The sequence below is a fragment of the Salvelinus namaycush genome, chromosome 3, assembly GCF_016432855.1.
Source record: "Salvelinus namaycush isolate Seneca chromosome 3, SaNama_1.0, whole genome shotgun sequence".
Classification (NCBI taxonomy): Eukaryota; Metazoa; Chordata; class Actinopteri; order Salmoniformes; family Salmonidae; genus Salvelinus; species Salvelinus namaycush.
Genome location: NC_052309.1, coordinates 86,507,842 through 86,796,199, shown reverse-complemented (window position 1 = coordinate 86,796,199; position 288,358 = coordinate 86,507,842). Strand labels below are relative to the sequence as shown.

General features: G+C 43.0%; 8 protein-coding genes across 8 annotated transcripts; 1 reads left to right on the top strand and 7 right to left on the bottom strand.

Moving 5' to 3' along the window:
* Nucleotides 1-48,051: 48,051 nt before the first annotated feature.
* Nucleotides 48,052-111,983, bottom strand: rnf213a (ring finger protein 213a). Its single transcript, XM_038988686.1, has 67 exons — nucleotides 111,858-111,983; nucleotides 110,494-110,615; nucleotides 107,553-107,680; nucleotides 106,387-107,241; nucleotides 103,217-103,410; nucleotides 101,164-101,334; nucleotides 100,759-100,961; nucleotides 100,251-100,540; nucleotides 97,575-97,834; nucleotides 97,123-97,329; nucleotides 95,397-95,589; nucleotides 95,165-95,220; nucleotides 94,892-95,069; nucleotides 94,055-94,213; nucleotides 93,835-93,933; nucleotides 93,623-93,745; nucleotides 89,897-90,080; nucleotides 89,114-89,287; nucleotides 88,693-88,845; nucleotides 87,905-88,518; nucleotides 87,155-87,314; nucleotides 86,706-86,923; nucleotides 86,447-86,584; nucleotides 84,640-84,804; nucleotides 83,184-84,468; nucleotides 82,878-83,059; nucleotides 82,583-82,738; nucleotides 78,864-82,481; nucleotides 78,523-78,647; nucleotides 78,307-78,420; nucleotides 78,091-78,215; nucleotides 77,837-77,959; nucleotides 77,659-77,717; nucleotides 76,858-77,011; nucleotides 76,378-76,519; nucleotides 75,981-76,172; nucleotides 75,552-75,682; nucleotides 74,781-74,938; nucleotides 74,326-74,538; nucleotides 73,546-73,733; nucleotides 73,128-73,248; nucleotides 71,400-71,500; nucleotides 69,651-69,833; nucleotides 68,666-68,835; nucleotides 68,463-68,565; nucleotides 68,228-68,342; nucleotides 64,781-64,993; nucleotides 64,052-64,237; nucleotides 63,641-63,763; nucleotides 62,939-63,049; nucleotides 62,415-62,657; nucleotides 61,765-61,840; nucleotides 61,622-61,656; nucleotides 61,396-61,496; nucleotides 60,961-61,117; nucleotides 60,032-60,206; nucleotides 59,685-59,779; nucleotides 59,084-59,335; nucleotides 58,519-58,651; nucleotides 58,130-58,213; nucleotides 57,785-57,965; nucleotides 56,692-56,893; nucleotides 55,455-55,532; nucleotides 55,089-55,286; nucleotides 54,130-54,219; nucleotides 53,578-53,756; nucleotides 48,052-49,603 (listed from the first exon to the last, which is right to left on the bottom strand). Exons 2-67 carry the CDS (start codon nucleotides 110,594-110,596, stop codon nucleotides 49,450-49,452), a joined length of 15,849 nt encoding a protein of 5,282 aa, XP_038844614.1. The 5' UTR covers nucleotides 110,597-110,615; nucleotides 111,858-111,983; the 3' UTR covers nucleotides 48,052-49,449.
* Nucleotides 111,984-124,602: 12,619 nt separating this feature from the next.
* Nucleotides 124,603-125,646, top strand: LOC120044698 (neuropeptide B-like). Its single transcript, XM_038989376.1, has 2 exons — nucleotides 124,603-124,926; nucleotides 125,394-125,646. Exons 1-2 carry the CDS (start codon nucleotides 124,663-124,665, stop codon nucleotides 125,520-125,522), a joined length of 393 nt encoding a protein of 130 aa, XP_038845304.1. The 5' UTR covers nucleotides 124,603-124,662; the 3' UTR covers nucleotides 125,523-125,646.
* A 645-nt stretch (nucleotides 125,647-126,291) lies between these two features.
* LOC120044097 (guanine nucleotide-binding protein G(o) subunit alpha-like) lies at nucleotides 126,292-156,869 on the bottom strand. Its single transcript, XM_038988685.1, has 9 exons — nucleotides 156,725-156,869; nucleotides 153,532-153,623; nucleotides 152,630-152,722; nucleotides 149,989-150,149; nucleotides 142,216-142,344; nucleotides 137,324-137,453; nucleotides 136,904-136,975; nucleotides 133,114-133,201; nucleotides 126,292-126,482 (listed from the first exon to the last, which is right to left on the bottom strand). Exons 1-9 carry the CDS (start codon nucleotides 156,867-156,869, stop codon nucleotides 126,292-126,294), a joined length of 1,101 nt encoding a protein of 366 aa, XP_038844613.1.
* Nucleotides 156,870-160,441: 3,572 nt separating this feature from the next.
* On the bottom strand, nucleotides 160,442-204,703 carry LOC120044697 (ethanolamine-phosphate cytidylyltransferase-like). Its single transcript, XM_038989374.1, has 13 exons — nucleotides 204,582-204,703; nucleotides 184,122-184,210; nucleotides 180,649-180,810; nucleotides 178,114-178,180; nucleotides 176,707-176,791; nucleotides 175,829-175,870; nucleotides 174,700-174,838; nucleotides 173,355-173,437; nucleotides 171,522-171,599; nucleotides 171,255-171,320; nucleotides 165,432-165,497; nucleotides 164,478-164,566; nucleotides 160,442-162,600 (listed from the first exon to the last, which is right to left on the bottom strand). The coding sequence occupies exons 1-13, from the start codon at nucleotides 204,701-204,703 to the stop codon at nucleotides 162,486-162,488; spliced, it is 1,203 nt and encodes a 400-aa protein (XP_038845302.1). The 3' UTR covers nucleotides 160,442-162,485.
* A 21,468-nt stretch (nucleotides 204,704-226,171) lies between these two features.
* LOC120044696 (transcription factor MafG-like) lies at nucleotides 226,172-226,989 on the bottom strand. Its single transcript, XM_038989373.1, has 2 exons — nucleotides 226,954-226,989; nucleotides 226,172-226,627 (listed from the first exon to the last, which is right to left on the bottom strand). The coding sequence occupies exons 1-2, from the start codon at nucleotides 226,987-226,989 to the stop codon at nucleotides 226,172-226,174; spliced, it is 492 nt and encodes a 163-aa protein (XP_038845301.1).
* Nucleotides 226,990-251,836: 24,847 nt separating this feature from the next.
* On the bottom strand, nucleotides 251,837-252,904 carry LOC120044096 (keratin-associated protein 5-5-like). The gene has a single exon (XM_038988684.1). The coding sequence runs from the start codon at nucleotides 252,902-252,904 to the stop codon at nucleotides 251,837-251,839; it is 1,068 nt and encodes a 355-aa protein (XP_038844612.1).
* A 15,930-nt stretch (nucleotides 252,905-268,834) lies between these two features.
* pycr1a (pyrroline-5-carboxylate reductase 1a) lies at nucleotides 268,835-277,085 on the bottom strand. Its single transcript, XM_038986583.1, has 8 exons — nucleotides 276,979-277,085; nucleotides 276,532-276,617; nucleotides 275,585-275,655; nucleotides 275,146-275,325; nucleotides 272,416-272,637; nucleotides 271,732-271,824; nucleotides 270,923-271,086; nucleotides 268,835-270,146 (listed from the first exon to the last, which is right to left on the bottom strand). The coding sequence occupies exons 2-8, from the start codon at nucleotides 276,596-276,598 to the stop codon at nucleotides 269,981-269,983; spliced, it is 963 nt and encodes a 320-aa protein (XP_038842511.1). The 5' UTR covers nucleotides 276,599-276,617; nucleotides 276,979-277,085; the 3' UTR covers nucleotides 268,835-269,980.
* Nucleotides 277,086-282,094: 5,009 nt separating this feature from the next.
* Nucleotides 282,095-283,018, bottom strand: LOC120044094 (myeloid-associated differentiation marker-like protein 2). The gene has a single exon (XM_038988683.1). It carries the CDS (start codon nucleotides 283,016-283,018, stop codon nucleotides 282,095-282,097), a length of 924 nt encoding a protein of 307 aa, XP_038844611.1.
* Nucleotides 283,019-288,358: the final 5,340 nt, after the last annotated feature.

Below are 288,358 nucleotides of genomic sequence, written 5' to 3'. Positions count from 1 at the left end.
TCCCCCTCCTCTTTACCTATCCTCCTCTCCCTGTCAGATTTATGGGTGTTATTTTTAACATCATCTTTCTAATACATGTATGAGATTTACATGGTCGACGGCTTCCCCGTTTTGGACTGGTGTCACGGTTTGACATAGTGAGAGAGATAAAGGGGGGGGGGGTGTAGAGAGAGAGGGGGGTGAGAGAGGGGAGGGAGAGAGAGGGTAGAGAGAGAGGGTAGAGAGAGAGGGTAGAGAGATAGGGTAGAGAGAGAGAGGCTAGAGAGAGAGAGGGTAGAGAGAGAGAGGGTAGAGAGAGAGAGGGGAGAGAGAGAGAGGGGAGAGAGAGAGGGGGGAGAGAGAGAGAGAGGGGAGAGAGAGAGGGGAGAGAGAGAGGGTAGAGAGAGAGGGTAGAGCGAGAGGGTAGAGAGAGAGGGTAGAGAGAGAGGGTAGAGAGAGAGGGGAGAGAGAGAGGGGAGAGAGAGGGGAGAGAGAGGGGAGAGAGAGAGGGTAGAGAGAGAGGGTAGAGAGAGAGGGTAGAGAGAGAGGGTAGAGAGAGAGGGTAGTGAGAGAGGGTAGTGAGAGAGGGTAGTGAGAGAGGGTAGAGAGAGAGGGTAGAGAGAGAGAGGGGGTAGAGAGGGGGTAGAGAGAGAGGGGAGAGAGAGAGGGGAGAGAGAGAGGAGAGAGAGAGGAGAGAGAGAGAGGGGAGAGAGAGAGAGGGGAGAGAGAGAGAGGGGAGAGAGAGAGGGAAGAGAGAGAGAGGGTAGAGAGAGAGAGGGTAGAGAGAGAGAGGGGAGGGAGAGATAGGGGAGGGAGAGAGAGGGTAGAGAGAGAGAGAGGGTAGAGAGAGAGAGAGGGGAGAGAGAGAGGGGAGAGAGAGAGGGGAGAGAGAGAGGGTAGAGAAAGACCCTGAGGAATAAAGGAGGATCTGCAGAAGTGTCCGAGTGTCCCCCTTTAGTGATCTACTGCCACAGCACCTGTGGAATCTCAAACTTGTTTTCATTCGCTTGTGAAGAAAGTGTGTGTGTGTGTTTGTCTTCCTGAGTTGCTTATATGTGGGCCTCGTGGGTCCGCTCTGTGTTCATTTTACCCACATTGGAATATAGATCAACACATAACTCTTGTTTCTTGCTCTATACTGCATAGCACTTCAACAATCAGATGTGTTATTCTGGGCATAACAAGGATTGTCCTTGGGTCAGATCACAAACAGCTGGTTGACGGTCCAAGTCCAACATCACTACATCTCTACATCAAGGCTGGGTTAATCACCACACGCAAAAAAAAACATCTTCAAATGTTTTACAATTGAAAATGAAAATGAACATTTCTTATTGTCCAGCTAGTCCTTCCCTGTTTCAGTCTGTTTCCTTCTGTTTGGTGCCTAATGAACAGTGAACCCAGCAGTCTGTTTTCTTCTGTTTGGTGCCTAATGAACAGTGAACCCAGCAGTCTGTTTTCTTCTGTTTGGTGCCTAATGAACAGTGAACCCAGCAGTCTGTTTTCTTCTGTTTGGTGCCTAATGAACAGTGAACCCAGCAGTCTGTTTTCTTCTGTTTGGTGCCTAATGAACAGTGAACCCAGCAGTCTGTTTTCTTCTGTTTGGTGCCTAATGAACAGTGAACCCAGCAGTCTGTTTTCTTCTGTTTGGTGCCTAATGAACAGTGAACCCAGCAGTCTGTTTTCTTCTGTTTGGTGCCTAATGAACAGTGAACCCAGCAGTCTGTTTTCTTCTGTTTGGTGCCTAATGAACAGTGAACCCAGCAGTCTGTTTTCTTCTGTTTGGTGCCTAATGAACAGGAAACCCAGCAGTACTATCAGTCAGGACTGGAAGCCATCCCAGGTTCTTATCGTCAGACCGGATTGTTTCAGGGCCGCAGCTTCTCGGACGGAGTAGAGCTCTGGGGCTGCAGCTTGGGGAGGAGGGAGGAGAGCCCTGAGGGTGCAGACTGCAGCCGGGAGCCTCACCGCTGCTGACAAAGGGAGGTCAATTAGTTAGGGTGTGAGGGAACAAACTACTGCGTTATCACTGTCTGTCCTTCTGGGAGCTTGCAGATAATACACAACTCTGATAACGTCTTGTACGTCTGTTCAGGTTCGTAGACAGGCAACCAAAACTGTGGTTTCACATCTGTCAGTGTTGTTCACAGTGTTTTATTCAGGCCTTTGGTATGATAGTTATACTCCAATGTGGGGAATTATACTTTAATGTGGGGAATTATACTCCAATGTGCCGAATTATACTCCAATGTGGGGAATTATACTCCAATGTGCCGAATTATACTCCAATGTGCTAAATTATACTCCAATGTGGGGAATTATACTCCAATATGGGGAATTATACTCCAATGTGGGGAATTATACTCCAATGTGGGGAATTATACTCCAATGTGGGGAATTATACTCCAATGTGCGGAATTATACTCCAATGTGGGGAATTATACTCCAATGTGGAGAATTATACTCCAATGTGCGGAATTATACTCCAATGTGGGGAATTATACTCCAATGTGGGGAATTTTACTCCAATGTGCGGAATTATACTCCAATGTGCGGAATTATACTCCAATGTGGGGAATTATACTCCAATGTGGAGAATTATACTCCAATGTGCGGAATTATACTCCAATGTGGGGAATTATACTCCAATGTGGGGAATTTTACTCCAATGTGCGGAATTATACTCCAATGTACGGAATTATACTACAATGTGCGGAATTATACTCCAATGTGGGGAATTATACTCCAAAGTGGGGAATTATACTCCAATGTGGGGAATTATACTCCAATGTGGGGAATTTTACTCCAATGTGGGGAATTATACTACAATGTGGGGAATTTTACTCCAATGTGGGGAATTATAAACTGGGTGGTTCAAACCCGGAATGCTGATTAGCTGATTGCAGTGGTATATTAGACCGTAAACCACGATTATGACAAAACATTTATTTTTACTATTCTAATTACTTTTGTAACCAGTTTATAATAGCAATAACCTAACTCTGGGATTTGTGGTATATGGCCAATATTCCATGGATAAGGGCTGTATCCAGGCACTCCGTGTTGCGTCATTCGTAAGAACAACCCTTTACCATGGTGTAATGGCCATACACCACACCCCCGTTAATTATACTCTAATGTGGGGACAATGGGCACAGAGAGGAGAGGACCCACGAGGCTCAACTTTAAACAGAAAGACAAAAATAATAGCTGTTTATAGATGATCAAACCCTCTCACCCTAAACATCCTATTAGTAGTGTTGTTGAGTCCAACGCCCCTAAAAACCATCAGAACATGTGCTGCACAGTAATATCTCAATCTGCTCTGTCTGTCTCATTTTATGACATCAGCTGTTGTGTCGTTATCTCAGCCTCATTATCCTTGACAGACTGAGCCTCTCCAAGTGCCTGCTGGGAAGGAGGGAGCCTTGGGATAGAGACCCGGAGGTCAGCTAGTACAGGGTTTTGCACAGCTGATTCAAATAATAAAAGCTTGATGATCAGTTGGTTATTTGAATCAGCTGTGTAGTACTGGGGCAAAAACCAGAAAGTGCACAGAGGGAGGCCCCAGGACTGTGTTTGGGAAACTCTGAGGTCACCCGGCCTCTTAGAGAAAGTCAATAGAGAGATCTGGCTTCTAGAGGTGCATGCTACAACACAGGCCTGTCCGTCATGACAACATTTTTTACATTTACATTTTAGTCATTTAGCAGACGCTCTTATCCAGAGCGACTTACAGTAGAGTGCATACATTTTATTACATTTACATACATTACATACAGAAAACGGAGCTTACGGTTCACTCTGGAGCTGCTGCTGGAGGCGGAGGAAGTCCACGTCGAACTTCTGTCGCCGCCGCCACTCCCTCTGCTACCGTCTGCTGGACCAAGTCACACCCTGCCGCCACTGCCTCTGCTACCGTCTGCTGGACCACATCACACCCTGCCGTCACTGCCTCTGCTACCGTCTACTGGACCACGTCACACCCTGCCGTCACTCCCTCTGCTACCGTCTGCTGGACCAAGTCACACCCTGCCGCCACTGCCTCTGCTACCGTCTGCTGGACCACATCACACCCTGCCGTCACTGCCTCTGCTACCGTCTACTGGACCACGTCACACCCTGCCGTCACTCCCTCTGCTACCGTCTGCTGGACCAAGTCACACCCTGCCGCCACTGCCTCTGCTACCGTCTACTGGACCACGTCACACCCTGCCGTCACTCCCTCTGCTACCGTCTGCTGGACCACGTCACACCCTGCCGCCACTGCCTCTGCTACCGTCTGCTGGACCAAGTCACACCCTGCCGTCACTCCCTCTGCTACCGTCTGCTGGACCACGTCACACCCTGCCGCCACTGCCTCTGCTACCGTCTGCTGGACCACATCACACTCTGCCGTCACTGCCTCTGCTACCGTCTGCTGGACCACGTCACACCCTGCCGTCACTGCCTCTGCTACCGTCTGCTGGACCACGTCACACCCTGCCACCACTGCCTCTGCTACCGTCTGCTGGACCACATTACACCCTGCCGTCACTGCCTCTGCTACCGTCTGCTGGACCACGTCACACCCTGCCGTCACTGCCTCTGCTACCGTCTGCTGGACCACGTCACACCCTGCCGTCACTGCCTCTGCTACCGTCTGCTGGACCACGTCACACCCTGCCGTCACTCCCTCTGCTACCGTCTGCTGGACCACATCACACCCTGCCGTCACTGCCTCTGCTACCGTCTGCTGGACCACGTCACACCCTGCCGTCACTGCCTCTGCTACCGTCTGCTGGACCACATCACACCCTGCCGTCACTGCCTCTGCTACCGTCTGCTGGACCACATCACACCCTGCCGTCACTGCCTCTGCTACCGTCTGCTGGACCACATCACACCCTGCCGTCACTGCCTCTGCTACCGTCTGCTGGACCACATCACACCCTGCTGTCACTGCCTCTGCTACCGTCTGCTGGACCACATCACACCCTGCCGTCACTGCCTCTGCTACCGTCTGCTGGACCACGTCACACCCTGCCGTCACTGCCTCTGCTACCGTCTGCTGGACCACATCACACCCTGCCGTCACTGCCTCTGCTACCGTCTGCTGGACCACGTCACACCCTGCCGTCACTCCCTCTGCTACCGTCTGCTGGACCACATCACACCCTGCCGTCACTGCCTCTGCTACCGTCTGCTGGACCACATCACACCCTGCCGTCACTGCCTCTGCTACCGTCTGCTGGACCACGTCACACCCTGCCGTCACTCCCTCTGCTACCGTCTCCTGGACCACGTCACACCCCGCCACCGTGACCTTGTAACCAGAGGGGGACCATACATGTGTGAGTGTGGTGGAATATGTCTGTTCACAATGGCTCCCTGCTCATGCATGTTTTCCTGTCGCCTGCACTGGACCGGATCATGGGCTGAGTGCTACAGACGCTTGATGGCAACAGACAATGAGGAACGACTGCCAAACCACTACCAACGAACGAACTAATGAACAAATGAACAAACGAATTAGCAAACGTACCAACGGAAGATAAGAAACTGACGGGTGGTGGTCGCTCATCTTAACTACCTTGAACTACCCAGCAGCATGGACTATCTCTGGGACTGAACGTATGTTTGGTATGAATGTGTGTGTGACTGGTGTGAACCCGAGATACATTTTTTATTAAAAACCCTTGAAACCTTCATAACCTTGCCTGTGTGGTGGCCTGGGATCTTAGAACCTGTTTTCGACACACACACACACAAACTCTGTGCACATGTATGCATATATAGACACACACACACACACACACACACACACACACACACACACACACACACACACACACACACACACACACACACACACACACACACACACAAATACACCCCCCCTCCCTCCGCCCCTCACACACATACACACATTCACACACCTCCATATTAACATTCACCAACTTCCTCCAAACCCCCAACCATCACATGGAGAGTGAAAAAGATGGATCCCCCGTCAACGATCTGCCCCCATTGGCTGATAGGCCCAGCTGATTGCAGGCCATAATTCAGTCATTAGCTGGTCTCTTGGCAAGTGTCACCCGCCACTGGCTTTGATGACAGCCCAGCCAACTATGTGATGGCTCCAGAATGCTGATGCTCAGCTGTGGAGGTCCTATTGTCTCCAGAATGCTGATGCTCAGCTGTGGAGGTCCTATTGTCTCCAGAATGCTGATGCTCAGCTGTGGAGGTCCTATTGTCTCCAGAATGCTGATGCTCAGCTGTGGAGGTCCTATTGTCTCCAGAATGCTGATGCTCAGCTGTGGAGTTCCTATTGTCTCCAGAATGCTGATGCTCAGCTGTGGAGTTCCTATTGTCTCCAGAATGCTGATGCTCAGCTGTGGAGTTCCTATTGTCTCCAGAATGCTGATGCTCAGCTGTGGAGGTCCTATTGTCTCCAGAATGCTGATGCTCAGCTGTGGAGTTCCTATTGTCTCCAGAATGCTGATGCTCAGCTGTGGAGGTCCTATTGTCTCCAGAATGCTGATGCTCAGCTGTGGAGGTCCTATTGTCTCCAGAATGCTGATGCTCAGCTGTGGAGGTCCTATTGTCTCCAGAATGCTGATGCTCAGCTGTGGACGTCCTATTGTCTCCAGAATGCTGATGCTCAGCTGTGGAGTTCCTATTGTCTCCAGAATGCTGATGCTCAGCTGTGGAGGTCCTATTGTCTCCAGAATGCTGATGCGCAGCTGTGGAGGTCCTATTGTCTCCAGAATGCTGATGCGCAGCTGTGGAGGTCCTATTGTCTCCAGAATGCTGATGCGCAGCTGTGGAGGTCCTATTGTCTCCAGAATGCTGATGCTCAGCTGTGGAGGTCCTATGTTATATAGACGCTCTTCCTTTCCAACAAACTTCACGGTCTTTACATCATCTCTCTTTGTTGTTGTGTTTTGTTTGTTGCTTTTGTTGTTCTGTGGGAAAGGAGGGATACAGATGGGGGTTTAGTGTAATAAAACTAGTTGCCAATAAATGAGAGTGGAATGAGTGTGCAGTGTGAAATTTGTCTTTAGAGGGGGTCTGTTCCAACTTAATATTTGACATTGTTTTGCAGTGGCATGATGCTAAGACCAGTGAGAATTTGCTGTGGAATTCGATCTCCATTCGTCCCTATATGTATTTCAGTTGTGTAGTGTATATGCTACATGGGTTTTGTTATAGATGTAATCATCAATTTCTCCATGTTATCGAGGCTCTTTTTGGAACTCAAACAAAACATTCTTCCATCATCTACTGTTGTGATAGTGGGTTGATGAGAGCCAAAGGCTACAGGACATCTAAGCAGCAGTACCATTTTATCTGAGCGGACAGTGGCCCATCTGGTGAAAGACCACCATTGAGGTGTCATATCTTAAATGTCATTTGCTGCCTTCATATTTTACAACATACCAAAATCTCCTATTGATACGAATGCTAAACTTTGACAAGAGATCCAGTAATCTTGGACAGAGAACCATAACATTCACAGTATAAGGTAATCAACAGGGAAGGAGAGAGAGAGAGACCGAGGGACATAGAGAAATGGAGAGAGGGGGTTGGGGTGGGGAGAGGAAGAGAGATACGAAGACAGAGAGAGGGAGAGAGGGGGTTGGGGTTGGGGTGGGGAGAGGAAGAGAGATACGAAGACAGAGAGAGGGAGAGAGGGGGTTGGGGTTGGGGTGGGGAGAGGAAGAGAGATACGAAGACAGAGAGAGGGAGAGAGGGGGTTGGGGTTGGGGTGGGGAGAGGAAGAGAGGAAGAGAGATACGAAGACAGAGAGAGGGAGAGAGGGATGGAGAGAGGGATGGAGAGAGGGGGTTGGGGTTGGGGTTGGGGTGGGGAGAGGAAGAGAGATACGAAGACAGAGAGAGGGAGAGAGGGATGGAGAGAGGGATGGAGAGAGGGGGTTGGGGTTGGGGTGGGGAGAGGAAGAGAGATACGAAGACAGAGAGAGGGAGAGAGGGGGTTGGGGTTGGGGTGGGGAGAGGAAGAGAGATACGAAGACAGAGAGAGGGAGAGAGGGGGTTGGGGTTGGGGTGGGGAGAGGAAGAGAGATACGAAGACAGAGAGAGGGAGAGAGGGGGTTGGGGTTGGGGTGGGGAGAGGAAGAGAGATACGAAGACAGAGAGAGGGAGAGAGGGATGGAGAGAGGGATGGAGAGAGGGGGTTGGGGTTGGGGTGGGGAGAGGAAGAGAGATACGAAGACAGAGAGAGGGAGAGAGGGGGTTGGGGTTGGGGTGGGGAGAGGAAGAGAGATACGAAGACAGAGAGAGGGAGAGAGGGATGGAGAGAGGGATGGAGAGAGGGGGTTGGGGTTGGGGTGGGGAGAGGAAGAGAGATACGAAGACAGAGAGAGGGAGAGAGAGGGTTGGGGTTGGGGTGGGGAGAGGAAGAGAGATACGAAGACAGAGAGAGGGAGAGAGGGATGGAGAGAGGGATGGAGAGAGGGGGTTGGGGTTGGGGTGGGGAGAGGAAGAGAGATACGAAGACAGAGAGAGGGAGAGAGGGGGTTGGGGTTGGGGTGGGGAGAGGAAGAGAGATACGAAGACAGAGAGAGGGAGAGAGGGATGGAGAGAGGGATGGAGAGAGGGGGTTGGGGTTGGGGTGGGGAGAGGAAGAGAGATACGAAGACAGAGAGAGGGAGAGAGGGATGGAGAGAGGGATGGAGAGAGGGAGAGAGAGAGAGAGACAGAGACAGATAGTGAACAGAGAGAGAGAGAGACAGATAGTGAACAGTCAAACAGAATCCATGACATGTTGTCATTCAGGTAATTAATAACATTTAATTGCATGTGACCTTCCTGTTATCGCCCACCCTAAAACAAGCTAAACAACATGACATTTAAGATACCTTGCAATCAACCAGTATTGTTTGTGTAACGTTTCTATATACAGTTTATAAATCCATCATAAGGGGCACATTAAGAGCTTAGAATATATAAATAGGCTATTTCTCAAACTCAGGCGGTACTTTCGGAGCGTATTCATAAATGGATTGATTCAGAGTCAGAGACATTTCATTATAAAGAGAGATTATTTTTTTTACAGAGAGACTTGGAAGGGGATCGTGATTTGCCATGGAAATATTGCCTCTGTCGACAAAAGAAAAATATACATGTTTCATTTTGGGAAATCAGAGTACAGAACACGAGTGGCCTGCCAGTGCAGCGGCAGTAATAACCAAATGATTGGCCCTGGCAGGAAATGACACGTGTGTCGTTCCTGGACATCACAGGGTGGCGATGACTTGCCCAAAACGTGCCCTGCCAGGATCAACAAAGGCGCACGAATCTTCTTATGGGTGTCACAGGTTAAAGAGCAGGAGGTTGGCAGAAGTTTCTTTCCCTCATTATTTCCATCTATTCCCCCCTGGCTTAAAAAATCCTCAGCCCATCGCTAATAGCCAAGACATCCAACAAATCACTGTTCTATGGTCCAACCTGGACAGCCTGGATCTCCATGATTATGTGTTCCAGACTGTGGTTGGTTGTCCAGGTCAAATGCGATGGATTAGGACTATTATGGGGTGCTTTGAAAGTAGGCACGTACCGGGGCACTCTGAAATATACGGTAAGGGGGCACCAAGTTGATTAAATGTGGGTCTGTGTGTGGAGTGAATAGGGGACTTCCCCCAATAGGCCAGCATCGCTTGAGGATGGCAGCAGCCGACATGTTGTGGCTGGCTTAAATATTGAATTCAATACATATAAAATACTAAAGCTAGAAAAAAAATGTTTTATTAACCCCAATAGGCTACATGCAGTACAGTCCAATATGTATCATAAACACTTCATGCAGTAGAAGACAACGCGATGTCCCAATACATTATGATTCAGACAAACTTTATGTTTCACTTCAGTTCAATCTGTCAGGCAAACCAACACAGATACATTGATCACACACATCCCTCAGCCACAGGAAAGAGACGTTCATCTTCTTTAAAAGTGCTCTTTAATCCTATGAGCCAGACTCTTCTGTTAGGGAGGACTATTTGGAGATGGAGGTTCTGAGGGCCAAGCCCTACAGGTATATGATCTAAATTTGACCAGTTTCTCACAGCAGGAAAACAATCCTGCAGCAACAGGAAATGTGAATAATTATTGAATTATAAAGATGTATGGACATTTTGTAGGGGTTGATTACATTTTATTTAGGACAAATTAAACACACTTTAGAAGTCTTTTTAAACCTCAAATACACTGCAAGTTTGGATTTCATTCACACACACACACACACACACAGACCCCAACAGAGACACACACACACCCTCCTTACCCGGCTCACAACAGCACAGCTTTTCACCGCAGACTGAAATGAAAAGTGCTGAAAGCTTGTTTTCCAAGCAAGCGGAACTCCAATTGAGATTCCTATCCAGCCCTTGCACCCCTAGACTACTCAGCTCCACACAAAACCGACAATCTGACAGCGTTATTTCCTCGCAGGCCATTATTCACTGTGATTATGGTTGAGAACGAGGTGAGCCGCTCTCCATTCAACTAGTGTTTAGCCAAGGGAGTCTTTTAAGCAAGGTCTCAGTCTGCAGGAACTGCAGGAACAGCATACATTTCTCATATACCTTGGGACACGTGTTTGAGCGATTTACAGCGTCACGGTTTATGATTTTGTATTCAACTGAAGTCATTAATACACTTATCTCTGACACCTCACTGTTATTGGGTTAACAGAAACGTGAGGCTCTTATACAGAGACTTGCTCTGAAGGAGCATTCACCTTTTATTTGAAGGGATAGTGAAGTTTTTCGACAAAACGCTAGGTAAAGTCAGATATTTCTTTTTTACTTTAACAGCAAAAAACGGAACCCTCTTTAAACTGTGGCTACCATACATGTGGCCACATACTATAGCTATGGCTGGTGGTTTTCATGTCATACTTTCCAACACAGCCACTCATGGCTAAAGGATAAATCTACAGCAAAGAGCTTCTTACATGGCTTAATGGCTCCTTTGCTTATTTTCCTCCCAGTGAGTCCTAGTGCAGATTCAGTAGCCGAGCCCAGCAAGGCCTCAACCAACGCCTCAAGGTCACACTCCTACTCCCAACTACTCCCACCTCTGTCACTGTACTACTAGTCAAGAATCCAGATCAGCAGAATTATAATTGAGTACAAATATTATTCTGTGCAATGGGAGAGGGCTTTGCGTATTTACTCTGGGGCTGAGACGGGAGGGTTGGGGAACCGGACCCTCGACAACAGAGGGAGAAGAGGCGGCTAAAGTAAGAACCATCTACCTCAGGTGTCTCCCTGTAGTATCCATAGAATACAGAGGGTGAAGGGGTCAAGGCCAATGCCGCCTGCTGCCGACACCTCCTCCACATCTCAAGCTGGGAATGAAAGCTGCAAATAAACCACTTGAACAAGGAACAGACCATATAGAATTTACTATATTAACAACATTATGTTTTTGTCATAAACATCCAAATTATCCAAACCACAAGCTAGAATGAGTGCATTTTCATTTCACTAGTAGAATCGGGAAGTTTCAACTTCCTGTGTATTCGGCTGCTCATAGTGAACCACAACGTTTTCCTGCATTAAAGTCCCCGGCCACTAGGAGCGCCGCTTCTGGATGAGCATTTTCTTGTTTGCTTATGGCCTTATACAGCTTGTTGAGTGAGATCTTAGTGCCAGCATCTCAGAACTTCGTGGGGGTAAATAGACGGCTACAAAAAATATAGATGAAAACTCTCTTGGTAGATAGTGTGGTCTACAGCTAATCATTTTTTATTTATTTAACTAGGCAAGTCAGTTAAGAACAAATTCCTATTTACAATAATGGCCTACCGGGTTGAAATGCGTATATGGTCATAATCATAACCAATGTCAATCCTCATCAATTATGTTACATGGTTAGCTAGTCAAATTATTTACAGTTGCTGATGTTACACATGTTTGCTAACGATTTAAAAACGCAAGGCACGGCACATAACAAGTTAGCAGGTGCCAGGTTAACTACCTAGCCATCTCCAGTCATGTGCTAACGTCTTCTGGTAAACCTAGCTTTAGGTGGGTGGTTGTAACGTTGTAGCTTGCTGTTTAGTAGCCATATCTACGACTAAAAAGAGAATACATTTTACAATTGAGATACAATTTATCTATTTTTAGTCATAGATATGGCTACCTGTAATTGATTAGCTAGACTAGCTAGATAGCTACCTAGCTACGTAAGAAACAGAAAAAAATATTTGATTGCCCCCCACTGTAACACAGTAGTATGTTAGCCAGCAATACAAAATATGGGCTTCAATAGATAAACAAACGTTATCTACCTAGCCAGCTAGCTAACTTAATGTTGATGAGAGGAAGTCATTGCAGTCTGGTCAGTTCTTTCAGTTTTGCCCAACAGATTGTGTTGTTAGTGTCCACCTCCCTTTCATAAAAGCCTGCCTTGCTGGAGGGTCGGGGCCAGAGCACAAATCACCACCACACACGAGTTGTAGTTTTTGGAAAAAATGTGTCAGCTGGTAAATTTAGTAATGAATCCGCCGATAGGAACATAGCTGAAAGATGTCCAATGGCTCTATCGAACAAGGACAACCATATCTACCCGCACAAAGACATAAAGTGTGATCAGTATCACATAGAGCCTTTGTGAAAAGCCACAAAGCAGGACTACATTTATTTTCAGATGTCGCCACCCCCCATCAATACACCGGAAGCTGTCATAGGGTATATCATTCAGTGCACGAATCCCAGACCTGCCTTCCTCCAGGGCTATTCTGTGTGAAACACATGTCACTGACCTAAAAATGCCTCGTACATGAAGAAAAAAAGCCCAGATTCCACCAGGTTGAAATTCCCCTGTAGCGCCTGCAGGTAAAATGTAAATGCATGTTATATGTCTTATAATAAGGCTTATATTGCATTATGTTTCTCAGGTATCACTGTTTCAACTGATTCCAAAAGGCTTGTATTTAGTCAGGGTCATTATTAGATGATTATAAGACAGTGTAAGGGTTTGTAGTTCATACATGCTCATGGCAAGTTTTACAGCGCATTATAACTGCAGTTAGGTAAAGTGTTACCAAATAGACCAGCCAATGTCTCTGTGGATAATGAGGTAATCTCTCTCTCTCCCTCTCCCTCTCTCTCTCTCTCTCTCCCTCTCCCTCTCTCTCTCTCTCTCCCTCTCTCTCTCTCTCTCTCTCTCTCTCTCCCTCTCTCTCTCATCTCTTTTATCCCCTTCTAATTAGCCTTTCATCGGAGGGGTAGGGAAAACATATCCCCATAATCTACACTCTCTAATCTGGTACAGGATGTCTTTCACCACCTCTATTGACTGTGTGACAGGCTCTCCAGGCTTATTATGACACTGGCACCAAGGTAATCATTCTAATCCTCTGGTACCGGCCATGTAAACAGAATCTGTCTCACATCCGTAGCCATTATCTAGTCACTGCTACAAGGCTGTCAGGTAACAACGCATCTCAGGAAGAATAGAATGAATTGTGAGAAAAAGAAAGAGGAAAGAAAAACATGAGGGAGGAAGAGAGGGAGAGGAGAGAAAGAGAGCGAGAGATCAGCAGGACCTTTTTCAAGACTTGAATTGCATTATATTAAAAAAATATATATTTGCCAGGCTAGCATCAGTGTTTCTCTTCAGGCAGCAAGATCTTTCTCTTGTGAAAGTAAAGTCTCATTTCGCCTCTGACATTTTTCATACCTATAAAAATGGATACTCATATTATTCTCTTATTTTATTTATTTTTCAAGATATTCATAGAACCCCAAAATGAAAACTCTATAGCCTGTTGTCTGCGTTGTGTAAAATCCCACACAACTAAGAGATCGTTGGCCACTGTTTATGACTACCTGTAAGCATTTCACAGATGATTACCATTTCAGTGACTCTGATCTGATCCTTTTAAATAAAGTGACCCTTAAAATATTATTTAAGGATGATATTACCCTTAAAGGTTACCCTTAGTCCCTATCCAAAGGGAACCGCCTAAGTCCCCACAGTCACAATCACAGAAAGGGGGAGCCAAAGACGATTATGAGATGTCTTTTTGCTCCTCTTCAGTCAACTTTCTCATGTTAGAGAGGTTGTTAGGAGGTAGATGTGGCTGCTGTATGTTGTCAGTATTATGACAGTCAAACTAACATGGAAGTATGGACACCAGACAGGTGTGACTTTCTGCAGCTCTTTAAAGGCCGTTGTCCCTCTTCCCGGTGCTCTGTGTGGCCTGAGCTGCTAGGACCCATTAAAGGGGCAATCTGCCATTGATACATCCATTTTTGGACTTATAAATGAATGATATGTACAAATTGATTCTTGAAGAATATAATGTATAAATAACCGCATCAGAACCCAAAATATAAGCTTGTTTTACTCTGTTTTTAAACAAAGTAAATGTAAACAAACACTATACATCCTCAAAACATGGTTAAAACTAGAATGCTGATATCATGGATGGCCAGTCCTTGCATCCATAGCTCTGTGTAAGAATTTGAGAGTGGTTACATTTCTTCAGCCCCATCCCTCAGCTTTTTATCGCAACAAGGGCAGGGAGTCCATTTTAATATCGTTTCAACTGCTGATTGCCGTTTATAAGAGCCCAGATCCAGCAGAACCAAAGTGCTAATCCCTCACACAGGAATTCAAGGGAAAGTGGGAACAGCTGAGGATCTACTGGAGGGCTGGAGAATGAGGAGCAGCTGCTGTGCCTCACTACCTCAGTGCCTCACAGCATCACCGCTTCTATGCTTACCTCAACGACTGCATCGCTGCGTCTCTGCCTGCCTCCTTCCGTGTCTCTCTCTCTCTCTCTACAGTACCTCCCTGCCTCCTTCCGTGTCTCTCTCTCTCTCTACAGTACCTCCCTGCCTCCTTCCGTGTCTCTCTCTCTCTCTACAGTACCTCCCTGCCTCCTTCCGTGTCTCTCTCTCTCTCTACAGTACCTCCCTGCCTCCTTCCGTGTCTCTCTCTCTCTCTACAGTACCTCCCTGCCTCCTTCCGTGTCTCTCTCTCTCTCTACAGTACCTCCCTGCCTCCTTCCGTGTCTCTCTCTCTCTCTACAGTACCTCCCTGCCTCCTTCCGTGTCTCTCTCTCTCTCTACAGTACCTCCCTGTCTCCTTCCGTGTCTCTCTCTCTCTCTACAGTACCTCCTTGTCTCCTTCCGTGTCTCTCTCTCTCTCTACAGTACCTCCCTGTCTCCTTCCGTGTCTCTCTCTCTCTCTCTACAGTACCTCCCTGTCTCCTTCCGTGTCTCTCTCTCTCTCTACAGTACCTCCCTGTCTCCTTCCGTGTCTCTCTCTCTCTCTACAGTACCTCCATGCCTCCTTCCGTGTCTCTCTCTCTCTCTACAGTACCTCCCTGCCTCCTTCCGTGTCTCTCTCTCTCTCTCTACAGTACCTCCCTGCCTCCTTCCGTGTCTCTCTCTCTCTCTACAGTACCTCCCTGTCTCCTTCCGTGTCTCTCTCTCTCTCTACAGTACCTCCCTGCCTCCTTCCGTGTCTCTCTCTCTCTCTACAGTACCTCCCTGCCTCCTTCCGTGTCTCTCTCTCTCTCTACAGTACCTCCCTGCCTCCTTCCGTGTCTCTCTCTCTCTCTACAGTACCTCCCTGCGTCCTTCCGTGTCTCTCTCTCTCTCTACAGTACCTCCCTGTCTCCTTCCGTGTCTCTCTCTCTCTCTACAGTACCTCCCTGCGTCCTTCCGTGTCTCTCTCTCTCTCTACAGTACTTCCCTGCCTCCTTCCGTGTCTCTCTCTCTCTCTACAGTACCTCCCTGTCTCCTTCCGTGTCTCTCTCTCTCTCTCTACAGTACCTCCCTGTCTCCTTCCGTGTCTCTCTCTCTCTCTACAGTACCTCCCTGTCTCCTTACTGTCATGGAGGAGGGAGTGTTGAGTTAGAGCAGACAGAGGACTGGATCTAGATGTAATAACACGATACAGGGTCAGGGGATCAGGATGGACTCAGGAGGGGAACATATTGTAATGACCTGACTAGATCATAAAGGAACAATTGTCCAGACAGAGGGTTGAGTTTACGAATTGACAGTTTATTAACCCAACTTCATACAGGCTACTGTTTGGCCCTAGCCCACGCCAAATAAACGAAAGATACCCCACAAGCCAACCGTGACCTTCTCTTGTGAAGCCCAGACGTAAGAGAGAGAACAATGGCTAAACCTGGTCTTAACTTCCAATGCTCCATCCCCCTGCCCAACCCCCCTCCACGCCACTCCGCCAAACACCAGGATGCCCGGCATCAGAACAATCCCTGTGATTGGCAGATAGCAGGTTGATTGGCATGTCGGACCCCGCGAACACTGGTAAGTACAACACAACCCACTAATAGCCTACCACATAACACACCGCTGTCTGTGCAGGTCGCTACAATATAATTTTTTTGTGATAGCAGATAAGAGAATTTCTGTGCAGTGAGAATATAATGCTAATTATAGAATGTAATAGAATATAACAGAAAAGTGATGTATGCTGGACAAAGATATTTTGTTTCTGAAACCCATTAAAACCTCACAGGGTGAATTGGGTTGTAGAGAGCAGATTCGTAATATTTCCTGGTTATATTCTGTGGCTTGGGAGACCAGCAGAAAGCACTTCTGTTTCAGCACCTTATAAAAATATTACTCTTTGAGTCGTCGGCCTTGAAACAGAGTGTTCCAAACTTTTCCCCTTCGCAAACAAAATACAATCCTAATGAATGTGCAATGGGGGGAGAATAAGAGGAAGAATTTTGGCCCCAATAATTATATCCAGTGACTGTGGGGTTCTTTCACAAAACAAGACAGAGCGAGAGAGGCTTCTCAAACATTGTAAAATGTAACACCACCTGACACAGCAACCCTGCGCTGCTCGGATTCTTCTTATTGTTATTTGGGAAATGCTAGACATATTTCTGCAGCTTCTCCTCTTACCATATGAAGGCCAATTCAATATGGTGTTATTATTGCTGTGTGGAGTGCAGGGCGGCAAGGGCCAGAGCTGTCTGCTGGTTGCAGACGGTTTGGTATTGAAATTCAAGTGTTCATAATGAAACTGGTGTGAAGTGGGGGTTAAGGTTTCATAGCCAGGGCTGGCCAGGGTTTAGGCAGCAAGCCCCTCCACCTGGCCTGTTTTGTAATTACGCAACCACCGTAGACAGCAGCGAGCAGAGTGCTAAATGGGAGAAAGTCCTTGATCTGAAGGATATCATTTGTTTTTGATATACTGTTTATAGTTGTGTTACACTCCTCAGTCTGATCAGTGTTCTACCGTGCGCAGGCCAGGCCAGGGCAGCATTGTGTGTTGACAACTGGCTATGGAGTAAGAAATAATTAAACAATATGTAAAATGTAATATTTTAACATTCATTTTGATACCTTCATGGCCTAGGAGCTAGTTCAGAGTTGCATATATTCTTATGGCTGCAGGGGCAGTATTGAGTAGCCTGGATAAAAGGTGCCCATTTCAAACGGCCTCGTACTCAATTCTTGCTCGTACAATATGCATATTATTATTACTATTGGATAGAAAACACTCTCTAGTTTCTAAAACCGTTTGAATTATATCTGTGAGTAAAACAGAACTCATTTTGCAGCAAACTTCCTGACAGGAAGTGGAAAATCTGAAATCGATGCTCTGTTCTAGGGCCTGCCTATAAATGGGCTTGATATGTATTAGTATACATCCACGTCATACACCTTCCACTAGATGTCAATAGGGAGTGAGAGAAGAAATGGAGTGTTTATCTTGATCTGAGGTGGAATAAAAGCTCTTGGCATGACGTGTCACCCATTTCCTGTTTCCTGGAACGCGCGAGAAGGGACCTGGTATTGCCTTCTGTAAAGCTGTCGTTATAGACGACTAATATCTCCGGCTTTGATTTTATTTGATAAATGTGACAATATCATCGTAAAGTATGTTTTTTCAATATAGTTTTATTAGATTATTGAAATTTTTTCGGGACGTTAGGCGTGTTGCGTTGTGTGCCTTTGTTCAGGAAGGAGAGCTTCGCGCTACTTTGCTAGCTTTCCGTGCTAATTGACTGGAGAAGAGGACGTTCTAAAACCAAACAACGATTGTTCACGACAAAGGACCCCTTGTACAACATTCTGATGGAAGATCATCAAAAGTAGGACCCATTTTATGATGCTATTTCATATATCTGTCGAACATGTGAACTAGTAGTTTGCGCCCAGATTTTGGGCACGCTCTCGCCATAACGTAAACTGCATGTCGTAATGAAGTTATTTTTAGAATTCTAACACGGCGATTGCATTAAGAACTAGTGTATCTATCATTTCCTATACAACATGTATTTTTTTGTATTGTTTATGAATAGTTATTTGGTCAGAATATGTGAGTGTCAGAAAAATATCCGGACGTTGTGGGAAAAAGATGCTACGTTAGCACAATGTATAACCACTGATTTCAGCTCTAAATATGCACATTTTCGAACAAAACATAAGTGTATGTATAACCTGATGTTATAGGACTGTCATCTGATGAAGCTTATCAAGGTTAGTCAAAAATTATATATCTTTTGCTGGTTTGTTACAATCGCTAACTTTTGCTGCTGGTAAATGGCTTGTGTTTCTGGCTATTGTGGTACGCTAATATAATGCTATATTGTGTTTTCGCTGTAAAACACTTAAGAAATCAGAAATATTGGCTGGAATCACAAGATGCCTGTGTTTCATTTGCTGTACACCATGTATTTTTCAGAAATGTTTTATGATGAGTATTTAGGTATTTGACGTTGGTGTCTGTAATTACTCTGGCTGCTTCGGTGCTATTTCTGACGGTAACTGTGATGGTAGCTGCAATGTAAAACTGATTTATAGCTCAAATATGCACATTTTTCGAACAAAACATAGATTTATTGAATAACATGTTATAAGACTGTCATCTGATGAAGTTGTTTCTTGGTTAGTTTGGTTGGTTCTTGGTTAGTTAGGTTGGTTTTGTGCATGCTACCTGTGCTGTGAAAAATGTCTGTCCTTTTTTGTATTTGGTGGTGAGTTAACATAAATATACGTGGTGTTTTCGCTGTAAAACATTTTAAAAATCGGACGTGTTGGCTGGATTCACAAGATGTTTATCTTTCATATGCTGTATTGGACTTGTTAATGTGTGAAAGTTAAATATTTCAAAAAAATATATTTTGAATTTCGCGCCCTGCACTTGAAGTGGCTGTTGTCATATTGTGCCCGGCTTCGGGCTTGCAGCCCAAAGAAGATATCCTGTGGGCAATAACTTGATGAGACAACAGCACAATGCATCAGAGCATATTTGTAATACAGGCCTTTGTGACAACAATCAGGACTTCCCAATAATTTCGACTTTTCGAGAGAACAATGGCAAAGAAAAGACAATCTACAAAGCAATATTAATTAAAGCAATCGATGCAAGGCTGGAATTTTGTCATGTTTTTTACTTTTTCCATGAAAAATGAACTCACTCTGAAACGCTGTGCCTCCCATAATCCATTGTGGTATGTTCCCACTTAACTAGTAAATGTATTTTCTCATCCTATATCTAATAGAACAACATGGCATCGCGGCTCTTAATTTCTTCATTGTGCTTAGAGGGCAACACAAGTGTTGAGCGCTAAGGAGAAGTGCATACAATTAAGCTAATATAACTCACAGATGTGGTGTATTGGCTTTCTGTGTGGTTTTAGTGCTCAGAGGCTAGAACATAATGCATGCTGGGAGACCTGAGTATCTTGACAACGCAACTAAAAGCAACCTCTCCACACACCCTCTCCTTACCTCACCCCACCCTGACCTAGATACATTTCTGATGATGTCGTAATTAAAATACTCATTTGATAATAATGCAATAACAGAAGCACCCTGGAGGGCTTTTTCAAAGCAAACATTTATCCGGACCGCCAGTAAAGCCTGTGTAATTCCCCAAAGAGAATACAGTAGCTTATGTCGGTGTGTTTTTGGGGGGCTCCGGACCTTTTCACACGGTAATCATTGACATTTTCACTCCCTATTGGCAGGGCTGGTGTCAACCACCCAGTGGATGATATTGGATCCCTAAGGACATTGGTATTCGAAGGGTTAAGTTGGAAGCACTTCCCAGATCACTGAACTCAGGCCTGAAGTAGGCTACGGGTTGGTGTTTGTAAGGTTGAATTATATATTTTTTTTTACAGGCCGTTGTTTAGAAGATTTAGAAGTGGTCTTTAGTTTTCATTGTCGAGGGGTGAGCTAACGGCAGCTCCACTAGCTTCAGGTAGGAGATGGCTCTGGTTAATGGGCATATAACCCTCTAACAGATATGAAAGTGGAGCAATGTCAGAGGCAGGCTGATGACCTAGATTGTAACCAACTTCAGTCATTTCTTATTTGCCCTGGAACACAAAAAGCAGCAGATAGAACTACATGACACTACTTAAAGGGATAGTTAACCCAAATTACAAAATGACACATTGGTTTCCTTACCGTGTAAGCAGTATATGGACGAGATATTGCAGCAATCCGTGCTCTGGTTTAGTTTCCCTGGAACTGTTTCCACACGCTAACGTTTTAGCATTTGTAGCACAAATCCCATTCAAGCCATGGGACCGATAATAGCTTTTTCACACATGTTCAAATCATCTACAGTATAAGATACATTGTTGAGCTTCACGATCAATTTCAGATACTTTTGGATGATTTGGACATGATGCGCGAAAATGTAATGCCAATATCGGTCCCATGACTTGAATGGGATTTGTGCCACTAATGCTAAAATGTTAGCATGTGGAAAAAGTAGTAGGGAAACTAAACCAAAGCATGAATTATTGTAATATCTTGTCAAAAGACTGCTTACAGGGTAAGGACATTTGGGTTCACTATCACTTTAATGTCTATATGTTGGCCAATCCTTATTGTTGGGTTGGGGTACTGTCAGCTGAGTGAGCTTTGTTGTTACAACCGGTTGTTATAGCTGTTTTTGGAACTGTTAAATCTCTATTCACAAACAATGTAAATGGGATGGGTTGTCATTGTCCTTGGCTTCTGTCTGTTTTCTCTGAGCGTGTGATGCTTGTTATGATCAGCTGATGTGACCCCAATAAACCAAGCCAAACCCATCTCATCAGACAAAGCTGAAGGACACTACTCTGATTGTACAGAGAAGGCTAATAGTGCCATCTAGTGGTCCCAACTGACCCTGCAGTTAGTTCACAGGGACAACACTCCTTTTGATATAGAAAAAATGATGTCATCATGGGAGGTTTGTGAGTATCGTGATTTCATGACATTTACAAAGTATCTATGAATGGATGTAAAAATGACTGCCACACACTCATTGAGGGTCGTTCTTTTTCCATGAAAGGAGAGCTGGTGATGGTGGGCAGCTCAATGTTCTGTCCTGGCTATTGGCAAGATAGAGACAGAGTCCCTTCACCACGCCAGCTGTATCTCAATGATGCCAGTCCATTTTTTACCAAAGCATCAATCTTTACCCACCGGTCACACACAACCGCTCCATGAATATCATTAGCTGTCCCCGATTCCGTGTTGCATTTTCAGCCCTCATTTATTCTCATCAAGGGGACAAAGACAATGAGGTGCAGGGCTTCCATTTGGCTCCTTTGTTTGCAAATTGTTTCAGGCCTTTTGTGAGGATCCGTGCGGCCGCTCTGCTCTAAAGACCACAGAAGTGGAAGGGAGAGGGATTGAGCTTGTTCACTGAGCCTTGGTCATCCAGGCCTGAGCGCTGTAGATCACGCCTCACACCCCATTGCGGGGGTGTTTGTTCCATGTGCTCCCTCAGCGGGGCTCGCTAATGAACACGGTGGCAGCGGGGCGGTGGCGAGGGTGGCGGGGAAAAGATGTCGACCGAACTCACTGACAGGTTTGACACACTGACAAGAACTGAACGGGCCAATGCTGCATCATGGACATCCTGCACTGTCTCTCTGTCATTCCACAGGTCATAATAGAAAACCTTAAAGCTGAATATTCATAAAGGCTACTTTATGAATAGTAGGCAGACTATAGACCGCCTGGCATGGACTATAAGACTATAGACCGCCTGGCATGAACTATAAGACTATAGACCGCCTGGCATGGAAAGTCAAACCCTATTTTTTTTGCTTGTTAACATCACTATAAAGGTTTGTCTATATCATGGTAACAGTGGGAGTTAACATCACTATAGAGTTTTGTCTATATCATGGTAACAGTGGGAGTTAACATCACTATAGAGGTTTGTCTATATCATGGTAACAGTGGGAGTTAACATCACTATAGAGGTTTGTCTATATCATGGTAACAGTGGGAGTTAACATCACTATAGAGTTTTGTCTATATCATGGTAACAGTGGGAGTTAACATCACTATAGAGGTTTGTCTATATCATGGTAACAGTGGGAGTTAACATCACTATAGAGGTTTGTCTATATCATGGTAACAGTGGGAGTTAACATCACTATAGAGGTTTGTCTATATCATGGTAACAGTGGGAGTTAACATCACTATAGAGGTTTGTCTATATCATGGTAACAGTGGGAGTTAACATCACTATAGAGGTTTGTCTATATCATGGTAACAGTGGGAGTTAACATCACTATAGAGGTTTGTCTATATCATGGTAACAGTGGGAGTTAACATCACTATATAGTTTGTCTATATCATGGTAACAGTGGGAGTTAACATCACTATATAGGTTTGTCTATATCATGGTAACAGTGGGAGTTAACATCACTATAGAGGTTTGTCTATATCATGGTAACAGTGGGAGTTAACTTCTACTTGCACACAATCCCGGATCCGGGAGCACCCTCATCAGTAAAAAAGCTGACTAGCATAGCCTAGCATAGCGCCACAAGTAAATACTAGCATCTAAATATCATTAAATCACAAGTCCAAGACACCAGATGAAAGATACACATCTTGTGAATCCAGCCATCATTTCTGATTTTTAAAATGACACAATATGTATTTCTATTAGCTAACCACGATAGCAAAAGACACAACTTTTTTTTCCACCATTTTTTTCCTGCATAGGTAGCTATCACAAATTCGACCAAATAAAGATATAAATAGTCACTAACCAAGAAACAACTTCATCAGATGACAGTCTGATAACATATTTATTGTATAGCATATGTTTTGTTGGAAAATGTGCATATTTCAGGTATAAATCATAGTTTTACATTGCAGCCACCATCACAACTCTCACCAAAGCAACTAGAATAACTACAGAGACCAACGTGAATTACCTAAATACTCATCATAAAACATTTATGAAAAATACACAGCGTACAGCAAATAAAAGACAAAGATCTTGTGAATCCAGCCAATATTTCAGATTTTTTAAGTGTTTTACAGCGAAAACACAATATAGCATTATATTAGCTTACTACAATAGCCAACCACACAACAGCATTGATTCAAGCCAACAATAGTGATAACGAATAAACCAGCAAAAGATATTAATTTTTTCACTAACCTTCTCAAACTTCTTCAGATGACAGTCCTATAACATCATATTACACAATACATATAGAGTTTGTTCGAAAATGTGCATATTTAGCGGCACAAATCGTGGTTATACAATATGAATAGTAGCCAAAATGCAGACAAAATGTCGGGAGAAATCTTGGGAGAGGCACCTAATCTAATCAGTAACTAATCATAAACTTGACTAAAAAATACAGGTTGGACAGCAAATGAAAGATACATTAGTTCTTAATGCAACCGCTGTGTTAGATTTTTAAAATTAACGTTACTACGACATACAGCGTGCGTTAAAGCGAGACCGCACCGAAATTAATGGCGGAATAGTAGTTTCACATTTTTCAACAGAACAACGAATTAACATCATAAATAGTTCTTACTTTTTGATGAGCTTCCATCAGAATCTTGGGCAAGTTGTCCTTTGTCCAGAAGAATCGTTGCTCGGTTGTAGATTGTCGCCTTCAACTTTGGAATTAGCAGTAAACATTAGCCATGTGGCGAAGATGTGCCCAACTCACTATAACGCAGCACAAAGAAATATCCGAAAATCGCAATATACTGATATAAACTGATATAACTCGGTTTAAAATAACTACACTATGATGTCTTTAACACCTATATCGAATAAAATCAGAGCCGGATATATCTAAGGTCTATAACGAGAGCTTTCCAGAACGCCATCCTGAGGTCTGTCTTGCGTCATGGCGAATGTTGAAAAGAGTGTACCCCACGTTCCAAAACCCTTTATATGGCCTCAGATCTGCCTAGCAACACCATTCCAATTCTCACCGCTTGCTGACATCTAGGGGAAGGCGTATGCAGTGCATGTCAACCAATAGAAGACATGCAAATTAATAAACTGACCCTAGAACAGACTGCCTGATTTCAGATTTCTCACTTCCCGACAGGAAGTTTGCTCCAACTTGAGTTCTATTTTACTCACAGATATAATTCAAACGGTTTTAGAAACTAGAGAGTGTTTTCTACCCAATAGTAATAATAATATGCATATTGTACGAGCAAGAATTGAGTACGAGGCAGTTTAATTTGGGAACAAAATTTTTACAAAGTGAAAACAGCACCCCCTATTGAGAAACATATCTATATCATGGTAACAGAGTTTGTCTACATCATGGTAACAGTGGGAGTTAACATCACTATAGAGGTTTGTCTATATCATGGTAACAGTGGGAGTTAACATCACTATAGAGTTTGTCTATATCATGGTAACAGTGGGAGTTAACATCAACAACAAACCTCTATAGTGATGTTAACTCCCACTGTTACCATGATATAGACAAACTCTAAAGTGATGTTAACTCCCACTGTTACCATGATATAGACAAACCTCTACAGTGATGTTAACTCCCACTGTTACCATGATATAGACAAACTCTAAAGTGATGTTAACTCCCACTGTTACCATGATATAGACAAACCTCTACAGTGATGTTAACTCCCACTGTTACCATGATATAGACAAACCTCTATAGTGATGTTAACTCCCACTGTTACCATGATATAGACAAACCTCTATAGTGATGTTAACTCCCACTGTTACCATGATATAGACAAACCTCTATAGTGATGTTAACTCCCACTGTTACCATGATATAGACAAACTTCTATAGTGATGTTTATTCCCACTGTTACAATGATATAGACAAACCTCTATAGTGATGTTTATTCCCACTGTTACAATGATTTACACAGCAAAACCTCTTTAGTGACGTTTATCTCCCACTGTGTTAAATGCAACACATTAAAGTGAAACCATCTGAAAAAGTAAAAAATGTACACTTTACCCAACCAAGACTGTGGGTGTTGAAAATGTAACACTTTAGAAGTGTCAGTCATTTAATCAAGAACACCGTAACTTATGTTTAAAGTGTACGGCTCCCAAGGGATGTTGTGGGGTACAAATTATGTTTGAGTATCATTATCCAATTGATTTATGCTTGATACACACAGGAAACTGTTGAAAGTGAAAAACCCAGCAGTGTTGCAGTTCTTGACACACTCCAACCCGTGCGCCTGGCACCTACTACCCTACCCGGTTCTGAATGGCACACATACTGTACACAATCCATGTCTTAATTGTCTCAAGACTTAAAAATCCTTCTTTAACCTATCTAATACCCTTCATTGACACTGATTGAAGTGGATTTAACAAGTGACAATAAGAGATCATAGCTTTCACCTGGATTCACCTGATCAGTCTGTGCCATGGAAAGATGTTTTGTACGATCTCATATTGATGTCACTTGTTTCAAATTGCTCCTCTTAAGCATACATTTTCCATCTGCCCAAAGTCAAAACACAGGCAACATACTCTCTATTTATTTATTTTGAACACTGTCACACATTTTCACAAGTAAATACATGATATCTAGTCATGTATAATTTACATCATATTTGTTGAAGTAAAATACCTCTGCTCATTGGTCTAACTGAAGAACTTTAAATATGGAAAACAGAAATAGGCATGTAGACATGGTCAAATGTACCACAACCTATTTGCATCTTAGACAGATGGCAAACAAAGGGAACAAACAGAAACCACAAAATAGAAGAAAGAAACTCATACCCTATGACTCATCTTGAGTGCAAGAGAAGGCAGTTTATCTAAGAGTATGAGTTTTGTATTTTTCATTGGTGTTTCCTATGGTCCTGCTTTCACTGTGTAATTACATGTTCTTGCATTTTAGGGGGCTCCCTTGAAAAATATACCTTCTTCTCAATGGGACTCCCCGCCTAAATAAAAGGTTAAAAATATATATATATTATTCATTAATGGTCCAATGCAGCCATTTTTAAATCTCAATATCAAATCATTTCTGGCTAATAATGAAGTACCTTACCGTGATTGTTTCAAATTAAAATGGTCAAAAAGAAACAACTTCTCAATCAAGAATTTGGCGAGGAATGTCTGGTGTTTTAGGATGTTAAATTAACCTGTAATAGTGGAACTGGCCCCTTCCCTCAAAATTCAGTTTAGCATGACATGCCCTATGTTACAAAAATATAAACGCTAAAGGGATAGTTCACTCATATAAAAAAAAGTTGGTTTCCTTCGCTTGTATTAATGTACAAGATAAGACGGCAATCCATGCTTTGCTTACCTGGCAACTGTCTGTAAATGCTAACTGTTCAGCATTTTAGTCGAAAAACCAATGCCAGTCCATAGCAGAGATAGTTACGCGTTTTGAGTCCAAATCTTCCCAAGAGTCTAAAATGTATTGTGTGTAGTTGAATAAAGTTACTATAAGATGATTTGGACATAAACTGTGAAATATGCTAATATCCAGGATATTAACTTGCATTGGTTTTTGGACTGATGGCCAGGTAAAAAACAAACAAATGGCAAGGTAAATAAGCTAGGGCATGGCCTACTGTCTTACCTGAACCATAGACTGCTTACAGGGTAGAGAAACCATTATGCAATTTTGTAATTTGGGTGATCTATCCCTTTAATGTATCTTAATGACTCATATTTTGTTAACTTAGTATCATCCTCATGGCTTCAATGATTTTACAGCCTGTTGGGCTTTGAGCCAAATATCAGCTGCCCTCTGTCGGAAAACAACCTGACCAATGCCCAGGTTTAAAGTGGTGCTGAACATGTAGAGAGAGATTACTGTGTACAAGGTTTTATCGTCAAAGTATGTTGAGGAAAGAGCATTGCTTAAGTAATGAATTAAAATCCACACTGCTGTAAAGAAGAAGATAATTCCCTGCAGGATACCAGCGATGGTGACCCTCATCTGACTGTGCAGTCGGGGAGAGGAGAAGGGGCTGCCGCTCTCTTTCATGCTCTTCATGTGTCTGTGCAGGTAGCACACCGTGGCACAGCTTGACCCCACCATCACACAGAGGCAAAAAAAGACGTAGATCATTTCCAAAAACAGACTTGCTGTCGATGCGTCAAGATGGACATCTTTTAGAGAGGCAGCATCATCTTTTGGAGTGGCATAAGTTGATGTGGTTGTGTTATTAAGCAGCACCTTTTTGGGACAGACATTAGCAGTGCCATTCGTTGATGTGAAACCTGTGCTATTAGTAGGCCCCTCTCTTGAGGAATAAAATTCTCCTGTAGCCCTAACAGCAAATTGAAAGATAAAGAACATCCTGTCTCCAAATAGACCCCAGTAGATGATGCTTTTGATGTTCCTCTTCACCCAGGTGAAGAGAGCTCGCTGGGCAGGGACGATCTGGGTGTAGTAGAAGAAATTCAGCCATACAGATGTTGACATGCTGGTTGATGCCATGTACACCATTATTAGATAAGCAGCATAGAAACACTCAGAACTGGCAGAGACCATCCACAAGCATTGTGCTGCAATGAGAGAGAATAGGTAAACAGTGGTACAGAATACCATAGATCCCAGCAGTAACTTCACAGGCTGTTTGAGTCCCTCTCTGCCGTGCGGTGGACAGAGCATGCAGAAAGCAAAAAATATGTTTGCAAAGATGTTTAGTATGGTGAGTGGTCCATTGACAATTTTCACAGACAAGTCGTCCATCGTTATACGTGACATTTTTGAAGAGGTTTAAGTGTGCAGGGAATGCTAATCTTCTCTCGGCGTCTGGTGTTCAAATGCTGTACACCCCATCCCAGCCAGTTGTCTGACACACCAGGAAAACAGTCTCAAACATAGCACAAACTATTTACATTGCACATACCCATATGTAAATGATTAAGGTGTACATCAACCCAATAGGAAAACAATGGGTGATACTTTCAAATACGCAATAAATGCAATAAATGCCTTATAAGTGCATTTATAATGCCTTATAATACACATTCTGTATAGTGCCTTATAATACTATGTATTATAACAATAAAAATATTTGCGTACTCAAATGTCATCCCCCAAAAATCTCAAAGTAACAAAGTTATCACATTTTGAGTGTTAATTTTACATTCAAAGCATCCTGAATATGCTTGACGTGGTTCATGTCAAAATACATAGAATTGCAGGAAATTAGCTTTAAAACAGTAAAAGATTCATGGGGGAGGACACCCAGACCCCCTGTCTAGGGGTTGTGCCAGGTGGCGATGAAATTCACATAGCAAATCTCACTCCAAGCTTTCTTCAAAAGTTGGCTGCACTGTAGTAAAATGCGATAATAAATACAATGGATATAACAATGCACAACAACACACACTTAGCTACCCTGGTAAAATTTTATTTCACAGTGTCATGTATATGGAAAGTGCCTGTTTAGCAAGCTAGGTGGTCACATGCATCCATAACATTCCCTTCCACAAGTCTGTAGCCGGTCTGCTAGCTAGCTCTGAGCTCTATCAAGTCTACAGCTGGTCTGCTAGCTAGCTCTGAGCTCTATCAAGTCTACAGCTGGTCTGCTAGCTACTGTAGCTCCCAACTCTATCACGTCTACAGCTGGTCTGCTAGCTACTGTAGCTCCCAACTCTATCACGTCTACAGCTGGTCTGCTAGCTACTGTAGCTCCCAACTATATCAAGTCTGTAGCCAGTCTGCTAGCTACTGTAGCTCCCAACTCTATCACGTCTACAGCTGGTCTGCTAGCTACTGTAGCTCCCAACTCTATCACGTCTACAGCTGGTCTGCTAGCTACTGTAGCTCCCAACTCTATCAAGTCTACAGCTGGTCTGCTAGCTACTGTAGCTCCCAACTCTATCAAGTCTACAGCTGGTCTGCTAGCTACTGTAGCTCCCAACTCTATCAAGTCTACAGCTGGTCTGCTAGCTACTGTAGCTCCCAACTCTATCAAGTCTACAGCTGGTCTGCTAGCTACTGTAGCTCCCAACTCTACCACGTCTACAGCTGGTCTGCTAGCTACTGTAGCTCCCAACTCTATCACGTCTACAGCTGGTCTGCTAGCTACTGTAGCTCCCAACTCTATCAAGTATACAGCTGGTCTGCTAGCTACTGTAGCTCCCAACTCTATCACGTCTACAGCTGGTCTACTAGCTACTGTAGCTCCCAACTCTATCACGTCTACAGCTGGTCTGCTAGCTACTGTAGCTCCCAACTATATCAAGTCTGTAGCCAGTCTGCTAGCTAGCTTCCAGCTCTTTCAAGTCTGTAGCCGGTCTGCTAGCTAGCATCCAGCTCTGCTGAGACAGCAGTTCAAACTGTAGAACCCAGTTGCTACATTGGAATATAAAAATGGATTTGATCAAACAAAACTATTCTACCTTTTATCTCTGGCACCCTCATGATGACTGAATGTAAGTACATTATTTACCTTCAGAGGTGAATGTATCAAACCAGTTACCGTGATAAAAGCGTTTTGTTGTTGTGCACTCTCCTCAAACAATAGCATGGTGTTTTACACTGTAATAGCGACTAAATTGGACAGTGCAGTTAGATTACCAAGAATTTAAGCTTTCAGCCCATATAAGACATGTCTATGTCCTAGAAAGTTAGCTGTTACTTACAACGTCATTCTAGTCACATTAGCGCAAGTTAGCAACAACCGTCCTGGTTTAGGGACACCGATCCCGCAGAGGCTAGCATCCAGCTCTATCAAGTCTGTAGCTGGTCTGCTAGCTAACTCTGTCAAATATACAGTATTCCTGTAGAGAGGCAGTTTACCAGAGGCAGAACAAGGAGCCAGATCTCTCACAGGGTGTACAGTGCATTTGGAAATTATTCAGACCCCTTGACTTACTCCTATTTTGTTAATTAAGTTACAGCCTTATTCTAAAATTGATTAAATGTTTGTTTTTTCCCTCATCAGTCTACACAAAATAACCCATAATGGCAAAGCAAAAACCGTTTTTTAGATTTTTAAATGAAGGTTAAATAAATAAAATAAAAGCTTTGCACACCTATATTTGGGGAGTTTCTCCCATTCTTCTCTGCAGATCCTCTCAGGCTCTGTCAGGTTGGATGGGGAGCGTCGCTGCACAGCTATGTTCAGGTTTCTACAGAGATGTTCGATCGGGTTCAAGTCCGGGCTCTTGCTGAGTCACTCAAGGACATTAATCTTGGCAATAGGGGGGCGCCATTTCGACTTTGTAAAAATTCGTTCCCAAATTAAACTGCCTCGTACTCAATTCTTGCTCGTACAATATGCATATTATTATTACTATTGGATAGAAAACACTCTCTAGTTTCTAAAACCGTTTGAATTATTTCTCTGAGTGAAACAGAACTCATTCTGCAGCACACTTCCTGTCAAGGAGTGAGATTTCTGAAATCGAGGTCTCTGTTCTGGGGTCAGTTTATAAATTCCCATGTAAGCTATGGGGCTACATGCACTGCATACGCATTCCTCTAGATGTCAGTAAGCGGTGAGAAATTGAATGGAGTGGATTGCACCATCTGGGGCCCTATATAAGCCCGTGGAACGGAAGGTCCCACCTTTTCAACGGGGCGCCTGGCGCAGGAGGGACATCACAATGGCGTCCTGAAAAGCTTTCGTTTTAGCAGTTCTATATCTCCGGCTCTGATTTAATTAGATTTTTGTCTTAAAAACTTCATAAGGTAGTTAATTTAAACCGACTTATAGCAGTTTATATCAGTTTATTGCGATTTTCTGGAATTTCTTTGTGTCGCGCTATCACCAGTTGGACACCTCTCCTGCACATAGCTAGCGTTAGCTGCTATTTCTACAGGAGAAGAGGACATCTTTCAACCAAAAGACGATTGTTCTGGAGAAAGGACACCTTGCCCAAGATTCTGATGGAAGCTCGTCAAATAGTAAAAAGTCTTTATGCTGTTAATTCGTATTTATGTTGAGAAACGTTAAACAATAATTCCGCCATGAATTTCGGTGCGGTCTCGCTTTAGCGCACGCTGTATGTAGCAGTAACGTTAATTTAAAAAATCTAACACAGCGATTGCATTAAGAACTAATTTATCTTTCATTTGCTGTCCAATCTGTATTTTTTAGTCAAGTTTATGATTACTTATCGATTAGAATAGGTGCCTTTCCCAAGATTTCTCCTGACATTTTCTTTGCAGCTTGGCTACTTTTCTCATTGTATAACCACGATTTGTGCCGCTAAATATGCACATTTTCGAACAAACTCTATATGCATTGTGTAATATGATGTTATAGGACTGTCATCTGAAGAATTCTGAGCAGGTCAGTGAAAAAATTAATATCTTTTGCTGGGTTATACGTTATCGCTATTTTTGGCTTGAATCAATGCTGTTGTGTGGTTTGCTATTGTGGTAAGCTAATATAATGCTATATTGTGTTTTCGCTGTAAAACACTTAAAAAATCTGAACTATTGGCTGGATTCACAAGATCTGTGTCTTTCATTTTCTGTACGCTGTGTATTTTTCAGAAATGTTTTATGATGAGTATTTAGGTAATTCACGTTGCTCTTTGTAGTTATTTTAGTCGCTTTGGTGAGAGTTGTGATGGTGGCTGCAATGGTAAACTATGATTTATACCTGAAATATGCACATTTTTCTAAAAAAAAATATGCTATACAATAAATATGTTATCAGACTGTCATCTGATGAAGTTGCTTCTTGGTTAGTGGCTATTTATATCTTTATTTGGTCGAATTTGTGATAGCTACTGATGGAGTAAAAAAATGGTGGAGTAAAAAAAGTGGTGTCTTTTGCTAACGTGGTTAACTAATAGATTTATATATTATGTCTTCCCTGTAAAACATTTTAAAAATCAGAAATGATGGCTGGATTCACAAGATGTGTATCTTTCATCTGGTGTCTTGGACTTGTGATTTAATGATATTTAGATGCTAGTATTTACTTGTGACGCTATGCTAGGCTATGCTAGTCAGCTTTTTTACTGATGGGGGTGCTCCCGGATCCGGGTTTGGGAGGAATTAGAGGTTAAGAGACTTGTCCTGAAGCCACTCCTGCATTGTCTTGGCTGTGTGCTTCGGGTCATTGTCCTGTTGGAAGGTGAACCCTCGCCCCAGTCTGAGGTCTTGATCGGGACCTTCTCATCAAGGAAACATTAGATGTTAATACAGTTTTCTTTTCCCAAAACTAGAATTTGTTACAAACAGTGCATTAAGTTTTGTAGACCTGACCCTTTCTAAAAGTTTCCAAAAAATTGCATTGTTTAGAAGGATTGCAAGGGCGAATTCAGTTGTTGCACTTGCGCACTTCACAGACAGGTGTTCCCTAACGGAAATATGCAAATACCTGCTAGACCGAGCCAATAGTTTCGGATCTCGCTTGTTCTGCCCACTATGCATAATTTGTTCTCATTGGAAACAACACCCTGTTGCCTATCTTGGGTTAGTTATAAAAATCTTTGATTTAACTGTTTAGAGAGGCTAGGTCTGAGCCCGAGTAGCCCCACCGATGACTAGCTTGTGATTTATCTAGCTCTGTATCTAGACTTGAGCCTCAAGATATAGTTAAATATATACAGTATATAGACATTTTTAGAAAGAGTATCACATATTAACTCAAAGTCTAAGTTGTGTGTGTGTTTTTCTGTCTATTGTGGAAATGACCACAATTTACTTACATTTTAAAGCCTACAAAATCATGGGTTGCATATTTCATCACAATATTGTTTGGAACGTTCTACTGAGGACTGATGCCCGAATGAACGTTATACTCAAAGCATTGTTGTCACGCCCTGACCATAGAGAGCTTTTATTTTCTATGTTGGTTAGGTCGGGGTGTGATTAAGGGTGGGTTATCTATGTGAATTATATTTCTATGTTGGCCTAGTATGGTTCCCAATCAGAGGCAGCTGTTTATCATTGTCTCTGATTGGGGATCATATTTAGGTAGCCATTTCCCATCGTGCTTTGTGGGATCTTGTCTAGGTATAGTTGCCTGTTAGCACTACTCTGAGCGTCACGTTTCGTTTGTTCGCTTTATTGTTTTTGTTCTTTTAGTTTCTCTTCCAAATAAAGGATGGAAACATACCACACTGCATCTTGGTCCACTCCTTATAACGATCGTGACAATTGTCAATGGGCGCTGATGAAGATTTCACCGAAAGTACATCTGCTAACTAGCTTCCAGCTCTATAACGTCTGCAGCCTGTCTGCTAGCAACATGTAGCCTCATAAGGATCGTACCATGTTTTGGGGCCTAAAATGACATACCCAAATCTAACTGCCTGTAGCACAGGACCTGAAGCAAGGATATGCATATACTTGATACCATTTGAAAGGAAACACTTTGACGTTTGTGGAAATATGAAATTAATGTAGGAGAATATAACACATTAGATCTGGTAAAACATAATACAAACATTTTTCATCATTATTCAAATACAAGAGAAAGGCCATATAATCAGATAGGAGTTTAGATGCAATTTTGATTTTGGCAACCAGATGGCAGCAGTGTGTGTGCAAAGTTTCAGACTGATTCAGTGAAGCATTACTTTACTACACTATAGTCTGCCAGGAGTTTTTCCAAATGAACTTTTGATTTCACCAAAAGTGCATTACAGTGGCTAATGATGGCAAAGTTGTTTTCTAAAAATAATTTGCCTACTTTAGGACTGTGTAATTTAGATGATACAGTCATTAGCAACCGTTCAGAATGACTGGGCATCAGTCATCAGTTGGACACAAATATGGCTGCAGCCTCTGTAGAAAGTTCATAACAATGTCAACGATGTAACCAAGCAACCCATGAATACCTATTATAGTGTTTTATAATTAACTGAATCCCTTTATTTAAAGTAACAAAAACACATTAAGTGTTTCATAGAGATTCATAATTCATTTTGAAATTAAGACGCTGTATAATGCCCTTGTGGTATAGTGCCTTTTAAGCATTATGGCAGTAAGACGCTGTATAATGCCCTTGTGGCATAGTGCCTTTTAAGCATTATGCCAGTAAGACGCTGTATAATGCCCTTGTGGCATAGTGCCTTTTAAGCATTATGCCAGTAAGACGCTGTATAATGCCCTTGTGGTATAGTGCCTTTTAAGCATTATGCCAGTAAGACGCTGTATAATGCCCTTGTGGCATAGTGCCTTTTAAGCATTATGCCAGTAAGACGCTGTATAATGCCCTTGTGGCATAGTGCCTTTTAAGCATTATGCCAGTAAGACGCTGTATAATGCCCTTGTGGCATAGTGCCTTTTAAGCATTATGCCAGTAAGACGCTGTATAATGCCCTTGTGGCATAGTGCCTTTTAAGCATTATGCCAGTAAGACGCTGTATAATGCCCTTGTGGTATAGTGCCTTTTAAGCATTATGCCAGTAAGACGCTTTATAATGCCCTTGTGGTATAGTGCCTTTTAAGCATTATGCCAGTAAGACGCTGTATAATGCCCTTGTGGTATAGTGCCTTTTAAGCATTATGCCAGTAAGACGCTGTATAATGCCCTTGTGGTATAGTGCCTTTTAAGCATTATGCCACCTGTGACAGGCCATTTTCTGATTAGTAGGGCTGTAATGCATTATATGTTATACAATGTCTCAAGGATGCTATACAAGCAATTATATCGTATAGTGAGTATTTTAAGGCACTATAGCTGTATACACTTATAAGGCATTATATGTGTACGCATCAAAGTGTTACCGAACATTGCATAACATTCCTGCATGTGTAAAATTAGCTAATATGCTATGATTGGTGGCAGAGGGACTGCAACAACATTTCTGAAAGGCTCTTGAAATCTCAAGTTGATTGCTTTTACGGAGGCATCTCTCTTCTAAAATGGAAATAGTCTGTATGCTAGTATGAAAATGGGTTCAAATGTTCCATAACCTGTTTGCATATCAAAAACAGATGGAAATACCAACCAGCTTCCAATTGCTGGCGTGCCTCTGAAGCTAAGCAGGGTTGGGCCAGGTCAATCCAGGGGTGTATGCATTCTGTAGTAAAAAGGTTTCCTAAACAGATGCAAACGTAATGAAACAGAGCGGGACCTACCAGAATTTGTCCAATAGAAACTTTTGTTTTGCTCGGTTTGCTTCCATTTGGATCTTAAGCGATAAACTGTTTCCGTAATGAATATACCCCAGGTAAAATGCTTCTGAAAGTGGTGTTGGAGGGCCAGTAGGGGGTATTATTCGAAAATCCCACTGCCCTGGGCTCGGTTTCCCAAAAGCATCTTAAGGCTAAGTTCATCTTAGAACCATAGGATCCTATGGTTCTAACGATGAACTTAGCCTTGTGGGAACAACATCCCATTCATAGAAGATGTTGTTCCCACTGTGACGATTAGAATTTATCCAAACAAAAAACTTTGGGTAGAGCGCAGCATTCACGTAAAACTGAAAGACATTTAACCATGGCAAGGTGACTGGGAACATGGACGTGTACAAACAGACCAACTATGCCCTCCGTAAGGCAATCAAACAAGCAAAACGACAGAACAGGGACAAAGTGGAGTTGCAATTCAACAGCTCAGACACGAGGCATATGTGGCAGCGACAATCATGAATTATAAAGGGAAAGCTGGTCATGTCGCCGACGCCTTGCTCCCGGACAAGCTAAACACCTTCTTCGCCCGCTTCAAGGAAACCACAATGCCGCCAGTGCAGGCCACCGCCACTCACGGTGACTGTGAGCTCTCGTTCTCCGTGGCCGACGTGAGTAAGACATTCAAGCGTGTTAGCCCTCGCAAGACTGACAGCTCAAAGCATGTGCAGACCAGCTGGCTAGAGTGTTTAATGACATATTCAATCTCTCCCTATCCCAATTATAGTACCCAAGAGGGCAAAGGTAACATAACTAAATTACTTCTGTCATCATGAAGTGCTTTGAGAGGCTAGTTAAGGATCATATCAGCTCCACCTTACCCGACACCCTAGACCCACTACAATTTGCATACCGCCCGAACAGATCCACAGATGACCCAATCGCCATCGCACTGTCCTATCCCATCTGGAATAGAGGAATACCTATGTAAGAATGCTGTTCATCGACTACAGCTCAGCCTTCAACCCCATAGCGCCCTCCAAGCTCATCACTAAGCTCGGGGCCCTGGGTCTGAGCCCTGCCCTGTGTAACACGATCCTCCTTCCGGGCTGACCCCAAGTGGTGAAGGTAGGCAACAGCACCTACGCTACACTGATCCTCAACACGGGGGCCCCACAAGGGTGTGTGGTCAGCCCCCTCCTATACTCTCTGTTCACCGATGACTTCGTGGCCATGCACATCTCCAACTCAATCATGAAGTTTGCAGACAACACATTAGTGGTAGACCTGATTACCAAGAACAACGAGAGCCCACATGGAGGAGGTGAGGGCCCTAGTGGAGTGGTGCCAGGAAAATAACCTCTCCCTCAACGTCAACAAAAAAGCAGAGACAGCAGAGAGAGCACGCCCCCATCCACATCGATGGGAGCGCAGTGGAGAGGGTGAAAAGCTACAAGTTCCTTGGCATGTATATCACTGACAACCTGAAATGATCCATCCACACAGACAGTGTGGTGCCCCCTCAACCTCATGAAGTTGAATAAATTTGGCTTGGCCCCTAAGACCGTCACAAACCTCTACAAATGCACCATACAAACGTCTTCAAATGCACCATTGAGAGGATCCTGTCGGGCTGTATCACCGCCTGGTATGGCAATTGCACCATCTGCAACCGCAGGGCTCTCCAGAGGGTTGTGCGATCAGCCCAAAGCATCACCAGGGGCACACTGCCTGCCCTCCAGGACATCTACAGCACCCAGTGTCAAGGACCTCATCCACCCGAGCCATGGCCTGTTCACCCCACTACCATGTAGAAGGCGGAAACAGTACAGGTGCATCAAAGTTGGGACCGAGAGACTGAAAAACATCTTCTATCTCCAGGCCATCAGACTGTTAAATAGTCAACACTAGCCAGCCTTCGCGCAGTACCCTGCCCTGAACTTACTTACTGTTACTAGCCGGCTACCACTCGGTACTCTACCTTGCACCTTAAAGACTGCTTCCCTATGTAGATAGTCATTGAACACTGGCACTTTAATAATGTTTACATACAGTTTTACCCACTTCATATGTATACACTGTATTCTAATCAAGGCTCATCCTACGTAATTACTGCTGTACACACCTTTTCTGTTCATATACTGTCCATACTGTCTATACACACCATCATATACATATAATGTATGTATAACAAATTAAGTACACCTGTTGAGTTGAAATACCGTTCCTCAGTACAGCCTAAATTCGTCAGAACACCTCTACAAGGTGTCGAAAGCGTTCCACAGGGATGCTGGCCCATGTTGACTCCAAGGCTTCCCACAGCTGCATTGTTAGGTGTTGTTAGGCCCAAGACGAAGTCTATGTGACAACTGGAGATCAACTTTTAAAAATGTTGGAGACAGACAGCAAGGTTTATACAAATCTCCACTGTTTAAACCTAAATGTTAGTCTAAAAGAAATGTGAGATAACGTCAAGATGCTTTTTATAGTGGAGATCAAGTTGATAAATTGCCTGGCTGATGAGACAGTGGATTGCGCAGTCAGATGGAACAGAGTAAATAGGCGTCATAGATTTAGCCGGTGGTAACTTGTGGAATAGACAATAATTCTTGATACACACTGGAAACGAGTGAAAAACCCACCAGCGTTGCAGTTCTTGACAAAAAACGGTGTGCCTGGCACCTACTACCATATCCTGTTCAAAGGCACTTAAATATTTTGTTTTGCCATTCACCATCTGAATGGAACACATAGACAATCTATGTCTCAATTGTCTCAAGACTTAAAAATCCTTCTTTAATCTGTCTTCTCCCCTTCATCTACACTGATTGAAGTGGATTTAACAAGTAACATCAATTAGGGATCATAGCTTTCACCTGGATTCACCTGGTAGGCAGGTGTTCTTAATGTTTTGTCCACTCTGTATATATTTATATTCCCGACTGACTCGTTCTGATATTTCTTAATTTCATTCTTTACATGTTTGGGGAATTTGAGTGTATTGTTAGGTATTACTGCACTGTTGGAGCTACAAACATCATATTTTTGCTGCGCTTCCAATAACATCTACAAAATACGTGTACGTGACAAAGCATTTACGAATTGCTTTTACAGTCCGGGTTAAGTTGAATCCTTCTCTACCACTAATGGTAGCATACATTATGCTAATGATGCAGGTGACTTATGCAATAGTTACTTTTTGTGTTGGCGTTACACCTCAATCATTTGCATGTATCTGCAATGTAAATAGGTTACACTACATTTGAGTTTGTTTTCCCGGTGTCTCAGACACCAGGCTGGGATTGGGTGTCCAGTATTTGAACCCCAGACACTGACAGAGAAGATAGGATATCCCTGCAAACAAAACGCTCTTCAAAAATGACACGTATCGTGATGGACAACTTGTCATTCACAATAGTTAATGGACCTCTCACCTTTCTCAACATCTTTGCAAACATATTTTTCATCTTCTGCATGCTCTGTCCACCATGTGGCAGTCAGGGACTCAAACAGCCCATGAAGTTACTGCTGGGATCTATGGTATTCTGTACCACTTTCTACCTGGTCTCTCTCATTGCAGCACAATGCTTGTGGATGGTCTCTGCCAGTTCTGAGATTTACTCTGCTTCTTACCTAATAATGGTGTACATGGCAGCAACCAGCATGTCAACATCTGTATGGCTGAATTTCTTCTACTACACCCAGATCGTCCCTGCCCAGCGAGCTCTCTTCACCTGGGTGAAGAGGAACATCAAAAGCATCATCTACTGGGGCCTATTTGGCGACAGGGTGTTTGTTATTTTTCAATTTGCTGTTAGGGCTACAGGAGAATTTTATTCTTCAGGAAAAGGACCTACCAATACCACAGGTTTCACATCAACGAATGGCACTGCTAATGTCTCTCCCAGAAAGGTGCCGATTAATAACACAACCACATTAGCCAACGCCACTGATGCTGCCTCTCTAACAGTCCTGCTTCACACACTGATAGCAAGTGAGTCTTTGAAAAGTATCTATGTGCTTTTTGGCCTCTGTGTGATGGTGGGGTCAAGCTGTGCCACGGTGTGCTACCTGCACAGACACATGAAGAGCATGAAAGAGAGCGGCAGCCCCTTCTCCTCTCCCCGACTGCACAGTCAGATGAGGGTCACCATCGCTGGTATCCTGCAGGGAATTCTCTTCCTCTTTACCGCACTGTGGATTTTCATTCATTACTCAAGCAAGGTTCTTTCCTCTACATCCTTTGACGATAATATCTTGTACACAGTAATCTCTCTCTACAAGTTCGGCACCACTTTAAACCTGGGCATCGGTCAGGCTGTTTTCAGACAGAGGGCAGCTGATATTTGGCTCAAAGCCCAACAGGCACTGAAGCTGTGACCTGAGATGATGCTACAATAAGTAAATATAAGAGCTTTAGTAATATGAAAATAATGTTTGTCATTTTATTAACATTTGACATGTCATGCTAAACTCAATTGTGAGATAAAGGAGCAGTTTAACCATCTCAGGTTCTCTGGCAGGAATGTGCATTTTTGTTATGCCATTTTAGAACTGGATATTGATTTAATGTGGACTTGTGAAACCAGCCCATAATGTTTCATCTAATTTGGTGGTATTCAAAGTAAAGGTCGTAACGCCTAGTGGAGTCAAGGTTGCGGGGGAAATGCAGTGGGGTCCCCACCTACAAATAAAATAAAAAACAAGAATATAGATTATTGTATGGGACAATATGAATATCATTTTAAAAATAACATCTTGCATAACCAATCTCAAAATAGCCTACTCACAGTACTGCAAGATGTTTTAGTTACAGTTAACTTTTGAAATCAGTAGCTAGCCAAATGAGAATGTTTAGTTAGCATGCCATAGCTGAATGCAGAGTTCCAACACCTTAATTTCCCACAATGACTTTAATCGGAAAATGACTTCCATTCCGTTTACTCTTTTTGTTGTAGTTCTCAGGACAAAACATTTAAGCAAACAATCCCAATTCTAGTACAGTAGCAGCACAGTTTCTAAACCAGAGGCCCAACATTGCCAGACCTGACAGGAATGTTTGTCAGTTTATTTAGTTGATTAAATAGACAGATTATTTTGTGTTATTTACATTTTTTGGGGGGGGGGGGGGGGGATTAATCGTAACAGTTCTAATATTTATTGGTTCTCTTAATTTTTATAAGAAATTAAATGGAATGAATGTAATATTGGTTGATGTAAAATTGAACGTTTACAGATTTTTTTAAGTGGGGTCCCTACTAAACAAGTTTGAATAATACTGATCTAATGTACGTATATTCAGAGGTAAACTGCCTTCTCCTGTTCATAATGAGGCTTATGGATTTAGTACTTTTTTCCTTTTTGTGTTTGTCGTTTCTTCCTTTTCCATTATATTCTACTTATTTTACTTCTGTTGCAACGTTGAGGTAAACCTGCAAGCATTTCATTGTACTGTGTACACATGTATCCTGTGCATATAACAAATAAACTTTGATTTCAGATTTTACTTCAACTATTATAATCTAATAAATATCATTTATATTTGTCCAAATGTGTGACTGCTTTGTGTGCTAAATATAGAAATAGAACAGAGTTTTTTTTTTTTTTTTTTTTTTTTTTTTTTTTTTTTTTTGGGGTGGATCAGCTTAATATTGCGGAAAGAATGTTGCTTCCAATGTAATTGTCTGCATCATTTCCAATCCCCCATATTTTTTTGGGTAAATATATATATCCATACACGCATGCATACATATATACATATATACATACACATACCTATATAGACATACATACTTTTTTAAAGAATATACCTTTATTATTATTCCCCGCAACCCTACCACCGCTCCCCCAATTGGAGTAAACTAATAAACACTTCTGCTTTTACCTTCAATTTATACATCTTATACCTATTTTACAGACACAGACTACTTTATAATAGTTCTCTCTTGTTTGTTCTTAGTCCTTCCTCTATTTCTGTTGTCCATCCAATTTTATTTCCACTTGTAACTGTGCTATTTCACAAAAGCTCCGCACCTATACACATTTCACAGATCCCGTATGCCCTACATTGTTTATCTTGTTATTAGTCCCACCCTTCAGTTCTACTCAACCCTTCCCATCTATCTTCCAACATCATCCATTTCGGATTTTTATTTGCCATATATTTTTCAACTGTGCTGTGATGCTTCACAAAAGATTTGAACCTTCCTATTCTCATAGCTTCTACAGATTGTAAATTAAAAATAAACATTTTTGCTAAAATAATTATTATATTATTGATTGATTGACTATGGCTTTTCAAATCCCCCAGTATTGCTATCTGTAGCGTTAGTTCTAGGCAAATGTTGCAATTCTTCAGCCATTCCTGGACCTGTGACCAAAAACGAGCTACATATGGACAATACCAAAATAAATGGTCTAATGACTCTGCCTCCTCACAGCAGAATCTACAGAGCTGGGAAGATTGTATACCCCATATATATAACATTCTATTAGTTGCAAGAATTTTGTACAATAATTTAAATTGAAAAATTCGAAGTTTTGAATCCGGCGTTGTTTTGCGTATCAATTCATAAACCATGTGCCATGGAATGGGTACATCGAACATCTCTTCCCAACTATTTTGCAATTTATATGGCACAGCTGTCAGTTTTTTGGTCCTTAAATGAAATTGGTATATGTTTTTATTTATCACACTTTTCTTTAACCATTTATGTTCTTTAATACAGGGCCGACATACAAGTTCCTTACTTTTTTCCCCTTCTACTTGCCTCTTCCATTTTTGTGGTAATGCTGCAATTAATTGGTTGTAATTTTGGGTAGAGCAGACATTTCCATATGTCTGTGTGAGCTGCATGTGTGACATAACTCCACCAGTCCTATTTATGATATCATTCACAAAAATTATACCTTTTTTAAACATTTCTTCGATAAATACAGTTTTTTTATCAATTACTATATTTGAATTTAACCACAATATTTGTTGTACTATTTGTTCCGTCCTTTCAGGTGGATTAAACTGAAATTGCAACCAACTTTCTAAGGCTTGTTTAAAAAATAAGGATATTTTGGAGATTATTTCCTTTTCAAACAACCGAAAGTGAGCAGGTGTAATCTGAATAAAGGGAAAAAGGCCCTTCTTGAACATAGGATGAGACATTCGTACCAATTTACTAGAGAACCAGTTTGGATTTAAGTATAACTTTTGTATGACTGATGCCTTTAGTGAGAGGTCTAATGCTTTAATATTTAATAATTTCTGCCCTCCGAATTCATATTCGTTATATAAATAGGCCCTTTTAATTTTATCTGGCTTGCCGTTCCAAATAAAATGGAATATTTTTTGTTCATATAATTTAAAAAGCAGGTCACTAGGTGTAGGCAAAACCATAAGCAAATAGGTAAACTGTGATATGACTAAAGAGTTAATCAGGGTGATTTTTCCACAAATAGACAAGTATTTTCCTTTCCATGGTAGCAAGATCTTATCTATTTTTGCTAACTTTCTATAAAAATTTATTGGAGTGAGATCATTTCTTTCTTTTGGGATTTTTATACCGAGTATATCCACATCTCCGTCAGACCATTTAATTGGTAAACTACATGGCAATATAAAATGTGTATTTTTTAGTGATCCAATACGTAATATGGTACATTTATCATAATTTGGTTTTAATCCAGAGAGGATAGCAAAGGTATCTAGATCCTCTATGAGGCCGTGGAGAGACTCTAGTTGTGGTTTTAAAAGAAAACATGAATCATCAGCGTACAATGACACCTTAGTTTTTAAGCCACGGATTTCTAATCCATTAATATTAATGTTTGATCTAATTTTAACAGCTAACATTTCGATGGCAATAATAAATAGATATGCCGATAGTGGACAACCTTGTTTTACTCCTCTAGATAGTTTAAAACTTTCTGAGATGTAGCCATTATTTACTATTTTACACCTAGGGTTACTATACATAATTTTAACCCATTTTATAAGAGATTCCCCAAAATTGAAATATTCTAGGCATTTATATATAAACTCCAGTCGTACTTTATCAAAAGCCTTTTCAAAATCAGCTATGAAAACCAGACCTGGTGTCCCCGATATTTCATAGTGTTCTATTGTTTCCAGTACTTGCCTTATATTATCTCCAATGTATCGTCCATGTAAAAAACCTGTCTGATTAGGATGAATAATATCTGACAAAACTTTTTTTATTCTATGCGCCAAGCATTTTGCTAGGATTTTTGCATCACAACACTGAAGTGTAAGAGGTCTCCAATTTTTTAATTGGACTGGATCTTTATATATACCACTTGGGTCCTGTTTCAGTAATAACGATATCAGACCTTCTTGTTGCGTGTCTGATAATCTACCATTTATATAGGAGTGGTTAAAACAAGCTAATAATGGTCCTTTGAGTATATCAAAAAAAGTTTTGTATACTTCCACTGGTATGCCATCCAGCCCTGGAGTTTTCCCATCCTTAAAGGCCCCAATTGCATCAAGCAGTTCCTCCTCTGTAATTTGGCCTTCACATGAGTCTTTCTGTACAGATGTTAATTTTACATTATTAATAGGAAAAAAATCCATACAATTAGTTTCAGTTAGTGGAGATGGAGGAGCCTGAAACGAAAACATATTCTTAAAGTACTTTACTTCCTCTTTCAAAATATCATTTGGTGAATCATGCGTGACTCCATCATTTGTAACAAGTTTTAATACATTTTTTTTGGTAGCATTTCTATATTGAAGATTGAAAAAGAATTTGGTGCATTTTTCCCCATATTCCATCCAGTTCGCTTTATTTTTATAATGTATTACACTGGATCTTTCTTGAATAAGTTCCTCCATTTCTTTTTGTTTTTCCTCTAACTTATTCTGTGCCTCTATGGTACTGTTTTTATTGCTATCTAACTGTACTGTTAGTCCTTCAATTTCCTTTGTTAATATGGACTCTTTTGATCTAAATTGCTTTTGTTTTATAGATGAGTACTGAATTGCATGGCCTCTAAAGGCACACTTAAAAGTGTCCCATACAATAAGGGGATCTGCTGTACCTATGTTATGTCTGAAAAAGTCAGTTATAAAATCTTCTGTCCTAGTTCTAAACAATTTATCATCTAGTAGACTTTGATTAAATTTCCAATATCCTCGCCCACGTGGAAATTCTGTAAGAGAAATATATATGCCAATTATGTGATGATCCGACCGCATTCTGTCCCCTATCAACACTTTTTTAACTTTTGGTGCCAGAGAGAATGGTATAAGAAAGTAGTCAAGACGACTAGCTTGATTCAGCCTCCGCCATGTATATCTCACTAAATCAGGGTATTTAAGTCTCCATATATCCACTAATTCCAATATATCCATGACATTCATGATTTCCTTAAGTGCCTGAGGGTGATAGTTTGTAGTGTGATTTCCTTTCCGGTCTATAGAGGTATTTAAGACCGTATTAAAATCTCCCACTATAATAATAGAGTCTAGTGTTGCTTGTAGAGTTGATAAATTCTTATATATATTTTCAAAGAAGCTTGGATCATCATTATTCGGACCGTATAGGTTAACAAGCCATATTTGTTTATTGTCCAATAACATATTTAAAATAATCCATCTACCTTGAGGATCTGTTTGGACAATTTGCACATTTGGATCAAAATTATTGTTAATTAAAACCATCACCCCTTTTGAATTTCTTTGCCCATGGGAGAAATATATTTTGCCCCCCCAGTTCTTTTTCCACAAAACTTCATCTAAAACTGTTGAATGGGTTTCCTGTAAACAATAGATATTATAATCCTTCTCTTTTAGCCAGGTAAATACTGATCGTCTTTTCTTATTATCTGCTAAGCCATTACAATTGTAACTGGCTATACTTATTTCACCACTTACCATAATGAGACACACCTTTCATTCTTTTAATCAGAATATATTTTTGTAAACGTACTATTAAAAAGTAACATAATGATTGAGTGTCTATATAGTTGTACCATGATATTTGCATTTCTACTAAGTAAACCTCCAATTGGTCCCTACTATTCCACCCGCTAAAAGGCCTCATCTCGAGATGGCTTGTCATCCCAATGCCCGGTAGACCACCCTCGACCCCCTGTATCCCATAGCCCTGAACCGACTGGGATCCATTCTTTGAAAAGAGCATACAGTGCCATTTACCGAATTGAAGAAGATCAATTACCATATGCATTTCCATTGCCCTCACCTCGATTTGTATTATATATATCTGTGGATCATCCTCTATTGTCCCTAACATCTTTTACTTCTTCCTTCGCAACAGTTGTGGGATACACACATACACCCACACACACTCAGCCCTTACCCCCACACAACCATAAGCTCACTTTCTCAACAATTGCACCATCCCAGAGCCCAACTCAAGATGGGTCATGATTTACAAATGCACTTGCAGTTGCAGCTGCATGAGAAGGCCTGCAAGACCGCACAAAAAATTAGCAAAAATTGAGAGATTTATTTACCATTGTCATATCCTAGATAATGGAGGTCAAATGTACACCTTATTCCTGAAACACCCACAATACGGCCACCCGTCATGACCATGTCCCCACGCATCTCCATGCAGTCCGACTTTGATTTTGTGCCGCCAGGGCCACAATAATATACCCCCTCTCTGAATGTCCGAGTGTGACCCCCTCCCCATGGGTTACTGCAGCTAGTGTTGCCAGCACTGCCACTGCCTGGGTGGGGGCACCCCACCGGAATCCCCACCGGCTAGGTACAAGGTCGTCAAGGTTCTCATTAGCAGCTTTGAGAATTTCCTTGTATATTATGCTCTCCCTTATTGGGGCTTTGGCTTTGCAGGACCAACCCTGCCAAGCAGGCTCAGAATCTTGAGGGGGCAGTGCTGCTCTTGGTCTCTGACCTCATTTTAGCTGCATACAGACCGCTTACAGCGGGCACATAAAACAGTTAGGGACTTCTCCTTAGTATCTGGGTCATTCAGGTGGGTGTCTAGGGTATAGTGCCATGGACCGTACCATTAAAATAGGATAATAAATAATTAGATATAATTTATAAAAAAATAAATAAAAAATGTAGTTCTCCATGATAGGACAATAAATAAATAAGACGTATAATTCATTATAAAAGTATATCCATCATCTGAACAACATTGAAAGCCCTCTCATACCCGGCTCACAGCAATACATTGGCTCTGGGATATGCAACCATTTCATTACTCACTCACTCAACTTTCCAAACATAACAAATAAAATAAAAAATAAACACAAACCATACCATCCACACATACTGTGCCTTCTGTTTACTTAGTTTTTATCTTCACTATGTTGAATTAGTGCTTGTGTGTTCAATTAGTTATATGTGAAGATTTATAGAAAAGCTATATTTTTTATTGTATTGTTACAATCAGTAACCGGGCTTGAATTGTGTTTATTTCCCTCGTCTATGAGAACTTTGTAATTTTTAAAATAACCATGGAGTAGTCTTTGTGTCTCTGAACAACTGGTTATCAATATATAGTTTATCAACGACGAGAGCTACTCGTTTCGCTTTTAATCTATTTTCTTTGAAAATTGGATACAGAACTTTGCGCCGTTCTGCAATTTCCTTCGGAAACTGATCATTCATGCCAATTTTGGTCCCAGCAAGTCTTTTACCCAGGCTTTTAACCATTATTTTATCTTTAAATGAAGCAAATTTGGCAACGATTGGGCGTTCGTACCTCTGCCCTCTCTGTCCGAAGCGGTGAACGCGTTCAAGTTGGATTTTGTCGATAACTTCGCGTGGAATCTGAAGCGCTGTAAGGAGGAACTCTCTAACTATAGATTCAGGAACTTCTCCTTCTTTTTCTTGGATACCTGTAAGTACCAAATTCTCTCTCATGGATCTAGTTTGTATGTCTAGTAAGGTTTCCTTCAGAACGGTGTTCTCCTTTTTAATTCCATTCATTTCGGTTTCAATCTTATTGACTGTCCCTTTTAGCGCGTGTGTTTGCTTCTCCAATGTCGCAGCTTTTTCATCACTCATCTCTAGGCTTGCCTTCAACTCTTTTATATCCTTACTAACTAATTCAAGTATACCCAGTTTGTCATTTATTGATTTTAACAGATCGGTTTCGACCTTTACCATTCCGGGTGGTGAGAATATTAAATCATCAGTGTCTGTAGAAGAGTCACGTTTTCGTTTTGTAATCGGTTCCCCTGTCTTACTCTCCGTCATGTTTGGTTGTTGCCTGTTTTCGTAATATTTGTCGATAAATGTCTCTAGTTTTAGGATTTGTTGTGTTATTGTCCAGATTGAAGGTTATCACTCACCAGATTAAGTAGTGCTAATATTTTAGTCTAATTTAGCAGATATTTCGAATATTATGTTTTATCTTGAGGTGCTCTACATAAATCCCTTCAGTCCGCCATTACCCTTACGTTACCTTTACGTCATACGTCACTCTCTCTCGTCCTCTCCTGTCTGAGGACCTGGGACTGGGTTGTTACTAAACTAACAGTCTGAGGGCCTGGGACTGAGTGCGCTAAAGCCATTCAGCAGAGTTTGTTGCCTGCATTTTGACTTTGGGCTGATGGAGACCACCTGGTCAGTAAAAAAATGATGCTTGTATATTCTTCTTTTCACGTATGTGTTACACATCACAAACAGATACATTTGATTATGACTCTCAAAAATGGGACAGTCACTTTAAATGTAATTTGCTACACCCAGTCCTGAACCTAACGCTGTTCTTTGATCGAATGACTGTCATTTTTAACAGTCTTTAGTGGCGGCAAGAAAGATCAGGAAATTGCCAACAAAGAAAAATTTGCTGAGAGGCAAACAATTTATTTTGTTTTCACATAATAATCACTGCATGTCACGCTCTTCAGCAATAAAATGGAACACAGAAACAACATTTGGTCCAACTTTAAGTTCAACAAGAGGAACTTAAACAAACTGCAAAATACAATGAGCATGGTTTATTCTGTAAGGCAGTGATTCTGAAAGTGGAAACTGTCATCCCATTTTTGAGTAGATGATTGAAGATGAGTCCGTTATGAAAGAACAAAACATACCACTTGAAGCAAAGCCATGTAAATAGATATCTACAGTGGCCCTAACGGACAAAGTGAATTTTAAAAACTACTTTTCCATTGGGGACACCGTAGATATTAATAACAAGGTAGCTTCAGAAATGTGCCAACTCATTTCCCCCATTAGATAACATCACCTATGATAAATCTTGATTATTTTCTTGATTGCTGTTTGGTTGAGATAAAAATGTCAGACCCCAGAGTTATAGCCCAACATCTCACCTGGTTGCGTCCCTGAGTCTAAGACCAAAAGTCTAGCGATATAGAATTCAGTCTTTCCCTCCACTACGTGACAGAGAAATTCACATTGGAAAAGTGCACACAAGACCATCAGTAATCAAACATTTTATGCATTACAGGAGGTTGGTGGCACCTGAATTGGGGAGGACAGGCTCGTGGTAATGGCTGGAGAGGAATAGGTGGAATGATATCAAATACATCAAACACATGTTTCCATGTGTTTGATGCCATTCCATTCGCTCCGTTCCAGACATTATGAGCCGTCCTCCTCTCAGCAGCCTCCACTGGATTTGCATATTTATCAACTAATAAAACAAATGAACAAATATTTGCTAACTACACCTTTTGTAATTTCCTCCCCTTCATTCATTGTACAAATCACATTTTACCTTTTAGATACCAGAATTATACAGTTTATAGGTATTGTACATGAGTAGAACCTGCCTGCTGGCACTTTGAAACTTAATTTACAAGTGCATTTCCAAAAAGGCACTCATTGCATGTTCCACTGTGTAAAACAAATGCATCTATATATATAAGTCTATTCTTAAACATGATTGTAAACATATCTGTGGCCCTTACATACAGTATACTGGTACTATAAAGTCTGTACAAAGTCTGCATCTGAAATGGCACCCCAACCTGGTCGGTCAAAAGTAGTGCACTACATTGGCGGAGTCTGGGGGTTGGAGGTTTGGCTATGCTCCCTTCCGACTTGTCATTCCTCCAACATAGTCTGTCCCCGACTTCATACTGTCCTGTCTAAAAACCAATAAAAGTATGAAAATGATGTTCGACTCTTCAGGAAGAAAAAAGCAGTGCACTATGTAGGGAATAGGGAGCCATGTGGGATGCAGCCAAAGGCAGAGTAAAATCAGTGAGGAGGTGGTTGAGCTATCTCTGGCTGCGCTCCTGTTTGAAGGCCACGGTGAACTTCCAGGCTTCTATGTACTGAGCCAGGTTGATCTCTCCGGGGAACAACTCGTCCACGTCGTGGGGAACGTCAAGGTCTTTCCGCTCCATGTAGGACACCAGGGTGTCTTTCAGGCTGCAGGACAATGGAGGACAGGATAATTGACATCTGTTCAACTTTCTTGTGTGTGTAAGTTTTTGTGATTTTTTACTTTCATCAAACATGCCTCACACGGAGATGTTTGTGGCCCTTATGAAACATATACAGTACCAGTCAAACGTGTTAGCACACCTACTCATTTCAAGGGTTTTTCTTTATTTTTTACTATTTTCTACATTGTATAATAATAGTGAAGACATCAAAACCATGAACACATATGGAATCATATAGTAACCCAAAAAAAAGTGTTAAAGTAATGAAAATATATTTTCTAGCAGCCACCCTTTGCCTTGATGACAGCTTTGCACACTCTTGGCATTCTCTCAACCAGCCTCATGAGGTAGTCACCTGTAATTCATTTCAAATAACAGGTGTGCCTTGTTAAAAGATCATTTGTGTAATTTCTTTCCTTCTTAATGCGTTTGAGCCAATCAGTTGTGATAAGGTAGGGGTGGTATACAGTAGATAGCCTTATTTGGTAAAAGAAGAACAGTTCAAATAAGCAACAAGAAACATCATTCAAATCACATGTTTATTAGTCACATGCGCCGAATACAACAGGTGTGGACCTTACAGTGGAATGCTTACTTACGAGTCCCTAACCAACAACGCAGTAAAAAAAAAATGGATAAGAATAAGAAATAGAAGTAATTAAAAAGCAGCAGTAAAATAACAATTGCGAGATATATATATATATATATATATATATTACACACAAGGGGGTACCGGTACAGAGTCAATGTGCGGGGGCACCGGTTAGTTGAGGTAATATGTACATGTAGGTAGAGTTATTAAAGTGACTACGCATAGATGATAACAACAGAGAGCGGTGTAAAAGAGGGGGCGGGGGGCAATGCAGATAGTCTGGGTAGCCATTTCATTAGATGTTCAGGAGTCTCTTGGCTTGGGGGTAGAAGCTGTTTAGAAGCCTCTTGGACCTAGACTTGGTGCTCTGGTACCGCTTGCTGTGCGGTAGCAGAGAGAACAGTCTATGACTAGGTTGGCTGGCGTCTTTGACAATTTTTAGGGCCTTCCTCTGACACCGCCTGGTATAGAGGTCCTAGATGGCAGGAAGCTTGGCCCCAGTGATGTACGGGGCCGTTCGCACTACCCTCTGTAGTGCCTTGCGGTCGGAGGCAGAGCAGTTGCCATACCAGGCAGTGATGCAACCAGTCAGGATGCTCTCAATGGTGCAGCTGTAGAACCTTTTGAGGATTTGAGCACCCATGCCAAATCTTTTCTGTCTCCTGAGGGGGAATAGGTTTTGTCATGCACCTCTTCACAACTGTCTTGGTGTGCTTGGACCATGTTAGTTTGCTGGTGATGTGGACACCAAGGAACTTGAAGCTCTCAACCTGCTCCACAACAGCCCCGTCGGTGAGAATGGGGGTGTGCTCAGTCCTCTTTTTCCTGTAGTCCACAATCAACTTGATCACGTTGAGGGAGAGGTTGTTGTCCTGGCACCACACGGCCAGGTCTCTGACCTCCTCCCTATAGGCTGTCTCGTCGTTGATCAGGCCTACCACTGTTGTGTCACCGGCAAACTTAATGATGGTGTTGGAGTCGTGCAGTCATGAGTGAACAGGGAGCACGCACCCCTGAGGGGCCCGTGTTGAGGATCAGCACGGCGGATGTGTTGTTACCTACCCTTACCACCTGGGGGCGGCCCGTCAGGAAGTCCAGGATCCAGTTGCAGAGGGAGGTGTTTAGTCCCAGGGTCCTTAGCTTATTGATGAGCTTTGAGGGCACTATGGTGTTGAACGCTGAGCTATAGTCAATGAATAGCATTCTCACATAGGTGTTCCTTTTGTCCAGGTGGGAAAGGGCAGTGTGGAGTGCAAAAGAGATTGTGTCATCTGTGGATCTGTTGGAGCGGTATGCGAATTATAGCGGGTCCAGGGTTTCTGGGGTAATGGTGTTGATGTGAGCCATGACCAACATTTCAAAGCACTTCATGGCTACAGACGTGAGTGCTACGGGTCGGTAGTCATTTAGGCATGTTACCTTAGTGTTCTTGGGCACATGCACTATGGTGGTCTTCTTAAAACATGTTGGTATTACAGAATCAGATAGCGAGAGGTTGAACATGTCAGTGAAGACACTTGCCAGTTGGTCAGCGCATGCTCACAGTACACGTCCTGGTAATCCGTCTGGCCCTGCGGCCTTGTGAATGTTGACCTGTTTAAAAGGTCTTACTCACATCGGCTGCGGAGTTCGTAATCACACAGTCTTCTGGAACAGCTGGTGCTCTCATGCATGTTTCAGTGTTATTTGCCTCGAAGCGAGGATAGAAGAAGTTTAGCTCGTCTGGTAGGCTCATGTCACTGGGCAGCTCTCGGCTGTGCTTCCCTTTGTAGTCTGTAATGGTTTGCAAGCCCTGACGAGCATCATAACTAGTGTAGTACGATTCGATCTTAGTCCTGTATTGACGTTTTGCCGGTTTGATGGTTTGTCGGAGGGCATAGCGGGATTTCTTATAAGCTTCCGGGTTAGAGTCCCGCTCCTTGAAAGCGGCAGCTCTAGCCTTTAGCTCAGTGCGGATGTTGCCTGTAATCCATGGCTTCTGGTTGGGGTATGTACGTACGAACGGTCACTGTGGGGACGATGTCATCGATGCACTATTGATGAAGCCAATGACTAATGTGGTGTACTCATCAATGCCATTGGAGGAATCCTGGATCATATTCCAGTCTGTGCTAGCAAAACAGTCCTGTAGCTTAGCATCTGCTTCATCTGACCACTTTTTTATTGATCTAGTCACTGGTGTTATTACTGGTGTTATTATAACACTGCTTGTTATTACTAAGACATCAATCTGGAAAATTTATTCAAGAGGAGTCGCAAAAAACCATCAAGCGCTATGATGAAACCGTCTCTCAAGGAAGACCCAGAGTTACTTCTGCTGCAGAGGAAAAGTTCATTACAGTTAACTGCACCTCAGAATGCAGCCCAAATAAATGCTTCAGAGTTCAAGTAACAGACAGCTCAAAATCAACTGTTCAGATGAGACTGCATGAATCAGGCCTTCATGGTCAAATTGCTGCAAAGAAACCACTACTAAAGGATACCAATAAGAAGAAGATACTTGCTTGGGCCAAGAAACACAAGCAATGGACATTAGACCAGTGGAAATCTGTCCTTTGGTCTGATGAGTCCAAATTTGAGATTTTCTGGTTCCAACCGCCGTGTCTTTGTGAGACGCAGAGTAGGTGAAAGGATGATCGCTGCATGTGTGGTTCCCACCGGGAAGCATGGAGGAGGAGATGTGATGGTGCTTTGCTGGTGACACGGTCTGTGATTTACACAGTCAAGGCACATTTAACCAGCATGGCTACCGCAGCATTCTGCAGCGATAGGCCATCCCATCTGGTTTGCGCTTAGTGGGACTATCATTTGTTTTTCAACAGAACAATGACCAGACACACCTCCAGGCTGTGTAAGGGCTGTTTGACCAAGAAGGAGAGTGATGGAGTGCTGCATCAGATGACCTGGTCTCAACAATCACCTAACCTCAACCCAATTGAGATGGTTTGGGATGAGTAGGACAGCAGACTGAAGGAAAAGCAGCCAACAAGTGCTCACCATATGTGGGAACTCCTTTAAGACTGTTGGAAAAGCATTCCAGGTGAAGCTGGTTGAGAGAACGCCAAGAGTGTGCAAACCGGTCATCAAGGCAAAGGGTGACTACTTTTATGAATCAAAAAAATATTTTCATATTCACACATTGTTGGTTGCTGCATGATTCCATATGTGTTATTTCATAGTTGTGATGTACATGTAGGAAAAAATAAATAAAAAAACCTTGAATGAGTAGGTGTGTCCAAACCTTTGACTGGTACTGTACATGATGTTCATGTGATGTAAACAATACTACAATATCAAAAATGTAACCGCTAAGAGTGTCAAGAGAGACTACACCAGGCCAGCTAGCTGTTATCCCCTTGGCTTACCCCCAGTCAGGCCTGTATGTGTCGGGGGCACGGGGGCTCTTCAGGACCAGCAGCAGAAACTCGTGCATCTCCAGCAGGAACGAGTCAGCGCTGCTCTTGGTGAAGAACGTAGTGAGTAGCCTCCGCTCTTCATCTCCCAGGGGATTCCTGTATTCCTCTGACACCCCCACAAACGGGTCCTGAGGATGGGGAGGGAAGGAGGAATGGAGAGGGGGGATTTAGTGAAACTTCTAATAGATATACACTAGTGTGTAACATGACATTATGATCATTTGCTATTTATCAGATTAGGTTAGTTTTATTGAATTTTGTAAGGTTAGTGTAACTGAATTTTATGAGTTAGTGTAACTAAGGTTAGTGTAACTGAATTTTGTAAGTTAGTGTAACTTACGTCACAATGTTACAACTTATGTTGTAAGTAATACAAGCACATCTCACCCACACAAACAGCAATCCAGACAAACAACTTCATAACCAGTGTAAAAAAACATGACCCTAACAAAATCATGTGAAGACTTGTCTGGGTGAATGTGTGTTGTCTCGTCGTCTTACCCTCTTGAGGCGCAGCATGTTCTCAGACTTGAGGGAGGTGAGGAGCTGCCACAGGGCCACACAGTGTTTCAGACTACACCTGCTCAGGGCCTGCATGAGGACAACAGGACAACACAGTGACTCAGACTACACCTGCTCAGGGCCTGCATGAGGACAACACAGTGACTCAGACTACACCTGCTCAGGGCCTGCATGAGGACAACACAGTGACTCAGACTACACCTGCTCAGGGCCTGCATGAGGACAACACAGTGACTCAGACTACACCTGCTCAGGGCCTGCATGAGGACAACACAGTGACTCAGACTACACCTGCTCAGGGCCTGCATGAGGACAACACAGTGACTCAGACTACACCTGCTCAGGGCCTGCATGAGGACAACACAGTGACTCAGACTACACCTGCTCAGGGCAACATTGCACTGGATTTGTGCTAAAAAGGTTAGCATTTGAAACAGTGGCCAGGTAAACAAAACCAAATAATGCAATGCTGTCTTACCTTGTCAATAGACTGCTTACAGGGTCAGGAAACCAACATGTACTTTTGTCATTTGGATGAACTATCCCTTAGTTTAATATAACCTCTAATCACATGGTCAGAAAACATGAAATCACTGCTAATGGGTTCTTTCTTGAAAGAGCTCACCTTACCGAGGGACGTGTTGTATTAACTTTCGGCTACAATTAATACCAAATTAGAGTAGATACTAATTGATAATATGCTAGCTATATACCCCAAAAAGCTGACGACAACAAGACAGAAAATTAAGTCACTACGTTTCTAAGGGTATCCATCTGCTTACTGGTTCCTGTAAGGAAGCCAATGAGGAGCCAGCTAGATGGAGAGAGCAGTGAAACAATCAGGCTTTAGGCTCTCAGCTAGCTGCTAAACCAGAGGAAGAAACAGAGTGTAGGACACCGAGGTATGTCACTGCTCCAGACGGAGGAAGGGGGCTGACCTTGAGGATGTGTGGGCCAGTCTGGTCTCCCATCTGCAGAACCTCCTCCAGGTAGCGCTGCAGCTGCAGCTGGGGCTCGCCTCCCGTCATGGCCAGGAAGCCCAGAGCCACCTCCACGGTGGAGAGCGCCTCACACACCTCGCTGTATGACTGCAGCTCCCCGGCCAGCGCCGACAGGGTCAGGATGGGCAGGGGCTCCTAGGGACACAAAGGGAAATGACAGAGACGTGGACCAGGCGTAGAACAGGATAAACTCAACCTCATGCCAGGGTTGTGTTCCAAAATTGGATGTAGTGAACCAATACCAGATTTCCCCGTTCATATCATACCATGTGACAACATGTCACCAGAGTTATTGTGACTTACCTGTTGAACCTTTCCTTTCACGTCCTTGAGGATATTTTCATAATTGCGGTCATGTCTGTTCACCAGGGTTGGGATTCCCTGTATGAGGCGGTAAGCAACACATCAAAACCTGTGTAATACACGGTCATATAGTAACTCTTGTCTTTACCTCACTTTGGCTGCGTTTACACAGGCAGACACATTCTGATCTTTTTTACTCTAATTGGTCTGTTGACCAATCACATCAGATCTTTTTCAGAGCTGATATGACTGGTCAAAAAAACAATTAGTGAAAAAAAGATCAGGATGTGAAAACGCAGCTTGTGACAGCTGAGTGTTTCTGTAAAAAGAGAAATCTATACAGTTCTGGTCGAACCTCTACCGCACACTAACTTCAGTAAAATATATGTTTATACGTGGATGTAGTTGCACCATTTAAGAGCATATTTCAAAAATGTATTTCATTACATTTGTTATTGTTAGACGATTGCTAATGAATTTGGCGTTACCCTACGAGAGAGTTTGTCACATTAACAATGTACCTTGTGTGAATTTAAGTCCCTCTAATTCTCTCTCTCTCGGAGGAGGAGGACCTGAGCCCTGGGACCATGCCTCAGGACTACCTGGCCTGATGACTCCTTGCTGTCCCCAGTCCACCTGGTCATGCTGCTGCTCCAGTTTCAACTGTTCTGCCTGCGGTTATGGAACCCTGACATGTTCACTGGACGTGCTACCTTATCCCGGACCTGCTGTTTTGGACTCTCTCTCTCTCTACTGCACCTGTTGTCTCTAACTCTGAATGATCGGCTATGAAAAGCCAACTGACATTTACTCCGGAGGTGCTGTCCTGTTGCACTCTCTACAACCACTGTGATTATTATTATCTGACCCTGCTGGTCATCTATTAACATTTGAACATCTTGGCCATGTTCTGTTATAATCTCCACCCGGCACAGCCAGAAGAGGACTGGTCACCCCTCATAGCCTGGTTCCTCTCTAGGTTTCTTCCTAGGTTCTGGCCTTTCTATGGAGTTTTTCCTAGCCACTGTGCTTCTACACCTGCATTGCTTGCTGTTTGGGGTTTTAGGCTGCGTTTCTGTACAGCACTTTGTGACATCGGCTGATGTAAAAAGGGCTTTATAAATACATTTGATTGATTGACCTTGCTGCAGCACAGGCATTTAGTAACTTTGTCGAAGCCGAGAACTGTACATTTGAGTTACCGACTGCTGACAGACAGACAGACATACAGACTCACGTTGAGGGTGATGAGTGGCTTTCCCTGCAGGAAGCGGGCCAGGATCTGCTGCTGGATCTTGGGCAGGTCGTACTCGTGCAGGGCCTCCTGGCCACGCTCCACACTGTACTGGCAGTTGGACAGAACCAAGGGCAGCAGATCCCTCTCCGGCTCGTAGCGGATCACGTGCAGGTCGCTCAGGTCCGCCGGACTCACCGTGTAGCTGGGGGAGAGAAAGGGGAAGAGTGAACTAATGTGGTTCCAACGGCTCGGTGGGGTAGACATCATGGTGCTGACATTACACCAGGGTTGTGGGTTTGAGACCTGCATGGTCACATATACTGATATACTGTATGTGTCAATGTTGACAGTTCTGGAAGTTCCTTTGGATAACAGGGTCTCCTAAATGACCATATTGTGTGTGTAAGAATGTGTGTAAGCAGGTGAGATCAACCATGTCTGCTTCTGCTTTCTATCAGTTCAGCAGGGGTTCAAGGGTTCCCAACAAGGGGTACTGGGACCATCAGAGGGGGGACTAAAGAAGACTCATGAGACCATAGTCCTACATTGTAAAATGCACAAGTGGGTACTTCAGGAGTACTCTGGGCAGAGTAAAATTACATTTGCTGGTATAGTAACCGAAAAAGGTTGGGAACCACTGGCCTAGCGGTTAAGAATGTTGGACCAATAACCAAAATGTCGCTGGTTTGAATCCCCGAGCCGGCAAGGTGGAAAAATCTGCCGTTCTGCCCTTGAGCAAGGCAGTTAACCCCCAACAACAACTGCTCCCTGGGCGCCGATGACGTGGACCACCTCTGGGTTAAATGCGGAAGACACGTTTCAGTTGTACAACTGACTAGGTATCCCCTTTCCCTTCCCTTTCTGTCTGTACATCTCAGACCAACCATGCAAACAGCATTTTTTCAATCAAGCCTAATGAGACCAGGGTCCATATGTATCAGAGTAGGAGCGCTGGTCCCGGATCAGGTCCCCCCCATCCACGGGATCTTATTGTGATCCAAAAGGAAAAATGATCCTGAATCAGCACTCTGAGATGCTGGGTTACATACGGCCCCAGATGAGTGTAAAGTAAATAGGACAACAGCACCCTCACCTGGTCTCCTCTCCAGTGTGCTTGTCCACGCAGTAGACCAGTTCGTTGTGCAGGGCGATGAGGTAGCTGACCAGTGCCGTGGAACACAGGCCGGAACCCTGTCGCCGTGGCAACAGAACCAGGAAGTCACTGGTCAGGTCCAGGTCCTTCCGGCAGAACTCGCCAGGGATTTTAATCTCACCTGGAGCAGAGCCAAAACACACAGATTATAATCACAAAATAGCAGATTAAGAAATCATGCATGAATGCCCCTCCAAAGAGCATATTTTAAAATATTGTATATATTTATATTATTCCTTTATTAATAGAGACCTAGAGTTGTGCTACGATTATCTGTGCTCATACCGTTGGTTGCCAGGGAGACCCGGAGCTGATTCCATGTTGTCAGGAAGATTTTGACCCGTTTCTCGTACCAGGCTGTGAGGGAGGCTGTGACAACAAACATAATAATCCACATGGAAGCCTATATTGTAAACCAACTGGAATACCCTTTTGACACTAGTGTTCTGGCCTGAACTGTACTGAGCCGACTCTTCTGTTTGACTTTCCAGCCTGTATGGTGGAGGCATAACCAGGCCACTACACTACAGCTTAGCTCGGCTGGCCTCAGTAGAGTGAAACTAATGATATATCTGCTCGCTGTACCATGCCAATAACACTAACAATACCACTGATTGTTTTCAGTTGGACGTACAGTACTGTGACTAACCCAGAAGTATAGTTTAAACTAGTACCTGCTTTCTGGCTGTGAAGGAAGTCAGCGATGGTACGGCAGGTGAGGTCAGTCACGTTCTGGAACCTCTTCACCAGATCTCTCTGCAGTGCCAGGATGTCAGGAAGGAACTTCACCAACCGCAGCTCTGCCTCCTGTCACCAGACCAATCACGGGGGGGGTGATGTTACGGCAACCAATCACAGGGTACGGTAAAACAAACAAACTGCTAATCACACTGCACAGAACGAAGGTCTGACCAACATTGTGACTGTCAATGAGACTGTAAACATGTTTATTATTAACATAATGAATGTTTTGGTTGTGTTTCAGATTATTCTGTGCCCAATAGAAACTAATGGTAAATAATGTAGTGTGTCATTTTGGAGTCACTTTTATTGTAAATAAGAATAAAATATGTTTCTAAACACTTCTACATTAATGTGGATGTGACCATGATTACCGGAACAAGGAGACTACAAGAACCTGTCCAATAAGAAACGCTCGCTTCCATTGCAAAACATTTTGCTACGCTGTGCACTAATGAATAAGACCAAGGTTTCGTTCAGCGGTGCCTCAGCTCTTACCCTCTGCAGGAACCGCCAGAGCATGGGCAGAGTGTCCCTGCCGTTGTGCTGCTCCACGATGTGGGTGAGGCTGAGTAGAGACACCCGCTCCCTGCAGCTCCACACAGCCGAACTGTGGATCAGAGACTCCCGGGGCAGAGAGGCCAGGAAGAGGCGCGGGTCCCCGAACACCAGCCTCATCACAGGGTTGGAGGAGACCCGCAAGTCGGCCCGGACGAAGGCGTTCACTTCCTTCAGCCGCCTGTCCAGGTGCTGGAGACGAGATGGGAGGAGGGGAGAGAGAGACAGAGGGGGAAGAAAGGGTCTCATTTAGATAATGATTCTGTTATTCAGGGCGGTGTTCATTAAACACTAAACAGAAGAAAACACATTAAATAAGAGAGAGGGACTACCTAGACTTGTCCAATAAGAAAATGCACAAAAAAAAAAAATCCCATTGCAAACATTTTAAAACGTTTTCCGTTGCATGCTCTAATAAACACGACAGTTACCACCGAAATAAAACAAATATTGTTGACTGTATTAAAAAGGTACTAAAGTCATTTATTCATCTAGAGATGATGAACTGAATCATATGGTGACTGATGTAATTAGTTGGTACCTTCAGCTGAGGTGTGATGATGTCATTGCTGACGGTGGTCTCCCAGCCGTTTCGGGCCTCCTTGGTGGAGAGCAGGTTGTCATAGGGAACAGGCCCTGGAGAGAGAAGCAGAGTAAAGTGAAGGAAACTTTCAGCGTCTGATATCAATCACAGACAATGATTCAATAACAATAATGGTAAAGAATGTACATATGATTCTAAAACTTTAATAAGGGATGGCTAATTTAATAGCACCGTTAGCATGCTTAGTTGGCTTATAAATCAGACAGTATTAGCGGCCTAAGGCGATGCTTGTTTTTAGTGATTGTAAACCTATTGAGGACATGGAGGTGTTTCTGGTCTCTTACACTGGCCAGGCTGGTGGGGCTCCAGAAGGCTGCTGATGACCAGGTGGACGGTGTTGACCGTGTCGTCAGACCCCTTCCCCAGCGACCTGGTCACCTGCTCCATGTCCTTCAACAGGTGGGCCCACAGGAACGCACCGGGGTCGGACACTGGGGGCTTGATGATGGCACCGATGACCTACCGAGAGAGAAAGAGGGTAGAGGGAGTGAGAAATGGAGGGAGTGGAGATGAAAGAGAGCGAGAGTGAGCAGAGAGAGAGAGAGAGCAGAGAGCGAGAGTGAGCCGAGGGAGAAAGAGGGGGAGGGTAGAGGGAGTGAGAAATGGAGGGAGTGGAGATGAAAGAGAGCGAGAGTGAGCAGAGAGAGCCGGAGACAGAGAGAGAAAAAGAGGGAGATCAAGAGACTCCGTTGAGGCAAGTGTCCTTCAAGAGATGTAACGGTCACCACTGGACAACAGTCAAACCAATAACCCCATCCATCCATGTACAGCAGGTACCTCTAGTGCAGTGGTTTTCAACCTCCTCAGACATTTCACACTTTAGTTGTTGTGGCCCTGAACAAACTCTAATTCACCTTATCAACAAAAATAAAAGAAGTAAAAAAACAATTTTTAACCTTTATTTAACTAGGCAAGTCAGTTAAGAACAAATTCATATTTACAAGGACGGCCTACCCCGGCCAAACCCACAACGCTGGGCCAATTGTGTGTACGGCCAGATGTGATACAGCCTGGATTCGAACCAGGGACTGTACTGACGCCTGTTGCACTGAGATGCTGTGCCTTAGACCGCTGCGCCACTCAAGAGCCCTAAATGCTTGATGATTCGTTGATCAGTTGAATCAGGTGTGTTAACGCTGGAATAGTTCCAACACATGGAAGAGCTGTGTGTTCACGAGGAGACGTTTGAAAACCCCTGCTCTAGTGTACTTACCTGGGGGTGACTGCTGGCCCCTAGCAGCATGGCCATGTGTGTGATCAGGCGCAGCAGGTTAAAGGGCACTGGGGACATGTTCTTGGTGTCCTGCATGTCCAGGTTGTCTCTCCGTCTGGGCTCTCCCAGGATGTGGCCGGTCTGGGTGCGGTCACCCCTGTGAAGAAAACAACATTTGTTTTTCTCCATTCTCCAGTGCTGTCATGATACCAGACCTGGGTTCAAATAGTATGAGCCTGCTTAGATGGCCAGATGGGCGGGGTTTGTACTTTCGGGGCGATTCCATTGGTTCCATTGTGCCAGGTCAGCTCAATCAAGCACAGCTAAACAATTTTTATAAAATAAAATACTGTTTGAACCGAAGTCTGCACAGTGCAGCACCTGCTCAAGCCATTATCAACTGTCTTTTAGAAATTCCATAAAAATCCCACTCACTGAATCTGAACGGCTTGGAAGCCAGGGACAGCTATGTGGTTGTCCCCTCCAATCTCAAGGCCACAGTCCAGGCAGCGACTCCTCTCCATGGGCTGGCCACACTGTGGTTAGAGGGGTCAGACAGATTGGTAGGAGAGAGAGAGAGAGAGATTCTGAGAAACAGTACTTAAACTGAAAGTTAGGGCCAACGATAAGATTATTCAGAATAAACTCAAAAGTTACGTACCTCACCGATGGTGCACGGGTGTTTGTTGGGACAAACTGTGGAAGAGCAGAAGAAAAGCTTGACGACTTCACATGTTAGACAGTTAAATCTGATAAATCTTTCAAAATGCACACATCCTTTGTTGTGGCCGTTACTATACTTACAGTACCACTGCAGCTGCCCCATAGCTTTGTGAGCCACTGCTAGCATGTCCTCTGGCATGGTGGGGAGGAAGGCTCTCTATAGACACACAGGAACAAACATCAACGTTAGCCGGACTATACATGAACAGAACGGGATACTAGGACCACCCTGGAGATAAGTCACTGGCGTTAATGTGTTGAACACTGTTGCTTTCTACGGACTGTATTGACTGATACTTCACTGATGTGGTGGATAGGCCTTTTTAAGTATTTCAATAATTAATCAACCAACCATTTTCAGACTACAGGGCAAAGTCAAACCATACTGCGCTGGCATTGATATTTATTTTCACAGGTTACCTTTTCAGCACCATTCTATTAAGTGTTGAATGCATACCAGGCCAGCCCAGTACAGCTTGGCTCAGCTCAGTAGTGTGAAAAGGGTTTAGCCTGGATTCCTTCCAGACCAGGGTTGTCAAACTAAATTCCTGTAGGACCGTGTGTAAGCTGTTTTTTGTTATTTCCTTTCTATTCATGTCAAATGAAGACCTTGGCAACCAGGTGAGGGGAGTTCTTAACTAGTCCTTACCCTATGGACTATAATCAAAACTAAAGTAGTGCACTACATAGGAAACAGTGTGCCATTGGGCACGCAGCTACAGTGTTCCCACCTGCATGTTGGCAGGCAGTAGTGCCAGCTGCTGGAGGGGCGTCAGTAGACCCTGGTTCCCACAGAGCAGCACTGCAGCCAGGTGGACGCTCAGCTCCACCACCACACACTGGGCCCCAGAGGCCCCGGGACGGACCTCCAGGGGCCCCAGCCGGTTGGCCACCAGGGCCTGGGCGAAGGCCCTCACCTCTGGGCTGACCAACACCTTGGAGGCCTGGATGAATGCCAACAGGGCCTGGCATTGCTGGGGGGATACAATGTTAGCTCTAGGTGTAAAGACACTGTTAAAAAGACAGGTGAAGTATGGAAGCTGAGGAGACTGACAATAATATTCCTTTCTCTTGACATGTGCACTCATTCACTACTTCCCGCAAATCTAAAAGCATTTGATTGGTGGTGACATGGGCTAGTAGGAGTTTCCACCATATGTCTTATATCAGTCATTATCCTTCAAATCAGTGAAGGGTAGGAAGGAGAGAATTGGGACTACGTCACAGTATTTTGTCTTTGTATAAGGACTCTTACCACAGGTTTAGGATGGAAGCTGTCATTGGCTGATCTGTAGAGAGAGGTGACTTCTCTGAACAAGGCCAGGAGCAGGTAGACTGCCTTCTTCTGTGGAGGACATTTACAGCCCTGCACACACACACACACACACACACACACACACACACACACACACACGTCCAATGCAGTGTTTATCCCCCAATATCAAAATAATTTATTGGTAACAATTAAGTACCTTACTATGATTGTTTTTAATTAAAATTGTCAAAAAGAAACAATAGCTTCTTAACACAGAGCAATTTCTCAAGCAAGAATTTTGCTCGGACTGTTTGAGGGGAGTGGTCTGAGTGGGGATGGAAAAACTGAAAACTTGCTGTTATTGGCAGAGATTTGGAACTCTTTCTTATTGGTCTATTAACTAATTTACTGGATGGTGATGTCACCATGGAAGGCCAAAACTCCATCCCACCAAAACAGGCTGAAAAACAGCTCTCACACTAATAGGGCCTTATCATCACTTTCACAGTATTATTCCAACCTCAGTGTGGAAATATACACACAGGAAAATCATGTTTTGACTGCACTGGGCCTTTAACACTTTAAAAACAGAATATCTGATAGAAAGAACATACAAATGAACAAGCAAAATCAAATCACAAGCTTATGCAAAATGTTCTGCAGGTGTTTCAGTTATGAAGTAAAGTAGAACTACAACAATACCTCACAAGCGTTGTCCAATCCCTCGAGTTTGCCTTCCATCATTGCCTTGGCAACAGCATCTCGGATCGTCTTGTAATCCTCTCCACACACAAGATATTGGTCTATCTGGCTGCCATCTTCATTCTGAAGGACAACAGAAGATAGCAAGAGTGGTTAAAATGGTATGAAAGACGTTTTATATCATCACATCAATACAGGAATACTTTGTAAAATACTCCAAAAATGCTAGCCATAAGGTTCTAGATATTAAATACCCATTTAACAAATTCAAACTTAAAAACATTATGGATGAAATAAGAACACCCTAAGCTAAAAGGTTGACTATCCCTGTACCACTTCCAGCTTGGTACTGACATCTTATTGCTCCCTACATTACTCTCCTATAAAGAAAGACAAAATGGCCACCATTACCTGCTGCAGAACTTCAGCAGGGAACAACCACCGGATGTCAGCCACCTTCAGGAGTGTCTGAACAAACTCCACGCCGCGCTGGCTGCAGATCTTACGGATGAGGTAGACCCGGTACCAGTCATTCCCGCTGCGTCTACACAGTTCTACCACACTGGTCAGGAAGGCCGCAACGCCGTTAGGAGACTCCTCCTGCGATCCTATTGGACCATAATGGGAGAGGGAAGCGTCACATGAACACATACGTTTGATTGAGAGGAGGACTAGGATAATTAGGCAAACATATACTCATTTTTTAAATAGATAGGTTTAATAGTCACATACACCGGGTAGATGAAGTTAGATATGTTGTTTTACAGAGTCAGCCATAGTAGTATGGCGCCCCTTGAGCAAATTAAGGTTAAATGCCTTGCTTAAGAGCACATCGACAGATTTTCCACCTTGTCGGCTCAGGTATTCAAACCAGCAACCTTTCAGTTACTGACCCAACAATCTAACCGCTAGGCTACCTGCCGTCCTACTGTATTAATTAAATCATTGAATAGTCTATCAAATCAATGATATATATTGTACGACAGTTGACCTACACCAGCAAGTATCATTTTGAAACAAGGGTAGTGTTCAATAGGAACAAAATGGAAGAAAAAAACTTTATTAAATGGAGTGATACTGGCAGACTACTTGAAATGACCCAATACTAGTTGTACCCTACTGAACAGGATCCAGGATGACGTACGTACCTGTGGCAGCAGACAGCATGTGGACCAGCAGGTCTGCAGCCCTGTCCAGCCCCATGCGCACCCTGGCCACCTGCTGCAGGTACTCTACGGTGGCTGCGTGGCCGGCATCCAACTGCAGGAAGTCCCCCAGGAAGACCCTCTCATCCTGCATGCAGGCCTGCTGCTCCGCCGCCGTGTGGCACTGCATCCGCTCAAACATGGAATCCTGGGATGGAGAGGAGGGTGTGACAATGATATCACTGAAAAAGCATTTCACTGAAAGATGCTACATGTAGAATGTGTCACCCATGTAGAAGCTTGGTGAACTGCAACTACACTTAGGCTCAATATAAACAATTCCCTCCCCTGCCCCGCAACACGGTGGAGAGGTTAGTGCCATCTGACTTCCCAAGGATCCTTGATAGCAAGACTATTTTACTTTCAGTTACGTCCATCAACTTCAAAACAGCCGTAAAAATAATATTTTTGGTAATTGAAAAGATATTTCACAGTGATTTAGATGGTACAATGATTCCCTACACTATTCAGTGCTTGTTTTCTCACATATACTGAAATTGAGCATGGAATTTCAGTAACCAGACAATGACAAAGCGATTTCTACATTGGCCGCTTGCCCCAGTCTGCCATTGTTCGTTGTGCTCGATGAGGAGATGACCACGCCTTTTAGTGACGTCGATGTAAGAGGGAGAGTGCAGTTTTCCCATCTGGCTTTTGTTGTCAAATAGCAAGTCTGCATTTTAGAATGCTATTTTGTGTGTGAAACACTATCATTCCACTATTACTGCAGATAGAATATTATGGACATTTTCTGAAATTACAATGCAAAAACTCTACATGTAGCTGTTTGAAATAGCATTATTCACTGAAATAGCACACGTCACTGAAATAGCACACGTCACTGAAATAGCACACGTCACTGAAATAGCACGCGTCACTGAAATAGCACGCGTCACTGAAATAGCACGCGTCACTGAAATAGCACGCGTCACTGAAATAGCACGCGTCACTGAAATAGCACGCGTCACTGAAATAGCACGCGTCACTGAAATAGCACTGAAATAGCACGCGTCACTGAAATAGCATTATTCACTGAAATAGCATTATTCACTGAAATAGCATTATTCACTGAAATAGCACGCGTCACTGAAATAGCATTATTCACTGAAATAGCACTGAAATAGCACGCGTCACTGAAATAGCATTATTCACTGAAATAGCACATGTAGCCATTGACATAACTAAATCCACAGCAGTAAAGACTGAGTTTCAAGCATGACACTATGTATTACTTTTAAGGCTAGGATTTTGTATCAACTCCAAACAGTCAAGTCAATGTACTTAGCCGATATCTCTTCACACCAACAATTACTGACGCATAACTCTTTACATACACCAACCACATAAATGCTACTGTAGATTCAAATGGGCCATATGTACACCTACCTCCAGACATATGAGTCAATGGGCCATATATACACCTACCTCCAGACATATGAGTCAAAGGGCCATATATACACCTACCTCCATTCAATGGGCCATATGTACACCTACCTCCAGACATATGAGTCAAAGGGCCATATATACACCTACCTCCAGACATATGAGTCAAAGGGCCATATATACACCTACCTCCAGACATATGAGTCAAAGGGCCATATATACGCCTACCTCCAGACATATGAGTCAAAGGGCCATATATACACCTACCTCCAGACATATGAGTCAATGGGCCATATGTACACCTACCTCCAGACATATGAGTCAAAGGGCCATATATACACCTACCTCCAGACATATGAGTCAAAGGGCCATATATACACCTACCTCCATTCAATGGGCCATATATACACCTACCTCCAGACATATGAGTCAAAGGGCCATATATACACCTACCTCCAGACATATGAGTCAAAGGGCCATATATACACCTACCTCCATTCAATGGGCCATATATACACCTACCTACATTCAATGGGCCATATGTACACCTACCTCCAGACATATGAGTCAAATGGGCCATATATATACCTACCTCCAGACATATGAGTCAATGGGCCATATATACACCTACCTCCATTCAATGGGCCATATATACACCTACCTCCATTCAATGGGCCATATGTACACCTACCTCCATTCAAATGGGCCATATAAACACCTACCTCCAGACATATGAGTCAAAGGGCCATATATACACCTACCTCCATTCAATGGGCCATATATACACCTACCTCCATTCAATGGGCCATATGTACACCTACCTCCAGACATATGAGTCAATGGGCCATATATACACCTACCTCCAGACATATGAGTCAAAGGGCCATATATACACCTACCTCCATTCAATGGGCCATATATACACCTACCTCCAGACATATGAGTCAAAGGGCCATATATACACCTACCTCCATTCAAATGGGCCATATATACACCTACCTCCAGACATATGAGTCAAAGGGCCATATATACACCTACCTCCAGACATATGAGTCAATGGGCCATATATACACCTACCTCCAGACATATGAGTCAAAGGGCCATATATACACCTACCTCCATTCAAATGGGCCATATGTACACCTACCTCCAGACATATGAGTCAACGGGCCATATATACACCTACCTCCATTCAATGGGCCATATGTACACCTACCTCCAGACATATGAGTCAATGGGCCATATATACACCTACCTCCAGACATATGAGTCAAAGGGCCATATATACACCTACCTCCATTCAATGGGCCATATATACACCTACCTCCATTCAATGGGCCATATGTACACCTACCTCCATTCAAATGGGCCATATAAACACCTACCTCCAGACATATGAGTCAATGGGCCATATATACACCTACCTCCAGACATATGAGTCAAAGGGCCATATATACACCTACCTCCATTCAATGGGCCATATATACACCTACCTCCATTCAATGGGCCATATGTACACCTACCTCCATTCAAATGGGCCATATAAACACCTACCTCCAGACATATGAGTCAATGGGCCATATATACACCTACCTCCAGACATATGAGTCAAAGGGCCATATATACACCTACCTCCATTCAATGGGCCATATATACACCTACCTCCATTCAATGGGCCATATGTACACCTACCTCCAGACATATGAGTCAATGGGCCATATATACACCTACCTCCAGACATATGAGTCAAAGGGCCATATATACACCTACCTCCATTCAATGGGCCATATATACACCTACCTCCATTCAATGGGCCATATGTACACCTACCTCCATTCAAATGGGCCATATAAACACCTACCTCCAGACATATGAGTCAATGGGCCATATATACACCTACCTCCAGACATATGAGTCAAAGGGCCATATATACACCTACCTCCATTCAATGGGCCATATATACACCTACCTCCATTCAATGGGCCATATGTACACCTACCTCCAGACAGTTGATATACAGACAATACAGTTCCTTCTTGTCTGATTCCTCCAAGATGTTGCTCTGTTCAACTGCTGTCAGGTGCTGCTGCAGGTAGTCTTTCACGTCATCAAAGCTTCAAAAACAAACATGAATTTAATCAAACAGTGAGGGGCATTTGAAAAATGTTGATATACATGATTACAAGATAATCATGAATGAAAGAGTAGTCTAGCAGTACTAGTCACGTAATCACCTGTATTTGAGCAGGAGTTTGAGAACAACCGACCGAACTACTGGGTTTTTGTCAACAGAGTCGTCAAAGGGAGAGAGGGCCTTGGTCAGAATCTGACGATGAGCTGGCAAAGAGGAAGAGGATTGTGAGGACAACCACACACACAACAAGACAAACACACAGTGGCCCACACACCGCCCACACCCCCATCTCCACCCACTCACCACCTCTGATGATGGGCACAGAGTGGACCTCCACCATGAGGAAGGAGAGCAGGTGGAGGATGATGGCACTGCAGGGGGGAGAGTTGTCCTTGAAGCACACTGTTGAGACCAGGTCTATGAAGAAGGCGTTGCACTGCTTCCTGAAGCGGGCTGTCTGGTTGATCAGAACTCTGTGTAATAACATGATTGACACAACAGTGACCAACAAACAATGCAATGAACCCACACATACTGTATGTTAATAATTAAATTCCGTTACAGTATTGATGGGTTCTGACTCTAAACTTGAAATAGTGTTAATTATCAGGTATCCTATTGAAATATTGAGCGCCATAGTCTGGTTTCTACACCAGAAGTTAATGGGTATCTGTAGGAGGAATGCATATGGTGGAGGCAATTCAGTTTGGAATATATTGAGTAAATGGAAGGCAATCACATGTTTGCAGGAGGGTGGAGAGATGAGGTTTAGTGAGGAAGGGGGTCAGGTCACATTAAGGGAGAAGGAACAGTTTATGGCCCGCATCACTTAACTTCCTGCCTAGCAATAAAGAGAAGGAGGAGACTCCACCCAAACTGGGGTATATATACTACCACTGGTGGAAATATGTCTTTGTCTTATGCAGCTGTAAACTTGGTTTGAGCTTTACTAATCGTCCATGAGTTTTTACAAGGTTAATTTAGAACCTAACAGTATGAAAGCATTTAAAACTGGTGAGCCTAAAATGCATACACAAGAACGGTATTGCGTAATTAATGAATTGCAGTGAAATTAATTAATGAATAAGTGAATGGCAGTGAAACTAATGAATGGCAGGGAAATGAATGAATGAATTGAAGCTTAATCAACAATAGAACATTAAAATAGGATTAAATCACAAAGTCAGAGTTATTTCCATGAGGTTATCTTCTTCAGATAACAAACAGACCCATCAGTATGTCTAATAACCTTAGTCATGTACTAATCAACATGAGGGTCCGCCCTCACCTTATGTCTTCAGAGGGCCTGAGAGCGAAGTCGTCTGGCACAGCCTGCATGCAGAGAGGACAGAACATCTGACCTGGGACCAGCCACTGTCTGATGCAGACCAGGCAGTAGATGTGGTCACACGGCAGGCTCAGGGGGTCATGGGGGTCGCTCATACACACAGGGCACGGCTGGAGGCCAAACCTGGACACGGACAAGATATCGGTATGCAAGTTAAGCATACAGCATGCAGGACGCTAAGTTTGTTAAAATTATAGAGCTAGACACTAGTTATACAGTCGTGGCCAAAAGTTTTGAGAATGACACAAATATTAATTTCCACAAAGTTTGCTGCTTCAGTGTCTTTAGATTTTTTTGTCAGATGTTACTATGGAATACTGAAGTATAATTACAAGCATTTCATAAGTGTCAAAGGCTTTTATTGACAATTACATGAAGTTGATGCAAAGAGTCAATATTTGCAGTGTTGACCCTTCTTTTTCAAGACCTCTGCAATCCGCCCTGGCATGCTGTCAATTAACTTCTGGGCCACATCCTGACTGATGGCAGCCCATTCTTGCATAATCAATGCTTGGATGCTTGGAATTTGTGGGTTTTTGTTTGTCCACCCGCCTCTTGAGGATTGACCACAAGTTCTCAATGGGATTAAGGTCTGGGGAGTTTCCTGGCCATGGACCCAAAATATAGATGTTTTGTTCCCCGAGCCACTTAGTTATCACTTGTGCCTTATGGCAAGGTGCTCCATCATGCTGAAAATGGCATTGTTCGTCACCAAACTGTTCCTGGATGGTTGGGAGAAGTTGCTCTCGGAGGATGTGTTGGTACCATTCTTTATTCATGGCTGTGTTCTCTGGCAAAATTGTGAGTGAGCCCACTCCCTTGGCTGAGAAGCAACCCCACACATGAATGGTCTCAGGATGCTTTACTGTTGGCATGACACAGGACTGATGGTAGCGCTCACCTTGTCTTCTCCGGACAAGCTTTTTTTGCGGATGCCCCAAACAATCGGAAAGGGGATTCCTCAGAGAAAATGACTTTACCCCAGTCCTCAGCAGTCCAATACCTATACCTTTTGCAGAATATCAGTCTGTCCCTGATGTTTTTCCTGGAGAGAAGTGGCTTCTTTGCTGCCCTTTTTGACACCAGGCCATCCTCCAAAAGGCTTCGCTTCACTGTGCGTGCAGATGCACTCACACCTGCCTGCTGCCATTCCTGAGCTCTGTACTGGTGGTGCGCCGATCCCGCAGCTCAATAAGCTTAAGGAGACGGTCCTGGCGCTTGCTGGACTTTCTTGAGCACCCTGAAGCCTTCTTCACAACAATTGAACCGCTCTCCTCTATCTCTTCAGTTCATTTGCATGGTAAAGAGGGACTTTGAAATTAATTGCAATTCATCTGATCACTCTTCATAACATTCTGGAGTATATGCAAATTGCCATCATACAAACTGCGGCAGCAGACTTCGTGAAAATTTATATTTGTGTCATTCTCAAAACTTTTGGCCACGACTGTACACTATAATGAAGGCCCTGAGTTTTTCTTTGTTATGTGAATGTGACCAGGAAAAAGTCCAGGTCCTTGTTTCTACCCACTATAAGTAAGGCCCTGAGGTTTTAGTGGTCATAGTCCAATCATGATCCAGCCATATGCTTCCTTTGTGGTATAATACCAGCCAATCTCTGCTTTGCTGGATCAGGATTCCAATAGAAATACACTTCCAGAAAGATGAGAAAGGAAAGGGAATCCGTACCTGAAAATGCACTCCATTGCTCCGTCTTTGCAGGCTTTCAGTATACCGATCACTGCCTCAAACGGCTTCTTCATTTTCAGGTCAGAGTCCTTCTCCAGGATCTTGATAGAAAGGAAAGGAAAATGGACACTGAACAAAAAGATAAACTCAACATGTAAAGTGTTGGTCCTATGTTTCATGAGCTGAAATAAAAGATTGCAGACATTTCCCATATGCACAAAAAGCGTATTTCTCTCAAATTTTGGCCACAAATTTGTTTGCATCCCTGTTAGTGAGCATTTATCCTTTACCAAGATAATTCATCCACCTGTCAGGTGTGGCATATCAAGAAGCTGATTAAACAACATGATCATTACACAGGTACACCTTGTGCTGGGGACAATAAACCTGCACATTTTAGAGTGGCCTTTTGTCAAACAACACAATGGCACATATGTCTAAAGTTTTGGGGAGCGTGCAATTGGCATCCTGATTGCAGGAATGTTCACCAGAGCTGTTGCCAGAAAATGTAATGTTCATTTCTCTACCATAAGCCTCCTCCAACGGTGTTTTAGAGAATTTGGCAGTACATTCAAAATCGGCCTCACAACTGCAGACCACGTGTATGGCATCGTGTGGGTGAGCGGTTTACTGATGTCAACGTTGTGAACAGAGTGCCCATGGTGGCCGTGGGGTTCTGGTATGGGCAGACATAAGCTACGGACAATGTACACAATTGCATTTTATCAATGTCAATTTGAATGAACAGAGATAACGTGACGAGGTCCTGAGGCCCATTGTCGTGCCATTCATCCGCCGCCATCCCCTCCTGTTTCAGCATGATAATGCACGGCCCCATGTCACAAGGATCTGCACACAATTCCTGGAAGCTGAAAATGTCCCAGTTCTTCCATGGCCTGCATACTCACCAGACATGTCACCCATTGAGCAGGTTTGGGATGCTCTGGATCAACGTGTACGACAGCGTGTTCACGTTCCCACCAATATTCAGCAACTTCGCACAGTCATTGAAGAGGAGTGGGACAACATTCCACAGGCCACAATCAACAGCCTGATCAACTCTATGCAAAGAAGATGTCTCGCTGCATGAGGCAAATGGTGGTCACACCAGATACTGACTGGTTTTCTGATGCCCACATTGTTTTTAAGGTGTCTGTGATCAAGAGATTCATATCTGTATTCCCAGTCATGTGAAATCCATAGATTAAATTAATTTATTTCAATAGACAGATTTCCTTATGTGAACTGTAACTCAGTAAAACCTTTGAAATTGTTGCATATTGTATTTATATTTTTGTTCAGTATATTATTCTGATATTAGCCCAGGCAAATCAGAGGAGTGGTGTGGTTACCTCCGCATACAGTGACTAAAATAGATCACTGAAGGGCACCATTTTATTTAACTAGGCAAGTCAGTTAAGAACAAATTCTTATTTACAATGACGGCCTACACTCGCCAAACCTGGGCCAATTGTGCGCAGCCCTATGGGACTCCCAATCACGTCCGGTTGTGATACAGCCTGGATTCGAACCAGGGTGTCTGTAGTGAAGCCTCTAGCACTGAGATGCAGTGCCTTAGACCGCTGCGCCACTATACAGTACTATGCATACACTAAAAGGCGGTTTCCCAGACACAGAATAAGCCCAATCCTGGATTTAAATCATTTTTGATAGAGATTCTCAATTGACATCAGCATTCCTTTAGATATGACCCCAAACCACACTGACCTGGCACAACCCTCTGGTGTGCTCCAAGACCAGAGGCTTCAGCTTCTTCTCCACCGCCTCGATGCCCAGTAACATGTGCTCCACAAACAGAGACAAGGTGACGATGCGGTTCCACCCGGTCCTACAGGAACAACAGAACAAACAAGTCACACAAAAATAATACAACTGGCATTCTGTTGTTCTAAAGTTTTAGCAGCTACCAAATAATACAAAACTGCCCTTCAGATGACTGGACAGCTTTACACTTATTTTAAATCTAATTTAAATAAAAGGGACTTTTGAAGGGACAATGCGACAAACAAAAAACAACAGTTGATAAATAGAGTCAGTTTATATACCGGCCATGTCAATGTCACTGTGTCAACCTCGCCATTCATGTTCCTGTCATTGAGATTGAATAGAATCCCTGTTAACTCACTGAACTCTGTGGACCATGGCCATGCTCCTGTCCTTATAGTGTCTCAGATTCTCCTCGGAGCAGACCAACTCGATGGGAACCTGGAGCCTCTTGACCTGTCTGAGCCAGACCAGCCGCTGGCCGTCCGTGTCCAGAGCCTGGGGCTCCAGGTACTCTACACAGGCCACGGCCGCATACACGTCCAGCACCTGGGGAGTTAACGCATGCTTTGAGGGGTAACGCAGTCTCATGTAGCTAGACATGGCGTTATCACATTTGCTCCGCATCCTGGCAGAGGAGAACATAGATGCCAGGCACACAAGGCTGTGGTCAATGCAAAATGACACAATGCAGAGGAATATACTGAACATATCCTTGTTCCTGAAAATGGTTTATATTAACACAAGTATGTGTCCCAATACAACACAAGCCACACAGCATAAAGGAGTGATATTCCAGCAAGCATCTCCCCTATGCTTGAGCTAAAACGCAAATATTTACCTTACATTTCATCTCTACCAGCATTCAAAGACTGGAAGAAAACAAAAGTATCATTGCTTGAAATAAAATGAAGAATCCCTTTAACACAGAACTGGCCTGCTATACTAGACTTCAGTGGAGGCTGCTGAGGGGAGGACGGCTCATAATAATGTGTCCTGCTCCTGGTTTTAATTTCAACATTTCCACACCTAGAACCATAGCGGCTCTGCTTGCGCTGGCCAACAGTTAGGACTCCAGTGCAGCTGGTATAAAACATAGTGTTTTCCCAACGCCCCAGTGTAGCTTCCCAGTAATACTGACCAGCTCATCCCCCTCTCTGGCATGTGTGTTCCCCCGGAGGACCTGGGCCAACTGGGGCTCCATGCTGATCATCCTGGACAGGTTCTGCAGGCGGTTCTTAAACTCATGGTAGGCAGCGTGGACCCAGGGCAGCGATGTCACTTCCTTCCCCATGACGTCATCGTGACGCAGCCGCAGCTCGTTCACACAACAGGTCAAGGCACCGCAAAGGAGCTGGATGGTTGGTTAGGATGTATGGATGCATACACACACACACACACACCACACACACACACACACACACACACACACACACACACACACACAAACTAATAATTAACACCTTGAAATAACAATTCAATTCATATTTATCTAGCCAGGACTGTCCAGTCAGGATGATGATTGCTGGGATCCATAAAAACAGACTAATGACATCATTATATAAATGTTGAAAGTAAAAGAAGGAAACTCATTACCTGCAGATCCTCCTGACAGGTCACACTCATGGTCATGGAGATGAAATCCTGCAGGTACCTGTGGAAGAACTCAGCCTGCATCTCCGGGTCTGCCTCTGAGATGTAGCGGCCCAGTGGGGTCTTCCTAAAGAACTCCTCAAACTGGCCCTGAGTGTGACCTGAACATCCCAGAGGGAAACACCATAACTAGGTTAAATGAAGAGAAAATAACATCCTTCCTAGATAGAGACCTAGTACTGAAGAATTATGGAACACAACACAGACTACAACCAGGGATGTAGCAGTAAAACAATGCTGAACGTTGGTCAAAACGTAATGCCCTATTCACTAAATAAATGAATGATCCTCCAATACAACCCCTGGTTACAACATATAACAGGGTTCCCCAACTGGAGGCCCGAAAGTTTTCAGATAAAACAAATACATTTTTAAAAAATCGAATACTTTTTTCTTTTCATTGTTGGACTTAAGACTGTAAAAACACCAGGAAATCAGCACCAAGTGATTTTAATTTAAGAAATTTGTTCCAAAGTATTCTCACGCAACACAGAGAGACATATGATTGTATACAAATGTAAGCAAGGTTTGAAATGATTATGTTTTAGTCAAACATATCTGTTTGGGCTTCTTGCAGTCTACAAATTATTTGTAATTATGATCCGGCCCTCCAACATCCACTCAAAAAGAAAAGAAAAAGGGCCCTCGGCTGAATCTAGTTGATGATCCCTGACATATAAGTTAGATGTATGAGGTATTGTCATAACCCACTACCTTCATGCTGGAGGGCATGGACCCAGAGTTCATCCAGGTAGTCCCTGATCCTCCAGCTGAAGGGCATGATGCAGCCGATGTTCTTGTCCAGCCCAATGTAGTTCTGGACCAGGATGGTCTTTGACTCTGAACTGGGACAGGGAGGGAGGGGTTAATATAGAGTGGAAAGAGAGAGGAAGTTGTTGATTCACTGACATTCTAGAATCAGAGCTGACAGAAGAAAGCATCTCTAGTCTTGAACACAGAAATATAATTACTAGAAGGGACAAAGCCCCTCAGACCATGGTAATTTGACTGGAATACTCAATATGGCCGCCGGTCCACCCATTGCAGAACAACAACTTGATTAAAAATGTCTGTTCTTGTCATTCTATTTCTATGCTCTCAAGTCCAACAACATAACCATTGCTGTGACAGTACAGTACTTACTTGAGGTCCAGTCTTGTGTAGGGAACCTCGAGTAGTTTGTCGTTCCCAAAGATGTCCAACCAGAGTTTCTTAACCGCCTCTCCAGAGTTGGAGTCCAGCAGAATGTCCAGGTTACGGTCACGGTCGATGACAGAGACCAGCTGGGCCAAGAAGGGAATAACCACAGCCTGCACCCTTTTCCATAGGGTGTGTCTGGTTCAAAAAAGTAGAAAACCAGTTTAGTAGAGCCGTTTATGGGCAATATGGTGCAAGTCAAAATGTATGGTTATTTGGCCAATCAAAAATATCTTATGTCCCTTAAAGAGTTAGTTAAAAATCTTTAAAGTCCCTTTGAATTTAGCAAACAATGAGGATTTGTACTGGTATAAGAGGTTTTGAAATCATAGTGGTCACTCACCTGAATGTCCCTCCTTCCTGCAGTGCGTCAATGTTGGACGCCTCCTTGATGACCCAGTTATTTGAGCACAGTTTGAGCGTGTTGTCATCATGGGTCGACAGCAACGAGTGAAGACGTCTCTTCACGGTCCTCAGAAATTCAGCTGTTCATAAAAATTCATAGTCTGAGTAGTATCATTGTGAATGGAGTGCATGTCAATGATGACCCATTGTAGTGCTGTATCCATGCAAGCTTGGATATGGTAATGCCAGAGAAGTATGGAGATCCTTATTGAGTCTCTCAATTTTCAAACTTCTCCGGCGCTAGCACGCACTACAGCTTAGATATAGCACGCCAATGGGTAAACAGTTATTAAGAATTGGCCTAAACAGCAATAATAATAGATTCATTTTATATAGCGCTTATTACTACAAGAAGAATCTCCAAGTCGCTTTAAAAATCCCCAAAAATAAACAATTAGTACTATAGTAGTTATCCTACCTCTTATTTGTTGGTTGTCAGTCAGGAGTGTGAGCAGGATCTCCACTCTCCTGGTGCTACGGACTCCGCCCTCCAGCTGGTCTCTGAGCATGCCCACTGCACTCTGCACACAGCTACGTACCAGCGCCGTGGTGTCCACAACACTCCCCCAGCTCTGCAGTAGGAACATGGTCAAGACACATGAAACATGAGGAAGGTGTTCCAAAACAACATGGTTTATGTACAGTAAAACCACATGGGTTATGTACAGTAAAACCACATGGGTTATGTACAGTAAAACCACATGGGTTATGTACACATGATATTTACATGGTGCTACAAACAGGATTTATTTGAATTTTTGCAGTATTACTGTAAAACACTGCAAGAGGAAAAGGCTTTTACAAGAGGAAGTCCATCATACAGAATGCCAAAACAATATTGTAGCAAATAATAACACCTAAATATTAAAATGTTAAAGTCTAACATCAAAAACTGCATCCTCTTTTAAAGCATTAGATTGTATCTCAGTTTATAATGCTAAATAGTGTAGACCTGTCGTATAGGATCTTTCAACCAAAAATATGATGATTTCTACGCTGTTTGTGCAATTTCAGTGCTTGTTTTCTCACAAACTGAAATTGAGTGTGAAATTTTAGAAAACAGGAAATTGCATTTGCGATTTGCACTAAATAACACGGCCACGAAGTCAGAAAAGGCAATCCCATTTTGACAACGGATGCCCCTCTGGCGAGAGAAATCAATAGGCAAATATCACAGCCAATCACAACACTGACGGGTAAGTAATAGTGTAAAACTCACTGTTTGGTCTTCATGTTCCTGTTGCTCTGTCTCAGTGTACATGTCATCTACCTCCATAGCTGTGCATAAACATAGAAGGCTCTTTTAACTATGTCAACAGGTCATTTTTTATGAAGAAGTGTATCAGTACGAAGACATTTTGCCATTATCATCAATACGAGTGTAAAAGGTCATTCACCTTCAGGCTCATCCTTTTTCTCCTCAAACAGTTGACTGATGGTAAGGTTTCTCAAGGCTTTGATATCTGACACAATATCTTTCGATCTTCTGAGGTCATCAATATGAACCGACCTCCAGGGGTCTATATTGGATTTCAAAAAAAGAAAACGTTTTTTTTTACAAAAGTTTTCAATCTCAGATGATCTTTTGTGTACGTATCCCATTTCAACATGTTCTAAAGTTGTAAAATGTTTGAACCAACGATAAGCTCACCTCCATGAAATCCGACATAGGATGTCCCTCCTTCCATTCTCGGCAATTTAGTAATGAAGTAGACGAAGACCTTGCCTCCCATCTCCTCTTGCCTTGATTTGTTGATTTCATTGATGGCAGAATATCTGAAATTAATTAGATAAATTATTAGATATAATCCGATTTAGTTTTTTAAAATGTATTTATCAAATTACATGTATTCCGGACTTCACTTACTTGGCGGAGGCAATGAGATTTGCACTGTGCGACGCTTCATCAAAATCTGACTGAATGATCAGTATTTTGTTGCCAGATGTATTCTCTCTCCCATTTCCAGATGTGAGGAAATGACTAAGAAGAGAGCAATGTTTTTAACCTGACCAAAAGGTTTCAACTCAACGGCTAATGGACAATCAATAAAGCATGATGAGGATGAACTAAAAGGTGTCAAACCTGATCTTCTTGAGGAAGGAGTGCTCCGTGTCAAACTGCTGAAGAGAGAGAAGCTCGACATTGGTCACAACCTCTTCCAGTGGTCCAACATCTGATGCTGTTAAAAGTCTGGAAAAGGTAGTCACCTTGGAAAGTAAAAAAAAAAAAAATAGGACTATATAAACAAACGTTTAATAAGAGTTATATCCCAAAGTTGCCAGGGTTTTCAGAAATCCTGGTTGGAGAATTCCCTCCTGATTACGGGAATCCCCCAATCAAGATTTCTGAAAAAAATAAGAATTTTTGGAATATTGAAAGCCTACATTTGATTGTGGTAAAACAATTATATAACAAATTGTTACCTCTGTGAAGGAGGAATGGCACTGCTCGTCCTGTTGAGTGTGAGAGAAGATGAAGTCGGCCAAAGAGCTGTGCTTCTGGTCCTCAAAGTAGATCCTGGCCAGATGTTCACTCTCCACCCTGGGGAGACCAGTGCAGTCCAGCCGAACCACCGAGTCCGGAGTGGCACAGTTCAGAAGGATCAGTTTGGCCTCGTCCAGGACTCTTCTTTGGGGGTCGGAAATGTCTGTCTCTCCCCTTTGTTTCTCTGTCATTTGGAGGACCACCGAAGCACACGTGTCGGAATGGTAGCCAATGAAAACGTCAGGAGGTAGGTACTTGTATGTCTGGGGGGCCATGGAGTGTTGGTTATTGAGGGCCACAAACTGCCCAACCCATTTCTCCAACTCCACAACAACTGCTCTTTGTTCCTCCTTGAGAACTGTATGGATGTCCAGATAGTGCTTCTCAAGCCTGTTGATGAGAGGGATTGGAAACTGTTTGTAGACCACCTCTTTCTCCTCAATGACAATGAGCCTGAAGTCTTTGTGTACTCTGCATTTGACACGATGTGTCCCCAGTCCCAGGTCAACGTACTTCTGTCCTCCCAAGCAGACGTAGTACTGGTTCAGAGCATCGTAGAGACTTTCGTAGAGGTTCTGCAAGTTCAGGAGCACGACGGTTCGACCGGTTTCCATGCAGATCTTGACTCTGTTGATGTTGCGGCAGATCTGGGTGTACTCTTGGTCCTTGGGGAAGCTAGACCCGAAGACAATCTCTGGCTGGCAGCTCTCGGAGAAAAAAGTCTGTTGCAGGATCTGTAGTGCTGCATAGTTCTTGGTCAGAACAAGCAAGTAGCGGCACTCGTCCTCCTGGCCAATCGCAGAAATGTTTTGTCTGACAAGATCTATGGTGCTGATGCTCTCCAGATTCAGGTTGATCTGTATCTTCTGGAGCCTTTGGGTGAAGACTGTGACTGCATCCACGTCGTCCCTGCCACTGAAGTTCCTGAGGACCGCCTCCACAATCTTCTCTGCACTAGGCCTCTGTTCGGAAGCCTTGGTCACTGCGAAAACCATCTTTATCAAGCTGTAGTAGTCACGCAAACCAAAGAAACCTTTCCCCTGTTTACGGCAGATGTTTAGGTAGGCCCTGGCAAAGGGTTGGAAGAAATCCCTGACCTTCTCCAAAATCATTGTGTCAGACGAGCATATGCCTTTAGCGCTCTCAATCAGCTCTTTCTCGTCGGGGTCGCCACGTGAGACAAAAATGCCTCTATTCATCTTCGCAGGATCTAAAGCCCAGTTGGAGATGCCGATGAATCCAACCTTTTTGTGAGGTAGTGGCTCATCATCGATGCATCCCTCTTCTAGCAGAGGATGGAGAGTTTTCAGGGGCATTTTGGGAGAATCCTCAGCCAAGCCAATCTCATCCAGCACCACCACAGATATATACTCCTTCAGGTTCTTCCCCTCCTGGAAGCGACCACATTGCTTGAATGTGTTGATGATGCCCTCCGGTGTGGAGTGAGGGCTGCACTGGAAGGACACCAGGTGAATCTGCTTAAGCCTTTTGTAGAGGTCAGAGTGTGCGGCTTGGCCCTGCATGGCGTCTGCCACCAAGGTTTTAGACAGAGATTTTGAACTCCCAGGTTTCCCCACCAAGAAGAGGGGGATTCTAAGCTCTATACAGACAACCATCATGAAGACATTCTCTTTCAGAGCGTTGTTTCGTGCAATAGTTTCCCCCAAGGGCACTCCGCTCAGAAGGAGATCCTGCATGAGGGAGATCTCCTGCATCACTTTGAATGGGGTGTAGGTTTCAGTGAGGTATTTGCAGATTCTCTGTCGGTACTTGTCCTTGTTTTCCAAGCAGGCGTGGTAGCATACTCCCAGAGCCATCACTACAGACCACAAGACTGGGTCTCTTGCTTCTGGCTCCCTCTGGTTCCTCTCACTCCTCTCTGCGTTTTGATTTCTCTGATACTGATTTAGCTCAGCAAGCAGCATCGCATGGTTTTTGTAGAACCACACAAAGGCTTGCATGCAACGTTCTACATCCCTCAGACTTACGAAGCTACATTCGTCTTTCCTTGTCCGCATGTACCTCTGCGAAGCAGACAGGACTTCCGCGATCAACCTGGTGTATAGTATATCGATCGTGTTGGTCTCAACCACCCTCTGGACAATCTGCTGGATGTACATTTTTTCAGTGTGATCATTGAGCTGGCCAAAGTCCCACACCAGAGGTATCATGCTGGGGGGCAAGGCCTGGACTCTGTATACCAACTGGCGGAGAGGGATGGAGCCCAGCTTCTCATCAGTCTCTTCAGCTCGGACTCGATATCCCAGTCCAGCAGACTCCAACCTCTGAATCATCTCGTCAGTGTGTTTTCTGTAAGGGTTGCATGCGGCGATGATCTGCAAGCCGCAATGGGGCACCAAACACTCTCCCTCCACTGTATTATCACAGAGGACTTCCTTGATACTGCTGATGGCTTCCGTGGTGTTGGCTTCGTCAAAGAAGAGGACAGAGTCAAAGCCGTATTCTTGTTTGTTGGTGACCGCAATGGCTTCTGCTTCCCGGATTTTGGTGTAGATCATGTCTGAGCTGGTTCCACCATGAACTTTGACTAGCTTCATGTTCTCCGTGGCCACTCCGCTCCTCCTAAGCTCACATAGGAATTTAATGAGCCTTGTCTTCCCACAGCCTGTCTCCCCCATGATGATGACTGGGATGCCACACCTGAACCGCATGTGGATGGCCAGCATCTTCAGTATATTGTCAGTGGTGAGCTCATACGTTTCGTCAGGATCAAGAGGCCACTGGATTCCCAAGACGTTGCAAAGGCGTTCAATCTTCTCCCCTCTGGGCAGTTGGTCAAAGTCGATATTGAAAGGGACTCTCTGTAGCTTTAGACCCTCATACAGCTCTCTGGACATGATGTCTCTTTTGATCACCCTTCTTGTGGATGGATCGATGGCGTCAACAGAGTTCTGTTCGTTGGGCTGAAGATGGAAGCCAATGAAGGTCATGGACACATGGTCATCGTTGAAGAAGATGTACGGATGTGGTTCTGACTCCCATCGCTTTCTGATCCGGAAGGGTGCCAAGTCTTCGTCGCTGACCCCAGTCAGGTCCATTTGCTGCCTCCCGGGGCTCTGGTCAGAGATGCTGAGGGACGGTGTGGCAAAGTCCTTGGCCATCAGAATCATGAAGTCCACCACAAAGTTCTTGAATCCCTGGAGGGTGTCCCCGGTGAAAGAGGCATCACAAAAGACTGACGTCTCACAGTCTCGTAGTTGAAGGTTTAGGAACCATGCGAAATTCCTTAACTCGGCCCACGATGGGTCCATTATGCCACAGAACATAAAGAGCATCTGTAGACATTCTACATAGGTGCCTTCCACCCCATTGTACATGAAGGTGTCCAGGTCGATTTGATTATGGAAACGCGTCAGATACTGGTAGGGTCGTTGGTATGCTTCACTCCTGAACTCTTTGTCATCCATGAATGGGTCTTCAAGCTTTACAACGGAGGGGTCCTCCAGCATCCTCATTTCCAGATCTAGAACCTCTTTTGGTGGGCGGCAGAAGACATTTGGGAACACATCCAGGAATGTGGAGTTGGCACTTGCATTCTGTAAAGAAATAAAGTGTGAGGAACAAAAGTGCGAGTGTGCTTTTTCTCTTATCACAATCAAAATGTATGGGATTTAACACCAAGAGACTAAATATTTACCGCTCTTGGGCCATTTCTGGGCAAGTTTACTGTTGACTGTAGGATCTCAATGACATAAAGCTGCTTGTTGCTGCATTTCCACATCCTTCCCTCAGAATCCATCAAATATCCCAAGACCAACAGTTTAAAGAGAAACTCATAGAGGCCTTTCCGCACCTGTTGATAAAACATTTTTTTAATTTGAATTTCATCAAAATATCACAAAACGAATCTACATGGATAAATATTCTATCAAAAAATAGTTTAAACTATCACTAAACAAATAATAATGACCAATAGGCTACAGTATATTTACCGAAGATGTGACATCGAAGTGGAAGATGATGAGCTCTTTCGACTTGGGGGTATTCAGCAGGGACTGAACAATAACGTTCTCATCAACCCTTGGCTCGATCAAGCGGATGCATTTCAGCAGTGACGGCTTCTTGGTGGAGTGTTTCAGTTTTTCATACAGCCTCTTGATGTAAAGGGACTTACCTGAAAGTGTGAAGAACATGTCAGTATTTTAAGAATAAATCCAGCGGATAAGTAGGATATATCAAACCACCAATTCAATGATCAACACAGGAGTATACATAAACTGAAGGCCAAACATACTCACCAACTCCAGCTCTACTGGACGACACAACTCCAACAAACATTCTGTCCTTGAACACAGCAGCAGCACTGCTCTGATCTGACGGGACCGTGTAGTGTTTGTTGAGGTATCTCTGGATGCTGCTCAGGGGTTCCTGGGGCACCATGTGTAACCTGTACTGGCTGAAGGCCGAGGGAAGGTAGGCATGCTCTCTGTCCGAGCTGCAGATGATCACGAGCCTGTAGTCCTTCCTGCTCTGCATTTTAATTCGCTGGAAAAAGCTCTCCACCTTGGAGCTGACTTCATAGCTCAGCTGATCGCCGTAGAGCATGGTGTAAATCTTCTCTCCTCTGTAGCCGGCAGTGAGGCAGCGTCTGAGGAACAGCTCCACCTGCTCGTAAGGTGTGGAGGAGTTGCACAATAGGACCTCGTCGTATGTGGGCAGCGGCTCGTGTTTGCTGCTCATGTAAATGGAGATGCAAGACGTCAGGATCTCGTCGTGTGGGGAAACTATGAGGTTTGGACTTCCGATAGCCAGGCCCTTGGGCATCAATCTTTCAATGCTTTTGTATTTCTTCTCATCAGTCATGTCTCCTTCATTCTCATCACTTATGTTGGCCAGAATTTCTAGCAGTCTTCCGAAGCTTCGGACGTCGAGAGTGTCTGGGAGGAAACACTTCATGTCTCTCATGTAGGCGTTCCACATCAAGTCCAACTTTCCTGAGCCGCTAATGTGCTCCACAAGACTTGGAAGATTGTCTGAAGAGAGATTCAACTCTCCAATGAAATCCAGACCTCCCTGTACACCGCTCGGCACCTCAACAAAAGTCTGGAAGTCAACGTCCTCATTTTGCACAGGTGGGTTAGTGAGGATCTCGTATTGCAGTGTGTGCCAGGTTTGCCTAAGATCGGAAGCTGTGCAGTTGGGTTTGACAAAGGAGAGCATCATGAGAACTTGTTCCTCCAAATTCGACACATTCTGCTGAGTCAGCTTACTGCACAGGTATACGATCTGCTCGGCAGTGTAGTAGTTCAGGTAGTAATTGTGGGATCTCTGTTTGTCCATGAAGTCGTTCCAGTACTTCAGACACTTCTCCATCTTCCTGCACAGCTCAGGAAGCTGCTCCACGATGCTGCCATCCACCATAATCACACTGACAATGCTGCCAAGGTTGAAGTCCATGATGATGCCGGCGTCTTGGCTGAGGGAACTACAGTTGATGTTGGCCTCCCAGTGTCTGAACAGGGGGTTCCCTGCCGTGAACAGGGCAATGAATGCCACAGCTAGCCTCTGGACACTGGCGAAAACCTGAGGAAAAGAACACAAAGTGAATCCTTGTTTATAACGGCCCATACCAAATGCTCCTCTCTTCTATAACTATATGACTACCAAGCTCACCTTGAAGAAGAGGCTTCAACCTTAACTGACATGCATGTTTAAAGAAAAGGTTCAATTAAAGAAAGAAAAACACTACAGTACCTCTGCAAACTGGTCCACCTCACACTGGCCCTGGTCGCCTTTCCCAGACATGAGCATGAGTTTGTTCTGCAGTTCCCTCAGGTCCTCCAGGGAGTAACGGCGCATCTCATGGCCCTCGTCGTGCTCCTCTGGGATCTGCAGTTTCAGGGCCGTGTCCAGGCTCAACTGGAAGGACAAAAAGACAAAAATTATGTTGAAGCATGGCACTGTAGAACTATGATATAATTATTCTAATCCACTGAAGAATCATTCTACACACTTGTCATGACGTTGGGTTGGGGGTAGGTTTATGACAGTCATAAATACCTCTTTCCCCCTTTTTCTCTCTCCCTACTATAACTGATGTGACATAAGGAAACCCATGGGTTAACATAGAGGTTCTGGTAACATCAGAAGTTGGGGGAAATGAACTATATTCTGGTGATCCGACCAACTAAACATATGCGGTGGTACTTAAGGTATATTATGTCAGTTCGGTTGCCCTCTGACACATTCTCATCAATGATAGAATGACATAAACTCTACTGTGGAAAGTCTAAATGTCAGAGATATCGGATTCACATGGAATTGTTGTTTAATTCAAATGTTTGAATATGACATTATTTGTGAAGAGATGAAATGTAATTTTAGCTTCCAAATGAGAGATCTGTGCTTTCATAAGTTTTCCTCTGCTCACAGTGGTCCGCCCCTGTGAAGAGGCATGGGTTAATAGACTTTTCAGACACACCCCTCTCCCTCCACTATATAAAGCCACGAACCAGAATATAACTTTCTGTTCCGGGTATGCTAGGATGACGATCCAGTGTCAGAATGGTTCAGATAATCACTATAGATGAAGCCAACATCAGCATGGACTTTGATTGTGAATGGTATGAACTTTGAACTCGTATTCACTACAGAAGTGATATCTCCTAGCCTTTGAGTTAGCAACAGCTAAACGCAGGTTCGGAAGGACAGTCCAAGTATCCCGTCTAATACACACAACGTTCCCGTGACTACCAGAGACATTCTTCAAAGGACAGAGGACTCGGGTTGGCGACACGGGCCATCTACCACCAACCTACTGAAGCGCAGCTCAGAGTAAATATTGATTGCATTTTCCTCTTCAAATGGGCGGTAATTTAGAATGCATAAGATACTGTATTTACGATAGTACAGCCCGCCTATGTTCAAGTCTCCCGCTCTTTCACTAGGACTCAACCCCCTTTCCTTTGTGTAACAAGCTGTCATATCTATTCCGCCCGCTAGGGACGTTTTTCTGTATGACGTAATTTGTGATCAAGTTATGATTTAATTGTGTATGTGTGTTTCTGTGTGATTAGTTAGGTATTTAGTAAATAAATAATTAAACCCAATTTTGTATTGCTGATTCAACTTGTTAGCCAGGATTCTTGCAGATAATCAAGGACTTACAACTTTCAGATGAGACTGAATAAAATGACGATTAATGTGACTGCTATTTAGTAAAATATAACTAAATCTTTAAGAGTTTATTCGAAAGATAACAGCTCTATAAATATTCTTTCGTGGTGTCCCTCTCTAGTTAATTCATATTTACATGATTAGTTCAATCAGGTAATATTAATTACGGAGAAATTATTTTATAGAATAGCATGTCATAGCAATTAATCTGGCATAGTCAAAGACACGACACACTGGATTGGTAAACGTTTTAACCGAACTTCAAAGCTTCGGTAAATCAGTTGGAACAAAGTCCTGGCTAAAATGAACATGAGTAACAGCTGATACTTTTAAAGATGGTTGAAACTAACAACTGTATATTCTATGGATTGTTTTTCAGGCCTACCTTCTTTTGGTTCTGGGCACTGATGATGTAGATTCCTTTACTGTTGATGGCTGATGCTAAGGAGAGAGAGGATAGTTCCACAGATCCATGGCTGTCCTTCACAGTCTTCAACCACTCCAGGTGGCGCGCTGTGTCACGCTGCAATAAGGACATTCACAGTCAGGTAGTTTTCCGCTTTTAAAGGGATAGGTAACTTTTTGAAGTTTTGGCATATTTAAGGTAGGTTGAAAGTAAGTTAAATATCATAAAACTTCCTCACTAGCTTCTTTGGGAGGTTGTTGTCATTATCCAATGCCCTCCACAGCTTCTTCAGCACCTCCTTGAAGGCCTGGAAACCGGAGTCTGGCTTCAGTTCGTACAGCATCGGAGAGTAACCCAGGACAGCATCATGGAAACAGGCCACACGGTCCACGTCGAGGTCATTCTCCCCAGCAGAGATGGAAGCCAGGTCAACAAACACTTTAAGCTCGTTGATATCTGGAATAGAGCACAACAGACTGATTAATCCAATAGCACTACATTTATCCCACAATGGGTAATTGTGCAGACAAGCAGTTCAGATACAGTATAACAAATAACATGAGACCTCATGATAATCACATTAAATATAATTACACGAAACATGACTGTCTATTTTCAATAGATACAGTTAGTGACTGATTACTGACAGGTTAGTCTCCTGAAGGTAAAGATGATCACCCCATTTACCTTCAAGAGCCTCTTTAACCCAGATAACAAAGTTTTTCCTGAGGCCGAGCTCCTGGAGACACAGTCTGCGGGGCTCTGTGATGTCCACCAGAACCAGCTTTGTCTGCATCAGGTCATTGTCAATACGATCCAGGTGCTCCCTCTTAAAGTCCTCATGCGTCTGACAACAGAGAAATACAGAATTTGTTTGAGTATTGTTTGTTCTACCAGTACTTGGCTGAATACTTGGTTCTGATTGGTTTAGTTCCATACAGAAAACCAAACACACATCCTGGCAATGTTAGCTTCAGATAACTTTGGCCGGGATTCAAACAAATCACACTGCGCCGACAGCGCACCTGACAATGTCCTTGACATTCTACGAGATAATATTTATGGTAAACGCCATGGGTGTCAGCTCAAACGTAAATTACCTTTTTAAATTCAAGTGTAGCGAGACATCGGCGCGATGCAGTTTGTTAGCTAGCTAGCATTAATTTGTAAAACCAACTTTTGACGAGCACTGTCATTTTCAGCAGTGGTGGCCAGGACAGTGGTGGCTAGAAAGCTGATACAATGTTGCCTAGTGGCAAAAGCAAACTTGCTAACATTTTCTGTTTGAGCGGTAGTTTAGGACAGTTGGCTGGCTAGAATAAGTTTATTACCAAGGTAACAAGCTAGCTAGCTACGTCAGTGAAGGTGCACAAAACAAGATGACATTTGTTTTAAACCCGTGATAAATAAACGAAACGGAAATTCACACCAACTCACAACTTCTAGCAGTGTCTGCAGGACTTGGAAGTTGCCTTGAAGGTTGAGCGTCTGCTTGACCAACATGATGACCTGGGCAGACTCCACAGCCAGGTGAAGCTCGTGGTACTGCTCAATCTGCTGCACCCTTGTCTGGATCCACTGTTTGTTATCCGACTTGTCGTTTCTGCACATGATATCAAAGTCCTGCGCCAGCTCTTCGTACTTGCCCCTGTAGGCCTTGAAGAGAGTATCGACCTCTTCGAGCCGAAGGCTGCCGTTCTTCAGGCATTTGTAGATCTTATCGTACTTCGCGTAGCAAGGAAGAAAAATATCGCTGTGTATCTCGACTGGTCCTACAAAGTAGTCAACCGATTCCTCAGGTTCTTCATCATATGTATCTCCTCTGGCAAGGTCTTGGGCCTGTTTCTCCCAGCACAACTTGAAGATGTAGCTGTCTTTAAATCTGTGCAGAACCTCTGCCATCTCTCTCACGTCGTCCTCAAGTTCGAAGAAGGTGACTACACCGGCCGTTGGAGAAGACAGTTGATCGAATGGATGGACCCCCATGAATTGGTCAAGGGTCATTGCTTCAATGTTGGTCTGAAGTCTTGCTTCCAAGCCTTCAAATTGAACTGCAACAGAGGGATACAGCATGAAAACGATTAGGACCACTGATCAGACTGGCCAAACGCAACCTTCCCTCGAAAGATTTTACTTTCATTCACCCATTTGACTTCTCACAAACACAGACCTCCGTAGCAGCTTTGTGTGGACCTTTGACCGAATACACACACAAACACACCTACCTACGACATGTTCCTGTAGTTTGCGGCTCATAGTAAGCAGGACTTCCACCAGCTCCTTCTCATGGTAGACAGCTTTCACCTCCTCCTGCCTACACATTAGCAGCCTTTTCATGGGGGCGCTGTCCTTGTAGCGCTCATTCTCCGAAAGACAGTCTGCATTTAGATCAAAACACACATTTCATAAGCAAACAGAACTAAGACTAATAAAAAAAGACAGCCTTTATCAATATTATGAAATCCTTTCATATCAACAAAGAACTTGGGTTGCAAAATTATGGAAATGTTCCAAAAGTTTAAATATAATTTTTTTTAAATCCCGGTTGAGGATTTCCCAAAGGAAAGAATCTTCCAACCAGGATTTCTGAAAACGATGGAAACGTAATGGACGTTCTCAACCCTAAAAAACACAACCTTTCATTACCTATTTTCAGCAGCTCTGTGAAGGTATAACTCTTCTCCAAGACGGAGTTGAGCAGTTTGATCCGGATGTTTCCGTGGACCAGCTGGTTGGAGATGGCAGTGAAGGACGAGATAGCTACGGCCATCCTGTCCCTGGCTTCTTCAGAGAGCTGCTCAATCAGCTTTTCATCTGCACCTAAAACCACATAGGATTTATATTACAATATGGGGTAAAAGCAGCTGGATACTGAAACAAGATGGGTTAAATGCTTGAGGCAGTTACAGGACTCTCAATTTGAAACCAGAAAAGTCTCATTGAGATCACAAAAACTATTAAACACCACATACAATTGAACTCCAAAAACATCACCAGGGCTGGGACACAGTGATGGCCAAAGACGGCCAGAAGAGGAGAGTCTTTCGGGACCATACGGCAGCTTAAACTGACTGATGGAAGTACAACAAATAGACTGACGGAAGTACAGCAAATAGACTGACGGAAGTACAGCAAATAGACTGACGGAAGAACAGCAAATAGACTGACGGAAGTACAGCAAATAGACTGACGGAAGTACAGCAAATAGACTGACGGAAGTACAGCAAATAGACTGACGGAAGTACAGCAAATAGACTGACGGAAGTACAGCAAATAGACTGACGGAAGTACAGTAAATAGACTGACGGAAGTACAGCAAATAGACTGACGGAAGTACAGTAAATAGACTGACGGAAGTACAGCAAATAGACTGACGGAAGTACAGCAAATAGACTGATGGAAGTACAGTAAATAGACTGATGGAAGTACCGTGTAGCTGGAAGATGTTCTTGGCGGCTGTCCAGGAGAGCAGGTGTTGAAAGACCACGTCTTCGTCTTCGTGGTAATCACCACGCTCGTTTCTCGGCCAGGACTTCTGGATGATGGCTGAGATGAGTTTGCCAAACTTCCAGTTTATCTTCAACCGGTCAAAGAGTTTACCCTCAGACTTGCTCTGTGTGAGAAGAAAAAACATTGAAGAGATTGAGATTTGTACAGGATATGAATTCCTAAAATAAGAGATTAGGTTTGTGTATTAGCCAACTTCTTCATCAAGGTTTATATTCCATTTCATTCAGAAGCGGTTGAGTTTAATATGGGCTCATACCTGCTTATAAACGGTTCCTAAAATATAACTATATGGTGGAAAGACTACTGTATTTATTTCATTTTTACTTTTGCGTTTTACTAAGAAAAGGCTATGTTTTTATTTAAGTAGCATGTGTTCAGGATGTGGAAATGAGTCTAAGCTACAGTGGGGCAAAAAAGTATTTAGTCAGCCACCAATTGTGCAAGTTCTCCCACTTAAAAAGATGAGAGAGGCCTTTAATTTTCATCATAGGTACACTTCAACTATGACAGACAAAATGAGAAAAAAAAATCCAGAAAATCACATTGTAGGATTTTTAATGAATTTATTTGCAAATTATGGTGGAAAATAAGTATTTGGTCAATAACAAAAGTTTATCTCAATACTTTGTTATATACCCTTTGTTGGCAATGACAGAGGTCAAATGTTTTCTGTAAGTCTTCACAAGGTTTTCACACACCGTTGCTGGTATTTTGGCCCATTCCTCCATGCAGATCTCCTCTAGAGCAGTGATGTTTTGGGACTGTTGCTGGTCAACACAGACTTTCAACTCCCTCCAAAGATTTTCTATGGGGTTGAGATCTGGAGACTGGCTAGGCCACTCCAGGACCTTGAAATGCTTCTTACGAAGCCACTCCTTCGTTGCCCGGGCGGTGTGTTTGGGATCATTGTCATGCTGAAAGACCCAGCCACGTTTCATCTTCAATGCTCTTGCTGATGGAAGGAGATTTTCACTCAAAATCTCACGATACATGGCCCCATTCATTCTTTCCTTTACACAGATCAGTCGTCCTGGTCCCTTTGCAGAAAAACAGCCCCAAAGCATGATGTTTCCACCCCCATGCTTCACAGTAGGTATGGTGTTCTTTGGATGCAACTCAGCATTCTTTGTCCTCCAAACACGACGAGTTGAGTTTTTACCAAAAAGTTCTATTTTAGTTTCATCTGACCATATGACATTCTCCCAATCTTCTTCTGGATCATCCAAATGCTCTCTAGCAAACTTCAGACGGGCCTGGACATGTACTGGCTTAAGCAGGGGGGCACGTCTGGCACTGCGGGATTTGAGTCCCCGGCGGCGTAGTGTGTTACTGATGGTAGGCTTTGTTACTTTGGTCCCAGATCTCTGCAGGTCATTCACTAGGTCCCCCCATGTGGTTCTGGGATTTTTGCTCACCGTTCTTGTGATCATTTTGACCCCACGGGGTGAGATCTTGCGTGGAGCCCCAGATCGAGGGAGATTATCAGTGGTCTTGTATGTCTTCCATTTCCTAATAATTGCTCCCACAGTTGATTTCTTCAAACCAAGCTGCTTACCTATTGTAGATTCAGTCTTCCCAGCCTGGTGCAGGTCTACAATTTTGTTTCTGGTGTCCTTTGACAGCTCTTTGGTCTTGGCCATAGTGGAGTTTGGAGTGTGACTGTTTGAGGTTGTGGACAGGTGTCTTTTATACTGATAACAAGTTCAAACAGGTGCCATTAATACAGGTAACGAGTGGAGGACAGAGGAGCCTCTTAAAGAAGAAGTTACAGGTCTGTGAGAGCCAGAAATCTTGCTTGTTTGTAGGTGACCAAATACTTATTTTCCACCATAATTTGCAAATAAATTCATTAAAAATCCTACAATGTGATTTTCTGGATTTTCTTTTCTCATTTTGTCTGTCATAGTTGAAGTGTACCTATGATGAAAATTACAGGCCTCTCTCATCTTTTAAAGTGGGAGAATTTGCACAATTGGTGGCTGACTAAATACTTTTTTGCCCCACTGTATAAGAAGTTTGTTAATGGATATTTATATTTTGTGTTTTAAGTTATAATTTCAGTTTTACTTGGTGTTATCACTGTTACACACAATACAGTACAAGTCAAAAGTTTGGACACACCTACTCATTCATTTTTCTTACATTGTAAAATAATAGTGAAGACATCAAAACTATGAAATAACATATGGAATCATGTAGTAACCAAAAAAGTGTTAAACAAAACAAAATATATTTTAAATTAGAGATTCTTCAATGTAGCCACCCTTTGCCTTGATGACAACTTTGCACACTATTGACATTCTCTCAACCAGCTTCTCCTGGAATGCTTTTCCAACAGTCTTGAAGGAGTTCCCACATATGCTGAGCACTTGTTGGCTTCTTTTCCTTCACTCTGCGGTCCAACTCATCCTAAACCATTTCAATAGGGTTGAGGTCGGGTGATTGTGGAGGCCAGGTCATCTGATGCAGCACTCCATCACTCTTGTTGGTCAAATAGCCCTTACACAACCTGGGGGTGTGTTTTGGGTCATTGTCCTGTTAAAAACAAATGATAGTCCCACTAAGCGCAAACCAGATGGGATGGCGTATCGCCGCAGAATGCTGTAGTAGCCATGCTGGTTAAGTGTGCCTATAATTCTGAATAAATCACAGACAGTGTCACCAGCAAAGCACCCCCACACCTCCTCCTCCATGCTCACGGTGCTAAACACACATGCGGAGATCATCCATTCACCTACTCCGCGTCTCAAAAAGACACGCGGTTGGAACCAAAAATCTCACATTTGGACTCATTAGACGAAAGGACAGAATTCCACTGGTCTAATGTCCATTGCTCATGTTTCTTGGCCCAAGCAAGTCTCTTCTTCTTACTGGTGTCCTTTAGTAGTGGTTTCTTTGCAGCAGTTTGACCACGAAGGCCTGATTCACGCAGTCTCCTCTGAACAGTTGATGTTGACATGTGTCTATTACTTGAACTCTGTGAAGCATTTATTTGAGCTGCAATCTGAGGTGCAGTTAACTGTAATGAACGTATCCTCTGCAGCAGATGTAACACTGGGTCTTCCTCTCCTGTGGCGGTCCTCATGAGAGCAAGTTTCATCATAGCGCTTGATGGTTTTCCGGATTGACTGACTTTCGTATCTTAAAGTAATGACGGACTGTCATTTCTCTTTGCTTATTTGAGCAGTTCTTGTCAAATACGGACCTGGTATTTGACCAAATAGGGCTATCTTCTATATACCACCCCTACCTTGTCACAACACAACTGTTTGGCTCAAACGCATAAAGGAAAGAAATTCCCCAAATTAACTTTTATCAAGGCACACCTTTTAATTGAAATGCATTCCAGGTGACTACCTCATGAGGCTGGTTGAGAGAATGCCAAGAGTGTGCAAAACTGTCATCAAGGCAAAGGGTGGCTACTTTGAAGAATCTCAAATATATTTTGAATTGTTTAACACTTTTTTGGTTACTACATGATTCCATGTGTTATTTCATAGTTTTGATGTCTTCACTATTATTCTACAATGTAGAAAATAGTAAAAATAAAGAAAAACCCTGGAATGAGTAGGTGTGTCCAAACTTTTGACTGGTACAGTATTTTGAATCTGTATTTACTTGAAGTGTTACCATGAGTCTACTTACCTGGCACAGTGAGGTGACAGCTTCCAGGGCACATTTCTCGATACTCTTGGCTACGTGAGGGTGAGATTCATTCAGGACCTCAATCTTGGAACAGTAGATCTCTATCTGATCCAGAGGAGACTCCTAGAAATGCAGAAAAGGTATTTCCGTCATTTCACCAATGGCTATTTCAGTCAGGTCTCAATTATACTGTATGTGTGGCAGTTTCATACCTGTTTCAGTTTGCCCTCCAAGTCCCTAGTGAACGTTTGTCTCCATTCTTTTGTGAAATCGTCATTGGCGAACTTGAGAGAGATTATGTTGTTCCACATCTGGCAAATAAAAAAGAGCATCGCCATAAAAAATGTGTTTTTTAAACGATATAGAACTACACATAAAAAAAAAAATCATGGTCATGATATGCACAACAAAAATGTATCATTTTCTCCTCACCTCTATCTCTGTGGTGACATTGACACTGAGGTACAAGGTGGTCATACACCTGGCCAGCAACCGGTCTCTGAAGGTTTTGCCGATCCAGGATCTGACGATCACCATCGCCTCGGATAGCAGCTCCAGCTCCTTGGCATGCATATGCTCTCTTTCCACGTCCTTAGTTGCCTTGAAAGGAATGATAAGTTATCTCCATCCTTTTTCGGAAATGTCTTAACCATAGAAATAGAACTACTAGAAGGGACAAAGGCCATCAAACCACAGCAATTTGACTGGAACACTCATGGGTACACTCAATATGGCCACCGGTCCACCCATCACAGAAAATTGACTTAAATGGGAATGTCCTTTCTAGTAAATATTTTTCTATAGTCTGAACTAGTCAGCTGTACCTGCCCCAAAACTCTGGTATTTCTCCATTTAGAGCTTGTTCTCCATCTTCTTTTTAAATAGTGAACCAACATGTTTTTAGCACTTTTATTTCCCCGACTTGATCAAAACTCGTTTTCTCATGCTCTCTCTTATCGCTCTGCAGCAGACATATAGTGAGCAATATGTTTGGAACATCGAATCGCAATAAAGAATCATGATACATATAGAATCCAAATACATATCGTATCGGCACCTATGTATTATGATAATATAGTATTGTGAAGTCCCTGAAAATTCCCAGAAATACAAGATAGTGGTCAGAATCAGACGTCTTCTTCATGATTTTCTGTTTAAAACATAACCTTGTTATCTAGAGAGTCAGTCCATACATACTGTTGGCCAACCGCTTATCTTGGGCAAAGTCTAAATTAGTCATCAGACATTTTCTACTTGAACTCCACATACCTGTGACTCAAAGGCCCGGGCAAACTCAGATACAGAGACAACCATGTTCATGCATGCCACAGGGATGTCTGTGAAGTTCTGAGTGTAGGTTGAAGTGGACCGGACTCCTTTGCAGATCTTCTCAAAAAGTTTCACTGCTGTTGCCAAGCATTCTCTGCCATACGCCTCACTAAAACAACTGCAACCACAAAAAAACGCGGATGTTTTACAACAACTATCATCAAAGATCAAAAGGAAACAAGTGAACCAAATGAGTTACAGTAAGTCAATCACCTGTATTTCTCCTCGATGAGATTGCTTTGAATATGTGAGAGAGTGTCTGACACATACTGCAGGGCAGAAAAAAACACATTGTTAAAAAACAAGTAGATTTGAAACCTTCAATGCTCTATAATACTTTTAAAAACATTCTGGGTTTATTGGCTAGGATAGAGATAAGAAAGACAGAGGCGAGCGTATGCTGAAAAAGCCCTGTAGTCAGGTGGGAAACTATGGTCCAGCTCACCTGCTTGTTGCTATAGGTGACATCTTGAGGGGCCCTCAGAGTGAAGACATGGAGCAGGTCCAGCAGTTCCACGTTGATGAGGACGCTGCATTCCATCAGGTCCTCTATGGGCAGCAGACACATCCAGGACCGAGACACTAGTCTGTCCATCTCAACCAGATGGCCATTGTTTTTCATGAGATTCAACATCGCTCTAAAACAAAGGAGGGAAAAAAGAAGGGATATCACCAATTAATATCAATCAAAAATATAAATGATATTCAGAAAGTATTCAGACCACTTCACTTTTTCTACATTTTGTTACGTTACATCTTTATTCAAAAATGTATTAAATTAAAAAAACTACTCACCAATCAACACACAATAACCCATAATGACAAAGCGAAAACAGGTTTTTATAATTTTTTTTACAAGTGTATTCAAAATAAAAAACAGAAATACCTTAATTACATAAGTATCCAGACCCTTTGCTATGAGACTTGAAAATTGAGCTCATGTGCACCTTGTTTCCATTAATCATCCTTGAGATGTTTCTACAACTTAATTGGAGTCCACCTGTGGTAAATTCAATTGATTGGACATGATTTGGAAAGGCACACACATGTCTATATAAGGTCCCACAGTTGACAGTGCATGTCAGAGAAAAACCAAGCCATGAGGTTGAAGGAATTGTCCGTAGAGCTCCAAGACAGGATTGTCTCAGAGGAAGGGTATCAAAACATTTCTGCAGCATTGAAAGTCCCCAAGAACACAGTGGCCTCCATCATTCTTAAATGGAAGAAGTTTGGAACCAGTGCTCTGACATGCACTGTCAACTGTGGGACCTTGTATAGACAGGTGTGTGCTTTTCCAAATCATGTCAAATCAATTGAATTTACCACAGGTGGACTCCAATTAAGTTGTAGAAACATCTCAAGGATGATTAATGGAAACTAGGTGCACCTGAGCTCAATTTTCTAGTCTCATAGCAAAGGGTCTGAATACTTATGTAAATAAGGTACACTACTGTTCAAAAGTTTGGGGTCACTTAAATGTCCTTGTTTTTGAAAGAAAAGTAATTTTTTTTGTCCATTAAAATAACATCAAATTGATCAGAAATACAGTGTAGACATTGTTAATGTTGTGAATGACTATTGTAGCTGGAAACCACTGATTTATTGTGGAATATCTACATAGGCGTACAGAGGCCCATTATCAGCAACCATCACTCCTATGTTCTAATCCAAGTTTATCATTTTAAAAGGATCATCATTTAAAAGGATCATTAGAAAACCTTTTTGCAATTATGTTACCAAAAAGAAAATTAAATAGTATCTGACAAAAAAGTGCTTTTCTTTCAAAAACAAGGAAATGTCTAAGTGACTCAACTTTTGAACAGTAGTGTGTTTTGTTTTTTATTTGTACATTTGCAAAAATTCTAAACCTGTTTTTTCGCGTTGTCATCATGGGATAGTGTGTAGATTGCTGAGGATTTAAAAAAACATTTTATCAATTTTAGTAAGGCTGTAACGTAACAAAATGTGCAAAAAGTGAAGGGGTCTGAATACTTTCCCGACGGCAATTTGTATAATATATATCATTTTTAGGAATTTCTAGAGGGAATTTAATTTGTTTGTTTACCAAAAAAGGGACAGGACATAATTACGAAAGGCCAAACCTTTAGCGTAATCTAGTGAGACAATAGGAATGATTTTCTAATACCACGGGGAGAATAGAAGTACTGTACCTCCTGTCCTGGCTGTTGAGTGTCATGTCTGCTTTGAGGCCTTGGAGGCCCGCCCAGGACTGCTCGTACTTGGTGGTGACAGTGGTAGATATGGGTGTGAACGGTTTGGAGGATCCCTTGAGGAGGTGGAGCAGGGGGAGCACCAAAATCCACCGGGGCCCTTCAGTCTTCACACTGTTGATCAGAGCCACCAACATGTCTGGCAAGCTAGTGCAGAGAAAAATAGGTTGATTTTCACACAAAAATAAATACATCAGCATTTTTTTGTACCAAAAAATGTAATGAGAACTCATCCACTAACAAGCACTTTGTTAGAAACTGTTATGAGAAAATGTGTATAAAATATTACTCAGTTTGAATAATACAAATGATTACATCCTGTATAAAAATAAACAAATCATAATGTCTGTAATAGGCAAAAAATAAGCAGAAATCCTGACGCCAAAACCCACTTTTTGAGACCGGAGACGGCTTGGGCGAAGTCGGTCCAGTACTGCAGGAAGGAGTCTTTGGGCAGCTTGGGCAAGCACAGGGCGGTGCAGAGCCGGGTGGACTCTCCGTGGTCCAGCCTGAGGCCGAACTGCTTCCACACGTACAGCATGATCACGGCTGCCCTCATGGGGTCCTGGATGAAGCAGCTTTTCCCCTCACCCTCCTTCTGCAGCTGAGGAACAACGTTATCCAGCATGAACTGCTTCAGCAGCTTCCTGACCTTTGGGAGGAAGAACAAACAGTGAATGTTAACAGATTTGTTTTGGGGACGGTTGCACACTGCAACTCAATACTCATCCATTTGCTTTTCCCTTCCATATACAAAAGAAACATACAATAAGACAACCAAATGAAAAATACATGTGAAAAAACAACAGCAATCATTCCAGAAATGATAACTCCCACACACAATATTACCTCTACACATTTACAGCATTGTACAGCATCCGCACGTTTATTGGGCAGAGTTAAAATCATATTAGCGGCTGTCATCTTTTCTACAAGTCAAGCAAATAGACAGAGTGAAATGCTTGCTCTCATTTCACTTCTAACAGCAACACAATAACTGGGATAAATTAGAAGAGGAGGCAGGGCAGGAGACCGCAAAACAAGCAAAAGCCTAACAGCTAGGGGGCGGGGGGTAACATCCGTGCATGCATTTAGCATTCAGGTAGGTGGGGGGTACGTCTAGGCCAGGGTGAATCAGTGGGTCTTTAGGCAGGACTGGAAGATGGAGAAGGATTCTGAGTTTCAGAGAGGTGGAAAGAGAGAGTTCCAGAGCCGGTGTGACATTAAACCTCTTGACACTAGGGGGGCGCCATTTCGACTTTGTAAAAATTCGTTCCCAAATTAAACTGCCTCGTACTCAATTCTTGCTCGTACAATATGCATATTATTATTACTATTGGATAGAAAACACTCTAGTTTCTAAAACCGTTTGAATTATTTCTCTGAGTGAAACAGAACTCATTCTGCAGCACATTTCCTGTCAGGGAGTGAGATTTCAGAAATCGAGGTCTCTGTTCTGAGGTCAGTTTATAAGTCCCCATGTAAGCCATCGGGCTACATGCACTGCATACGCCTTCCTCTAGATGTCAGTAAGCGGGGAGAATTTGAATGGAGTGGATTGCGCAATCTGGGGCCCTATATAAGACCGTGGAACGGAAGTACCGTTCTTTTCAACGGGGCGCCTGGCGCAGCAGGGACATCACAATGGCCTCCTGCAAAGCTTTCGTTTTAGCAGTTCTATATCTCCGGTCATGTTTTTATTCGTTATAGTTGTTAGACATCATAAGGTAGTTAATTTAAACCGACTTATAGCAGTTTATATCAGTTTATTGCGATTTTCCTGGATTTCTTTGTGATGCGCTTTCACGAGTTGGACACCTCTCCAGTGGGTGGCTATCGTTAGCTGCTATTTCCACATGAGAAGAGGACATCTTTCAACCAAAAGACGATTGTTCTGGAGAAAGGACACCTTGCCCAAGATTCTGATGGAAGCTCGTCAAATAGTAAGCAATCTTTATGTTGTTAATTCGTATTTATGTTGACAAATGTCAAATAATAATTCCGCCATGAATTTCGGTGCGGTCTCGCTTTAGCGCACGCTGTATGCTGAAGTAACGTTAATTTTTAAAATGTAACACAGCGATTGCATTAAGAACTAATTTGTCTTTCATTTGCTGTCCAACTTGTATTTTTTAGTCAAGTTTATGAATAGTTTTCAATTAGAATAGGTGCCTCTCCAAGATGGCGCCGGACAGATTGCTTGAAGTTTTGGCCACTAATCACATTGTATAACCACGATTTGTGCCGCTAAATATGCACATTTTCGAACAAACTCTATATGCATTGTGTAATATGATGTTATAGGACTGTCATCTGAAGAATTCTGAGAAGGTTAGTGAAAAAATGTATATATTTTGGTGGTTTATACGTTATCGCTATTTTTGGCTTGAATCAATGCTGTTGTGATGTTTGCTATTGTGGTAAGCTAATATAACGCTATATTGTGTTTCGCTGTAAAACACTTAGAAAATCTGAAATATTGGCTGGATTCACAAGATCTGTGTCTTTCATTTGCTGTACGCTGTGTATTTTTAAGAAATGTTTTATGATGAGTAATTAGGTAATACACGATGGTCTCTGTAGTTATTCTAGTCGCTTTGGTGAGAGTTGTGATGGTGGCTGCAATGGTAAACTATGATTTATACCTGAAATATGCAAATTTTTCTAACAAAACATATGCTATACAATAAATATGTTATCAGACTGTCATCTGATGAAGTTGTTTCTTGGTTAGTGGCTATTTATATCTTTATTTGGTCGAATTTGTGATAGCTACTGATGCAGTAAAAAAATGGTGGAGTAAGAAAAGTAGTGTCTTTTGCTAACGCTATTAGCTAATAGATTTACATAGTGTCTTACCTGTAAAACATTTTAAAAATCAGAAATGATGGCTGGATTCACATGATGTGTATCTTTCATCTGGTGTCTTGGACTTGTGATTTAATGATATTTAGATGCTAGTATTTACTTGTGACGCTATGCTAGGCTATGCTAGTCAGCTTTTTTACTGATGGGGGTGCTCCCGGATCCGGGTTTGGGAGGAATTAGAGGTTAAGAACTGTACTTACATCTTTTTCGTCGTAGTCTAAGGAGTACCATTTCTTGTGTGTCTCCTCATAGACAAATGGGTTCCCATAGATCTGGTAAAACTGATTCAGCTGATTGAGGAAACTCTTGAAGTTAATGTCAGTCCAGCTCCTGAGGAGGTCAAATATACTCTCCAGCATAACTTTCCCTGCGATTTCTCGGCCTTCGATGACACTTTTCCTTTGATCCGGCCAAAAAGCGTCTTTTAGCCGCTTGAGCACGTTCTTGGATGGCTCCACACAGATGATGTCATCATACTGATGCCAGTCCCCTGAAACCAACCAAAATCATTGCTTAATATATTTGCATAGATTTTAGACAATTTCCTCACATGTAAGACAGTGTGAACAAAATAGACGAGCAGCACCAAATAGATGTATGATAAAAATCAACAAGGTTTTGAACTTACATGAAGTAAATGGAATATTTTAAAATCAGTGACTTACAATAAAGAACTACTATAGAAATTGTTATAGCAACTGCACCCACCTTCTTCATTAAGCAGATGGGATTTGACAAAAAGACATCTGTTGGTGGTGGGGTAGTTAGAATCCAGTTTGTATATGTACTCATACTCGTACTTTAGCTTTTTAAGCTTGTAGACGAGGTACTTGTATGGTATGGACACGGTTGCATTAGATTTGCTTGTGATCAAGCTCCCTTCGACTAGGAACCCATGCTCTCCAAGATTCCTGTAGAGGTAATGCATTGGTTTATCCTCTGTTACATATCATACACATTTAACCCCCACCACCAGTCTGTTGTTTACTATGTGAGATAGATGGGAACATTGTTGAACATTATAAAGCAGGTTTCTATTGAATACATATTCAACATATTTGGCTAAACTGTCTTGACGGCTGATACATTCGATACATGTATATAAAAACCTACTTAGACACAGTGAGCTCAACGGTATCGGTATCCCAGTTCCCAATGTTCCCCCCAGCCCTGATGAAGATGCGGTCCTCGTCCGGGTTCAGCTTGAAATCCTTTGAGAGGACAGCGTGGAAATAGATTGTGAGTCTCTCACTTGCAGAGACCTGTTTTTTCCCTGGAGGGATCCTGAAATTGGACCAAACAAAATTAATCAGATGAGTATTGTATAAGCTAAGTGGCGGTGTGCGTGATCGGTACTGATAAAAGTGATTTGAAATGTGCAGATCCATGGTCGAATATGTAATATTCCCGGGCACAAGCACCTCCCCCACCGGAGACTGGGGTTCAATCCCCCTCTCCACCCTTCCTCATACAGGGCCTTCAGAAAGTATTCACACCCCTTTACCTTTTCCACATTCGGTTGTGTTACAGCCCAAATTTAAAATGGATTCAATTGAGATTGTGTCACTGATCTACACACACACAAATACCCCAGAATGTCAAAGTGGAATTTTGTTGGTAGAAAATTGTAGAAATGAATAATAAATTTAAAAACGCTGAAATGTCTTGAGTCAGTAAGTATTCAGCCCTTTTGTTATGGCAAGCCTAAATAAGTTCAGGAGTAAAAAAATGTGCTTAACAAATCACATAAGTTGCATGGACTCATGTGTTCAATAATAGTGGTGAACACGATTTTTGTAAGAATTATAAGGTCCCTCAATCGAGTAGTGAATTTCAAACACAGACTCAACCACAAAGACTAGGGAGGTTTTTCAATGCCTTGCAAAAAAGGGCACCACTTGGTTAAAAATAAGCAGACGCTAAATATCTCTGAGCTTGGTGAAGTTATTAATTAGACTTTGGATGGTGTATCAATACACCCAGTCACTACAAAGATACAGGCGTCCTTCCTAACTCAGTTGACGGAGATGAAAGAAACTGCTCAGGGATTCAACCATAAGCCAAGGGTGATTTTAAAACATTTAGAGGTTGTTTAATGCTTGTGATATGAGATCTGATGATGGATCAATAACATTATAGTTACTCCACAATACTAACCTAAATGACAGAGTGAAAAGAAGGAAGTCTGTACGGAATACAAATATTCCAAAACATGCATCCTGTTTGCAACGAGGCACTTAAGTAATACTGCAAAGAAATGTGTTAAAGAATTGAACTTTATACAAAGTGTTATGAATACAAAGTGTTATGTTGCTGGCAAATCCAACACATCACTGAGTACCACTTCATAATTTCAAGCACAGTGGTGGAAGCATCATGTTATGGGTATGCTTGTCATCGGCAAGTTCTAGAGTTTTTTGGGATAAAAAGAAACAGAATACAGCTGTAAGTGCAGGCAAAATCCTAGAGGAAAATCTTTCAGAGACAAATTCACCTTTCAGCAAGACAATAACCTAAAACACAAGGCCAAATATACACTTGGAGTTGCTTTCCAAGACGCCATTGAATGTTCCTGAGTGGCCTTGTTACAGTTCACTTAAATCATCTTTAAAATCTATGGCTGTCTAGCAAGTAACGATCAACTTGACAAAGCTTGATTAGTGAAATGCTCTTAGACTTACCCAAAAAGAATCACAGCTGAAATCACCACCAACGGTGCTTCTACAAAGTATTAACTTAGGGATGTGAATAATTATGTAAATTAATATTTCTGTATTTACCTTTCAATAAATGTGTAAAAACATGTTTTTAATGTCATTATGGGGTACTGTGTGTAGATGGGTGAGAAAATACATATGTTGAATCAATTTTGAATTCAGGCTGTAAGACAACAAAATATAGAATAAGTCAAGGAGTATGAATACTTTCTTTGCTTCTGTACCTGTAGTGAGAGTGGATTTCCACTCTCAAAAACGTGTTTGGAAATAAGCACAACATTGTGTACACAGACAACAATGGATAGTAGCGCTGTGCGGGTTGTGGGTGTCTTCGAAAGTGCTTTTGTGCACCTATAGATGTTTATCAATGCAAGAAAAGTGTGCCTTTTAGGTTCTTCATGTTAAAATTGTGTGACTTCTGTTATGAACAACACACGATTTGTAAATACCTTTTTGGTGGTGGAACATCCTGACCCTTGGTTTCAGAGTCGTCGCTTTTGTTGTCTTTCTGTTTCTCTTTCTTGGCGCCTGGGCTCTGTGGTGTAGGTGAGGAGGCGTCTCCTCCCCCACGGGAAGGCTGCTGCTGGACCTCCATGTTCTCCACCTTCACCTGTGGGTCCACACTGGAGCCTTTGCTCTCCACCTGGCATGAGGAGAAACAGACAGTTTGAGGATCAGTCTGCTCTCCACCTGGCATGAGGAAAAACAGACAGTTTGAGGATCAGTCTGCTCTCCACCTGGCATGAGGAGAAACAGACAGTTTGAAGATCAGTCTGCTCTCCACCTGGCATGAGGAGAAACAGTTTGAGGATCAGTCTGCTCTCCACCTGGCATGAGGAGGAACAGTTTGAGGATCAGTCTGCTCACCACCTGGCATGAGGAAAAACAGTTTGAGGATCAGTCTGCTCACCACCTGGCATGAGGAGAAACAGTTTGAGGATCAGTCTGCTCTCCACCTGGCATGAAGAGAAACAGTTTGAGGATCAGCCTGCTCTCCACCTGGCATGAGGAGAAACAGTTTGAGGATCAGTCTGCTCTCCACCTGGCATGAGGAGAAACAGTTTGAGGATCAGTCTGCTCTCCACCTGGCATGAGGAGGAACAGTTTGAGGATCAGTCTGCTCTCCACCTGGCATGAGGAGAAACAGTTTGAGGATCAGTCTGCTCTCCACCTGGCATGAGGAGAAACAGTTTGAGGATCAGTCTGCTCTCCACCTGGCATGAAGAGAAACAGTTTGAGGATCAGCCTGCTCTCCACCTGGCATGAGGAGAAACAGTTTGAGGATCAGTCTGCTCTCCACCTGGCATGAGGGGAAACAGTTTGAGGATCAGTCTGCTCTCCACCTGGCATGAGGGGAAACAGTTTGAGGATCAGTCTGCTCACCACCTGGCATGAGGAGAAACAGTTTGAGGATCAGTCTGCTCACCACCTGGCATGAGGAGAAACAGTTTGAGGATCAGTCTGCTCTCCACCTGGCATGAGGAGAAACAGTTTGAGGATCAGTCTGCTCTCCACCTGGCATGAGGGGAAACAGTTTGAGGATCAGTCTGCTCACCACCTGGCATGAGGAGAAACAGTTTGAGGATCAGTCTGCTCTCCACCTGGCATGAGGAGAAACAGTTTGAGGATCAGTCTGCTCACCACCTGGCATGAGGAGAAACAGTTTGAGGATCAGTCTGCTCTCCACCTGGCATGAGGAGAAACAGTTTGAGGATCAGTCTGCTCACCACCTGGCATGAGGAGAAACAGTTTGAGGATCAGTCTGCTCTCCACCTGGCATGAGGAGAAACAGTTTGAGGATCAGTCTGCTCTCCACCTGGCATGAGGATAAACAGTTTGAGGATCAGTCTGCTCACCACCTGGCATGAGGAGAAACAGTTTGAGGATCAGTCTGCTCACCACCTGGCATGAGGAGAAACAGTTTGAGGATCAGTCTGCTCTCCACCTGGCATGAGGAGAAACAGTTTGAGGATCAGTCTGCTCTCCACCTGGCATGAGGAGAAACAGTTTGAGGATCAGTCTGCTCACCACCTGGCATGAGGAGAAACAGTTTGAGGATCAGTCTGCTCTCCACCTGGCATGAGGAGAAACAGTTTGAGGATCAGTCTGCTCTCCACCTGGCATGAGGAGAAACAGTTTGAGGATCAGTCTGCTCTCCACCTGGCATGAAGAGAAACAGTTTGAGGATCAGTCTGCTCACCACCTGGCATGAGGAGGAACAGTTTGAGGATCAGTCTGCTCACCACCTGGCATGAGGAGAAACAGTTTGAGGATCAGTCTGCTCTCCACCTGGCATGAGGAGGAACAGTTTGAGGATCAGTCTGCTCACCACCTGGCATGAGGAGAAACAGTTTGAGGATCAGTCTGCTCTCCACCTGGCATGAGGAGAAACAGACAGTTTGAGGATCAGTCTGCTCTCCACCTGGCATGACGAGAAACAGAGTTTGAGGATCAGTCTGCTCTCCACCCGGCCAGAGGTCAACCAAGGTGCTCTTTGAAGAGATGGTCTCTCAGTAACTTGGTTGACCTCCCTAGCGCCCTACACCGAGAAAGAAAAAACAGAACACCTTACTACTCTACTCATCTTGCTCGTGTGAAAACTGGAACTTATATTTTCTTACTAGCACGGATTTTGCTGATAGCTGCTTTTATGAGGAAGGTTTCACTTGAAATGACTCTGATATGTGCTTGTTATACCAATCTTAACTGAATGTGCTGATTGTAAGTCAAATGTTAAAATGTAAATAGTGTGTTTGAGGGGATGAGTTTCAGCAGGGTGAAGCACAGAATATAATTACTCAAGACTAAAATTAAAGGTGATTTGTAGATCAGTGGTTCTGCGCAGTCTGACTACAATGTAGTTGATCTCAAACACACAGCAAGTCAGGGAAGGTAACAAGCTCCCCCCACACCCTTAGACAAAACAAACTACATCAGCCATAATAACCTAGTCTAAGCAGTATTTTTGACAAATATAGTTCATTAGCACACATGATGGAAAATGTTGCCATAATACAGGTTTATAATACGGCTATATTAAGTTAGGGTTACCTTATGGAAATAAATACTAGCCCGTATCATAGCAACACAAATATATTTGATTGATAAAGAAAAACCGCTGCACCACTCAGGAGAACCAGGTTAAGGCACTGCATCGCAGACCTGGGTTCATATTCCGGGCTGTGCCACAACCAGCCATGGCCTGGAGTCCCATAGGACGGCGCACAATTGGCCCAGTGTACAAAACATTAGGAATGCCTTATATTGTGCACCCCCTTTTGCCCAAAGAACAGCCTCAACTTGTGAGGGCATGGACTCTACAAAGTGTTAAAATGTCCAGCTGCGTTGCAGTTCTTGACACAGTCAAAACCGATGCGCCTGGCACCTACTACTATACCCCGTTCAAAGGCACTTCAATATTTTGTCTTGCCCATTCACCCTCTGAACGGCACACATACACACTCCATGTCTCAATTGTCTCAAGGCTTGAAGTGGATTTAACAAGTGAAGTCAACAAGGGAGCATAGCTTTCACATGGATTCACCTGGTCAGTCTATGTCATGGAAAGAGCATGTTTTGTACCCTCAGTGTATTTTGTAATGTCAAGCAGCTACATTACCTCTGATTTCTTCTGAGAGCCTAACACCATCTTATTTCCAGCGGTGGTTTGCTTCGAGTCCTGGTTCTGCTGATCATCTGTCCCTTTCTGTTTGTCCTGTCTGGTCTGGTTCTGCTTAGCATTCTGGTTCACGTTCGCATTCTGGTCCAGGTTCGTCTGCTTTGAGTTGGCCACGTCTTTCTTGTTCTTAGTGCTCTTTGCGTCAGCAGCCTTTGGAGCTTTCTGGTCAGCGGTCTTTGCGTCAGCAGTCTTTGGAGCTTTCTGGTCAGCGGTCTTTGCGTCAGCAGTCTTTGGAGCTTTCTGGTCAGCGGTCTTTGCGTCAGCAGTCTTTGGAGCTTTCTGGTCAGTGGTCTTCGCCGATACTACTGAGGCTGACTGAAGAGGAGGGATGGTGGTGGTGGATTTGCCAGCCGAGTCGGTGAGATAGGCAGGAGTGTCATTCGGAGCCGACTTGGAGGTCTGTTTTGTAGGTGACTGAGATAGGTCTTTCTCTTCACTGCTCTGTTGATATTTCCCTGCGGCAGGCTGGCTCTCTGCGCTGGCCTCAGGCTGTGATGAGGCAGTGCTTGGAGGATCTTGATTGTCAGACGTGTTCCCAGATGGACTGACTGTACTGGGTGCTGCTGATGATGCTGATGCACTGGCTGGTTTCTCCACTAAGGCAGACGTGTCATGAAGTGAGTTGGGTGTCTCGTCCATGGCGCTGGCATCGCTGTCGGAGGACTCCGCAACTTCCTGTTTCCTGTTATTCACATGGCTGCCCACAAGGGAGATGTCAGACAGGTCAGAGGTCAGCTGGTCAGAGTCCAATGACGCAGGGCTGCCGTCCTTCTTCTTCCTCTTCCTCTTTTTTCTCTGATTGAGCCAAAGGTTGAAAAAAGAGAACAAATCTTAGTATATCCACTCTTCCCTCAAACAACATGACTTACATTTAGTGTTTTATTAGGATGCCTATTAGCTGTTGCAGGAGCAGCAGCTACTCTTCCTGGGGGCCTACAAGCTAGGTGATCGGTTTCTATACCTGGACAGTATTATTGACACAGTTTAGTGACTGATAAAACAACATCTTCAGATAAAAATATATTTTCAAACACAGTATAATACATTTTAAAAATCTGAAATTAGAACGAGGAAGTTCTCAAAAACATGTTGGTTTTAATACCCACCTTTTTCTTAGGGTTGCTGTTGGGCTCTTCATTGGGCCGCTTCGGAGAAGTGTTAGTTTCCCGGTTATTCAGGGTTGACACATCACTCTCCATTTCTGTCTTCTCATTCACACTCTCCAGTGTGTTGTCTGCATTTGAAAAACAACAAAAAATCATCAGTTGCATTAGCGCTTGTGAATTACATTGTCAACTTGATCAGAATTCCCTCAGTTGTCTGGTGTAGGCCAATGTTCACTCAAAACATGTTCTGCACTAAGCAAATTTCAGGTCTAGTGAGCACAAACTTGAACATTGTGAAAATTCTGTGCAACTTCTGGTGCGCGTTTACTGTGAACACTGAGGCTTTACTGCTTTAAGTTAGTTAACAATTGAGAAAAATGCATCCCATAACATTTTAACATGGAAATAGCTGTTCTATCATTCAGACTACAAAAGCAGCAAATGTGTGTTGTTCAATGTAGGCCTACATTCCATGAGACTGAAAAAAACATGCAGGGCTTGACATTAACCTGTTTATCCACTTGTCCTTCAGACAAGGAGGTGCCTGAAAATGTTGTGGTGTTTGATGCAAGAAACCACTTTACAAAATAAAACTCATTATTATTCCCATACCATTTATTACAGAGAATCAGACAAAATAAGCTACGCTCTGCCTACTTAGCTGATTCAAGACCATTTCAAAATACAACACTGCCCCTTTAAGACATTAACAAAATGATCTTTACCTGACTTGATTTTCAAAGATGGCTAGAAATGCACACATTTTGTGCTCTTGTAGGAAGCAACCACTCCCCATTGTTGACTAGAAATTAGCTATAACTGGGCTAATAACTTACTAACTAGCAAAGAATATGAACAAATGTGTACAGGTGGCTACATGCAGCTCTCGCTTTCATTTCAAAACAAGCATATCTAATCAAGATAGCTCATGTTGTCCAGTTCTAGGTGAATTGCACAGATCCATAGATGTCATGGCTATTTGCATTTAGGCCTACTACAGCGCTGATTGGTTATGACGCACTGGTCTGTGTAGAGTAAGGGCCTGAGTTCTGCATGTCAATGCAATCGAATCCTTCTCCAATGTGCACTGCCTAAATCTCTCGCACTAACTCTTGCATAGTTCATTTTGTTTCGGTATGTTACATTGAAAGTGTCTAATATAGTGTTGATTTGAGCACAAGTCCCACAGCAGAGTGAAACGTTGATAGTGTTAACTAAAGAGGAAAACTCTAGAAAGTTGAGTGAAGTTCAATCTCGTGCTTCTCTGTGCGCACTGGTATTTCATCTGCATGGCAGTAAGAAGGGAGCTGCGCACAGCTTAGAAGGAACATTGGTGTAGGCTATTGGGGCTCCCGAGTGGCGCAGCGGTCTAAGGCACTGCATCTCATTGATAGAGGCGTCACTACATACAGCCTGGTTCGAATGCAGGCTGTATCACATCCGGCCGTGATTGGGAGTCCCATAGGGCGGCGCACAATTGGCCAAGCTTCGTCCGGGTTTGGCCAGTGTAGGCCGTCATTGTAAATAACAATGTGTAATTTGATTTATTTAACTAAGCAAGTCAGTTAATAACAGGCTGACTACACCGCTTGTTGCAAAATAAATTTAGAAATCTATATTCTTAAATTATTGTACCCACACTTCTCGCGCACGCCAACGAGCGTCTGCATTGCCAAGGGCTAAAATAGAAGTAATCCCTATTTCTGACGCAGATCGCGCTGCAAGTCCTGCCTCTCCCATCTCCTCATTGGTTTATAGAAGCAGGTACCCATGTGCCATCTCCTCATTGGAGGACGAACGAGGTCAGTAGCGGTAATGCACCTAATTTATGAAAGTTACCAATCGCAATATAAAGTCAAGTGAAGAAAAAGCCTGGAAGGAGGAGGGATGACTAGAAACGATTCGGTTGACCGTTTTATGTGTGGATTAATTGGCGGAGTAGAGGACCTTGTGCATTTCAGGTAAAATAACAACCCAATGTTTATATCCCAGGACAAATTAGCTAGCAAGTGCAAGCTAGCTAGCTAAATTGCCATACATGTTTAATGCTTTTCAACCTGTCCCCAAATTAATATAATTGGTTCAGAGTTTGTTTTGATATTTTAACCTGCGTGTCGTGATCGTGTTTGGTGTGGGGGGACAAAATCAATTTATGCACGATGGCAGCCAGTTTGGGTTCCGTGTTAAGAACAAATTCTTATTTACAATGACGGCCTACCCCGGCCAAACCCAAATGATGCTGGGTCAATTGTGCGACGCCCTATGGGACTCCCAATCACGGCCGGATGTGATACAGCCTGGAGTCGAACCAGGGACTGTAGTGACACCTCTTGCACTGAGATGCAGTGCCTTAGACCACTGCGCCACTTGGGAGACCTTAACTGACTTCCCTAGTTAAATAAAAGTTTAAATGTAAAATATATATCACCCTCTTTCTTCATTCACCATTAGTTGTAAAATAACTCATAATTTGATGGAGGTGTCGTATTATTTGCATACTGCATCCTGATTGGGCATATGTTTAATGAGGGCCTGTGGGAATGTAGGGGTTCATGAGGAAGGCATCTCTCTCTCATGTGGCTTGCAATGTGAAGTTAGCAATAAATGTGCCTTCATAAAGATACACAGTTAGTAGTTATTTTACTCACATACAGACAAGTTTGATTACATGACAGGAGGGTCAGAGTCAGAATTTGTTTTTTTAATGATGACTGTATACAGGCAATTCCACGATAATTGAGTGACAATGAGACAGATTTTTCAGTTTAAAATGTCAAACAAAAACCAATGATTGCAAAGTAAAACAACCCATACAACTCTAGGCACAATGACTACTTTTAACAATTTCCACAGACATTTTTACAAAAACCCATTTACTTTCTTCAAGTAAAACAGTAAGAACATTTATTTATATAACATAACATTACAGGGCAGTACTGACCTGGCTCCTTGGTGACTGGTTGTGCAGATAGCTGATGGCCACACTGGCTGCAGAATCTAGCCGTTTTCTCAAACGCAACATGGCCACAACCTGTGCACTTCATCTTGAAGTTTCAATGGCGTCTGTATTTCAGAGGGAACACTGTTTGTATCTGTATGACACAGAGCTCGGGACCAAATATCTCACTTTCACTTAAACGTTCTTGAATTTCAATGAAATGTGATAAACAACTAGCCAGCTAAAGTATAGCCACGTCCCTAAACTAAAGCCAGTCAAATATTCTAGGATTCGTTTTGTGGCAGACAATAATAACTGCCCCAAACCAAATCCATACATACATACAGTAAGTTATCTTCAGTCCAAGCTATAGCTACTGTTAACGTTATGGCTCTAGTCCCAAACATATTTTTTTCATGTAGCTAAATTAGTTAGCTAGCTAATGCAAGCTGCATGATTGAACTAGAAATTGCTTTTCCTTCATTAATATTTGTATCAAAGTAATTATAATATATAACATTACAACCGAGCTAGCTCCTGTTTACCTTGGGAAAAGCCGAAAGTTGTCAGTACAGTAAGTACAGTGTTGGTGTTCCTGAACGCTCAAACGCTGCCCACGCCCACCCTGCGATTGATACATTATCCAATCCCAAACGAATCCTCTGCTACACTCGCGATAGCCACTTCCTCTTTCGTTTCTAGAGAACTACACAACAGCCTAGTGCCTGGATAATTAACTAGCCAACTTTATTACAATTGACGAATGCAAAAGCTCCTCGGAAATGACGATGAAATGCACTGACATTATCAATAGCAAGCTTTCTAGCTAGCCTGGCGCGGCTCTGTTCAGCTATTGCTGAACATGCATACTGACAAAGAGTAGAATGTTACCTGAAACGACTGGTACCCAGATAGCGCCTAACTAGCTAAAAAAAAGCCCGGCCACAGATTAATATTAACATATAGCTAGCTATCTCCCATATAACGTTAAACGATTGCAAATTAATGTCAAACCCCCGTCACCGATATGACAATTTACAGCAGTTTGTTCTGTATTGCTATCTGACATGTAGATAATTATGCCATGACACCAACCCTGCACTGCCTCGATTCAAGCAGTTGCCATTTAACTAGTTTGGTAAATAGCCTACACAGTTGTTAGCTACTACTAGCTACGTAGTACACCGTGACCTAGCTAGCTAGCCATATTGAGTTGCCCGGCATAGCCGTCCACGCCATCTGACCTAAATGCTAGTCTCTTCGCTCCGGGAATGTGGACAGGTCTCCCGGAGCGAAAAGCCTACCTCAGTGCTAAAGTTAGCTAACGGTAGGTAATTGAAAATAGCTTTGCTACTGTATACATTTACCTGTGTTTATCACACGAGAGTCTGTTGTTTTACCATTCCACGAAATGGGTGAAGTAGAATTACACTTTCGTTTTGTGAGAAATGGGCGTCAACAAGCTAATCCGTGTACACTGTCCAACTATTATATTCAGTGAGTTCCCATTTTATCACATGCATTGCAAGCGAGGGCAGCTACATGGTGGGGGTTTTCCGAATGACATGGCATGTTCTTGCCCTTAAACTGTTCAACTGTAAAGGTCATATAATACTTTGCCATTGTTCTTTCCCTAAGTGAATTAATAAAGGTTCATAATCAAGAACTGTTAGCAGCTGCTGTATGTTTGGGCCCCCATGCCCATTAAAGCAAACTTTTCTGGTTATGTGGCATCAACTTGCATGCCAAGTTAAATGTGCAATGCTTTAACCACCTTTAAAAATTAGCTTTTTTTGTGCCATTATTGAATCAGAATTTGGCAGGGTTAATTCAACCATTGCAACTGTTTTGACTGAAGCAACACAATTTCCAACTAATGTTCAATGGAGTCAACATGAATGAGATGCAAGGTAATAAGATATCTGACTTCATTGCATCAACATTATAATAACAATGCATTTTTGAGGCACAAGTCCTCGTTTGTAATGGTGAGGGTGAACACTGTGCAGCATCCACTTATGACAGCTGATCTCACAGATCAGGCTTCTAGCCCAGGGATTTCCCCATACACCCAGAGTGGATGGGGGGTACTATGTGTACAGCTACCCCAGACGTTTTCTCTACAATCACTGTGACTCAGCTGTCTCTACACCACCCTAGTAGGCTACTACTACTGCTGTACCTCCAGCCAAGTGGCCAGAGCAGGCTCTAAAGTGAGAACGTTGCACAATGCTGGCATCATATTACAGTAAATCTAGAATACAGCTTGGCTGCTCGTCGACTGAGGGTTGGCAATGATGGGATGGGACGTGAAGGGGAGTTTTTGCAACGAATAGACATTGATTTATTAATACACCTATTACTAGTATGGAAATCTGAAGGGTGACTGAACATTGCATCTTAATTGTGGGCAATTCCATGATAACAGAGTGATGCTGAGACTCAGATTTTTCACTTTAAAATGTTTGTCAAACAGAAACCAATGATTGAAAGGTTAAACAAACCGTACAACTGTATGCACAAGGACTACTTTTAACAATTTCCACTGAATATTTTACAAAAACACATTTACTTTAAGAACAGTGGCGATGCAAAGTTTGGTAACATAATTGCTGTTTGTGCTGGCATTCTTTTAGTGTCATTCGAGTACCAGAATGGTGGGGGGATGAGGGTGGGGAACAAGGGAGAACTAATCTAGCTTTGTGTTCCCCTCATAACCACATGATGAGTTATCGAAAGAAGAGGTTGACCAGGTTCTTTGCCCTGACATTCAGCTGGACAGCCGGGCCGTGGAGAAGATGGCGTCCAATCTGCTCAACTTGAATGGAGGCTTGGTGGTCCAGCTAGACGCCATCCTGCAGTGTCACGAGGACACAGGTAAGCAGGGCCAGTATTTATAAAGCATGTCAGAGTGTTAATGCTGGTCTAGGATCAGTTTTATCTTGGATCATAATGAGTAAGATTATTTCCATTACTCATGTATGCAAGGGAAAACAGGCACAATCAACAGGGCACAACATTCAGAACGTGACAGACGGTAGTGTCTTGTACCCAATCGAAAATATCCTCTGTCCTTGCTTCAGCATGATGTCATGAGTCATAATGTTGAGTCAAGTCCATTCCAAACATTTGTATTTTATATATTTTTTCAGAATGTGAGACTGGCAACTTTATGTGAGTTGGAATAGTAGACTACACAAGGCTCAATTAAATAATGTGTTTGTGCATCAGCAGTACTACTCTTATGTCAGTCACAGATAGTCGATTGGCCCATGTCAGCTAACATTCTTTACATTGCTAAGTTTGTTTAGCGGCCAGCTATGTTTGTTATCATGGTTGAATTATCTACTAGGGGGCCCCCATTGATTTGTTAGTCTCACTCTAAAAAAACTGCTAACATTTCTCTACACCTGTGTAGAATTGGTGGAATTGCAGGAAATTAGCTGTAAAACAGGCGTGCCGGCCTGGAAGGACTACCAGCTCAACACTCAGATGGGCTTCAGGGTGAAAATCTCTGTCTCACCAGAGGACAGCACTACTGGGATATCAGCCCTCCAGAGGACAACAATAGCCACTGGGCTGTAGGCATCGTCACTTGTACCAGCTCTAAGGACCGTTACAGGATCCTGGGCAGGGGACCGGTGGGGGAAGAAGAAGAGGAGGAGGATGAGGGACAGGTGAAAGATGGGGCAGGAGAAGCGATTGGAAAGGCTTTTGCAGCAGTGTTAGCCAAGAGGACGTAGGTGGACTGTAAGAGGCAGGAGGTAAATTCGAGGCCCTCAGAAGGAAGAGATGGAACAGCAGGAAGTGGGGAATGGTCTCTATGGACGCAAGAAGGAAGAGAGCAAGGTGGTTCAAGAAAAGAGAGAGTTGAAAAAGATAAGAGTAGGTCCAGAAAAGAGAGACAGAGAAAGAAAAGAGGTATCAAAAAGTAGAGGGAGGTAGAACAAGAAAAATGGGACGAGCCAGACATCAGGAGAACACTACTGCAAGGCTGAAGAAAGGGAACTCAGGACACGATGGGAAGATGCAGCCCTACCTCTCTCAGAAGCACCCTGGTAAGATTGGGCTGTACGTGGACTGTGACCAGGGTCGCCTCTCCTTCTTCTCTGTGTCCAGAGCCAGGGTCAAGCTCTTCCGCAGGTTCGAGAAGGTGCCGTCCTATCCCCTGCACCCAGCCGTCTCGCTCAGGGAGCCCGGAGAGCAGACTGACCTTCAGATGATGAGGTCATGGGTCAAGGGGCAATGCCATGGTGATGCTTCAGCTCAGAAAATGGAGAGTAGTCCTAGAAGTGGAATTATTAGAACGAACATTCCCATTCAAGTCTATGTTCTGTGATGGATCTAGATCTATTTCTATGAGGAAATCTGTCATTTAAGAGGGTTTCAGAGGAGAGTTTCTATGTCATCCCCTGTAGGTCACAGAAGGAGTGCACATGGAAAGGTGGTGGATTAGTTTGAATTTGCATAACCAAATACAACCTAAATAAATTTGATTGATACGCTTCATGTTTTTATACACATTTTTACTTAAGACTGTAAAGTATAATGGTTAAGGATGGCTATAAAGTACATACAATGAAGTTGAAGTACTTTTTTCTGCAGTGGGCTAAATCAGGGTCACAGTGTTTCTTGGTAGTCTTAAACAAATCTACTTTGAAACAGAAGTATATACGTCACACACATGGTTATGGGCTTAAAAAAAGAAGACACCTGTACCATGTCAGATATGGAGTTGAAATGTATTCCATTTTGCATCCCAATATTACACTTTATACACATCACAGAAGACTGAAATATAACCAAACCATCTTTAAATAGAACACCAGATATGTTTATTAATTATGAAATTATTACAAATATTAACATTCTACCAATCAGAGTGCTTTTGGTCGTTTGACTGCAGGAACGGGTTTTTAAATGAAGTAAAATGCATTGCCAGATGCATATGACTGGGTGAAATACATTGAAAAAGTAAAACAAAAAGAAACAATGTCTCAATATATTGGAGTCTTTATTCTTATGGAATATTTAAATGAGTGGACTGCAGATATCCAAGGTGGCCATCTGCATTGTCTCAGGTGTACTGCAGATATCATAATATCTTCCTCTGTTCACAGCTGTGAGTTCATTCATCATGCAGAGGCTCTGTTCTGACCTCTAGTGGAGTCTAATAGATCCTCAGGGTCCATTGTGTGAGGTTCACCATCTCAACTTGCATGACGACTCAAAGTAACTGAAATCTTCAGCCGTTCTGTTTGCTACGTACTTCAGTCAGACTGACAGCGTTGAAGTTGTTTGTAGTGACGTCAAAATGAGGTCATCAGCAATTGGATCATCTCTAATCAATCAGAGTATCAAAGCCAATGAAGAATTTTCAAAGCGCCATTGAAGGCTTCCACCATTTTAATGTAATCAACTGGGTGGGACTTCCAACATTTATCGGCTGATCCCTCCTGGTGGCCATGTTGGAGTCATGTCCAACCGGGTCATCAGGAGGGATCAGCCAACCTGAAGAAGAAAATTGACTACTTCAAAATGAAGATAGCCTCAATGGTGCTGCACATGCTGTCACAGACGCTATAATGTAACAGATAAAAAGTCCTCTATCTATGCGCTTTACCCACGTGTGATCTGGCTCTGGCCCAAACCATCGGTTTCTGGGACCAATCAGAGAGGTTAGAATGTGTTTGCATTCTAGAAATTGTCAGGAAGGTACTCAGATCCAGACTCAGAAGACACTAACATCCATAGGTGTGGCATAGCATTTGGTCAGAGCAAGGAGTTTGGTTAGCCAGGCAACATCTCAACTACTGCCTGAAACCAAAATAAAGTCTTAAGAAAGCTCAAAGAAAGTATGAATGGGTCAATGTACACTGTAAAACATAATTTCAGAAGTAAAAACGAATCTATCTGCCTTATGTTTACGGTAATAATGATCATAATGTTTGTTGTATTTTAAAACATCAAGGCAATAAAGGCTACGCTTAGACAGGCAGCCCAATTCTGATATTTTAACAGCAGATCTTTTTCAGAGCTGATCTGATTGGTAAAAAGACCAATTCGTGAGGGGAAAAAAACAGAATTTGGGCTGCTTGTCTAAACGCAGACAAAGTGACAAAGTCTTAGTTGAGATGTGTTACCTGAACGCAGCGCTGTAGATGACAGGGTCATCCTGGGCCTGTTTCCCCCTAGGAGTGGGCCTACAAACAAGAACACAGTCATTATCATGGTTGTGGAATTCTATTGTTATCATTATAATTGCTATTATACAAATCATTGTTGCTAAAGACTGGTTTATACTAGGTCTAAAAACATGGCTGTAGACCATTAGAATATGAAGAAGTGTTGTTGGCAAAAACAACATTATATTTATACGCAGGACTGTCATTGCGACGCTCATTGTCCTTGTTGCAGAGAGGATATAACAGGTTGGTACCTGGATACTACACTGTAGAGGTCCTCCTTGGCTTGTTGCTCCCTGAACATGTGGAAACAGAAACACATGTATTGTTATTGGTTATCACAAGAAAATCTAAAGAAAATTGTCATATTAAGTGTATTTTTTTAAAGTAGCTTTCTTACCTTATACAGCTGTAGATGGCCGTAGCTTCCTCGTTCTGCTGTTGTCTTACACGAGGACGTGAACACAAACACAGTGCAGTTGGTTAAGGTAACATCACCTATTGATTTGTGTATTGTTTAATCAATTATCACTTTACTTACATGTTTGCCCTTTGCTTGGTGTTGGTGTGCACTGTTGTATAGGTGACTTCATCCTGTTGAGATGGTTCCTCTCTCCGCTCTTCTGTCAGGCTACAGTCTGACGTGGGGCTGGTTACATGCACTTCTGTGGTCTAGACACAGTGAGATAGAGACAGAGAAAATACTGCCAATGCATTTGTGAACAGCAGAACTTTCTGCACAATAGTTTTTTTAAACTCTGGGCAAAACAAAGTTAAGCTACAATATTTCCACTTCCTTATGTAAATGATCACACTTTCACATCAATTTCCTCTGTGAATCAGCCAGTACACTTGCTCCAACCCACACACAGACATATACAACTACGATCAATGCTGGTTGCAGGATTTTCTGCTTGCATCTCTCTCACCACGGACGTTGTGGGTGTTTTTGTGGTGAAGACTCTAGGCATGCTGATGACTGTAGCATAAATAGTGACTGCTTGCATGTTCTGTACATGTGATAGCTGTGCCACACTGTGCTGCAAATGCATTGAGTTCATACATTGACCCTGCATGACTATCATCATCACAATTAGTTTGAGGATAAGAATGTAAGAATTATTGTGTGGTTGCAACACAAAAGCACAAATATGACATAAGTGTATAGCTGAAACAAATAGCTGAAACAAATAGCTGAAACAAATAGCTGAAACAAATAGATGGTGACAAATAGATGGTAACAAATAGCTGGTAACAAATAGCTGGTAACAAATAGCTGGTAACAAATAGTTTAAAACATATTGTCACCCGTGTGTTCTCTTCTGTATCTGATTTTGGTGCTGTAGTCTTTTTCCTGAGGACAGAAATAGGCAGCATGATTATGACTAATTTAGAATGCAAAGTAAATCAGCTAAAAATATTTGTTTGAGGAAATAGTGGTTAAAACCTACCTGTGAGCAACAAGATGCCAAGCGACCATAGGCACAATGACAATCATTGGCACTACAGCAAGAACTGCAATAAGTATTGTGAGTGTGACAACTTTCATCCCCTTTGCATGCTCTGCATATGAACACAAAAGCGTTATCATTTAAATTACATTTAAATCACTTAGCAGACGCTCTTATCCAAAGTGACTTACAATCAGTGCATTCATCTTAAGATATCTAGGTGAGACAACCACACATCACAGTCATAGTAAATACATTTTTCTTCAATAAAGATGTTATAAGCAAAGTCAGTGCTATTAGGAAAAGACAAGTGCATTTGTTTTTGCATTTAAGTTGTTCAGATTTCTGATTGCTAGAATTGTTACTCTTTATAACTTATGTTGTGGTTACAAAATGTTATTGTACTTACCTTTGACTTTCAGAGATAGAATTCCACTATTCTGTCTTCCATGCTTATTGCTGACGACACAGAAGTATTTCCCACTATTACCAGTGTGAGTAACATTAAACTGTAGCTCAGCCTGAGATACCATTTCCAGACAACTGTCTCCATCTATTTTAAACCAAGTGTAGTTCAATGTTGGGTTAGCATTGCTGCTGCAGGTCAAAGTAACATCACTACCCTCCAATACTTCAGACGACGGCCAAACTGAGACTGAGGTATTCCTAGGGCCATCTGAAAGAGATCAGACCACATCATCTAGTTGTTATCTTACGTCAGTGGCTTTTTAGAAAACAGTGTTACTTGTTGATAAACCTTCCTTTACTCACATTCAACATTGACCCTGATAACCTCAGAAAGTGGGCTATTGTGATGCTTTGGAGAACATGAGTAGTTTCCAGAGTCTTGAAAGGATATGTCACAGAGGTAAAGAGTTGAGGACTCCTCTTGCAGGGGTTTTCCATTCCTGAACCACATAACTGCAGATGAACAGTTGTTCATACAGGTCAGATTCACACAATCCCCTTCTTTTATTGGTTCGTGTTCTTTGGGTGTTGCTATCGAAATGATCAACTCTAAAAGTGAAGGGGAATAAACGGTAAATGTCCTAGTCTATAGACAACGCAATAGTGAGCTAAGCCCATTTCACGCTTGAAGCAAATTAAGGAAAACAGACTTACCAGAAATATTCACTTTTGCACCATTACTTCCCGTCCACTTGCCGCCGTTATTAGTTTCAAATCTGAATGCATATTCTCCACTGTCTCTCTGCTCTACTTGGTGGATTTGCAAAGAACAATTATGAACTTTGTTACCAACATACTCAAATTTGGTGGCGGTATGAGTTCTATTATTACTCTCAGTGATGAAAGGGCCATCAAAAAACTGTTTCCTCCCTTGACTCCACATAACTTTTTCCACTGTAAGGTTCTTGTTAACAAGCATCTCAGGATAGTGAAATGTGCAGAGAATGACAGCAGAAGAGCCTCTTACTGCACAGACATCTTGATATACCACAAGCCAGTTGGTGCACAAAACCCCTAAAACAAAAATAAATGTTTTATTGATTTACACTCACCTACCCTATGTATTTACAGTGCCTTGCTAAATTATTCAAACCCCTTGAATTGCTTAACATATTATTTTGTTACAAAGTGGGATAAAATGTATTTGTCATTTTTTCTTTGTCAACAATCTACTCAAAATGCTCTGATGTCAAAGTGGAAGAAAAATTATATATATTTTTTAAGATTAATAAAAATGTCACAACTAAAATATAGTCGTTGCAAAAGTATTCAGACCCTTTGTTTAGGCAAGCCTACATGAGTTCAGGAGTAAGATTTGGCTTAACAAATCACATAAGTTACATGCAGTGGTGGAAAAAGTACTCAATTGTCATACTTGAGGAAAAGTAAAGATGCCTTAAAAGAAAATTACTCAAGTTAAAGTAAAAGTCACCCAGTAAATTACTACTTGAGTAAAAGTATTTGGTTTTAAATATACTTAAGTATCAAAAGTAAATGGAATTGTTAAAATGTATCAAAAGTAAAAGTATAAATCATTTAAAATTCCTTATATTAAGCGAACCAGACGGCACCATTTTCTTGTTGTTTTATTTATTGCTGGATAGCCAGGTGAACACTCCAACACTCAGACATAACTTACAAACAAAGCATTTGTGTTTAGTGAGTCCGCCAGATCAGATGCAGTATGGATGACCAGGGATGTTCTCTCTATAAGTGTGTGAATTGGACCATTTTCCTGTCAAAATGTAACGAGTGCTTTTGGGTATCAGGGACAATATATGGAGTAAAAAGTACATTATTTTCTGTAGGAATGTAGTGAAGTAAAATTTAAAAGTTGGCAAAAATATAAATAGTAAAGTACAGATACCCCAAAATCAACTTAAGTAGTACTTTAAAGTATTTTTACTTAAGTGCTTTACACCACTGGTTACATGGACTCACTCTATGTGAAATAATAGAGATTGACATGATTGAATTACTAACCTTTCCTCTGTACCCCATACGTACAACATCTGTAAGATCCCTCAGTCAAGTATTGAATTTCAAGCGCAGATTCAACTACAAAGACCAGGGAGCTTTTGGAAAGCCTCATAAAGAAGGACAGTGATTGGTAGATGGGTTACAATAAATCAGATATTGAAAATATCTTTAAGCATGGTCAAGTTAATCATTATGCTGTGGATGATGTAATAAACCACCCAGACACAACAAAGATAGAGTCGTCCTTCTGAACTGAGCTGCAGGACAGGAAACTTTTCCATGAGGCCATTGGTGACAGTTACTGAACTTGAAGAATTTGGAAAATAAGAATGGGCTAATATTTCACAATCCAGGTGACTAAAGCTCTGAGAGACTTACCCAAGAAGACACATAGTTGTAATTGCTGTCAAACGTGTTCATAACACGTTTTGACTCATGGAGACTAACACTTATGCAACAACTATATTTTAGTTATTTAATTTCTATGAAAAAATGTAATTAAAAACATTCCACTTTGACATTACATGTTATTTTGTTTAGATTGTTGACAAAAAAGTAAATAAAATAAATGTTAATCCCGCTTTGTAATACAAATCCAAGGGGTATGAATACTTTTTCAAGGCACTGTATTTAGACAGTGAAGCTCTATACTCCAGCATTTGGGTTTGAGATCAAATGTTTTATGTGAGGTGACAGTACAGAATGTCGCCTTTTATTTTAAGCTATTTTCATATATGTTTTTTACAATTTAGAAATGAATGCACTTCATGTATCTAGTCCCCCCATTTTAAGGTGTCAAGTATTTGGACAAATTAATTTACAGTGCAGTATTGTGTCATTTTGGAGTGACTTTTTCTTATTTACACTTTTATTGTAAATAAGAATAGAATATGTTTCTGAACACTTCTACATAAATGTGGAAGCTACCATGATTATGGATAGTCCTGAATGAATTGTGAATAATGATGAGTGAGAGAGTTACAAGTGCACAAATATCATACCCCCAAGACATGCTAACTCTTACAATAACTGGGAAGGTTAGCATTTTTGGGGGGGTATGATATTTATGCGTCTGTAACGGTCTCACTCATCATTATTCACGATTCTTTCAGGACTATCCGTAATCCTGGTAGGATCCACATTCATGTAGACGTGTTTAGAAACATATTCTATTCTTATTTACAATAAAAGTGACTCCAAAATGACACAATACATTGTATACCACTAATTATACATGATACATATAATAAATGACTTCCTAGTGTTATATTTTTTATTTCCTTCGTTGTTCTTACCAGGCAAAATGAGTAGAGACAGAGCCATTTCCATACAGATGGGTTGTGTCAGCCCAACACTCATATCTGTAGCCAAACAGCAATCTCTCTAAGGTCCTTCACTTGAGTCACAGTTCTTAATACAGCAGTCAAAAATGCAGAGTGAACCTCAGTCCTCTAGTTTAAAACACAGACGTTTTGTGTCAATTCATTTAGGGGCTTGGAGTTACTCATCAGGAGCTGCGCCTCAAAAAGGCAAACTGTCTTTGCAAGTGTCATCAAAAGACAAAAAGTCTGGGTGTATCAGCTAGCTAATGAGCTGAGTGAGAGTCACCCGTTGACAGCAGACAGTCGCCGCAACCAAATCAGGTCATTTTACCACAGGCACGACGTGCCACCTACAGTGCCTTCAGGAAGTATTCATACCCCTTGACTTATTCCACATTTTGTTTTGTTACAGCTTGAATTCAAAATCGATTAAATCAACAACAAAAAATGTCACCCTACACACAATACCCTATAATGACAAAGTTAAAACATTTATTTAGAAATTGTTGCTAATTCATTGTAAATCAAATACAGAAATATCTCATTTACATTAGTATTCACACCCCTGAGTCAATACATGTTAGAATCACCTACAGCTGTAAGTCTTTCTGGGTAAGTCTCTAGGAGTTTTGCACACCTGTATTGCACAATATTTGCACATTATTCTTTTTAAAGTTATTCAAGCTCTGTCAAGTTGGTTGTTGATCATTGCTAGACAGCAGTTTTCAAGTCTTGTCATAGATTTTCAAGTCGATTTAAGTCTAAACTGTAACTAGGCCACAGGAACATTTCAATGTTGTCTTGGTAAGCAATAACAGTATATCTTTGGCCTTGTGTTTTAGGTTGTTGTCCTGCTGAAAGGTGAATTTGTCTCCCAGTGTCTGTTGGAAAGCAGACTGAACCAGGTTTTCCTCTAGGATTTTGCCTGTGCTTAGCTCTATTCTGGTTCTTTCTATCCTAAAAAATCCATAGTCCTTGCCGATGACCAACATATCCATAACATGATGCAGCCACCACCATGCGTGAATATGAAGAGTGGTACTCAGTGATGTGTTGTATTGGATTTGTCCCAAACATAACATTTTGTATGCAGGACATAAAGTTAATTTCTTTGTCACATTTGTTGCAGTTTTACTTTAGTGCCTTATTGCAAACAGGATGCATGATTTGGAATATTTGTGTTATGTACAGACTTCCTTCTTTTCACTGTGTCATTTAGGTTAGTATTGTGGAGTAAGTACATTGTTGTTGATCCATCCTCAGTTTTCTCCTATCACAGCCATTGAACTCTGTAACTTTTTTAAAGTCACCATTGGCCTCATAGTGAAATCCCTGAACGGTTTCCTTCCTCTCCGGCAACTTAGTTAATTAAGAAGGACACCTGTATATTTGTAGTGACTGGATTTATTGATACACCATCCAAAGTGTAATTAATAACTTCACCATGCTCAAAGGGATATTCAATGTCTGCTTCTTTTTTGTGCCCTTCTCTGGGAGGCATTGGAAAACCTTGCTAGTCTTTGTGGTTGAATCTGTTTGAAATTCGCTGCTCAACTAAGGGACCTTACAGATTGGCCTCTGTGGGGTACAGTCATTAAAAAATCTTTTTAAACATTATTACTGCAGAGTGAGTCCATGCAACTTTTTTACTCCTGAATTTATTTAGGCTTGCCATAACAAAGGGGTTGAATACTTATTGAAACAAGACATTTGAGCTTTTCATTTGTAATTCATTTGTAATTAACTTTGATATGATGGGGTAGTGTGTGTAGGCTAGTGACACAAAATCTCAGTCAATTTAACACAACAACATGTGGAAAAAGTCAAGGGGTGTGAATACTTTCTGAAGGCCCTGTAAGTCATTTCCACTTATACTGTATGTTAGCCACGAACAGAGACCTGTGGAGGTTGAGGGCGTGACCCAGTTGTACCCTCTGCTCAGGGCCAAAACAGTAGGCTGCCAATAACAACCTCTGCTGGGGTCCAGACCAAATAAGGAGAATATTGTTACACTGAAGCGATTGTGTGTGATGTTGTACATTGTCCACAAGGTGGCAAACTATTGTGTATGACTCACATTTCCTGAAGTAAATTATTCCCAAATCTATGCGTTATTCCACACAGAAGATTTATAGAATAAACCAACTATATGAACATGCGCCGTACATTTGTGAAACCAAAAATGAATATTAGCAAAACAGAGAATAGTTTATACTATAATTGAAAAAACTCAAACTGAGAAATCTATATATATCTAAAAAAAGGTTTACCGTAGGCTATATGCTAAACTTCACAATGGGTTTCCAATAAAATAAAAACATAACATATTAATAAATATATAGGAAACCTGAGCAACATTGTGAATTGTAAACCTTGTAAATCATCAGAACATTAAAGTGGTTAATGTGCTGTGTGCAGAACCTGACGTTACTACTCTTCAGCAGTTGTATGAACTGATACATTCGCTTAATCTAAATGAAACGTCAGATCATGTCTGACACCATACCCCCCGTCAGACTCCACAAGCCTACGTCCCTGGCTCTCCAACGCGTAAAACGGATCAATCCACACAAGATTCTATCAAGCGGAATATGAATCACCCACTCTATCGTAGCCTAGTTGACGAAATTTAAATACGATCACGAGGTCACTATATAAGAGAGGACAGTAAGAAAAAAACATATACCAAGTTCTCATTGAGGTGAAGTAAGTTATAGGGAGAAAGTTAAAGGCGCGCAAGAACGAGAACTTCACACAGTGTTCGACATGGAGAGGTCCGTTAAACTTGCTTTAGTAATTGTAGCTATTTCCATGCTGGTTTCTTGCAACCCAACCGAAGCGTGGTACAAGCAAGTTTCCGGCCCAAGCTACTACTCGGTGGGCAGAGCTTCGGGTTTGCTGTCCGGGATCCGGAGATCACCATATGTTAGGAGGTCCGAGACCGATTCGGTGGCGGACAGCGGAGAGTCTACGGTGAACAGCATCATCTCGGAACCGAGCAGTCGACTGAATTCGGTCCTTAAATCTATGGTAAGAGGTTATATTTTATGTTCAATTGAACAATGTGCATTGGAAACAGGCACTTCCTGTGGTGCGTAAAAGTGCGTAAAGGTGCGTAAACATTGCACAGGGCACAGAACACAAGAATATTCAAAAGTAGTCCAATTATGTATTTTTTTTTTTGGTAGACTATTATATTTCAAACAGTTTTGATACCCTTAAACTGGATCATCATGGAGCTGTCCATTCAGCACCAGCGCACCACCAAGTAGCCTACAGCCTCATTATACAGTCAAGTTTGGACTAGATTAGAAGAAAACTACAATAAATCAAAAGGATTTATTAGAATATCAGTTTATAGTCATAAATTGTTATTTTCAAAATCCACATTTTGGGGAAATGAATCTCAAACAGCCACAAGTCTTGAACATCAACTAACTTTCTCATAATTCGCTTAATGTTGCATTATGTTGATTAAAATGTCTTGTTTTTTTCAGCCTATTTGTATCAAAGATATCACACCGAATCTGCAGAGCTGCGAACTTGTTCAGGATGGTTCAAGGTTATTTCAATGTAAAGCAGACGTGTTCGTATCGCTTGACTCATTGGACTGTGTGGAAGCATGATCAGCACCGCGAACGTGGATGGACTGATTATGTTCGATGGAACCGAATGTTTCTTATTTTCACAAATATGGTACAAATGTTTTGTGTGAAAGTCTGTTTTAGCATACTGTCATGCGCAGTCTGACTACCCCTTCCCCTAACGGGTAATAATCAATTTGTCTGTTAAATTATATTATGTAATGCATAGCAATGTACATATGTATTAATTTCTTTGTTTAATGAATAAATACATCTTATATTGCACTCAAATTATTTTGCCCTATAGGTCAAAATAAATCCTGCTTCACACATTTGTACAATTCTCACCCAGACACCTATTTGTATGTAAATGTTAAGACACATTTTAGTTAACACAAATAGGCCATAATGCAAACCACTCAAGCTTGGCATACATCTGCCGCTATCTTAAAATAATTACCAAAGTAGGACGGTACATTATTTTATTGAATTAAAACACTTAAATGTCAACACCAACATGATTATTGAAATAGTCAAAATGAGGAATGTCCATCCATATTAACTTAGCTCAGTCCTTTAAATCCATGATGACAATAAAAATTAAGGATTATAGCTTTGAAAGTCCTGAGCAACTAAATTAAGTTGGTTTTACAGCTCATAACAGTAAAAATAAATGCACAAAACACAATGACAGTTGTCTGTAGTTATGTAATATTTACTATGTTAAATTATATAAAAACAAATATCCATCAATAAAATCTAGAAAGTGTCTTTAAGGCACTGATGCAGTCAAATGCACCCAGGTCAGGTCTTATAGCAACGAGACCGCCTCCAAGTTCTCCTTGACGATGGTGTCCATGACGACGTGGAAGACCACCCGTACGTTGTGGGTGTCCGTGGCGGTGGTGTAGTGGTGGAAGACAAGCTTGTTGGGGGTCTTGTTGCAGGCCACAAACATGGCAGTGATGTGACGCGAGGCAGCATCCACGTCCCAGTCGGCTCCTGTATAAGGGGATGTAGCAGAGAAGTCACGTCAGTTGAGTGACATATACCCAATTGAGTGAAGTATACAAGTTGAATTTCAAGTTCAATCTCCCACAACTTACTAGCCATAGGGCAGTTTGGGCAACTGCCTGATGGACTGGTCAATCTTCAGCCCATGTTTTAGTACATTTAGTTTTTTGTGCTGTGATCATTTGGCTAATGAAGGGGGCCTCAAAAAAAAAAAAGCCGGTGTTACAAATTCTATAGTTACTCTATAGGCCTGTAGCTTATTCCATATCATCATCAACTCCATCACACAGTTACAAAGACTGACTCTGGTACAAGAGCGCTGTAAGGAAACATGTTAAGTAGCAATCATGCGTCAATGGGGTTTGCTGTCCTAAACATGAAAAACGGTGAGTGTCTGCTGAGCCTTGCTCCTAGATAGTCCCTTAAATTAAAATCACAGTATTAGCTAGATGTGTGCATGTTTCAAAATCATGGACACGTGAAAGGTTTGAAAAAAATCCAGTGTCTGGAGATAAATGTCTCATTTAGGCATGACCATGACCTGAAACTCAGTGAACAAGTGAAATGATATTCCGTGACAAGTTCACGCAAAACAACTTGGTTCTTATAGAGTGGAAAAACAGAGAGAGAACAACCCCTGCAGCTCCACTGAAGACTGAATCACCTCCATTTTAATTACCACACCTCCAGTTCTGAGGGATGAGAGTGAAATATGTAAGACTGTTACTGAGCCCTGAGGACCAGAGAGGCTGGGTATAAGTGAGCTGTTATCGGTCTGCCATGATAACCCCCTGGCAAGACATTCTGGCTTCTGAGTGGCTGCGTCTGAAATGGTACCGTATAGACCTCTGGTCAGAAGTAGTGCACCATGTAGAGAATGCACTTTGAGACGCAGCCATTGTCTTGTATCTTGATACTCCCATTGGGAATGCTATGAGTAGGTTTCCCCTCATGCTGCAGGGGAAACTGCAGTAGTTCCAGTCTAAAGAATGTGGCAGCGTAAAGCGGAATGTGTGTACTGGATGTATGTTCGAGGGGGATTCCCATAGAAAACACAGTTACACAAGAATGCCTGCAAAGAAGGGATTCTCCATATGAAGAAACCAGTCCCAGCTTTAAAATGGCATGCAGCTTGTAAAGCCTTTCTAAGCACTACATAAATGTCTAACGTATGTCATGCTCTATAAAGGGTTCATAAATGTATAATGTATGTCATGCTCTATAAAGGGTTCATAAATGTGGCATAACTGTGTGACACCCACCAATGTCAAATATGCCATAACCCACTGTTAATTACAAACCTGTGCTTTATAAAAAGGGTGGCATAAGCACAGCTTAATAAATAATTCTTCACAAAGCATTTGTAACCTTGTCATGCATTGCAATGTCAGGATAGTGGGTTTGATTCCCGGGACCAGCCATATGTAAAAATGTACACATGCATGACTAAGTCGCTTTGGATAAAAACCTCTCCTAAATGGCAAAATTATTATATTTCACTAAAACACTTCTAGGATGGCCCAACCATTTTCCCTCTTGGGTGCATAGCCAATATTGTCCTCAACATTCCACAAAATGCTGTGCTGCAGGATGACAGGCTCTAAAGTGCTGTCATGCACAGAAAATGTTAGTAAAGCCTTTTGAAACTATTTCAAATTTGCCTAATAATGATTTTTTTGTCTTTCCAAATTCCGCAACTTTTCCTGGTTTCCCATTTTTTTTCACACTTTAATACAAAAAACTGAACTGCTTAAAACAATGCTTAAACCGTATCAGGGGGCAACTTTCGAGCTCTAAAATATATATCATAAAACCAGACATAACCAGTGCCTTCAGAAAGTATTCAGACCCCTTGACTTTCCAAATTTGGTAGGTTACAGCTTTATTCAAAAATGTATTTAAGTGTTTTTTCCCCCTGATTAATACACACAGACAAACCAAAAACAGGATTTTAGAAATGTTTGCTAACCCTGCCACTGTCTGCCGACTTCTCTTTTCTCGTTTTATTTAATAGGATGTTGGTGGGCAGAGTCGGGGGGGGGGGGTCGTCAGTGAAATGGGACACACTTGTGCTCGTATTTATCCCTGGGACACACCCACCTTTCCCCCATACATCAAGGACACTCCACGCAGACACACTTGTTTTTGGTTGTGGCATTGGGGCTTCTGTGTTCATTTGTTTTGGCACCTCTCAACACCCCTCATTATCACCATCTCTGCACGCATCCACACACACACACACACACACACACACACACACACACACACACACACAGTTACTTGGATATAGTTTACTTTATTTAATAAATATATGTTGGTTATTTCTGTCATGACGTTGGCCTGTTGGGGGAGGTTTATGACCCCCATCAATACCTTTCCCCTTTTTCCCCTCTCTACCGATGTGACTATTGAAAATCCCTTTAACAGAGTCTGGGAACATCAAAAGGTGGGAAACGGAACCCTATTTCGGTAATCTAAGCAGTTGAAAATATGCATTGGTACTTAATGAATCAGATCAGCTGGCGTCTGAGACATTACTGATAGGACGACAAACTGTAACTTGGAAAGTCTACACATTCTAGTTATCAGATTCACATGGAATTGTGCAATTTAAATGTTTAAATATGAAATGTAATTTTAGCTTCTAAATGAGAGAACTATGCGCAACTCAGTGGCCCCGCCCATGTGAACAGACATCGGTTGTAAACTATGAAACACGGCCCTCTCCCAAACCTATATAAGCCACTCTACGAAAATATAACTTTCTGTTCCAAGGACGTGAGGACTTGCGGTCCCCGCGTTAAAAAGGACACCTACAGAACTAAGCCAAGCTCAGCGTGAGCTCTGGTTGAACGACAAGAACCTAACGAAATTAGCATTTAAGATGACGGTCAACATGCCGAAAGAATGAATTGACTATACCAGCCAGAATATAGCATGAGCATATAGCATGGCAACGTGGTATGAACTTTTAACTCTTATTCACTAAAGTAGCGATACCCTCTCCACCAGCTAAACGTGGGCTAGGAGAGGACGGACAGACTATCCATTCTCCCACGCTCCAGTTCACCACTAGACATTCTTCAGAGGATCAGAGATCCATGCTGGACTACCCCACCTATCTACGACCAATCTACCGAAGCGCAGCTCAGAGTAAATATTTATTGCATTTAACTTTTTCAAATGGGCGGTTATTTAGAATGCACAAGATACTGTATTTACGATAGCATAGCTGCCGACGGCGCGTAAGAGACAACACCTTTTTTGCTCCTCAGTCTTCCCGCTCTTTCACTCAAACCCAACCCCCTTTCTTTGTGTAACCAGCCGTCGTATCCGTTCCATCCGCTAGGGACGTTTTCCTTTATGACATAATTTGCAATCAATGTATGATCCATTCTGTGTAGATGTAATTCTGTGTGATTATTTAGGTATTTAGTAAATAAATAAACCACATTTTGTATTGCTGATTCAACTTGTTAGCCAGGGTTCGTGAAGATAACCAATAATTTACAACTTTCAGATGAGACTAAATAAAGTGACGATTAAATATTGACTGCTATTGAGGTAAAAGATTACCAGGTTTTTAAGAGTTTATCCGAAAGATAACACCTCTATAAACATTATTTCGTGGTGCCCTGACTTTAGTTAATTACATTTACCCGATTAGCTTAATCAGGTAATATTAGTTAGAGTAATTATTTCATAGAATAGCATGTCATATCACTTAATCCGGCATAGCCAAAGACACAACATTTCTTTATCTCCCCATCGTCTCCCTCTGTTACAGGCTAAGAGCCAGTTCGTAACAGGTTTGACGCTACACGCTTGGCACACCTGTATTTGGGAAGTTTCTCCCATTCTTCTCTGCAGATCCTCTGAAGTTCTGTCAGGTTGGATGGGGAGCTTTGCTACACAGCTATTTTCAGATCTCTCCAGAAATGTTCGATGGGGTTCAAGTCTGGGCTCTGGCTGGGCCACTCAAGGACATTGAGACTTGTCCCGAAGCCAGTACTGCGTTGTCTTGGCTGTGTGCTTAGGGTTGTCGTCCTGTTGGAAGGTGAACCTTGGCCCCAGTCTGAGGTCCTAAGCGCTCTGGAGCAGGATTTCATTAAGGATCTCTTTGTACTTTGCTCCGTTCATCGATGCCTCAATCCTGACTAGTTTCCCAGTCCCTGCCGCTGATAAACAATCCCACAGTATCACGCTGCCACCACCATGCTTCACCGTAGGGATAGTGCCAGGTTTTCTCCAGACGTGACGCTTGGCATTCAGGCCAAAGAGTTCAATATTTGTTTCATCAGACCAGAGAATCTTGTTTCTCATGCCCTTTGGCTAACTCCAAGTGGGCTGTAATGTGCATTTTACTGAGGAGTGGCTGCCGTCTGGCCACTACCATAAAGGCCTGATTGGTGGAGTTCTGCAGATGTGATTGTCCTTCTGGAAGGTCTCCACAGAGTAACTCTGGAGCTCTGTCAGTGTGACCATCGGGTTCTTAGCCAGGGAGGTGACCAAGGCCCTTCTCCCCGATTGCTCAGTTTGGCCAGGCGGTCTATTCTAGGAAGAGTCTTGGTGGGTCAACATTTCTTCCATTTAAAAAATGTAGACCACTGTGCTCTTGGGGACCTTTAAAATGGTGCAGAAATGCTTTGGTTCCCTTCCCCAGATCTGTGCCTCGACACAATCCTGTCTCAGAGCTCTACGGACAAGTCCTTCAACCTCATGGCTTGGATTTTGCTCTGACATTAACTGTCAACTGTGGGACCTTATATAGACAGGTGTGTGCCTTTCCAACTCATGTCCAATGAATTGAATTTACCACAGGTGGACTACAATCAAGTTGTAGAAACATCCATTGATCACATCATGATCAAAGGAAACAGGATGCACCTGAGCTCAACTTCAAGTCTCATAGTTAAGGATCTGAACATTTGTGTAAATAGGTATATTTATTTTTAATAGAATGTGCAAACATTTCTAAAAACCTGTTTTCGCTTTGTCATTATGGGGTATTTTGTGTGGATTGATGAGGAATATATTCATTTTAATCCAGTTTAGAATAAGGCTGTAACATAAAAAGTGGAAAAAGTCAAGGGGTCTGAATACTTTCAAATGCACTGTATAGCCACCAGGATCCATATTGACCATACAGTTAAAGTCGGAAGTTTACATACACTTAGGTTGGAGTCATTAAAACTCATTTTTCCACTACTCCACAAATTTCTTGTTAATATAGTGTTGGCAAGTCGGTTAGGACATCTACTTTGTGCATGACAAGTAATTTTTCCAACAATTATATACAGACAGATTATTTTGCTGTGTCACAATTAAAGTGGGTCAAAAGTTTACATACACCAAGTTGAGTGTGCCTTTAAACAGCTTGGAAAATTCCAGAAAATTATGTCATGGCTTTAGAAGCTTCTGACAGGCGAATTGATTTCAGTTGAGTCAATTGGAGGTGTACCTGTGGATGTATTTCAAGGCCTACCTTCACACTCAGTGCCTCTTTGCTTGACATCATAGGAAAATCAAAAGATATCAGCCAAGACCTCAAAGAAATTGTAGACCTCACAAGTCTGGTTCATCCTTGAGAGCAATTTCCAAACGCCTGAAGGTACCATGTTCATCTGTACAAACAATAGTACGCAAGTATAAACATACCTTCATACCGCTCAGGAAGAAGACGTGTTCTGTCTCCTAGAGATGAACGTACTTTGGTGCGAAAAGTGCAAATCAATCCCAGAACAGCAAAGGACCTTGTGAAGATGCTGGAGGAAACAGGTACAAAAGTATCTATATCCACAGTAAAACAAATCCTATAAATCGACATAACCTGGAAGGCCACTCAGCAAGGAAGAAACCACTGCTCCAAAACCGCCATAAAAAAAGCCAGACTACGGTTTGCAACTGCACATGACAGAGATCGTACTTTTTGGAGAAATGACCTCTGGTCTGATGAAACAAAAATAGAACTGTTTGGCCATAATGACCATTGTTATGTTTGGAGGAGCGAGCAATGAGGCCTACAAACCTGACTCAGTTATACCAGCTCTGTCGGGAGGAATGGGCCAAAATTCACCCACCTTATTGTGGGAAGCTTGTGGAAGGCTACCTGAACCATTTGACCCAAGTTAAACAATTTAAAGGGAATGCTACCAAATACTAATTGAGTGTATGTAAACTTCTGACCCACTGGGAATGTGATGAAATAAATTAAAGCTGAAATAAATCATTCTCTATTGTTATTCTGACATTTCACGTTCTTAAAATAAAGTGGTGATCCTAACTGACCTAAGACAGGAAATTTTTACCAGGATTAAATGTCAGGAATTGTGAAAAACTGAGTTTAAAATGAATTTCGCTAAGGTGTATGCAAACTTCGACTTCAACTGTACCTGAAGAATACACACGTGGAGAGGTCATTTTATTCTCTTCACAGCTTTATCTAAAAGCAATGGCTTTTGCTAAATCATCAGCAAAGGAATAAAACAGACTGATTTTAGGAATAATGCAAAATGCATAATTTCTTTGACAAGTACAATTCCACATTTTTGGATTGACTGACTTGACTAACAGCGAAAACTAACCAGAATTGATACCAATATTATTTTTTTTACTTTACCTTTGTAACTAGGGAAGTAGAGTCGCAAGTGCCTTCCTGAGTTTAAGATCTTCTCCTGGAAGAGGTCACTTTTGTTCATTAACAGAATCTGAAAAAGATTTGATGACAATACAAAAATATAAAATTCTGATAAGACTAGCGCTTCATTACACAAGCATAAATAGCTAAAACAATGTCAACATTTGAACAATTTCTGAGGACAAAGATCATAAAATCAATAAAGATGCATGTCAAAAAGTTCTGAAAGTAAACCTTTAATCACTCTCCCATACATTCCTTCTAAAGTGTCACTCCTGACCTATACCAAGTCACATGACACACAATATCTTCCTAGAAGAGAACCAAAAAGACTGACAGTTTTTCAATTCAGGGTCCACAGCTGGTGTCAACCCTGTGAAAAGCACAGTAACAAATAAACAGTGCATTCAGATCTTTCCTTCCCACTGTTACGTTACAGCCTTATTCTAAAATGATTTTAAAAAAGGTTTTATCCTCCATCTACACACTACCCCATAATCACAAAGCGAACAGGTTTAGAAATGTTTACATATTTATAAAAAGAAAACCAAAATATATTAAAGTATTCAGAGCCTTTGCTATGAGACTCGAAATTGAGCTCAGGTGCATCCTGTTTCCATTGATCATCCTTGAAATGTTTATACAACTTGATTGGAGTCCACATGTGGTAAATTCCATTGATTGGACATGATTTGGAAAGGCACACATCTGTCTTTATAAAAAGGTCACACAGTTGACAGTTCAAGTCAGAGCAAAAGCCAAGCCATGAGGTCGAAGACAGAATTGTGTTGAGGTACAGATCTGGGGAAGGGTACCAAAACATTTCTGCAGCATTGAAGGTTCAAGAACAGTGGCCTCCATCATTCTTAAATGGAAGAAGTTAGGAACCACCAGGACTGTTCCTAGAGCTGGCCGCACGGCCAAACTGAGCAATCAGGCGAGAAGGGCCTTGATCGGGGAGGTGACCGAGAACCCGATGGTCATTCTGACAGAGCTCCAGAGTTCCTTTGTGGAGATGGGAGAACCTTCCAGAAGAACAACCATCTCTGTACCACTCCGCAATCAGGCCTTTATGGTAGAGTGGCCAGACGGAAGCCACTCCTCAGTGAAAGGCACATGACAGCCCGCTAGAAGTTTCCCAAAAGGCACCTAAAGGACTATCAGACCAAGATCCTCTGGTCTGATGAAACCAAGATTGAACTCTTTGGCCTGAATGCCAAGCATCATGTCTGGAGGAAACCTAGCACCATCCCTACGGTGAAGCATGGTTGTGGCAGAATCATGCTGTGAGGATGTTTTTCAGTGGCAGGGACTGGGAGACTAGTCAGGATCGAGGGAAAGATGAACAGAGCAAAGTACAGAGATCCTTGATGAAATCCTGAGCGCTCTGGAGCAGGTTCTCAGACTGGTGCCAAGGTTCACCTTTCAACAGGACAACAAGCCTAAGCACACAGCCAAGACAACGCAGGGGTGGCTTCAGGACAAGTCTCTGAATGTTCTTGAGTAGCCCAACCAGAGCCTGGACTTGAACCCGATCGAACATCACTGGAGAGACCTGAAAATAGCTGTGCAGCGACGCTCCCCATCCAACCTGACAGAGCTTGAGAGGATCTGCAGAGAATAAAATGGGAGAAACTCCCCAAATACAGGTGTGCAAAGCTTGTAGTCATACACAAGAAGATTGGAGGCTGGGATCACTGCCAAAGGTACTTAAAGTCCCGAGTAAAGGGTCTGAATACTTATGTGATTTCAGTTTATTTTTTATAAATTTGCAAAAATTTATAAAAACAGTTTTTGCTTTCTCATTATGGGGTAGTGTGTTGATTGATGTGGGGGGGGGAAACTATTTAATCAATTTTAGAATAAGGCTGTAACGTAACAAAATGTGGAAAAAGTCAAGGGGTCTGAATACTTTCCAAATGCACTGTACATCATTATAGCTTGTAAGAGAGAAAGAGATACCAGTAGCAACCTGAATATGTGGAAGACAAGAGAAATGAGCTTGGAGGTTGGCCCTACCACTGTGATATATACACATTCACCAAAAATAAGACTTTACTGAGTTACAGTTCATAAGGAAAATCAGTCAATTGAAATGCATTCATTAGGCCCTAATCTATGGATTTCACATGTGCATCTGTTGGTCACAGATATCATTAAAAAAAATGTGGGCGTGGATCAGAAAACTAGTCAGTATCTGGTGTGAGCACCATTTGCCTCATGCAGCGTGACTAATCTCCTTTACATAGAGTGGATCAGGCTGTTGACTGCAGCTTGTGGAATGTTGTCCCACTCCTCTTCAATGGCTGTGTAAAGCTTGTTGTCTATAGCTTATGTCTGCTCATACCATAACCCCATCGCCACCATAGGGCACTGTTCACAACATTGACATCAGCAAAACGCTCGCCCACACAATGCAATACACGTGGTCTGCGGTTGTGAGGCTGGTTGCACGCACTGCCAAATTCTCTATAACGTTGGAGTCGGCTTATGGTAGAAAAATGAACATTCAATTCTCTGGCAACAGCTCTGGTGGACATTCCTGGAGTCAGCATGCCAATTGCACACTCGATCAAAACTTGTGACATCTGTGGCATTGCGTTGTGTGACAAAACTGCACATTTTAGAGTGGCCTTTTATTGTCCACAGCACAAGATGCACCTGTATAATGATCATGCTGTTTAATCAGCTTCTTGGATATGCCACACCTGTGGATGGATTATCTTGGCAAAGGAGAAATACTCACTGTAAACAAATTTGTACACAACATTTGAGAGAAAAGGTTTTTGTGCACATGGAACATTTCTGGGACTTTTTATTTCAGTTCATGAAACTTGGGACCAACACTTTACATGTTGCGTTTATATTTTTGTTGAGTGTAATTAACGACAGAAAACACTCGCGACTGAAAACTGATTATGACTCACACATCCACAGTTCAAACGTCTTTTACAACCTTTTACAGTCTAAACGAGACAAATTAAAACAAGCTCGTTACACGCTTTTTATAAACAGTCCTCCCGGCCTCAGCGCTGATCTGAGAACACCTCAATTATGCCCCTTGTGTGGTAATTGCCTGTATGAGGCAATTAGAGGCAGTTGTGTCGCCTGCGGCTGGCTGGGCAGAGGTGGTTAGCAGGAGGCACTCTGGGGACTCCATGGGCTTTAATTACATCCACCGGGCTGTCCTCAGCAGGTCACAGCGTTGTGCTTTTATTTAACCTTTATTTATACAGCTCAGTCAATTAAACACCATGATGCGATGGCGACATGTTTGAACGTTGTGGAAAGTTCAGAAGGAGCTGTGTCATGTGGAACAGAAAGGCCTCTCGGACATGTAGAATAAGGAATCATGTCAGCTCCATATGTGATATGCCTGAAAGTGGCCCTGGGCTCTGCCACACCACATAGACAGCCCCAACATCAAGCACGTGACACTGGGAGTACAGGAAGATGTGTCCTCTAAAACCACTGATCCAGGGACATATGTTCTCCCCATAATTGAAATAAGGTAAGAATTGGGTGGTAGGCTAATCTGATGCTAGATCTGTCATTAAGGGCAACTTTTACCTGCAGCTGAATGTGGGTAACTGGAAGTGGCCAGAGGAGAAACCATCACTAAGGTGGACAAAGTCATTTGTAAACTTGATTGAGTGTGTAATGGTTTTACTTAAAAGTGACAATGTTTGGGAAAGGCAATCAGTTCGGAGGACTGTTATGGCAGAAATGTGTTAAGTAGGTGTTGTCAGACAATCTCCATGAGAAAACTTACCAATGAGGTACTTCTGAAAACTATGTTGGTGCAGATGGAGGTAAAGAGTTCAAGGCTCTCTTGTAGCCGGTTCTAAGAGGGAGAAAGAGAGAACAGAGAGAGAGCAGGGAGAGAGGGATATGAACAGAGCGAGCAAGCACGAGCGAGACAGAGATAAAAGGGGTGGGGGGGAGATTAAGAAAATCAATGATACTGGACATAAAAGATCTAAACAAAGTTTCACTCAATCTGTCAGATACTACTTCAAATATAGATGGTACCATACACAGCTTTAGGCCTTTCTACTGGTTTGTTACATTGTTCTGACGTAGAGAAGGTACTGTAGTGTACACAACATCCCCCTCTACTTTTTAATCAAAGCTGAGACTGAACAGCTCTAACTCCCTTACCTTCTGCTAAATGGTATATACTATCTATTACCATAGAGCGGTCCTCCATCAGGGTCATGTCGTAGTCACTGAGCGCCACAACAAACAGCACGGCCCGGACACAGTCAAAGTAGCTCAGCCACTTCCTCCTCTTGGTCCGCTGGCCGCCCACATCATACATCCTGGAGGTCGGCAGACAGACAACTTCATTCACAACTTAGAGACGAAGTGACAGAACTAATTATCAGGCTACAGCTTCTGGTGTCAATCATTTAATTTCCAAAGACTAGTAAAATATGTACATCACCCTCCACGGGGGATATTGTAAGGTTGAAAGCACTGAAGCAAAACACCATAAATAGTGTATGAACGATGGACAGACTTCATATAACTGATGTAAAGCTGAAGAAAGATTTGACAGATTGGTACAGTCACTTGGGGAGAGAGTTATTGGCAGCAGTGTCCAGATGCAACATGTGGTAAGAAAAACAATATTTATTTAATGTTGTTAACAGAACTTTCACTAATTATATCCTGTGTCATCTTGAAATGTGATTAACATCAATGAAGCAAAATAATTTACAGATCCATTCAAATTAATGAAAATAGTCCAGAATGTTGAACATAATTGACTGGGAAAATAAACGTAATAACTTCACACCCGCCCATCACAAATGTTTCCAACTTCCACATTTCATTGATTTGTCATTCTGTCCACACAAGGTGTCAGGCACAAGGGAAATGAGAGTTCCAAAATCAATGTGATTCTCCAGTTCCGCCTTCAAACATGTCATATCTCCACATCAGCTCACACTTCCCATCTATACTGAACAAAAATATAAAAATGCAACAAAGACAACTGAGTTACAGTTAAGGAAGTCAGTCAAATCTAAATAAATGCATTAGGCCCTAAATCGATGGATTTCACATGACTGGGAATTAAGATATGAATCTGTTGGTCACAGATATCTTCTTTTTTAAAGGTAGGGGCGTGGATCAGAAAACCAGTCAGTATCTGGTGTGAGCACCATTTGCCTCATGCAGGCGACACATCTCCTTTGCATAGAGTGGATCAGGCTGTTGATTGTGGCCTGTGGAATGTTGTCCCATGGATATTGGCGGGAACTGGAAGACGCTGTCGTACACGTCAATCCAAAGCATCCCAAACATGCTCAATGGATGACATGTCTGGTGTGTATGCATGCCATGGAAGAGCTGGGACATTTCTCATCTTCCAGGAATTGTGTACAGATGCTTGTGACATGGGCCCGTGCATTATCATGCTGAAACATGAGGTGGAGTTATGGCAAGACAATGGTCCTCAGGATCTCGTCACAGTATCTCTGTACATTCAAATTGCCATCGATAAAATGCAATTGTGTTCGTTATCCGTAGCTTATGTCTGCCCATACCATAAACCCACCACCACCATAGGGCACTATTCACAACGATGACATCAGCAAACCGCTCGCCCACATGACACCATACATTTGGTCTGCGGTTGTGAGGCTGGTTGGATGTACTGCCAAATTCTCTAAAATTATGTTGGAGGCAGCTTATGGTAGAGAAATGAACATTGAATTCTGGCAACAGCTCTGGGTGGACATTCCTGCAGTGAGCATGCCAATTGTACCCTTCCTCAAAAGTTGAGACATCTGTGGCATTGAGTTGACACAAAACTGTACATTTTAAAGTGGCATTTTATTGTCCACAGCACAAGGTGGACCTGTGTAATGATCATGCTGTTTAATCAGCTTCTTGATATGCCACACCTGTCATGTGGATGGATTATCTTGGCAAAGGAGAAACGCTCACTAACAGGATGTAAACAAATATGTACACAATGAGAAATAAGCTTTTTGTGCGTATGGAACATTTCTGTGATCTATTTTTGTTCAGAGTATATTACACCCAGCACCACCAGCAAACACTGGAGCACAGGCATAGGCCTACTGTACTCCAGTCTCTAGGGATTAACAACAAGATAGTAGCAGTCTGGTCACTTATTGTATGTGCTGTAACCAACAACTGAGGATTGTCTAAAGCACATACAGTAGGAGTAGAGCATTCTGGGTAAAACATTTAAACTCTCGAACTGGAAAAGTAGTAATCCATGTTGAATCCCTGTGAAGCTCAGGGTCTTGGTGACGGTGACCAATCTGCATCTGACGGTCACCAGGAGTGTGATTACACTACCCTTGTCAGAGACACTTAAGCCGGGTCTTTGGGGTCACATTTTGTTTTAGAACCGGGCAGAGCAAGGATAGCCTGGTCCCACACGGCATACAACTCTTCCATAGGTGTCATGTCATACAATGAACGAACACACAACACAGAGAGGAGTTAGCTAATTACTGGACTACCAGGCTACAGCAGCAATCCCTGAGATAACGGTCATTGAGGTAGAGTATTTTTGGAACCATTACAAGACTGCTACATGACTGGGTCTCTGATACACATTCATAAACGTTCTGCTTGTCGTGATGAGAAAATAAAGTTGACATTTAATGTTTCTGAAGTTCTGTTTCACAACCAACTGTATCCACGTCTAATACCTGGTCGTGTCATTGATCACGGTTCTACGTTGAAAGCACAAGAGTGGAGCAGAAGCATGATGACGTGACATGTTCAGAAGGCTGGAGCATGATGACGTGACATGTTCAGAAGGCTGGAGCAGAAGCATGATGACGTGACATGTTCAGAAGGCTGGAGCATGATGACGTGACATGTTCAGAAGGCTGGAGCAGAAGCATGATGACGTGACATGTTCAGAAGGCTGGAGCAGAAGCATGATGACGTGACATGTTCAGAAGGCTGGAGCAGATTACAAGGAGAATCAGCAAGGAGAGAAGGGGGTGTAGAGGGGATTTAAAGTGGTCATTAGGAGGAAACCTCTTGCTATTCCTTCTCTCTCTCTCTCAGAAGCACAGAGAGAGCGAGCGCATGAGCGAGCGCATGAGCGAGAGACATCAATATCTCATAGGTCTGATTCATTCCTCAGTATGCCGCCTCCCTTGCAGCTGTGAGGGGGTGTCTGCTAGCACTCCTCAGGCACCCCTCGCTAAGTCGTGAGAAGGACCAGACGGGGCCACCATGGGACATTAGAGCCCAGAGTAGGGCAATCAGCAGGGCCGGTTTATAACCCAACCCCTTCCCACCCTGGAGATCAGCATGCTCCTTTTGTGTACCAAGACACTTCGGGAAAAGTGCAGTCCAACAAATGATTGTGATCATCAGAAGGCAGTAAACAACTGTTTACTACACTGAAACACTACATTTCAGTTAGAAGCCCTGGCTCTTGGTTCGCTATAAAGCTGAAGGATAGAGCTGGTGAAATGGAACCACTCAAGTTCATAGATGGAACTTCAGCTGCACAAATCAATCCCCACATTTTTTTGAAATTGTTTTTCAAATGGGCACACATTTTGCAAGTGGAGAATAATATTTCACCCCCGGCTCTACAGTACTCATTACAATGGCAAACTCCATCTTCATTGCCCACGTAGTTTGGCATCCCCTGGCTATTATTCCTATGTGAAACATTTGCCCACATTTATTATTCAATAAGACCAATTGAATAAGACAGCAAAACATTTGACTGTGAAGTTAGAGGCATTGATATTGCATGGAGATCAAGAAGTCATGCAGATGTAAGGGGATTTGATTTAAACGCATATTTCAAGTGTCCTACGAACTTTGCTCAATATTTCATGATTCCATAGAAACAAAAAACTAAAACTCTATTAGCATCATATAAACTAGAATATTACCAATTGAGTACAAAAAAGCCTTAATCATTTTCTTAGCTGCCTTTATCCATTTATGCAATTTTGTGCCCTTTGTCCATGGCATCACATTGTGGGAACAAAGTTATATGGCTGCGGTATGATTCACTAAGTTTCACCCACCCCTCCATGTCACAGCAAGGCAAGGCAAGCCAAAATAGAACAAAGATTAATTCATGGCTCTGAGGAAGGTGTCTGACAAGCCAAATGTCTTAATTTCTGTTTGCCCCTGTAGTACATATTAAAATCATGGTAGACATCTGAGTGATCCTTTTATTTTTCTAGGAATAGTCACAATGTCGTGCCCAACGGTCATTTTTGTAGTCACGCTGGGCTGGAGCACGTCTGGGTACGCTTGCAGTTATGAATTCAAGCCTCTGGAAAACAGTACTGCATGTTGGGAAAGTGGTTGCCATCGGTTAGAACTAGAATACATGACGTGATAGTGATTCACCGACAATCTTCCTGCACAGTTCTCCTCTGCTCACTAGGAGACCAAGAAGCCAGAGACACTGACAACTTGTCTGAAGCCATTTTCACAATCCCACAGCTGAAACACCAGACTTACACAGAGGCTTCTTATACACACGTGAGGCGAAGAGGGGACATCGTCTTGATACTACAACAGTTTACTAGAATGAGTCAATACAGAATGTTGTACTGGTTTGAGATGAAGCACTATGGACATTCATAATAATGCTCATTTGAATATGGTCATACTCAAGGAACCATAAGATGACAGAGGAAGTCGGCAAGCAGAATTAGTTTTGAAATATCACCCCGTCGCCTGTAATCATGTAGTGTTGTCAGTATGACACCGACCCGCTCTAAACAGCCATATCACAAACCCATTCACAACACCACCCACCTGCCTACAGAAATCACACTATGACACTGAACTGAGAATGTATGATCACACAGAATATTTTCTCAAGGTATCAATGGGTGTCAATGTCTTATGACATATGACGTCATTCTAACAGAGTCGTTAGTTACACTCTGAAGTAAGACAATGGAGGTGTACATTTTTTATAAAGAACATGTGTAAAATAACATTTAGAAAGCAAGATGAATGTATTGGACAAGATTCATGGGTAGATGAATGGTTTAAACAAGACAATTCTCACACGAAATAGAGCCAGTGAAAACCATTACTTACCTGAAAACCATGTGATTGACTGGAAACCGAGTCTCGATGATTCCGGATGTTCGCACTCTCACCCGCAGTACGTCCGCCTCAGTGGGAATGTATCTGGGAGAGATGATCCGACTTATGTTCTCAAAGAAACTGGGAAAGGCAGATGGAGGAAACGACAGTCAAAAGAAACAAAAACCGCTTTAAGACTGTAAAAGGTTTAACTGAAGAACATGAATCAGGCAATGTTGATTTTTTTTTAAATACCAACATGGTGAATTACGTTCAAAATGTATTTAAATATTCATACATATTTTATTGATGCATTAATCAGTGCACAACGGAATAAAATCACACACGTTCCAAATGTTTAGTCACTTAAAAATGTCCTTGTTTTTTAAAATAAAAGCACATTTGTCCATTAAAATATCAAATTGATCAGAAATACAGTGTAGACATTGTTAATGTTGTAAATGACTATTGTAGCTGGAAACAGCAGATTTTTTATGGAATATCTACATAGGCCCATTATCAGCAACCATCACTCCTGTGTTCCAATGGCACGTTGTGTTAGCTAATCCAAGTTAATCATTTTAAAAAGGCAAATTGATCATTAGAAAACCCTTTTGCAATTATGTTAGCACAGCTGAAAACTGTTGTTTTGATTAAAGAAGCAATAAAACAGGCCTTTAGACTAGTTGAGTATCTGGAGCGTCAGCATTTGTGGGTTCGATTACAGGCTCAAAATGGCCAGAAACAAAGGACTTTCTTCTGAAACTTAAGCAGTGTTTGGGAGTGTGTGAGATCAGAGGACAGTCCACCAAGTGGCTAGCTAGGTGGGTTCCACCACCAGAGGACCAGCTGTGATCTGACAAACGTCCACACAAAAAGTATTCCGTGAGAGATGCTTTGTGTTGAACGTGTTCATAGAAACCTCTTCATCCGTAGGATCCACGGGGACCTGAGTCAGAAGATGTCCATAGTGATGCTAAAGGGATCGTCAGAAACATCCAAAACTGTGGATGGTGTTAAAACACACCAAGCCTTAGGGAAATGGCCAGTCTCTAGAATTTGCAATTATAAAGCATGTTCCGTGTCAACACACCTCCAAGGCTTTTCTTACTCCGTGTATGCAAATCAGGTTCATGAGCCATCATATCAACGCAAGCTTTTACTGGAATACTTTGAAGGTATAACGGCATAGCTGTGTTACCATAGCCTGACTGTTTCAGCAGAGCTCTAAAAGCAAAGTCCTTTCCATAAGAGAGAAAACTCATTAGAACACGTCAAAACAACAAGTCACTTCTCATGCCACAATAAAAGGTACAGACAACCATTAGAACGGAGGCCAAATGAGCAGTGTTGATCTAAGGGGGAGGAATAACATGACATATTGGAGCTGACCTTTTGATCACACAGCAATTAGCACTTTTCACAAAGCAACACACAAGCTGGCGCAGTAGAGAACGTCACGAAGCTCTGTAAACTGATACCTCCAGGGTGAGACTGAGAGGTTCCCGCCAACCACCTTCCTACCCACGCTGCACTACACCGCCATGAGCCAGGCATTCGTGACATTCCGGTCCAGTCTCATTGTGTCATCCACCAAGGATGCACAGCCATGCAGCACTCCCTACATGGCACTGGTGATGTTGAGTTGTGGCCAACAGGCCCTGGGTTCAAGTAGTATTCGTTTCCATTCAAATACATGGAGCGTTTGATTGAACCTGGCCTGGAGTGTGCCGGAATGTGCAGTGGCTATTCCATTGGTTCTATTTCCCAAAACAAGTTAAATTGAGCGCAGCTAAAGTATTCAAAAGAAAATAAATACCATTTCAACCCAGGTCTGGCGGCCATGAAGCCCACGTCAAACTGTCCACTGTCCGGCAGGCCATAGTGGCATGTCAGTGGGCCACGGAGGCCCAGACTACAGGGGCGGAAGCTCCAGGCAGGCTCAGCTGCAGTGGGGGGTTGATCCAACCTGGCACCCTCAAACAGGACACCAAGCCTGGGTACAGTCATGACACCCACACCCCTTGCTATCCTCTGCTGGGCTGCTGTCTTGAAGGATCGAGAGTTTGGAAGCAGAGCTTCAAAGTGATGGGGATGGACGGTACAAGCAGAGTTCTTTTCAGCTTGGATTAGCAGTGTTACCAGAAGCCAACAGTTCCAGTTCCTCAGCCTCCTCTAAAACCCAGTGGAACAGTAAAGAACGACAGGTCAGGAGCAGGTCTGAATCAACTGTCATTTCTGTAACAAAAGAAACAGGTCTGTATGAAAAAAAACAGTTGTCTCTTCTACATGTAAGCTGTCAGTTTACTGTATAGCCTCTTGGATAGTCTCAATACTTTTCCTCTTCTCACTACCTTTCCGGTCACAATAGTCTAGAATGGCTTCCTCTCATCACCTTCCCTTCATGACTACCGATGAGTGAAAGGTTTCCATTATATTGCTTTCACCTGAAATGACCTGCGAGATCAGTGACCGGCAGAGGAGAGAAGACCAGGAAAAAACATTGAGCCTTTGAGTCAATGTAAAAAGGGGTTCAGTCAATCATCATTTCCTCCCTTCACAATCCAGAGGAAGTCAACGTGTGTAAAGGGTTCTGATCTAAAGTGGTGCACTATAAAGGGAATAGGGTACCATTTCAGATGCAGACAGACTTTGACGTGTGGTCTAAGGACAGTGGGAGAGAATGGGAGGAGAGAGGTAGGGAGCTGGGAAGAATGAGGCAATCCTTAATGTCACATCACAACTCCCGCTCCCAGCCAGAGGAGGAGACACGAGGAGTCCTGATAATGAAGCTGTCATGGTGGACTGGTCTTTCCTCAGTCTGGGAAGATACTTGGACCCTCACGACAGAACCCGGCACCTGTTGTTTCACTGGTAAGAGCATTCGCTCTTTCGCTTTCACATATACACTGAGTACAAAACATTAGAAACACCAGCTCTTTCCATGGCATACTGACCAGGTGAATCCAGCTGAAAGCTATGATCCCTTACTGATGTCAATTGTTAAATCAGGTTAAAGAAGGATTTTTAAGCCTGGAGACAATTGTGAAATGGATTGTGCATGTGTGCCATTCAGAGGGTGAATGGGCAAGACAAAAGATTAAGGTGCCTTTGAACGGGGTATGTTAGTAGGTGCCATGCGCACCGGTTTGAGTGCATCAAGAACTACAACACTACTGGGTTTTTCACGCACAACAGTTCCCTGTGTTTATCAAGAATAGTCCACCACAGATGGACATCCAGCCAACTTGACAACTGAGGGAAGTATTAAGAACGCTTTGGATACCTTGTAGAGTCCATGCCCCGACAAATTGAGGCTGTGCAAAAGGGGGTGCAACTCGTGTGTGTGTGTGTGTGTGTGTGTGTCCCTGCTGGCTTGCCTCTGAAGCTAAGCAGGGTTGGTCCCTGGATGGGAGACCATTAGCCTTTTATCATGACTCAGTTATTACATTACACATAAGAGTCATTAGCTGAAGGCATCTTCTGTAGGGGGGCGTTCTGTTAAGATCTGTGACACTCGGTCTGGACATTAACACGTCGCTTGCAGTAAGGCTTGGGAAGCAAGAGGAACTTCTCTGATTAAAGCAATAAATCCTTCTCCAAACTCAAAAGGTTCAATTGATACACACCTTTATATGGTTAGGGTTCCCACACGGCCATATTTTCATGTTACAGCGCTTGTTTACAGAAAAAGACAGAGTGGACTACCTGTGCTATTTAGCTATCTGCATCTCCGAACACCTGTTTGTAAAACAGAAGACAGACACCACAAAAATGTTGTCACTAAAAAAAATTTTTTAAACGGTCTGCTGCAACTAAGTGTTATTATTTATATAACACTACAGTAAGTGTTATTATTTTGATGTAAAAGTATAGGCATTTATGTTTCTAGAACTGTGCCGGAATTGAGAATCAATTCACGTTTACATGGAATATTTGGCTGTTTTGGCTTCCAGAGCCAATTCACCCTTTAAACAGAACATGTAAGGTCCTTGGACTAAGGAGTAATGTTAGGCTCCTTTAATCCATTATTGGGCTAGGAGAACAGATGGAGGGCCAGTAGGAGGCGCTCTTACCTCTGGTCTAAATAAGATCAATGCCCCAGGGCAGTGATCGAGACATTGCACTGAGTAGGGTTCCGTCTTTTGAATGGGATATTAAATGGGTGTCCTGACTGTCTTCACTAAATATTCCCATGGCACTTATTGTTAAGCGTAGGGGGGTTAACCCCGGTGTCCTGGCTAAATTCACAATCTGGCCTTCATTCTATCGTGGCCAACTAATCATCCCGAGCTTCCAATTGGCTCATTCATTCCCTCCCCTGTAACTATTCCCCAGATCATTGCTTTAAATGAGAATGTTCAGTCAACTTACCTGGTAAAATAAGGGAACATTTAAAAAAACACTATCAAATAAAACTCACGACATCAGTGTGAAACATAACTAAAGAGAGCAGAATGCTACCGCCGTTAACTCAAACCCACATCATCATAATCCACACTTCACTTGAACAACACCCCATTCAGCAGAGGTAATGTCCCTGAAAACAAGGCCTAAAGAGGCACTCAATTGGGATTTGATGACACTTGAAACAAAATGTCGTAAAAACCCGCCACGCTTCACAAGAAGCGCCTAATTGTGTCGCTCACCAAGGACGTGGTGCTATGTCCCATCATATCACATGCTTAGAAACACAGCTGATCAACCCCCACAAGAGAGGACATGAGTCTATGACACCAGAACAAAAAAATAATAACTATTCTGAGCATGACCTCAGTTCAGGGCAGGGGCCTGTTTTAGGAACATGTAAAACGCACACATACCTCCAACTACAGAGAATGACGCCATGGTGTTTAAGTAGCCATCTACATAAGCAGTCTAATATACAGGAGTATATTCAAAAAGAGGACAAATCGAGAATAAACCGGTGCAGATTAAATTGGAGCTGGGTAACGTCGCAATACATGTGGATCCACCGCCAACCCCTCTGGCTGGCAAACCCATTCATAGCCCTCTGATGCCACCTTACCAACAAACCCATACATAGCCCTCTGATGCCACCTTACCAACAAACCCATACATAGCCCTCTGATGCCACCTTACCAACAACTGCCCCCCAGGTGGTGGGTGAAGTAAAGCAGAACACATAGAGCCGCTGCTTAGTTCATAACGCAGACAGTCAGGAGTCTTTTAACCAATTATCCCAATCACAACACACCTCTGTAAATAGTAGTATGTACACAATCCCCGGTTATCGTCCACTCACTTGCTCACTAGACACACAAGCATTTCAAACTTAATTCTCATGTCTTTTTTTCCCATGTCCTTTTTGAACCAACCACCACGTTTAAAGATTTTCCGCAGGCATTACATTATAATGAAGGACCAATTAAAAATGTCAATTCAGCAAAATGTCAGGAGAATAATTTCCTGTGACGGATGTATTTTTTGCTACAATCCCATTATGTGTATATCGACGAGGAAGTAAGCAAAGACTTCCCTAGTACAACCTGGGAGGATCCACACGGTCTAGTCAGTCTGAATGAGGTGGGACAGCGCTGATAGAACATGCGTCACGACACCAGTAGCACGAGTCTTGATTTTCCATGGCGAAGAAGAAAAGCAGCCACGAGACAGACTATTAAAAACTCTATGGGCCTTTAACTTTTACTGCCTCAGAAACCCGGATCCGGGATCACCCCCCACACTGATTAGCATCACTAGCATAGCGTCACATTTAAATAGTAGCATCTAAATATCATTAAATCACAAGTCCAAGACACCAAATGAAAGATACAGATCTTGTGAATAAAGTCACCATTTCAGATTTTTTTAAATGTTTTACAGGAAAGACAAAATATGTAAATCTATTAGCTAACCATGTTAGCAAAAGACACCCTTTTTCTTTGTCCACCATTTTTTCTCAACACCAGTAGCTATCACCAATTCGGCTAAACTAAGATATTGATAGCCACTAACCAAGAAAAAACCTCATCAGATGACAGTCTGATAACATATTTATGGTATAGGATAGGTTTTGTTAGAAAAATGTGCATATTTCAGGTATAAATCATAGTTTGCCATTGCAGCCACCATCACAAATCTCACCAAAGCGACTAGAATTACTACAGAGAGCAACTTGTATTACCAATTTACTCATCATAAAACATTTCTTAAAAATACACAGCACATAGCAATGGAAAGACACAGATCTTGTGAATTCAGACAACATTTCAGATTTTCTAAGTGTTTTACGGCGAAAACACAATAAATCGTTATATCAGCATACCACATATGCAAACGTTACCAGAGCATTGATTCTAGCCAAAGAGAGCGATAACGTAATCATCGCCAAAATATATTAATTTTTTCACTAACCTTCTCAGAATTCTTCAGATGACACTCCTGTAACATCATATTACAACATACATATAGAGTTTGTTCGAAAATGTGCATATTTAGCCATAAAAAACCGTGGTTATACAATGAAAATAGTAGCAAAACATGCCTGAAAATGTCGGTCGCCATCTTTCAGAGTGATCTAGTTTAATCAATAGCTAATCATATACTTGACTAAAAAAATACAGGGTTGACAGGAATCGAAAGACAAATTAGTTCTTTATGCAATCGCTGATTTACATTTCTAAAATTATCCTTACTGTGCAATACAGGGTTCGCCAAGCGAAGCTATAGCAAACAAGATGGCGGAACGTGCGTTTAACATTTTTCTACAGAACAACGATTTATCATCTTAAATATTTCTTACTTTTCGACGAGCTTCCATCAGAATCTTGGCATGGTGGTTCTTTGTCCAAAAGAATCGTTGCTTGGTTGTAAAACGTTGCATTCAACTTCTGATATAGCAGCTAACAGTAGCTAACAATAGCTATTTTGCCCCAACGTGTCCAAATCCTCAAGGCGCAATACTGAGGAAATTCCGAAAAATAGCAATATACTCGCATAATCTGATATAACTCGGTTTAAAATAGCTTCGTTATGATGCTTCTAACACCTATGTCTAATTAAATTACAGACGGATACATCTAACGTTGATAATTGAGCGTTTGAAAATGGCATCCTGAGGTCCCTCTCTGCGCAATGTTCAGCGTCGAAAGGAAGGCTACTCTCACTCCTTGGCCTTTTATAACCTCTGAGAGCTACGCAGCAAGCCCATTCCACTTCTCATTGGTTACTGACATCCAGGGGAAGGCGGGTGCAGTTCATGTCGTTCCATAGGATACACACAGACTTTTAAAACTGATCTGAAACCAGAGCTTCGCTCTCAGACCATCGCAGTACCTGTCATGGATTTCGCTGTAGAAAGAGTTCTGGGTCACCCACAGACATAATTCCAACGGTTTATGAAACTAGAGAGTGTTTTCTATCCAATAGAATTAATAATATGCATATTGTACGAGCAAGAATTGAGCACGAGGCAGTTTAATTTGGCGACACCCAGAAATAAAAAATGCTAACTGCTCCCCCTATTGACAAAAGGTTAAGAACCTGCTTTATGTCATATGCTTTCTGCTATACCTTCAATTATAGGATGCGAGTGACGATAGTGAAAAAGACAAGAAACACTGGCGCTACCTCGCTCTCCAATAGAGGTTGATTAAAAATATATATTGATACAGTGTTAAAACCAAAACGCAGCATTTCTATCAACTTCCACTGTTTCATCATGACATTCAATGAGCTCCATATGTTGTTTCCTCGCCATGATAATACTTCAGAGAACTGTGATACTGAGTACAGTGACAACACTACATGTAAGGTACTCACTAGAGCGCGGAGTCATTGAGTTGGAACTCGTAGCCCCTGGCAGCTGCAGCTCTCACACCCTGGTCGGCCCAGAGAGCGCAGAAAGACAGGGCCACAAACGGCAGCAGCTCCCCGTCCTCCCCGAAACACTGGCCACAGGACAGCACAGCGCGGGCATGGGCCTGCATGGGGACAACAGGCAGAGGGCTTCATGATCACCGATACTCCAGGGCAGTGGTTCCCAAACTTTTTATAGTCCCGTACCCCTTCAAACATTCAACCTCCAGCTGCGTACACCCTCTAGCACCAGGGACAGCGCACTCAAATGTTTTTTTGCCATCATTGTAAGCCTGCCCCACACACACACACAAAATGATACATTAAAACATAAGAATGAGTGGGAGTTGTCACAACCCGGCTCGTGACAAACAGCTCTTATAGGACCAAGGCACAAATAATAATCAATAGTTTTGCTCTTTATTTAACCATCTTACATATAAAACCTTATTTGTTCATCAAAAATTGTGAATAACCCACCACAGGTTAATGAGAGAGGGTGTGCTTGAAAGGATGCACATAACTCATAAGCAATGTTGGGTTGTATTGGAGAGAGTCTGTCATAAATAATTTCCCACACACAGTCTGTGCCTGTATTTAGTTCTCATGCTAGTGAGGGCCGAGAATCCACTCTCACATAGGTACATGATTGCAAAGGGCATCAGTGACTTATCACGATTTTCCAAGGCAGGATACTCTGAGCGCAGCCCAATCCAAAAATCTGGCAGTGGCGTGTGATTAAAATCAATTTTCACAGAACTGCTTGTTGTAATTTCGATGAGGCTCTTGTTCAGTTTATCGATAAGTGGACTGGAGGAAGGGCATGAAAGGGATAACGAATCCAGTTGTTTGTATCATCTGTATCGTGAAAGTATCTGCGTAATTATTCACCCAACTCACTCAGGTGCTTCGCTATATCACATTTGACATTGTCCGTAAGCTTGAGTTCATTTGCACACACAAAAAAAAATCATAAAATAATGGAAAGACCTGTGTGTTGTCCTTGTTAATGCATTCAGAGAAGAGCTCCAACTTCTTAATCATAGCCTCAATTTTGTCCCACACATTGGAATATAGTTGCGGAGAGTCCCTTTAATCCTAGATTCAGATCATTCAGGCAAGAAAAAACATCACCCAGATAGTCGTGTGAGAAACTCGTCATCATGCAAGTGGTTAGACAAGTGAACATTATGGTCAGTAAAGAAAACTTTAAGCTCGTCTCTCAATTTAAAAAACAAGCGTGTCAATACTTTGCCCCTTGATAACCAGCACACTTCTGTATGTTGTAAAAGCGTTACATGGTCGCTGCCCATATCTTTGCATAGTGCAGAAAATACACGAGAGTTCAGGGGCCTTGCTTTAACAAAATTAACAATTTTCACTGTAGTGTCCAAAACATCTTTCAAGCTGTCAGGCATTCCCTTGGCAGCAAGAGCCTCTCGGTGAATGCTGCAGTGTACCCAAGTGGCTTCGGGAGCAACTGCTTGCACGAGCGTTACCACTCCACTATGTCTCCCTGTCATGGCTTTTGCGCCATCAGTACAGATGCCAACATGAGCAGCAGCTACATTTAGCTACATACGGACCGTTAGTGGAATTCCTGCGAGAGAGTAACGGTTAATGTGATTGGATGTTAATTATTTGACTAGGCTACCTGTATTTGACATTGTGTTGTTATTTCGCTGAACACTAGATGGTTTAATTTTATTTTTGGCAGTGAAACGAGACTAATCTGGCGAGAGAAAAAACTCACCCAAATGTATAGACCGTTGGAAAATATAAATGGACTGTTTGAAAATGTGAAGTCTTTTATTAAAAAAATATATTTAAATGTGAATCACATTTTTATTTGGCGTACCCCCGACGGCATTGCCCCAGTTTGGGAATATGATGAAAAATTGCTGTCTCGGGTCTTGTTCATTAGGGAATGAAAGACAATTATGCTTTTTTTAATTTGAGTTTTGCTATGTAAAATGAGTGTTTCTTATTGGACTAGTCCAGATAGTCCCTCTCGGTTTCAGTCTTTTCTTCCATTTGGTCCTAATGAACAACCCAACTAAATCATAATGACAGATGTAGAAGAAAAATTCCAGTCCCCGTGTCCACTTGTCGTTATTAATGAGGTCAAGAAAGATGTGTGATGCAAAGAGGCCTATAAACTTTGAGATATGGCTTGTGATCGTGTCAGGGACGTAGCTAGTAGAATACCAGAGCAAGGCTGACATCTAACGTGACAGCTGAGCGCTAGTTTCAAAAAAGGAAACTATGACCATGGTCAGAGATGTAAGTCTAAAACTGAGCTGACTAGTTACACTGTAGGATCCTGTTAGGTCAACATGTGTTAAATGGGGGTACAGAATGTGTTGCATCATTACTAGAGGGTGTGAATAGAGACCATATTTCAATAATGTGTGCTGTATCTGTATGATAGAAGACCACAAATGGTCTTCTGGCTAGTACCCTCTGCTAGTTGTGGTTTATGTATCTGTTGCCTGGAGTAACTACGTATTTTAAATTGTCAAATCAAAAGGCCCTAACAAGGTGGTCAGTAAGTAGCTCACATGAGATGATGCTCCAAGACAAGCTACTAGCTCTTCTCCCTCACCTTGTTCTTCTTGTTGGCCAGATTAATCCTCAGCAGCCCCATGCCGCGCAGCACAAACTTCAAGGAGGTCAGGAGGTTATCCAGCACTGCAGCCTATGAAGGGAGGGAGTTGAGTTTTATTTCAGTATACATGGCAGCTAAAATCTGAAGTGTGAATACATCAAGAAAGACAAATCAATAAATATGTTCGCTAATCGAGAAAGTTCAGTAGTCTGATGGAATCACTCATGGAGGGCTCAGTTTAAATACTTTGGATGGTGAGCAAGAGGGAGGGAGAGAGGGGTGACTATTGAGCACTGGGATTGGGCTATTCTTCACAACACTGCAGGTAGAACAAAAATTAGAATGATTCCCTATTCTGCCAGACAGATATTCATGCCTGTTCTATGTGAATGTAAAACGTTCAATAATGTAACACCCACCTTTACAGACCCCTAGCCAAGGACTATACACAGTAAAAAAAATGGTTTGAACAGTATACAGCTACCATTAACCGCACCAAAGCTCTGATACCTCCATGGTCTGATTGGGAGGAGGTAGAATCACCTTTCCCAAACCCCAGCCCCAATACCATACATCCAGACAACATCTCCCTCCCTAATCTCCCAAGTGGAGTCACTATCAGCTACATCAGTGCCCTGTCCAGCCCAAACACTATTTGATTAAGCATCAGTAAGAGCATTTTCTAACAGCATGGAAGCATACAGTATTAATCGAGGGCAGTATGCATTGATCATGGTTTCGTGACTTGAATACAGCTTTTTTAAGCCAACAACATAACAGGCTATGGACCTGTCTGGGTTCTTTAGAATAGTGAGAATGTAGTGTAACAAAGCCAAGAATCCCCTTTAAAGAAAAAAACATCACAACACATTCGAGAAGGAGGGTAAAGTGTACAGCACCTTGAAGCTAATAAGCTCTGGCTTGGAGAAGCCATGACTGTGGATGATCTTCATCTGCTTGACCATGGTACTCTTACCACTCTCTGTAGCACCTGGAACAAAGTCATCATCACATCTGTGCAATCTAATGGTAACTTAAATCAAACACATTAAATATATTCTGCAGTGACATGGTTGGCCATATTTGTGATTTGCAACCAACCTGGTCTCAGAGCATTTCGTATTTTTCTATACATAAATCCGCATTTAGTATGATATGTTAAGAATTACAATTTCTATTACATGTTATGGATTCATAAAACGCATGCAATATGTTACAAATCTGCAAAACATTTGATATGTTACGAATTCCAGGTAGGTGGCTAAGGTTAGCTAGCTCGCTAACGTTAGAGTTAAGTTTAGGAGTTAGGTTAAAGGGTTAAGGTTAGGCAAAGGGGTAGCTAAAATGGTTAAGGTCAGGGTCAGTGGTGGAAAAATACCCAAGTTTCATGCTTGAGTAAAAGTAAAGATACCTTAATAGAAAATGACTCAAGTAAAAGTGAGTCACCCAGTAAAATAGTACTGAGTAAAAAAGTCAGAGTATTTGGTTTTAAATAGGCTTATTTATCAAAAGTAAATGTAATTACTGTAACTTTTTGGGTGACCTGGCCAAATTTACACTAGAAATATGAGTTATAGATCTATTACTCTACTTGAACGCAAGTCTAAGATCTGTTCTATGTGCGCAATTTCTTTTGTGTCTTCAAACGGCTAAAATAACTTTTTGATTATGGAAAATATATTTCACAAATGTTTAGATGGTTGAATGATTCTCTACACTAGAGCAGCTTATTTTGTTACAAACTGAAATTAGGCAAACTACAAAAATAACAAAAACGCAACACGTAAAGTGTTGGTGCCATGTTTCATGAGCTGAAGTAAAAGATCCCAGAAATGTCACACACACAAAAAGCTTATTTCTATAGAATTTAGTATATCCCTGTTCATGAGCATGTCTCCTTTGCCAAGATAATCCATCCACCTGATAGGTGTGGCATATCAAGAAGCTGATTAAACAGCACCATTACACAGGTGCCCCTTGTGATGGGAGTACAATGCCCCCCTAAAAAATGTGCAGTTTTGACACACAACAATGCCACAGATGTTGCAAGTTGAGGGGAAAGGGGGGATATTTAGTCAGTTATCCAACAATGTATTCAACTGAAATGTGTCTTCCTCCTTTAACCCAACCACTCTTAATCAGAGAGGTGTGGGGGGCTGCCATAATCGACAACGTCGTCGGCACCCAGGGAACAGTGGGTTTACTGTCTTGCTCAGGGGCAGAACGACAGATTTTTACCTTGTCAGCTCGTGGATTCGATCCAGCAACCTTCCGGTCTAACCACAAGCCATGCAATTGGGAGGAAGCGTGCAATTGGCATGCAGACTGCAGGAATGTCCACCAGAGCTGTTGCCAGAGAATTTAATGGTCATTTTTCTACCATAAGCCACCGCCTACATTGTTTTAGAGAATTTGGCAGTATGTCCACCTGGCCTCACAACTGCAGACCACGTGTAACCACGCCAGGCCAGGACTTCCACATCCAGCTTCTTCACCTGCGGGATCGTCTGAGACCAGCCACCCGGACAACTGATTAAATTGTAGGTTTGCACAATCTATGAATTTCTGCACAAACGGCCAGAAACTGTCTCAGGGAAGCTCATCAGCATGCTCATCGTCCTCACCGGGATCTTGACCTGAGTGCAGTTCAGCACCCTAACCTACTTCAGTAGGCAAATGCTCACCTTCGATGGCCACTGGCACGATGGAATTGTGTGCTCTTCACGGATGAATCCCAGTTAACTGTACCGGGCAGATGGCAGACGTTGTGTGAGTGAGCGGTTGTCAACGTTGGGAACAGAGTGCCCCGGTGGTGGGGTTATGGTATGGGCAGTCATAGCTATGGACAACGAACACGATCGCAATTTATCGATGGCAATTTGAATATGAAGAGATTCCAAGGCCCATTGTCATACCATTCATCCACCGCCATCACCTCATGTTTCAACATGATACTACACGGCCCCATGTAGCAAGGATCTTTACACCATTTCTGGAAGCTGAAAATGCCCCAGTTCTTCCATGGCCTGCATACTCACCAGACTTTACTCACCAGAAATGTCACCCATTGAGCATGTTTGTGATGCTCTGGATCAACAGCATGTTCCCACCAATATTCAGCAACTTCGCACAGCCATTGAAGAGGAGTGGGACAACATTCCACAATCAACAGCCTGATCAACTCTAAGTGAAGATGTGTCGCACTGCATGAGGCAAATGATGATGACACCAGATACTGACTGGTTCTGATCCACACCCCTACCTTTTGTTAAGGCATCTGTGAACAACCGATGCATATCTGTATTCCCAGTCATGTGAAATCCATAGATTAGGGCCTAATGAATTTATTTAAATTGACTGATTTCCTCATATGAACAGTAACTCAGTAAAATCTTTGAAATGGTTGCATATCGCATTCATATTTTTGTTCAGTGTATTAGAGTTTTAGCAACCAATGGCAGGTTGATTTCTGCAGTGTAACTAAGTATAAATCATTTTTAATTCCTCATTGAGAAAACACAGCACCAACACTCATACATTTACAAACAAAACACAAATGTGTTTAGTGAGTCCACCAGATCAGAGGCAGGAGATGACCAGGGATGTTCTCTTGATAAGTGTGAATTGGACACTTTTCTTGTCCTGCTAAACATTCGAAACGTAACGAGTACTTTTGGGTGTCAGGGAACATTTACGGAGTAAAAAGTACATGATTTCCTTTAGGAATGTAGTGGAGTAAAAGTAGTCAAAAATATAAATAGTAAAGTACAGATACCACAACCTACAGCAGTAGGGGCTACTTTAAAGTATATTTTCTTAAGTACTTTACATCCTTGGGAAGGGTTAGCTAACATGCTAAGTAGTTACAAAGTAGCCTAAATTATAATTATCAATTTGTGTTTCTAGAAATGTGTGTTATACCCACCCAGCCAAACTCCTTTCAATTTTACATTAAGTAACCATCTGTCAAGTAACCATACCAAAGATAACTCATCATACTTAAGTGTCTCGGATTTCCATACATAATAACACGAAATGATGTGAGACCAGGTTGTTGCAACACATACACACACCGCACGCACACAAACTTACCAAGTAGCAATATTTTGATCACGTTCACCTCAAGTTTGGCTTGTTCAAACAAATCTCGTTCTATATTAGAGCTTTGAACTTTCGCCCTTTTCTCATCCTCAGTAACGTCGGGTACGGGGTGAATGCAAATTGATCTCACGCACATCTAGGTTTGAAAAGTAAACTTTAGTCGAAGATACAGTATGTTCTATTGGAATGTCGCATAACGACTGTCCGGCGATTTTTGCTTGATTTAAAATGTTTTGAAAAACAAATGAGGTGTACACGTTAACAGAAACAACATTTCGATATACCTGCAGAGGGGCTGGCAGAATATTGAAAAAGCGGAACATCTTCGCGGTAACGTTTGCTACAAACTGGGGCTGCAAATTCAACACGCGATAAAGATAAATTAGGTCAATCTAAAGAACAGGGAATATGTCCAATTAATTTCTATAGGCTTTACTACTCACTGGTCAAATCTTGCAGCTAAACTTGCAGTTTAGCGTCACACATGGGAGGTGACCTAACAGATAACACCTGTGCATCATTAGTGGAGACCCGTGCTCATTTCATGAAGATACCAATCACGGGCGCGAGACTGAAGCGAAACTTAATTAAAGCCTACACATACCTATTACAGTGTCCTATAACTAAGTTGATCGCTTTATTTAAACAAACACATGCATAGTGCTTTATAATACATTACGTGCTCTTGTAAACAAACACTATATAGCCTCAACATGGTTCAAACTAGAATGTTTACATCATGGATGGTCAGTCCTTGCATCCATAGGTGTCTATGAATTTGAGTGGTAACATTCTCCAGCCCCATTCCTCAGCTTTTTACGAAAACAGGGGCGGGGAGAGGGTTTTGTTATTGTTTTAACGGCTGTTTGCCACTGTAACGCCTCGATCACACGGATATAATTTTTGCGTTTTGGGACACCATAAGTACATTCATTTACAATGGAAGTCTGTGTTTACCTTGCAGCATTGCGTTGCAGTGTGTTTTGCGTGGTGCATACATTGGATTTGTCGAACATATGCATCAAATTGTATGCGTAGACGGTTTGAAATGGTAGCAGGTGAATATTGAACTTTTGTTGCACACATCCAGATGATGCTGCATACCATTATGCGCCAATACGATGTAGGTGTGATCGAGGCGTAAAGGCAAACACTCTACGCATTGTGCCAATAGAAACGGTGTAAATTGTAACCTGACTCAAATAGCGAGGATCGCTACTCCAACCCCTCACATGTCCAGGCCCGTGAGCTCCGATGACCTCACAGCCGCCATCCCACTTCTGACACCAGTGTAGCAAACATTGGTGTCAGACTGGCGTGAAACCCTATGCATTGCGTCAATAGGGTTAACTGAATTGGTGGGAATTGTAAAGTGGCTCATATAGCAGGATCGCTACAGTATAACAAGGCCTAATGTGTCTAAAAACTCTATTGTCTCTGTTTCCAAACAAGTATGGCTATAATAATACATTATGCATTATATTCTTATAACTCATTATAGTTCATTATCAATAAAACATCATACAGAGTTTTATCACCACTTATGAGTTATTCCCTTTCCCTTCCCTATTATAGACGCTTACACTGAGTGTACAGAACATTAGGAACACCTGCTCTTTCCATGACACACACTAACCAGGTGAATCCAGGTGAAAGCTATAATCCCTTATTGATGACACTTGTTAAATCCACTTCAGTCAGTGTAGATGAAGGTGAGGAGACGGGTTAAAGAAGGATTTGTACGCCTTTGACAATGGAGACATGGATAGTGTGTATGTGCCATTCAGAGGGTGAATGGGCAAGACAACATATGTAAGTGACTTGGAACGGGGTATGGTAGTAGGTGCCAGGCACACCGGTTTGAGTGTGTCAAGAACTGTAATGCTGCAGGGTTTTTCACGCTCAAGTTTTCCGTGTGTATCAAGACTGGTCCACCACCCAAAGGACATCCAGCCAACTTGACACAACTGTGGGAAGCATTGGAGTCAACATGGGCCAGTATCCCTGTGGAATGCTTTCAACACCTTCTAGAGTCCATGCCCCAACGAATTGAGGCTGTTCTGAGGGCAAAAAGGGTTGCAACAAGATATATGGAACGTAATATTTTGTACACTCAGTGTATAGTCAGTGTCATAACACATTATAAAGGATATTATAATATAAAGCATTGTACAAATGTTGACCTACTTCATAGAAAGTGTTAATTCTCCACTGTATATTCAATATATCACTTTTCTGTATGAGGAATGAGGATACACTGCACACTAATTAGGCTCGGGCTAATTAAAAATGGTCAGAGTAATGAACTGACATTTCCCGACTTTGTAGTGTGAAGTGATTGATAGATGCAATTTGACCCTAATTTAGGCTGATCAAACGTTCACTTATCTGTCCAACACATGACCTCATACTCTTTAATGAATGATGATGATTACCTTTATAATGCCTTTGCCTATAAAGATCGCTTTACTCAAATTATCTTCAAGTATTTTGCTCATTAGTCCACTGTAGATATGGTGCAAGACCCTAAGTTGTCAAGATAGAGCACTTTTAGTAAAAAGCTAAAAGTGTGATGATGCAAATCGCACCATCATCACACTTTTATTTTTATCTAAAGTTCCCTATCTTGAAAACGTATTGCTCTATTCAATCTGTATTGCAGAAGCGTTACAGATTTCTTGATCGAAATTCGCAGGTAATTACCGATTGAGCCGACATATGCAGCTTTTACCGTGAATGCAGTCTCTGCTAACGCGTGAACATTGCCTTTAAATTTCAACCACGCTGTAACACTGATTTCCGCGATACTGATTGAATAGAGACCTTAACTGCTGACATGCATGGTCTAATTAACAAAATACAAAAAATATATATTTTTTTGTGGTAAATTGATCCTTTAAGAACAACTAGGCAGCGAAAATGATCGCCCTAACACACCTTCTATTAGTAAAATCGTTTTTAAAATAAGGAGACAAGGTCAAGATGACCAACACAGTTTTTCAGATGGAGTTGTTATTATTGGCAATGATAATATACTGTACCAAATTCCACAGCGTTTGTCATTTAGGAGATCAGAGTTGTCAATAACATACATAGGAGATCACTGTAGCCTATACAGTACATTGAATACATTCCAACTTTATAGACAGACAACATTTTATATGCTTTTGAAACATATGAAACCAACCAGAGTTCATGTCGAGGTGGTCTGACTGAAAAATATACATTTATGAAAAATATAGTATTTAATCCGATTAACGTTTTGAAATGGTGATTTCTTCTCCAGAGGTTTGATTAAGACTGTTGATCGTATGACAGTAAAAGGTCATTAGTTTATCTAAGTTAACAGCACCGTACATATTTCATAATCTCCTATCGTTTAAAATAATTTGCCATTAAAAGCGTCTGGTTAAAAGTCAGTTCAGTGCTCTACCAGAATGTGCAAGGATAAGTAGAGTCTTTTACAGAGGAAGAGTGACCTGCTGTGGTTAAAACAAGAACTGCGCTCAAAGGTTGGGCAATGGGTCCTGGAATAATAGTTTGCATTTGTTGTAGTGGAGAACCGTTCTATCTATATTATAGATTCATTCTATAACATAGAACAGTTCCAAGGCTTTCCAGTCAGTACGTTCTGGTAGTATTATCTACATGAGGTCCCATAGATTGGCCCATCTACACAAAAGGTGCTATATAGAACCCAAAAGGGTTCTTCAGCTGTCCCCATAGGATAACCCTTTGAAGTACCCTTTTTGGTTCCAGGTAGAAACTTTTGGGGTTGCCAAAGGGTTCTACCTCGATTCAAAATGGAACCAAAAAGGGTTCTACTTGGAACCCAAAAGGGTTCTCCTATAGGCACAGCCGAATAAGCCTTTCGGAACCCTTTTTTCTAAGAGTGTAATATTCAATTCCGTTTCTCTTCTAGAAACTGATTAAAACTGTCCGAAAGCTGAGGGTAGTCTCTGATAGAAAGCTTGAATCATTAATGACCTCAGCTTTTCCCAAGGTAAAATCGACTCTCACAGAGATGGTACATTTTCAAACCCATCCCTGAACACCTCTAGTGGTTTCAACATTTTCCAGAGAGTTCTCCTGGTTAATATTAATTTATAATACATACATACAGTACATATATACAGAGATAGATAAGATAGGACTGTAAGTTGTGAGGGGATCAGCCCATTGCCACGACGACAGCAGCAACAGTCCTTTGGAGAATGACAACGGCTGCATCTGAAATGACACCCTATTCCCTATTTATTGCATTACTGTTGACCATCAGGTCCATGTTAAAAATAGTGCACTATATAGGAAACAGGGTGCCATTTTGGATGCATCCAATGTGTTGGTTGTTCAATAATCGCTGTGCGAGGAGCAGCAGAGGTGGTTTGATGGGTCTCCAAAGCAACAAGCCCAAGCCTCGGCCGACAGACTTCAACCTAACCACACTATTTCTCCCAGAAATGAATCATTCATAATTCTCCTATTTAATAAAGCTCAATCAACCCCATGAAAAAGAACTTGCATTATGATAATTATTTAGAAAACAAATATTAGTCTGGCGTTAACTCGCACAGCCAGATTTATTTAGAGACACACCTGTCTGGTTCCACAAGACTAGGCTGGGACTTCTGGTTCCCTGTCTGGCTGGTTCTAACTCAGTGACTATGTTGGGCCTTCCTTTTCCTTGTCTGATTATAACCCAGTAACTTTGTTGGGCCTTCTGGTTCCCTGTCTGGTTATAACTCAATGACTATGTTGGGCCTTCTGGTTCCTTGTCTGATTATAACTCAGTGACTATGTTGGGCCTTCTGGTTCCCTGACTGGTTCTAACTCAGTGACTATGTTGGGCCTTCTGGTTCCCTGTCTGGTTCTAACTCAGTGACTATGTTGGGCCTTCTGGTTCCTTGTCTGATTATAACTCAGTGACTATGTTGGGCCTTCTGGTTCCCTGTCTGGTTATAACTCAATGACTATGTTGGGCCTTCTGGTTCCTTGTCTGATTATAACTCAGTGACTATGTTGGGCCTTCTGGTTCCCTGACTGGTTCTAACTCAGTGACTATGTTGGGCCTTCTGGTTCCCTGTCTGGTTCTAACTCAGTGACTATGTTGGGCCTTCTGGTTCCTTGTCTGATTATAACTCAGTGACTATGTTGGGCCTTCTGGTTCCTTGTCTGGTTATAACTCAGTAACTATGTTGGGTCTTCTGGTTCCCTGTCTGGTTATAACTCAGTGACTATGTTGGGCCTTCTGGTTCCTTGTCTGATTATAACTCAGTGACTATGTTGGGCCTTATGGTTCCCTGACTGGTTATAACTCAGTGACTATTTTGGGCCTTCTGGTTCCTTGTATGGTTCTAACTCAGTGAGGGAAGGGGAGACAGTGAGATGTCTATACTGTTAAGGTGGTTTGTCAAACCATAAGAAATAAAGGACATGTAAATGCATACAGCCTGTATTAAGATATGAAGACAAAGAAAACAGCCTCACCTAACATGTTATCATGTCGAACCTACAACAGAACTCCCATTGTAAGAATACTGCATGTTGGAAACAAAGGCTCGCTGTCTGGCTGTTGGTAAGGGGAGTGTGTGACCTGGAGGGTGTTGGTTGGGAGTTGGAACACATGTGAGGTGGATTGACTGCGCTGCATTGGTGGTGGGGGTTAGATGTATTGGGTTTAGACAGTCTCAGATTGACCCTGAGGGTGGTCAATGGTTCCTCGTGGTGGGAGTGCTCCTTCAGGCCTGTCGTCCTAGAGCACAGCCTGGGCTCTCTCCTTGCCCTTCTCCTCCTCTCGTCTCTTCATGGCCTGGATCACAGCCATCTCTTTGGCCTCTTTCTTCTGGTTCCTGGCCTCGAACAGCAGCCTACATCGCAGGGGACACAGAGGGGAGTTTTCAATAGTATGCAGAGGGCTATTGGTTAAAACCATCATGGTAACGCATGGAATATTTACCCTTCTGTGATTTAGAGTATAGTATAATTGGAATGTCTTGGTAGCGCATGATGCTTGCAACGCCAGGATAGTGGGTTCGATTCCCGGGACTACCTGTACATAAAATGTATGCGTGCATGACTGTAAGTCGCTTTGGATAAAACAATCTGCTAAATGGTAGATAGTGTTATTATATCATTTTATAGTGGGAGCTGAAAACACATACCCAAAATGCTGTGCAGGTTCAGACAAACGGTTCATACACTTACAAAGTAGAGAAAGGTTACTGGGAGTAATATAGGGTGTGACTTTCTTTACTTATCCCCAATATTATCATGACGAGCATCATTAAAACTACGGAGATATTATCATGATGACGTGACCTTAGCATCATTTAAACTACAGAGATATTATCATGATGACGTGACCTTAGCATCATTTAAACTACAGAGATATTATCATGATGACGTGACCTTAGCATCATTAAAACTACAGAGATATTATCATGATGACGTGACCTTAGCATCATTGAAACTGCAGAGATATTATCATGATGACGTGACCTTAGCATCATTAAAACTAAAGAGATATTATCATGATGACGTGACCGTAGCATCATTAAAACTACAGAGATATTATCATGATGACGTGACCTTAGCATCATTAAAACTACAGAGATATTATCATGATGACGTGACCTTAGCATCATTAAAACTGCAGAGATATTATCATGATGACGTGACCTTAGCATCATTAAAACTACAGAGATATTATCATGATGACGTGACCTTAGCATCATTAAAACTACAGAGATATTATCATGATGACGTGACCTTAGCATCATTAAACTACAGAGATATTATCATGATGACGTGACCTTAGCATCATTAAAACTACAGAGATATTATCATGACGACGTGACCTTAGCATCATTGAAACTGCAGAGATATTATCATGATGACGTGACCTTAGCATCATTTAAACTACAGAGATATTATCATGATGACGTGACCTTAGCATCATTTAAACTACAGAGATATTATCATGATGACGTGACCTTAGCATCATTAAAACTACAGAGATATTATCATGATGACGTGACCGTAGCATCATTTAAACTACAGAGATATTATCATGACGACGTGACCGTAGCATCATTAAAACTACAGAGATATTATCATGATGACGTGACCTTAGCATCATTAAAACTACAGAGATATTATCATGATGACGTGACCTTAGCATCATTAAAACTACAGAGATATTGTCATGATGATGTGACCTTAGCATCATTAAAACTACAGAGATATTATCATGATGACGTGACCTTAGCATCATTAAAACTACAGAGATATTATCATGATGACGTGACCTTAGAATCATTAAAACTACAGAGATATTATCATGATGACGTGACCTTAGCATCATTAAACTACAGAGATATTATCATGATGACGTGACCTTAGCATCATTAAAACTACAGAGATATTATCATGATGACGTGACCTTAGCATCATTTAAACTACAGAGATATCATCATGATGACGTGACCTTAGCATCATTTAAACTACAGAGATATTATCATGATGACGTGACCTTAGCATCATTAAAACTACAGAGATATTATCATGATGACGTGACCGTAGCATCATTAAAACTACAAAGATATTATCATGATGACGTGACCTTAGCATCATTAAAACTGCAGAGATATTATCATGATGACGTGACCTTAGCATCATTAAAACCACAGAGATATTATCATGATGATGTGACATACCAGGTTATCTCACTTCTTCCTGCCCTCACCTGTTTTTGATGATCCTCTGAACAATACTATCAGTGGTGAGGCTGTTCATACTGTCCACAGTGTGCAGTATTCCTTTCTTCCTGGGCTCCTGCATTTAGAGAAACACAGTCCACACTTAAACATTCACTTAGACATTGCACGCTTTGGATAAAAGTTAGCAAAAAATGCCATATGTTATAATATACTATACAGTATATTATATCAGTCTTCCAAATACATTATAACCACTTAGTAACCAAGTAACAAAGGCTTTTTAAATGAAGAAGTTCATCCCTACATTGTTCTGTGAGAATGCCTTGATGGGAAAAGTACTGTAAGCCCCATGATAAATTGTTCAACATTTTTCGTTTTCTAAAGTGGTGGCCATTATCCCCTTTGGTTTTCTGCTAGTCATACACAACCCTTTCAAAGAGAATCTTATACGGCGGCAGGTAGTCTAGCGGTTAAGTGCATTGGGCCAGTAACCGAAAGGTTGCAGGTTCGAATCTCCGAGCTGACTAGGTGAAAAATCTGTTGATGTGCCTTTGAGCAAGTCACTTTACCCTAATTGCTCTGGATAAGAGAGTCTGCTAAATTAAGTAAATGTAAAATATACCAAGTCCCCGTGGCCTTGTAGTTTTCTACCAGTCATAGTCTACCCTTTCAAAGAGCACCTTATACCAAGTCCACATGGCCTTATAGTTTTCTACCAGTCATAGTCTACCCTTTCAAAGAGCACCTTATACCAAGTCCACATGGCCTTATAGTTTTCTACCAGTCATAGTCTACCCTTTCAAAGAGCACCTTATACCAAGTCCACATGGCCTTATAGTTTTCTACCAGTCATAGTCTACCCTTTCAAAGAGCACCTTATACCAAGTCCACATGGCCTTATAGTTTGTATCAATTGGAGTGCACAAGCACATTGTTTTTTAGTAACAGAGTTGTGTCAGATAAAGGCGCAGGGTACTCACGGCATAGGGGTCAGACCCGTCTTTGTCAGGATGCACCTCTGTCTTCCCATGACACACAAGGTCCACCTGCAGAAGTAGACCATGCATGATGAGACCCAACAATAACACACTGTAGATACCATGCAGGGTGAGACCCAACACTAACCCACTGTAGATACCATGCAGGGTGAGACCCAACACTAACCCACTGTAGATACCATGCAGGGTGAGACCCAACACTAACCCACTGTAGATACCATGCAGGGTGAGACCCAACGCTAACCCACTGTAGATACCATGCAGGGTGAGACCCAACACTAACCCACTGTAGATACCATGTAGGGTGAGACCCAACACTAACCCACTGTAGATACCATGCAGGGTGAGACCCAACAATAACACACTGTAGATACCATGCAGGGTGAGACCCAACACTAACCCACTGTAGATACCATGCAGGGTGAGACCCAACACTAACCCACTGTAGATACCATGCAGGGTGAGACCCAACACTAACCCACTGTAGATACCATGCTGGGTGAGACCCAACACTAACCCACTGTAGATACCATGCAGGGTGAGACCCAATACTAACACACTGTAGATACCATGCAGGGTGAGACCCAACACTAACCCACTGTAGATACCATGCAGGGTGAGACCCAACACTAACCCACTGTAGATACCATGCAGGGTGAGACCCAACACTAACCCACTGTAGATACCATGCAGGGTGAGACCCAACACTAACCCACTGTAGATACCATGCAGAGTGAGACCCAACACTAACCCACTGTAGATACCATGCAGGGTGAGACCCAACACTAACCCACTGTAGATACCATGCAGGGTAAGACCCACCGCTAACCCACTGTAGATACCATGCAGGGTAAGACCCACCGCTAACCCACTGTAGATACCATGCAGGGTAAGACCCAACGCTAACCCACTGTAGATACCATGCAGGGTAAGACCCAACGCTAACCCACTGTAGATACCATGCAGGGTGAGACCCAACACTAACCCACTGTAGATACCATGCAGGGTGAGACCCAACGCTAACCCACTGTTGATACCATGCAGGGTGAGACCCAACGCTAACCCACTGTAGATACCATGCAGGGTGAGACCCAGCACTAACCCACTGTAGATACCATGCAGGGTGAGACCCAACACTAACCCACTGTAGATACCATGCAGGGTGAGACCCAACAATAACCCACTGTAGATACCATGCAGGGTGAGACCCAACACTAACACACTGTAGATACCATGCAGGGTGAGACCCAACACTAACCCACTGTAGATACCATGCAGGGTGAGACCCAACACTAACCCACTGTAGATACCATGCAGGGTGAGACCCAACACTAACCCACTGTAGATACCATGCAGGGTGAGACCCAACACTAACACACTGTAGATACCATGCAGGGTGAGACCCAACACTAACCCACTGTAGATACCATGCAGGGTGAGACCCAACACTAACCCACTGTAGATACCATGCAGGGTGAGACCCAACACTAACCCAGTGTAGATACCATGCAGGGTGAGACCCAACACTAACCCAGTGTAGATACCATGCAGGGTGAGACCCAACACTAACCCACTGTAGATACCATGCAGGGTGAGACCCAACACTAACCCACTGTAGATACCATGCAGAGTGAGACCCAACACTAACCCACTGTAGATACCATGCAGGGTGAGACCCAACACTAACCCACTGTAGATACCATGCAGGGTAAGACCCACCGCTAACCCACTGTAGATACCATGCAGGGTAAGACCCACCGCTAACCCACTGTAGATACCATGCAGGGTAAGACCCAACGCTAACCCACTGTAGATACCATGCAGGGTAAGACCCAACGCTAACCCACTGTAGATACCATGCAGGGTGAGACCCAACACTAACCCACTGTAGATACCATGCAGGGTGAGACCCAACGCTAACCCACTGTTGATACCATGCAGGGTGAGACCCAACGCTAACCCACTGTAGATACCATGCAGGGTGAGACCCAACACTAACCCACTGTAGATACCATGCAGGGTGAGACCCAACACTAACCCACTGTAGATACCATGCAGGGTGAGACCCAACACTAACCCACTGTAGATACCATGCAGGGTGAGACCCAACACTAACCCACTGTAGATACCATGCAGGGTGAGACCCAACACTAACCCACTGTAGATACCATGCAGGGTGAGACCCAACACTAACCCACTGTAGATACCATGCAGGGTGAGACCCAACACTAACCCACTGTAGATACCATGCAGGGTGAGACCCAACACTAACCCACTGTAGATACCATGCAGGGTGAGACCCAACACTAACCCACTGTAGATACCATGCAGGGTGAGACCCAACACTAACCCACTGTAGATACCATGCAGGGTGAGACCCAACACTAACCCACTGTAGATACCATGCAGGGTGAAGACCCACCGCTAACCCACTGTAGATACCATGCAGGGTAAGACCCACCGCTAACCCACTGTAGATACCATGCAGGGTAAGACCCAACGCTAACCCACTGTAGATACCATGCAGGGTAAGACCCAACGCTAACCCACTGTAGATACCATGCAGGGTGAGACCCAACACTAACCCACTGTAGATACCATGCAGGGTGAGACCCAACGCTAACCCACTGTTGATACCATGCAGGGTGAGACCCAACGCTAACCCACTGTAGATACCATGCAGGGTGAGACCCAACACTAACCCACTGTAGATACCATGCAGGGTGAGACCCAACACTAACCCACTGTAGATACCATGCAGGGTGAGACCCAACACTAACCCACTGTAGATACCATGCAGGGTAAGACCCAACGCTAACCCACTGTAGATACCATGCAGGGTAAGACCCAACGCTAACCCACTGTAGATACCATGCAGGGTGAGACCCAACACTAACCCACTGTAGATACCATGCAGGGTGAGACCCAACGCTAACCCACTGTTGATACCATGCAGGGTGAGACCCAACGCTAACCCACTGTAGATACCATGCAGGGTGAGACCCAACACTAACCCACTGTAGATACCATGCAGGGTGAGACCCAACACTAACCCACTGTAGATACCATGCAGGGTGAGACCCAACACTAACCCACTGTAGATACCATGCAGGGTGAGACCCAACACTAACCCAGTGTAGATACCATGCAGGGTGAGACCCAACACTAACACACTGTAGATACCATGCAGGGTGAGACCCAACAATAACACACTGTAGATACCATGCAGGGTGAGACCCAACACTAACACACTGTAGATACCATGCAGGGTGAGACCCAACACTAACCCACTGTAGATACCATGCAGGGTGAGACCCAACACTAACCCACTGTAGATACCATGCAGGGTGAGACCCAACACTAACCCACTGTAGATACCATGCAGGGTGAGACCCAACACTAACACACTGTAGATACCATGCAGGGTGAGACCCAACACTAACCCACTGTAGATACCATGCAGGGTGAGACCCAACACTAACCCACTGTAGATACCATGCAGGGTGAGACCCAACACTAACCCAGTGTAGATACCATGCAGGGTGAGACCCAACACTAACCCAGTGTAGATACCATGCAGGGTGAGACCCAACACTAACCCACTGTAGATACCATGCAGGATGAGACCCAACACTAACCCACTGTAGATACCATGCAGGGTGAGACCCAACACTAACCCACTGTAGATACCATGCAGGGTGAGACCCAACACTAACCCACTGTAGATACCATGCAGGGTGAGACCCAACACTAACCCAGTGTAGATACCATGCAGGGTGAGACCCAACACTAATCCACTGTAGATACCATGCAGGGTGAGACCCAACACTAACCCACTGTAGATACCATGCATGATGAGACCCAACACTAACCCACTGTAGATACCATGCAGGGTGAGACCCAACACTAACCCAGTGTAGATACCATGTAGGGTGAGACCCAACACTAACCCACTGTAGATACCATGCAGGGTGAGACCCAACGCTAACCCACTGTAGATACCATGCAGGGTGAGACCCAACACTAACCCACTGTAGATACCATGTAGGGTGAGACCCAACACTAACCCACTGTAGATACCATGCAGGGTGAGACCCAACACTAACCCACTGTAGATACCATGCAGGGTGAGACCCAACACTAACCCACTGTAGATACCATGCAGGGTGAGACCCAACACTAACCCACTGTAGATACCATGCAGGGTGAGACCCAACACTAACCCACTGTAGATACCATGCAGAGTGAGACCCAACACTAACCCACTGTAGATACCATGCAGGGTGAGACCCACCGCTAACCCACTGTAGATACCATGCAGGGTGAGACCCAACACTAACCCACTGTAGATACCATGCAGGGTGAGACCCAACACTAACCCACTGTAGATACCATGCAGGGTGAGACCCAACACTAACCCACTGTAGATACCATGCAGGGTGAGACCCAACACTAACCCACTGTAGATACCATGCAGGGTGAGACCCAACACTAACCCAGTGTAGATACCATGCAGGGTGAGACCCAACACTAACCCACTGTAGATACCATGCAGGGTGAGACCCAACACTAACCCACTGTAGATACCATGCAGGGTGAGACCCAACACTAACCCACTGTAGATACCATGCAGGGTGAGACCCAACACTAACCCACTGTAGATACCATGCAGGGTGAGACCCAACACTAACCCACTGTAGATACCATGCAGGGTGAGACCCAACACTAACCCACTGTAGATACCATGCAGGGTGAGACCCAACACTAACCCACTGTAGATACCATGCAGGGTGAGACCCAACACTAACCCACTGTAGATACCATGCAGGGTGAGACCCAACACTAACCCACTGTAGATACCATGCAGGGTGAGACCCAACACTAACCCACTGTAGATACCATGCAGGGTGAGACCCAACACTAACCCACTGTAGATACCATGCAGGGTGAGACCCAACACTAACCCAGTGTAGATACCATGCAGGGTGAGACCCAACACTAACCCACTGTAGATACCATGCAGGGTGAGACCCAACACTAACACACTGTAGATACCATGCAGGGTGAGACCCAACACTAACCCACTGTAGATACCATGCAGGGTGAGACCCAACACTAACCCACTGTAGATACCATGCAGGGTGAGACCCAACACTAACCCACTGTAGATACCATGCAGGGTGAGACCCAACACTAACACACTGTAGATACCATGCAGGGTGAGACCCAACACTAACCCACTGTAGATACCATGCAGGGTGAGACCCAACACTAACCCACTGTAGATACCATGCAGGGTGAGACCCAACACTAACCCAGTGTAGATACCATGCAGGGTGAGACCCAACACTAACCCAGTGTAGATACCATGCAGGGTGAGACCCAACACTAACCCACTGTAGATACCATGCAGGATGAGACCCAACACTAACCCACTGTAGATACCATGCAGGGTGAGACCCAACACTAACCCACTGTAGATACCATGCAGGGTGAGACCCAACACTAACCCACTGTAGATACCATGCAGGGTGAGACCCAACACTAACCCAGTGTAGATACCATGCAGGGTGAGACCCAACACTAATCCACTGTAGATACCATGCAGGGTGAGACCCAACACTAACCCACTGTAGATACCATGCATGATGAGACCCAACACTAACCCACTGTAGATACCATGCATGATGAGACCCAACAATAACACACTGTACCTTTGGAGTTTCCAAAGGTAACTCCAAAGTTACCATGCTCAGCCTGGTTCAAATGGCTCTGCAGAACAAGTATAGTGTCTTGAGCCCTTACCTTGAAGTGGTCTAGTAACTCTCTCGTGACTGCATAAGGCGCACCAATCACCACCTCAGAGACATACTGCAGACAGAAACAGAACAGAAGCACATTAGATTAATATACTCATCACTTCTCAGCATTTTATTTTACCTTTATTTTAACAGTCCCATTGAGACCAAGGTCTCTTTCACAAGGGAGCCCAGCATACACACAATTTACAAAATGACTCTTATAAAAGAGATGTACAGTATCTCTTATGAAAGAGAAGGAGAGAGAACTTACTCGACAGGCCAGCACACTGAGTGTTCTCTCATGAACGTTCATAATGGGGTAATTCTTCCCTTTGTAGCGATTCACCTCCTGAAAAATTCACACAAAACCCAAAAGTAAGAATAAGATGACGCAAATTTCCACTATCAGTGCCAGGATTTAATTTGACACTGGGTTGGTTATAGGCATTGTGGTTTTTAAAGGCAATTTCTGACTGAGCCGAAATATGCAGCGTTTACCGTGAACGGGATCGCCGAGAACATTGTGGGAACATTGCCCTTGAAAGCCATCACCAGGCGGTAAATTGGTTAACAGACCAATAACAAAGAGTTCCAAACCTCTCTGTCAATAACAGCTAGTTTTACATTTTCCTCTCCCCACTGAGACCACTCCTAGACAGTCCTTGCAAAATTCTTGCTTGAGAAATCGTTTTTTGCTAAAAAGCAATTTTTTGTCCATTTTAATGCACAATTATTACAGTAATTGTTACCCAGAATGTATACTTATTGATATATAAATGGCTGTATTAGACCTATAAATCCCAGCCTAAATGATCTATTTTACAGCTGAACTGAGGAGACAATAGACCAGATTGTGTCAAAGTGTAAACCCACTATAACATATGGCTTGTCAGACTCACCTGGTCAAAGTGTAACCCCACTATAACATATGGCTTGTCAGACTCACCTGGTTGAAGTGTAACTCCACTATAACATATGGCTTGTCAGACTCACCTGGTCAAAGTGTAACCCCACTATAACATATGGCTTGTCAGACTCACCTGGTCAAAGTGTAACCCCACTATAACATATGGCTTGTCAGACTCACCTGGTCAAAGTGTAACCCCACTATAACATATTGCTTGTCAGACTCAGCTGGCCAAAGTGTAACCCCACTATAACATATGGCTTGTCTGAAAGCCTGGCCAAAGTGTAACCCCACTATAACATATGGCTTGTCTGAAAGCCTGGCCAAAGTGTAACCCCACTATAACATATGGCTTGTCTGAAAGCCTGGCCAAAGTGTAACCCCACTATAACATATGGCTTGTCTGAAAGCCTGGCCAAAGTGTAACCTCACTATAACATATGGCTTGTCTGAAAGCCTGGCCAAAGTGTAACCCCACTATAACATATGGCTTGTCTGAAAGCCTGGCCAAAGTGTAACCCCACTATAACATATGGCTTGTCTGAAAGCCTGGCCAAAGTGTAACCCCACTATAACATATGGCTTGTCAGACTCACCTGGCCAAAGTGTAACCCCACTATAACATATGGCTTGTCTGAAAGCCTGGCCAAAGTGTAACCCCACTATAACATATGGCTTGTCTGAAAGCCTGGCCAAAGTGTAACCCCACTATAACATATGGCTTGTCTGAAAGCCTGGCCAAAGTGTAACCCCACTATAACATATGGCTTGTCTGAAAGCCTGGCCAAAGTGTAACCCCACTATAACATATGGCTTGTCTGAAAGCCTGGCCAAAGTGTAACCCCACTATAACATATGGCTTGTCAGACTCACCTGGCCAAAGTGTAACCCCACTATAACATATGGCTTGTCTGAAAGCCTGGCCAAAGTGTAACCCCACTATAACATATGGCTTGTCTGAAAGCCTGGCCAAAGTGTAACCCCACTATAACATATGGCTTGTCTGAAAGCCTGGCCAAAGTGTAACCCCACTATAACATATGGCTTGTCTGAAAGCCTGGCCAAAGTGTAACCCCACTATAACATATGGCTTGTCTGAAAGCCTGGCCAAAGTGTAACCCCACTATAACATATGGCTTGTCAGACTCACCTGGTCAAAGTGTAACCCCACTATAACATATGGCTTGTCAGACTCACCTGGTCAAAGTGTAACCCCACTATAACATATGGCTTGTCTGAAAGCCTGGAAACCGCCTCCAGGAAGTCCACATGGCCGATATCTGAGAAGACATTGGTCAAGGCCGACAACAACAACAACTATAGTAAACTAGGCCTCTGAGTCCAGTCTATAATCTCAAACCTCTCCATACACTGTAGATGACTGGGGGTGTTTTGGCTGACCACAGGACCAGCCAGTTATAGAAATATACAACATCTACGTCACATAAGTGTAGTGCAGCTAGGTAGTGTAACAGTATAGCTGTTACCCATCGCTCCACAAAAGCCGCGGCCCTTGCAAGGGGAACAACTACTTCAAGGTCTCAGAGCGAGTGACGTCACCGATTGAAACGCTATTAGCGCGCACCCCGCTAACTAGCTAGCCATTTCACATCGGTTACACTAGCATGAGGGGTGTTTGTCTTTCTATGGCCCACTTTTTCTTGGTCAGGTCACATGGTCAGAAAATAACAACTCTTTGCTCTAACATGGTAGATATGAGTGTATAGAGTCACCTGACATTGATGTATCCTACCATCAGGGCCTTCAAAGCTGTCAGAGAAGGCCTTAGTAACAAGTCAAACCATTCTTATGTGCATGTAACTGACAAAATAAAGGAAACACTTAAGTAAATGAGGGATACAAAAGTATATTGAAAGCAGGTGCTTCCACAAAGGTGTGGTTCCTGAGTTCATTCAGCAATTAACATCCCATCATGCCTAGGGTGATGAAAAAAATGCTGGGTAAGCCATTATTTTTGGCTACCATGGCAATGCCACCATAGGTTGACAATGTCCCCATCTACAGGGCACGAGTGGTCGCTGAATGAGCAGGAAAACGATGTAAACCATATGCCATGGCCGTCTCAGTCACCAGATCTCAACCCAATTGAACACTTATGGGACATTCTGGAGCGACGTCTGAGACAGCGTTTTCCACCACTATCAACAAAACACCAAATTATGGATTTGTTTGTGGAATAATGGTGTCTCATCCCTCAAATAGAGTTCCAGACACTTGTAGAATGTATGCCAAGGTGGAATGAAGCTGTTCTGGCTCGTGGAGGCCCAACACCCTATTAAGACACTTCATGTTGTTCACTTCCTTTATTTAGGCAATTACCTGTATCAACACACTTCATATTATCGACATGGTCAGGAAAAGCTCCTGGCACCAGACATGGTAAATATGAGGAGGCTGGTGGAGGGAGACATCACCATGCGGGATTCCAGCCATTGTATTGGCTGGAATGCAACGAATGGAATGGTATCAAACACATGCAATTGAAAGTAGTGCGTTCATGGAGCCACCAGACAGAGGATACGGAAGAGGTCGAAGGCTCCAGCCACATAGATGATGGTGTCCCCAGGCTGAGGCTCCTGTCCTGAGGCAAACTGGATAATCTTCTGGGACGTCTGGAGGAACTGGGACACCCCCGTCCACGGACTGTGGCCCTTCGGACCCTGCAACATCCATAATGCACAAAGTATAAATACAGTGTAGCACTTGACAAACCACGACTAAATGTTCATTCCAAGCCAGCAAAGGAATGATATCATTACGCTGAGTAATAGATGATGCTGTATGATATTCCTTACAGAGGCTATACAGGTGGAACCTCTGAGGGAGTTATTGTGCCAAAAGATTTAGAGTCCCCTAAATGGAATGAAGTATTGTCCATAAATGTGTTCATTGGGCAGAAAGGGGAACAACACACCATGCCAGTATGTGGCAGCTTGACTTATTAAAATCCTATAGCATTTGGTATTCAAAGTTGGTATTCAATATTCACTATGGTCTTTTCTCATAGGAGAAAATGATCACACTGCGCCACCCAGTGGCTAAATGAGTAAAACACCATCTGAGATCCCTCTTCTTGAACATCCAGTAGCCAGTCAGTCAGCACTGTGAGGTATATCTCAATGTCCGTCAGAGCCCCCAACACATTTATTCAACACTGGCCAAATATATTTTTCTCTCTCTTTCAACGTTTGAAAATGAGAACATTTGTTACGTAACGGTGATCATTCTAAAGTACCGTTCTCTTTCCCACCCCCATTTGGAATCCAAACGTCGTTCAAATGTAGATCCTCTGGTCAGTTTCTGCATTCAGAGGGAACAGAGGTGGTATTCATTACCACCTGGCCAGGCCCACCGTTTTGATTATCAACTGGGCACCACAATAACGCCCTTTGTTTCAGAGAGAGAGTTGGCGAGAGTTGGGGGGGTACTAAAGCTGTAGCAGAGAAAGTCTACCCAGGATTTGGACACAAATAGTAGACCATGACAAAGCAGTTGCTATGGTCAAGTGCACTCTGATTTTTAAAGGGCTCTTCTTTATTTAAATGATCAAAAACAGACAGCTGTGCATTTCACAGAGTGAGCCTTTGTGGGATTTAAAAAAATAACTTTTATTAAAGTTGTACTTGTATGAGAGTAGACATGGGACCTACCTTGCCAAAGTTGTCTGTGTGCTGCTGATAGTCTGAATGGCCCTGAGGGACACAGGAGAGGAAACAGGCTTCACTTCATCTATTATTCACTTGTAACAACAGGAGCTCGGAGACATGACAGATAGGAGCAAATCATGACTTCTACATTTTTGATGTCAACAGGAGAGTAAGTGGAATTTCAACTGAAGTGGAAGAACTCCTGGTCCTATTGTAGCCTATGAGGGGTTGCTATACTCACTATGATAACATATGAGGGGTTGCTATACTCACTATGGTAACCTATGAGGGGTTGCTATACTCACTATGATAACATATGAGGGGTTGCTATACTCACTATGGTAACCTATGAGGGGTTGCTATACTCACTATGGTAACATATGAGGGGTTTCTATACTCACCATGGTAACCTATGAGGGGTTTCTATACTCACCATGGTAACCTATGAGGGGTTTCTATACTTACCATGGTAACCTATGAGGGGTTTCTATACTCACCATGGTAAACTATGAGGGGTTGATATACTCACCATGGTAACCTATGAGGGGTTGCTATACTCACCATGGTAACCTATGAGGGGTTGCTATACTCACCATGGTAACCTATGAGGGGTTGCTATACTCACCATGGTAACCTATGAGGGGTTGCTATACTCACCATGGTAACCTATGAGGGGTTTCTATACTCACCATGGTAACCTATGAGGGGTTGCTATACTCACCATGGTAACCTATGAGGGGTTGCTATACTCACCATGGTAACCTATGAGGGGTTGCTATACTCACCATGGTAACCTATGAGGGGTTGCTATACTCACCATGGTAACCTATGAGGGGTTGCTATACTCACCATGGTAACCTATGAGGGGTTGCTATACTCACTATGTTGCTGTGGTGGGCTTTGGTCATCAGTAGCATGCGACCGACCAGGTCTGTGGTAGAAACTCCTTGGGTTCGCTTGCACTCCCTGGAACAACACCAGGCCACGAGACAAAATTGTACAATTGTAGACAGAGCATAACAACAGCAATAATAATATGATAATATATTAAATAATATCATATACTAAACAAAATATAAACGCAAAATGCAACAATTTCTAAGATTTTGCAGTTACAGTTCATATAAGGAAATCAGTCAATTGAAATACATTCATTAGGCCCTAATCTATGGATTTCACATGACTGGGAATACAGATATGCATCTGTTGGTCACAGATACCTTAAAAAAAAAAAGTAGGGTAGTGAATCAGAAAACCAGTCAGTATCTGGTGTGACCACCATTTGCCTCATGCAGCACGACACATCTCCTTCACATAGAGTTGATCAGGCTGTTGATTGTGGCCTGTGGAATGTTGTCCCACTCCTCTTCAATGGCTGTGTGAAGTTGCTGGATATTGTCGGGAACAAGAACACGTCATATACGTCGATCCAGAGCATCCCAAACATGCTCAATGGGTGACATGTCTGGTGAGTATGCAGGCCATGGAAGAACTGGGACATTTTCAGCTTCCGGGAATTGTGTACAGATCCTTGTGACATGAGGCCGTGCATTATCATGCTGACACATGAGGTGATGGCGTCGGATGAATGGCACGACAATGGGCCTCAGGATCTCGTCACGGTATCTCTGTTCATTCAAATTGCCATCGATAAAATGCAATTGTGTTCATTTTCTGCAGCTTATGCCTGCCCATACCATAACCCCACCATGGGGCACTCCGTTCACAACGTTGACATCAGCAAACCGCTCGCCCACAAGATGCCATACACGTGGTCTGCGGTTGCGAGACGCACTGCCAAATTCTCTAAAACGACGTTGGAGGAGGCTTGTGGTATAGAAATGAACATTAAATTATCTGGCAATAGCTCTGGTGGACATTCCTGCAGTCACCATGCCAATTCCTCACTCCCTCAAAACTTGAGGCATCTGTGGCATTGTGTTGTGTGACAAAACTGCACATTTTAGAGTGGCCTTTTATTGTCTCTAGCACAAGGTGCACCTGTGTAATGATCATGCTGTGTAATCAGCTTCTTCATATGCCATACCTGTCAGGTGGGTGGATTATCTTGGCAAAGGAGAAATGCTCACTAACAGGATATAAACAAATTAGAGCTCAAGATTTGAGAGAAAAAAGCTTTTGTGCGTATGGAACATTTCTGGGATCTTTTATTTCAGCTCATGAAACATGGGACCAACACTTTACATGTTGCCTTTATATTTTTGTTCAGTGTATATTATTAACGACAGCTTTAGTTCAAGGTTCCTTCCAGCTTGAGTAACTCTCACCTGTACCTCCCTGACCTCTTCACCTCTTCGTATGTGTCCTTCCCATCCACTGTTAGTGTGATGTCATCTGAAATGACACATTCAACATGTCTGCTATATTCTGATCAAGGTGACAGACATGAGATACTTTACAGGAGGTCAAGGGGCAAGATAGAACCATTAGATACTGGGAAAACACGAAACAGGATATTAAGCCCCAAAATATGAAAACTAAATAAAATAAAAGTGTATTGGTCGCGTACACAGTTTAGCAAATGTTATAGCGGATGCAGCAAAATGCTTGTGTTACTAGTTCCTCACAGTGGTACTATGTTAATATAATATATCAATGGGTTAATAAGTTACTATGTTACTATGTCACTGAGCTTATATGTTACTGTGTTACTGTGTTACTATGTTACTGTATTACTATGTCACTATGTTACTGTGTTAATAAGTTACTGTGTTACTACTGTTACTGTGTTACAATGTTACTGTGTTAACACGTTACTATGTTACTGTGTTAATAAGTTACTGGGTTACTACTATTACTGTGTTACTATGTTAATAAGTGACTGTGTTACTACTGTTACTGTGTTACAATGGTACTGTGTTACTATGTTACTGTGTTAATAAGTTACTATGTTACTGTGTTAATAAGTTACTGTGTTACTACTGTTACTGTGTTACTATGTTACTGTGTTAATAAGTTACTATGTTACTGTGTTAATAAGTTACTGTGTTAATAAGTTACTATGTTACTGTGTTAATAAGTTACTGTGTTAATAAGTTACTATGTTACTGTGTTAATACGTTACTGTGTTACTACTGTTACTGTGTTACTATGTTAATAAGTTACTGTGTTAATAAGTTACTGTGTTAATAAGTTACTATGTCACTGTGTCACTGTGTTAATAAGTTACTGTGTTACTATGTTACTGTGTTAATAAGTTACTATATTACTGTTACTACTGTTACTGTGGTACTACTGTTACTGTGTTACTATGTTACTGTGTTAATAAGTTACTATGTTACTGTGTTAATATGTTACTATGTTACTATGTCACTGTGTCACTGTTACTTTTCTACTGTGTTACTGTGTTACTGTGCTACTATGTTACTACTGTTACTGTGTTACTGTGTTAATGTGTTACTGTGTTACTATGTTACTTTGCTACTATGTTACTGTGTTAATAAGTTACTATGTTACTACTGTTACTGTGTTACCATGTCACTGTGTTACTATGTTACTGTGTTACTGTTTTACTATGTTACTACTGTTAATATGTTACTGTGTTACTGTGTTACTATGTTACTATGTCACTGTGTTACTACTGTTACTGTGTTACTGTGTTACTACTGTTACTGTGTTACTGTGTTACTACTGATACTGTGTTACTATGTTACTACTGTTACTGTGTTACTACTGTTACTATGTTACCAATTTGCTGTGTTACTATGTTACTGTGTTACTATGTTACTGTGTTAATACGCTACTATGTTACTGTGTTACCATGGTGCTGTGTTACTGTGTTACTATGTTACTGTGTTACTACTGTTACTATGTTACTACTGTTACTATGTTACTGTGATACTGTGTTACTATATTACTATGTTACTGTGTTACTACTGTTACTGTGTTACTGTGTTACTACTGATACTGTGTTACTATGTTACTACTGTTACTGTGTTACTATGTTACTACTGTTACTATGTTACCAATTTGCTGTGTTACTATGTTACTGTGTTACTATGTTACTGTGTTAATACGCTACTATGTTACTGTGTTACCATGGTGCTGTGTTACTATGTTACTGTGTTATTGTGTTAATACGCTACTATGTTACTGTGTTACTATGTTACCACTGTTACTGTGTTACTGTGTCACTATGCCACTATGTTACTACTGTTATTTTGTTACTGTGTTACCATGGTGCTGTGTTACTATGTTACTGTGTTACTATGTTACTGTGTTATTGTGTTAATACGCTACTATGTTACTGTGTTACTATGTTACCACTGTTACTGTGTTACTGTGTCACTATGCCACTATGTTACTACTGTTATTTTGTTACTGTGTTACTATGTTACTGTGTTACCATGGTGCTGTGTTACTATGTTACTGTGTTACTATGTTACTGTGTTATTGTGTTAATACGCTACTATGTTACTGTGTTACTATGTTACCACTGTTACTGTGTCACTATGCCACTATGTTACTACTGTTATTTTGTTACTGTGTTACTATGTTACTATGTTACACTTCACATTAAAACAATACAATGAAAATAATAAGTTCTACTCTACTATTTCTGAGTCCTCTCTCTCTCTCTCTCTCTCTCTCTCTCTCTCTCTCTCTCTCTCTCTCTCTCTCTCTCTCTCTCTCTCTCTCTCTCTCTCTCTCTCTCTCTCTCTCTCTCTCTCTCTCTCTCTCTCTCTCTCTCTCTCTCTCTCTCTCTCTCTACAAACAGTTGCTGAGTGGACTATCCTGGTTAAATAAAGATGAACTGAATATTCAGAACCGGCCCACCCATTCAAGTATCTCAGCAAACTCACCTCCGTGCACACAGAAGTCACTGGTGTACTTGTCCAGGGTCTCCAGTGTGGTGACGTATGGCGCTCCCTCCACTATCTCATCCACCCACTTGATGGCTCTCACCATCTTGTATCGTTCAGCCTGGGTGAAGACCGGGGGACCCTTGTGCTGTGAGATCTCACCTACAGGGTGAGGAGGTATTATTACTAATGGTCACTGATATTCATCAAAACACACCGACCACCAGAAGCTAATAGCTGTAGAGAGTGTTTTCACCTGGCATTAAAGGGAGACTTCATCTTTTAGTATTTTGTTCATTAGAACACTGTTAACATGATCCCCCAAAAAGTGTCCATATCAGCAGTTAAGTTTTCAAGATAGAGCACTTTCAGTACAGAGAAAAAGCTGTGATGATGATGAAATGAGTTGAGTGAACTATCCCTTTAACAAGTGTCCTGTGATCAGTTCCGGTCCACATTTAGATCCATGTCTGCACATTCACAGCTGATGGTAAGACACACATTTTATGGCCATGTTTACTATAGACGAGTCATGATGACCATGTTTACTATAGACGAGTCATGATGACCATGTTTACTATAGACGAGTCATGATGACCATGTTTACTATAGACGAGTCATGATGACCATGTTTACTATAGACGAGTCATGATGACCATGTTTACTATAGACGAGTCATGATGACCATGTTTACTACAGACGAGTCATGATGACCATGTTTACTATAGACGAGTCATGATGACCATGTTTACTATAGACGAGTCATGGTGACCATGTTTACTATAGACGAGTCATGGTGACCATGTTTACTATAGACGAGTCATGATGACCATGTTTACTACAGACGAGTCATGATGACCATGTTTAATACAGACGAGTCATGATGACCATGTTTACTACAGACGAGTCATGATGACCATGTTTACTATAGACGTGTCATGATGACCATGTTTACTATAGATGAGTCATTGTGACCATGTTTACTATAGACGAGTCATGATGACCATGTTTACTATAGACGAGTCATGATGACCATGTTTAATACAGACGAGTCATGATGACCATGTTTACTACAGACGAGTCATGATGACCATGTTTACTATAGACGTGTCATGATGACCATGTTTACTATAGACGAGTCATGATGACCATGTTTACTATAGATGAGTCATTGTGACCATGTTTACTATAGACGAGTCATGATGACCATGTTTACTATAGACGAGTCATGATGACCATGTTTACTATAGATGAGTCATTGTGACCATGTTTACTATAGACGAGTCATGATGACCATGTTTACTATAGACGAGTCATGGTGACCATGTTTATTATAGACGAGTCATGATGACCATGTTTACTATAGACGAGTCATGATGACCATGTTTACTATAGACGAGTCATGATGACCATGTTTACTACAGACGAGTCATGGTGACCATGTTTACTACAGACGAGTCATGGTGACCATGTTTACTATAGACGAGTCATGAACAGATAGTGTTCTGAAGGTCTTGAGGTATACTCAGCAAGACTTTGCTCTCACAGTCTCTGTGTGCTTCACAAGTGCACTTTCCTGCCCCCCCCCCCACACACACACAGCTGATTCAAATAATCAAAGCTTGATGATGAGTTGATTATCTGAATCAGCTGTGTAGTGCTGGGACAAAAACGTGCACCCAGGGGGGACCCAGGACCGAGTTTGGGAAACCCTGCTATACTGCATGCGCTGTAGCCAACTGTCATGTTGTTGTCAACCATTGGCATGACAACGAAGAAAGAAAATAGTAGGCTAGAGCATCAAAAGACTGGACCACCAGGCTACTACAGTAGATAGTGTGATGGACTCAAACAATAACAAAGTGTGTACAACACAGGGATATACTGTATGACCGCCAACACTTGGTTGACTGTGAATTTATTTCAATAAAGTGAAATAATCCAGCCTGGTCCCAGAACTGTTTGTGTTGTCTGCCAAATTAACCCCTGTGCTCACCGGCATGCCTTGCCATAGAAGTTGGCTTGCAGCACAAACAGATCTGGGTCCAGGCTAGAAATGATCAATGTGTGTATGACAAGGGCTTTACAGTCTGTGTATATCTGTTTGCAAAGTCATCAAAACTGGATGTGACAATGACCTTGTCTGTTATAAACCTAAGGGGGGGTATAGGGGGATGGAGAGAAAAACATGACCAGCTGTATAATAGTTTTACACTGACTGTACAGTACATTATCCACACTGTAGCAAAGATAATCCATTATCACGCCTCTCACCTCTCTCTCTCTCACACCTCTCCCCCCCCCCCCCCCCCCCTCTCTCTCTCTCTCTCTCTGTGATAGAGAGGTTATAGCCTACTATCTATGTGCTCCTTTGTCCCTGACAGACCACAGTGTGTGAGGCTCTATTGTTTGAGTTAAGCCATGTAGTTCTGGGTTATGGTAAACACTGACATGGCGCCCGTCGCACAGTGTGTCTGTCGGTCCCAGTGTCAGAGTGCCCTAGTGTGCCATGGGAGGCTGTGATGTGTTGTTGTGTCCCAGCCACTGTTTGGGCCCCTGTGTTACTACTGTCACATCAGTTGCAAGATCTTACAGCACACAAGTGGCTCGTGTACATTAGGAAACGCAATGAAAAACAGGTAGTCCATCCAGGTAGTCCATCCTTGTTTCAGTCTGTTTTTATTTAATTTGGTGCCTAATGAACACAACCCTGGTGTCTGATGGTGATGAGTTATTAAAGCAGTGGGAGGCTGGCCGCCCGACACCTCCCCATGTCAGGCTGAAGGGTTTGGGAGAGAAGGAGGAGGGAGATAGGGTCTGGTGGGAGATGCTTTGGTGTGTGTGTGTGTTTGGGGGGTGTTGGCTCTGCGTTGAGGTGATGCAGGTCAGGTCTGGTTGGGGTCTTGGTTGGGGTAGGAGATGTAATGGGGGACTGGTAGTGGCAGTTGAGGGCTGAAAGGATGAGGTCACTATGCTGGGTCTGGGCGTCTGAGGGGATTGGGAGGTGGTGGTTATTCCATGGAGGTCAGGGCCACATTCATTAGGGCCCACAACGGATATTAACCATTTTTATTGGACAAGGTAACGCCTGGTATTGGTCCAGGTAACTCCTCCCTGTTTCCATCCATTTTCTTACGTTCAGTGCTTAATGAATACAACCCCTGGTATGATGGAGACTCCCCTGTTGCATCCTGGGACTGGAACCCAACCCTGGTGTGATGGAGGCTCTCCTGTTGCATGCTGGGACTGGAACCCCAACCCTGGTATGATGGAGGCTCTCCTGTTGCATGCTGGGACTGGAACCCCAACCCTGGTGTGATGGAGGCTCTCCTGTTGCATGCTGGGACTTGAACCCCAGCCCTGGTGTGATGGAGGCTCCTCTGTTGCATGCTGGGACTTGAACCCCAGCCCTGGTGTGATGGAGGCTCCCCTGTTGCATGCTGGGACTGGAACCCCAACCCTGAAGCTCTTACCGTCTGTGTGTACTCCAACGATGAGGTAATCTCCCATGGCCTTGGCCTGCCGCAGCTGGTTGGAGTGACCATAATGGACCATGTCATAGCTAGAGGAAGGATAACAAAGCCACAGTTAATACTAGGGAGCAATCATAGGGTCAGTTTCCAAGACGCAGATTAAGCCTATTCCTGGACTGAGAATGTTTTGTAAAATAGGAGTAAACTTAATCTGGTTCTGGGAAACCTGTCCATAATGTACATCTAGTACCACCAAACTAAGTCAGAGAAACAGAGTCACTACATCCACAGTAGCCATGGAGACGAGCACTGAGCACTCCATCTGTAGCTGATTAGATTATAGCCCAGATTATAGCCCAGATTGGTACAGAGTAATCTAGCACAGTGATGACTAACAGGTGGACATTAGCATTAGCCTGCTATCAGTCAAACTGCTGACATGACAGGCCCTGCAGTGGTTTGGTGTCTGTTCCGGCTCCTCACTCAGTGGTGGTTGAGGTACAGGTACAGTGAGAATTAGCACAGCAAGTGGTATACTGTCGGCCCCCTGATGTATGGATTCATAAAGCCTTTATAACAGCTACATAAGACATTATACCATCTGTCATAGTCAGTCATAAACATTATGAACCATGGTATTAGATACAATGAAGCTTGTCATAATGGGTACTATAGATGACAGGACGTTGTTGTCCTGTGTAGAGGTCGACCAATTATGATTTTTCAGCGCTGATACAGATACCGATTATTGGAGGACCAAAAAAAGCCGATACCAATTAATCGTCCAATTTTTTATATTTATATATTTGTAATAATGACAATTAACAATGAACACTTTCATTTTAACTTAATATAATACATAAATAAAATCTATTTAGTCTCAAATAAATAATGACACATGTTCAATTTGGTTTAAATAATGCAAAAACACAGTGTTGGAGAAGAAAGTAAAAGTGCAATATGTGCCATGTAAAAAAGCTAACGTGTAAGTTCCTTGCTCAGAACATATGAAAGCTGGTGGTTCAATATTTCCAGTTCTTTAATATTCCCAGTTAAGAAGTTTTAGGTTGTAGTTATTATAGGAATTATGATACGTCAACTATTTTTCTCTATACCATTTGTATTTCATATACCTTTGACTATTGGATGTTCTTATAGGTACTTTAGTACTGCCAACCTAATCTCGGGAGTTGATAGGCTTGAAGTCATAAACAGCGCTGTGCTTCAAGCATTACTAAGAGCTGCTGGCAAACTCAGTAAAGTGCTGTTTGAATGAATGCTTGTGAACCTGCTGCTGCCTACCACCGCTCAGTCAGACTGCTCTATCAAATATCAAATCATAGACTTAATTATAATATAATAACACACAGAAATACGAACCCTTGTTCATTAATATGGTCAAATCTGGAAACTATAATTTCAAAAACAAAACGTTTATTCTTTCAGTGAAATACAGAACCGTTCCGTATTTTATCGAACAGGTTGCAACCCTAAGTCTAAATATTGCTTTTACATTGCACAACCTTGAATGTTATATCATAATTATGTACAATTCTGGCAAATTAGTTCAAAGTTCTCAACGAGCCAGGCGGCTCAAACTGTTGCAAAGACTCTGCTTGCACTGAACGCAAGAGAAGTGACACAATATCCCTAGTTAATATTGCCTGCTAACATGAATTTATTTTAACTAAATATGCAGGTTTAAAAAAATATACGTCTGTGTATTGATTTTAAGAAAGGCATGATGTTCATGGTTAGGTACATTTGTGCAAAGATTTTGCTTTTTCGGCAATGCGCTTTGTTAAATCATCACCCGTTTGGCGAAGTTGAAGTAGGCCGTGATTCGATGATAAATTAACAGGCACCGCATTGATTATATGCAACGCAGGACAAGTTAGTTAACCTAGTAATATCATCAACCATGTGTAGTTAACTAGTGATTATGTTAAGATTGATTGTTTTTAATAAGATAAGTTTAATGCTAGATAGCAACTTACCTTGGTTCCTTGCAGCCACAAGGTCCTTTTGACGCTGCACTCGCGTAACAGGTGGTCAGCCTGCCACGCTGTTTCCTCGTGGATTGCAATGTAATCGGCCATAATCGGTGTCCAAAAATGCTGATTACCGATTGTTATGAAAACTTGAAATCGGCCCTAATTAATCGGTCGACCTCGGTCGACCTCTAGTCCTGTGACCTCTTTTGGATTTATTCCTTTCCCCATTCCATTCCCTACCCCCGCTAGGGGTATTCAAATCTTACCCTACGAGGTCTGGAGCCTGCTGGTTCTGTTCTACCTGATCATTATTCCACCCACCTGGTGTCCCAGGTCTAAATCAGTCTCTGGTTAGAGGGGGGAAATGGGAAAAAGCAGTGGAACTGGCATCCGAGTTGAATTTGAGGGCTATAACTTCCATTATGTGGCAAATGACATCATAGTCACCTCAGTAGCAGGTTATAGCGGAACTGCAATGGCACATTTGTAGTCATGTAACCTGTGTTATAGAGGCACTTGACATGAAGGCACATTGCCTACAGTAAAGTATTAGAGAGAAAGTTGAAACCTGGAGAATTCTTTTCACCAGTGTATTGTGTCAATAAAATGTGTGTTAATGTTACATCAACTGTAGTAATTTGACTGGTCATAAAAGTGGATCAAATCAGTCATAAACCATTTACAACTACTGTACATGACCTGATTGCTATCGCTGCTATAAAACGTCATCAAAATAGAGCTGTCACGCGTTAGAGATGTCCAGCCCAGAGCAGTAAGAGAATCTCATGTTGCTAAGTAGCCTGCCTGTCTAAGGGGCAGTGATGACACAGTGAACCCCTGAACCATGGTGTGACGTGGTCGTATCACTATACACTGCAGACTGCTCGTGTTCCTACTTCCTAGTGCCCTTAAGTGAACTTTCAAGATGGACCACTTCATGTTATCACTTTGTTATCAGCTTTCTTTCCACGTGGATGTTCTAAAAAGCATTTTTTATTGTCTATTTAACCTTTATTTAACTAGGCAAGTCAGTTATCAACGGTATTGAATGTTAAATGAACACGTTGTATGGCGCGACCAAAAGGACATTGTTTTGTGTGTGATGACTGAACAGCATAAGCCGTCCCTGACCGTTTCAGACGTTTTGTTCACACTGTCTGTTAGAGCTGTGGAATGGAATCCACATGTTTATTCTAAATAGGGGCTTAATGTGACTACTGAGTGTGGCTGGTCGGGCCAGAAGTGAAGTGAAGTGTAGTGTAGTGTAGTGTAGTGTGTGTGTGTAAGGAGACTGAGACAAAGGACTAAGGGTTACATAAGAGACTATGCTTGTGAGAGAGGCCCTGCAGTCCTAGGCTTGATGTCCATGTCTCTCTGCCAGCCTGCCTGCCTGCCTGTCTATCTGCCTGTCTGCTTGCCTGCCCTTGGACAGTGTAACCCAGGAACGCTAGGTGGCTTGAAAGGTGGCCTGGCCTGGGGTGATGCTGTTCCTGTTGTTTTCTTTAGCAGGGTAGGAATCACCAGAGGATCACAGGCCGTGATGAAATATTAAGTAGTGTGGCAAGGTCAGCTAGCAGACAGACACCCACATAGCACAAGAGCTGTTTGACAATAACACCAGCTAGGTCCTAGTAGGGAATGGTAGAGTGGTACAATAACACCAGCTAGGTCCTAGTAGAGAATGTAGAGTGGTACAATAACACCAGCTAGGTCCTAGTAGAGAATGGTAGAGTGGTACAATAACACCAACTAGGTCCTAGTAGAGAATGGTAGAGTGGTACAATAACACCAGCTAGGTCCCAGTAGAGAATGGTAGAGTGGTACAATAACACCAGCTAGGTCCTAGTAGAGAATGGTAGAGTGGTACAATAACACCAGCTAGGTCCTAGTAGAGAATGGTAGAGTGGTACAATAACACCAGCTAGGTCCTAGTAGAGAATGGTAGAGTGGTACAATAACACCAGCTAGGTCCTAGTAGAGAATGGTAGAGTGGTACAATAACACCAGCTAGGTCCTAGTAGAGAATGTAGAGTGGTACAATAACACCAGCTAGGTCCTAGTAGAGAATGGTAGAGTGGTACAATAACACCAGCTAGGTCCCAGTAGAGAATGGTAGAGTGGTACAATAACACCAGCTAGGTCCCAGTAGAGAATGGTAGAGTGGTACAATAACACCAGCTAGGTCCCAGTAGAGAATGGTAGAGTGGTACAATAACACCAGCTAGGTCCTAGTAGAGAATGGTAGAGTGGTACAATAACACCAGCTAGGTCCCAGTAGAGAATGGTAGAGTGGTACAATAACACCAGCTAGGTCCTAGTAGAGAATGGTAGAGTGGTACAATAACACCAGCTAGGTCCCAGTAGAGAATGGTAGAGTGGTACAATAACACCAGCTAGGTCCCAGTAGAGAATGGTAGAGTGGTACAATAACACCAGCTAGGTCCTAGTAGAGAATGGTAGAGTGGTACAATAACACCAGCTAGGTCCTAGTAGAGAATGGTAGAGTGGTACAATAACACCAGCTAGGTCCTAGTAGAGAATGGTAGAGTGGTACAATAACACCAGCTAGGTCCTAGTAGAGAATGGTAGAGTGGTACAATAACACCAGCTAGGTCCCTAGTAGAGAATGGTAGAGTGGTACAATAACACCAGCTAGGTCCTAGTAGAGAATGGTAGAGTGGTACAATAACACCAGCTAGGTCCTAGTAGAGAATGGTAGAGTGGTACAATAACACCAGCTAGGTCCTAGTAGAGAATGGTAGAGTGGTACAATAACACCAGCTAGGTCCTAGTAGAGAATGGTAGAGTGGTACAATAACACCAGCTAGGTCCTAGTAGAGAATGGTAGAGTGGTACAATAACACCAGCTAGGTCCTAGTAGAGAATGGTAGAGTGGTACAATAACACCAGCTAGGTCCTAGTAGAGAATGGTAGAGTGGTACAATAACACCAGCTAGGTCCTAGTAGAGAATGGTAGAGTGGTACAATAACACCAGCTAGGTCCTAGTAGAGAATGGTAGAGTGGTACAATAACACCAGCTAGGTCCTAGTAGAGAATGGTAGAGTGGTACAATAACACCAGCTAGGTCCTAGTAGAGAATGGTAGAGTGGTACAATAACACCAGCTAGGTCCTAGTAGAGAATGGTAGAGTGGTACAATAACACCAGCTAGGTCCTAGTAGAGAATGGTAGAGTGGTACAATAACACCAGCTAGGTCCTAGTAGAGAATGGTAGAGTGGTACAATAACACCAGCTAGGTCCTAGTAGAGAATGGTAGAGTGGTACAATAACACCAGCTAGGTCCTAGTAGAGAATGGTAGAGTGGTACAATAACACCAGCTAGGTCCTAGTAGAGAATGGTAGAGTGGTACAATAACACCAGCTAGGTCCCAGTAGAGAATGGTAGAGTGGTACAATAACACCAGCTAGGTCCTAGTAGAGAATGGTAGAGTGGTACAATAACACCAGCTAGGTCCTAGTAGAGAATGGTAGAGTGGTACAATAACACCAGCTAGGTCCTAGTAGAGAATGGTAGAGTGGTACAATAACACCAGCTAGGTCCTAGTAGAGAATGGTAGAGTGGTACAATAACACCAGCTAGGTCCTAGTAGAGAATGGTAGAGTGGTACAATAACACCAGCTAGGTCCTAGTAGAGAATGGTAGAGTGGTACAATAACACCAGCTAGGTCCTAGTAGAGAATGGTAGAGTGGTACAATAACACCAGCTAGGTCCTAGTAGAGAATGGTAGAGTGGTACAATAACACCAGCTAGGTCCTAGTAGAGAATGGTAGAGTGGTACAATAACACCAGCTAGGTCCTAGTAGAGAATGGTAGAGTGGTACAATAACACCAGCTAGGTCCTAGTAGAGAATGGTAGAGTGGTACAATAACACCAGCTAGGTCCTAGTAGAGAATGGTAGAGTGGTACAATAACACCAGCTAGGTCCTAGTAGAGAATGGTAGAGTGGTACAATAACACCAGCTAGGTCCTAGTAGAGAATGGTAGAGTGGTACAATAACACCAGCTAGGTCCTAGTAGAGAATGGTAGAGTGGTACAATAACACCAGCTAGGTCCTAGTAGAGAATGGTAGAGTGGTACAATAACACCAGCTAGGTCCTAGTAGAGAATGGTAGAGTGGTACAATAACACCAGCTAGGTCCTAGTAGAGAATGGTAGAGTGGTACAATAACACCAGCTAGGTCCTAGTAGAGAATGGTAGAGTGGTACAATAACACCAGCTAGGTCCTAGTAGAGAATGGTAGAGTGGTACAATAACACCAGCTAGGTCCTAGTAGAGAATGGTAGAGTGGTACAATAACACCAGCTAGGTCCTAGTAGAGAATGGTAGAGTGGTACAATAACACCAGCTAGGTCCTAGTAGAGAATGGTAGAGTGGTACAATAACACCAGCTAGGTCCCTAGTAGAGAATGGTAGAGTGGTACAATAACACCAGCTAGGTCCTAGTAGAGAATGGTAGAGTGGTACAATAACACCAGCTAGGTCCTAGTAGAGAATGGTAGAGTGGTACAATAACACCAGCTAGGTCCTAGTAGAGAATGGTAGAGTGGTACAATAACACCAGCTAGGTCCTAGTAGAGAATGGTAGAGTGGTACAATAACACCAGCTAGGTCCTAGTAGAGAATGGTAGAGTGGTACAATAACACCAGCTAGGTCCTAGTAGAGAATGGTAGAGTGGTACAATAACACCAGCTAGGTCCTAGTAGAGAATGGTAGAGTGGTACAATAACACCAGCTAGGTCCTAGTAGAGAATGGTAGAGTGGTACAATAACACCAGCTAGGTCCCAGTAGAGAATGGTAGAGTGGTACAATAACACCAGCTAGGTCCTAGTAGAGAATGGTAGAGTGGTACAATAACACCAGCTAGGTCCTAGTAGAGAATGGTAGAGTGGTACAATAACACCAGCTAGGTCCCAGTAGAGAATGGTAGAGTGGTACAATAACACCAGCTAGGTCCTAGTAGAGAATGGTAGAGTGGTACAATAACACCAGCTAGGTCCTAGTAGAGAATGGTAGAGTGGTACAATAACACCAGCTAGGTCCTAGTAGAGAATGGTAGAGTGGTACAATAACACCAGCTAGGTCCCAGTAGAGAATGGTAGAGTGGTACAATAACACCAGCTAGGTCCTAGTAGAGAATGGTAGAGTGGTACAATAACACCAGCTAGGTCCTAGTAGAGAATGGTAGAGTGGTACAATAACACCAGCTAGGTCCTAGTAGAGAATGGTAGAGTGGTACAATAACACCAGCTAGGTCCTAGTAGAGAATGGTAGAGTGGTACAATAACACCAGCTAGGTCCTAGTAGAGAATGGTAGAGTGGTACCATAACACCAGCTAGGTCCTAGTAGAGAATGGTAGAGTGGTACAATAACACCAGCTAGGTCCCAGTAGAGAATAGTAGAGTGGTACAATAACACCAGCTAGGTCCTAGTAGAGAATGGTAGAGTGGTACAATAACACCAGCTAGGTCCTAGTAGAGAATGGTAGAGTGGTACAATAACACCAGCTAGGTCCTAGTAGAGAATGGTAGAGTGGTACAATAACACCAGCTAGGTCCTAGTAGAGAATGGTAGAGTGGTACAATAACACCAGCTAGGTCCTAGTAGAGAATGGTAGAGTGGTACAATAACACCAGCTAGGTCCTAGTAGAGAATGGTAGAGTGGTACAATAACACCAGCTAGGTCCTAGTAGAGAATGGTAGAGTGGTACAATAACACCAGCTAGGTCCTAGTAGAGAATGGTAGAGTGGTACAATAACACCAGCTAGGTCCTAGTAGAGAATGGTAGAGTGGTACAATAACACCAGCTAGGTCCTAGTAGAGAATGGTAGAGTGGTACAATAACACCAGCTAGGTCCTAGTAGAGAATGGTAGAGTGGTACAATAACACCAGCTAGGTCCTAGTAGAGAATGGTAGAGTGGTACAATAACACCAGCTAGGTCCTAGTAGAGAATGGTAGAGTGGTACAATAACACCAGCTAGGTCCTAGTAGAGAATGGTAGAGTGGTACAATAACACCAGCTAGGTCCTAGTAGAGAATGGTAGAGTGGTACAATAACACCAGCTAGGTCCTAGTAGAGAATGGTAGAGTGGTACAATAACACCAGCTAGGTCCTAGTAGAGAATGGTAGAGTGGTACAATAACACCAGCTAGGTCCTAGTAGAGAATGGTAGAGTGGTACAATAACACCAGCTAGGTCCTAGTAGAGAATGGTAGAGTGGTACAATAACACCAGCTAGGTCCTAGTAGAGAATGGTAGAGTGGTACAATAACACCAGCTAGGTCCTAGTAGAGAATGGTAGAGTGGTACAATAACACCAGCTAGGTCCTAGTAGAGAATGGTAGAGTGGTACAATAACACCAGCTAGGTCCTAGTAGAGAATGGTAGAGTGGTACAATAACACCAGCTAGGTCCTAGTAGAGAATGGTAGAGTGGTACAATAACACCAGCTAGGTCCTAGTAGAGAATGGTAGAGTGGTACAATAACACCAGCTAGGTCCTAGTAGAGAATGGTAGAGTGGTACAATAACACCAGCTAGGTCCCAGTAGAGAATGGTAGAGTGGTACAATAACACCAGCTAGGTCCCAGTAGAGAATGGTAGAGTGGTACAATAACACCAGCTAGGTCCCTAGTAGAGAATGGTAGAGTGGTACAATAACACCAGCTAGGTCCTAGTAGAGAATGGTAGAGTGGTACAATAACACCAGCTAGGTCCTAGTAGAGAATGGTAGAGTGGTACAATAACACCAGCTAGGTCCTAGTAGAGAATGGTAGAGTGGTACAATAACACCAGCTAGGTCCTAGTAGAGAATGGTAGAGTGGTACAATAACACCAGCTAGGTCCTAGTAGAGAATGGTAGAGTGGTACAATAACACCAGCTAGGTCCTAGTAGAGAATGGTAGAGTGGTACAATAACACCAGCTAGGTCCTAGTAGAGAATGGTAGAGTGGTACAATAACACCAGCTAGGTCCTAGTAGAGAATGGTAGAGTGGTACAATAACACCAGCTAGGTCCTAGTAGAGAATGGTAGAGTGGTACAATAACACCAGCTAGGTCCTAGTAGAGAATGGTAGAGTGGTACAATAACACCAGCTAGGTCCTAGTAGAGAATGGTAGAGTGGTACAATAACACCAGCTAGGTCCTAGTAGAGAATGGTAGAGTGGTACAATAACACCAGCTAGGTCCTAGTAGAGAATGGTAGAGTGGTACAATAACACCAGCTAGGTCCTAGTAGAGAATGGTAGAGTGGTACAATAACACCAGCTAGGTCCTAGTAGAGAATGGTAGAGTGGTACAATAACACCAGCTAGGTCCTAGTAGAGAATGGTAGAGTGGTACAATAACACCAGCTAGGTCCTAGTAGAGAATGGTAGAGTGGTACAATAACACCAGCTAGGTCCTAGTAGAGAATGGTAGAGTGGTACAATAACACCAGCTAGGTCCCTAGTAGAGAATGGTAGAGTGGTACAATAACACCAGCTAGGTCCCTAGTAGAGAATGGTAGAGTGGTACAATAACACCAGCTAGGTCCCAGTAGAGAATGGTAGAGTGGTACAATAACACCAGCTAGGTCCTAGTAGAGAATGGTAAAGTGGTACAATAACACCAGCTAGGTCCTAGTAGAGAATGGTAGAGTGGTACAATAACACCAGCTAGGTCCTAGTAGAGAATGGTAGAGTGGTACAATAACACCAGCTAGGTCCCAGTAGAGAATGGTAGAGTGGTACAATAACACCAGCTAGGTCCCAGTAGAGAATGGTAGAGTGGTACAATAACACCAGCTAGGTCCCAGTAGAGAATGGTAGAGTGGTACAATAACACCAGCTAGGTCCCAGTAGAGAATGGTAGAGTGGTACAATAACACCAGCTAGGTCCTAGTAGAGAATGGTAAAGTGGTACAATAACACCAGCTAGGTCCTAGTAGAGAATGGTAGAGTGGTACAATAACACCAGCTAGGTCCTAGTAGAGAATGGTATAGTGGTACAATAACACCAGCTAGGTCCTAGTAGAGAGGTACAATAACACCAGCTAGATCCTCGTAGAGTACAATAACACCAGCTAGGTCCTAATAGAGAATGGTAGAGTGGTACAATAACACCAGCTAGGTCCTAGTAGAGAATGGTAGAGTGGTACAATAACACCAGCTAGGTCCTAGTAGAGAATGGTAGAGTGGTACAATAACACCAGCTAGGTCCTAGTAGAGAATGGTAGAGTGGTACAATAACACCAGCTAGGTCCTAGTAGAGAATGGTAGAGTGGTACAATAACACCAGCTAGGTCCCAGTAGAGAATGGTAGAGTGGTACAATAACACCAGCTAGGTCCCAGTAGAGAATGGTAGAGTGGTACAATAACACCAGCTAGGTCCCAGTAGAGAATGGTAGAGTGGTACAATAACACCAGCTAGGTCCTAGTAGAGAATGGTAGAGTGGTACAATAACACCAGCTAGGTCCCAGTAGAGAATGGTAGAGTGGTACAATAACACCAGCTAGGTCCTAGTAGAGAATGGTAGAGTGGTACAATAACACCAGCTAGGTCCCAGTAGAGAATGGTAGAGTGGTACAATAACACCAGCTAGGTCCCAGTAGAGAATGGTAGAGTGGTACAATAACACCAGCTAGGTCCCAGTAGAGAATGGTAGAGTGGTACAATAACACCAGCTAGGTCCCAGTAGAGAATGGTAGAGTGGTACAATAACACCAGCTAGGTCCCAGTAGAGAATGGTAGAGTGGTACAATAACACCAGCTAGGTCCCTAGTAGAGAATGGTAGAGTGGTACAATAACACCAGCTAGGTCCTAGTAGAGAATGGTAGAGTGGTACAATAATACCAGCTAGGTCCCAGTAGAGAATGGTAGAGTGGTACAATAACACCAGCTGGGTCCTAGTAGAGAATGGTAGAGTGGTACAATAACACCAGCTAGGTCCTAGTAGAGAATGGTAGAGTGGTACAATAACACCAGCTAGGTCCTAGTAGAGAATGGTAGAGTGGTACAATAACACCAGCTATGTCCAAGAAGAGAATGGTAGAGTGGTACAATAACACCAGCTAGGTCCTAGTAGAGAATGGTAGAGTGGTACAATAACACCAGCTAGGTCCTAGTAGAGAATGGTAGAGTGGTACAATAACACCAGCTATGTCCAAGAAGAGAATGGTAGAGTGGTACAATAACACCAGCTAGGTCCCAGTAGAGAATGGTAGAGTGGTACAATAACACCAGCTAGGTCCCAGTAGAGAATGGTATAGTGGTACAATAACACCAGCTAGGTCCTAGTAGAGAATGGTAGAGTGGTACAATAACACCAGCTAGGTCCTAGTAGAGAATGGTAGAGTGGTACAATAACACCAGCTATGTCCAAGAAGAGAATGGTAGAGTGGTACAATAACACCAGCTAGGTCCCAGTAGAGAATGGTAGAGTGGTACAATAACACCAGCTAGGTCCCAGTAGAGAATGGTATAGTGGTACAATAACACCAGCTAGGTCCTAGTAGAGAACGGTAGAGTGGTACAATAACACCAGCTAGGTCCCAGTAGAGAATGGTAGAGTGGTACAATAACACCAGCTAGGTCCTAGTAGAGAATGGTAGAGTGGTACAATAACACCAGCTAGGTCCTAGTAGAGAATGGTAGAGTGGTACAATAACACCAGCTAGGTCCTAGTAGAGAATGGTAGAGTGGTACAATAACACCAGCTAGGTCCTAGTAGAGAATGGTAGAGTGGTACAATAACACCAGCTAGGTCCTAGTAGAGAATGGTAGAGTGGTACCATACCACCAGCTAGGTCCTAGTAGAGAATGGTAGAGTGGTACCATACCACCAGCTAGGTCCTAGTAGAGAATGGTAGAGTGGTACCATACCACCAGCTAGGTCCCAGTAGAGAATGGTAGAGTGGTACAATAACACCAGCTAGGTCCTAGTAGAGAATGGTAGAGTGGTACCATACCACCAGCTAGGTCCTAGTAGAGAATGGTAGAGTGGTACAATAACACCAGCTAGGTCCCAGTAGAGAATGGTAGAGTGGTACAATAACACCAGCTAGGTCCTAGTAGAGAATGGTATAGTGGTACAATAACACCAGCTAGGTCCTAGTAGAGAATAGTAGAGTGGTACAATAACACCAGGTAGATCCTCGTAGAGAATGGTATAGTGGTACAATAACACCAGCTAGGTCCTAATAGAGAATGGTAGAGTTGTACAATAACACCAGCTAGGTCCTAGTAGAGAATGGTAGAGTGGTACAATAACACCAGCTAGGTCCTAGTAGAGAATGGTAGAGTGGTACAATAACACCAGCTAGATCCTCGTAGAGAACGGTATAGTGGTACAATAACACCAGCTAGATCCTCGTAGAGAATGGTAGAGTGGTACAATAACACCAGCTAGGTCCCAGTAGAGAATGGTAGAGTGGTACAATAACACCAGCTAGGTCCTAGTAGAGAATGGTAGAGTGGTACAATAACACCAGCTAGGTCCCAGTAGAGAATGGTAGAGTGGTACAATAACACCAGCTAGGTCCTAGTAGAGAATGGTAGAGTGGTACAATAATACCAGCTAGGTCCCAGTAGAGAATGGTAGAGTGGTACAATAACACCAGCTAGGTCCTAGTAGAGAATGGTAGAGTGGTACAATAATACCAGCTAGGTCCCAGTAGAGAATGGTAGAGTGGTACAATAACACCAGCTAGATCCTCGTAGAGAATGGTATAGTGGTACAATAACACCAGCTAGATCCTCGTAGAGAATGGTAGAGTGGTACAATAACACCAGCTAGGTCCCAGTAGAGAATGGTAGAGTGGTACAATAACACCAGCTAGGTCCTAGTAGAGAATGGTAGAGTGGTACAATAACACCAGCTAGGTCCCAGTAGAGAATGGTAGAGTGGTACAATAACACCAGCTAGGTCCTAGTAGAGAATGGTAGAGTGGTACAATAACACCAGCTAGGTCCCAGTAGAGAATGGTAGAGTGGTACAATAACACCAGCTAGGTCCCAGTAGAGAATGGTAGAGTGGTACAATAACACCAGCTAGGTCCCAGTAGAGAATGGTAGAGTGGTACAATAACACCAGCTAGGTCCCAGTAGAGAATGGTAGAGTGGTACAATAACACCAGCTAGGTCCTAGTAGAGAATGGTAGAGTGGTACAATAATACCAGCTAGGTCCCAGTAGAGAATGGTAGAGTGGTACAATAATACCAGCTAGGTCCCAGTAGAGAATGGTAGAGTGGTACAATAACACCAGCTAGGTCCTAGTAGAGAATGGTAGAGTGGTACAATAATACCAGCTAGGTCCCAGTAGAGAATGGTAGAGTGGTACAATAACACCAGCTAGATCCTCGTAGAGAATGGTATAGTGGTACAATAACACCAGCTAGATCCTCGTAGAGAATGGTAGAGTGGTACAATAACACCAGCTAGGTCCCAGTAGAGAATGGTAGAGTGGTACAATAACACCAGCTAGGTCCTAGTAGAGAATGGTAGAGTGGTACAATAACACCAGCTAGGTCCCTAGTAGAGAATGGTAGAGTGGTACAATAACACCAGCTAGGTCCTAGTAGAGAATGGTAGAGTGGTACAATAACACCAGCTAGGTCCTAGTAGAGAATGGTAGAGTGGTACAATAACACCAGCTAGGTCCCAGTAGAGAATGGTAGAGTGGTACAATAACACCAGCTAGGTCCCAGTAGAGAATGGTAGAGTGGTACAATAACACCAGCTAGGTCCCAGTAGAGAATGGTAGAGTGGTACAATAACACCAGCTAGGTCCCAGTAGAGAATGGTAGAGTGGTACAATAACACCAGCTAGGTCCTAGTAGAGAATGGTAGAGTGGTACAATAATACCAGCTAGGTCCCAGTAGAGAATGGTAGAGTGGTACAATAACACCAGCTAGGTCCTAGTAGAGAATGGTAGAGTGGTACAATAATACCAGCTAGGTCCCAGTAGAGAATGGTAGAGTGGTACAATAACACCAGCTAGGTCCTAGTAGAGAATGGTAGAGTGGTACAATAATACCAGCTAGGTCCCAGTAGAGAATGGTAGAGTGGTACAATAACACCAGCTAGGTCCCAGTAGAGAATGGTAGAGTGGTACAATAACACCAGCTAGGGCCTAGTAGAGAATGGTAGAGTGGTACAATAACACCAGCTAGGTCCCAGTAGAGAATGGTAGAGTGGTACAATAACACCAGCTAGGTCCTAGTAGAGAATGGTAGAGTGGTACAATAACACCAGCTAGGTCATAGTAGAGAATGGTAGAGTGGTACAATAATACCAGCTAGGTCCCAGTAGAGAATGGTAGAGTGGTACAATAATACCAGCTAGGTCCCAGTAGAGAATGGTAGAGTGGTACAATAACACCAGCACATGTCACATGTCACATGTGATGACAAAGTACACTTACTGTATGTTTTTTTAACTGACATATTTTCAAATATACAATCTCTAAGTGTTCGTGCACTTACTGTACATTTAAATTGGTAGATTGAGCATCAATGTCTAAAATCAATCATGTACCCCATTTTGGAGCAATCGTGTGGTTAAGGGGATCATTTAACTGTTTTGTGACAGAGAGCACCCTCAGAGGAAGTAGACAGACAACAGAAGAGCACAAGCCAACAAAAAATAAATCCCAAAACCATCTAATTTCCATAACTGGCTGAGACCCCTAGTCTGGCTGATACCAGTCATCCTGACTTCAGAGTCTGGCTGATACCAGTCCTCCTGACTTCAGAGTCTGGCTGATACCAGTCCTCCTGACTTCAGAGTCTGGCTGATACCAGTCCTCCTGACTTCAGAGTCTGGCTGATACCAGTCCTCCTGACTTCAGAGTCTGGGAAGCTGTTTGATGTTGTCAGCACCAAACGTCGATAATGAACGGAACTGTGCCTTTACTGGTTGGTTGTCCTCTGTGTATCTCTCACTCAAACACACACAGCCACTCAGAGCCTCCAAGTGTCTTCCCCTTGTTTAACAACTGTTGGGATTTCAAATCCAAACAACCAGAGCTCTCAACCCCCAATATTTATATTTTTTGAAAGAACCAATCAATATGCCTACTCTGAGACGGATCAAATATAAAATTATAACGACTGGCTCTCCAAACCATTGGGGCACAGCGCGCTGTGTACAACGTTGGTCTGTACAACGTTGGTCTGTACAACGTTGGTCTGTACAACATTGGTCTGTACAACGTGGGTCTGTACAACGTTGGTCTGTACAACGTTGGTCTGTACAACGTTGGTCTGTACAACGTTGGTCTGTACAACGTTGGTCTGTACAACGTTGGTCTGTACAACGTGGGTCTGTACAACGTTGGTCTGTACAACGTTGGTCTGCACGTCAGCCAGGCTAGCAACCCTCCAGCAAGACAGCACAAACATTTGTTCTCATTTTTCTTGTTGGTCAAATCTTTGTTTGATGCCTGCGTCTAATGGTCTCTTGTATTTACCACAAAAACTTCATATGATATCACTCTCATAAAGATCATCTATGCTGTTATTAAAATGTGCTTGTATATACTATCTATACATGATATACCATGTACCATAGATACATGACACAGGCCTATAAAGGCTTCTTGTGCTATCTCTCTCATAAAGATAATCCATGGTGTCATTACATCTGTTAGGATTATTACTACTGGGGATTTACTGACAGACATCACCTCAGAATGACTCTTCCTCTGACTGAGATTATTACTACTGGGGATTTACTGACAGACATCACCTCAGAATGACTCTTCCTCTGACTGAGATTATTACTACTGGGGATTTACTGACAGACATCACCTAAGAATGACTCTTCCCCTGACTGAGATTATTACTACTGGGGATTTACTGACAGACATCACCTCAGAATGACTCTTCACCTGACTGAGATTATTACTACTGGGGATTTACTGACAGACATCACCTCAGAATGACTCTTCACCTGACTGAGATTATTACTACTGGGGATTTACTGACAGACATCACCTCAGAATGACTCTTCCCCTGACTGAGATTATTACTACTGGGGATTTACTGACAGACATCACCTCAGAATGACTCTTCCCCTGACTGAGATTATTACTACTGGGGATTTACTGACAGACATCACCTCAGAATGACTCTTCACCTGACTGAGATTATTACTACTGGGGATTTACTGACAGACATCACCTCAGAATGACTCTTCCTCTGACTGAGATTATTACTACTGGGGATTTACTGACAGACATCACCTCAGAATGACTCTTCCTCTGACTGAGATTATTACTACTGGGGATTTACTGACAGACATCACCTCAGAATGACTCTTCCCCTGACTGAGATTATTACTACTGGGGATTTACTGACAGACATCACCTCAGAATGACTCCTCACCTGACTGAGATTATTACTACTGTGGATTTACTGACAGACATCACCTCAGAATGACTCTTCCCCTGACTGAGATTGTAAACTGAATGTTTATAGGCTGTGTTCTGGGTCGTCTTCATTAGGGCACACACGTTTTCAAACATTTTGCAACGGTAAATGAAAATGAGCATCCAGGTAGTCCCTTCCTGTTTCAGTATGTTTTTTTCCTTCTGATTGTTGCCTAATGAACACAACACAGCCTGGCAGCAGTTATGTGAAAGCCTGAGTGAGGAGTGTCAGTGGACTTTAGAGCTCAGTTGACGATGTTGCTAACTTGGACCCTGGCTACCTTCTGTCACTGGAAACCAATTAAGAACAGACTGTCTCAAACTTCAACCCTAAAGGCAGGACAGTGTCTAGATTAGGGTTGCAAAATAAATTCCCTGGTTTTCCAGAAATCGTGTTTGAATTCCGGATTTCCTGCTTATTCCCTCCTGATTCCGTGAATCCTCCAACAGGGATTTCCTGCTTATTCCCTCCTGATTCCGTGAATCCTCCAACAGAGATTTCGGGAAAACCAGAGAATTTATTGAAAGTTCACTGAATTTTGCAAACCTACAATAGCTAGTCCGGATAGATAGTCAAACAGATAAGGTCTCACTGACACTAACAAGTGACACTCCAACAATTTATAGTTTAGCAAATTTAAGGCTAGATTCAATCAGATCAAGCGTTAATTAGTTAACCGCATAGCTGATGTTTTGGCGGTGTCGGAGGTGTAACTGCATTAGAGCCGTCAAAGCAGAGTGTCTGCTAGCGTGGTCATTGTCACAAAGCCACACCCCTCCCACTCGCGTTAGAAGTTCAGAATGAGTAAGTGTAGGCTATTTCGGAAAAATTACACTCAAATTGAAAATCACAAAACAAAATGATGAGGATTTCTATCAGCCTAATAGAGGGGCAGATTACAGCTCACATTCTAGTGCTCAAACTTCTAAACAAGTTGGGATTTCTCTTAATGCGACTCCATGCAGCCAATGGCAATGTCCGCTTTAGGTATAATGCCACTTGTGGATTTGACAGCTCTCACTTCCAACACTGCCAAAACAAGCGCCATGTGGGTCTTGGCTAGCGCAGATCTGACAGAATCTAGCCTAAAGTCTCACTGACAGACAAAAAAAATATATTTCCTTTCCTGAGTCAATCGGCCCAGTGCCGCTCCTAGGGCCTGCTACAGCTGATGCTGATGGTGCTAGATGTCAACAAGAATATGGTGATGCTGCTGCAATGTATGGCCAAACAATGTACTGTATTTAGTGAGGACAGACGAGTGAGTCCGCAGGGCATGAACTTTCATGGACATGGCAGGTGTGGGCCGAAGGGGTTAGAAGGGTTAGTGAAATGAGCTCTGTTGACACAGGCTCGCTTTGGGAACTCACCCCACCGATTAATATTCTGGCATCCGAAACATTCTGCAACATTCCATCTAACCACGGCTAGGTGGCTGCACCAAAATGACTGGAATTCTCCCAGAGAAAGCCGCCGTAATGCAGATCTTCACGCGCATCAATTCAAAGCGTGTTTGTTTCCTACGTTCGCGACGTGGGTCAGGTGCATGTCCTATAGCTGCTGACTCTGCCCCAGGGGGAGGTTGTGTGTGACGGTGTTTCTCATGGCAGAAACACTCGACAATGTCACTGTTTAGTTTCCACACACTACCACTCCGTTTTGAAACAAACTCTGACCACGGAACAATGGCAGGCTTGTTAGTGTTTCCGCTGCCCGTACGCTCGGCTGCTTCATAAGCAGGTTACAACACTGAGGAAGAGGGTACTGTGGTCTATACGCCTACAGCACAACACAGTGGGTGTCAGGGAGGTGGAGCGAGTTATAGTGCAGGCCTATGGGGTGCTGTTTGTAACATGCTGTATTTTGTGAAAACTATGAATTCCGTGCAACAAAATACAAACATGCAAAGAAATATAGCATGCAACAAACGCCCTTGTTCCTGGAGAGAGGGACAGATGTTGAAGACTTGAGTGCTGACACTGTACTCTGAAGTGTGTTGGAAGGAATGTGGACTGTTGACACTGGGTATTATCTCAGAGGTCCCTCTTCCTGTCTTGAATTACCGGACTTTTGGTGGTATTTAGGTGGTATTCCGTGCACTGTGTACAGGAATCTACAGGTAATTCTAGATCAAATATCTGAAATCCACAGCAAAACAAGTAGAGTCAAGTTGTACACTTGTACAATAGTGTTCAACTGCAACCTGCAATTCGGGGCGTTCCTGCATGTGTGTGTTCCCCCTCAAGCATCCCACTGGTTCCTTCATGAACATCCCCCCATCGAGCATCCCATTCATTCCTGCATGAACGCCCCTTTTCGAGCACCCTATTGGTTCCTGCATGAACGCCGGGAGGCTAGGGCAACACTGTGTGCTAGTTAAATAACTAGTTAGCAACACCGTGTGCTAGCTTGCTAGTTAGCTAGCACATGGTGTCGACCCCGCCTGCTGTGTACCGGAGAAAAAAACGTGCTCGGCAGGCGGGGGCGAAGGACACTATCTACCGGTCGCCCAAGCCTCCCCACTAGCACAGCAGATTGGAAACTAGGGCAACACCATGTACTAGCTAGCTTGATATTCTGAACAAAAATATAAACGCAACATGTAGTGTTGGTCCCATGTTTCATGAGCTAAAATAAAAGATCCCAGATTTTTTGTGCACAAATTTGTTTACATCCCTGTTAGTGAACATTTCTCCTTTACCAAGATAATCTACCCACCTGACAGGTGTGGCATATCAAGAAGCTTATCAAACAGCATGATCATTACACAGGTGCACCTTATGCTGGGGACAATAAAAGGCCACTCTAAAATGCGCAGCTTTGTCACATAACACAATGCCACAGATGTCTCAAGTTTGAGGGAGCGTGCAATTGGCATGCTGACTGCAGGAATGTCCACCAGAGTTGTTGCCAGAGAAATGTATGTTAATTTCTCTACCATAAGCCGCCTCCAATGAGGTTTTAGAGAATTTGGAAGTATGTCCAAACGGCCTCACCACCACAGACCACGTGTAACCACGCCAACCCAAGAACTCCACATCCGGCTTCTTCACCTGCGGGATCATCTGAGAGCAGCCACCCAGACAGCTGATGAAACTGAGGAGTATTTATGTCTGTAATAAAGCCCTTTTCTGGTGAAAAACTCATTCTGATTGTGTAACAGAGTCCTCCTGCTGTGTAAGGGAGTCCTCCTTAGGACTAGCTGGCTAAGCTAGCACACGGTGTACTTCTCTCCCACCTGCTGAACACCTGCCCTCGCCGTCGTTACCTGAACTGCGGGAAAACAGTGCCTGTCAGGCAAGCGGTGAAGGACACTGTCTACCGGTGTAGCTACCGTTGTCACCCCACCCCTTCTTCTGTGGCGTTTATCAGTTGCTGGCATCCAAAGTTATTGTGCATTAACGCCACCAACTGTACTGGAGCACCCCTACCTCCTGCCTCTCCCTAACTTAAACATTTACCTATATAAGTATATAGAGGGGTTCCTGCCGATGCAGGAATGTCCATATGCAGGAACACCCCGAATTGCCGGGCACAATTGCACCCTTCTCCACTTGTATGCACACTATGCGTGAATGCAGTTTGCCTAGGCTACGGTCGCCGTGCATAGCCTACCCTATCGCTCGAATAACATGCAAAGTGAATACCCTGGTGGCATGTTGCCATTACCGAGAGTAAGACTGGAAGGTAAACATACCTGGCATGTGATGCGGCAGCCTATTGAAACACCTTTCTGTTTTGACAGGCGGGATACCGACGGAATGGAACAAGCATGCGCTGCTGTTTATGGCAGTATTTCTAAGTGCATTGGCTATGGACAGTTCACTGGACATCAGATACATGGTGAAATGATGCTACGTTTTCCCCACATTCAAATATACCATCTTTGAAATATACTATATTTGTGTAAGTATCATAGAGGTGGGCATGCCTCATTTAATTGTATGCATGCTCAGGGCAACAATGTAGCAACACAGGCCTTATATCTAGCTGTCACTGTAATGTTATTCTGTATCACTCACCACCCGTCACACCACACCCGGATGGTTCGTCTTCTCTTCTCCGGACTGCAAGCTGTAGCGCCAAGGTTCGTCCCTGCATCTTTCCCTGTTGTGTTCATTGGGTGATGTCCGTTCTTGATCATTTTGTGCACGAAAAGACTACGATGATATTATATATGATATTTCAACGTAGCCTATATCCTGGACAAGCAACCCCTAGTAATAGCACGAACGAAGACACAAATATACCTGCACCGTTCGATTTTATGTATAGGCTTTATCTAGTGTATGTCCCTTTGTATGATAGCCGGTTTCTGCATAGAAGTGACGCCTGAGCAGCAGAACCGTGGGACAACGCCTCCTATCCCGGGGAAGTGGCGTCACATGGCATTGGATCGTACGATGACTGCTAGAGGATAGCCGACATATTGTTACATAATAGAGGCATGCTCCACTGTCATGTGATTAGATCTGGATTCACACGTAAGGCTAACCATGTGTATACACATTAAGAATATAGTTACAGTGTGAAACTAAAATGAAATAGAAGAGGACATCTGGTCCCTGTTCTTCACATTCATTCTTTAACATATAGGCTACAATAGGCTACATCCATAATCCATCAAATAGCAGGTCCCAGAGCCTGCAAGTCACTTAGAATAGAATATAACCTACATATATACAATATAATAGACAGATGTAGAATAGAAAAGTCACGTATAGAATATAATATACACGTATAGAATATAATAAACACTTATAAAATAGAACAGAATATACATGAATAGAATAGAATATACACCTATAGAATAGAATATACACATATTCCTGTAGAATAGAATATAATATACACATATAGAATAGAAAATACACATATACCCGTAGAATATAGTATAGAATATAAACATATATAATAGAATATAAACATATGGAATAAAAAAGAATATACACATATAGAATAGAATGTACACATACAGAATAAAATTGAATATACATGTATAGAGTAGAAAATACACACATAGAATAGAATATATACATATAGAATAGAATAGAATATACACTTATAGAATAAAATATAATATACACATATAGAATAGAATATACAAGTACAGAATAGAACATACACATATACCTGTAGAATATAATATAATATACACCTATAGAATATACATATATAGAATAGAATATACACATATAGAATAGACTAGAATCTACACATATACCTGTAGAATATAATAAAATATATAAGTAAATAATAAAATAGAATATACACGTATAGAATAGAATATACATGTATAGAATAGAATATACACGTATAGAATAGATAGAATATACACATATAGAATAGAATATACACATACAGAATAGAATATATACGTATAGAATAGAATATACACATATAGAATAGAATATATACGTATAGAATAGAATATGTACATCTAGAATAAAATAGAATATACATATATAGCTGTAAAATAGAATATACACATATAGAATAGATTAAACATATAGAATAGAATATACATATGTAGATATGACTAGAATCTACACATATACCTGTAGAATAGAAGAAAATATATAAGTAAATAATAAAAAGAATATACACGTATAGAATAGAATATACACATATAGCATATACACGTATAGAATAGAATATACACATGTAGAATAGTATATACACATATAGAATCAAATAGAATATACACATATAGAGTAAAATAGAATATACACATATATCTGTAAAATAGAATATACACATATAGAATAGAATATACATATATAGAATAAAATAGAATATACACATGTAGAGTGAAATAGAATATACACATATAGAATAGAATATACAAGTATAGAATAGAATATACACATATAGAATAGAATATACAACTATAGAATAGAATATACACACACAGAATAGAATATACACGTATAGAATGGAATATACACATATAGAATATACAGTTGAAGTCGGAAGTTTACATACACTTAGGTTGGAGTCATTAAAACTCGTTTTTCAACCACTCCACAAATTTCTTGTTGACAAACTATAGTTTTGGCAAGTCGGTTAGGACATCGACTTTGTGCATGACACAAGTCATTTTTTACAGACAGATTATTTCACTTATAATTCACTGTGTCACAATTCCAGTGGGTCAGAAGTTTACATTGACTAAGTTGACTGTGCCTTTAAACAGCTTGGAAAATTTCAGAAAATGATGTCATGGCTTTAGAAGCTTCTGATAGGCTAATTGACATAATTTGAGTCAATTGGTGGTGTACCTGTGGATGGATTTCAAGGCCAACCTTCAAACTCAGTGCCTCTTTGCTTGACATCATGGGAAAATCAAAAGAAAACAGCCAAGACCTCAGAAAAAAATTGTGGACCTCCACAAGTCAAACGCCTGAAGGTACCACGTTCATCTGTACAAACAATAGTACGCAAGTATAAACACCATGGGACCACGCAGCCATCATACCGCTCAGGAAGAAGACGTGTTCTGTCTCCTAGAGATGAACGTACTTGGTGCGAAAAGTGCAAATCAATCCCAGAACAACAGCAAAGGACCTTGTGAAGATGCTGGAGGAAACAGGTGAAAAAGTATCTATGTCCACAGTAAAACGAGTTCTATATCGACATAACCTGAAAGGCCGCTCAGCAAGGAAGAAGCCACTGCTCCAAAACCGCCATAAAAAAGCAAGACTACGGTTTGCAACTGCACATGGGGACAAAGATCGTACTTTTTGGAGAAATGTCCTCTGGTCTGATGAAACAAAAATAGAACTGTTTGGCCATAATGACCATCGTTATGTTGGAGGAAAAAGGGGGATGCTTGCAAGCCAAAGAACACCATCCCAACCGTGAAGCACAGGGGTGGCAGCATCATGTTGTGGGGTTGATTTGCTGCAGGAGGGACTGGTGCACTTCACAAAATAGATGGCATCATGAGGTAGGAAAATTATGTGGATATATTAAAGGAACATCTCAAGACATCAGTCAGGAAGTTAAAGCTAGGTCGCAAATGGGTCTTCCAAAATGGACAATGACCCCAAGCATACTTCCAAAGTTGTGGCAAAATGGCTTAAGGACAACAAAGTCAAGGTATTGGAGTGGCCATCACAAAGCCCTGAACTCAATCCTATAGAAAATTTGTGGGCAGAACTGAAAAAGCGTGTGCGAGCAAGGAGGCCTACAAACCTGACTCAGTTACACCAGCTCTGTCAGGAGGAATGGGCCAAAATTCACCCAACCTATTGTGGGAAGCTTGTGGAAGGCTACCTGAAACGTTTGACCCAAGTTAAACAATTTAAAGGCAATGCTACCAAATACTAATTGAGTGTATGTAAACTTCTGACCCACTGGGAATGTGATGAAAGAAATAAAGCTGAAATAAATCACTCTCTACTACTTTTCTGACATTTCACATTCTTAAAATAAAGTGGTGATCCTAACTGACCTAAGACAGGGAATTTTTACTAGGTTTAAATGTCAGGAATTGTGAAAAACTGAGTTTAAATGTATTTGGCAAAGGTGTATGTAAACTTCCAACTTCAACTGTACACGTATAGAATAGAATATACACATATAGAATAAAATAGAATATGCACATATAGAATAGAATATACACGTTTAGAATAAAATGTACACATATAGAATAAAATAGAATATACACCTATACCTGTAGAATAGAATAAAATCTACACGTATATAATGAAATAGAATATACACGTACAGAATAGAATATACACGTATAGAATAGAATATACACATATAGAATAGTATATACACATATAGAATATACACATATAGGGTAAAATAGAGTATACACATATAGAATAGAATATACACGTGTAGAATAAAACATAGTATACACGTATAGAATAGAATATACACGTATAGAATATACAAATATAGAATAGAATATACACATATACCTGTAGAATAGAATAGAATATACACCTATAGAATATACATATATAGAATAGAATATACACATATACAATAGAATATACACATATACCTGTAGAATAGAATAGACACAGAATAGAATACAATATACACATATAGAATGGATACTTAAATGTCCCCTGCCCAACCTGGAAATACACACACGTTGAGAGGCACAGGGTCAGCCAAGGAGCAGCGCCCCTGGCTGGAGAGCAGTTTAGGGGTGAGTGCCTTGCTCAAGGGCATAACGACAGATCAATAGACGATTCAATAGCCTGTTTCTCTCTTAGTTTCTAAGCCCGGATGGGGATGCTTTTCATTTTCTAATGCATGGTGTATTCACAACTAAACGAGTGAGGATTTGCAACAAAACAAGTGATAATTTTGCTACAGTGTGTAGCAAAACGTTTTTGCAAAGTAAAAACGTGTCTTATTGGACAAAGTAAAGATAGTCCCTCCCTGTTCCGCAAAAAAATAAATAATTTGGTACCTAGTGAATACACCCCAGGGCCCAGCCCACCATGTTTCTAGTTAATACACCACAGTCCATTCTGGGTGATGTGGACACAAGCAGGGGATTCCTCTACCGTACCTCCTGCTGGGTCATGTGGTGCCGCCACCTTGGGTAAAAACCTGTTAAATCAAATCAAAGTTTATTTGCCTATTTGTGCGCCAAATACAATCTTACAGTGAAATGATTACTTACAGGCTCTAACCAATAGTGCAAAAAAAGGTATTAGGTGACCAATAGGTAAGTAAAGAAATAAAACAACAGTAAAAAGACAGGCTATATACAGTAGCGAGGCTATAAAAGTAGCGAGGCTACATACAGACACCGGTTAATCAGGCTGTGTACATGTAGATATGGTTAAAGTGACAATGCGTATATGATAAACAGAGAGTAGCAGTAGCGTAAAAGAGGGGTTGGCAGGTGGTGGGTGGCGGGTGGCGGGACACAATGCAGACAGCCCGGTTAGCCAATGTGCGGGTGCACTGGTTGGTCGGCCCAATTGAGGTAGTATGTACATGAATGTATAGTTAAAGTGACTATGCATATATTATAAACAGAGTAGCAGCAGTGTGGGGGGGGGGGGGGGGGGGCACACAATGCAGATAGTCCGGGTAGCCATTTCATTACCTGTTCAGGAGTCTTATGGCTTGGGGGTAAAAACTGTTGAGAAGCCTTTTTGTCCTAGACTTGGCACTCCGGTACCGCTTGCCATGCGGTAGTAGAGAGAACAGTCTATGACTGGGGTGGCTGGGGTCTTTGACAATTTTTAGGGCCTTCCTCTGACACCGCCTGGTGTAGAGGTCCTGGATGGCAGGCAGCTTAGCCCCAGTGATGTACTGGGCCGTTCACACTACCCTCTGTAGTGCCTTGCGGTCGGAGGCCTAGCAATTGTCGTACCAGGCAGTGATGCAACCAGTCAGGATGCTCTCGATGTTGCAGCTGTAGAACCTTTTGAGGATCTCAGGACCCATGCCAAATCTTTTTAGTTTCCTGAGGGGGAATAGGCTTTGTCGTGCCCTCTTCACGACTGTCTTGGTGTGTTTGGACCATTCTAGTTTATTGTTGATGTGGACACCAAGGAACTTGAAGTTCTCAACCTGCTCTACTACAGCCCCGTCGATGAGAATGGGGGCGTGCTCGGTCCTCCTTTTCCTGTAGTCCACAATCATCTCCTTAGTCTTGGTTATGTTGAGGGATAGGTTGTTATTCTGGCACCACCCAGCCAGGTCTCTGACCTCCTCCCTATAGGCTGTCTCGTCGTTGTCGGTGATCAGGCCTACCACTGTTGTGTAGTCTGCAAACTTAATGACAGTGTTGGGAGTCATGCCTGGCCATGCAGTCGTGGGTGAATAGGGAGTACAGGAGGGGACTGAGCACGCACCCCTGTGGGGCTCCAGTGTTGAGGATCAGCGTGACAGATGTGTTGCTACCTACCCTCACCACCTGGGGGCGGCCCGTCAGGAAGTCCAGGATCCAGTTGCAGAGGGAGGTGTTTAGTCCCAGGATCCTTAGTTTAGTGATGAGCTTTGAGGGTACTATGGTGTTGAACGCTGAGCTGTAGTCAATGAATCGCATTCTCACATAAGGGTTCCTTTTGTCCAGGTGGGAAAGGGCAGTGTGGAGTGCAATAGAGATTGCATCATCTGTGGATCTGTTTGGGCGGTATGCAAATTGGAGTGGGTCTAGGGTTTCTGGGATAATGGTGATGATGTGAGCCATTACCAACCTTTCAAAGCACTTCATGGCTACGGACCTGAGTGCTATGGGTCTGTAGTCATTTAGGCAGGTTGCCTTTGTGTTCTTGGGCACAGGGACTATGGTAGTCTGCTTGAAACATGTTGGTATTACAGACTCAATCAAGGACATGTTGAAAATGTCAGTGAAGACACCTGCCAGTTGGTCAGCACATGCCCGGAGCACACGTCCTGGTAATCCGTCTGGCCCCGCAGCCTTGCGTATGTTGACCTGTTTAAAGGTCTTACTCACGTCGGCTACGGAGATCGTGATCACACAGTTGTTCGGAACAGCTGATGCTCTCATGCATGCCTCAGTGTTGCTTGACTCGAAGCGAGCATAGAAGTGATTTAGCTCATCTGGTAGGCTTGTGTCACTGGGCAGCTCGCGGCTGTGCTTCCCTTTGTAGTCTGTAATAGTTTGCAAGCCCAGCCACATAAGACGAGTGTCGGAGCCGGTGTAGTATGATTCAATCTTAGCCCTGTATTGACGCTTTGCCTGTTTGATGGTTCGTCGCAGGGCATAGCAGGATTTCTTTTAAGTTTCCGGGTTAGAGTCCCGCACCTTGAAAGCGGCCAGTCTACCCTTTAGCTCAGTTGCGAATGTTGCCTGTAATCCATGGCTTCTGGTTGGGGTATGTACGTACAGTCACTGTGGGGACGACGTCCTCGATGCACTTATTGATAAAGCCAGTGACTGATGTGGTGTACTCCTCAATGCCATCGGAAGAATCCCGGAACATGTTCCAGTCTGTGATAGCAAAACAGTCCTGTAGTTTAGCATTGCTTCATCTGACCACTTTTTTATAGACCGAGTCACTGGTGCTTCCTGCTTTAATTTTTGCTTGTAAGCAGGAATCAGGAGGATAGAGTTGTAGTCGGATTTACCAAGTGGAGGGCGAGGGAGAGCTTTGTACGTGTCTCTGTGTGTGGAGTACAGGTGATCTAGAATTCTTTTCCCTCTGGTTGCACATTTAACATGTTGATAGAACTGATTTAAGTTTCCCTGCAGTATACTCAATGTTATACAGTTATACAGTGTTATACACTGAGTATAATAAACATTAGGAACACCTTCCTAATATTGAGTTGCAACCCCCTCCTTTTGCCCTCAGAACAGCCTCAATTCATCAGAGCATAGACTCTACAAGGTGTTAAACGCGTTCCACAGGGCCCATGTTGACTCCAATGCCTCCCACAGTTGTGTCAAGTTGGCTGGATGTCCTTTGGGTGGTTAACAATTCTTGGTACGCATGGGAAACTGTTGAGCGTGAAAAACAGCAGCAGCATGGCAGTTCTTGACACAAACTGGTGTGCCTGGCACCTACTACCATAGCCAGTTCAAAGGCACTTAAATATTTTGTCTTGCTCATTCACCCTCTAAACAGCACACATACACAATCCATGTCTCAATTGTCTCAAGGCTTAAAAATACTCCTTTAACCTGTCTCATCCCCTTCATCTACACTGATTGTAGTGGATTTAACAAGTGACATCAATAAGGGATCATAGCTTTCACCTGGTCAGTCTATGTCATGGAAAGAGTGCCTAATATGTTGTACACTCAGTGGGTACTGCTACAACATGCAGTAATTCCCATCTCCCTCTCTGCACTACCTATCCCTGTCCAACAGAGGGAGCAAAGCTCCACCATATATTGTACACATGCTATCACTCAGTAGAATGATGATTACTTGAACATATTGTGTTTAGTAAGCACATAGAATAATACATAGCTTTGTCCTTGCCTTTATTAACACAACACATTATGAAAACCTAAATGGCCCATAGTTTTTAACTGCTGCATTAGAATAGAATAATATATATTTTCCATGATATCCATTTGCAATGATATAGGTATTGCTGACACAGTACCCAACACATTACACACCGAACACGACAAGCTAGGGAGTAGCACAGCTTCAGCCACAGTCCTCCCTAAAAAATGTTTCCGGTTTGCACTGGCATTCGAACCGGCAACCCACTCTAACCTCAAGGCTACCACCACCCCCAAGAGCAGAACCAGACACCATGGGGCTTGAAGTACTGCTCTGAGGTCTACTGCCTGGACTGATGATGTTTTGTGCCGCTATCCGTCATGCAGCACATTACCAAAATAAGTGAGTGGATACCAATGAGAGAACATTAAGAGCTTGTATTATTCAATGTATACTGAACAAAAATATAAACGCAACATGCAACAATTTCAAACATTTTACTGAGTAACAGTTCACATAAGGAAATCAGTCAATTTAAATAAATTCATTAGGCCCTAATCTATGGATTTCATATGACTGGGCAGTGGTGCAGCCATGGGTGGGCCTGGCAGGGCATAGGCTCACCCACTGGGGAGCCAGGCCCAGCCAATCCGAATGAATTTTTCCCCAGAAAATGGCTTTATTTCCCCCCACCCCCCTCGGACGATGCCACAGGTGAAGCAGCCGGATGTGGAGGTCGTGGGATAGCGTGGTTACACGTGCTCTGCGGTTGTGAGGCCGGTTGGACATACTGCCAAATTCTCTGAAATGACGTTGTAGGCAGCTTATGGTAGAGAATAAACTTTAAATTCTCTCACAAAAGCTCTGGTGGACCTTCCTGCAGTCAGCGTGCCAATTGCACGCACCCTCAAGACTGGAGACATCTGTGGCTTTTTATTGTCCCCAGCACAAGGTGCACCTGTGTAATGATCATGCTGTTTAATCAGCTTCCTGATATGCCACACCTATCAAGTGGATGGATTATCTTGGCAAAGGAGAAATGCTCACTAACAGGGATATAAACAAATGTGTGCACAACTTGTCAGAGAAATAAGCTTTTTGTGTGCATGGAACATTTCTGGGATCTTTTATTTCAGCTCATGAAACATGGGACCAACACGTTACATGTTACGTTTATATTTTTGTTCAGTGTAGTTTGCCGTTTATGGACAACCCTAATAATAACTATTTTTAATAGATTTGTCCTCTAAAACAATGACATTTGGAGGAAGCGGCATCATGCTAAGCTGTCGCAGAGTCGGGCATGGTGGTAAATTAACACCACGGCTGATGGGGATGGTGGTAAATTAACACCACGGCTGATGGGAATGGTGGTAAATTAACACCACGGCTGATGGGCATGGTGGTAAATTAACACCACGGCTGATGGGAATGGTGGTAAATTAACACCACGGCTGATGGGCATGGTGGTAAATTAACACCACGGCTGATTGGGATGGTGGTAAATTAACACCACGGCTGATGGGGTAGGTGGTACATTAACACCACGGCTGATGGGAATGGTGGTAAATTAACACCACGGCCGATGGGCATGGTGGTAAATTAACACCACGGCCGATGGGGATGATGGTAAATCAACACCACGGCTGATGGAAATGGTGGTAAATTAACACCACGGCTGATGGGGATGATGGTAAATTAACAACACGGCTGATGGGGGTGGTGGTAAGTTAACACCACGGCTGATGGGGGTGGTGGTAAGTTAACACCACGGCTGATGGGGTGGTGGTAAATCAACACCACGGCTGATGGGGTGGTGGTAAATTAACACCACGGCTGATGGGGGTGGTGGTAAATTAACACCACGGCTGATGGGCATGGTGGTAAATTAACACCACGGCGGATGGGCATGGTGGTAAATTAACACCACGGCTGATGGGCATGGTGGTAAATTAACACCACGGCTGATGGGCATGGTGGTAAATTAACACCACGGCTGATGGGCATGGTGGTAAATTAACACCGCGGATGATGGGCATGGTGGTAAATTAACACCACGGCTGATGGGAATGGTGGTAAATTAACACCACGGCTGATGGGAATGGTGGTAAATTAACACCACGGCTGATGGGCATGGTGGTAAATTAACACCACGGCTGATGGGCATGGTGGTAAATTAACACCGCGGATGATGGGCATGGTGGTAAATTAACACCACGGCTGATGGGCATGGTGGTAAATTAACACCACGGCTGATGGGAATGGTGGTAAATTAACACCACGGCTGATGGGCATGGTGGTAAATTAACACCGCGGATGATGGGCATGGTGGTAAATTAACACCGCGGCTGATGGGCATGGTGGTAAATTAACACCACGGCTGATGGGAATGGTGGTAAATTAACACCACAGCTGATGGGAATGTTGGTGTTATGGTGGTGCAAGCTTCCAGAAAATTGGAACGGAAATGGCGCCACACCAAACTGGAAGTCTTCCGACTAGCTTGGAAAGACAGTACAGTGCAGTATCGAAGAGCCCTCACTGCTGCTCGATCATCCTACTTTTCCAACTTAATTGAGGAAAATAAGAACAATCCAAAATGTATTTTTGATACTGTTGCAAAGCTAACTAAAAAGCAGCATTCCCCAAGAGAGGATGGCTTTCACTTCAGCAGTAATAAATTCATGAACTTCTTTGAGGAAAAGATCATGATCATTAGAAAGCAAATTACGGACTCCTCTTTAAATCTGCGTATTCCTCCAGAGTTTAGCTGTCCTGGATCTGCACAGCTCTGCCAGGGCCTGGGATCGGGAGAGACACTTAAGTGTTTTAGTACTATATCTCTTGACACAATGATGAAAATAATCATGGCCTCTAAACCTTCAAGCTGCATACTGGATCCTATTCCAACTAAACTACTGAAAGAGCTGCTTCATGTGCTTGGCCGTCCTATGTTGAACATAATAAACGGCTCTCTATCCACCGGATGTGTACCAAACTCACTAAAAGTGGCAGTAATAAAGCCTCTCTTGAAAAAGCCAAACCTTGACCCGGAAAATATAAAAACTATCGGCCTATATCGAATCTTCCATTCCTCTCAAAAATTTTAGAAAAAGCTGTTGCGCAGCAACTCACTGCCTTCCTGAAGACAAACAATGTATACGAAATGCTTCAGTCTGGTTTTAGACCCCATCATAGCACTGAGACTGCACTTGTGAAGGTGGTAAATGACCTTTTAATGGCGTCAGACCGAGGCTCTGCATCTGTCCTCGTGCTACTAGACCTTAGTGCTGCCTTTGACACCATCGATCACCACATTCTTTTGGAGAGACTGGAAACCCAAATTGGTCTACACGGACAAGTTCTGGCCTGGTTTAGATCTTATCTGTCGGAAAGATATCAGTTTGTCTCTGTGAATGGTTTGCCTCTGACAAATCAACTGTACATTTCAGTGTTCCTCAAGGTTGCGTTTTAGGACCACTATTGTTTTCTCTATATATTTTACCTCTTGGGGATGTTATTCGAAAACATAATGTTAACTTTCACTGCTATGCGGATGACACACAGCTGTACATTTCAATGAAACATGGTGAAGCCCCAAAATTGCCCTCGCTAGAAGCCTGTGTTTCAGACATAAGGAAGTGGATGGCTGAAAACTTTCTACTTTTAAACTCGGACAAAACAGAGATGCTTGTTCTAGGTCCCAAGAAACAAAGAGATCTTCTGTTAAATCTGACAATTAATCTTGATGGTTGTAAAGTCGTCTCAAATAAAACTGTGAAGGACCTCGGCGTTACTCTTGACCCTGATCACTCTTTTGACGAACATATCAAGACTGTTTCAAGGACAGCTTTTTTCCATCTACGTAACATTGCAAAAATCAGACATTTTCTGTCCAAAAATGATGCAGAAAAATTAATCCATGCATTTGTTACTTCTAGGTTAGACTACTGCAATGCTCTACTTTCCGGCTACCCGGATAAAGCACTAAATAAACTTCAGTTAGTGCTAAATACGGCTGCTAGAATCCTGACTAGAACCAAGAAATTTGATCATATTACTCCAGTGCTAGCTTCCCTACACTGGCTTCCTGTTAAGGCAAGGGCTGATTTCAAGGTTTTACTGTTAACCTATAAAGCGTTACATGGGCTTGCTCCTACCTATCTTTCCGAGTTGGTCCTGCCGTACATACCTATACGTACGCTACGGTCACAAGACGCAGGCCTCCTAATTGTCCCTAGAATTTCTAAGCAAACAGCGGGAGGCAGGGCTTTCTCCTATAGACCTCCATTTTTATGGAACGGTCTGCCTACCCATGTGAGAGACGCAGACTCGGTCTCAACCTTTAAGTCTTTACTGAAGACTTATCTCTTCAGTAGGTCATATGATTGAGTGTAGTCTGGCCCAGGAGTGTGAAGGTGAACGGAAAGGCTCTGGAGCAACGAACCGCCCTTGCTGTCTCTGCCTGGCCGGTTCCCCTCTCTCCACTGGGATTCTCTGCCTCTAACCCTATTACAGGGGCTGAGTCACTGGCTTACTGGTGCTCTTTCATGCCGTCCCTAGGAGGGGTGCGTCACTTGAGTGGGTTGAGTTACTGACGTGATCTTCCTGTCTGGGTTGGCGCCCCCCCTTGGTTTGTGCTGTGGTGGAGATCTTTGTGGGCTATACTCGGCCTTGTCTCAGGATTGTAAGTTGGTGGTTGAAGATATCCCTCTAGTGGTGCGAGGGCTGTGCTTTGGCAAAGTGGGTGGGGTTATATCCTTCCTGTTTGGCCCTGTCCGGGGGTATCATCGGATGGGGCCACAGTGTCTCCTGACCCCTCCTGTCTCAGCCTCCAGTATTTATGCTGCAGTAGTTTATGTGTCGGGGGGCTAGGGTCAGTTGGTTATATCTGGAGTACTTCTCCTGTCTTATCCAGTGTCCTGTGTGAATTTAAGTATGCTCTCTCTAATTCTCTCCTTCTCTCTTTCTTTCTCTCTCTCGGAGAACCTGAGCCCTAGGACCATACGTCAGGACTACCGGGCATGATGACTCCTTGCTGTCCCCAGTCCACCTGGCCTTGCTGCTGTTCCAGTTTCAACTGTTCTGCCTGCGGTTATGGAACCCCTACCTGTCCCAGACCTGCTGCTTTCAACTCTTAATGATCGGCTATGAAAAGCCAACTGACATTTATTCCTGATTATTATTTGACCATGCTTGTCATTTATGAACATTTTGAAAATCTTGTCTCTCTCTAATTCTCTCCTTCTCTCTTTCTTTCTCTCTCTCGGAGGACCTGAGCCCTAGGACCATACGTCAGGACTGCCGGGCATGATGACTCCTTGCTGTCCCCAGTCCACCTGGCCTTGCTGCTATTCCAGTTTCAACTGTTCTGCCTGCGGTTATGGAACCCCTACCTGTCCCAGACCTGCTGTTTTCAACTCTTAATGATCGGCTATGAAAAGCCAACTGACATTTATTCCTGATTATTATTTGACCATGCTTGTCACTTATGAACATTTTGAACATCTTGGCCATGTTCTGTTATAATCTCCACCCGGCACAGCCAGAAGAGGACTGGCCACCCCTCATAGCCTGGTTCCTCTCTAGGTTTCTTCCTAGGTTTTGGCCTTTCTAGGGAGTTTTTCCTAGCCACCGTGCTTCTACACCTGCATTGCTTGCTGTTTGGGGTTTTAGGCTGGGTTTCTGTACAGCACTTCGAGATATTAGCTGATGTACGAAGGGCTATATAAAATAAACTTGATTTGATTTGATTTGGTAAACTAACACCACGGCTGATGGGGATGGTGGTAAATTAACACCATGGCTGATGGGAATGGTGGTAACATTAATTGTGCGGTCGGTGGCAGCGGGCATCAGGCGGGTTTAGGATCTAGGACAGTGCACCTGCTACACAAGTGTCCTAGATTGCCCACCAGAACACTTTAACCCAACCCGTCAAATTAATCAAGTCTTCAGAGGCCATAGAGCCCGTTTGGGGCAGCCATCAGGGGAGGGGGTGAAGCAACTGATGAGGACAGAGAGACCGTCTCGGGCAGCCATCAGGGGAGTGGGGAAGGGTGGGGGAGTGAAGCATCTGATGAAGACAGAGAGACCGTCTGGGGCAGCAATCCGGGGAGGGGACGGGGGAGTGAAGCATCTGATGAGGACAGAGAGACCTGTTTGAGCTGATAGGAGGGAATGGTTGTACAAAGAAGCAATGCTGGGGGGGATACACATGACAGTTACATCCTGTTGGCACCATCTTCCTGACCCCAACCACACTGTGCTGGTGTGGATATGTACCTTTCACTGTGCTTTACATCACAGTTCCCGCAACTACAGTGGATGGATGTGTAACCAGGCCAGCGCAGTACCAACAGCTCTGCTCGGTTTGGTTCAGCTCAGTAGCCTAGTGGGATAAAGGTATTAGTCTAGACAGAACCATTAGTTCTTTGCTAACCAGGTTCCCCACATAAAATATGTTCTGAATGTGAGTCAAGGTATAGGCATTCATGTGATGGGTGATGTCTGATGTGATGAACCATGTGTTAATACACTGAGGGGCCCAGGAGGCCCCCGAGGGACAGGGGATGACTAACTCCCTACTCTTCCTAATCTAGGACAGCTAGGCACACCACACATCCTTCATGACTCTCATGTTTTAGTCGTGTTGGGCCAAAAATATGTCCGCCGAGGTTAGTCAAACTGGGTCGCCCGCCCGACGGCTTTTTTTGGATCACAAAAAAAGAAGGAAATTGTGCCATCTAAATGATCGCCGCCTCCTGAAAACCCACCCTGGACAGCAAAAAGCCTTCCCCGTCAGTTTATTTTTACTAGCATCAAAGTGGGTCAATGACGCCACAGAATAATATGACGAAACCCCATTTAAACATTTCAACAGTGTCTGAATGGGCCACCACAGGAAGAGAGGGTCACGTCTAATAGTCCTTTTCAAAACCTTTTTATTGGTCATATAGAAAATAAAGTAAGCTGTATCAACAAACATACTATATATACACACACACATCAATAAGTTAGACATTTCAGAGGACCACGGTTAAAACCACAGTCATTATATATGAATACATCATATTACTTATCTACAGATTGCAAAAAAGTACAATCATTTACAAATAGTTACAATGAACTATTCTCTGTTTTCCATACAAAGTACTGCAATATCTTATTACAACCCATACAGAAAAATAACAAAAACAGATTAATAATAACTTTATATACCATTCAGACACTTCCAACAGCTTTATTTTCAGACTTAATACCTTTGAAACATAGACCTAAACTCGAGTGAGAAATACCTGCACAGTCAAATGTTCACCAAGCATAATTTGATTCAAAAAAGCCTACATATCTCTACTAGAGCTAGCAAACCGTCACACAAGTGCTGATAAGTTATTCATCCTCTCTAATACAACTGGCTTTTAAACAAAAAGACATAACCAGATCCGCTGCAGAACAAATGAATTCCAGTGTTTTTAAGATCAATATCAAATACACATTCAACAAACAAAGACAAAACAATGGAGTTTCAGGAGACAATGAGCAGTAATGATTGAATTAGCAGCATGGTAGGAACCAAACTAATCAAACCACAAACGACAACAGAAATTGCAAGTGGCCCTTATGTTACTCAGGATTGTGTTCCTGGTCACTTCTTCTACTTCAGGACATAACTTCAGCCCTGTTTTACAGATTGTATAACCACACATCTATAGACTGTATAATGTAGAATATCTGAAGGTTTAGTCTTTAGGACAGGTAATACCAGTCTTCTAATCTATGGAGTGATATTTGTGACAACAGAAATTCAATTTGTGAATACATATTCAGTTTCTGCTGGTTCTGATATCACTCCATAGTCTTTGGGTTTAGGGGTTTGGGTCAGGGGAAGTCTACTGTTAGAGAAGGTTTAGTCAGGCAGTGGGCTACTAGAATCCCTTTAGACAGGCATCACAGTGAGTGAACATCTGGGGTGTGTCCAGTGAGGGGGGAACGCTCAACAACGTTGCAGATAGAAATATATATGAACGGATCTGACACAATTCCCAATTCTATCATGACAGGTAATCATATCTGTTCTACACAATATATTTATATCTGAACAGTTGTACCCTCTAGCAGTTCCCATGGTTTTCAATCTCCTTAACCAACATAAACTAAGGGCCAACTGCAGTTTGGTGTGTGTGTGGGGTGAAAGAACAACGCCACAAAAACCTTCAAAGAATTCCAATCCAAAACACAGGAGCTGTTGGTATAAAAATCATTAGACCACAGTCACTTGTCACTATTACAACGATATAGACTACTCTTCTAGCTTTACTCACGCCTGTCCACTGAGTTTGCATATGTATAAGGGTCACTTTTTCACGACGGTCAACACTACCTACAGTAGCTACCTACTATACACCTTAGTGTGTGTGTGTGTGTGTGTGTGTGTGTGTGTGTAATAGAGAGAGAGACTCCCTCTCCAGAAGAGATACATGTACAGTGAGCACCATAATTCATTGGATAGTGACAATTTTTTTGTTATTTTGGTTCTTGAGTTTGAAAGGATACAATGAGGGTGAAGTGCAGACTGTCAGCTTTAATTTGAGGGTATTTTCATACATATCGGATGAACCGTTTAGAAATGACAGCACCTTTTGTACATGGTCCCTCCATTTTAAGGTACTACAAGTGTTTGTTGAATTGGCTTCACAGATGTGTGTCGTTAGGCAGGTGTATTAATTTGTGTCGTTAGTGAATGCAGGAGAGCTGTTGATGAATAGTATTGATTCTAGACTTTGCTATTGCCTTTGGAGGTTATTGTTGGGGTGTGACAACATGAGGAAGATGGCGGTGTCGATGCAAATGAAGCTGGCCGTCATAAGGCTCAGAAATGAAAATCAATCAATCAGGAACATTGCAAAAACCCTGGGCATGCCCAAGTCAACAGTTTGGTTCATCATTAACAAGAAAAAAACAACCGGTGAACTCAATTATGTCAAAAGACCTGGTAGACTGAGGAAGACCACTGTAGTGGATGACAGATGAATACTCTCTATTTTGAAGAAACCCCCCTGACAACAGCCCAACAGATCAAACACACTCCTGGATGCAGGTGTAGATCTGTCAGTCTACCATACGTAGAAGACTACACCAGCAGGATTACAGAGTGTACACTACAAGATGCAAACCACTGATAAGCCTGAAGAACAGAAAGGCGAGATTACAGTTTGCTAAAAAGCACCTAAAAGAGCCTCAAGAGTTCTGGAAAAAAGTATTATGGACAGATGAGACAAAGATTAACATGTACCAGAGTGATGGAAAGAGGAAAGTGTGGAGGGAAAAAAAGACATGCCCATGATCCAAAGCATACCACCTCATCCGTGAAACATGGTGGAGGGGGTGTTATGGCTTGGGCCTGTATGGCTGCCAGTGGAACATGGTGGAGGGGGTGTTATGGCTTGGGCCTGTATGGCTGCCAGTGGAACAGGCTCACTTGTCTTCATTGATGATGTGACTGCAGACAGATGTAGAACAATGAATTCTGAAGCCAACAGAAATATTTTATCTGCTCAGATAAAACCAAATGCCTCCAAACTCATTGGACGGCACTTCATCATGCAACAAGACAATGACCCTAAACATACTGCTAGAGCAACTATGGGGTTTTGGATGGCCAAAATGTGGAAAATCCTTGACTGGCCGAGTCAATCACCGGATCTGAATCCAATTGAACATGCATTTTACATGCTAAAGAGGAGACTGAAGACAATAAGTCCCCGAAACAAGCAGGAACTGAAGATGGCTGCAGTCAAGCAGTCATTGCATGCAAAGGATATGCGACCAAATATTAACAATGAATACTTTATTCTACATTATGTTAAACTGTCCAATGTTTTTTGATGCCCGAAAATGGGGGGGACCATGTACAAAAGCTTCTATAATTTCTAAACGGTTCATCCGATATGTATGAAAATACCCTCAAATTAAAGCTGACAGTCTGCACTTCACCCTCATTGTATCCTTTCAAACTCAAAGTGCTAGAGTACAGAACCAAAATAACAAAAAAATGGTCACTGTCCAATGAATTATGGTGCTCACTGTACGTATGCGAGACAGGTCATAGGTCGGGGGTGCCTTTTTAACATTGTAAAGACACATTAAGTTTCACTCCACAAGACTGCCACAGCAACACAAACCACAACACCCATACTGGGAAATGTCAACAGTCATATATATCCATGGATTATCTTCTAGTCAATGGAAATATCTAAGTGTGTTTAGTAGACATAGCGAGGATGTTTTAGCGTACGTACACTATATACTAGGGCTGTGTCTGATGGCACCCTATTCCATATATAGTGCACTGCTTTTGACAATGCAGGGAAGTGTCCATTTCAGATGCCCCATTATCTGAGCTCAGAGGTGTGGGGAATAGCATATTAGACACTGGAGTGCAGACCTATTCTCTCCTGTTCAGGTCTACCTACCATACAACTTCAAATGCTCTGGGTTCCTCCTGTTCAGGTCTACCTACCATACAACTTCAAGTGCTCTGGGTTACTTCTGCCTTCCTTGACTATTCTAGCTATAGGCTAACAGTCTGGATCCTGGATAATTTGGACATATCCAGCTCTCTGCTTCCTAACCTTTTCCTCTCAGCTGCTCTGTTTTAAAAGGACACGTTCAGTAATTCACAACTTAATGCTAGATGGTATCCTTACCCTGATAGAAGTCTACGAGCCAGGAGAAACTGTAATGATTGGGTTTTACATTACTTAAAGATGATTTGGCATCACTTTTTGAACATTTGCCCCCATCACTCCCATTGATTTTTAGCTGTCAGAGGATGAAGTTAGCTGAAGTTTATATTGGCTGATTAAAGAAATTCGAACCATGGAGTACAGTTTCTTCAGGCTCATATAGACTATATTCAGGGCAAGGAACCATCTGACATGAAGTTGTAAAATAATCAACATATCCCTTAATGTCATTACAAAGATACTGTCACTTTTTAAGGTAAAACTGCTTCCTGATAAATCCCTCGTACAGGGTCAGAGGACAGGGGTGACACTTGGCACATAAGCAGAATTACTGCCAGCAGGTTGATCTTCCCACATCTTCATTTGGTGTCTGAACAAAAAGCCCTTTTAGAAAAATTGTAAATGAGCGACTATCAACATAAGTGCCATCCCCAACAGCTTCTTCTCAGAGCTGTAATGGTTTATTTTTAGGGCAACCTTGATTTCTCCTGAGCAGAACAAGCTGGAGATTAGTGCATGTTTACCCTCACACAAACCATGAACACAACCTGACAGTCAGGACCTGTTGTTAGTCACCTGTATAAAGCTGAATGCTGAGCCTCCCTTCTCATAGTTATAATGAGAAGCAGTTATTTATTCAAGGAGAACTTTTACAATGCTTGGCTATACAGTAAGAGAGTCAAATATTTTGATTTTGCTTAGTCTTTGAAAAAGTTAATTGTGAAGCTATTATCCCTTGGCAAATTGCAAGAAGTCCCCTTTGGTAAATGGATAAGACAATAACAGTTTAATCTAAATCAGAGGTGATGTCCCCCTGGAATTGAAACCAAAGAGGTTAAGAGGGTCACTTAACTGGGATTCAAAATGAACCAAGGGCATTATCATACCCCATACAAATTAACCAAGGGCATTACCTTAGCATTATCTTACCCTACCTATGCCTGCTCGGTCGACAGTAATGACGTCGACAGTATTAACGTCGCAATGACAAAAACATTTGTGAATCACAGCTAGTGGAAGATATTACAGATGCCAATATGGATGAAGACAATAGATGATGTTTACATCAGCTATATTATCTCTATTACAGATTCCTATAGAAAATACCACAGCATGACATCTATACAGTGAACAACACTGCCAACTGTCACTTATACACGTCACGTCACGCGCTACCCCACACAGTACGCGCCTAGTCACTAGAAAAAGCTACCAGCCTTCAATAGTAAGCCACTTTTGGTACAATTGCAAAAAGGATATCACAGGTTTTTTTGTTTGAAGTTTTCTTTTCCAGTGTTTCTATAAACAACGCCAGATGCTCGTCTATGGATCAATACACATCAAGAACTCCAAGTCAACGACTTCTAGAATACACACACGTTGACCATTAAACAGTAAAGCTTGTTGTGTGAATATGATTTTGGAATATGTGACCAGCCAGTTCACATGTTATTACATACGTCCAAAAAAAACGATTTATTTACAAAACAGTTTCAACGTATTTACTCGATGGAGCACAAATTGAGTTTTAAATGTTTTGAGGATAAAAATATTGTCCCCCGAAAGCATAATCATCACAAGATCTTATAAAAACATTGTGGTTCTCAGATACTGGAGAAAGAAACAATCTTGTAATCCTGGAATGGCAACTCCAACATCCCACCTATTATTATAATAATATGGCATGGTCAACTCCAACATCCCACCTATTATTATAATAATATGGCATGGTCAACTCCAACATCCCACCTATTATTATAATAATATGGCATGGGCAACTCCAACATCCCACCTATTATTATAATAATATGGCATGGACAACTCCAACATCCCACCTATTATTATAATCATCATCATCATCATCATCCCATACCAAGTAGGCTATCGTATTATTTTGCCGATCAGATTGACTCATTCCACTTACATTAAACTATGTAAGAGACATCTCCTATGTCTCTGTGCATGTGTGTGTTATTGCATCTCCTGTTGGTAAAATTCAGTGACAGGCTGAACTGAACCTAAATAAATGCTCAACTTAACAGAATTTCCTGTTTAGTTTGTTTTACCAACTAAAATCACATGAACTGGTCTGATGGGTGAGTTACTAGTCCTTACTGAAGGCTGCTCACAAGACATCAATAACATACAGTGCATTTCCCTCTTCTCATAGTAGTCAGTGCATTCTAACAGGCCCAGGCTTGTTGCTAAGTGCAATCACTCTTTCTCCACTTGTGATACGGAGAGAGGGCTAAGAAGTTGAAGCATAATGACAACCGGGTGTGGCTAGACTGTTGGTGGCTAGTAGTTATGAAAGAGTGCATTTCCACATCAAAATCCTGTGTCGGGACGGAAAAGACTCAAAGAGGGGCCATCTGGAGGAAACAAACAAACACTCAAACACTTAGTACCATGTACAAAAACACACAAATCAATCGAGAGCTCCACTTCCAACACCAGATGGAGTGACATCAATTATGGATTGGGCTGCGTCGTACGACCTTCCTGGACTCACGTGACGTTTAACCTTTTGGAATCCAGTATGTGAAAATACACTATAGAGGACGGATGTGTATATTCCAGCGGAGGCTCGTTGTAATGGCTGGAATGGAATTCATGGAACAGAGTCAAACATGTGGTTTCCATTTGTTTGATGTGTTTGATCCCGTTTCATTTATTCCATTCCAGCCATTACAATGAGCCCGTCCTCCTATAGCTCCTCCGACAAGCCTCCTCTGTGCCAAGGCAGTTTATCCTGTCTGATAAGGGTTGGTGGCCTCTGCTGCTGGCCAATTGAAAGAGTGTTACTAGCTGGTACAAACGTCTGGGGGGTTGTGTTGTGTGTTCTGGCCCAAAAGACAGACAAGGGAACTAATCCTGTGCTCCATGATGATACACTGACTATAGTACACGTTGTTTCATTAGTCTGATAACTCTCCACGCCACCCAGCCCCGATACTACGACTTGGCTCCCGTCTTGGACTTGATGATGGTGATGACGCTGGTGGCCGTGGCCACCTTCCCAGGGACCAGGGGCCCCATGACCCCCCGACCCCCTGGGGTTAAGGCTACGGCCGGGCTGCGCGCCACAGTCCTGGCGAAGCTCTGCAGGGCCTCGTACTTGGAGCGCAGCGAGTCCAGCTCCACCTTCATGGTGGCGTTCTCTGTGGCCAGCTTGTCCACCTCCAGCTGCAGCGCCGTCTTCTGCTTCTCTAGCTCCTCCTTCTGGGTGACCCGCTTGACGCGGCAGCTGGCGGCGTAGCCACGGTTCTTCAGGGTGCGCCGCCGCTGCTTGAGCTGCAGGATTTCGTCCTTGGTGAGGCCGCGGAGGTGAGCGTTGAGCTCCCGGACAGACATGGTCACCAGTTCGTCGTCCGTGAGGCTGGTCCCATTCTCCCCTGGCTCCTTCTTCACCTGAGAGGGAAGTGAAGGGGGGGATGATTTATTTTGGAGGTAAAACATTTTTCAGTAAAAAGTTCAAAGCCCAGAGGATAACTCATGAAAGCATTATACAGCAGTTATTTTCAATGTGGTCCAAAGAGCAGGGGAAAGGGGGGGGGGGGGGGGGGGGGGGGTGGTCAGGAGGAGGAGGAGGAAGGGGGGACAAAGAGGGAGAAGGAGGAAGTGGGGTGATGACAAACAAACAAGTATGACTAGAGTACAGATGGTAAGAAGACACTGACAGTGTGAGAGAGACAAAGGTTAAGGTAGGGGTCAATGTACTTCTTTGGTTAGTTTACCTTCAAGGCTTTGTTTCCCTTGTTTGTAGTAGTCATGCCACGAGAGCCGCTTCCAACTACACCACTTGTTGGTCTGTGGAAGAGAACAACTTCAATAAGAATCCATATAGCCAGAGGAGAAGAACAGTGAGGTTTCACTGAGAGTTCACTTCAAATATAGAAGAACATGAGAAGAACAGGAAAGGTGCTCAAAAAGATCTGTTCCTCAAACTCAAAATCCATTGGAGGAAAAGGTCAGAGAGGAGGGACCTTGGAAATTCTCTAATACGGATGAGAAGGAAACGAGGAGATAGATTGTGCAGAATAGAGGAAAGGCAAATTGTGACGGAGGCATTAGTTTTCAGAGATGGAGCAGACTTCAGCTCTTCCTCTAAAAGTAACAGGCAGGCCAATCAGTAACAGGCAGGCCAATCATTTGTGCAACTGTGAACTAAAGGACAGTTGGCATTTGACGGTTTGGCACAACTACAGCAGTAGCGACTGTCACTTTGATTTATTAGAAAAGAAAACCATCAGCGGGGAACTTCCTCAACGAGCAGCCACCAGACAGGAAACACCTCAACTGAAAAAGTCCCCATCCTACTGTATGTACCTCAGACTAACATCTCAGACAAACAGCTCTAACAAACACACACACCACACACCTCAGAAAGAACCGACTGTATGTACCAGTCCTGACACCTCAGACTAACAGCTCTAACACACACACTTTAGAAAGAACTCAGTCTGGGGAATATGTCCATTGTCCACGGAAAATGTTTAAAACACATTTAAAAGACAAGCGTTTATTATTCGACAAGTTCAGGTAGTTCATCCCCGTTTGGTGACTAATGAATAAAAGATGACAGGGGAGGGAAACTGTATTCCAGTCAAGTCCATCCTATTCAACTATTACTGTACATATTAGAGGTCGACCGATTAATCGGAATGGCCGATTAATTAGGGATTTGTTTTCATAACAATCGGAAATCGGTATTTTGGGCGCTGATTTGCCGATTTTTTAAAATATATATATATTTTTTATACCTTTTTTCAACTAGGCAGGTCAGTTAAGAACACATTCTTATTTTCAATGACGGCCTAGGAACGGTGGGTTAACTGCCTTGTTCAGGGGCAGAACGACAGATTTTCACCTTGTCAGCTTGGGGGATCCAATATAGCAATATTACAGTTAACTAGTCTAACGCAATAACGACCTGCCTCTCTCGTTGCACTCAACAAGGAGACTGCCTGTTACGCGAATGCAGTAAGCCAAGGTAAGTTGCTAGCTAGCATTAAACTTATCTTATAAAAAACAATCAATCATAACCACTAGTTAACAACACATGGTTGATGATATTACTAGATATTATCTAGCGTGTCCTGCGTTGCATATAATCTGACTGAGCATACAAGCATACAAGTATCTAAGTATCTGACTGAGCGGTGGTAGGCGGTGGTAAACATTCATTCAAACAGCACTTTCGTGCGTTTTGCCAGCAGCTCTTCGTTGTGCGTCAAGCATTGCGCTGTTTATGACTTCAAGCCTATCAACTCCCGAGATGAGGCTGGTGTAACCGAAGTGAAATGGCTAGCTAGTTAGCGTGCGCTAATAGCGTTTCAAACGTCACTCGCTCTGAGCCTTCGAGTAGTTGTTCCCCTTGCCCTGCATGGGTAACGCTGCTTCGATGGTGGCTGTTGTCGTTGTGTTGCTGGTTCGAGCCCAGGGAGGAGCGAGGAGAGGGACGGAAGCTATACTGTTACACTTGCAATACTAAAGTGCCTATAAGAACATCCAATAGTCAAAGGTTAATGAAATACAAATGGTATACATATTGCACTTTTACTTTCTTCTCCAAAACTTTGTTTTTGTATTATTTAAACCAAATTGAACATGTTTCATTATTTAGGTGCATCCTGTTTCCATTGATCATCATTGATGTTTCTATAACTTGATTGGAGTCCATCTGTGGTCAATTTAAATTATTAAATGATCGGACAGGATTTGGAAAGGCACACACCTGTCTATATAAGGTCCCATGTTAACAGTGCATGTCAGATCCAAAACCAAGCAATGACGTCGAAGAAATTGTCCGTAGACCTCCTAGACAGGATTGTGTCGAGGCACAGATCTGGGGAAGGGTACCAAAACATTTCTGCAGCATTGAAGGTCCCTAAGAACACAGTGGCCTCCATTCTTAAATGGAAGAAGTTTGGAACCACCAGACTCTTCATAGAGCTGGCCACCCGGCCTACTGAGCAACGGGGGAGAAGGGCCTTTGTCAGGGAGATGACCAAAAACCCAATGGTCACTGACAGAGCTCCAGAGTTCTGTGGAGATGGGAGAGCCTTCCAAAAGGACAACGATCTCTGCAGCACTCCACCAAATCAGGCCTTTATGGTAGAGTGGCCAGACGGAAGCCACCACTCAGTAAAAGGCACATGACATCCTGCTTGGTGTTTGCCAAAAGGCACCTAAAGGACTCTCAGACCATGAGAAACAAGATTCTCTGGTCTGATGAAACTAAGATTACACTCTTTGGCCTGAATGCCAAGCGTCACGTCTGGAAGAAACCTGGCACAATCCCTACGTTGAAGCATGGAGGTGGTAGCATCATGCCGTGCGGATGTTTTTCAGCGGCAGGGACTGGGAGACTAGTCAGGATCGAGGGAAAGAGAAGAAATGGGAGAAACTCTCCAAATACAAGTGTGCCAAGCTTGTAGTGTCATATCCAAGAAGACTCAAGGAAGTAATCACTGCCAAAGGTGAGAGTGCTAGCCTACTGGTGGTGAAGAGATAGAAGACAAAGAGGAAAAGCAGGAATCCATAGGAACAGAATATTATCTGTAGTAGGGTTGCAAAGGGTCGGAAACTTTCCGGGAAATTTTCCATGGGAAGTTAAGCCCTGGAATTTTGGGAATTTTGCTTAAATTCATTATTTTTTAAAGTCAGCTTATAACAGTGAACCTTTTTGTGGGATACACATAAGGCAATTCCAGATCTTGTGGCCTATTTTGGTTAAACTATCCCCAATTCAATGGAATTGCAACCCTCTGCATACACAGTGCATTCTTCCATCACATGTGCAGTAGAGGTCGACCGATTATGATTTTTCAACGCCGATACCGATTATTGGAGGACCAAAAAAGCCGATACCGATTAATCGGACAATTTTTTTTTTGTTGTTGTAATAATGACAATTACAACAATACTGAATGAACACTTATTTTAACTTAATATAATACATCAATAAAATCAATTTAGCCTCAAGTAAATAATATGTGCTATGTAAGAAAGCTAACGTTTCAGTTCCTTGCTCAGAAAATGAGAACATATGAAAGCTGGTGGTTCCTTTTAACATGAGTCTTCAATATTCCCAGGTAAAAAGTTTTAGGTTGTAGTTATTATAGGAATTATAGGACTATTTCTCTCTATACCATTTGTATTTCATTAACCTTTGACTATTGGATGTTCTTATAGTGTAACGTAATTCCTCCTCCTCTTCATCCGAAAAGGAGGAGTAGGGATTCGACCAAAATGCAGCGTGGTTATATGACATAATGATTTATTAGACAAGACGAAAACGAACTATACTTGAATAACTAACAAAATAACAAACGACGTAGACAGACCTGGACATGCGAACTTACATACAACGAAGAACTCACGAACAGGAAAATGACTACACAAAAGAACGAACGTACAAACAAACCGAGACAGTCCCGTGTGGCGCGACAAACACAGACACAGGAAACAACCACCCACAACAAACAATGTGAAACAACCTACCTTAATATGGCTCTCAATCAGAGGAAATGAAAACCACCTGCCTCTAATTGAGAACCATATCAGGTCACCCTTTAACAAACATTGAAACACATAACATAGACTACCCACCCAAACTCACGCCCTGACCGTCAAACACATACAAAATAACAGAAAACCGGTCAGGAACGTGACATATAGGCACTTTAGTATTGCCAGTGTAACAGTATAGCTTCCATCCCTCTCCTCGCTCCTACCTGGGCTCGAACCAGGAACACAACGACAACAGCCACCCTCGAAGCAGCATTACCCATGCAGAGCAAGGGGAATAACTACTCCAAGTCTCAGAGCGAGTGACGTTTGAAACGCTATTAGCGCGCACCCCGCTAACTAGCTAACCATTTCACATCGGTTACACCAGCCTCATCTCGGGAGTTGATATGCTTGAAGCACAGTGAAGAGCTTCTGGCAAAACGCAGGAAAGTGCCGTTTGAATGAATGCTTACGAGCCTGCTGCTGCCTACCACCGCTCAGTCAGACTGCTCTATCAAATCATAGACTTAGTTATAACATAATAACACACAGAAATACAAGCCTTAGGTCATTAATATGGTCGAATCCGGAAACTATCATCTCGAAAACAAGACGTTTATTCTTTCAGTGAAATACGGAACCGTTCCGTATTTTATCTAACGGGTGGCATCCATAAGTCTAAATATTCCTGTTACATTGCACAACCTTCAATGTTATATCATAATTACGTAAAATTCAGGCAAATTAGGCGGCCCAAACTGTTGCATATACACTGCAATGAACGCAAGAGAAGTGACACAATTTTACCTGGTTAATATTGCCTGCTAACCTGGATTTCTTTTAGCTAAATATGCAGGTTTAAAAATATATACTTCTGTGTATTGATTTTAAGAAAGGCATTGATGTTTATGGTTAGGTACACATTGGAGCAACAATACGCATCGCATCGATTATATGCAACGCAGGACATGCAAGATAAACTAGTAATATCATCAACCATGTGTAGTTAACTAGTGATTATGATTGATTGATTGTTTTTTATAAGATAAGTTTAATGCTAGCTAGCAACTTACCTTGGCCTCTACTGCATTCGCGTAACAGGCAGGCTCCTCGTGGAGTGCAATGTAATCAGGTGGTTAGAGCGTTGGACTAGTTAACTGTAAGGTTGCAAGATTGAATCCCCCGAGCTGACAAGGTAAAAATCTGTTGTTCTGCCCCTGAACGAGGCAGTTAACCCACCGTTCCTAGGCCGTCATTGAAAATAAGAATGTGTTCTTAACTGACTTGCCTAGTTAAATAATGATTCAATAAAGTTGTAAAAAAAAAAAAATCAGTGTCCAAAAATACCGATTTCCAATTGTTATGAAAACCTGAAATCGGCCCTAATTAATCGGCCATTCCGATTAATCGGTCGACCTCTAATGTGCAGCGCACTCTTCCATCACATGTACAGCTGATTCTCAATATCTTGCACACAAATAAGATGCTATTGAGTCCACACTAATACACTGTCTGAGCCAAGGACTACATGCTTTCTGGTAAGTTTTGATTACAACACTGTATGGGGTGAATATATTTTATGACATATATTATTTTTGTTAACTAGTAAATAGTAGCCTACAGCAAAGTGTGTTCAAATAATTTCTAACTTGTAAACAATTTCTGCTAGCTAGTTTTTGCTACCATGTGGGTTTTAGCTTGCTTGAGCCTGCTGAGGAGTGTTAATTCACCTGTTTCCATACACGTTTTATTTTTAAACAACTTCTTTTGTAAGATAAATATTTAAGCAATTAGATAAATGTTTTATCTATATGGAATTTTATTTTTATTTTTTTTACTCATTTATTTCTTATCTTTACAGGAAAATGCCACAGGCACTATCTGATGTGTGGAGACATTTCACTGCAGCTAATGTAGAAGGAAAAGCTGAGTACATTTGCAAATACTGTGCCAAATCATATGTGAAGAATGCAACATAGATGCAGAATCATCTGGCCAAGTTCATTAAGTTCCCTCAGCAATCACAACAAGCAACCTCTGACAAAAGTCTCTCTACTTCTATTTGAGGTGAAAATTATGAGACACCTTATCGATAGCAACAGCTTATGGTCCTCCTGGAAACAGAAGTTTTTTTGACTCAATGGACGAATGTAGTCAGAGAAATGCTGATTAATGTCTTGCTCGAGCTGTGTATGCAACTGGTTCACCTCTGATGCTCACAGGCAATGTTCGCTGCATTGTCTAAAGTGGAGGAGTCCTACCCTCACAGCACACCCATTGGCTGTGCTGCTCATGCATTGAATCTGCTCCTCAAGGACATCATGGCACTGAAAACAATGGATACACTCTACAAGAGAGCCAAGGAAGTGGTTAGGTATGTAAAGGGTCATCAAGTTATATCAGCAATCTACCTCACCAAGCAAAGTGAGAAGAATAAGAGCACCACATTGAAGCTGCCCAGCAACACCTGTTGGGGTGGTGTTGTCATCATGTTTTACAGTCTCCTGGAGGGAAAGGAGTCTCTCCAACAAATGGCCATATCAGTCTGCCGATATGGACAGCCCCATCAAGAGGAACCTCCTGGATGATGCATTTTGGGAGAGAGCGGTAAGCAGCCTGAAACCTATAGCAGTTGCCATTGCATGGATTGAGGGAGACAATGCCATCCTGTCTGATGTTCAGACTCTGCTTGCAGATGTAAGAGAATAAACCCGTACTGCCCTGCCTACTTCACTGTCGCTCCAAGCAGAGGAAACTGCAGTTCTGAAATACATCAAAAAGCGTGAAGACTTCTGCCTGAAGCCCATACATGCTGCAGCGTACATGTTGGACCCCAAGTATGCTGGCAAGAGCATCCTGTCTGGTGCAGAGATCAACAAGGCCTATGGTGTCATCACTACACTGTCTCGCCACCTTGGCCTGGATGAGGGCAAGGTTCTTGGCAGTCTGGCGAAGTACACTTCCAAGAAAGGGCTTTGGGATGGAGATGCAATATGGCAGTCGTGCCAGCATATATCATCAGCCACCAGGTGGAAGGGACTTTGTGGATCTGAGGCTCTTTCCCCTCTTGCCTCCACCATCCTCCAAATCCCACCAACATCATCCGCCTCAGAGCGCAACTGGTCCTTGGTTGGGAACACACGCACACACCAGAGCACACAACAGGCTGACCAATACAAGGGTTGAGAAATTGGTGGCCATCTGGGAAAATCTTAGGCTTTTTGAGCATGACAATGAGCCATCCTCAACAAAGTTGGAAAGTGACAGTGAAGATGAGGCCTCAGAGTCAGATTCAGAGGTGGACATTGAGGAGGTCCAAGGAGAAGACATGGAAGCCTGAGAAGAAGACAACCAAAGCTTTAGTCTATAAACTATAATTTTATATAGTTTATATAATTCCCAATATTCCCTTTCTTTTGTTGTTCAGTGAAATCATCCCATGTGAAGAGTCAACTCATTTAATTAAAGTTCAATTCGTAACTAAATATTTTTTTATTTTATTTCTATTGAAAGGATTTAATAATTTGCAATTATGTCTAATTATGATAAGGTAAAGGGTTTCTGTTTCCATATGATATGGTAAATATATCCAATGCAAAAAACATCTTAATTTAAATGGTATTAATATTAATTTGCATATATTTCTGTTAATTCCCATTTATTCCCGATAATTCCCATGGAAAGTTTCCACCTATGAATATTCCCCAAAATGTGCAACCCTAATCTGTAGTATTCCGGAACCCTTCCAGCTGAGCTGGTCCACAGTGAGTGTGAGCCTTGTCACAGTGTCAGAGGGTAGCGGAACACATGCTTGTGACTGAGTAGAGCAGTGGCCCTTGACGAACTGCTTTACTCAACACAGAGAAAAAGCTGTGTCAGCGCCACGGCATGACACACACACACACACACACACACACACACACACACACACACACACACACACACACACACACACACACACACACACACACACACACACACACACACAAAGCTCATTTACACAGGGTGTGTGAGAGTAGCGCTTGGCTGTGTGTGTGTACGTGTAATCGTGATGGCTAACACCTCAGTTTTGCAAATAGCTGTAAATATGTGAGACGAAGCGTGAGAGGATGTGTAGACTACACACAGCAGAGACGATGGAGAAACAGAAAAAGACAGAAACAGAGAGATGAGTAGTCGTTCTGAAGTGCGGCCAAGACGTTGCCATGGCAACAACGGGGTGGGGGGCTACAGGTGGAAACGACAGCTCACCTGAGCCAAACGGGATGAGACGGGCCACTTGTTAAAAATGACCTGGATACGACACCATCACACAGGCAGTGGAGGAATGGAACACAGGGTCACATTGTGGCTCGCATTCTTGATGCTTCTCTTTCAAACACCCGCATGGAATAGCCTAACAGTGTTCTCTCTGCTAGCTAGTAGGCTAACCCCTAACATTCCATTCTACAGTCAGTGGAAATAGATACGGCGTATTTCCATCTAGTTGAGGCTATAAATAATAGACAGTAACAAAGACACACACCAGTAGTTCCTCTACTGAGTCCCCACCAGGAAGCCTTTCAAAATACTACAGAGATAATGGGATATAGAAATATGATTAGGGTTGCAAAGGGTTGGAAACTTTCCCGGAAATTTTCCATAGGAAGTTAAGCCCTGGAATTTTGCTTAAATTCATCAACAACAAAAAAAGTTAGCTTATAACAGTGAACCTTTTTTGTGGGATACACATAAGGCAATTCTACAGAAAGTTTCCACCTCTGAATATTCCCCAAAATGCGGAACCCTAAATATGATGCACAGATAGACTAATGGATGATGAGAGACAGTCAAGTAGCCTATAGTCCTAATCTTACTGGCCCAGGCTACCTTCTCTTTACAGCTGGTGTAGCTTGGCTATACTAGTAGGGTTAGTGATGAGACTTAAAGTGATAGGCTGCCACATCTACAATCTGTGTCCTTTTGCACAGGTAACATTGTTCAAACGCAGAGAACAGAGCAGAATTGTCTTGAAGGCAACACAAGTGGACAACTCTGTCGGCCTGGTTTCCAAGTTGAGGAGTATTTCGTGACACAGCTGTGCAGGGTGACAGGCCAGCACCTCATTCAGCCACACAGCTGCAGGGTGACAGGCCAGCACATCGTTCAGTCACACAGATGCAGGGTGACAGGCCAGCACCTCGTTCAGCCACACAGCTGCAGGGTGACAGGCCAGCACATCGTTCAGCCACACAGCTGCAGGGTGACAGGCCAGCACCTCGTTCAGCCACACAGCTGCAGGGTGACAGGCCAGCACCTCGTTCAGCCACACAGCTGCAGGGTGACAGGCCAGCACCTCGTTCAGCCACACAGATGCAGGGTGACAGGCCAGCACATCGTTCAGCCACACAGCTGCAGGGTGACAGGCCAGCACATCGTTCAGTCACACAGCTGCAGGGTGACAGGCCAGCACATCGTTCAGTCACACAGCTGCAGGGTGACAGGCCAGCACCTCGTTCAGCCACACAGCTGCAGAGTGACAGGCCAGCACCTCGTTCAGCCACACAGCTGCAGGGTGACAGGCCAGCACATCGTTCAGTCACACAGATGCAGGGTGACAGGCCAGCACCTCGTTCAGCCACACAGCTGCAGGGTGACAGGCCAGCACCTCGTTCAGCCACACAGCTGCAGGGTGACAGGCCAGCACATCGTTCAGTCACACAGATGCAGGGTGACAGGCCAGCACCTCGTTCAGCCACACAGCTGCAGGGTGACAGGCCAGCACATCGTTCAGCCACACAACTGCAAGTTGGCAGTGAATTTGAAAAATGTATGGAATCATTCCACTAAAACTGGCCAGCTAGCATACAGTGCAGAAAAATTATTCAAATTAATTTTACACAATATCTTATCACAGCACTGGCAAACTATGATTGACCAACTCCTTGACCAAAACGGCTGACCTTTATACCCCGTCATAAGAAGGTTCATGTCCATTCTAGTATTCTAATTCCATTGGTCCAAATGACCTAACATGGTAGCACAAAAAAAGTGCGCGCGCACACACACACACACACACACACACACACACACACACACACACACACACACACACACACACACACACACACACACACACACACACACACACACACACACACACACACACACACACACACATCATTCCACTAGCAGGCGCACACAAAAGACAGCAAATGATTGGACTGGGACTAGGCGGCAACCTTGCATCTGACAGGTTCACCCTCTAACATTCACAGCAGAGGACAGAGCAGCGGGCACCGACGTCCTCCTCACACACAAATGTATTTCCTCCCATAAACAATTTCACCTCGTGTGTACGCCAAGAAAACGGAGGCAGAGCCACGGCTCAGGAGAAGGGATGGGGGTGGCGGGGGAAGGACGGATGGGGGACACGGAGCGTCTTTTGTAGGCGCACGCTGCATTTTTATGAATCGCCCTGGAAGAATGCTGACAAAACCAGAGCTGATTGCTTGTTGCTCATAGAGGAGAGACATCACACCCACAGGAAATGGAAAGCGCTGAGTGTGGCCGCTCAACCCCAGTGAAAGGAGCAGAAAGAGAGATTGGGGGAGGAGAGACAGAGACACTGAGCAGAGAGAGCGAGAGAGAGAGACTGAGGAATAAACAGCCTTGTGAAAAATGCACTCTCAACACATTTGGAGGAACTGAAAAGAAGATAAAAACCCTGATCTCAGCAAGGACCGACCAAGGAGCAAATTAGGACAGTTAAAGAAGTTGAACTAGCACGACCAGAGCCATCACCTATAGCCCAAATGGCACCCTATTCCCCATGTAGTGCACTACTTTTGACTAGGTCCCATAGGGCTCAGTCCAAAAGGAGTGCACTATATAGGGAATAGGGTGCTATTTGGAACACCACCAGTCCAACCTTCAAAACACCCATCAAGACTGTCTGCCCCTCCCTAAATCTCATCATCTCTGCATCGTATGATCACTTCTGTGACAGGAGTTCCAATAACTAACTGAATAGCTGGTTTTACTCCACGGGCCGGCAGGCTGCCTGAGATGTGCAGGAGGATTTCCTCTGCCTACGTTCCAACAGCGCCTACAGGAATCACAAGCACGCTTTGTGGGTTGTTTGGGATTAGCACCTGTACCTGTCCCTTTAGCTGCAATAGGAGCTATTTTGGTAGCTTGGGCCGCTCTCACACCAGAGAGCAGCATGGACACGAACTGCACAGCCTTAAGTAGGACTGACTGTGCGTCCGTCATGCTATCCATATGCTAGTCATGTAGAAATTACCAAGTTTTTTTAGCTTGAAGTTCAGATTGCAACTTCTCTATTTTGCGCTCTGATGTCTGGGTCTTCACAGTGGTATCAAGCATATTAGTCGCTAGTTTGCTGTGTCGCATTTCGCCCCCCGAGTAAAAACACAACAAGCTCGAGAATTTGCTTCTTAAAATTTTTGCCACTATATTGCAGAATCGAATCTAATGTAAGACCATTCTTGACTTTTTTGATCAAATTATTAATATGAGATGATTGCCATAAGTAAAATATATTAATTCCTTGCATATTCGCCATCACGTAAGCTATGTATTTCGTCATCACGTAAGCTACGTATTTCGTCATCACGTACGCTACGTATTTTGTCATCACGTACGCTATGTATTTCGTCATCACGTACGCTACGTATTTTGTCATCACGTACGCTACGTATTTCGTCATCACGTACGCTACGTATTTCGTCATCACGTAAGCTACGTATTTCGTCATCACGTACGCTACGTATTTCGTCATCACGTACGCTACGTATTTCGTTACATAAATCTGTGAATCTAATGGAATAAAGTGAAATTTTGTCAAATATGAACGCATGTTGTGTTCCTTTGCCTAGCTACCGCAGTAAACAACTCTCAAGCAGTAGTCCTGCAGTTGCAGTGCATCTACACATACTTGACATTCGCTAACCTAGCATGGATCTCAAAGTCACTACTCATCACTGGGTCTCGGATTCACTTTCACTTTAGATGTCCACACTCACCAAGAATGACATTTGGTAGTTCATTACAGCAGGCTTTTAGCATAGTTTTAGCATCTCTGTAAAGCAGATAAAAAGGTATAGCCAGAGCGTGTGTTTACTACAGATCCTGCTAACTTTACAGCAGCAAAGGGAGCATGTTGAAGGAGGAAGGAGAGTCACAGATTAAGGTAGAAAAACATTTGTTCATAATAGTCCATTTACACTACTGCTAATGGGTATATTGGATATATTTAATATAAAAGGTAATACAAATATTTTGTAAAATGTATTAGAACAGTTATATAAAAAAAGAATGGTCTTCATCCATAAAATCGGCTGTTACACAGTTCTACAATTACAGTGCCAGACCTACTGTAGGTGGCCATGTTGATAAACCTACAGAGGACAGTGAGTGGTGTGAGGGGGTCGGCCATGTTGATAAACCTACAGAGGACAGTGAGTGGTGTGAGGGGGTCGGCCATGTTGATAAACCTACAGAGGACAGTGAGTGGTGTGAGGGGGTCGGCCATGTTGATAAACCTACAGAGGACAGTGAGTGGTGTGAGGGGGTCGGCCATGTTGATAAACCTACAGAGGACAGTGAGTGGTGTGAGGGGGTCGGTCATGTTGATAAACCTACAGAGGACAGTGAGTGGTGTGAGGGGGGCGGCCATGTTGATAAACCTACAGAGGACAGTGAGTGGTGTGAGGGGGTCGGTCATGTTGATAAACCTACAGAGGACAGTGAGTGGTGTGAGGGGGTCGGTCATGTTGATAAACCTACAGAGGACAGTGAGTGGTGTGAGGGGGTCGGCCATGTTGATAAACCTACAGAGGACAGTGAGTGGTGTGAGGGGGTCGGCCATGTTGATAAACCTACAGAGGACAGTGAGTGGTGTGAGGGGGTCGGCCATGTTGATAAACCTACAGAGGACAGTGAGTGGTGTGAGGGGGTCGGTCATGTTGATAAACCTACAGAGGACAGTGAGTGGTGTGAGGGGGTCGGTCATGTTGATAAACCTACAGAGGACAGTGAGTGGTGTGAGGGGGTCGGCCATGTTGATAAACCCAGAAAGAGTCCCAATTCTCTGTCCTTTTTCTAGAAGTGTGCACTTGCACACTCCCCGTCACGGATTTAAAAGCATATGATTGGTGTAAGCATTGGCAGGAGTGAGTTTCCACCATTGTTAGGCTAAAACAAGTGTACACTTTGGGAAAAGGGTGGAGAATCGGGACACAGCCATAAATAAATGCTGATGAGACATGATTGGTCCCCTGTCCGTCTGGCCTTTAGCCCCATGCCTTTAACGATGTCATCCCCTTGTAGGTGGGGCCGGGTTACCGGGACTCTCCAGGGGTGTGCCGAGGCAGAGCACCACCAGGAGGGAGGGGCTTTGTTCAAGGAGCTATTGGTTACCCTACACAGTATCTAGCCTACACCATGGCCCCCTTGATGAAAATGTATCACTGTCATTCCCTGTGTGTGTGTGTGTGTGAGTGTGTGAGTGTGTGAGTGTGTGTGTGTGTGTGTGTGTGTGTGTGTGTGTGTGTGTGTGTGTATATATACGCACGCACGTGTCGCTCAATACATGTGTGTGCGCACGTGTCGCTCAATACATGTGTGTGTGCACATGTGTTATAGTGAGTCAGCTGTATGTACACTGCTCAAAAAAATAAAGGGAACACTTAAACAACACAATGTAACTCCAAGTCAATCACACTTCTGTGAAATCAAACTGTCCACATCAATGCGAGCTGTGGCAAGAAGGTTTGCTGTGTCTGTCAGCGTAGTGTCCAGAGCATGGAGGCGCTACCAGGAGACAGGCCAGTACATCAGGAGACGTGGAGGAGGCCGTAGGAGGGCAACAAACCAGCAGCAGGACCGCTACCTCCGCCTTTGTGCAAGGAGGAGCAGGAGGAGCACTGCCAGAGCCCTGCAAAATGACCTCCAGCAGGCCACAAATGTGCATGTGTCTGCTCAAACGGTCAGAAACAGACTCCATGAGGGTGGTATGAGGGCCCGACGTCCACAGGTGGGGGTTGTGCTTACAGCCCAACACCGTGCAGGACGTTTGGCATTTGCCAGAGAACACCAAGATTGGCAAATTCGCCATTGGCGCCCTGTGCTCTTCACAGATGAAAGCAGGTTCACACTGAGCACATGAGCACATGTGACAGACGTGACAGAGTCTGGAGACGCCGTGGAGAACGTTCTGCTGCCTGCAACATCCTCCAGCATGACCGGTTTGGCGGTGGGTCAGTCATGGTGTGGGGTGGCATTTCTTTGTGGGGCCGCACAGCCCTCCATGTGCTCGCCAGAGGTAGCCTGACTGCCATTAGGTACCGAGATGAGATCCTCAGACCCCTTGTGAGACCATATGCTGACACATGCACATTTGTGGCCTGCTGGAGGTCATTTTGCAGGGCTCTGGCAGTGCTCCTCCTTGCACAAAGGCGGAGGTAGCGGTCCTGCTGCTGGGTTGTTGCCCTTCTATGGCCTCCTCCACGTCTCCTGATGTACTGGCCTGTCTCCTGGTAGCGCCTCCATGCTCTGGACACTACGCTGACAGACACAGCAAACCTTCTTGCCACAGCTCGCATTGATGTGCCATCCTGGATGAGCTGCACTACCTGAGCCACTTGTGTGGGTTGTAGACTCCGTCTCATGCTACCACTAGAGTGAAAGCACCACCAGCATTCAAAAGTGACCAAAACATCAGCCAGGAAGCATAGGAACTGAGAAGTGGTCTGTGGTCACCACCTGCAGAACCATTCCTTTATTGGGGGTGTCTTGCTAATTGCCTATAATTTCCACCTTTTGTCTATTCCATTTGCACAACAGCATGTGAAATGTATTGTCAATCAGTGTTGCTTCCTAAGTGGACAGTTTGATTTCACAGAAGTGTGATTGACTTGGAGTTACATTGTGTTGTTTAAGTGTTCCCTTTATTTTTTTGAGCAGTGTATATATGTTGTGTGTATAACTGTCCACGGAAAAATATATATATATATATTGGTCTACCGAGAGTCGTCTGTTCTATTAACCAAATCGATTGGTAGAAATTGTTAAACGTGTTTTGTTCCAAATATAGGCACATCTTGTGTTTTAATCAGATCAACAACAGTATATGTACAGAGCTTGTCTGACGCTTTAAGCGCACTGTTTGATTAAAATCATTAAGACACAAATGACTAGAGGGAGTCCGACTGCAATTGATTTGATTGTGCTCAGACTTGCTGTGTTAAAAAAAAGAAAAAAGGACAGCGTGTGACTAGCACCCATTGTCTCTCTCCTCCACGCTGCAGAGACCACTACACAACTTCAGTGTTTATCACCATGTTCATGTTGCTGAAGCTGAAACATAAATTACAGCCATCTGACTGAAAAGTTCTGTTACCGAAATCCCTCATTTGTTTAGGGAAAAACATTCCCCATTCCCTCAACCCTTGCTCTTTTTACGTGACACACGTATGCATCGCATGCACGTGACCAATAGGGCCTGACCTATAGCATATCATAATCACATCAATAAATTGTTTATAAACAAACTCCGAACACGTGACAGAAAAATGGATGCAGAGGACGTGACAAAAACTGGAAACGGGAATGTTTACTGGTTGCTTAGGAGATAAATGGGGAAGTCAGATTTGTGGGATAAACGTGATGAGTTGTGGAAAACACCGGAGATCAAGAAAAATAAGGTAAGGAGCAAGCCCTGCGTGCATATTAAGTACGCCAAACAGGTGTAGTTAGATTACAATATCATTTGTCTGACCATTTGGAACAATGTAAACACTAAATAAACAAGTGTACCAGAGAGTCTGTTGTAACGTTGAGTTTTTTTGTAAAGCCTTTATGACAGCAAAGACTCAAAAACAGTCGCATTCATTCGTGAAAGCAATTTATGAAATGGAACGGTTTATTTATTGTTTACGCAAATTATTCAAAGGTCGCTTTAACTTTTTTGGTACTGCCTGGTACAGCAACTGCACCGCCCTCAACCGCAAGGCTCTCCAGAGGGTAGTGCAGTCTGCACAACACATCACTGGGGGCAAACTACCTGCCCTCAAGGACACCTACAGCACTCAATGTCACATGAAGGCCCAAAAGATCATCAAGGACAACAACCACCCAAGTCACTGCCTGTTCACCCCACTATCATCTAGAAGGCGAGGTCAGTACAGGTGCATCAAAGTGGGGACTGAGAGACTGAAAAACAGCTTCTATCTCAAGGCCATCATACTGTTAAACAGCCATCACTAACAGAGTGGCTGCTGCCAACATACAGACTCAAATCTCTTGCCACTTTAATAAATGGATTTAATAAAGCTATCACTAGTTACTTTAAATAAACGTCACTTTAATGTCTACATATCCTACATTACTCATCTCATCTGTATATAGTGTATTCTACACCATCTACTGCATCTGGCCTATGTCGCACGGCCATCGCTCATCCATATATGTACATATTCTTATTCATCCCTTTACATTTGTGTGTATAAGGTAGTCGTTAACCAGAAGCACAAGCATTTCGCTACACTCGCATTAACATCAGCTAACTATGTGTATGTGACCAAAACAATTTGATTTGAGTTTCCTAAGGACTAGAAGCGGGGCAGCCCTCTGTTGGCGCCATCTTAAATCATAATGATAATCATAATAATAACAATAAGGAGATGAAGAAAAAGGAGGGTTATTATTATTAGAAAATGTTGTTTTTCTGAAAATGTGTTAGTGTAAACACTAAATAAGTAATACCAGAGGCTGTTCAAATCAACAACAAAAAAGTTAAAGGCTTTATTACACAATAGCAAAGATTAAAAACAGCCGAATTTGTGAAATTGTTTATCCGACATGTGGTTGTGTGAGGCTTGGTGCTCACAGAATCAGTAAGCTATTAAACACTCAACCAGCCAACAGAAGCAGGATCTGTCTTATTTCTGTAGATATTCAATCTACACACAATAGCCCCATAATCAAAGTAAAAACAGGTTTAGAAATGTTTGCACATTTATTAAAAATAAAAACAGAAATACCTTATTTACAGAAGTATTCAGACCCTTTGCTATGAGACTCGAAATTGAGGTCAGGTGCATCCTGTTTCCATTGATCATCCTTGTGATGTTCCTACAACTTGATTGGAGAACACCTGTCATTGGACATGATTCGGAAAAGGCACATCTGTGTATATAAGGTGGCACATCTGTGTATATAAGGTACCACAGTTGACAGTGCATGTCAGAGCAAAAACCAAGCCATGAGGTCAAAGAAATTGTCCGTAGAGCTCCGAGACAGGATTGTGTCGAGGCACAGATCTGGGGAAGGGTACCAACACATTTCTGCAGCATTGAAGGTCCCCAAAAACACAGTGGCCTCCATCATTCTTAAAATGGAGGAAGTTTGGAATCACCAAGACTCTTCATAGAGCTGGCCACCCAGCCAAACTGAGCAATCGGGGGAGAAGGGCCTTTGTCAAAGAGGTGACCAAGAACCTGATGGTCACTCTGACAGAGCTCCAGAGTTCCTCTGTGGAGATGGGAGAACCACCTCTGCAGCACTCCACCAATCAGGCCATTATGGTAGAGTAGCCAGAAGGAAGCCATTCCTCAAAAAAAAGGCACAGGACTCTCGGACCACGAGAAACAAGATTCTCTAGTTTGATGAAACCAAGATTGAACTCTTTGGCCTGAATGCCAAGCATCACGTCTGGAGGAAACCTGGCACCGCTCATCACCTGGCCAATACCATCCCTACGGTGAAGCACGGTGGTGGCAGCATCATACTGTGGGGATGTTTTTCAGCGGCAGAGACTGGAAACTAGTCAGGATCGAGGGAAAGATGAACGGAGCAAAGTACACTGAGATCCTTGATGAAAACCTGCTCCAAATTGCTCAGGACCTCAGACTGGGGCAAAGGTTCACCTTCCAATGCAGGAGTGGCTTTGGGACAAGTCACTGAATTTCCTTGATTGGCCCAGCCAGAGCCTGGACTTGAACCCGATCGAACATCTCTGGAAAGACCTTAAAACATCTGTGCAGCGACGCTTCCCATTCAACCTGACAGAACTTGAGGATCTGCAGAGAAGAATGGGACAAACTCACCAAATACAGGTGAATCAAGGCTGTAGTCGCTGCCAAATGTGCTTCAACAAAGTACTGAGTAAAGGGTCTGAATACTTATGTAAATGTGATATTTCAGTTTAAAATGTTTAATACATTTGCAAAAATGTCTAAAAAACTGTTTTTTTCTTTGTCATTATGGGTAGTGTGTAGATTTATTTTAAAATCAAAGTCATCAATTTTAGAATAAGGCTGTTTGAGTTTCCCCGCTCCTCACTTCTAAACAGCACATGCCTTAATTGTTTTCCTCAACACCAATATGCTGGTTGACTTAGGTATTATACACATAGCAACATGGTCTAGGAAAAGGTGCCAATTCAACAGCACACTGACGTTTCAGAACCGCCAACAGTGACCACTATCCAACGAGGGAGAAAGCGCAGTCGTTATAAATATATTTTTTTACATTTTTGACTTGCACCATTGTTCTTATCTAACCATTTACAATTTCAGTAGCAAATGTCTTAGTGATGGACTGTGCCATCTCCACTGCCTCCACAATGGAGTAGTCCACTCTGACAGGCGTGAATCCGACAGGTGTCTTGTACACCATGAAATTATTATTTTTTGCTTCTGCTCGACTAAAGAAATCTCGATCGACCAACAGCCTATAGACCAAACATTCGACTAAATGTGATCAGCCCTAGTTGTATGTCCATTGAGCAGAGACACACCAAGAGACATGCAGGAGGGTCATTCTTCAAGGATACCTCCATCATCTGGACTGCTGGCTCAAAATGATGGTGCTTGGGATGGGGGGTTGGGGAGGTGGGGTTGAGGGTTAGGGAGGGAGGTGGGGATACGGTTGTGAGGTTGAGGAGGTTGGGGGAAAGCCACGTCCTCCACTTGACAGCAGTGTAACAAGATTATCAGGGCTGTAAGAGCAAACAAAAACCTGCAGCAACCCGCTTTGGAATCCAGATTACAGCAGCACCTCCCTCTCTGAATACTAAGCGACACTGAGGGGGACTATCGTAACGGGGGCGCGTGCTTTGTTCAGATGCTGAGAGAAGACGTTATTCGTAATAGGCCTATAGAGACTCAGCCGACGGACTCACCAACACACACACACAAATATTCACTACAGAAACATGCACACAGACAAATTGTATTAAAACAAACAGATGACTCACTAAAAACACACAATGCCTGCACACAAACATTACACGCACACCCACCCACCCAATGATTTAGCCTGTCACTGCTGATTCTTGAAAGGAAGCGTGGCGGCGCTAGGCATCGGCAGCTCCCTAATGAAGTGGATAAACTAGGCAGTGGAGGTGCATGCTGATGAAAGACCAACAACCAGCGGCACAACAGACCAACAGCCAACCAGCGACACAACAGACCAACAGCCAACCAGCGACACAACAGACCAACAGCCAACCAGCGACACAACAGACCAACAGCCAACCAGCGACACAACAGACCAACAGCCAACCAGCGACACAACAGACCAACAGCCAACCAGCGACACAACAGACCAACAGCCAACCAGCGACACAACAGACCAACAGCCAACCAGCGACACAACAGCCAGCGAGCGACACAACTACAGAGGCAGTAAAGGTCAGAGAAATGAACAGCTATCTTAAATGATAGGCTAAAATAATGATTCTTCACACCTAGGTAATAAGATCACCTGCTTAAATTCATGCTTGTAGATACTTAAAAAGGTAGACTCAGATATGACGTAGATGCACAAAGTAAACAGTGGGTCAATTTCAAAAACAAGTAAGAACGTTGAAGCGCAACGCTAAATTTCACCTCTGTTTTGGTCCAGTTGCTAACACACTGTTACAGGGTGAAGCGAACCTGTGCACATACTGTGTGAGAGCGAAGTCTTGCATCTCGCAATACCTATGGTGCTGCTTGTGGCAACGTCATTTCGATGAGTCTACCTTTAAGATATAATTATATCTCACCTGCTTAAATTCATGCTCAACACTGAAGATAAAATGATATTGCACCTGTCAGCTTAAAAATCATGCTTCTCCGCATCAAACTTAAAATAAATCTCACCTGCACAAAATCATTAAGACAAGATGAAATGATCTCACCCGTTTAAAACCCCTGCTTCTCCAGTATGCGTACACTAGGCCTAGACCGTGTGGTCTGCTCCACTACATTACTGGTTTTGTTCCTCCCGTACGTCCTCTAAAGCACTCACACAATGTATCTGCAGGTTACCACAAGCAGCAGGAAGAACAGAGACTATTGCAGCGCGATGCAAGAAGATGCACTCACACAATGTATCTGCAGGTTACCACAAGCAGCAGGAAGAACAGAGACTATTGCAGCGCAATGCAAGAAGATGCACTCACACAATGTAACGGGTAGTTGACACTATGCTGCAACAACGTGATAGCTGCCAGACAACAGCAGCAGAGAAGTTTAGCCTCGCGCTTCACGCTCTTAGTTGCTGCAGGAGTCTGTCCGGTACTACTCTTTAGAGAGTCACTGACTCTTCCTTTAAGTATAGTCAACACTACATGCCTGATAGGAGTGCCACCAGTTCCCCCCCCATCCCTCCTTTGAAGAAAATGATAAGATATTCTGACCTAATCATCCCTCCCTTCAGCTGAGTGAAGTCAATTATCAACCAAGCTGCATGTGTCGAGCGCCATTTAACTGCAAATGAAAAATCTGACTCTGCTGGTAGCTCAGGAAGAGTTACCAGGAGGCTGGCTCAATTTATGCATGTAGGAAAGAAAGAGAAAGAGGGGGAGGGAGGGAGAGAGAGGCAAAGAGAGAGAGCTGTTATTCAGAGCGTGAAATAAGAGTGACAAAAGAGAGAGGGTAAATCGTTCAGCGGCTTTCAAAGGGAAAATGTGTGAGGCGCTATCAATGGTGGGAAAACATTAAGCCAACACCTTTTTCCATTAAGAGGTTGGAGTGATGAAGAGACATTTCCTAACATAACCAGAAATTGTTTGCCGAAATGAGAATGGCACCTTTTACAAGGACTGTCCCTGTAGTAGTGGATCCTTGTATAATGATGATATGTCACCTACGCTGCCCTGCTTTCCCATGGGATAGATGAGTGGTTGATTGCAGAGAATTCTGAGCTCGTAGTGGTTCATAAAGCGTCTCAGAGTAAGTTCTGCTGATCTAGGATCAGGTCCATCCGAGTCCTTGACCAATGTAGGCTAATCTTATTCATCATGATGTTAAAGGCAAAACTGATCCTAGAACAGCACTCTTACACAGAACCTAAACCGGCTGCGCGCGTGAGCCATCGTGCATAAATGTATTTTGTCCCCCCACACCAAACGCGATAACGACACGCAGGTTAAAATATCAAAACAAACTCTGAACCAATGACATTAATTTGGGGACAGGTCGAAAAGCATTAAACATGTATGGTCATTTAGCTAGTTAGCTTGCACTTCCTAGCTAATTTGTCCTATTCAGCTAGCTTGTTGTTGCTAGCTAATTTGTCCTGGGATATAAACATTAGGTTGTTATTTTACCTGAAATGCACAAGGTCCTCTACTCCGACAATTAATCCACACATAAAAACGGTCAACCGAATCGTTTCTAGTCATCCCTCCTCCTTCCAGGCTTTTTCATAGTTCAACTTATATGGTGATTGGCATCTAAACTTTCATAGTATTACCACGACAACCGGCAACGGTTCGTCTTTCAAATCACCCACGTCGGTATAACCAATGAGGAGAAGGCACGTGGGTACCTGCTTCTATAAACCAATGAGATGGGAGAGGCAGGACTTGCAGCGCGATCTGCGTCAGAAATAAAGATTACTTCTATTTTAGCCCTTGGCAACGCAGACACTCGTTGATGCGCACGAGCAGTGTGGGTGCAATAATTGAATAACATAAAGTCCTACATTTATTTTGCAACGCGCACACAACGCGAGCAGTGTGGTCAGCCTATCAGTCTGAGCGACTTTATGAATACAGTCTCTGGAGTCCATCAGGCATGAGGCTCACGTGAGTGGGTGAGGACAGACATGTCAGAATCATAGCCAAGATCTAATCTGATTCCCAAGAAGACTGTTTAATATAAGATTTATTTGGATAGCTCTCAAAAGTCTGTCAGAGTTGGGGCCTGTGATGTAGACTAATGTGTCCCAAATGGCACTCTATTCCCTATATAGTGCACTACTTTTGACCAGAACCCTATGCAGGGAATAGGGTTCCATTAGGGATGAACCCCGTGATTACTAGAAACTGAGAACACGTCATCACACTTCAAATTGAGGAATAAGAAACAGGTGAGTTTCTCCACCTGAAAGAGGAACGACTGAGTCTTGAGATACAGAACAAACCTTATCTAGAGTAAAAAGACTTCCTGTGTGCTGGTTGTTGCCATAGATTAAAATAAATACTCAACATGTTATTAAGTCATAAAGCTTTTTTTTTTTTTTTAAACATAGGCTATGCTGTTTTAGCAGAATCAACATGTAGAACAGTTGGAAAAGTAACAGAACGTCAGCCGATATTCTTGTCAGAGGCACTTGGTTGCAATCTGCTGTCCATCATTCAGTGTTGTACTTTAGGCCTACACCCAAGCTACACCACAGATTAGGCCTAGACAACGTTTTTGTGTGAGGAAGCTCTATGTCAGTTGTTCAGCATATATGTTGAAAGAAAATTGGAAAGCAATTTCAGCACACTCTTAGTACCTGTGATTTGGTGTTTTCTAAAATACGCCAAACTTGGCTAGGCTTATTTCCAAGTTGAATACAGTGCCGCTGTGGTCTATTGAATCGATATTGTGTCGAGAGCCGCAGTGGGACTCGGAGGAGAGCGAGGACTTCATTGGCCTTCAACGCTCTATCTGCCTGGAGGACTTGATTAAAAGGGAATCGCTCTTGATACATCAGCAGCCATAGTCTAACGCTGGCAGAGGGAGGCAGGGAGAATTGCAGGCAGCCCACACACACACTCACTCACTGGTGAAATGTTTCAATCCATGAACTACCATTACTGGATCCTATATGTATTACTGACCTTAGGACTACAATAGAATACAACAGTATTGTCCATATTGAACAACAGAAATGTGTCCAATTTCTCTACAACATGAGAGTAGGCTTCTCTGGAACAGGAATAAGTCAGTTATTTGTAGTTAATTGGCTCTGTATGGTTAAGAGCTCATCAGTGTCGTCACTAAGCAAACAGAAAGCTAGGCCTACTCTGTCTGTCCAATCCACTGCTGCTTTGGTAGACTCATTAAACAAGGCGACAATATTGCTCCCACTGTAATGTTATGCTACAAAAATCAACTCTGCTATTTGTAGGGTTGTCAGTGATTTAGTGGACCATCAGACAACTGACTGAATTGAAAACAATTGTCTCATCATGTAGATAGTAACCTATGTACTACGCGCATGCGCCCACAGGTGGAAAAAGTACTCAATTGTTATACTTGAGTAAAAGTAAAGATACCTTCATAGAAAATGACTCAAGTAAAAGTAACCCAGAAAAATACTACTTCAGTAAAAAAGTATCTGGTTTTAAATGTACTTAAGTACAGTGGTGGAAAAAGTACACAATTGTGATACTTGAGAAAAGTTTATTTTTTTTAAAATGCATTACATCAAATTCCTTTTATTTTTCAAACAAGACAGCATACTTGTTATATATATATTTTATTTACAGACAGACTGGGGCACACTCCAGCATCATTTAGAAACACAGTTGTTGTGTTTATTGAGTCCGCCAGATCATAGGCAGTAGGAATGACAATGCATTATTTTGATTGGTACATGAATTGAACAATAATTCTGTCCTGTCTGAGCATTCTAAAAGTAACGAGCACTTTTTGGGTGTCAGGGAAAATGTATGGACTAAAAAGTACATTATTTTCTTTGGGAATGTAGTGATGTAAAAGTATATCAAAAATATAAATAGTAAAGTACAGACACCCCAAAAAACGACTTAAGTAGTACTTTAAAGTATTTTTACACCACTGTACACACACACAAGGCTAAACGTCAACATTCATAATAAGTGTACAAACTCTGGTTCAGAGTGGTTGATGTTCATGTAAATGAAGCACACGTTTTTCATATGGTACAAGTAACATTGACAAGTCAAATATTGGAAAAGTAACATTGACAAGTCAAATATTGGGAAGGTAACATTGACAAAGCCTCATTTGACGTCACAGATGTTGCCTACTTAAAACAGGTCAACCAAGTAAAGCACATGAAAGTAAAAATGACAACGCTTTGCCTGCTGTGCCTGGAGGATGAAAGAACAAAGTGCTACTTTTTCACAAGTCCAGAGAGGTAGCCTATATCGCAACACTCAGCAATCATAATCCCCTTCCGACGACGCCTTGCAAAGAGTTTCATCACCAACAGCCCCTCCTTCCATTAAACAGAAAACCCTATATTCTCTCTCTATGTAGCTACAGCAGCACTTCTGTTTCCCCATGTAGCTACAGCAGCACTTCTGTTTCCCCATGTAGATACAGCAGCACTTCTGTTTCCCCATGTAGCTACAGCAGCACTTCTGTTTCCCCATGTAGATACAGCAGCACTTCTGTTTTCCCATGTAGATACAGCAGCACTTCTGTTTCCCCATGTAGCTACAGCAGCACTTCTGTTTCCCCATGTAGCTACAGCAGCACTTCTGATATCTGTTTCCCATGTAGATACAGCAGCACTTCTGATGTCTGTTTCCCATGTAGCTACAGCAGCACTTCTGTTTCCCCATGTAGATACAGCAGCACTTCTGTTTTCCCATGTAGATACAGCAGCACTTCTGTTTCCCCATGTAGATACAGCAGCACTTCTGATTCCCCATGTAGATACAGCAGCACTTCTGTTTCCCCATGTAGATACAGCAGCACTTCTGTTTCCCCATGTAGCTACAGCAGCACTTCTGTTTCCCCATGTAGATACAGCAGCACTTCTGTTTCCCATGTAGCTACAGCAGCACTTCTGTTTCCCCATGTAGCTACAGCAGCACTTCTGATGTCTGTTTCCCATGTAGATACAGCATCACTTCTGTTTCCCCATGTAGATACAGCAGCACTTCTGTTTCCCCATGTAGCTACAGCAGCACTTCTGATTCCCCATGTAGCTACAGCAGCACTTCTGATTCCCCATGTAGCTACAGCAGCACTTCTGTTTCCCCATGTAGATACAGCAGCACTTCTGTTTCCTCATGTAGATACAGCAGCACTTCTGATGTCTGTTTCCAAAGTAGATACAGCAGCACTTCTGTTTCCTCATGTAGATACAGCAGCACTTCTGTCTCCCCATGTAGATACAGCAGCACTTCTGTTTCCCCATGTAGATACAGCAGCACTTCTGTTTCCTCATGTAGATACAGCAGCACTTCTGATTCCCCATGTAGATACAGCAGCACTTCTGATGTCTGTTTCCCATGTAGATACAGCAGCACTTCTGATGTCTGTTTCCCATGTAGATACAGCAGCACTTCTGTTTTCCCATGTAGCTACAGCAGCACTTCTGTTTCCCCATGTAGATACAGCAGCACTTCTGTCTCCCCATGTAGATACAGCAGCACTTCTGATGTCTGTTTCCCATGTAGATACAGCAGCACTTCTGTTTCCCCATGTAGCTACAGCAGCACTTCTGTTTCCCCATGTAGCTACAGCAGCACTTCTGTTTCCCCATGTAGCTACAGCAGCACTTCTGATTCCCCATGTAGATACAGCAGCACTTCTGTTTCCCCATGTAGATACAGCAGCACTTCTGTTTCCCCATGTAGATACAGCAGCACTTCTGTTTCCCCATGTAGATACAGCAGCACTTCTGTTTCCCCATGTAGATACAGCAGCACTTCTGTTTCCCCATGTAGATACAGCAGCACTTCTGTTTCCCCATGTAGCTACAGCAGCACTTCTGTTTCCCCATGTAGCTACAGCAGCACTTCTGTTTCCCCATGTAGATACAGCAGCACTTCTGTTTCCCCATGTAGCTACAGCAGCACTTCTGTTTCCCCATGTAGCTACAGCAGCACTTCTGTTTCCCCATGTAGATACAGCAGCACTTCTGATATCTGTTTCCCATGTAGATACAGCAGCACTTCTGTTTCCCCATGTAGCTACAGCAGCACTTCTGATGTCTGTTTCCCATGTAGCTACAGCAGCACTTCTGTTTCCCCATGTAGCTACAGCAGCACTTCTGATGTCTGTTTCCCCATGTAGCTACAGCAGCACTTCTGTCTCCCCATGTAGATACAGCAGCACTTCTGATGTCTGTTTCCCCATGTAGCTACAGCAGCACTTCTGTTTCCCCATGTAGCTACAGCAGCACTTCTGTTTCCCCATGTAGCTACAGCAGCACTTCTGATTCCCCATGTAGCTACAGCAGCACTTCTGTTTCCCCATGTAGATACAGCAGCACTTCTGTTTCCCCATGTAGCTACAGCAGCACTTCTGATGTCTGTTTCCCCATGTAGCTACAGCAGCACTTCTGTCTCCCCATGTAGATACAGCAGCACTTCTGATGTCTGTTTCCCCATGTAGCTACAGCAGCACTTCTGTTTCCCCATGTAGCTACAGCAGCACTTCTGTTTCCCCATGTAGCTACAGCAGCACTTCTGATTCCCCATGTAGATACAGCAGCACTTCTGTTTCCCCATGTAGATACAGCAGCACTTCTGTTTCCCCATGTAGATACAGCAGCACTTCTGATTCCCATGTAGATACAGCAGCACTTCTGTTTCCCCATGTAGATACAGCAGCACTTCTGTTTCCCCATGTAGATACAGCAGCACTTCTGTTTCCCCATGTAGCTACAGCAGCACTTCTGTTTCCTCATGTAGATACAGCAGCACTTCTGATGTCTGTTTCCCCATGTAGCTACAGCAGCACTTCTGTTTCCCCATGTAGATACAGCAGCACTTCTGTTTCCTCATGTAGATACAGCAGCACTTCTGATGTCTGTTTCCCCATGTAGATACAGCAGCACTTCTGTTTCCCCATGTAGCTACAGCAGCACTTCTGTTTCCCCATGTAGCTACAGCAGCACTTCTGATTCCCCATGTAGCTACAGCAGCACTTCTGTTTCCCCATGTAGATACAGCAGCACTTCTGATGTCTGTTTCCCATGTAGATACAGCAGCACTTCTGTTTCCCCATGTAGCTACAGCAGCACTTCTGATTCCCCATGTAGATACAGCAGCACTTCTGTTTCCCCATGTAGCTACAGCAGCACTTCTGTTTCCCCATGTAGCTACAGCAGCACTTCTGTTTCCCCATGTAGCTACAGCAGCACTTCTGTTTCCCCATGTAGATACAGCAGCACTTCTGTTTCCCCATGTAGATACAGCAGCACTTCTGATTCCCCATGTAGATACAGCAGCACTTCTGTTTCCCCATGTAGCTACAGCAGCACTTCTGATTCCCCATGTAGATACAGCAGCACTTCTGTTTCCCCATGTAGCTACAGCAGCACTTCTGTTTCCCCATGTAGATACAGCAGCACTTCTGTTTCCCCATGTAGCTACAGCAGCACTTCTGTTTCCCCATGTAGATACAGCAGCACTTCTGATTCCCCATGTAGCTACAGCAGCACCTCTGTTTCCCCATGTAGATACAGCAGCACTTCTGTTTCCCCATGTAGCTACAGCAGCACTTCTGTTTCCCCATGTAGCTACAGCAGCACTTCTGTTTCCCCATGTAGCTACAGCAGCACTTCTGTTTCCCCATGTAGATACAGCAGCACTTCTGATTCCCCATGTAGCTACAGCAGCACTTCTGATTCCCCATGTAGATACAGCAGCACTTCTGTTTCCCCATGTAGCTACAGCAGCACTTCTGTTTCCCCATGTAGCTACAGCAGCACTTCTGTTTCCCCATGTAGCTACAGCAGCACTTCTGTTTCCTCATGTAGATACAGCAGCACTTCTGATTCCCCATGTAGATACAGCAGCACTTCTGTTTCCCCATGTAGCTACAGCAGCACTTCTGTTTCCCCATGTAGCTACAGCAGCACTTCTGTTTCCCCATGTAGCTACAGCAGCACTTCTGTTTCCCCATGTAGATACAGCAGCACTTCTGTTTCCCCATGTAGATACAGCAGCACTTCTGATGTCTGTTTCCCATGTAGATACAGCAGCACTTCTGTTTCCCCATGTAGCTACAGCAGCACTTCTGTTTCCCCATGTAGCTACAGCAGCACTTCTGATTCCCCATGTAGCTACAGCAGCACTTCTGTTTCCCCATGTAGATACAGCAGCACTTCTGTTTCCCCATGTAGCTACAGCAGCACTTCTGTTTCCCCATGTAGATACAGCAGCACTTCTGTTTCCCCATGTAGCTACAGCAGCACTTCTGTTTCCTCATATAGATACAGCAGCACTTCTGATTCCCCATATAGATACAGAAGCACTTCCGTTTCCCCATGTAGTGAAAGAAGCACTTCTGTTTCCCCATGTAGATACAGCAGCACTTCCGTTTCCCCATGTAGTGAAAGCAGCACTTCTGCAGACAAGAAGAAACCCCATAACATATGCTGTGTATTTCCGAAGGGAAATTAATTTCTCCTGATTAGGTATAACTAACTAACTACTGTGTTGCGTCAACCATACAATACATAGGCATTTGCAGAGGTGTTGGTTCATTGTCTGTGACGATGTGCAGCAGTGGATTCTTGCCCAGTGGTTCATCAAGTGGACTGGGCTGGTCGGCCTACCCCAAACATTGCCAATCGGTGTTGCTGTCAGTAATAGCCCTCAGACGATGGTGCCGACCCAAACCGTACCGACTCGGATGGAGTATCAACGATGGTCCTTTCCAGCACAGTGCCAGCAACTACGATGGATGTAGCCATAACCAGGCCAGCTCCACTCAGCTCAGTAGAGTGAAATGGGCTTTACAGTCCAGTAGCTGTGTGCACCATCCAGCCACGTTCACCTCTAACAGTGTCCAGCCTTGTTTTATGTTGGCCACCTCTAGAAGGGCCATAAATCTCTGAGCTGATCTCACCACACCACCCCAATCTCCTCCTGCCTGCCACCTGCTGTGGTGCTATACAAGGCCCCCTCATCTGTTCTCGTTACCTGCTGTGGCGGGACGGGAGACAGGAATTGAGCTTTATTGCAAATCTGGGTCTCTGACATGGGGCTGTAGCTAACTGCGCAGTATGTCTACCCAAACACGCTTTGCTTGCCTGCACCAACGAGGATGATGAAATAACTTGGAAATCGGAGCAAGAGAGAAACTTCAGAGACTCTACGCAGATCCTATCTGTGTACCCCTCCTCGCCCATTTAGGCTACTCAACAGTTTCCAAGGTGACTGGGAAGTAGAGCTGGACGATATATCGAATGAATGTTTTTTGTGAGATATTACAAATGCCTGCATCGCACTAATCATTTTTAAAATATTTTTTTATGAGCGTTTATGTACGCATGTTGTCTTTTTGGTCTCGTCTCCTTCGCTCCTTCTGTGCTGTGCACCTAACCATTTACACCAGAGATCTGTATATAATGACGAGATGCTCATGTCTCCGTCCCTAACAATGGGAGTCGTGACAAGCTTAGGTCCAAAATAAGCCCATAGAAACGTATTGGCCTTATTTGACAGATTTTGGCGAGTGAAACTTCTCACGTCGCCTCTTCCTCTCTGTTTATACACACACAAACAAAACACCTCCCCCTCCACTCACAACAACAAAGATGAGAGATCACTTATTCCTCTCTGACAAGAGGTTTCAACTTGCCATTTGGTCCAACAGAATTTGTCATAGGGATACCGAAACACATTGAGACATTATTTTACTGTAATAGAGGAGAAGTTAACCTTTGTAATGATGCCCTTTTTACATCTCAACTACTCAAATTGCCCACAGGGCAGACACCAGTAAAACAGGAGTATTAATGAACACTGATTCTGGAAAACAAATGGTCAGTTTGTCACGTGGAACCGCTAGCAGCATCTTAGCCAGACCGTTATACTCGCTGTCTAGTCTGTTTTATAATACCACGTACCGTTAGCAGCATCTTAGCCAGACCGTTATACTCGCTGTCTAGTCTGTTTTATAATACCACGTACCGCTAGCAGCATCTTAGCCAGACCGTTATACTCGCTGTCTAGTCTGTTTAATAATACCACGTACCGCTAGCAGCATCTTAGCCAGACCGTTATACTCGCTGTCTAGTCTGTTTTATAATACCACGTACCGCTAGCAGCATCTTGGCCAGACCGTTATACTCGCTGTCTGGTCTGTTTTATAATACCACGTACCGCTAGCAGCATCTTGGCCAGACCGTTATACTCGCTGTCTAGTCTGTTTTATAATACCACGTACCGCTAGCAGCATCTTAGCCAGACCGTTATACTCGCTGTCTGGTCTGTTTTATAATACCACGTACCGCTAGCAGCATCTTAGTCAGACCGTTATACTCGCTGTCTAGTCTGTTTTATAATACCACGTACCGTTAGCAGCATCTTAGCCAGACCGTTATACTCGCTGTCTGGTCTGTTTTATAATACCACGTACCGCTTGCAGCATCTTAGCCAGACCGTTATACTCGCTGTCTGGTCTGTTTTATAATACCACGTACCGCTAGCAGCATCTTAACCAGACCGTTATACTCGCTGTCTAGTCTGTTTTATAATACCACGTACCGCTAGCAGCATCTTAGCCAGACCGTTATACTCGCTGTCTAGTCTGTTTTATAATACCACGTACCGCTAGCAGCATCTTAGTCAGACCGTTATACTCGCTGTCTAGTCTGTTTTATAATACCACGTACCGCTAGCAGCATCTTAGCCAGACCGTTATACTCGCTGTCTAGTCTGTTTTATAATACCACGTACCGCTAGCAGCATCTTAGCCAGACCGTTATACTCGCTGTCTAGTCTGTTTTATAATACCACGTACCGCTAGCAGCATCTTAGCCAGACCGTTATACTCGCTGTCTAGTCTGTTTTATAATACCACGTACCGCTAGCAGCATCTTAGCCAGACCGTTATACTCGCTGTCTAGTCTGTTTTATAATACCACGTACCGCTAGCAGCATCTTAGCCAGACCGTTATACTCGCTGTCTGGTCTGTTTTATAATACCACGTACCGCTAGCAGCATCTTAGCCAGACCGTTATACTCGCTGTCTAGTCTGTTTTATAATACCACGTACCGCTAGCAGCATCTTAGCCAGACCGTTATACTCGCTGTCTGGTCTGTTTTATAATACCACGTACCGCTAGCAGCATCTTAGTCAGACCGTTATACTCGCTGTCTAGTCTGTTTAATAATACCACGTACCGCTAGCAGCATCTTAGCCAGACCGTTATACTCGCTGTCTAGTCTGTTTAATAATACCACGTACCGCTAGCAGCATCTTAGCCAGACCGTTATACTCGCTGTCTAGTCTGTTTTATAATACCACGTACCGCTAGCAGCATCTTAGCCAGACCGTTATACTCGCTGTCTAGTCTGTTTTATAATACCACGTACCGCTAGCAGCATCTTAGCCAGACCGTTATACTCGCTGTCTAGTCTGTTTAATAATACCACGTACCGCTAGCAGCATCTTAGCCAGACCTTTATACTCGCTGTCTAGTCTGTTTAATAATACCACGTACCGCTAGCAGCATCTTAGCCAGACCGTTATACTCGCTGTCTAGTCTGTTTTATAATACCACGTACCGCTAGCAGCATCTTAGCCAGACCGTTATACTCGCTGTCTAGTCTGTTTAATAATACCACGTACCGCTAGCAGCATCTTAGCCAGACCGTTATACTCGCTGTCTGGTCTGTTTTATAATACCACGTACCGCTAGCAGCATCTTAGCCAGACCGTTATACTCGCTGTCTAGTCTGTTTTATAATACCACGTACCGCTAGCAGCATCTTAGCCAGACCGTTATACTCGCTGTCTAGTCTGTTTTATAATACCACGTACCGTTAGCAGCATCTTAGCCAGACCGTTATACTCGCTGTCTGGTCTGTTTTATAATACCACGTACCGCTAGCAGCATCTTAGCCAGACCGTTATACTCGCTGTCTAGTCTGTTTTATAATACCACGTACCGTTAGCAGCATCTTAGTCAGACCGTTATACTCGCTGTCTGGTCTGTTTTATAATACCACGTACCGCTAGCAGCATCTTAGCCAGACCGTTATACTCGCTGTCTAGTCTGTTTTATAAAATGTGCAATAAGCTTAAAAACACAATTATATTAGGAATTGGCAACTCATTCTCATTGTGAGAAATAAGGTAGGTCACATGATTTCAACATCTAAACAAAGTGGAAAGGCTAGCATGCTGTTCAAACAGTTGGAGACGGACAGAAGGGAACAAAGTGGCCAGGCTAGCATGCTGTTCAAACAGTTGGAGACGGACAGAAGGGAACAAAGTGGCCAGGCTAGCATGCTGTTCAAACAGTTGGAGACGGACAGAAGGGAACAAAGTAGCCAGGCTAGCATGCTGTTCAAACAGTTGGAGACGGACAGAAGGGAACAAAGTGGCCAGGCTAGCATGCTGTTCAAACAGTTGGAGACGGACAGAAGGGAACAAAGTGGCCAGGCTAGCATGCTGTTCAAACAGTTGGAGACGGACAGAAGGGAACAAAGTGGCCAGGCTAGCATGCTGTTCAAACAGTTGGAGACGGACAGAAGGGAACAAAGTGGCCAGGCTAGCATGCTGTTCAAACAGTTGGAGACGGACAGAAGGGAACAAAGTGGCCAGGCTAGCATGCTGTTCAAACAGTTGGAGACGGACAGAAGGGAACAAAGTGGCCAGGCTAGCATGCTGTTCAAACAGTTGGAGACGGACAGAAGGGAACAAAGTGGCCAGGCTAGCATGCTGTTCAAACAGTTGGAGACGGACAGAAGGGAACAAAGTGGCCAGGCTAGCATGCTGTTCAAACAGTTGGAGACGGACAGAAGGGAACAAAGTGGCCAGGCTAGCATGCTGTTCAAACAGTTGGAGACGGACAGAAGGGAACAAAGTGGCCAGGCTAGCATGCTGTTCAAACAGTTGGAGATGGACAGAAGGGAACAAAGTAGCCAGGCTAGCATGCTGTTCAAACAGTTGGAGACGGACAGAAAGGAACAAAGTGGCCAGGCTAGCATGCTGTTCAAACAGTTGGAGACGGACAGAAGGGAACAAAGTGGCCAGGCTAGCATGCTGTTCAAACAGTTGGAGACGGACAGAAGGGAACAAAGTGGCCAGGCTAGCATGCTGTTCAAACAGTTGGAGACGGACAGAAGGGAACAAAGTGGCCAGGCTAGCATGCTGTTCAAACAGTTGGAGACGGACAGAAAGGAACAAAGTGGCCAGGCTAGCATGCTGTTCAAACAGTTGGAGACGGACAGAAGGGAACAAAGTGGCCAGGCTAGCATGCTGTTCAAACAGTTGGAGACGGACAGAAGGGAACAAAGTGGCCAGGCTAGCATGCTGTTCAAACAGTTGGAGACGGACAGAAGGGAACAAAGTGGCCAGGCTAGCATGCTGTTCAAACAGTTGGAGACGGACAGAAGGGTGTGTTCAGAACTGTTCTGCCTTGTTAGCTAGCAAATAGATCCAAGATGGCTAAACTTGAAATATAAAGATTAGCTGGCTACTCCACTAGCACTTGGGCTTGTTTATGAGACCTGTGTTAATGTTCTATAATGCCTGCTACAAGTTAGTCATTATTAGTGAATGTGCATTATGCATGGTTCTGGTTAAAATATGTAACAAAAATGTCATTTTCATAGTGATTATTGCAAAAAAAGCAAGTTAAACTATTTTGATAAAAATAATAAAATTATTAGTGGGTCTTATGGTGGTGGAAGGCTTATATTTTGCCTAGGTATAATTTCACAAGCCCTAAATTCATTAGATTATTCCTGACTGTTTTAAAATGCTGTGTATTGGCCTTTAAATTGTAAAACAAAGCTTAGAGAATTTTATCGATATCGATGTGATTTGTCCACAAGTTTTTTTTTTTAAGAAAAAAAAGGAGATATGATTTTTAGGCCAAACCGCCCAGCCCTACTGAGAAGTAAGTAAGTAACTCAGCCTCTGAGCAACAAAAAAGGCAAAAGCATATTTTCACTGCCCACCACTAAAATAGCACCATGGCACTTATAGTAAAAGCTATTCAAAGTGCATCATTAGGAGTTGCTGGCAACCAATCAAAAAACAGCTACATGTAACACAAATTAACCACCATTACCTAAAATAAGGACATCAGTATTAGATTAGCCTATATACCACCAAATCATCCCATGTACATCCCATGTCCAAAGCATATTGGCTAACATTATTCAAGCAACATAAAAACCTATACAGCAGTGATTGACAGTGCTGGATTATATTTTCTGAAACAAAAGGCATTCACTACAGAACGGCGGGTTTAATCTAAATGTGACCCAGTTTAACATTACTTGACATGGCGAATAGCAAAGCAGGCTGAAAACAGTGTGGATTCTTTATGTATGAAATACATTTTGGTCAATATAATAGTAACAGGATAAAGCACACAAAGAAATCATATTAAATTACTTTTTTTTTAATAGTATTCTTAGAATACTAGATTTTAGAATTGTATGATAGCACACTTGACTGCTTGCTGATGGATCCTAAAGAGAGCATTGCAATAGAGAAATCTGATCCATTTCTCCTCATCAGAATGCATTGCAGCCAGAGAACAAGGCAAATTGGATGATTTATGCTCATCCCCATCATTCCACGAGCAACAAGAGGACTGCAAATCAACACTTGACCATTTCACTACACATAATCTCTAGGATGACGACAGACGGCTCGCTGATAAATATCATCCATCCTTATCCGCCCAGACCTTTGTCCGCTGGTGGGGCCATGTTTCGGGTGGTTTCCTTCTCAGACGTCCAAATACATAATTGTGATGATTCAGCAACGTGATAAAAATTCCTAGATGGCATTTATCTACGAACATCAAACAAAACGTACAATGTGTAAGGTTAGCTATCCTGTTGTGTAAACACTGAACATTGACAGCGGAGTCTTGATAAGACATCGCGGGTGGTGACAACGTAACCATTGGCTAAATGACTTCGGCAGGTGAACCAGTTTGCTAACCTCTACCGCCATCGAACACGATTGGAAATGCCAAGCAATCGACTGTTGAGCAATGCAAACTTGCAGCTATCAATCACTAAGCTGTGCACATATAGATATTGTATCACAAAATACTGTCGAGTCCTTGTTTTATCGTGCTGATTTATGTCACAAATTAAGCCACCAACCTGATCGCGCTCCGACAACCGTTGCTTCGGCTCGCGCTTCCCTCAGCTCTGCAAGGCACGCTCGCACAGATATGAAGCAGCAGGTTTGAACAGCTCCAGACCCAGTTACAGTATGTGCATGACTAGGCAAACTACAAGAAGCTAAATAAGCAGTTGGATTGCAGGCTATCCATTTAGCAGAGGCCACCTATATCTGGTTACACATTTATTTCTCGACAACCGCCAAGCTGTCACTACTACACTACACCACTGCTTGCGCGTGACTAAATACCAGTATATGTGTAGTAGCCTACAGACTCCCGCCTGCTGAACAAGCAAGGGAATCCCCATACTCAGCTAGTTAGGAATTTCAAGATACGCTTTTTTGGGGGGACAAATTCTAGGATAACAAGAGTTGAGACGTATACTAGAATAAATTACTTGATAATAAATTACTTGATAGTGAGCTGAGCTCAGCCAGCTGCTGGAAACCTGAGAAATTAGTTTACAGGCTGGCTAGCTAGTTACAGCATAGAAGACACGCATTGAGCAAGCAACGCTCAGCATATCGGAGGTAATGGAATGCACGCACACTCAGCATAACAACAAATATCGCTTTTCAACTCACCAAACTTGATGTTTTTCTATAGTTCTTAACGTCCTCTATAGTGTAATAAAAAGGCCAACTTGAATGTAGCTGCTACAATTGTGACTGACAGACAAGCGCATATGTTTTAAATCCCACTCGTGCTCTCCTTGTTGATTCCTTTCTCTACATTCCCTTGTATCGCGGAGCCAGGCGTCATGTTTGGTCACGTGGGTTCATTCATGAAGTATCAACAGAAGGACACTAAAAATCATATTTGTCATGTGCGCAATCTCTTGCATGATGTTGCAACGCATCTGTAAAAAGGAAAAAAGAGCTTGTTGTAACGCAAATGGTTGATTTTGCAAATATGGACACTTTTGGATGTTAAATGTTTTTGAAAACAAAACCTCTTGAAACTTATTTTTATCTATCTGAATTTTTTCTTTACTCTGTCCGCAAACAAGATCTAATAGTGGATGAGACCATACTATTTAAGAATATAAAGATTTGTATCGGTTTCTCCAAATACCTGAGTTACAACGTCATAACATGTGCTATTTTAGTTGGAAAGGAAATTACCGAAATTGTGCCTATATACCGTTGAAGTCGGAAGTTTACATGCACCTTAGCCAAATACATTTAAACTCAGTTTTTCACAATTCCTGACATTTAATCATAGTAAAAATGTCCTGTCTTAGGTCAGTTAGAATCACAACTTTATTTTAAGAATGTGACATGTCAGAATAATAGCAGAGAGAATGATTTATTTCAGCTTTTATTTCTTTCATCACATTCCCAGTGGGTCAGAAGTTTACATACACTCAATTAGTATTTGGTAGCATTGCCTTTAAATTGTTGAACTTGGGTCAAACGTTTCAGGTAGCCTTCCACAAGCTTCCCACCATAAGTTGGGTGAATTTTGGCCCATTCCTCCTGACAGAGCTGGTGTAACTGAGTCAGGTTTCTAGGCCTCCTTGCTCACACACACTTGTTCAGTTCTTCCAACAAATATTCTATAGGATTGAGTTCAGGGCTTTGTGATGGCCACTCCAATACCTTGACTTTGTTGTCCTTAAGCCATTTTACCACAACTTTGGAAGTATGCTTGGGGTAACTGTCCATTTGCGACCAAGCTTTAACTTCCTGACTGATGTCTTGCTTCAATATATCCACATAATTTTCCTTCGTCATGATGCCATCTATTTTGTGAAGTGCACCAGTCCGTCCTGCAGCAAAGCACCCCCACAACATGATGCTGCCAACCCCGTGATTCACGGTTGGGATGGTGTTCTTCGGCTTGCAAGCATCCCCCTTTTTCCTCCACACATAACGATGGCCATTATAGCCAAACAGTTCTATTTTTGTTTCATCAGACCAGAGAACATTTCTCCAAAAAGTACGATCTTTGTACCCATGTGCAGTTGCAAACCGTAGTCTGGCTTTTTTTATGGGAGTTTTGGAGCAGTGGCTTCTTCCTTGCTGAGCGGCCTTTCAGGTTATGTCGATATAGGACTCATTTTACTGTGGATATAGATACTTTTGTACCTGTTTCCTCCAGCATCTTCACAAGGTCCTTTGCTGTTGTTCTGGGATTGATTTGCACTTTTTGCACCAAAGTACGTTCATCTCTAGGAGACAGAACGTGTCTCCTTCCTGAGTGGTATGACGGCTGCGTGGTCCCATGGTGTTTATACTTGCGTACTATTGTTTGTACAGATGAACGTGGTATCTTCAGGTGTTTGGAAATTGCTCCCAAGGATGAACTAGACTTGTGGAGGTCTTGGCTGATTTCTTTTGATTTTCCCATGATGTCAAGCAAAGAGGCACTGAGTTTGAAGGTAGGCCTTGAAATACATCCACAGGTACACCTCCAATTGACTCAAATTATGTCAATTTGCCTGTCAGAAGCTTCTAAAGCCATGACATAATTTTCTGGAATTTTCCAAGCTGTTTAAAGGCACAGTCAACTTAGTGTATGTAAACTTCTGACCGACTGGAATTGTTATACAGTGAATTATAAGTAAAATAATCTGTCTGTAAACAATTTTTGGAAACAATTTCATGCACAAAGTAGATGTCCTAACCGACTTGCCAAAACTCTCGTTTTTTTAATAAGAAACTTGTGGAGTGGTTGAAAAACAAGTTTTAATGACTCCAACCTAAGTGTATGTAAACTTCAGACTTCAACTGTATATATAACCTTTCACATTAATTACATTTTCTTTCTTTTTACTCAGAAACATGTATTTACCACATCAAAATCTTCACATTTTACATTGTTCTTAAGATAATTCCTAAAATAATCATTTAAGGTTCACATATGGGAAAGTCAACAATATCAATTAAAATTTAATACACCTTTACCTCAAAAATATGTACGGTGATGCTAATGACTTAGCATTGTGGTAATAAATAAAGGTTTTTAAAAAAATGTTTTAAATGACAGTGTGGTGGAAATGACATTTCATATAAAACTGATGAAAAATACCATTAAACATTTGAATGTCACAGTTGTACATGTTTAATTTTATTGAAGATATAGAACAGACCATTCGTTCCAAATCATCCCAAAGGTGTTCGATGGGGTTGAGGTCAGGGTATTGTGCAGGCCAGTCAAGTTCTTATACACAGATCTCAACAAACCATTTCTGTATGGATCTCGCTTTGTGAACAGGGGCATTGTCATGCTGAAACAGGAAAGGGCCTTCACCAAAAATGTTATTGCAAAGTTTGAAGCACAGAATTGTCTACAATATCATTGTACGCTGTAGCGTTAAGATTTCCCTTCACTGAAACTAAGGGGCCTAGCCCAAACCATGAAAAACAGCCCCAGACCATTATTCCTCCTCCACCAAACTTCACAGTTGGCACTCTACATTGGGGCAGATTTCTTTCATCGGACTGTCAAATGGTGAAGCGTGATTCATCTCTCCAGAGAACGCATTTCCACTGCTCCAGAGTCCAATGGCAGCGAGCTTTACGCCACTCCAGCCATCACTTGGCATTGCAAATGGTGATCTTATGCTTGCTACATGCTTCAGCACTCGGAGATCCCATTCTGTGAGCGTGTGTGGCCTACCTCTTCGCGGCTGAGCCATTGTTGCTCCTAGACATTTCCACTTCATAATAACAGCACGTACAGTTGACCGGGGCAGCTCTAGCAGGGCAGAAATTTGACAAACTGACTTATGCACCCTATGACAGTGCTAAGTTGAAGGTCACTGAGCTCCTCAGTACAGGCCATTCTACTGCCAATGTTTGTCTATGGAGATTGCATGGCTGTGTGTTTGATTTTATACACCTTTTAGCAACGGGTGTTGCTGAAATTGCCAAATCCTCACAACATGATGCTGTCACCACCATGCTTCGCCGTAGGGATGGGGCCAGGTTTCCCCCAAATGTGACGCTTGGCCTTCAGGCCAAAGAGTTAAATCTTGGTTTCATCAGAACAGAGAATCTTGTTTCTCATGGTCTGAGAGTCTTTAGGTGCCTTTTGGCAAACTCCAAGCGGGTTGTCATGTGCCTTTTACTGAGGATTGGTTGCAGAGATGGTTGTCCTTCTGGAAGGTTCTCCCATCTCCACAGAGGAACTCTAGAGCTCTGTCAGAGTGACCAATCAGGTTCTTGGTAACCTCCCTGACCAAGGCCCTTCTCCCCAGATTGCTCAGTTTGGCCAGGCAGCCAGCTCTAGAAAGAGTCTTGGTGGTTCCAAACTTTTTTCATTTAAGATTTTTTTAAACATTTTTTTACCAGGTAAGTTGACTGAGAACACGTTCTCATTTGCAGCAACGGCCTGGGGAATAGTTACAGGGGAGAGGAGGGGGATGAATGAGCCAATTGTAGGTGACCGTGATGGTTGAGGGCCAGATTGGGAATTTAGCCAGGACACCGGGGTTAACACCCCTACTCTTACGATAAGTTCCATGGGATCTTTTAATGACCTCAGAGAGTCAGGACACCCGTTTTAACGTCCCATCCGAGAGTCAGGCACCCTACACAGAGCAGTGTCCCCAATCACTGCCCTGGGGCATTGGGATCTTTGTTTAGACCAGAGGAAAGAGTGCCTCCTACTGGCCCTCCAACACCACTTCCAGCAGCATCTGGTCTCCCATCCAGGGCCTGACCAGGACCAACCCTGCTTAGCTTCAGAAGCAAGCCAGCAGTGGTATGCAGGGTGGTATGCTGCTGGCATCTGAATGATGGAGGCTACTGTGTTCTTGGGGACCGTCAATGATGCAGAAATGTTTTGGTACCCTTCCCCAGATCTGTGCCTCAACACAAATCTGTCTCAACACTCGACAGACAATTCCTTCAACCTCACGGCTTGGTTTTTGCTCTGACATGCACTATCAACTGTGGGATATAGACGCACGTGTGTACCTTTCCAAATCATGTCCAATCAATTGAATTGACCACAGGTGGACTTCAAGTTGTAGAAACATCTCAAGGATAATCAATGGAAACAGGATGCACCTGAGCTCAATTTCGAGTCTCATAGCAAAGGGTCTGAATACTTACATAAATAAGTTATTTCTGTTTTTATTTATTTGCAAAAATGTCTAAAAAACTGTTTTTTGCTTTGTCATTGTGGGGTATTGTGTGTAGATTGCTGAAATTATTTTTTTTTAATCCATTTTAGAAGGCTGTAAATTAACAAAATGTGGTTAAAGTAAAGGGGTCAGAATACTTTCTGAAGACACTGTATATAGTTTCCATTTATTTGACTCTTTTTTTAAACAGGTGCATTAAATATTTTCTAATTATCAAGACTTTTGTAAGTGTAATGCATAGTAGAATGTCAAAAGCCTGGGTGTGAGACAGGACAAAAACTGTGCAAAACAGTGAATTCCAGACATAAAATGCTTTATAAAATAAAAAATAATATTGAAAGCTGAAAGAAAAAGTTTAGGTTATAGTCTCTGGATGTGAAGAAGAAGAAAAAATCTAAATTAACATTTTATCTTAATCTAACCCTGGGACACAAAAAGCCCAGTATTTGCAAAATCACCCATACATGCATACAGGCTACAGAAAAATAGTTTAAATATTTAATTAATCATGAAAGTTCTGGAAATAAGGTTTAATAAAACAGATCTAGACTTTACACATTTTGTTCACAAAATATATAAACTCTTACACGTTCAGCATATTCATGTATTTCACTTTGTATAGGCCTAATAGTACCACTTCCACCTTGTAACAGTGATATGCCAGTCAAATATGTAAAAGGGCTGAACGTAAAATGTCTTATGTAAAATACTGTAGTCTACCTACTCTGTATGTGTAACAATGATTGCTACCATCTTGAACAAGTCTCTAACACAAAGGAGATTTGTTTGTGTGTAGCAAGTTTGTGTGTAACAAGTCTATCTTGCAAAGGAGATTTATCTACACTGAACAAAAATATAAAAACATATAAAAACAACATGTAAAGTGTTTCATGAACTGAAAAAAAAACAATCCCAGAAATGTTCCATATGCACAAAAAAGCTTTTTTCTCTCAAATGTTGTGCAAACATTTGTTTACATCCTGTTAGTGAACATTTCTCCTTTGCCAAGATAATCCCTCCACCTGACAGGTGTGATATATCAAGAAGCTGATTAAACAGCATGATCATTATACAGGTGTACCTTGTGCTGGGGACAAAAGGCCACTAAAATGTAGTTGTCACACAACACAATGCCACAGATGTTTCAAGTTTGAGAGAGCTGCAAATTGGCATGCTGACTGCAGGAATGTGCACCAGAGCTGTTGCCAGAGAATTTAATGTTAATTTCTCTACTGTTTTAGAGAATTTGGCAGTACATCCAACCTGCCTCACAACTGCAGACCATGTGTATGGCGTCTTGTGGGCGAGTGGTTTGCTGATGTCATCATTGTGAACAGTGCCCCATGGTGGCGACCCTGGTTATGGTATGGTTAAGCATAAGCTACGAACAACAAACACAATTGCATTTTATCGATGGCAATTTGAACAAACAAAAATAACATGAGATCCTGAGGCCCATTTTTATTAAGGTATCTTTGTCAAACAGATGCATATCTGTATTCCCAGTCATTTAAAATCCATAGATTAGGGCCTAATGAATTTATTTCAATTGACTGATTTCCTCATATGAACTGTAACTCTGTAAAATCTTTGAAATTGTCGCATGTTCCGTTTATATTTTTGTTCAGTATAGATAGATATCTATATGTGTGTAACTTTTGTAACATTAATGACTGCTACTATCTTGAACAAGTCTATTTTATAGAAGATATACATCAACAAGACAAACCTGGATAAAGAAAGGTTCAATAGAATTACCATTTTGTTGTGGTTTCCAAGTGTGTCTAAACAGTGTTGCTCCTTCTACAAAATAAAAAACAACGTTTTCCCTCCCTCAGTCAGGCTAAAATTATTAATATACTAAAGCTGTAATATAATCTCTCAATCAAGCAAAGAAAATAGCCAGAAAATGAAGAGATAAACAACAACAGAAAACGGGGACCTTTGCTGTTTAGCAAGACAGACCAAAATAGTTCCAGTAAGACTGTACATAATGTGTGACCTAACAATCTGTCTAACGGAACATATAGGCACACATTCTATTAAACAGAAGCTATAGATAGCTAAGCACATAAGACATCCAACTCCACATCTGTCTCTGTGTTTCTACTGAAAGGGAGTGGGCGGCAGGTAACCTAGAGGTTAAGTACGTTCGGACAGTAACCGATAGATACCTGGTTCGAGTTCCGAGCCGACTAGGTGAAAAATCTGTTCACGTGCCCTTGAGCAAGCCACTTGACCATAATTGCTCTTGTAAGTCACTCTGGATAAGAGTGTCTGTTAAATGGCTAAAAGGTCAAGGAATTGTGACCTGTTGCTCATCACCATGTTGGTCCATCTTAACTGTCTAGTGTCGTCTTCTTCCCCGGTCATCTACCTCTTTTCTCCTTCATCTGCACTGATATGACAACACTGGACAGGTGAAAGCCATAATGCCTATTAGGAACTTGCTTTTACCTGTCCAGATGTTTCTAGTCAGTGAATATGGAAGGAGACCAGGAGAAGTGTCCCTTCACCCTACATCCTCTATTGCTGCTCTAAGTTTATCCTCATGTTTACGAAGCTGCCATTTATGACCCTCCTCCTCTCAGCTGGCATGCTATAACCATAACACATTTTTTAGGGTTGAAATAATACGTTCAGGTATGTTTCATTCTTTTGAGGGTCTCTACCTGGGGCGTAATCACTAGGAAGCAAACAGACCGAAACAGGGAGGAACTACCTGAACTTGTCCGCTAAGAAACATGTTTTTGTTGCAAAATGTTTTGATATGGTCTGCAATGCACTAATGAATACACCGCTGTTCTGTGATCAGAGCCACTCAGTTCAATTACTTCTTATGCCTGGGGTTGCTGCTGTTGAACAGGCTGATCCCAGATCCCGTCCGGACGCCCACCCCTGTTCCCACCCCTGGCTGCTGCAGAACCTTGTCCAGCGTAGTCTTCTTGATGGCCGCAGGAGAGATCTTCTCCTGGTCAGCCAAGAACTGGAGCTCCCTGATTGAAAGAAACAAAATAAATGTACATTACCTTTTACTCTTAACAGAGGCTGTTATCCCGAGTGACCTCAAGTCAAATATTCACACACTGACACTCCCGTTTGAGGCACATTATTTAAAAGAGATGGGACTTTGCTCATGGAGTGTGTCTACTATCTGTTAGTTACAAAAAGTTCAGACATATGCATCTAGCACCCTCTGCTGTCTAAACAATAGCAACCAGCCATACAACAGAGCACTATGACACAGATATTAAACACAAACATTCAAATTATTATTATTTTTACACAAAACATATAGGTCTGGTTTCCTGAACCCAGTTTTAGACCAGTCCTGGACTAAAAGCACACTCAATGGAGAATCTCCAATAAAAGTGCTTGTAGGCTGGTTGAATCTGGGTTCGGGACCCATAGCCTAACCGACATCAGTGCTACATCGGTATTATGTGGTTTTATGGAAAAGCCACATTTTGTTAAATGCTATGTCCAGAGACCTACTGGCCTCACCATACCACCAGCCAGGGCTTATCCACAAAGATCCAACATATTGAATGTTGCAGATAGAAATGTAACAGACTTGACATACTTCTTTATTCTTCACGACAGGGGATCATGTCTACTCTACCACGCAGATTTCTATCTGCACATTCCGGTTTGATTTCCAGGACACAGACTTAGCCTAGTCCTTGACTAAAAAGCATTTTCTATGGAGATTTTCCATTGGAAGTGCTTTTTAGTCCAGGAAACTGTCCCTCTAAAGTGGTGCCCAGCCTACCTGGTCCTGATGCAGGAGGCCTCTACAGCATTGATGAGCAGGGCGCGGAAGCCCCCACTCTCCATGACGTGCAGGGCATGAATGGTGGCGCCCCCTGGGGAGCAAACGTTGTCCTTCAGCTGGCCAGGGTGCTGCTCCGAGTCCAACAGCATTTTGGCTGCTCCCTATGGGAAAGACAAAATAGAGACATGAACATACTGTGGTGAATTTGGGCGTAGCCTCAAACGGGGAAGTGGAACCCGGGTCCCTGTGAGCGACAGTAACACATCTTAACCGTTACACCAAGAGATCCGAACCCATTGACGAGGTTGTTAGGTATACCAAGGTTGCTTCAATACGGTACACTCTACAGTCAAGCAAACGTTTGCAGGGCTCATGGTTGTAAGATGTCAAACTCAAGAGAATAATTCTCCACATTTTCACTCAGATGCAATAGATTTCTTTCAAAATGTTTCCAGATCAAAATCTGTAGTATAATAAAAAAAGAAAACATTCACAAGCAGTTCTCAAAAGAGATTTCTGACTGAGATTATATTCAGGGCTTGCCTGATTGCTAGTCTCTGTTCAGCGTTTACATTCCCCTCATTGTACTCTGTGTCATTTGCCAAAGATAGCTGTGGGAGTTATCGAATCAGGATCAAATCCTCTGATCTCCTCAAGCTCATTAATGATAGAATGTTCATATTTGAAGAAAGACCACTCTTTGGCAAATGACACGGTGTACAAGGAGTGTAATGTTACAGAGACTGGTACCAAGACTAATTCAGGGCTAGACGTTCATAGAGAATGCATGTAGATGATGTTCTCACCAGCAGGGCCTGTGCTCCAAGCCGTATAGCCAGTCTCCTGGGCAGACCCATTTTCACCCCCCCGTCAGCAAGCGCTTCCACAGCTGTAAATGCCTGTAGGGAGACAAAGACGAACACGCACTTATCATATGCACACTCATCACGTGTGTAAAACACAGTTCAAAATGGGCTCTGGAGATTATACAAGAGAGAAAAGAGTTAACAGAAATGACTAGCCAGCCAGTAGTTAAAGCAGGCATAGTAGGCGTTCTCCTAGGAGCTAGGCAAGGTCCACTTCTTATAACCAATTCATTGCATGGATGATCATGAAAATAATGAGCTAAAATAGTTTTACAACCCAAAGGTATGGTTGTAGCCCACTGGGCTAGCCTAGGCATTAGCATGAGGAGCTAGTCTTCTGGTGTCAGGAGAGGTCAGTCATCCCACAAGCAGGGTTCACTGAACCACCTCAGTTACAGTGGCAGACATACAAAGCACAATTTAAAATAAGCACATCAGAGTTATCTTGTTGCAGGTGTGTGGGTATAATGTGGTATCTTAAAATAAAGGAGAAACCTGCACACTACTCCTGCTCGTACTGTATCACTTTTAATCACAGTTTATTCAAGCATGTCGGCCTCTTGGCCGTCAGAGCTTTTGTGATAGTCAATGTAAAATACAAACTACAATAACGTAACCACTCACATAGGCGGGTCCACTGCCACTGAGTCCGGTGACGGCATCGATCAGGTCCTCCTCCACCTCCGTGCAGTAGCCCACACTGGCCATCAGCTGCTCCAGCAGCCTCCCGTCCTCTAGCTCGGCGTGGGTACCCGTGGCGTAGACCGTGGCTCCCTCCCGAACCACCACTGGGGTGTTGGTCATGCATCGCATCACCTTGGGGAACGGGCGGTACTGGAGCAGCTTCTGCAAAGGGCAGGGGGAGAATAACACAGAAGTTAAGATTACTTGATAGAAACATGAGGAAAAGCTTCATGAAAGCGGTCTCTGCAGTGACACTTCGTTTACGTTTTTTTTAACTTGCAATGACTTGGATATGTGGTTGTGTGGGGGCCAACCCAGATACAAGTATGTGGACACCACTTCAAATTAGTGAATTTGGCTATTTCAGCCACACCCGTTGCTGACAGGTGTATAACATCGAGCACACAGCCATGCAATCTCCATAGACAGACATTGGCAGTAGAATGGCGCGTACAGTCCTTTCCAACAAGTCAGTTCGTCAAATTTCTGCCCTCCTAGAGTTGCCCCGGTCAACTGAAAGTGCTGTTATTGTGAAGTGGAACCGCCTAGAAGCAACAATGGCTCAGCCGCAAAGTGGTAGGCCACACAAGCTCATAGAACGGGACCACCGAGTGCTGAAGCGAGTAGCGTATAAAAATCCTCTGTCCTCGGTTGCAACACTCACTAACGAGTTCCAAACTGCCTCTGGAAGAAACGTCAGAACAAGAACTGTTCGACGGGAGCTTCATGAACTGGGTTTCCATGGCCGAGCAGCCGCACACAAGCCTAAGATCACCATGCGCAATGCCAAGCGTCGACTGGAGTGGTTTAAAGCTCGCAGCCATTGGACTCTGGAGCAGTGGAGATGCGTTCTCTGGAGTGATGCATCACGCTTCACCATCTGGCAGACAAATCTGTGGGGGAAATCAACTCCATATTAATGCTCATGATTTTGGAATGAGATGTTCGACGAGCAGGTGCCCACATACTTTTGGACATGTAGTGTATATCCTTACTCATCTTTTCTTACAATCACATCATAAATAACCTGCCTAATGACTCACAACTTCAACATGTTCTAAAAGTAGGCAAGTGTTTTCCATCATTCTCTGTGCCCCAGATTACACAGGACACAGAATTCTCAGAGGCCTCATCTCGTGACAATCCAACCTTGAACGGTCTCAAACTGCTGAATCTCACGCTATGTACCGAAAGTAGCAGATGTCTCACTGTTACCATGTTCAATTGAAAGTTGTATCAGGTTCAAATCAACCAACGTCTGTAATGATGCATGTACACAGCATTCAGAATGACTATATAATGTTGACACTCAGAAGAATCATTTGCCTTTGAGCCATGCCTTTTCAGCCATCTTGCTTTTGGCCTTTTTCACATGACCACTTGTCACCGAAAGCTCTGTATTAAAACATTTACTTCCACCAGATCCTAGAAGTCTAGTCTCCTCTTTTACCTTTTCAAAGTCAACTTACTACTGCAGAATTACAGCTTACGGTTGTTTTTAACCTACCACTCGCACACTGACTGGAAACTGCTCTGGATAAGAGCGTCTGCTAACGGACTAAAATGTAATGTAAATGTCACTAAGACAAGGGTTAAGTTAACAACAAATACCACTGAGCTACGGTATTGAAGGTACATTTTTGTTTAGAAGTAGTGTATTAGGCACATCCCGTAACTTGCAGGTGCAGCATACAAAAGTAAAAGACAATATAGAAAGATAACATACCCACAAACAGTTGAACGCTTCCTCAGTTTTATTGTGCAACGTTTTGAACCAAGACCTTTCTGGCATTACAAAAAGCTTGATTTTGCTGTTTTGTGGTCTGGTTCTCTCAAATATCACAGTATGAATTTATCCTGATTCTCTATTTGTCAGTCTCTTGTGAGAGCGCATGACTGTTCAACAGATTGCAGTGTGTGGCAGCTTTCCCAGTATCAGAACAGAGGGCTGAGGTATTTTCAGCGGGAACAGAATGGAAGGGCGATTCATGTTGTAGCAGCCGGAAGTTGCTATGTCCTAGGGCTATGTGAGACCAGAGCACGGTAGTGACTGAGGGGGCAGGGAGAGAATCTCAATGGCATTCCATTGATTTATTGCGTCCTCTCACCTCCTTCAATTGAGATTCTCCCAGGGAGAGGAGAGGGACTTCTGACCTCATCCAATGGGTTTTGAGGACGACGAGAGAGGACGCGAGGAATCAAGGAAATGCAATTTAGATTCTGGAACTGGAAGCCTCAGGTTAGGCTATAACAGAGGGCTGTAGCTTCATTGATCTGACAGGATGTAACAAGTTATTTCAAAGCAGGATTCCACCAGAATGCTTTCACCTATCCAATCACATCAGGGGCTTGTTCAATAGGCACCAATCGTAAGAAAACCAGTGAGATACTCATCCAATAAGAAATATACATTTCAGTTCTGTTGCAAAACGTTCTATTCTGTGCGCTAATGAACACAACCCAGATCCGTAGTTCAGTACTGAGAGAGAAAGTGAGAGACAAAGCACTAGCTAAAGTCAACTTTAATTGGATTTCTCAGTATGAATCTATCCTGATGTTGTATTTTTGTCACTTTTCCGTTTTCTGTTGCAAAACATTTCTAAAGATCTGTAAATCAGTAGAGAGAGAAAGCTCTAGCTACAGTCGACTTTCTCTGGACTCCAAACTGACCTTCTCAATGGAGCTGATGGTGACACCGGCTGCACAGGACACAATGAGGTGGCGGTCCTCAATGTCCGGTCCGATCTCATCCAACACGAAGGGGATGATGTGTGGTTTGACAGCCAGAAACAGAACGTCACTCTTGTTCACCACCTCCTTGTTGCTGGTTGTGAGATTGACACCCATTTTCTGTGTAGAAGAGCACAGACAGTGTTGATCATTACCCCTCAGTATGATAGCATTTCTAAAATATAATTGAAATGAGCAAATGTATTATTCTGTGCCTTTTTCTCGCTCTGTCTTTCTTTCTCTATGTATCTCGCTTGTGTGTGTGTGGGATTTCATTTGAGTGTAGCCGATGCGAGATGGTAATAGATATGCTGTAACTGAGGAAACTTATTCCCACAAAACATCCAGCGCACCCCAATGACTGATGCATTCTACTCACCCGCAGTCCTGACACTGTGGGAAGATCTGTGTCTGGGGAGCTGGCAGTAATCCTCTGGGTGGCAATGACACCTGCAGGGATGGGAGAGGGGAAAATCAACTGGAATACCCTGTTGGCTGTGTTTTGGACACTGGTGACCAGCCTTTGCCGTGTTCTGGACACTGGTGTAATCTAAAAATGAAATATTTGTATACAACTAAAACAAAACTAAAAACTAGCAAATTAGGCCTGAAAACGAACAAATGATAATAACCTTGGATCGGTGTGGTCAGACCAGCTTAACCAAGACCATGGTGGCCCAGCTTGGTCACCAGCATAAGATGGTATGTGTCCGAAACACAGCGAAGGCTGGTCACCAGCAAAACCATCTCTTGACCATGCTGGTAAACCAGCATAACCAGCTCAACCATGCCAGTCAGACCAACTTGACCAGCACCAGACCAGCTAAACATTTGGGCTGGTCTACACTGTTTTTTCAGCAGGGCACTGAAGTGGTTAACACAGAATACATTTCAATCATGAAATCACTATACATTAATTTGGGGTTCGAACTTCATATATGACAATATAGAATGGCTCATGCTCCTCAAAGCATAGCCAGCAGACCGGACCCTCTTGCTTACAGCCTTAATAGGGTCGGACAGCATTCCTGTGTATATTAAGACACTGTGGAGCCAGCTAGGACCTCAATCCAGGGATGAGAAATGCACTGTCCTCCGAATTGTCCTGTTATCCCAACGGTTACACAGAGGAGAAGATTGAACGACTGCTCATAGGAACATTCAGAGTAAAAATTTGTTTCTGGATTGTGGTATGTTTTCCCGAGCCATATCTCGCTCCAGCTCTGCAGTGTCTTAATATACACATGAATGCTGTCCGACCTTAGTGCAGCTGTAAGCAAGTGGGTCGGATCTGCCAGGTACTAAAAGCAATGCTTAGATGGTTACCTGCAGCGCTGAATCCCTTCACCAAAGCATGGGCCAACTGACCCGCTCCGATGAACCCCACGCTCATTCTGAAGTTTCTGATGTTGCTGTGAAGGCAAATCAAATCAAATGTATTTATAAAGCCCTTCTTACATCAGCTGATATCTCAAAGTGCTGTACAGAAACCCAGCCTAAAACCCCAAACAGAAAGCATTTCAGGTGTAGATGTAGAAGGCAAAGGACACTGGTAATATCAAGAGACACACAGGTATATGCCATTCACATAACCTGTCCACCCGCCTTGTGTAAACAACAAAGAATATGTACCATTTACAGTAAACCGTAGTTACTTCCTGATAACAAATGGAATCACAACACATGCAGTTATGACACAGTTGAAGCAATGCCGACAGCTGCCTGCAACGAAGTAACGTTAGCCTAAATATTTCACAGACGATTCAAACTTACGGATGTTGCGACGATGTATAAGTTGTTTCCTTTTCCAATGTTGCCGCCAAACATATAATTCAACAGTTACAGTTGTAACCGCGTTAACATAGTTTCCACCCCAAAAACCGACTATGATAATGACATGCAAAGTGACCAATAGACTGAGAGAGTCGCTAAACGTCTAACCAATGCCGGTGGCAGCATTCATTTATTGTGCAGTTATGGGTGGGCTCTGTAAACTGTGTACAGCCAGTTGCATCAGCCTTGCAAGTAGTGCGTGGAGAAGAAACCTCTAGGTTACGTTCCAGATCATGCCCTTCTAGTGTCTGAAACCCGGAAGAGCATTCATTATTACAGAATAAAAGCGCTGTTCTTTTATTTACTGCCTTAACACATCGATTTGTTAGTGATAACATGTACTATCAAGGTATTTGCTTCTCTATTTCAGGACACTAATCCTAAAAGGCAGAGGCCTGTTATAATTCACTCATACATTAGGGAATTGTAATGTTGAGATGGTGTTTTCACAATTTATACGGTAGCCTAGTACCAGCTTTGTTTTGGGTGTCAGTTGAGGACAGGTGAGGACAGAACAGTTTGAACAGAGCCATCATGGTTTCTTGGCCCCCATTAATCCTAGTCCATTCTTCATTTAAAGTGCATTTTAGTCCAGTAAACCAGTCCATACCTCACAGGCTATAATGCTATAAAAATGTAAGATCACAGATCCTCTGACAGAGCAGCATTTTGTGTCAGAAACAAAATCTTATATATCTGATTGACTAGATGCATCAGTAATGTTCATGCCTATTACTAGCTAGTCTGCAGCCTACTGTTCATGAAGGGAGAGACAAGGGGAGAGAGATTATTACTAGCTAGTCTGCAGCCTACTGTTCATGAAGGGAGAGACAAGGGGACAGAGATTATTACTAGCTAGTCTGCAGCCTACTGTTCATGAAGGGAGAGACAAGGGGAGAGAGACTATTACTAGCTAGTCTGCAGCCTACTGTTCATGAAGGGAGAGACAAGGGGAGAGAGATTATTACTAGCTAGTCTGCAGCCTACTGTTCATGAAGGGAGAGACAAGGGGAGAGAGATTATTACTAGCTAGTCTGCAGCCTACTGTTCATGAAGGGAGAGACAAGGGGAGAGAGACTATTACTAGCTAGTCTGCAGCCTACTGTTCATGAAGGGAGAGACAAGGGGAGAGAGATTATTACTAGCTAGTCTGCAGCCTACTGTTCATGAAGGGAGAGACAAGGGGAGAGAGATTATTACTAGCTAGTCTGCAGCCTACTGTTCATGAAGGGAGAGACAAGGGGAGAGAGACTATTACTAGCTAGTCTGCAGCCTACTGTTCATGAAGGGAGAGACAAGGGGAGAGAGATTATTACTAGCTAGTCTGCAGCCTACTGTTCATGAAGGGAGAGACAAGGGGACAGAGATTATTACTAGCTAGTCTGCAGCCTACTGTTCATGAAGGGAGAGACAAGGGGAGAGAGATTATTACTAGCTAGTCTGCAGCCTACTGTTCATGAAGGGAGAGACAAGGGGAGAGAGATTATTACTAGCTAGTCTGCAGCCTACTGTTCATGAAGGGAGAGACAAGGGGACAGAGATTATTACTAGCTAGTCTGCAGCCTACTGTTCATGAAGGGAGAGACAAGGGGAGAGAGATTATTACTAGCTAGTCTGCAGCCTACTGTTCATGAAGGGAGAGACAAGGGGAGAGAGATTATTACTAGCTAGTCTGCAGCCTACTGTTCATGAAGGGAGAGACAAGGGGAGATAGATTATTACTAGCTAGTCTGCAGCCTACTGTTCATGAAGGGAGAGACAAGGGGAGAGAGATTATTACTAGCTAGTCTGCAGCCTACTGTTCATGAAGGGAGAGACAAGGGGACAGAGATTATTACTAGCTAGTCTGCAGCCTACTGTTCATGAAGGGAGAGACAAGGGGAGAGAGATTATTACTAGCTAGTCTGCAGCCTACTGTTCATGAAGGGAGAGACAAGGGGAGAGAGATTATTACTAGCTAGTCTGCAGCCTACTGTTCATGAAGGGAGAGACAAGGGGAGAGAGATTATTACTAGCTAGTCTGCAGCCTACTGTTCATGAAGGGAGAGACAAGGGGAGAGAGATTATTACTAGCTAGTCTGCAGCCTACTGTTCATGAAGGGAGAGACAAGGGGAGAGAGATGAACAGGAGCACAGACTAAACAATCTGTTCATTTTAATGACATTTTGAATATTCACAAGTGTCAGAACTTTTCTATCGGCTTAAATCATTGAGTACATCGCATGGTTGTCATTACAATACAGTGTTCAGGGATGTTTTGCAGTGCAGACTTCACATATCAAAAAGTGGTAGCTGTACATATGCAGTCAATTCCATAACCCCCCCCCACACACACACACACACACACACACACATACACACACACACTCACACATACTGTATATTACCAATTTCGTATTGACAGTTGATACACTGAACATTCAGCTCATAATGAATCTACACACTGACTGAACTTGGACTAAAACAAGAGGAGTTGAAGATGAAACATGCAGTTGGGTTTTAGTATAAACACCAAAAGTACTCAATGATGGAAAGCCAATTCAACACACTACACATTACACTTTTTATATTATTCATTATTAGAAAAAACATCTTAGTTAAGATAAAAGTTTCTTGAAACACAATAAATAAAACAGACTATTTCAAGACATGAAAACAACCCAATGATGATTTACGACGTCCTTCAATACATAATGGGCGACATGTTTATAGTACAAAAGCAAAGTACAAAAATGACCATGAACCTCGTTATAATCTTGAAAATGTTTTTCAACAATGTGCATTATTAGTAGGCGACTACATTTGATTGATTGCTCGGTTTACTAAACCTTATAAATAATAGCTTCTTTATAATGCAGATTGTAGAGGAAAAGTTTCAGTTTAAATCACACTGCCAGATTATGAGGTTACACATTTCTTTCGCATTTAGCACATCGCTGTTGCACTACGAAAATGTCTCCCAACATGTTCAAAGCTCTGAATTAAACCAATGTACTGCACCATAAGACAAAGTGCCTACAACAGTACTGGCCCTTGTCTCAGGTTTCTCTTAGAGATTATAATACTGATAATAATGTTAAGACATAACACTGATGTTAAGAAAGACACAGCACTGATGTTAAGTAAGACATAACACTGATGTTAACAACACTGATGTTAAGAAAGACATAACACTGATGTTAAGACATAACACTGATGTTAAGAAAGACATAACACTGATGTTAACAACACTGATGTTAAGAAAGACATAACACTGATGTTAAGACATAACACTGATGTTAAGAAAGACACAACACTGATGTTAAGAAAGACACAATCCTGATGTTAAGAAAGACACAACCCTGATGTTAAGAAAGACACAACACTGATGTTAAGAAAGACACAACACTGATGTTAAGAAAGACACAACACTGATGTTAAGAAAGACATAACACTGATGTTAAGAAAGACACAACACTGATGTTAAGAAAGACACAACACTGATGTTAAGAAAGACACAACACTGATGTTAAGAAAGACACAACACTGATGTTAAGAAAGACACAACACTGATGTTAAGAAAGACACAACACTGATGTTAAGAAAGACACAACACTGATGTTAAGAAAGACATAACACTGATGTTAAGAAAGACATAACACTGATGTTAAGAAAGACATAACACTGATGTTAAGAAAGACATAACACTGATGTTAAGAAAGACATAACACTGATGTTAAGAAAGACATAACACTGATGTTAAGAACACTGATGTTAAGAAAGACGTAACACTGATGTTAAGAAAGACACAACACTGATGTTAAGAAAGACACAACACTGATGTTAAGAAAGACACAACACTGATGTTAAGAAAGACACAACACTGATGTTAAGAAAGACATAACACTGATGTTAAGAAAGACACAACACTGATGTTAAGAAAGACACAACACTGATGTTAAGAAAGACACAACACTGATGTTAAGAAAGACACAACACTGATGTTAAGAAAGACATAACACTGATGTTAAGAAAGACATAACACTGATGTTAAGAAAGACATAACACTGATGTTAAGACACAACACTGATGTTAAGAAAGACATAACACTGATGTTAACAACACTGATGTTAAGAAAGACGTAACACTGATGTTAAGAAAGACACAACACTGATGTTAAGAAAGACACAACACTGATGTTAAGAAAGACACAACACTGATGTTAAGAAAGACACAACAAGGCACAAAGCCATAACATCATTGAGGCGATATGTAATCTGTAGTTGGCATGGGGCATTCAGAGACACTTGAGTGGAGATGCTGTGTGTCATTTCCAGTGTGGTCTCTGTCTGTCTCTGAGGGCCAGGGGTGCAACTCAAAAGTCTATACCCTCTATTCCTCGTATCCCCTCTCCACGCCTCCTCACAACGTCAGAGCGAGGCAGAAGTCCATTCAAATATCGTATCTCCTCTTGTCTTCTCCAATGCTCTCCTCCTTTACCTCGTACGCCGTGTCCAATGAGGAACCGAGGAAAAAACTTTTGAGATTCACCCCAGGAGGGAGGAGGGTAGAGGGGTCCCCAGGAGTGAGGAGGGTAGAGGGGTCCCCAGGAGTGAGGAGGGGTCCTCAGGCATCAGAGTGGAGTGAGGAGGGTGGAGGGGTCCTCAGGCAGCAGAGTGGAGCGAGGAAAGTGGGAAGGGGCCTCAAGTAGCAGAGTGGAGTGAGGAGGATGGAGGGGTCCTCAAGCAGCGAAGTGGAGTGAGGAGGGTGGAGGGGTCCTCAAGCAGCGGAGTGGAGTGAGGAGAGTGGAGGGGTCCTCAAGCAGCGGAGTGGAGTGAGGAGGGTGGAGGGGTCCTCAAGCAGCGGAGTGGAGTGAGGAGGGTGGAGGGGTCCCCAAGCAGCGGAGTGGAGTGAGGAGGGTGGAGGGGTCCTCAAGCAGCGGAGTGGAGTGAGGAGGGTGGAGGGGTCCTCAAGCAGCGGAGTGGAGGGTGGAGGGGTCCTCAAGCAGCGGAGTGGAGTGAGGAGGGTGGAGGGGTCCTCAAGCAGCGGAGTGGAGTGAAGAGGGAGGAGGGGTCCTCAAGCAGCAGAGTGGGAGACAAAGCGGATCCTCTGGGAGTAGATTAGGTCGCTGAAGTACAGCACCATGTTGACATGGGTGAACACCGCCACCACCAGCTTGCTGTCCCAGGGACAGTTCTCCCAGGGACAGCCGTCGGGGCGACCCGGCGTGCCATACTTCCTGTCGAAGCTAAAGATGGGCCACACCAGGGCTGCGCTCAGGTACAGCAGCGTCGCCAGGAACGTGTAGATGATCACGAAGCGGTCGAAGGGGAAGCGCAGGGGCAGAGCCGAGGCTTTTCCCGACACGGTCACAGCGATCACGACCACGGTGATGGAGAAGCACAGGCTGTAGACCACCACACAGTAATGAGTGGGGATGTGGCGGTTGTACTCGCTGCCGTTGGCCAGTGCCCCGAATATAATGCAGGCCACGAAGGCCTGGACCACCTTGAGCATGCCTGACATGGTGGCCATGTAGCCCACCACATGGCCGGGTTTGGCCCGGGTCAGGAACACCTCAGCCGCGTAGGCGAAGCAGCAGAAACTGGAGCACACGGTGACAGCGATGCGGTAGTTGCGCACCTCGCAGCCCCCGTCAGACTTGGAGCACTGGGAGCGCAGGAAGTAGACGGGGTAGACGACGGAGGCGGCGACATACATGAGTGTGGCGAGCATGGCGAACGCCACGGTGAGGTTGTCCCAGGAGATGGGCATGCAGCAGGGGAGGCGTGTCACATCCATGGTGAACACCAGCAGGGTCATGGCGAAGCAGAAGCACCACACAAACATGCAGTAGATACCATAGGCGTGGTTGTATCCGGCGCTGTGGGCCACCAGGGCTATGATGGTGCAGCCCAGGAGGAGCTGGAGCATACGGGCCGCTCCTAGAGGAGACAGCACCGCCGCCTTGTTCAGGTAGTGTCCGCCTTGGGAGTCCATGGTCACACCTCCTGTCCCCTAATTGCCAAAAGCTGTCTGGGTGTCTCTTCTTCCCAATGATGACTCCAGGCAGCCTCCTTTCCTTCAGGTTAGGTGTCGTTGCTGTCTGGGTCTGGGTGTCACTTACACTCAACAATGCCCCCAGGCAGCCTCCTTCCTATGCCTCCAGTTGGCCTCCTTCCTATGCCTCCAGTTGGCCTCCTTCCTATGCCCCCAGGCAGCCTCCTTCCTATGCCTTCAGACAGCCTCCTTCCTATGTCTTCAGACAGCCTCCTTCCTATGCCTCCAGTTGGCCTCCTTCCTATGCCTCCAGTTGGCCTCCTTCCTATGCCTCCAGACAGCCTCCTTCCTATGCCTCCAGTTGGCCTCCTTCCTATGCCTCCAGTTGGCCTCCTTCCTATGCCTCCAGTTGGCCTCCTTCCTATGCCTCCAGACAGCCTCCTTCCTATGCCTCCAGACAGCCTCCTTCCTATGCCTTCAGACAGCCTCCTTCCTATGCCTTCAGACAGCCTCCTTCCTATGCCTCCAGACAGCCTCCTTCCTATGCCTTCAGACAGCCTCCTTCCTATGCCTCCAGACAGCCTCCCTCCCTTCAAGCTGGGTGTCCTTGGCCTGACTCTCCCCCTTTCTCTCTCTCTGTGTGGGGACCTCGCCCTTTGCCTGGCTCTTTTTATAGACAGGTCTAATTACAAATCTCTCTCTATGTTTCCCTGCATGCACCTTGTAATTACTGCAGTGTGTTGGAGATCAGGTTACAGTCGGCCACAATGGTGTTCAACTTACAACGCAGTCAGAGCCTTGAGCAGTGCTGATTTCATCTTCCCTGTCAACAGTTTAGCAATTTTGGATTCTCAAATAACATCAAAGCTTGTAACTTCTTTGCTTCTCTAACGGTAATAATTGAATGTTGATCCAAGTGATCTGTCTAGTTTCTTACAGATGCTTGTATCAATAATCACAGATCGAGATAAAGTCACAGATCGAGATAAAGTCACAGATTGAGATTGACGGTGGCCAGATATAACATTACCCTTGTGTTTTAACTGAAAAGTCCAACTCAGTCACAAAGGGTCTTGTTGTTCACTTCTCCTTCAGGTTATGGAAGAGCAACAAGTTCCTCGCTCCCAACACGTCACTCCAGAGATCCAGAGCCCAACAATCCATCAACAGGCTCATCCAAACGCAGTACAGTTACATGGACATGGGGGAGTGCTCCAATAATAACCCACTATAGAACGGGGGGGTTAGGTTGTTGTTCTGGTTGTAGTCCTGTGTCCCATGCGGGCAGCTGTACTAGGCTTGTCAATGTCCAATACTGATCAGCTCTGTCCTTGTAATCCTTCCACTGCCAGGACCTAAGCTCCCTGGAAAAGTCCTCCTCACTGTCTGATCTCTGTCTCGTGTCCCTCTTTCTCCCTCTCTTCTTCTCTCTCTCCCTCCCTCTCTCTTTCTCTCTCTCCCTCTCACCCTCTCTCTCCTGATGTGTTCTCTCTCTCTCTCTCTCTCTCACACACACCACACACACACACACACACACACACACACACACACACACACACACACACACACACACACACACACACACACACACACACACACACACACACACACACACACACACACACACACCCACCCTCTCTCTCCTATATGACAGTATGTGCCCCATAGGCTGCCAGGGCAAGTTATTTAAATGACTGCTCTGCCCAGCCCAGGGTTATGGGCCAGGCCGGGTCTATAAATAGGGGACTATATTCCACAGAGGAATGGGGTGGGAGCCCACATGTCCAGGTCCGCCCCCGTCAGGCACCAGCGTGGGGAGTCGTGTTTCTGGGACAGAGGGAACTTACTTAGAGTCAGACTCTCTCTCTCTCTTTCTCATTCTCTCTCATTCTCTCTCTCTTTCTCTCGTTCTCTCTATCTCTCTCTATCATGCTCTGTCTCTCACCGGGAGACTGCCTGGCATTTATCCCCAATGTAATGACAGGGGAAAGAGCCCAAGACAGCCATTTGGGCCAGCAGTTATATACAGGTCCTAGGGATGATTATACACGAGATACTAGTAGCTACCAGCTTTGAGCTTTATGTGAGTAAAATGGAGGCTTTAACTAATTACCAGTTTGGGGAAACACTGAAGCAGGTTAATATTCAAAAGATTTTGAGTCGAGTTTTGAGTTTGAGTTTCATGTGACAATCAAGGTATAGTAACTAATTGAAATGAATTTGTAAATAAAATAAAAGCCTGATAAGATGTTGAGTTTCTACATTTTAATAATTTAGCAGACACTTGGCCAGAGCTATGTTTAAGTGCATTTAAAATAAGGTAGATAGGGAAAGTAAAACCTTCTTCAAAATAGACGCTATCTACAATATCAGTTTCTACCCTAATACATATGTGCGTGTACTGTGTGAGTCAAGGAGTCCACTATTGGTACTGTAGATTGAGGCAGAATGGCGAAGACAACAAGGAGTCCACTATTGGTACTGTAGATTGAGGCAGAATGGCGAAGACAACAAGGAGTCCACTATTGGTACTGTAGATTGAGGCAGAATGGAGAAGACAACAAGGAGTCCACTATTGGTACTGTAGATTGAGGCAGAATGGCGAAGACAACAAGGAGTCCACTATTGGTACTGTAGATTGAGGCAGAATGGCGAAGACAACAAGGAGTCCACTATTGGTACTGTAGATTGAGGCAGAATGGCGAAGACAACAAGGAGTCCACTATTGGTACTGTAGATTGAGGCAGAATGGTGAAGACAACAAGGAGTCCACTATTGGTACTGTAGATTGAGGCAGAATGGAGAAGACAACAAGGAGTCCACTATTGGTACTGTAGATTGAGGCAGAATGGTGAAGACATCAAAAAGACAACAAGGAGTCCACTATTGGTACTGTAGATTGAGGCAGAATGGCGAAGACAACAAGGAGTCCACTATTGGTACTGTAGATTGAGGCAGAATGGCGAAGACAACAAGGAGTCCACTATTGGTACTGTAGATTGAGGCAGAATGGCGAAGACAACAAGGAGTCCACTATTGGTACTGTAGATTGAGGCAGAATGGTGAAGACATCAAAAAGACAACAAGGAGTCCACTATTGGTACTGTAGATTGAGGCAGAATGGCGAAGACAACAAAAAGACAACAAGGAAACATTTATTTTGAACTAATTGTAATTTGTCCTTTCGTTAGTCTGATACAAAGACATGCAATCAACACAAAGAGAAAAAAAACAGCAATGTATTTACAATTTACAAAGAATCACTTCTCTGTGAATATAGCACTTATAAATATGATTTACATAACAAAATAAATATGTAAATTTCCAATGTAGCTTGAATTGTCTCTGTTAAAAAATATGTTACAGAACAAAATGACAATGACTAATACCTTTCCTTCTCTGGTGTCTGCTGAAAGAGGTCCTTTAAAACATAGTTTATACGACTTAACATTGAGCATTACAGTACATACAACATTATCATTATATTAAAAAGTGATTTTCTATTAAAAATATAAAGAAAAGGAGTTACAATAGTGAACACTTAAAAATAACCTATACAAACACTCAGACAAAAATAATCCAGTATGTGATATTCTTCTCCATTTGAATGGAAATTGCATTGATTCTACAGTTTGTTGTTCAACCAAGCCCATCTAATATGTAGTTCACCTTCTGATGCAATGATATACTGTATGCATGGAAACTGTCATGGCGGACTAAAAAGGAGTATAGCTGATGATTCTGTTGAGAGGTAAAGAGGACTACATGCATTGGCACTGTGGAATAGATGAACTATTGGTGGGCCTGTGTGAGTGACCTACAGAACCTGGAGTCATGCAGTTTTTGTTTCATTTTCAGATACTTTGAGTGTTTGTTTGAGCCTGCGTGGAGGAGTGCTAGATGGGGAGGGTGAGTGGCTTGCACTTTTGGGACTATTCTATTGTTTCCATTGTGCCAGACATGCTAAATCAAGGTCCACCAGCACTGAGACCCATCTGAGCAGCACAAATCAGGGAGAGTGCTGTAGAACTGTAGACTGGCACGGTGTGGACATGAGATCCTACTTTATGGTCAATCATAGAAACAGAATTCCTCTAGAATACATCTACCTATATGTCTACCTGTGTCAAGGTAAGGACTGTAGTTACCTGTATAATGGACTCTTCTCTACCACAACCATCTGAATCGTCATTTCTTTAGTTGAAAGCCCCATGAGAAACCTTTGTTTGAACTTTCATGATGTTCCTCCAATTGCCAATAGGTGGCACCCAATCACTACCTTTGGTGGTTGTGTCAAAGTTCTCATTGGTCCTCATACAATTCCTGCGGTTTTCAAATGAACCTGAACATGTATTGCTACAGATCATTATATAAAGGTTCATTCCGGTCTCGCAATCTGACTGGTCAATTCCGGGTTGCAGCCGTGATGTTATGCCTTTATGATACTGTATCAATCTATAGAGTAACAAACTGTCAGCCAGCTGGTGATTTGTTTAATGTGTTGCCTAGCATCACATTAAGAACAGTCTGATGTTGTTGTTACAGTGTGCTGTGGTGATGATCAGGGGTGAGAGCTGGGTTGCTGCATTCTTCCTTTCTCATCCTCCCTCTCTCTTTCCACTCTTTTCCCATCCCTCCACTGCCTTGGAGATGAGACGGGGGTAAATACTGACCCTGTTCAGGAGGGTGCACGGGTTACAGAACGTTCAGATAGATATGTGTTGTGTAGAGTAGATGTGATATCTGGCAAGTTCCTATTGGGAATCGTGCCTGATCTATTCGTTCCATTTCTATCTGTAACATTCTGAACGTTTCACCTCACTGAATAATCCACAGTTGTTTCCATGTTATTTGTGCATCCCAAATGGCACCCTAGTGCCTGGTGGCACCCTAGTGCCTGGTCAAAAGTAGTGCACTATATAGGGAATAGGGTGGCATTTGGGAAGCAGTCACTGCCTCCTTAGAGAAGGACTACTTGTCCAGTGCTTTCCACACCTTTAATGTGTGTGTGCCTGTTCTTGACTTGAGGAGAAAATACTGTGGTAGAAGAGACCCACAGTTAGACAGACTTAAACATTGTGTTTACTTCATATACTTTACATAGACTCCTTTAAAAAACTTCCTTAAGTCATTGCTGCCTTTTTTAAACAATGACACAATTAAAAACTATCAACACAGGATAAAAGTTAAGGTAAATAAACAAAACGAACAGAGAAAATAGCAACTAAACAATGAGCATCCTTAAAACTGGATTACATTCGTGATTTTTCTTTTTCTTTTACAACCAAAAGATAATTTAAGGAGAGTAGCAGAGAGGTGTGCCTTGTCTGTGTGGCGTGT

What these genes read in the sequence shown, in the direction of transcription:
- rnf213a (XM_038988686.1), bottom strand. Translation starts at nt 110,596, where the DNA reads ATGAAGTGCACAGGTTGTGGCCATGTTGCGTTTGAGAAAACGGCTAGA. An exon ending in TCACCTATAGCAACAAGCAG is followed by an intron (nt 95,221 to 95,396) that starts GTGAGCTGGACC and finishes TCTGCCCTGCAG; the next exon opens with TATGTGTCAGACACTCTCTC. An exon ending in CTGTCACCTCACTGTGCCAG is followed by an intron (nt 90,081 to 93,622) that starts GTAAGTAGACTC and finishes CTTCTCACACAG; the next exon opens with AGCAAGTCTGAGGGTAAACT.
- LOC120044698 (XM_038989376.1), top strand. Translation starts at nt 124,663, where the DNA reads ATGGAGAGGTCCGTTAAACTTGCTTTAGTAATTGTAGCTATTTCCATG. An exon ending in ATTCGGTCCTTAAATCTATG is followed by an intron (nt 124,927 to 125,393) that starts GTAAGAGGTTAT and finishes TGTTTTTTTCAG; the next exon opens with CCTATTTGTATCAAAGATAT.
- LOC120044097 (XM_038988685.1), bottom strand. Translation starts at nt 156,869, where the DNA reads ATGTGCGTGAGATCAATTTGCATTCACCCCGTACCCGACGTTACTGAG. An exon ending in GATCAAAATATTGCTACTTG is followed by an intron (nt 153,624 to 156,724) that starts GTAAGTTTGTGT and finishes ACTTTGTTCCAG; the next exon opens with GTGCTACAGAGAGTGGTAAG. An exon ending in CAGAGCTTATTAGCTTCAAG is followed by an intron (nt 152,723 to 153,531) that starts GTGCTGTACACT and finishes CTCCCTTCATAG; the next exon opens with GCTGCAGTGCTGGATAACCT.
- LOC120044697 (XM_038989374.1), bottom strand. Translation starts at nt 204,703, where the DNA reads ATGATCAAGAACGGACATCACCCAATGAACACAACAGGGAAAGATGCA. An exon ending in CGGGTGTGGTGTGACGGGTG is followed by an intron (nt 184,211 to 204,581) that starts GTGAGTGATACA and finishes TCCTTCCTCTAG; the next exon opens with CTATGACATGGTCCATTATG. An exon ending in ACGGGTCTGACCCCTATGCC is followed by an intron (nt 164,567 to 165,431) that starts GTGAGTACCCTG and finishes CTCTAAATGCAG; the next exon opens with GAGCCCAGGAAGAAAGGAAT.
- LOC120044696 (XM_038989373.1), bottom strand. Translation starts at nt 226,989, where the DNA reads ATGACTACTACAAACAAGGGAAACAAAGCCTTGAAG. An exon ending in AGGGAAACAAAGCCTTGAAG is followed by an intron (nt 226,628 to 226,953) that starts GTAAACTAACCA and finishes CTTCCCTCTCAG; the next exon opens with GTGAAGAAGGAGCCAGGGGA.
- LOC120044096 (XM_038988684.1), bottom strand. Translation starts at nt 252,904, where the DNA reads ATGGGGAAACAGAAGTGCTGCTGTATCTACATGGGAAACAGATATCAG.
- pycr1a (XM_038986583.1), bottom strand. Translation starts at nt 276,598, where the DNA reads ATGAGCGTGGGGTTCATCGGAGCGGGTCAGTTGGCCCATGCTTTGGTG. An exon ending in GAAGGGATTCAGCGCTGCAG is followed by an intron (nt 275,656 to 276,531) that starts GTAACCATCTAA and finishes CCATCCCTGCAG; the next exon opens with GTGTCATTGCCACCCAGAGG. An exon ending in CCACAGTGTCAGGACTGCGG is followed by an intron (nt 275,326 to 275,584) that starts GTGAGTAGAATG and finishes TCTTCTACACAG; the next exon opens with AAAATGGGTGTCAATCTCAC.
- LOC120044094 (XM_038988683.1), bottom strand. Translation starts at nt 283,018, where the DNA reads ATGGACTCCCAAGGCGGACACTACCTGAACAAGGCGGCGGTGCTGTCT.